This window comes from Eretmochelys imbricata, chromosome 2 (genome assembly GCF_965152235.1).
Source record: "Eretmochelys imbricata isolate rEreImb1 chromosome 2, rEreImb1.hap1, whole genome shotgun sequence".
Classification (NCBI taxonomy): Eukaryota; Metazoa; Chordata; order Testudines; family Cheloniidae; genus Eretmochelys; species Eretmochelys imbricata.
In genome coordinates, this window is record NC_135573.1 from 168,846,662 (window position 1) to 169,135,019 (window position 288,358).

The following is a 288,358-nucleotide window of genomic DNA, read 5'->3' on the forward strand; positions in this document are numbered from 1 at the left end:
TAATATAAGTCTGCAACTAAAATATTGTAATTGAGCAACTACACTTTGTAACTTCAGAAGTAGTTGGATTTCAGTGGTGGATAAATGGATCCTTGTCTGTACTCTCTGATCCTGCAGATCCTTCTTCCTGAAGACCTCTGTAGGGTTTCATTGACTTCAGTGGGACTCTGCATGAATGTAAGCGTTCACCCGTGAAGATATGATTGCATGATCAGGGTGCATGCCTGGATGCCTGGGTTAAAATATATTATATAATGGTAATTGGCTTCATAAATGATTATCACAGCTGGATATGTAACTCCCTTGGTGCTACCTTAGCTCATATGTTTTGGGAGTACCCCTCTAACAAACTTCTTTTCAATAGAGAAACATACCACAAGATTTAAAACATCAGCAGTTAATCACCTGTAAATTGCCTGGGAAAAGAGTGAAGGAGGGCAGACCCAGTTGTATTTTTGTTATGATTGAATCTGTTTTGAAGACAATAATGTTTGCGCACCCCAAGGGCCTGATCAAAAGCCCACTGAAGACAATGGAACCTGTGTGAAGTTACTGTTACAAGTGGCTCAAGCTACACAGCATCTTACTGAACCAAATCATGTTTGAAAAAAATACACTTAAAAAACAACAGCACAAAGCATTCACCAGTAAATTAATGAAAATTTACATTGTGATGTTGTCAGAGAATTTCATTTCTTTAGTGGTATTTTTGGTATCTGAACAGTCAGAATCATCCCTTGAAGTGGAATAGATGCAGTTGTGCCATACAGTTCACATTTGCTCAGAATGTAACTATCTGAGGAAAGGAGTAAGTGTCCAATCCTGATTCCACTTACATTACCAGCAGTTTTGATATTAGTTTCATTAGAAATAGGATCTGGCTCTATCATTTTACCAAGGGGTGAGTAAAGTATACGTGACAGGAAGGCACAGAAAATGCCTTGTTTTGGGAAACTAGACATTTTGGAATGGAATGTCTGGACTAATCTCTTAGATTGAGAGATCTCTCATTGAAGATCCATCTCCCGTTGAAGACTTTGTGCAGATCATCAGCTGGTATAAATTGTCATAACTCCATGGAAATCAATGGGGGTGATGACAGTTTACACCAGCTGAGGATCTGTCCCCTCTACCCATTACCCCCCTCCCCTCATAGGCCAATGTCACTCTAAGTTGAGTTGCAATTTTTGCATGTTACAAAGTGTTGAATTTATGTGGGGCTTTAGTTTCACTATATCCAATTTAACTCTCAACAAGTTCCACGGTAGCTATAAAGTTATTAATTACACAACATTGAGAACAAAATAACAAATGCAAGTAAGCACTGAAATAAGCTTACTAGAACATAAAGGACCAACTGAAATAAATGACCCTGAAGCTGCAAAAGATGTAAGTGAGCTGTGATTAGATTATCGTAATTTTAGCCTACCACATTCAGGGCATCTTACCTCATTCTAAAATAGATATTGTAACACATGAAATGATACAGAATAAGGCAAGCACATGATGCTGATCCCAGTTCTAAAATGCCTGAGCTGTAAATGCCAAGCTAAAAAAATTCTTCTCTGTTTAATGTAGCAAAGAAAAACAAATGTAGGAGGGAGTTTAATGGTTGTCTGTATATAAAATCTTAAGTGATATATGCATATCTGTCAAGTTACTATTTTCAGTTCAGCTCTGAAGATAGGAGAGGAGGGCATTAATGGAAATTAAGTATCCACAAATTCAGAACAGATGTCAGGAAGCACTTTTTCATACAGAAAGCAGCAAATATGTGGATTGATCTCCCAGACAAGTTTGTTAAGACAAAAAACAGTGTGGTTACTTAGGACTCAAGCAGTTTAATACTATCATGGGGGGAAATGGAGCACCAAAAAGGACTCTTCCATGACTAGTCAAGTAGCTTGTTTTCAAAAATCCCATATGTTCCTGAAGTTACCCTTGTTGAAATCTATTATAACCTGTCCGTTTATGATAAAAAATTCTCTGCTATCTCTCCACAAATAGAACATCTTTCAACTGCAGATCTCAAAGTGAACACGGGCATGTGGGAACACTTGAATTTAGACATAATTCAGCTTAATTTGATAGGTCATATTGGTTCAGATGTTAGAGACCCTATAGAGTAAATGGTACACTTCTGATTGTCTCTTTATATGAGTCTGCACAAGTGACCCACAAGGTCTGTGCAGCTTGGCCAACAAAACACATGGAAACAAGAATGCCACTCTGTAGTACTCCTCAGGGACAGCAGTGCACACCAGTCACATAACCAGCAAGATGTGGGACTGGTTTACAAGAAAGAAGGTGGGTCAAGGGAAGATCAATCGACATGGCATGCTCTTGCCCTAGGATGCACGTTTGCACAAAAGTTCATGGTGCACGGGCGTTAGGCAAGAAAAGCTTAAAGCTGCCTCAGGCACCTTTAACTCATGCAATAGAAGATGTGTCCCATGGAGCTTGTACTATTATTGAGCACATGTGCTGCAGCAGGTGAGATGGCTGCATGACATCTACTTGCATATCACTCTGGACATGCTGATTTTCCTTCTGCTGCCATTATTGTTCATTTGTGCTTTTCCCACTGCTCAGCTGGGTACTTGTGCTTTCCATCAAACTGTTTCTCTTTACCATTTTCCTTACTGCCAAGCAAGGAGGCTCTGGTGAAAATCCTATGCTGTCTTCAAAAATTTTTGAATGGGGTTTGAGGGAAGAGTTGGCTGACAATCAATGGTGGCACCATTGCTGATTAGCCCAGGCACACATAAGTGTGAAGTTACTCATGGCTCACCTCATGTAGCATTTACCATTCAGTTGTGTCTGCAACAGGATGTTTTTAGGGTTAACCACAGCCTCCTAAGTTGCTATTTTAACCTATAGTTTAACACTATTATTTTTTAATGAGAATAGCTCCTGCTATTTATATACTTTTAGGTATTTTCATGAGGGTGGCTTATTTTTTGGGAGGGGGAGATGAGGGAAAGAATTAGCTCTGTGAAGAAGTATCCACTACTAATATACATATACTGTATATTAAAGCTGGCTCTATCAAAGTCCCTTTATTGTTTACACTCTGAAAGAGAGCCTCATACTCAGTTCTTTTGCAGAGAACGTATTCTGCTGCTTTTACTGTATACATCCTGTTTAATTAGGATAATTAGAATCTTGTATTGCCTCAGTCTGTACAGGTTTAACTTGGAAGTGGTTCCAGATGGCTATCTGTTCAGATATATATAGTGAATTAGTTTGCTGCAGATGCAGAAGCTAGACTCAGTAGTGCCCCAAAACTCTATTCCGGGTTTTTATCTTCATTTTCCCCTGTTTCTCTTCAGTGTTGTATTGTAGTGGGATCATTTCTTCTCTCTGGCAGAGATGTAGGAATATTTATCTGTCCCAGTGAGGCCGGGAGCCTTTCACCCAACCCTCCATTCTGGGACACCATTTTCTTTTCTCCTCCTTTCTCCCCCACATTCTCACTTGTGCATATATGTGGTACAGAGCTGCAGATACTTGAAAGGCCTCATCTAGTAGCACTGACTAGATAACCCTGTACCCTTTGGAGACTGAGAATCTGTTTTCCAACTTCTGTTGTCCTATAAGTGTTTGGTCCTGATTCACTTAAGCATGTGTTTAAATCTCATTTAAATGAATGGGACTTAAGTACTTGCATAAAGTTAAGCTAATGCTCAAGTGACCTGCTGAATCTGGGTCTCAGTAGTGTGTACTATGGCCAACTTTCAGGTGAACACCTGAACTCTCTTGGAAAGCCACGCCTATGTCCTTCACTAAAAGCTGGAAGATTTGTGTTTTGACTTAGTCCAAAAGACCTTTTCATTTTTGGTTCTTTGCCAGTTCCACATTATGTTTCAGTGACACAAACATTATACAAGTGCAGATGGTTTTATAGCTTCTCAAATACTTTGTAGTAGATTAGTCTATTTTAATTGTACAGAGGTTCAACTGTACGTGCCTTCCCTTTTTTCTCCATGTAGGAAGCCATCTACACATCTCAGTGGAGTGCAGATTAAATCAAAGCTCTGGGATTTGTTATTAATGACCTAAAATCCTTGTTCAGACTAATTTCCTGAGCTGTAGCAAGCCACTTTGCCATAGCCACAGCCAGACCAAACAATGTATTACTTCCAAACCTTTTAGTTTATTTTTCCTTTCCTTTCCAGAAATGTTAAATCTACACTGTGAGTCTACTGACTCCTTCTGAAAAAGGCCATCAAAAAATCATAAAAGCTAAACATTCAGAATCCCACTTGACACACTCTCGTTCACTCTTGTCATTTTTGTCAAAGGCCGCATTTTTCTAATAGTTTTTTTCAGGGTTATTTATTTCGGAAAACATCATTCTTACTTTGACCCTTCCTTCCCTTTTTCACTGTTTATGCTGGTGACTAAAGGGAGTTGGAAGAAGGCCTTGTTTTCTGCCCCTGATCCCTAGGGACCTTATGTTCTGTTTTCACTTGATAAACCCTTTAATGACCCAGGAAAGATACAGGGTTTTTTTGTTTGTTGGGGGGTGGGGGGGCTTGAGAGAGGGAGAGAAATTAATGGAAATGGAAATAGACAAACAGAAAATAATATGTAGCATGAATTAAAATAAAACCAGCACAAACAACAAAATGCAGGGAAAAGAAAGCAGTACAAATAGTAAAATAAACAAAGATTTCTGGTTGGGTATTACACCCTGCTGTACCCCAGAATAGCAATCCAAAAAACTCACCTTCCCCTCCCCCCCCCCAAAAAAAAAAAAAAGACAGAGAAAAGAAAAATGATGGAAGACATGCAGTTATGTTGTCAACCAAAACATGTAATAACCATGAACTGGTTAGGTCAGCATCAGTGTTCATAAAACGTGATAATAGTCCGAATGGCAGATACGTAGCAGTGAGCCCTGAGTAGTTGCTCACACCAAGCGCTGTGTACTCACATATGCACATGCAGCCTTGAACAGGAACACTGAGTCCAGGGAGCAGGAACCAGGAAACAAAACAGGAACAGGGAGGAGGAAGGCAACACGCATACCAGTCATGATGTTGTGTTGGGTCTGCTATTGTAAATTTAAATTGCTTTACTATTGCAAATAAAGAATTGCACAAGATAAAGCTAGAAGAATATGAATGGGGTTTTTCTAAAGAGTGTGAGTGATTTAGGAGTACAAATCCCATTGATTGTCATTGACTTTCAAAGGGATTTGTGATCCTAAACCACTTAGGTAGGGGGGCTTGTGGTAAGTTATTGCCTGGCACTTTTTGGAGCCAGATGGAAAGACCCTGCTTTGCTGCTTGTGCAGGAATGAGGTGGCTCCTGATTCTCTCTTTTCCCCTACCATCCTTGTCAGAGCACCTGAGCAAAACAGAGCAGGATTTATCCCTTAGATTATCTTCCTGAAATTACATAAAAATACCAAAATAACCTTAAATATAATAGTTCCTGGCAAGTGGCTTGTAGATCATCTCCCTCTCTCTCTGTAGTGTATTTATGCACATACACAAACACTGGAACTCTCTTATAGTGAAGTCATTTTTTCATAATGACTTCTCTCTAAACAAAAGTTTGCTATAATGACTATAATTCACTGTACCCACCATAGCCACTATAATTCTTGGAAAGAGTTTGGAATCATCAATTTATCTTAACCATAAACAATTAACTGTCAGCATGTTCCACAGCATAATTTGCACAGACTGGGTAACTATCAATAATACACTGGCTTCTTACTGTTCTAATATTAACATTAGTTTCATTTAACTTGTGGTTGTTGGTGTATTTGCAGGTCTTTTCTCCCAACTAAAAAAAAAGTATAAATAGAAATATGTTGTATACAAGTATCATACTTTTTGTCCTCTTTTGCCTTCAGAAATATGAATCTGTATTTATTTTCCTTTATACCATTAAGCCTCTTGTTTCAAGCCACTGTTTGGATTAAATCCTGCTCTCAGATGTACATGTTTGGCTCCCATTGACTTCAATAGAACCTTTGCATATGCAATTATCTTCTCCTCATAGACTTTGTCCTTTATCTCTGCTCTGTGCTTATAGTTGTTTTGCATTTTCATGAATTTCTGCAAACAGAAAGTAGTCCGTTTTCAACTCTATCGGACGCTATCTATCCCAGGTAACATATTACCTAGCTATGGTATATTATATATCCTAGGGGACTATAATACTTATTTGTTCATTGGTGAAGCACACAAAGCAGCACCTCTCTAGCCTTCAATTATTGTTGTGATGAAGGGTTCTTTTACTTTGGCGATATTGAAGAGGATTGGAAAAATAAATCAAGCTGAATCCATCTCTTGTTAGTATATTAGGTTACCTGAGGAAGGAAAAGTTTAGGGAAAAAGTTCTTAACAGTAGGTACAATGGAGCTGTGGACTAGACTGCCAAAAGAGAGGTGGCTCAGGCACCTTACACTTCAGATATTCAAGAAGAGATAAGATCAGATCTAATGGGATCATGGCCTGGGTTTCAGAGATGATCCTAAATTCACTGGCTAGATGGATACCGTTGGAAGATTATATTAGTTTTGTCTATGTTCAGATTGTTTTAGGTGACCTGGGAAACCACATCCGTTTTGCTTGCATTTATCACATGTAGTCTTCTGGAATTGTATGCTTGTAAGCCGTGGCAGAATTTGGCCCAGTATGTTCCTATGGGCACTACATTATTTGGAAATGGAAATAAGTATGGTGTCTTGAATGACACTGTGTCAATAAGTTTTGACTTTTTAATAGTGAATGCAGGGTACGTTTTCCCTTTTTATCTGTGTACTGCTCTTGTCAATGTGAATGGCAGTCATAGTATGTATGTGGGCAAAGGAGAGGATAGTTCTTGGATGTTTAAACAAGTATAAAAGCAGGATAGAAACTGGTATAGAAGCTTTTATGCTCAAATGACACCATATGTTGCTTCTCAGAAAGAAGACCACTACTCTAATGACAATAGAGTCAGATGCCAGTTTTAACTAAAAGCTTTCTAACTTTGTTTCACATTTATATTTAGTAGCATTTCACCATTGAGACTTCTTCCCGCGTCAAATTTCAGGCAATGGTGCTGAGCACAACAAAGATGTTTCTTTTCTGGAAGAGACATTTTAAAACCTCAGTAACTGGAACCTGAAGATTCAAACTAGACACTCCTGCTTTCAGTATATACCCTCACAGGGTTTGAACAGTCATTCATTTATTATTGTTTTAAAATAACTTTTCTTTAAGAGCTGGTTACACTGAAAGTCAATTTGATTTAGCTTCACCTGAAACATAAAGATGGTCAGTGTTTACATGTATTCCTGTACGCTATTGTTATAAGGTCAGATTAAAGCGATTAACAGCAGAATTGTGTGAAACATGGAGGTTTTGCTTCTCACAGATTTGTGTGACATTTTCCTTTGTTTTCAATACTCTCATGGGTTCAGCCCCTTTTGTCGCCTATGCTACAGTTTTTAGGTTTGGGATTAGAATATGAATCCAAGACTCAGATGAAGGCTTGCCCAAAACTGTTAAGTGAAAGCCACATGAAACTCTGACTTTTGAATGGTCTCAACAGGAATCCATCAACCAGAACAAATTCAATGAGGTTTGCAAACTTTAAGAGCTTTTACCCTGTGGTTTAGAGTTTATTACCAAATATAGAACCAGGTTAGTATTGCATGGTTTTGGGATTGAGTGAGAAATTATGCTTATTTCCTATCATCCTCAAAGGATTACAAAATTTTACTCCATTTGAAAATGGCCTTTGGATTTTGCAGGGCTGCCCACAGAAGTGATTCTGCAAGGCAATATTAGATTCTACTGTCTGCAAAATGTTTTGTCCTCCATTAGATTTAATGTCATTCTAATGAACTGTTCCGACTGAACACAAACTGTCCGGAATAGAGTGACATAATGATTTGAAATTGCTTTCTATGGGCATAAAGACGGCATTGTTAAATGAGCAGATATGCCATGCTGGGGTTGTACATTGAATGGTTGGTTGCTGTACTTTCCTCAGATTGAAAAAAACATTTTAAAGCTGATTATTTTTGTTAAATCAAAAATAATTTTTAATCTTACTTTTTAAGACAGTAGATGGCTGTTTTGTGTAAAGGCCCAACTGGTAATTGTACGATTTCTAGGCTTTTTATCAGCAAAATGACACCACCTTCCTAAATCCCATAGCTGGGGAGTAAAAACTCTTATCTGCATTGTTTTTTTTCTTCCTGTAAATTCAAGTGTACAGATTACTTTTCTCCAACATGAAGGATCTGCCGTCAACACCTACACGTTTACACTGTCTGAAAACTGCTTTGTTTTTGGTGAATTTGAGGATTGTTGAATTAAGTGATTGTTCCAGGCAACAAACACATTGACCCTGCTGTTTTCTGCCCTACACTAATCCACTCTGTATAGACATGGGAGACCTAACGCAGGCTTCCCTCATTAAACAGAAATTCTTTATCACAAGGAAAAAGAGAATTTCTCAACCTTGTAAAGGGCATCACGTGGGATCAAAGAAGGCAGGAATGATGCGTTTCACACTGTTGTTGCCTGGAACAATCACTTAGGGCATGTCGTAAGCCATGTCACATTTGAATCCTGGTTTCTAGAGATGCATAGCTTGGCGCTCTCTGCCACCCACTCTCTTTGCTATTTTTTTTTAAAAAGCGGCTTGCTCTTACTGTACCCTTATACTCACAGCTTTACGCTTGAATTTTTATAACCATTGTTGAGGCCAAAGAGAGAACCTCAGCTTCTTGAAGAACAATGGTGACGGTAATTGTGCAATTGCGCTTGTAAAAAAAAATCCTATCTACAGCAATAGACCCTATCGTATGGTAAGTTGTAGCATTTGGAGTTGGACCATTACTGTGTTATATTGTAGACTTTTTTTTTTTAATGAAGGTGAACATAACAAGCTACTAGGGGACTCCAGCACAACTTGGACACTATTCTGGATAAGGCAGGAGGCTGAGGGACTTGAAATTCTCAAACAGTCCAAGTAACTTCCAGAATTATATTGTGTGGGAATGTCTTACCACTTTTCATGACAGGGAATCAAAGCAGTGCTCTAAAGAAAACATGAATAATGGCATTGTTGGGAAGTACTGGCAGACAAAGAATACTGCACATGTATGAAGCTATAAATACACATCCAGTGATTTCAGTAAACACCATGAGAGTTCAGCTTGTATGATTTGCATTATCAGAAGCCTGAGCTGTACATTTAGCCTTATCCGTGTTTACTTGTACTCTTTTATATTATAACACAGGATTTTAATAATTTTATATACTTTTTACTATTTTTTCTAAAGGGCTGCTTCCCTGATCCTCCCATAGAGTTTTAAGCGTTGCACAAAAATGTAAAAATATAGTACAGTTAAAACATGCAAATACAATGAAAACAAAAAAATATTTATGGAGAAAACCATTTAAAAAACAAACATATCCATAACCTTCTGTCCCAAACCCTCCTATGTCTCTTTTGTCATATTCACATTCTTTTGAAAAGCTTGAGGAGTTAAAAACTGACACATTTAAATGTATAAAGCTTAATGCTAAGACTTTCATGGGAACTCTCATTGTTGGATGCTGAGATTATGACACTGGAAATGACCGACAAACTTCTGCCCTTTTTATACTACAATCCTGATGTCACGCCATTTTTCAGCCATATGACCTTGGGCTGTGAACTCCTAAAATTTTCATAAAATGAGCAACTCCTGAATCAGGATCCTCCATGGTGTTGGTAACTTAGTACACGACATGCTTCCTTCTGAGCCCACTAGTGCTGCAGCATGAGGTTAAGGGCTCCATGCTGTGGGAGATCATCGTGATGAGATGTAAAACATGAGAAATGGGGCCTGAGTGCATATAGTCATTAGACCTCCCATAGCGTTCTTCTCAAGAGAAGCAGTGTTAGCAGTGGTGTCCATACTCATTGCCTATGAACAACTATTTTTATTTCCCTCCAATGCCTGGTTCAGTTTCAACTGAATAATGATTCTTTGCTTCCTTTCTTAAACTGATATGCAGCACTGTTAATCAGCTATTGCATTCTACCCCAGAGATGGCTGCATTTCAATGATGGGTGATTTTAGTCCTCAATCTTGCAAGCTGGTCTGCGCTAAGAGCTACTGATGACAATGGGACCACCCAGAGAAATGAAAAGTTCTGTAAAAATATAAGGCTTTATGATGTATTTTACTGGATATGGTATTTTTAATGACACTGAAATTTTCATTTACTTTGGTTAGGGACATTAACATAGGTACTGTGTACATAACATTACATCTCAACAAAAAGGACAAGTCAGAGATCTATAGAGTCCCTTATGCAGATGCTGTATTGTAATAGGAAGATTGTAATAATATCTAGTTTTTATGGCAGGAATAAAATAATAAATAAAGGTGAAAAGACTCATAGCTCAATGTAAGTCTGAACTTTTAACTGATGACCTGCAGCAGAGGATGAAAGCTGTCTCTGTAAATATCATTTAGAATTTGCTTAAACACATATTTCTTTTCTAATGTCATTTTCCTCTCATCTGGAATGATCAATTCTGTCATATATCAGATTTTGTTATTTAAACCACTGCTTCATAACAGGTGGACCCAAGACAGTTCTAAGTTCATCCTCAGTAAAACATGTACATAGTTACATTGAAGTCAGTGGGACCTCTTGCCTTATTTAAAGTGTGACATGCATTTAAGTACGTTGCTGAATCAGGGCTTCTCACTCTATGCCATTTTGTGTTATACTGTTGGCAGAAATCCTACAGTGGTAATTTTCGGAGAGTAAAATAGTTTAACCATGTAAATGATACTGAATGCACTGTATAGGTAGGGGCAAACTCAGTTCCAGTGTTGTCCAACCTACTTGGTATATCCACGGTTTGGAATAAAAGAATCAGAAATGTAGGGTTGCATGGGACCTCAAGAGGTCATCAAGTCCAACCCTCTGCACTGAGGCAGGATCAAACAAACCTAGAAGAATGCTGACATTCTAGGGCAACACGGTGACTGTAACAGAGCCCAGCAAAAGTGATTAATTTAGAAATGATACCAACAATATTATTCAGTGAGTGCTTCAGTCCTTGTGCTCGACATTACTTTTCTGTATCCCCCATTCCTCCCTTAAAGCTTGCATTTGAAACAGAGTCATCTGACTATAATGAGAATTAAAATGTGCCCCAATTTCCTGAGGTAAATATTGATCCAAGGTAAAAGTGTAGGACCAGCGTCACTGGGTGCTCTACTCACCGCTAAGGGGGCCTCCATCTGGCCGCATCTAGGGATTAGGTATGCCAATCTGACAACCCTCCTGCAGTTGTTCACTCCGTCACTCTCCCCATCTCGCTTGCTTGTGACTCGACTGCTCCCGCTTCATGGCTTGAACCTCCGGCCCCGCTTCATGGCTTGATCCTCTGGTCAGGTCACAGTAGTCTTTCCCTTCTGAGTTATCAAAGTCTCTCAGGACTCACTGTCTCAGGCAGTCATTCCTTTCACTGCCCCTTAACAGTGCCAATGCCCAGTGACTGGTAGTGGAATCCAGGCCTGCCCTCTACACTGGGTTCCAGCCCAAGGACGCTACAACAATTGGGCAAGGTTTGCACAGCCCCAAACCTTGCTACTGTATCCCTGGGCCACTTCCTACCTTACCTTCTCTTACTCTGAGAGTGACTATAGCTTCTCTCTCTGCAGCCTCCTTCTCCTCTCAGCTACTGGGCTTTATACAGTCCCCTCCTGTTCCTATCCAACTCATCTTCCTCTTTAATTAATCCTCATTGCTCTGTGGCTCCTCCTCCAGGAGCAGCTTATACAGTTAATTGGCCAACCTAGCCACTTAACTCCTTTGGGCCTTGTGTTGGGTAGCCACCACTGGAACTATGTCACCAAGCCTGGATGTGGGGCAGGCTGTATCTTTTTCTGAACGGGGTAAATCCTGTTCCCTGATTGAGTAGTGGGGGAAACTTCCACAAGGAGATCCTCACAGGGATTTTTCTCCGCAGACCATCCCATCTTCTTTGATTTCTACTCTGGAGGAAACAGTATGTCACAGAAGCTTTTAAAGGTAAATCTTTCCATATAGTAAACAGACTGTGTCATCAAAGGCACAAAACCTTTTATTTACTGTCATTCTCTTCACAATAAAAATATAGGAATGGGGAAGCGAGAATGTGGAAGTGTGGAGTTGGATGATATAAGTAAAAATAAAACAAAATTTCATCTTTGAAAGTGTTTTGTAAATTGGAGGCACCAGGTTGTAGATCTGATGGTGAACAGACTACATCTGGTGTATATTATGAGGAAGGGTGATTTAACAGATTATTTATGTGGCTGTTTTAACCCCCACCTGCTTTAAAGTATTTCTATACCATGCCAATGGAAGAGACTTAAATGATAGCACCCCTTTGGTGTTGTCCGTGGGGACTGAACCCAGGATTTCTGGGTCTTAATGTATGTATCTCTACACTGCCTAATGTAAAGAACTGAAGATCGATAGCTCATAGGTTGCAGCAGACTCATATGTATGGTATTTAGAACTAGCCACCAGAGTGGGGGGAAAGCAACGCTGTGTAAGGTTGGGTTACAACTGCAAAATAATGATGAATGTACTTGGAAGCCAAGCATAAGACTTCTGTCAACAAGGGGAGTACAGCATACCTGCCTATGATGGGAAATTGAAAAGCATGGCATTTTCCCTTTGGCTGGAGTTCTCCTATCTCCTCTCTGGTTTCCCTCTCCCATTAAAAGTACAATTAATCATTTTATATTTTTAACATATCAAATCAGGAAAATAATCTGTTGCTGATTTTAAGTGAGTTATGAGACAAGTGAAGGTCCAGGTTCCAAAAACTATTTTCTCTGCAGTCTATCATGGCAGGACTGATCTCTATTCCTCCTCAAATCCTTTTGATGCCTCTTTCATAGTTGTGCCCACTACAGCAATGGCAGTTGTGGCACTGATGTCCCCCACCGATGTTGTAGCAACAAAAGTACTGAGATTTTGGAAGCAGACCTGAGAGCCTGGGAAATTTCCCCAAAGTCTGAGTGTCAGGCTAAAGTCCTGAGATAAGACAGGTCTGGTGTACATCTGGTTTGTTTTCTCTCAAAAAAAAAATCAGTGTGTACTCATATTTTATTCCCTTGAGGGAGGAAAACTTCCATGGAACCATTTCCCTCCTTCTTTCCAGAGCTCCTTCTGGTAGTGTGTAAGATCTGTTTGACTTCGTAAATGAAGCATGTTTTCTCATGGGGATTATACCAAAATAAATAGGTCTGTAATCCTAAAAGGATAACAGAGTTCACTGTGGAATGTGTACCTAATTAAGCTTTAAGAGGTCAGACCTGATACAAAGGAAGCAGAAGTGGAGGCTCTCAATAAAAGTAAATACAATTGACAAAAAATGGATTTGTTTTTTTGTTTTCACTCTTTTGAAGAAAAAAATCCAACAAACCCCAAGATATTCTGAATAAAAAATTGCATTTATATAACAGGTTTTGCCCAAGCATCTCAAACTTTACAAATCTTGCATTAATTAAGCCTTGCAAAGCCCTTTTTGGGTGTAATAGTAGCATACCCCTCACTCAGATGGGCAAACTAAATTACAGATAGGATTAGTCTCTTGCCCAAGGTCACCCAGGTTAGTGGGAGAATCGGGAAAAATAATAAAAATATATTAAAAACTCACTGGCTTTAATCACTGTATGCTATCCCAAGACTCCATTTTAGGTTCTTGTAAGTATTTCTTTGCCTCTGGACTCTTTTGGGGCATAGCCAATTATCTGAGTTCGAGAGCTAGCTGATATAGAAAATGCTGATCTGTCATTACCTGTCTCTGATTAACTGGAGAGCTCCTCCATTACTGCATCCAGGAACCCCTATAGGTTTTGGTAGCTCTGAAGAGTTCCTTCTGTTTTGTTCTTTACAAATGCCCCATACAGAGCTACGTACCAAACGTCTCCCCCTGTGCATGCCCTTTGAGAGAATTGTAGGTGGACTTTGATTTATGTAACAGGGAACTTTTTTTCTTTCCTTTTGCAATCTGACATGTTCAAAGTTTTCTTTTTGGGGGTTTCTCAATATAGGTCAAGTGTGTGACCTTGCCAAATCAAACAAGACACTGTGGAGAGAAAAGCCAAGCTTCCAGGTGGCAGAGAAATGTGAACAATACTTTTTTTATTTCTTAGAATAGCCGCGTTCCGGGTTCTTAGTGAAGGTCTCTTTTCCAGCAGTTCCAGTGATTTCATATTAAACAACTCTTTCTATTGCCTTATGGATGTTTTGTGCACAGGAGTTTATGTGTATTTAAAGGCATTGAAGTATAAAATGTCTTCTGAAGGAATGTAACTTTCCTTTTAAGGTGCTAACATAGGGCCCTGCTCTGTAATCCCAAATGAGGCAACAAGGAGTTTTGCTTCTGTCCGGAATGTAGGAACAGGCTCCTAGCTTAGACATCATAATGCTCAGTGCCTGTATGTGGCAGTGCTTTCTACTTTCAAAGAGTTCTGCAAACATTAACTAATCCTTCATGACACCTCTCTGAGGTAGGTAAGCATAGTATTATCCTCATTTTATCAGACAGAAAACTCTGAAGCAGAGAATTTAATAAGGCCACAGAAAAAGTCTCTGTCAGAGCAGGGTTTAGAACTCAAAGAGTTTCTGGCTGTATTTCCTCATTCTTTCCCTTAGCAAATTTACTATAGATTTAGGCATCAGAAAATGCAATGTATGAGACTGCATTTATTTGAAGGCCATTCTAATGTGTTTTGAAGGAGCTGTAAAATGAATAAATAAGTAAACCTTTGCTGGTTTTTACAGACACAGTCATGAACCCAGACATGTTAAATCTGTTTTAACCTAATTTTAATTTTGTAAAATTCACTGAATTTCTTTTATTATCTTGAGAATTTAGTATGCTTTAAAATTTCCATACACTAATTTGGTTTGGAAAATTCCCTTTAAAAATTATAATTTGCTGAGGAGAATTTTCATAGGAAGTGACAAATAGCCAAAGCGACGATAGGTCCAGATTGTACTGAGACAGGCTTTTTTTGCATGTGATCTCCAAGTAATTCCTTTGGGGACTTCTGAAATGTCTCAATATTTCTTTATTTCATCAGTCAAAATGTTTGGGTTTATACGGGTGTGTGTGTCAATTAATCGCAGTTAACTTATGCGATGAACTCAAAAAAATTAATTGTGATTTTAAAAATGAATTGTGATTAATCGTACTGTTAAACAATAGAATACCAACTGAAATTTATTAAATGTTTTGAATGTTTTTCTACATTTTCAAATATATTGATTTTTATTACAACACAGAATACAAAGTGCACCGTGATCACTTTATATTATTATTTTTATTACAAATATTTGCACTGTAAAAATTATGAACAAAAGAAATAGTATTTTTCAGTTCACCTCATATAAGTACCATAGTGCAATCTCTTTATCGTGAAAGTTTAACTAACAAATGTTGATTTTTTTTGTTACATAACTGCACTCAAAAACAAAACAACATTAAACTTTCGAGCCTACAAGTCCACTAAGTCCTACTTCTTGTTCAGCCAATTGCTAAGACAAACAAGTTTGTTTACATCTACAGGAGATAATGCTGCCTGCTTCTTATTTACAATGTCACCTCAAAGTGAGAAAAGGCGTTTGCATGGCACTTTTGTAGTCGGTGTTGCAAGGTATTTATGTGCCAGACATGCTAAACATTCATATTCCCCTTCAAGTTTCAGCCAGACATGCTTCCATGCTGATGACGCTCATTAAAAAAATGATGCATTAATTAAATTTGTGACTGACCTCCTTGGGGGAGAATTGTATGTCTCCTGTTCTGTTTTACCTGCATTCTGCCATATATTTCATGTTATAGGCAGTCTCGGATGATGACCCTGCACATGTTCGTTTTAGGAACATTTCCACACGAGATTTGACAAAATGTAAAGAAGGTACTATGTGAGATTTCTAAAAATAGCTACAGCAGTCGATCCAAGGTTTAAGAATCTGAAGCATAGTCCAAAATCTGAGCGGAATGAGGTGTGGAGCATGCTTTCAGAAGTCTTAACAGAGCAACACTCTGATGCGAAAACTACAGAACCCAAACCACCACCAAAAAAAAAAAATCAGCGTTCTGCTGGTGGCATCTGACTCAGACGATGAAAATGAACATGCATCGGTCCGCTCTGCTTTGGATCATTATTGAGCAGAACCCATCATCAGCGTGGACGCATGTCCTCTGAAATGGTGGTTGAAGCATGAAGGAACATATGAATTTTTACCTCATCTGGCACGTAAATGTCTTGCAACACCGGCTACAACAGAGCCATGTGAACTCATGTTCTCACTTTCAGGTAACATTGTAAACAAGAAGCAGGCAGCATTACCTTCTGCAAATTGTAACCAAACTTGTTTGAGCAATTGGCTGAAGTAGGACTGAGGCTCTAAAGTTTTACATTGTTTTATTTGTGAATACAGTTATTTTTTGTGCACAATTCTACATTTGTAAATTCAACTTTAAAGATAAAGAGATTGCACTACAGTATTTGTATGAGGTGAATTGAAAAATACTATTTCTTTTGCTTTTTACAGTGCGAATATTTGTAATAAAAATAAATATAAAGTGAGCATTGTACATTATGTATTGTGTTGTAATTGAAATCAATATATTTGAAAATGTAGAAAGCATCAAAATATTTAAATAAATGGTATTCTATTACTTAACAGTGCGATTGAGTGTCATTAATTTTTTTAATCCCGTGATTAATCGTGATTGATTTTTTAATTGATTGACAGCCCTAATATATATATATATATTATAAACTAGAAATTGTTCAGTATTGCTATACTGACTAGCATTTGCTGTGTGTACCAGGAATAAACAGTCCAGTAGAATGAGTGTTAAGTGTGAAGTATTTGGAGGGAAAAATTGAATGTGTGTAGAACAGCTCTGATAGTATCTTTTATCCATTGTTTCAGAGTAGCAGCCGTGTTAGTCTGTATTCGCGAAAAGGTGGGGGAACCTTATAGCACTTGTTCAGTGTTTCCTGGTAAACTCATTTAGAACACTAAGCTACTGAAAAAAACCCTCCATTCTGAGAAATATGGATGTCTTTGAGTTAGAAGTTGGTGGTAGTACACATTTATTACAAGGTTTACTTTTGTTTTTTTATGCTTATTTAGAGATCCTAAAAATGGTACCACAAAATATCCTGGTTTTGAAAATGTAAATGACAAACAGCAGTATTTTAGCAGACGATACCATTATTTTCAGACACTGAAGTGAAATCAAACAGCCTTTTGGTCATTTTATCAAAGTGCTTTTTTCAAGGAAGGTGAGTCAATAATAAACTCCAAGCAAAGAAAGTTAATGTGTATCTGGAGCTGTTAATAGATAAATAAATAAAGGTTTTTAAACAATTCCATTAACTCTCACCAAATCTAGTCTTTGTTTGCTGTCATTTTAGCAAAAAGTCAGCAGGCTCTTCTTACATCACTGTAATTCTGTAAGCTTTGCTAAACATAGCATTATCAGTGCCCTATATTTTTCATTACTTTCACTCTGCCTACCATCCTTTAAAAACAATTAATAATGTACTGAAACATACTGTCTCTTAGCACATCAAAGTGCTTTATTTGAATAAGAAATTTTGTCTATATTGTGCATAGACTTTTATACACAATGTTGCAGTCTTGTCCCACATCTACTGTAAAAATTTTATAGCTTATATCTATAATTTACTTGGGGGTTAGCTGTTGTTCAGAGTGAATGCTACAATATAACTAAACAAATAAGGTGTACAGCTTTTCAAGGAGAGCATTGAATGGTATTGGAGGTTGAAGCTTTGAAATCTAGCTCTGGAGCTGTCTGGCTCACTCTTTGTAGAGGGCTGTTTCTCTTAGAAGGCTTGACTAGTTGTAGAAGGAGGCACAGCCACAATTTTTAAAAAGATCAAAATAGAGTACAGGGGGGATGGTGCACTGTATAAAAGGTAATGGTAGAATGTAATCATTGGATGTCCAAGCAAATGATGCTGTAATATGACAGAGGGTGCACTATGGTACAGCTTTAAAGCAAGTGGTAATGTATTTTTTCCTTTGTATGTGCACTGTTAGAAAGCCAACAAATAACATGTTATCAGCTTTTTGAAGTTAATATATTTGTCATCTCAGGTGATGACTGGTTACTGATTGCACACTGTTGCATGGCACTGAGATAAAGAAACACTACCCAAGGTTTCTCAGAAAATATAAATAATTACTGGAGTCAGAATTTGTTGTTAAATTAATTCTTTGTTAAATATATTGTCGGCATCAATGCGAGACTTCTCAAAAGTAAGATTGTGGCTCAGGACGACATTATTTCTCGGGAAAGCACTTAAATGTGTGCTTAACTTTAAGCACATGCTTAAATTCCATTGAAGTCAATGATCTTTAAGTCAGTAAATTAAAGTTGTTAAACTTTTCCTTAATTTTGGGGACTTTTGTGTCCACAGTATATGTGCACTTGCACAAGCAGAGAATTGTGCCTACAAACTATGCATTCTGCATGCAAAAACATGTAGTTTACACACAGTTGTTTGCATGTGCAATTTGCATATGTTGGGGGGTGGTTATATGTCTAGGTGCATGTGCGTATATTTTGCAGGCACAGAGAAGGTGCCTAGTTTTGAAAAGTTGACCTAAGCATTTTTATGGTATTGTTGCATAATAATTAGTGTAAATGTATAGATATTGAAAAACATTGTGTACATATTGAAATATGATATTTTATAAGTGATTATTTAATGTACTTTTTAGTACAATTAAACACACTAGAAGAAGTAGACAAGTGAGTGACTCTAAATTGCAGGGGTATATTACTAGGCAACCTTATAGCTACCAGTAGATGCAACTTCCGGAGAGGTCAGGAAAATTCTTTTAGGGCTTACATCCACTTACACTAGAGAATATAACAGGGGGTGAGTAATGTATAAAACAGTTAAATATGGTAGTTGAATATGGCAGTTGCCAGCACTGCAGTAATAATCAATTTGAATAAAGTGATCCTGCAACTTTTCTTTCTAGCACTATAGGTGTAAAAAATTGAGTTGTGTCTCGTGAACAGAATAAAACCAGGCTGTGTTCTTCTGTACACAGGTATCGTTTTGTAAAGTCATAGACAAGCTTTAAAGCAAGCACTCTCTTTGTAAATGTGTCACTTAATGGAAAATTTCATTGGGAATACACATACATTCTTTCTCCTGTATGAAGTTATTTCTCTGTCACTTGGGAATATGAAATTACATTACAGTCTGTACTATAACAATAATCTTAACATAGCACTTTTCATCCATAGATCTCTAAGTATTTTACAAAGGAGGTTAGTACCATTATTCCCATTTTACAGATGGGGAAACTGAAGTACAGGGAGGTCACCTGGCAAACCAGTGGCAGAGCTGGAAATTGAATTCAGGTCTCGTGAGTCCCCCACCCTATTCACCAGGCCACACTGGCTCCCTAACTAATATAATATTAATCATGATACCGAGGAAGTTTTTCAGGCTGATATTTTGAGCATTGAAATGGTGTGAAAAATACTGCATTTAATAATAGATATAAAGGGACACCACCAACTTGAGTAAATTTGGTCCATTTTAAATATGTTAGCTAAAACTAGTTTCAGGTATGACACCTACTTCAAAGTCCCCCTGCAAATTTGTGTGCTTTTATAATCACATATTCCTGTTTTTCACTCCCCTACTGCTGCTTGAAAGATCCACATAAAAGGCAAGGGAAACAGACTCTTTATAAAGTGCTGTGAAGTGGGCAAAGTAGACAAACTGAAACAAAAAAAAAAGTCCCTATTTTCTTTTCAAGTATAACTATATAACTTTTCAAGTATAACTTTACTATAGTTGTTAAAGCACAAATGTAGATAGAAGTCTGATTTTTTTATTGAGAGTGTCCCTTTAAAATTGCAAGCTCTTAGGAGCCTAGAAAAAATGGACATGCTTTGGACCAAATTTTGGCTGAGGTAGCACAACTGCACAAGGTAATAAGAGGGAAAACAATACGGGGAGCCCCTTCCCCACCTTTGCTGAAACATAGCTGGCAGTCATAATACAGTCTCCTGCTCTCCAGACATGCAAGTAGACTCTGTTAGCTCTTTTAAGAGGGATGAGTTCCTTACAGGTGGGGTCCCACTCCTTGTGTGCCACTTGGTGGCTGGAGGGCTGATTTGGGGACAGGTGGGCTGAGCATGGATCCCCTAGACAGGATCCCCAGGGAGTTCATTTTCTCCAGCAAACTTGGAGCAATATGACAGCTCCTGGAATCTGTAGGGAAAGGCTTCCAGCCATCATCACTCATGCAATCCAACTCTTCACTTCACCCCAGCACCATTGTGGCTGTAAAAGCAGTGATTAAGCGCTTTGACTTTTGTAGAGCTCTGGCTGCTTTGAGTGAAGGTGTTACATAAAATTGCGTGTCAGGCAGAAGGTAAGGGAGGCAGAAGCTGTCTTCACTTTAAACAACTGGAATCTTAATCATGAGAGTTTATTAACATCTTCCACCTGTTAAATATGCTTGCTCTGTTGGACACAGGTGATTAGCAAAAGTCAGCAGCAGCCATGATGAAATCTGCAGCAAAAAATGGGTGTATGCATATCACTTAGTCCACAGACTGTCAAACTCAGGGGTCACAGAGAGGCTTCAGGTGGTGAGAACCAGCGTCCATTTTCTTGGGGCTAGCTTGGGAGAGTTGGGGATAGCTGGTGGGAGCAGTCCTGAGACTTTTTCAGCTTTAACGGGGGGTTCCTGGTACGGGAAAGTTTGAGAACCACTGACTTAAATCTTTCCCAAGCAAAGGCTCAGCTATCCAGGCAAACACCATCCATTTCCACATTGAGGGAGAAAAAAATATTCTAGGATGGAAGGTTTACAGGAGTTGAGAGACCTGAGTGGGTTTTGTTTGATGTAGTCAACTCTGCTTCTCTCTACCTGTGTTGTGCATAGGACTTGACAACCTCTTCATTCCTGCTGGTTAAAATGTTGAATAAATTGAGTCTTGCTTTTTAAAAGATTGTAATGAATATGGCTGCGCAGTGCTGTGGTACACTAGACCTTTTATGGTACTCAGCAGGGCACCAGCTGTATCTCGACTCAGACGCAACTGGTGTAGGTGCTTCAGCTGTGAGACCCTAACAATGCTAGCACAGGTAAGATCCCGTAGAGCACTAAGCTGCATGGCTAAGTGAAAGGGTATTTTACTAGAGCTGGCAAAGTAAATGTTCTAGGTTCAGATGCTAAAGTGGTACACTTCAAGTGCAACACAGCTGTTCCTAGCATGGCCTCTGGGGGCACTCCAGTAGAGGGTTAGGGCTCCTCAGAATGGACCTTAATATTATACAAGAAGATCTGGACAACCTTTAAAACTGGTGAAATGGGATGAAATTTAATAGTGCAAAGTGCAAGGTCGTTCACTTGGGGACTAACAACAAGAATTTTTTCTACAAGCTGGCGGTGTATCACTTGGAAGTGACCGAAGAAGAGAAAGACCTGGGTATATGTGTTGATCACAGGATGACTATGAGCTGCCAATGTGATACAGCCATAAAAAAGGCTAATGCAGTCCTAAGGTGTATTCTGAACTGCAGCTTAGACAAAAGCTGCTTGGTAACTGTCTGACATTCTTTCCTACGCTTTCTTGTTCAGAACTTTACCCTGACATGTTCACCTGCCTTCAGATATAGGTATTTTGAAGTGGATCCCTGGTTGCGTATCACTTTTATTTTGTATTTTGACTAGCATACCTCTGTCTGGGATGAGTAGTTTGCAGGGTAATGCCAGAGGAGTGATGGAATGTTGATACACCAAAGCTGTCAAACTCCCTGTGGTTAAAAGAACAACAAGACAGGCAAGATTACTTTTTGTGCACAAATAGAATGCTTACGAGGTATGTTTGCTTTTCAATAATTTACAGGCTAAAGAAAACCCTTAAAAACATTTTTCCCCCTTGGCTCCTAAGACACTTTAACAACTACCTTTTTTGGTAATTTTTAAAAGATCCATCTTCTCATAATTTATTGCGTCTAACTCCTTTTACATGAACTGCAGTTCCCTCCCCCCTTCATCTGATTAAATAATTTACTTTAAAGAGAAAGACGACAATGATAATGTGCTTTACGAATATTAACATATTAAGTCTCAACACCCATAAGAGGCAGTAAGAACAGACAAGCTAAGCAATCTGTCCAATGTCACGCTGTGAGGCAGTGGAGAAGCTGGGAAAATAACTCAAAGTGTCCTAACTTCTGGTTCCCTTCTCTAACCACCAGGCAGTCGAGTTGGTTTGTGTTTTAATGGAAAAAAGAACAGCTAGATGAATTCTCCACCTCCCCAGGTGAGGCCATCTGCATGGTATCCCACATTAAATCATGTCTCCTTCTAATTAGTGCCCTGAGACACCATTTGCTATAACTATATAGCAAAGCTGAGATTTTCAGTTCCACCTAAGGAATCTGGACCCTCTGTTCTCTTTAAAATGTCAATGCACATTTTACACTCTATATTTGGAGGGGTGATTGGCCAGTCTATTAGTGCAAAAGGAAGTTGCCTTTCATTCCAGTCACTGAAAAATATGAACAAATAACCCAACCATATTTCAGTTCTGGAGAAAATTATATATGGATTTATTTTAAATTATTTTCTATAGACTACCAACAACTGCTGTAAAATCAGAGCCCAGGGCCCAATCTTACAATTGCTGAGCACCTTCCTTTCTTGTTGATGTCACTGGGAGTTGATGCTGCCCAACAATTCAGAGATCTGGGCCCTAATGAGCACTCTGTAGCCATGGAGGCATCCTTTGTAGCTGGAGAGGTATTTCCAATACAGACAGAAAGTGTTAGTATTATACACGGCACTGATGAGACCTCATCTGGAATACTGTGTGCAATTCTGGTTTCTCATGTTGAGAAAGATGAATTCAAACTGGAACAGGTGCGGAGAAGGGATACTAGGATGATCTGGGGAATGGAAAATCTACCTGATGAGAGGAGACTCAAAGAGCTTGGCTTGTTTAGCCTAACCAAACAAAGGCTGATGGGAGATATGATTGCTCTCTATAAATACATCAGAGGCATAAATACCAGCGAGGGAGAGGAGTTATTTAAGGTAAGAGTCAATGCTGACACAAGAACAAATGGATATAAACTGGCCATCAACAAGTTTAGACTTGAAATTAGATAAAGGTTTCTAACGATCAGAGGAGTGAAATTCTGGAACAGCCTCTGAAGGGGAGCAGTAGGGCAAAAATTCTAATTGGCTCAAGACTGTACATAGTAAGTTTACGTAGGGGATGATATGATGAGACTGTCTACACTGGCATATAGCAGCTAGTAGCAAATATCCCCAGTGGCTGGTGATGGGACACTAGATGGGGAGGGCTCTGAATTAGTACATATAATTCTTTCCCAGGTGTCTAGCTGTTGGGTCTTTCCATAAGCTCAGGGTTCAACTTCCCGACCCCAAATATGATAGTCAGGAATTTTCCTCTGGGTCAGATTGGCAGAGACCCTGGGGGGTTCTGCCTTTCCCTGCAGCATAGAATATGGGTCACTTGCAGGTTTAAACTAGTGTAAATGGTGGATTCTCTGTTACTTGATGTCTTTATATCAGGATTTGAGGACTTCAGTAACTCAGCCAGAGATTATGGGTCTATTAGAGGAGTGGGTGAGCAAGGTTTTGTGACCTGCTTTGTGCAGGAGTTCAGACTAGGTGATCATGAATGGTCCCTTCTGCCTTAAAAGTCTGAGAGTCTATTAAAGGCAAATAAGTAACTCACAGATTTCCAGGCCAGGATCAATATATCGTATGTCTCATTGGGTGCCCCTCTGCATAGTCTCTTTGCTGCTTCAGCAGCAGGGGTGGCGAGTTATATAGGCTTGTGGTGTCCGTGCTCCAGGAATATTCAGGGCCTGGGGGCCTGGCTCCACCAATGTTCAGGGCCGGGTCTCTCCCCTGTCCCCGCTTGCGCACCTCACCCAGAGCGTCTCCTGGCCCCGCCTGCCACGCCCAGGAAATTTAAAAGGGCCTAGGGGTCCCCGGCTGCCGCCGCCACCACCGACAACATGGTGGGGCTAAGGCAGCTTCCTGCCTGGCCTCGCTTTGCGCCACTACTGGAAGCTGCCAGAACGGCTCTATGGCCCCTGGAGGGGGAGCATGGGGTCTTCGAGCGCTGCCCCGGCCCTGAGCGCTGACTCCGCAGCTCCCATTGGCTAGGAACTGCAGCCAATGGGAGCTGTGGGGGCAGTGCCTGCAGGTAGCAGCACACAGAGACCCCCCTGTCCACCTAGGAGCTGCTGCCAGAGGGGTGTGCGGTTTGCTTTCAGGAGCCGCCCGAGGTAAGCGCCGCACCCCTCACTCTCTCCCACATCCCAACCCCATGTCCCAGCCCAGAGCCCACAGCCAGCACCCAAATTCCCTCTGAGAGCCTGCACCCCTCCCACACCCAAACTCCCTCCCAGAGCCTTAGGCAGGTGTGGGGGCCACCAAAAATTATACAAATCTGCCTCCCCTCAGCAGCAGTACTTCCTGATCAGCTCCTGATATCGTGTGGCTCCAGATAGGTGTCAGGTCCCCTGCAGTCTCTGCCTGAATATAATTGTTATTTACAAGGATAATAGGACCTTCTTTTAGGTCTAACACCCGGATAGAACATACTGACCACTCCCGCAGAGACTCTGGTTTTTTGTCTGCAGTACCTTCTTCAGGTTTCTGTCCTTTTAAGACACTGAGCTAGCTGCTGGCTCTGTGTCCCTGAGAGTTCCCTTCAGGCTCCTCTATACTCTGTCGCTTGCTGCTTCCTGCGTAGACCTGCATCCAGATGTAATGTTTGCTACGCACAGTCTGCTGCACATGTGGCTCTTCACCTTTTCCTCCCTTGGTAGGCTTCCCACTCTACAGGCAGCTCCTCAGCTTCTTTCCAACCTGCTTCCCTGCTCTGCCCTTAGCTCATCATGCAGACAAGCCCACATGGCTCCCACCTCATGATGCAGCTCTTCCATCAGCCCTCCAGCTCCCCGGCTATGTTCTCAGCTTGTCACACAGCCTCTGCAGCTCGTCTTGCTCAGACCTCAGCTTTCGCAGAGAAAGAGGACAAGTTTGCTTCCTGGGTCAGGCTTTTCCCAAGATTTTCCACACTCTCTCCCTATTGACGGGATGTGCCTGCTCATGCACCCTGGAGAGTCACAAGGTGGGGAGTGGATGCTGATACTAAATGGTGAGCTAAAAATTTTTACCTGCTCAGCCGATTCATCACAAGATGAACCCGTAAAAGTCTAAGAGTATAGCCCTCTCCCCACAGTGGATAATATCCCAAAAGCTGAGGAAAAGGGAATCAGAGAAGACAACTACGTGTATTCGCGATGCACGGTATACGCTTTTGCTTTCTATGAAACTGTGGTGAAATCTCTTAGTCCCAAAGACCACCTCTGCCAAGGTAGCTCAAACAATGAGGGCCAGCTGTGTGTAGTTGCATGCAAAACATATATGACTGGTGTGCTCTGCAGAAGATGCTAACTGCTTGACTTGTGGGAGAGAAGGAGTTTGTACCACTGTTTTGAAGCATGTTTGCTTCTTCTTGGTCTGTTTTCCCCCTCCTGTTATGGTCGAATGCTGGTGAGCCATGTACTGTGCAACCCATATCATTCATTTTTTGAGCAACAAGAGAAGTCATCAATCCTGGTTACTTGTTGCTGCTAACAGGGACAGGAATAAACAGATCAGTATCATGCTGACTCCAGATGCAGCTTACATAGGTACTGAACTATTTGTTTTCCTTGTGCTGAAGTTGACAGGTGGGTACAGCAGCCTATGCTAAGGCTTTCCCACAGGAATCGGGTATAGCATTGTAAAGTTATAAATCCAGAATTAAAAGCAGATCTGTCTGTCTAAATTTGTTATTCAGCAAATAATGTAATACTCATCCGCCTCTAGAGCTCTGTCCTGTGATGTTCCACAAGGATCCATCCTCTCCCCCACTTTATTCATCTTTATTCATCTTTATTTCATATGCATCTATGAAAGCCATAATGAGAGAGTGTGAAAGTGCATGGACTAAAATGCCAGCGAACGTTGGAATTTGGAGACTGGATCGGATCCGTGTGCCATTTAGTCCGGTATTCTATTTCCAACAGTAGCTAGCATAAGATGAATCCAACTCTCTATCAACCCCACATCGGATGCAGACAACACCATCTCTCACTTATCCAGGGCCTTGGCTGAGATCAGAAAGTTGGAGGATGATGAGGAATAATGGGTCCCCCCAAATAGAAGCTTTATGGCATAAGTAATAGAAGTAGCATTTGTATAGCTATAGAATAAGCCACTAAAAATTGTTTCCCATGGCTGATAGTGTAGTATGATGCGATCACACTGTTCCTGGTTTTCCATCCATTCTGGTACTTAAATTATTGAACAAGTCTTGCGTAACATGTACAGGCCACAGAATCCTTAATCTGAAGTGTTTAAACTTCAGCATAAGTGAAGTTGACATACCAATTCAGGTCAAGCTGACTTTCCGGTTTTGAACACTGTGGCAGATCCAAACCTAGATTTCTTTCCTTTGCAGATAAGGAGAGTGTAATTTCTGTTTCCTGCCTTCGGCTGAGTCAGGCTGTATGTGAAAATTGACCTATAAATAAGATTCTTTATTCTGGGCCTGATTTGGTGAGCACTTTCAACTCACACTGCATTCAGTTGGATTTGAGGCTACTCAGAAGCTCATGGGATTGGGCCCTCAAAGAGAGAAATATCTTATTTCTTTATTTTATACTTTTTATTCCAGGTGGTGAAACCCTGCTTCCTGCCAATCAACTACGAACTGGTAAGTGAATCTGACAGTACTAATATCAATCAGGGGAGAGTGCAGTTAAAGGACCCACGGGAGTATTCATACCCACCCGCACCTTACAATCATCTACCACTGTCCTGCTGTGTAAGGTTGGGCAAATCACTTCTTGCTTCTGTGCTTCAGTTTAACCCTCTGTAACATGCTGATAATGATATTTACCTATATTGGGTAAAAAGCATTGTAGAAGTGCTGCTTCGTTATTCATTATTATTTCATTAAAGTCAAATGGCTAAGGACTGAATCAGTGATGCATTGGGTCAGTTACCAAAGGCATTAATAAAAATTGAGTGAGGACTCTAGGATTTGGCCCAATAATTTTATTTATGAGCTAATCCCCTGCTACAGTGTTGGGACTCTGCACAACATTGTTGTAAGAATCGATAAAAGTATTTCAGTAAGAAAAGCAGCCCCTTCCTACCCTACATCTATAGCTTACAATATTAGTCTTATTGAACATCTGTCATGATACCCTCCGTCATAAGATTATCTTTTAGTTGCTAGAATGCAGAATCTGATGCTATTTTCCTTTGTATTTTTATGCATAATTGGAAAATGCGAAGGGAAAAAAATCCCTCGTTGCTGTGTGTGTTAAAAATGTGAAGTGAACTGGAGTTACTTCTGAACTACTCTCTGAATAATGGATTACCAATTACTGGCATCAGTGGGCTAACTGCTCTTGGGATGTAGGTTTACATGAGAAGTCAGTTTCTGTATGCCAGTCTGTGTGAGTGTGTATGTGCCTCTTATCTATTTGTATCTTTTGTTCTCCAAGCCTTTCTCAAATTGCTGAGCAAACCTGGATGGCTGAGAGCCAAAACATGAATACTGTAGCATGCTCCTAAGTGTCATACATGCATAAGATTCAGGGATCCCCGCTGCGCAGTTGGGGATCAAGACTCTCTCTGAATTCCTGACTTTCCTGACTGATTTTTTGTGTGTGCCTCATGCAGCAGCAGTTTAACATTTACTAGTGATGGCCTGAGGGGTCCTTTAATCCGTGGGTGGTGCCTCTAAAAGGTGCCATGCCATCTTTAGGAAGGTCATTTCTCTGTGGTCCCTGATCTAACGTAAGGCTTGTTGAAATCAATAAAAATTCTAGGCAGTCTTTTGTGTGTCAAATTGATGGGATTTGGAAGAAGGAGACTAAATGTGAGCTGGCTCCCCTTGTTTACACACAGTAAAGTGTTAACAGAAGTGATTTTTTTCTCCTCATAGTGGACCTTGTTCATTATGCCATCCCATGTGAGGTGGATGAGATGGCAGTGTCATCCAAAACTCTCCTGGTCCAGGCAGATGGGGCTAATCTCAGTTTCTTCCATTTGTTCTGGTTATTAGCAAGATTCCTGATCTCTTTGGGGTGTGTTATTGCTGAATTGTAAATTGGGCTTGCTCTACTACATTTTCCCAATCCATATAGGCACAGGTGTGGCTTATATTAACTCATTTTCATCCCTTTTTTCTCTATGAAAGAGTGAGCATATTGGGAAGCAGGTGACAGAACTCCTGAAGTCTATTTGTTTGTATGAAATAATTCATTAGGACAAATATGTCATCGAAGCAAGTCCCTGGAAGGATTTTGGAAACACCCCTCGTACTTTATAATCTCTCTGAACATGAAGGCAAGTGACAAACAAGCATTTGCCTCTCTATATAACTATCATAGCAGCTCAGCCTCCTTCTGTTTCAAGTGGTCACAAAAGTGCAGTCTCGGAACAAAGGTAACTGTTACTGCTATTAGGCAGATAGAAGATTCCGGTTTTATTTGGATTGGGGAGGTAAAGACTCAGTGGGATTCTGATTGGCCCTTCTTTTGGCATAGACAAAGGATCCCTTCAGTTGGATCCCTCCTATTGGCAAACATATCTCTGCAAAATTATTATTTTTCTTATTTAGACTGTAGACTCTTCAGGTCAGATACTTTCTTTTAATCTGTATAGCACCCAGCATGATGGGGCCCTAGGTGCTACCATAATACAAATAAGTAATGGACAGCTTCTAAGATAATTCTCCAGATAATTCAATTCTCTTGAATTCTCCAGTTCAAACATGAAACTGAACTCAGTGAAAAATAAAGATAGCTACAACACATACCTTGCACTGTAAGATCTTATCCAGTAACTTAGTAATGATCATTTGGTAATAATACATTCTTTTTCTAATTAGGTTCTTATACTCACCCATAACGATTGTCTGAGCACCTTCCAGCAGTGCATTAAATGATGTGACCAGCATCTATCTATCTTTCTTTCTCTCTCTTCCCTCCACCCCCACCACCCGGTAGAAAATTGTAGATGATTTTTTTTTTTAACATATGCTGTAGTATGTGTTTTATTACTGAGGGCAAGGTTGAGGATATGCATCTTGCACTTGGAATGGAAAGTGGTGAAGTCTGTGGTGGTTCTTAGATCCTGCAGGATTTTGCTCCACAATTTCAGACCTTTATAGTTCTGTTTCCTATACAAACAAGTTTTATCCATGCCAGTGGTTCTCAGACTTGTTCTGCCGCTTGTGCAGGGAAAGCCCCTGGCAGGCCGGGCTGGTTTGTTTACCTGCCTTGTCCACAGGTTCGGCCGATCACAGCTCCCAGTGCCTGCGATTCGCTGCTCCAGGTCAATGGGAGCTGCGGGGAGTGGTGGCCAGTACATACCTCAGCCCACACCGCTTCCCACAGCTCCCATTGGCTTGGAGCAGCGAACTGCGGCCACCGGGAGCTGTGATCGGCTGAACCTGCGGATGTGGCAGGTAAACAAACTGGCCCAGCCCGCCAGGGACTTTACCTGCACAAGCGGTGGAACAAGTTTGGGAACGACTGATCCATGCAGTAAACAATTCTGTAGTTTAGGAGGAGCAGAGCTGTCTACTTTATGTACGGATCCCAAGCTTTAAGTGATTTTTTTTTAGGCATCCCATGCTCAGAGCACTTGACTGAGATCTTAAACTTGAGAATAATGAGTGAAAGGATGTAGTAGCCCATGTTTTGCCAATTTATGATTTGCCACTTAAACACAAACTTATCTGTATTCATTCCAAGATATGCAGCTTTTAGTAACACCATTTACTCCTGGGGGAATTCTGTGACAAAAAATTAAAAATTCTGGGTACAATATTTTAAAATTCTGCATAATTCTGCAAATGTTGTCAAAATAACACTATATAATCACACCTGTTTCAATTATTTTGGTAATTTATTTTAAAATACCTGTCAGAAACTATGTCTAACAATACAGACACACACAAAAATTCCCCTTGGAGTAGAGTTAAAGAAACCCCTACAACAATCCAGTTCCTGTTTTTCTGTCTCCTCCCCGCCAGAGTCCAGCTGGGGTGCCAGAAACTCACATCCCCTCTCCCCCACTCCGAGAGGCCAGCCATGGTTCCTCTGCCCAGCCCAGACACTCACACCACCTACCCTCCAGAGCCCATCCGTTGGCACCCCCTGCCCAGACACTCACACACTCTCCCCCTCATAGCCCAGCCGAACACCCCCCCACCCAGATACTCTCTCCTTCTCCCCCCAGAGGCTAGCTGCAGCCCCCACCTTCCGGCCTGGATACTCACTCCATATCCCCAGAGTCCGGCCGTGACCCCCCGGCCCAGACACACACATCCCCTCACCCACAGAGCCCACTCACACCCCCTCCCCCCAGAGCCCAGCAGCTGCCCCCACAGCTCAGACATTCACACCCCCTACCCGTCCAGTGTCCATCCGTGATCCCCCCAGCCTAGACATTCACTCCCCCTCTCCCCTCCCCAGAGGCCACCTGCAGGGGCCTCACATCCTTCCCCCCACAGCCCACTCACACCCCAGAGCCCAGCTGCGCCCTCCCCTCTCTCCCCCAGCCCAGACACTCACACTCCCTACCCTCCTAGAGCCCAGGGGTCCAGAGGGAGAAACAGCCTTGTCTTCTGTTTTTGAGCTGGGCTCTGCCAGGTCCAGCAGCCCCTAGTGGCAGCCAACATCTCTGCAGCCCATTTCTGTGGGGGGAAAAAGGAAATTCTGCATGCCCAACATTAATTTCTGCAAAATTCTGTACTGCACAGTGGCGCAGAATTCCCCAGGATTAACCATTTGGTTCCCACACAGAAGTAATTAATGCATGGCTCTAGTATAAATTATTAAATCCATCTAACCTAACATAGTTCTTGCCAGCATAATCCTCCTGGTGGTTGATACTGAGTACTGTAATTCAACTCTCAGTGGCATGTTGGCTGCTAGATTGTTGAAGCTAATGAAATTTACATACATTTTGTTTCTTCTGAATGTAGAATTTATCAAGTATTTTCAGCTTGAATGTCTATTTCCAAAGAAGCTCTTTCTCCCAGTTTCTAATAAACAAGGCATCTTGAAGCTTAGCAATGACATCAGGGCCCTCATGTATCAACTCAGTGCAGCTGTTCAGAGTTTCAGGAGCTAAAATATAAGCCAGCTGTTGTTAGGTGTTCACATACTGCTTGCTTTTCATTGTCATTTCAGTTCCTCTGACTTTAAAAGGGAGATTTTACTATAGCTTTTATAATCCAACTCAAATGAAAATAATAACTGTTCTTTTATGCGCTTTATTTAATTGGATTAGATCTGACGCAATTGATTTTGCTTACATTTTTAGGGACACTATATAATGGATGGTAGGAATTAAAATTGATCTTGAGTCGTCTCATTTTATTTATTTGTTTATTTTGAAAATTAAACATGGTTGAATTTTATAAAAAAAGATTTAAAATGAAAAAAGAATCAGAAGCATGCATGGCCATATACACTATGGGTGAGAACCTTGCCCTTACTCTGGCCCATTTATATTGGAAGGGAAAGGAGCAGAGTAAAGGGACCCTTAAATCCCTAGTTGTAGCCCAGGGAGGATTTCCCAGCATAGGCACTGCCTTCTAAGAACCCAGTGGCGATTCCCAGCATATAGACAAGAAGGGGATTAGGAAGCATGTGTTGGGGACGGGTCCACAGCATGTAGCATTGCAGAGATTCTGTGCAGTGCTGCGACCTACAGGGCAGCCATAATTAGATAGGCCCCCCAGCCTCTCCATCCTTCAGGATTGGGATGGTGCAAAGGTGGCGTAAAGCCACCACAGCTCCCCCTTTCTCTGTGCTGTGAGTTCTGTGCTGTACCTCTTAGAGGCTCTTAGCACAGCATCTCGCCTAATGCAAGGGTTCTGAACCAGTCTTTGGAGGGCAGTTTGGCACCCAAATATGCAAGGGATCTGAAAATCCTACCTGAGCTGTGCTGATGCACTGGTGCAATCTTATCTGAGTGTAATGTCTCAGTGGTTAAGCTGTTATGTAGAGGTTTCGTTCAGTTGCTTTTAGGAAAGAACACTGTGATGGGGAGTAATTGGCTTAAAGGTTATGGACAATGAATGTTGGTCAGGGAAGAAGTGAGAAAAAATAGAGACAGAAAGATGTCAATGAAAAGAAAATAAATTAAAAATAAAAATGATACCAAGGTACAAAATGATCTTCTGTGCTTCCTTTGAGAAGAGCTTGTGTTTAGTGTAAAGGGAAATCAGCCATATAACCGAATGAACCGCTTTGACACAACAGTCAATGGAATATATATATTGAGTTACAGAATTACTGTATGTTCTTGTGTATGTCCAGGTCTAGGAATTGGTATCCTGCCTGGCTGTAAAGGTTCTTGGGGGTGCCCAGGACAGAGAGTCACCTACCCCCCTGCAAGAGGGAGACTCGCTGGTACTTAATTGGGTGCTAGCTCCCTGACACTTCCAGCCTGTTAGCCACCCAAACAATCGTCTTTGGGCTCTACCAGCTGTTCCCGTGCCTTGCAGGTTAACAGTAGGGGTATCCCAGCCCCTGAGCCCCTTTGAAGCCTTCCCCCGTAGTATTCAGCCCCTTATCCACTGAAAACCGATAGTAATACCAGGTCGACTATTGCCAAGAACAGTGTACACACCAGCTTGTTTGAGTCAGCTTAGGATCCACTTCTTGCACAATATCATAGCACTGAGCTATATTTATAGTGAAAACAATTATAAATTTATTATCAAAAATTAAGATTTAAGAGATTGTGAGTAACCATCTGTCTAAGAAGCTGTTCTCACCCTAAATGTCCTTAGCAGTGTTTCCAACCAAGGCATAGTTGGGATCCCATTTTCATGAATGTAAACATGCTGTCTGTTTACCTCCTTGGTGCAGTATAACAGGTTTTCTTTTTGTCTTCCCCTTCCATTCCCAAAAGTTTATTGTCTGCCTCCAGAGACAGGGCAGCCCTCTGTGGTTTCCTCTCCAGTATCTGGCCTCCCTTTTGGCTTCTCATCCCCCTGTTCACTTCACATGTCAATGGAGCCTCCATGGAGCTGACTTACAATGCTTAATCTGCATGTGAACGGAGATAAGTGAATTTTTCTGGCAGAAAACTGTTTATCAACTTTGCCTTAATACAGACTATAAAAACACATTTCCAGTATATGTACACAACTCCTTGCATAGTTTTGGTACATACATTTTATGACACTATTCATAACCAGTTTGACACGGCTTTCATTTAAGACCTCATATGATATTTTTTATGAATAAATATTATGAAAGTGGTGTGCTAGGTGTAGTGAGTTTGTCAGGCCTGTTAGGAGTTGCTGTTAACGACCAGTGAACCATGTGCCAGCTGGCATGAAAGGGCCTCTGGGTCACACTGGCCTTGAATAACCATCTTGTCAGCTTGCTTGAAGGAAATCTTATGATCTTCAGAAGGAAGTTACTGAACAGTTGATGAATGCTGAGGGTGGAATTTAGACTCCAGTGGTGTCAATAGCACTCTGATTTAAGTAAGCATTTATGTTCAGGTGTGGTTAGTCTGATAGGTGGGTTACCTGCTCAGAGGAGATGTGCAGGGCTATTCTGGAGTTTAAAGCAAAGTTGATTCTGCCAAAGAATTCATTTCAGAATGGAGTTATTACCGTTCCATAGCACAGCTCCTTCCCATGTTCATCAGCGAGCCTCAGCCACAGGCAGAGATGACACGTGGGGGGAGGGGGCATGCGGGGTCACATGCCCCCTCCCCCAGATTTGTTGCTTGGCTACTGAGCATGTTCACATGCAGTGAGCATGCTCAGTAACACTGCTGAAGCCAGCTGTCCTCACTCTGCCCCCCCAACCTTACCCCCCCCCCCCACTATCGCCGGGCACGGGTCATCTCTGGCTGAGAGGGCTTTCTCTAGCTGACATCAGTGTCCAGAAAGACTTGTTCTAGGAAGAAAGGGGAGTATCTATCCATCCATCAGCAAGGGACAGTGGGCTCAGTTAGGCTGAGGATCTCCCCTCAGAGACAAGTGACAGCATAGCCCCTTAACACTTTCCCAACCATCCTAACCTCTAAGAGAAGTTCTCTTTCCTCCGCCTTTGCCCTGCGCAGTGTGGTAAAGGGTCTTTCATGCCTGTAGCTTCTCTGAGCCTTGTGCAGGGGATAGGGGGAGAAGAAGATGCTCAGGAAGCTTATTTGCATGAGCCGCTTGTCATCTAAAGGGGCTCTGGGCGTGACCTGACCACAGAGCTGCTTGACCCAGCCCAGACATCCCCAGAATTGGTCAGGCTGGTCTGGAGCCCAAATAAATGGGTGTAGTGCTTAATATGGCCTGTAGTGCAACAGAAAAGAAAGGGAAAATTTGACCCTTAAACATGCTGTGGTTTTACTTGAAGCTCCAAGCATTGTTCAGTTCACCTATTGCTAAGAAAATAAAGAAGGCAAATCAATTATTTTATTTCCAGATCACTTCTGGATTCTAGGAAGTATTTTAAAAAAAATCAAAGATGCACTGAGAAAGTTAATTTTCATCCTCTCCCTGCAGTGGTTCTGTTGTCCTTCACTATCAGCTTGCCAGGATACTGTATCTTTAAAAAGAAAAAAAAAATCAAAACTTGATACCTCTGAGGCCCCTCAGACATCCTGTTGCATGTCTTGCATTAACTAAATGTGACTTAAAGCTTGAACCTTGAGGCGCACATCCGCTCACATCTTAAAATGACTCCATCAGTTCAATGGGCCCTATCACTGTTTGGCTTGTCAGGTTTAAGCCACAGTTAACCAGTGATGTTTACCAGGAAAATTGTGACTTGACTTTTGCACCCTTCATCTTTTTGTCAGCTAGTTGCCAAAACATTCTATATACTCGCAGTGTTGCCATTTTGACATCACTGTAATAAATAGCTGTTGTAATCGTGGAAGCTAAGAGTGCGCTGACCCAGCTACGCATGCTTTACTGTAACCTACCCACAGACTGAACTTTATGTTTTGTATGGAAGTTAACTCTTTTGGTTCCTTCTCTTTCTGTTTTCTCCAGGTTTTCTCACTTAAGTAGCTCTTTATCTGTGCTGCCAGTTTGTCCATCTTTGAAGGGTGGCACCTTCAAATTTCAGGCTTACTTACCAAAATAATCTCCCCCATTTGGACCGTGAGCAGAACCTGTGCTCTGGTCTCATCCCAAAAGGATTGGGGAAGTAAGCAGGAGAGAATGGGACAGAGACAGGAGAGGAGAAGGCACAGAACATGAAAGATAAAAATAATTGGGGGAGAAGAGTCATATGAGAACAGAAAATGTCTTGAGGAGAGAGAAAAACTAAAGTGAAACATTTAAAAACAGTGACAAAACCAGCTCAAGTTACTCTGAGTGAAAACATATTCTGATGTAGGAGGAAAAATGGAGGCTAGGAATGGGGGGAAAAAAGAAAGGGGGAGTAACCCAAGGAAGAATATTATTTTGTGTCTGTGGTTTAAGGGAAGCTTGGCTGTTTCTACCAAGAACTTCTTAACCCAGCTTTCCATGTGGTTATGTAAATATTTGCCTCCCAAAACTTTTGACAGATTATAGATCACCTTCATTTCCCTTTTTTGAACAGCTGTGACAGTCAGGCTTTTTATCCTCATCCCATTTAATTTACTTAAAAATATCTCTTCCCATGAAAAATACAGAAGCATCCCCACGTTTGCATAGACTGCAGTCTGTCCATTTTTAATATGACCCTGGAACAGATTTTCTTTGGACGTTTTGACTGAAACACCATTTGTTGTACGGTGATAGCCTCAGATCGCAGCTAAAGGATTGGCCTCTCCAATTTCATTCTAAGTGGGATCTGAGTACTGGAAGATGTGGGATCATTAACTTTCTTTAATCGGGTGTGACCTTCAAATCCTCTGGGCTATGATGACAGTGACCAAACTGCACTTAAAACTGAAAATGAACAGCTATTCATCTCTGCCAGATGTGATGCTGGATTCCAGCTGAAATCAGTAAATATGTCACTGGAAAATTGTATCAAATTCTTTTGATTGAACTGAATTTGAAGCAGCTATGGCTTGTTCGTTCCTTGAATGCTATCGTTGTTTTTTTGTCTTTTTCTTTTCTTTTCTTTTTTTTTCCTGTAAGAGAATTTTAGAGCCATAAAAAACCTAGGTACAGAGAACTAAGGAGTGATCTAACTAACCATACTGTTGAGAGGGACATATTGTATTCCCACCCCCCTCCAGATACTAGGTCCAGTGCCCTCGTATGTGGCCATAACCCTCATAGGACAGTTGAAACTCCATATGTTTGCACTTGCAGATTCATTCTGATTCTTTTGTTTGAGGAGTTGCTTCCTCTATTTCCACCCCAAAAAATCAAGGGGTTCCACCACTTGAGTTTGTGGATTCCCTGAGATGCTCACAGATTTTAGGTGATTGATTAGAAGCAGAGGGCATCCAAGCAAAGGCACCTTCCTTCTGCACAGGTGCCAAGCCTTTGTCTTCTTGTTCTGTAGGACAGCACCAGTCTCTCCAAAGCCATGTTGCCGAGGATTCCCTCAACTTGTTGCTGACCCAGGAATCCCCTACCACGGGAGGGTCTACAGCAGGGGTGGCCAACCTGTGCTCCGGAGCCACATGCGGCTCTTCGGAAGTCAATATGCGGCTCCTTGTAGAGGCACCGACTCTGGGGCTGGAGCTACAGGCGCCGACTTTCCCATGTGCCGGGGGGTGCTCATTGCTCAACCCCTGGCTCTGCCACAGGCCCTGCCCCCACTCCACCCCTTCCCGCCCCCTCCCCTGAGTGTACCGTGCCCTCGCTCCTCCCCCCTCCTCCCAGAGCCTCCTGCATGCCGCGAAACAGCTGACCGGGAGGTGCGGGGATGGAGGGGGAGGTGCTGATTGGCAGAGATGCCGATGGGCAGGAGGCACTGGGAGCAGGGTGGGGGAGCTGACGTATTACTGTGGCTCTTTGGCAGTGTACATTGGTAAATTCTGGCTCCTTCTTACGCCCAGGTTGGCCACCCCGGCCTACAGCATGGAAAGGGAAACAGCAGTAATGTTGCTGCATTCTGTGGTTTGACTGAAGGATTTGGGGAGCGGGAATGGGGATGATGATACCTGACAGAGTTTAGATTTGCCTCTCCAGTGCCTGCCTTGTCATCATCCATTCCCTAGTGCCAAAACCTCCATGGAAGGCTTTCTTTGGTGTTAGGAGTGCATGCCACAGAGGTGTCATACTCCCCTTTGATGTAGCTCCAAGCATGGGGCTCACTGTATTGTATTTGAAGTGGTAACATTTTTGTGTTTATTCATCAGTATTATGATGTCGTTGACTATTGTAAGTGTGGAAGTGAATGTGATCCAGACTATATCACACATACATAAAAGTCAATGTAGAAAAATAAATTGAGCAATATAAAGATGTGATGAGCAGAAAACCAGGCATATTAGATGTTCAAATTAAATGACACAATTGAAGTGTGGCTGCTCTTTTGGGATGCATATATCTACGTACAGTAGTTCTGAATTAAGGAGGGAACAGCGAAAGCAGTAATAGTGACACTTTTGACTTGATCATTTAACCTTTTTCTAACAGTCTTTCCTCCCCCTAGATTTCCCATTGCTGTATGTGGAACCATTTCTAACTTGGCTTTTTTTCCTCCCCTATCTGGAACCGCACTCTTTGTACAATACAACAATGTGTGTCTAATAAATGTAGTGCCACACTCCAGGTACGTTGTTTGATCTAAAAACATGAGATTCTACTGCATGAGCTAAAAGAGCTCTTCAATCTCATAGCCTGAAGCCACTCTTAAATCTCTGTGGGTCTATAAATAAAAACCCAACAAGATTTCAGTGTAGTACCTTTGAAATATGTCTTGCAGTTTATATCCACTAGAGACGTGTATTACTTTGGCCACCAGAGGGAGTCACTATTGTTCCATGAAAGCTGTAGAAATATATGGAGAATTGCAAAGAGAATTTAATAAAAAATGAAAGATAGCAGCTATAAATGTGTTCATGTCCTAATGCATCCTGTGCAATATTCTAGTGTGCATCCAAAATGCAATGAAAATCAGATTCAGTATGTGTGCTTTGTTCTTCAACAATTATAACAACAAAAACGGAATTTTCCTACTCTTCAGTTAAAGTGTCTGCACAAACATTACATCTAGCAAAATGTTTTTGTATTTGATATTGGCATGAATAGAACTGTAGTAAACTACAGAAGAATAAAGTTGCAGTGCTTGTCAGGGTAGTTTCCCAGATCCATAAAAATAGTTCCTGTTCAGATAATGATTGTACTCTTTTTCTAAGTTGGCTTCAAGTTCCTATCATGATTCAGTTTGGAATATAACTGTTGCAGTACTAGAAGAAAGCTGATGCCTTTCTGTAATGCTACAATGTAGCTAATTAAGGCAGCAATAACTAAAACCTAAATCCAGCAATATGATGCATTCACTAGACACAGTGCATTTTCTCCCCCCTTTCTGTTTTCATGGTAACATTTAAGGTGTGAAGCATTTTTATGCATGGAACAGTAACTCGTTTCAGACTGTTTAGTGGCATTCGTATTCTTATGCCACAGGCAACTTTCATGTACATTTGCCTTTACTAGGCATGCAAATAGAGTTACATGCTCTCTGCTTTGCTGTCCATGGACCATTTAGAATGAAAAGAAGCATGTGTGATCTAGGCAAAATTCTTCATTCTGCTTTTACAGCATTATTGTCAAATCAGTCCATGTGCAAAGGTTCTCTTTCTGGCAATGACAGTTCTGTGTACAGAACAAGAGCAGGACTGCAGCATCGATTGCATGATTTTGCTTTTTAAGCATATTTTTGCCCTCCTTTTAAAGTATTTTCGAATGAGTAGAGTGTCTGGAGTATGGGAAGGAAAAGCTGTCTCTACGCCTATCAGTTTCCCAATAAAGTCTGTAAAATATACATCAGCCATACTGTGTGTTGTGGTTTTTTTTAACTTCAGCAAAATATACACTCATAGATGTTCAGTAAATACAGATGTTCAGCTGAGGAGGGCTGCTACTTGTCTTTCAATAAAGAAAACCAACCCCTGTAACATTAACTTTGGAAGCAAGTTTTGTTCTAGTCTAAATTAGTTTAATAAATATAGGTGTTGGTGAGCAAAAGGTTTCTTAACCTTCTACTTGAGGGAGCTAAGAGTGGATTAATACGTTAACTTCAGATTAAATATTGACAAGCTAGGCTCAACGATGACTGCTTTATTGTATAACTGTTGGCTCCGTTTTACTCAGTGTTATCATAAAATGATTCCCTCAATCAATGCCACCTTATTCTACTTTCTCTGCCTTCAGTCAGTGTTTTGGTTGAGGTCACATGCTGATTTAACTTGTCGGACTTTTTTTTCATAGCTGCCCAATAATGTAATAACTACCTTAGGTAGGATCGCTAGTTGACTTCTCTACACTTAAAAATCTTGAGCTGTACTTCTGGCTAGTTTCTAAGGAGATGATTGCATACAAGTAAAATTTTACTGACATGGAGTGTGTAGGTGAGGGGGGAGAGTTGGACTGGTGAGTCTGCTTTAACTGTCTTTGCTCCAGTTCATCACCTGCTGATCAGACAAAGGTTGAAGCTCATGTTCATTTCCTGAAAAGGGCCATAGTATTAAAAGCTAAGGTTAACCATATAGTGATGGAGAATGCTGCATTCCCCTTACTTTTCAGGTGTCTTTAAAGCAGCAGTCAAATAAAAGGAAAAGCAAAGTTAATCCCATTAATCATCTAAATATTAACAAAGGTGAGGGAACTTTCTATTTGTTCAAATGAACAAAGAGGACAGGGGATCTCCCACTATATTCACTTGAAAGTGGATGCACATTCCTTGGTCTTATCTTCTCTTTTGTTGTAATTTTTTATGTCTTTGATTGTAGTTAAGTCAACTTAACTTGATCCATTGTTTTGACTTCATTAGCCAGTTTCCTTCAGGAGTGGAACTTTTAAAAAAAAATTGTGATCTTTTCTAAGCATTGTTGACAGGAAGCAACAGATGGCTTTTTTAATTCGGAGTTGGAGTGTTATTCTTGAACAAGTTCCTTCCTTGTAAACATTTCTGTTAGTCTCACACTTCACGTAACAAATCCCTGCTTAATCTTGTACTGAATATGAATCTAACCATCCTTTAAATGTACTTTGTATAGGAAAAAAGTGATGTATTGTGTTTGCTGCCCCTGAAATGCTGTTACTGGTGATGAGCATGTCGCGGGTGCACATGAATACAGATAATGCATTTTAGGAAGAAGGTACAAATATTGTACTTTTGGTGTGTATGATGAGAAGGATTATGTTAGAGTGAACTAAGACCACTTTATTCCTGAGTGAGAGCATCCATATGGGGGTTTAACATGCTTTAATTTATGTGCGTTGACTTGACACCTTTAGTTTGCCTTAACTCGGCTGAGTGACCTGTGTAGATAAGCCCTCAGTGTCTCTGTGCCTCAGTTCCCCAACTGTAAAATGGGGGTAACAGCACATCCCTACCTCATGAATACATTAAAGATTTTGAGGTGTTCACATGTTATGGCCATAAAAATACCTTGGATATACAAAAATAATCTGAACCAATTGGATTGCATTGAGAAAATTCTGGACTCCTTTTTTGCAGTTCCTCTACCCATCACCTAATTCCATCCTCTAAGTTTCTAACAACTTCCCTGCCTCCCTTGAATTCTTAGTAGATCTGACTGAAAATATTCCATCAAAACCATTTTTTAATGGAACATGACCTCTTTTTATTTTTTAATCCTGAATTTTTATTTGAATATTTTAATTCTTCTAAAGACCAACCAAACTCCACAAAATAGTCAGTAAAATGTGGTTAAATATTTTTGGTTTTAGGGAGAAATGCAAAGGTTTTAGGTTTTGGTTTCATTTTTTTTCATAGAAAAAATGAAAAATTTAACATGAAAAATTTTTGAAAAAAAAAATTCCAACCTCCCCTAAATTTCCCACAAAAAAAAAACTGGCATTTTTCTACCATCTCTTCTTCTTTGGTTTCCTCCCCCATCCACAAACACCCGTCACCTTGCCTCAGACTTCTGGTTTGCTCCTGAAAATCCTCCATTATCACCCTCTTTCCACACACTACCTTCCTTGCTTCATCCTTCTGGTTCAGTTCATGCCTCCATGCTCTAGCTTCTGCAGACATGATCATAGCAGCTTATCTTTATGACAAACCTTCTTTTCCTTGTCCTCCTTTTAGACTGTAAATAAGGTGGCCTCCCCTTTAGGCCTTTTGATCCCGTGACCAAGGGATTCATAACAGACAACGTTTCTGTGTCTCAGTGCTGGCCACTGATGTCTCTCTCATTCTTATCAAGTCTGGGGCTTCCGTGTGGACAACTCCAGAATTTGACTATTTGCATATGAGATGTGACTGGAATAATATTAGGGTCAGCAGAGAGATTCAGAAGCATTGGCAGAGGAAAGCTCCTCATGACAAGATTAGCAATGCCAGTGAGGTCTAAGACGGGAGTCAGAATGCGAGAGGATGTGATGAAAGTCTGGTGTCTGAAGGTGGGGGAGTTGCATCAAAGAGAGATTGTGGAAAAAGCACGAAGCCTTGGTGCCATTGTGGGCATTGAGAAGGAGTGAACTGAGACCCAAATCAAAACCTAACACTGCTGTTTACCCACCCAAGGGCAAACCCAAACTCCAGCTGTGAGGCCCTCAACATATCCCTATTGTCTGGATCACTGGATCTGAGCCAGAACCTATTTACTATCGGAGAAGTAATCTATTTAACATTCTTAGAAAGGATGACACTGGGATATATTTGAGATGTCAAATTAGCCACTAACCTGCGAGATTTTTATTACCCTATCAAGGTATCAAATTGTTTAGTTCTATAAATGTGAGTGGCCTATTAAAGCAAGAGGGGCAATTTTCTTTCAACTTCTGATAGTAGCCAGAACTGTCATTATCTACTGCATAAAGCTTAAGACCAAAATTTTCAAAAGTGAATAGGGATTTTAGAGGCCTTGCTTTTTGGGTGTCAATCTTGATTTTCAGATGTTCAGAATTTCTTAAGGTATCTAAAGTTGGTCATGCAAAATCATTAGCTCCTTTTGAAAATCTTAGTTTAAATTCTTTGGGTGAAATCTTGGCTCTGTCGAAGTCAGTGGCAAAACTCCCATTGACTTTAATGGAGCCAAGATATCCCCCTTTGTCTGTCTGTGTGAAGCAGGTCTCTCTAATTTGCATGATGTTGATGACTACTGGATGACAGATAGGAGAGTCTGATTGCTACCACTTGAAGCTAACAGTGGCAATGCATCTCCTTTCCTCTCATTCTTTTTTGAGCCTTATACTCTGTTCTGCTAAGTATCTTCCCCATTGCTCTCTCTGGTGCTACATTGTCTCTTCACCCTTCTTCCTCTGTTCTTGTCACTCTGTCCTCTATTTGCTGTTCCTTATATTCCATTGCCTCTTTCTTCATCACTTCCTCTATTGTTCCTAACGTCTCTCTTCCACCACTCTGGTTCCCACGGTTGCCTTTTCCATCTCACATCCTGCAGTCCTTTCTCTACTCTTCCCACTAAACCAGGAGGATAGAGGGAATAGTTCTGATGCTGCCCTCTGAAACAGATAGTCCAGGAAGTTGCCTCCTCATTCATCACACCCTTTGTTGGCGTCTCTGCTCCCTCTCTGCAATGCAACGCACAGAGAGAGAAAGAGAGCAGTGAGCAAGGTTGCTCAAAAGCTGGCTGCTCAAAAACTTAGAAGCAGACAAGTTAAAAATCCCCTCCTGACAGTTGGCTCGGAAGCCATGAATGTCATGCTCAGTATGTGGGAGCACTGGCTAAACAGCAAGGCCTTCCTATGAACTGTCAGATATTTGGCAAGTCTGGCTTTTGGCCTTGTTTCACATAAGACAACACACACACACACACACACACACGCACACATCTTTATTATGAGAGGGTCGGTACTGATTTTGGTATGGGTATCTGGCTTGTGATGGGAAGAGCAAAAGAGATGATGAAATTCCCCAAACACTCGACTCGCGGCATATGTCATGTAAATACAAAACTGTAAAGATGGGATCTGGAAAAAAAAAAGCAGGAGCACAAAAATTGCATATTCACCACTCGTAAAAACTTGACATGTGCCTGTTTATCTCTGCAGATCAACATAAATTGCCATCTCCCTATAGTCCCTTTCTGAATGAGCATTTTAGCTAGGGTGTACATCAACAGATATGGTTAAGGTTGCTGTAGGTCTCTATTCTAATTATCCTTTTTCATTTGCTTATAAGGACATCAGACGTTCATAATTGCTGCATGATATCCAGTGCTGAATTATTAATGGCATGATGGCTGCAAGTAGATTTCTTTGACACAGAAGTCTGTGCTGGCATGTTTCCAGAGTAAGAGAATCTCAGACAAATTGTGCCCAATCATTTTTCAACACAGTATCTAAAGGAACAGATTCCATACCATGGTCTGACCCCTTGGAACTGAGCTGGGAACACAAAGATGCTGAAAACAACCCAGAGCACCCCCCCAGCTGGGGATTCCTCCAGAGTTTGGTAGCTGGCATAGCTGCCTCCACCTGCTCGTGGAGGATCCAACACAGAGATCATGTAAGGGGTGTTCTTGAGAGACGGGGGTGTGGCCAGCGGGCTATAGCACCATTCTCCACTAGTATATGGTCTGCAGGGAACCACAGGCAGGCAGCGTACTTTAGGGCATGCTTAGTTTATGGGAGAAGACCTTGATTTTAGTTTCATGTTTGTAAGGAAGAATTGTAAGAAAACAGAATTTTAAAACCAATGAAAAGACACCCTTGCTGTTACAGCTGCCCTGCCCCGCCTATCTCCTGTATTAAAAGCTTCTGTCGCTACTGTTGTGCATCAGTTCCTATTCATATTAACATCATTCTGTGGAAAGGTGGGGGGTCTTTTAGCCATTTATACACAGAATTACCCTGCATGAATTTTCAGTACAATGGCTGCTCTGTTAGGGATTTAATTTTTTAATAATAATTCAGATAATTATTTAATAACAATGACTCTGATTATCCTTGTTGTTACCAGTGTATCAGAGGGTTCCCTGTTAATCTTTATTGAGCTGTGAGAGTGGTTATGGCTTAGTGCAGGATGTATGTGCTGTCAAATTCTATGCAGGCACATTAAGTGGGTACTGTTAATAAGTATATTTTACGTACTTCAGACATTAAACTGCATTCGCAGTTAAGATAAAATCTGAATTTCCGGCCGGATTATATTTCCTCTTCCCTGAAGATGGTAGAAACTCTGCCTCTAATGAGAGAAGACTCTGATCTCCTGTAAGTCCCCAGCAAAAATAATAGAAAATAATAAAACTGCACCTTCCAGGCCGAAGCTGCTCTCATTTGCCAATCCGTGGAGTCAGATTTGCAATTCTCTCCCATTCTGATTCTCTTGTGACTGGGTTGGGTGGCACAAGTTCCTGGTCATGCCAGTATATTAGAGCAGTTCTAATCTCTCTTGGGCAGTGGCTGGTACTCCTAGCCTTGTGCAAACATTGTGTTCGTGTGTTTACATTTTGCAAAGTCTTTACAGTTAACACTGATCAAGTTGCAAGCTTGTTCAAAGTCTCGAAGTTGCAGGTTAAACTCATCCCAGCAAGGTGATTCAACAGAAGGAATCACATTTTCTTTTTCTTCTTACTGTGCTTGTGCCATTTTAAACTGGGCTGAGTGTTTTCCCAGCATCAGGAACTGGTCTCAGTGGAGATATGCTTGAGCATTGGAACCATCTTTTTTCTTGAAGAGTTCTTTTCAGATTAAGTAAGTGTCTCAAGACTGAATTCTCTTTACTCAACCCTGAGTTAGTGCATGGTTCTGTGTCAGCAAGTGCTATGACGGTGAGAAGAAGGGTTGTGCTGCCTACTTTCATCTCCTCATTGCCGGTCCCTTTAGTCTGTACTTTAATTGGAGAGAATAAAACTGAACTTGCAATTGGATATCGTATTGTTTTGCATTTCTTGTCCTAAGCTCTTGCGCAGTGTTGCTGAGTGCCGTTGAATAACTGCCACATTCTACCCCAGATGTGACTGCATTTCAGTGGTGGATGAAGTGATCCCTATTCTGAATAGCGTTTGCATATTGGGTTCACAGTTTGTGTAGTGATTTGGGATCCCTTAGGACAGAAGGCACAGATGAATATAAACTATGATTATAAAACTCTTATTACAAAAGGAAAATATCTACCTTCACCTTTTCTTTGAGCTCTCTCTGCCAGATGTCTGAAATTGACTTTGCAGATATTACACAGAATCCAGTCTCTTCCCAGGATGTACGTCTTTCTAGGGGTTTAAAGGTTGACTGCTGTTTTATGCATGATGGGCTCTTTATACATTAGCATTATTAGTTTAGTTTAAAAATCAGTAAGTTTCTCTCTCTAACCTGTGAAGGCTGCTTGGCTCAAGTAATTCTGATATGTGTTGAGCAAAATAAAATGTTTCTGCTGCCATCCTATTGTAACCTCATACTGCAAGGTCGTTAAACTGGTGTATCTTCTCACCTGAGAGGCCAAATTTTGCCCTGAATGCAATCCTTTACAAACACATTGTAGTCACTGGGCGTGAATCACCACTAGTTTCAGACTAGTGTAACTCTATTGATTATTACAGTGGCATAAGTCTGGAGTAATGCTGTAGTGAGTTAAGCCCAGTGAGTCAAGGCAGAATTTTGTCCATATTGATTAATAGGCTAGCTTTAATTTTTATAAAAATAAAAAGAATTTAAAAAGTTGCTAATTGAGCTTATTTCTAAAGCTGTGTGTGGGTTTTAGCACCCCGAATACCTAAAGGGTAACACCTAACTTCCCTCCTTAGGTCGCACATATATATGTGTTTTGTATCTGGTAGCAAAGAATGAGTGGGTGAAAGGGTAAAATGGGAGTTGCACAGCTAAATCACGCATAACACAATGAAACTTCTTGACATTGTTTTTCTGTCTCCAACGTGTTAGTCTTCTCTTATTGTACAAGTAACTGTATGCCAGAACTTTGGAATAAGAGAGCCCCTGTAGTTAGAAGAACTCAGAAGCTCACACAATGTAAGATGCATTTCCATTTGTGTGTCTGTCTCAGTGACATTTGCTTGTTGATAATACTGCAGATCATTTCTGTGCCTGAATGATTTATTTTGTTTGGTGGGAGAGGTATGGGGGAAGCTTTTTTAAACATGTATTGTAAAAAATATTGGGAATGATTAAATTGATTTTAATCATTTATTTTTATTCTTCACAGCCTGATAACTCTGAGACCTTTCTGAGTCATGTAACCAGAACTGTAAGTAATCCATTTTGGTTAGTCTTTTTGATTTGCTTAACCTGATTTATTTTTCAGTCTGTGGTTGCACATTTTCATTACATCTTCACAGAACTGTTACTGCTTGTCGTTCTTCAAAGCACAGGCAGTTAGAATATTTAAGGGAAGCAGGTTTGGGTTAAGATAACTGGGGGTAATGCCAAAGGTTTTTTTGCAGTTTTCCCAGGAACTTTTGCAGTGGACTTGAGCCTTTCTTGCCTTCTATCACACAAAAGCTTTCGAGGGAGGAGAAGAAAAGAGAAATGACAGAAACACACATGCTTACATTTTTCCTCTGAAAAGGAAATCAAAGATCCTATGGCACTTTTTCAGGAATAAGAGTGTTTGTTAATCCTTGAGTTCTTGGCAATGCACAATTCATAACTTTATCTCTATATATATATCTGTGGTTGGCAAAGTTGGGATGAAAGTGCTATATACATGAAAGATATCATGGGCATCAAATAAGGTGTATGCATATTACTCATGAAGACTTGTGATTGTTTTGTACTGAAGCAGTCCGTCAGCTTTGGTTCAAATCGCACTAGGTGCAGTTAGAAGATGGGGAGATGCTGCTCTTTGGTAAATGCTGTGGGAAAAGATATGAACTGAATAATATTGTATGTATCAATACTGGCAACCCCTGTAAGTGCACCCTTCTTCCCCATTTATTCTTTAGCATGAGTCCAGGACCAGATTTAATAACTAAACCCAGAGTATTAAGGAAAACTTACCCAACATAAATTGGGTCGGAATTGGAGGCCATTTTAACACCTTTTTGCTTTCTTTTTCAATGAGACAATGAGGTGAGCTAGCATCTTTAAAGGGTTCCACTTTGTGTTATCTAAGAGCATTAATAAGAATTCTAGGTATAGCAGTTATTGGAACACTAGGAAGCAGCTAAATTATCTGGTGACAAGACATTTAAATGAATTAAAATATTTAATGTTCCTCCCAGACTCTCCCCCCACCCCATTCTTAGTTGGACAGATTACCTAAAATTAAGACAAAAGGCCCCAAAATATCCCTCTTGTCAAATTCATATACTTGAATGAACAGTTTCACAGCTCTCTCCTGATATAACTAGTATGAAATGAAATCACAAGATAAACGGTGTAAAAATAATTACAGATTACTTTCTTGTGTTAAAACTAGCTGTTAACTTCAGAGGGTTTTTATGTTTGCACTAGTTGCTTATTAGAGGAGCCAAGGTCAACCTCCTTTGTACGTATGGTAGCTCATGCACAACCATCTATTTTTTAGCACAATTAAAGTGGCAGGCCACACTATTCCAACTAAAAGCGGCAAAGAGTCCTGTGGCACCTTATTGACTAACAGACATATTGGAGCATAAGCTTTCGTGGGTGAATACCCACTTCATCAGATGCATGTAGTGGAAATTTCCAGAGGCAGGTATAAATATGCAAGCAAGAATCAGGCTAGGGGTAACGAGGTTAGTTCAATCAGGGAGGATGAGGCCCTCTTCTAGCAGTTGAGGTGTGAACGCCAAGGGAGGAGAAACTGCTTTTGTAGCTGGCTAGCCATTCACAGTCTTTGTTTAATCCTGAGCTGATGGTGTCAAATTTGCAAATGAACTGAAGCTCCACAGTTTTTCTTTGAAGTCTGGTCCTGAAGTTTTTTTGCTGCAGGATGGCTACTTTTAAATCTGCTATTGTGTGTCCAGGGAGGTTGAAGTGTTCTCCTACAGGTTTTTGTATATTGCCATTCCTAATATCTGATTTGTGTCCATTTATCCTTTTACGTAGGGACTGTCCAGTTTGGCCAATGTACATAGCAGAGGGGCATTGCTGGCACATGATGGTGTATATTACACTGGTGGACGTGCAGGTGAATGAACCGGTGATGGTGTGGCTGATCTGGTTAGGTCCTGTGATGGTGTCGCTGGTGTAGATATGTGGGCAGAGTTGGCATCGAGGTTTGTTGCATGGATTGATTCCTGAGTTAGAGTTACTATGGTGCGGTGTGTTGTTGCTGGTGAGAATATGCTTCAGGTTGGCTGGTTGTCTGTGGGCGAGGACTGGCCTGCCTCCCAAGGCCTGTGAAAGTGAGGGATCGTTGTCCAGGATGGGTTGAGGATCACTGATGATGCGTTGGAGAGGTTTTAGCTGAGGACTGTATGTGATGGCCAGTGGAGTTCTGTTGGTTTCTTTCTTGGGCTTGTCTTGCAGCAGGAGGCTTCTGGGTACATGTCTGGCTCTGTTGATCTGTTTCCTTATTTCCTCGTGTGGGTATCGTACTTTTGAGAATGCTTGGTGAAGATCTTTTAGGTGTTGGTCTCTGTCAGCGGTTGGAGCAAATGCGGTTGTACCTCAGCACTTGGCTGTAGACAATGGATCGTGTGGTGTGTCTGGGATGGAAGCTGGAGGTATGAAGGTAGGCATAGTGGTCGGTGGTTTTCGGTATAGGGTGGTGTTAATGTGACCATCACTTACTTGCACCGGGGTGTCTAGGAAGTGGACCTCCCATGTTGATTGGTCCAGGCTGAGGTTGATGGTGGGGTGGAAACTATTGAAATTGTGGTGGAATTCTTCCAGGGTTTCCTTCCCATGGGTCCAGATGATGAAGATGTCAGCAAAATGTGGCTTAGGTAGAGAAGGGGCATGAGTGGATGAGAGCTGAGGAAGCGTTGTTCCAGGTCAGCCATAAAAATGTTGGCATATTGTGGGGCCGTGCGGGTGCCCATAGCAGTGCCACTAGTCTGGAGGTATATGTTGTCACCAAATTTGAAATAATTGTGAGTGAGGATAAAGTCACAGAGCTCAGCAACCAGTTGTTCTGTGGCATCATCAGGGATACTGTTCCTGACAGCTTGTATTCCAACTGTATCTTTTGGTGTATACACCTTCACGTAGAGTAGCATCTTGGATCAATAAATTGCCCATTAGTTCACTGCTTGAAAAATTTCCCTGTTATCTTCCATGGGACTATACCTACGAGCCAGTGATTGACAAGGAAGGTGAAAGGGAGTCTGGCCACCAGACAGTTCTGGTTGTAGCACCATTGCATAAACTCCAGCCCGCAGTGCAGATTTTAGAAAGGGGAAAGATGGTGGGATCGATACCAGTGTGCTGTACCTAGACCCTGTGTTGGTATCAGTCTTTTACATGATCCTCTAACTAGTATGTGTACGATGAACTCTGCTGGAACGGTGTAAATTCTCTTTCTCTTTTCCTCACCATCTTCCAGTGCCTCCTAGCTCTTAGGAAGGGAAAGGGTCTGTTTCTCTTGTTTAGCATCCTGACTGCTGAGTGAATATCTTCAGTAGCAGCCTCTGCCACTTCATGGGAAAGCTATGAGCAGCAGCTAAGAAAATGTGGCCTAATTCATGACAGTGTCACTTCTGCTCACAAGGTTCTGAATGACACTTGTGAAACTGACTAGAGTCTGGTTAATTTCCTTCAGCTATTGTTTGGGAAAGTTATGAGCAGCTGCTGAGAAACTTGTGACATTTGCCTGCAAGCTCAGGAAGACAGCTTTGCATTTCCTTACATTTAAAAGGTATCTTCACAAGCATATGGATTAGAACCTTAATTTTTTAAAACATGAAAGTTTGAATGCTGGAGAATTTGTTGAATTAGGCTTCTTACCTACCAGGAAAAGTTCTACCTGCTAGTTCAGTTTGTCAAGTCCTGCCTTGGTGTGCCTACTTCTTTGTTATAAAATAGGTGGGATGCAAATGTTTGACTTAAAAGCAATTTCAAGCCATGACAGCAAGAAGTGTTTTTCTATTTATAGTTTATGTGCCATCACTTCATTGGCAATAAAACTCTCAATCACTGACTATCTATTTATTGGTATTATGAAGGATCCCAGAATATTCTACAAACATTAATGACTTAAGCCTCAGAACATGTCTGTGAATTAAGCACTTTTAAAAGATCAGGCCCAAGGTCACAGAACAGATCTGTGATTGAACCAGGAGCAAAGCTCAGGAGATCTGACTTCCAGTCCTCTGTTCAAACCACCAAATTTTTCTTCTTTCCATTGTATTGGACAATATGAATGTATTTTTTCAAAAGTAATAATCACTGTAGGACCCACAAATGCAGGGAATGTGCTTTATACACCACTGATTCACACTTTCTGTGTGGTGGTTACATTAACAGTCTCATCCTTAAACCATACCAGTTTTGAATTAATGCAGCAGAGTTTATACACTGTCATGTCTCTTGTGATGAATTAGGTTGCCTGTGGATAGTAATTATTCAGAAAGCTGCCTATAACCTCTGGAGTAATAACAAGAACTTTACCACAACTGGAGTCTCAGATAGCACTGTTTAATTCACCCTGATGTGTTTGGTTTCAAATAGCTGACTAGCTTGATAACTCTGAACATGATACTTAACATGATCACATCTAAATCTCGGAGAAGCATTTTGCGCTCAGATTTGCTCTGTGACTGTTCTCTACACTTGTGCAGAACTTCCACAGATGTCAGTGCAGATCTGAGAGCAGAATTGTTTACGAGCAAAAGTTTAATCTGTTGGCAAGAGGATGTTAGAGGGCTGGATTCTGCTTGTGCAGTGCAAAGTGTACTTAAACCAGCCAAAGAGCTCCCCTCATGTGCAGGGGAATTTCTTGCCAGAGTAAGGCTAGCAGAAGCAGCTATGCCACCTCCTGCACCAGCTCCACCACCACTGTGCAAGGCTCTCAACTGGCATGATGTCACTGAGGGACCTTCCACAAGTGGTATAAATGAAAGTTGCCCCTTTAAAACAGCAGCTTTAGCTTACGCTGAGGCTTGGGGCTAAGAATTGGGGAGCCTGTCAGCACTTTTCTTGGCTGCCATGGAGAGCCGAGCACAGAGTGTTTTAAAAATGATATTGTCAGCGCTAGTAGGAGAGTTTGCCTGAATTTACCCCCTACTGGTGCAGGAATGGCTCCTTCCTGCACCACAGAGTCCCACTGTGCCTGTGGGGAAGGGAAACCACTTTAATTCCTGCCAAGGATTCCATGGAAGCCAATGGGAATGTGCTGTATCAACATTTGCCACCCAAGCCATGCTCACTTTTGGATTATTCCTGACACTTCTCAGGCCTCAAATGAGGGAGACGTTCTGGGAACCCTGACAACATAGACCCAATGTTTGGTCTGCCTTAGGATAGCAAACTGTCCATGTCACTGTTGGTTTTCTTCTCAAGAGCTTTGTAGCTTGCAGCTTGTGCTTGTCTAGTTCCCCTAGAAATCATCTGGCAATGCTGTGGTGCTGGAGAATCTTGTTGCAGTTTTGTTTTATGTCTGGATTGAATCTCTTGGTCTCTTAGTTATTCTCTTTGTAGTCTGTCTTCCTGTGATGTGGGTTGAGACAAGTGGCTGACTGTATCTTCACATTGTTTGGTGAATCTTTTTCCTTCTCTTTTGTTGGACTGAGTTGTAGTGGGGATTTATACTGTATGCTGATAAGGTTTTGCATGGATGTTGTGCAGTAAGGGGAGATGCACATTCCTTCCTGGCAAATAATCAAAGACTCTCTTTAGGACCTTTGATTAGACACAATATATATGCCACTGTCAGTCTCTGCTCAGGAGAAGCCTAAGGACTGGTCCTGCAAGTTACGATGGAAGTGCATTAGCAACGTTGACTGAGCGCATTGCTTGCATACGCTCTACTTGTCTGTGAACAGTTTCTTTTGTATGCATGAGCTCAAAAAATAACAAAGAATTAAAACAAAACATGCTGGGAGCACAGGGAAATGATGTCCCCTCTACTTGGGACAAAGATGCAGACACAAACACAGAAGGAAAAAGGGACAGGTTAACAATATCTCTCAAAACTGAACTTCACCAATAGTCTGGACTAACTCCTAAGAGAGCGAGTCCTATCCAGGTCTCCTTGGCCAAATCACGTGTGAGAGTGCGTGTGTGAGAATGAAGTGGGGAGGTTGAGAAAGCCTCATGTTTGAAAACTAGATGACAGGATCATGTTGAATTCTTCCAGCACTCCCCAAATAGTACACTAAACATGAAAACCAGCTGCACACACTGTAAAGGATATTGACCTGTCTAACAACTAATTGAAATTGGGATGTGCAAGGTGGCTGACATTACTATGGGGATTGTGGGTAACTTTTCACTTTCTGACTTCTAATTTTTATTTTGAATGTACAGCTATTATGAGCAAAATCTTTAAAGGGGCCTCAACCTGCCCTCTATAGTCACACCTGTAACCTGGGAGTTGAACATATAAGTACTGCTGTTTACATTCACAATTGCCTGTAGTTGATTGCAGGTGTACAAATCAAAGCCTTTTAAAAATCTGTGGCCCATAATGCAATATTAGATTAGTGTTGTTTAATTTAATTTCTTGTTTAAAAAATAGCTGTGGCACTATGGAGTTGTGGAATTTTATTTTGCACATTTTTTGCTGTGTAGACACATGAGGGATAGCTCAGTGGTTTGAGCATTGGCCTGCCAAACCCAGGGTTGTGAGTTCTATGATTCTATGAAAATATCTAGGTTTGGTATTGTGGAATTATGCAACTCAATAGCAATAATACAGGCAATAATGTAACAATGTTTTTAGTGCTTGTGCCCAAAACACCATTTTAATGTCTTGACTTTATTTTAAATTTTTTTTTCAAATATGATCATAAAGTTCAGCTACTTTTGCACTCTGCAAAAATTCTTAACATGTTTTTAAAAATTGGATACATCACAATTATGGCTTTTTGTCTTACCCACCTGGCAGAAATGGCTGAATAGATTTTATTCAAACTTTAAAATCCGTCAACTGAAACAGAAATTAAATGGGCAGGAATGAGTGCCCAGAAACAAGTATTGGGGAAATGGTCGTGGAAATGGACTTGCAACCTTTCCGATAGCATTCATGAGAGCATACAGAAGCTGATGACATTGTCAGGTTCTCCCTTTAAGTAAAGAGATTGGCAGCATTAGTGTGTAAACCTCTTCATTAGAGACCACAGGCTAGATTTTCAGAAGAGCTCAGCTTTCATTTAGGCACCTAAATGATGAGAGTAATTTTCAAAAGTCCTAGGTACACTGCAGCTCCCACTTAAAAACAATAGGGGCTGCTGGGTGCTGAGAACGTCTGAAATTCAGACCACTTCGTTTAGGTGCCTAAAGGGGAGCTGAGTCCTTAGAAAATTTGACTCTATATCACTTGCAGTGGCTCTCCAGTTGTGACTTTTTAAACTTCCCCTTGCTATTTCTGCTGTTGATTAGTGTCTGAGCAGCTGCCAGATTCTGCTGTAGCAGGAGACACATGAGTGCAGCTATCTCTTGTTGAAGCAACTTACCTCACATCAATAGCTATTATAGCAAACACCTAACACTGTCCGACCAGCTAGATTACTTGATTGTCTGAATGTTGTGACACTTGTTTTTATATAAAAGGAAATGCCACCTCGTTTCTGTAGGTTAGATGTGTTACCGTGAAACGTCTTGATTTTGGGTTTTTTTTGTTTTTGTTTTTAAATCTTGTTGGTGATTTAATATGTATTTTATGCCTGTGTTTTTGATGTCATGCTTTCAAGATACTTTCAGTAGTTGTTAGGACAATATCAAAAACTGTTCTGTTCACCTGTGGTTCGCAGAACTTGTTACCTCCCTGTCACCTTACAGGAGAGGAGCACTTTATAATAATAATATTGAAATAATAATAACTACCAAAAAAAGCAAGTGGCAGGCATGGGACCTTTATTTGTCCTGTCACTATTGTACTTGCAAATCTATCTAGGTATTTACATGGCCTACATCACTGTAATATCTGAACACCTCTCTCGTGAATAATTTTATCTTTAGAATCACCCCTATGAGGTAGGGACATACTATCCTCATTTAACAGATGGGGAACTGAGGCATGGGATCAGTTAAGGGTCTTAAGCAAAGTTCCACAGGCAGGTGTGTTTGAGCTGAGACCTGACCCCAGGTCTCCCTAGTGCCCTAACCACTAGACCAACCGTTCTCAAACTGTGAGTGAGGACCCCAAAATGGGTCATGACCCCATTTTAATGGGGTCACCAGGGCTGGCATTAGACTTGCTGGGGCCGGGGCTGAAGCCTGAGCCCCACCACCCAGGGCTGAGGGCTTCAGACCTGGGTGGCAGGGCTTGATTACAGGTCCCCTGCCATCAGCTGAAGCCCTTGGGTTTTGACTTTGGCCCTCCAGCCTGGGGCGGTGAGGCTTGGGCTTGGGCTTTGGCCTCCTCACACAAGGTGGCAGGGCTAAGGCGGGCTCAGGCTTCAACTCCCACTCCTGGGGTGTGTAGTAATTTTTGTTGTCAGAAGCGGGCCGTGGTGCAATGAAGTTTGAGAACCCTGCACTAGACCATCCTTCCTGCCCAAATACTTCCCCGTAACCTTAGAAGAATACAAAGACAATAGCATTTTGTATTAAATGTTTTATTTTGAAATTTCAAACTTGCCATGTGCCCAATTATGCCTGCCCGCTACAATATTAACAGACATGGCTTTGACTACCCTCCTCAAAAGTAGCCTTCTCTGGAAATGCATTTGCTGTTTAAAATAAATGTTTGATTGTTCCTATAAGTGGAAAATATTATTCAAAACTCTGTGTACATTTTTCGGTTTTTGCTAATCAAATTAAATAAACCTTTCAATGTAACTATTTGTTAAATCTGGCAAACTTAGTGATTCTAAAGACCATAACATATCTGTCCTAGAAATGTGGTGATGAGAAATATATAAAAGAAAATTTCACTTTGCATGTGAGGAATTCAGCTTTGAAAAACCTAATGTAGTATGTTCCCTGTGGTCTCAGTCTGCTCTTATTCACTGGCAAAACTGAGTCTCATCTGAACCCTAGACGACTCATTAAGGGCCTGATCCTGCAAAACTCACTGATTTTGCTGTGAGTTTTCTGCACTGAGGCATTGCAGAATCAAGCTTTGAGAACACGCATTGTATTTGTAAATAGTACAGAAAATTCATGGCTGTAAAATAATTATGAAATAAAAATCACCTGTGGCTCATCCTTCTTATTTAAACATGGACTTTGGATGTTTCTGCTTTCGGTTGTCATAGCTGGCAAGGCCCCAGATAGCAGCAAAAGCAAAAGCTTGCTGCTTACCTTTTTGTTGTTGTTTTTTAATTCCTGAAAGAAAGTGCTTCAGCTCCAGTGCACTTTATGGATAGAAGACCTAAATGTCCTGGGAACACTTACTGATACAGTAAATGAGAAAACAAGACTTTTTTTTACAGTTTTGCACAGAACCAAAATAAAAATGTACAGCCAAACCAATAACTTGCTACTTACAGAAGAAATAGCTATAAATTCATGTTCTCCAGGAAGCCAGCTCCCAAAGAGACATGTTCAGTGGTTTAAAAAAAAAAAAGTTTAGTACTGACACAAGACGTTCGAACATGTGTTCCTCTGTAGCTTCTAAAAGCCGCTATTAACATAGAACAGACTAGTAGTCATTGTAATTCATTGTCCTGTCTTACTCAGTGACCTCCAAGGGTATGTGCAACTGCAGTACAATATCATAGAAAGGGATAGAGAATTTCTTCCTGACCACAGGTGATCAGCGTGTGCTTGTGACAATCTTTAGAATATTTTTTTCTAAGTAGTTCTATTACACACTCTATTCATAGTCATATAAATGTCTAGTAAATTGTGGAGTTGTGTTTTTTTTGTTTTGTTTTTTGTTTTTGCCTCATAAAATAATGTGGCAGTGAATTCCATAGGTTAGTTATAAGTTGTGTAAAATGTCTTCAATTTTATATTTATTTACTTAAATGTGTTTTTTTAAAGTATCTAGTCAAAATTCTAGGTGTTTATACCACCATTAAAAATATCCAGAATTAAAGTATTTTTATCCAAAAATAGAAAGACCTTCCTTAATATGACCTAATTTCTCAAACATGCTTATCTAATTAACCTCTCATACAAGAATAGTTTCTCCTCATTAAATTATTCCATATCCCTCATAGCACACCCCTTCAGCAAAAGTCCAGGAAAATAGCTGAGCCCTTTGGCATGCCCTGAAGGTTAAAAGACCCAAGGTCGGTACAATCTTATGGAGAGAATGCTGGAGTTAAGGACCCTTAACAACACTGTCTAAGCCAGGCACAGTTCATGAAGGTTCTATGCAAGCTTACTCATAAGAGTGCTCTCAAGACAGCTCAGTACTGGTCATTTTTAAATGCTAAGTTGCTTTTCAGCAGACATTTCTACAGTAATGCCAGGGACTGCTGGGACATGGGATGAGACCACCAAACTATTTTTCATTTATGATCCCATCTCCAGCGTTGCAAGCCTGGTACATTAACACATCTCACCCTAACTCAGTGGTTCCCAAACTTTAACAGCCCGCAAACCCCTTTCACTAAATTGTGAAATCTCGTGAACTCCCTCCTAAAAATGAATATTTCCGGGGATTTAAGTTTAAATTTCCTCCGCACTCCGAGGGGCTCCTGCTGCTGGACCCCGTTGACTGCTCCAATCAACTGAGCTCCACTGAGCTCAGGCTGCAGGTCCCCCTGACTGCTGGGGCTCGGGCTGCCAGCCCCAACTGCCCGGCCCTGCTCTCCCTGGGGCTCAGGCTGCCAGCCCCATGCGGAGTGCTGGGGTTCTGGCTGTCGGCTCCCCCGCTCACGGGGGGGCAGGGCTCGAGCTGTCTGCCCTGCAACCAGGTCCCACCTGCTGCCTCCAAAGCCCGGGGTCCTCTGGCCGCCATTAGTGACATTTTTCTGGCGAACTCCCTGTACCGTTCTGCGAACCCCCAGGGGTTCGCAAACCCCAGTTTGGGAACCACTGCCCTAACTCATGTTTCTGACTTTGTGTGTTGCCCTAATGCTTAGTTTTAATGCTTAGTGATCAGAAGCCATTAGACCAGCTCTTAATTGCACACTGAGCTTGATTTGTCAACCCTGTGAAATAGAGCCCTGTAACTCTGCGGATATACGCTTTATATCTGTGGATATTTGCGTCCGTGGACCATATTTGTGAATCACGGATGCGGATCCAAATTTTATATCTAGAGCCCTGAAAATCTGCAGACATCCACTTTATATCCCCGGACCATGTTTGCGGATTGCGGATCGGATGCAGATACAAATTTTGTATCTGCGCAGGGGCTCTACTTTAAAGGTTGGTGAAATGATTCAGATGAATTCACCTGGGCAAAATTGATCCATAACAAAACTTTGTGGATGCCCATGAAGCTTCAGGACAGTTGAATTTGGCTTCTGAGGTAAGTAAGCATGCTAGAGGTGTAATTTGGATGGTGGTTCAATTCACTGCTACCGTAACTGTCATTCAAAACATCTGCTGGAGGCTGAGCAGAGTGGAGGCATGCTGGCAGAAAATAGGGCATGGTTTATGCAACTGTAAGCCTTGATTGTTACTAGCCTAAGGCAGCTATAGAAAGGAAGTACAGAAGCATAAGGGGCCCACTCATGTTCTTGTATGGTCTACGTGTACCACAGATTGTAGTGTCAATGGGAAGCAGGCTCAACAAAGCCACTGTTTCTCAACACTCAGGTGTTGCCAGGGTAGGGGCTGAACAGAGTATTGACTCCATCCCTCCAACACGCTGGCCATCATAGCTGTGCAAGCATACCATATGACATACACTGCGTTGGGTATAAGCCCAGCACAGTTTACTTCTTCCAGAAAACTGCCAGGAGACTCAGAGCCACACTCTGCTTCCTGAGCTATTCCTAGGACAGCACAACTGTGCGCTGCCTGTTGCTCACGACAGATCATAAAGTGACAATCTAACCCATCCTGCCTGGCTGTTTTACTTTTTTGGGAGGCCTTATTCTCTGTTTTTTTTCCTCATGTTTTGTAAACTACTGACTGGGCCATGCTCTCCTGTGCTGCTGAATTAGACATATAGCCTGATTCTTTTCCTGGATAAAGAAGAATCTCCACAACAATGACAGGTTTCAGAGTAACAGCCGTGTTAGTCTGTATTCGCAAAAAGAAATGGAGTACTTGTGGCACCTTAGAGACTAACCAATTTATTTGAGCATGAGCTTTCGTAAGCTACAGCATGAAGTGAGCTGTAGCTCACGAAAGCTCATGCTCAAATAAATTGGTTAGTCTCTAAGGTGCCACAAGTACTCCATTTCTTTCTCCACAACAATGTAAGCCAGAAGTAACTTCCATCAATATAAAACCATAGAGTAAAACTGTGTGCCTAATCCGAAAATGCAGAGAAGTGTCTTTCATAAATTCAGCAGCTTCAGCGGCACCAGCAGATTCACCTGGCTGAAACGTAGCCATGATAACATACAGAATGGACTTCGATCTTCAATGGTCTTTTGCACGTTTTCTTCCTTTGTCAAGAGTCTATATGAGAGGATTTAGGCTTCTTAAATACTTCAAAATTGCATCTTCCAAGCTCTCTTGTGGTCAGTTTGGTGCTCTGTTTCTTTCAACTTCAGCTCTGTAAGCCTTCTTTAAAAGCGTACCTTCTTCTGTATGTATGACATGACCCCACAGTTGCAGTCATCTGAACAGGTGCAAGATCTGATGAGGTTCAATAAGGATAAGTGCAGAGTCCTGCACTTAGGATGGAAGAACCCAATGCACAGCTACAGACTAGGGACCGAATGGCTAGGCAGCAGTTCTGCGGAAAAGGACCTAGGGGTGACAGTGGACGAGAAGCTGGATATGAGTCAGCAGTGTGCCCTTGTTGCCAAGAAGGCCAATGGCATTTCGGGATGTATAAGTATAAGTAGGGGCATAGCGAGCAGATCGAGGGACGTGATCATCCCCCTCTATTCGACATTGGTGAGGCCTCATCTGGAGTACGGTGTCCAGTTTTGGGCCCCACACTACAAGAAGGATGTGGATAAACTGGAGAGAGTCCAGCGAAGGGCAACAAAAATGATTAGGGGACTGGAACACATGACTTATGAGGAGAGGCTGAGGGAACTGGGATTGGTTAGTCTGCAGAAGAGAAGAATGAGGGGGGATTTGATAGCTGCTTTCAACTACCTGAGAGGTGGTTCCAGAGAGGATGGTTCTAGACTATTCTCAGTGGTAGAAGAGGACAAGACAAGGAGTAATGGTCTCAAGTTGCAGTGGGGGAGGTTTAGGTTGGATATTAGGAAAAACTTTTTCACTAGGAGGCTGGTGAAACACTGGAATGCGTTACCTAGGGAGGTGGTAGAATCTCCTTCCTTAGAAGTTTTTAAGGTCAGGCTTGACAAAGCCCTGGCTGGGATGATTTAATTGGGGATTGGTCCTGCTTTGAGCAGGGGGTTGGACTAGATGACCTCCTGAGGTCCCTTCCAACCCTGATATTCTATGATTCTATGATAAGATTGCTGCTTGCTGGGAATGTCTGAGTATCAACTTCTTGGTGACAAATCAAACCAATGGATGTTAATAATATGCTGTAACTTTTTACATTGAAAACTGTTTCAGAAATCACAAGCAACAGATATATCCCAAAGACCTTTCTCATCTTAGAATCATAGAATGTCAGGGTTGGAAGGAACCTCAGGAGGTCACCTAGTCTAACCCCTGCTCAAAGCAGGACCAATCTCCAATTTTTGCCCCAGATCCCTAAATGGTCTTCTCAAGGATTGAACTCACAACCATGGGTGTTGAGCTTAATGTGCATTAGCAGGCCAATGCTCAAACCACTGAGCTATCCCTCCCCCATGCTTCAGTATTTTCGATTTCAAATATGCAAGGAAATAACTTATTTAGGTGTTAAAATTTGTTCTAATCTTCCCAAAATTGTTTCTATGAATATGGACTATATATTAAAAGAAATTTCCAAGGATGTGGAGAGGTGCCATATCCTCCCTCTGTCATTTCTAGGGAGAATAGAAATAACCACAATTAATATCTACCCAGGAATGACCTATATCATTAGCCTATTGCCTTTAAAGGTCACTCCCTTGCTCTTTGGTAAAATAAATAGGCTTATTGTGCAATTTTATGGGATAAAAAACAGTTTCGCGTATCACACAAGACCCTTAAAAATAGGCTTGCCAGATTTGTATTTATATTATCTAGCATTCCGAATGTGTCCTAATTTAAGATGGTTCTCCTCCAGTAGCTCTGTATACACACCGGTCTGGTTTGAAATAGAAAATAACTTATCGAAACCATTTAGTTCCCTCTTTTCTGTTATATACCTTAAGAGGCTACCCACATCCTTAAGGAAAATTCTGATCTTTGCACCTACAAGATGCAACACATTAAGATGATTATAGCTGCTGATCTTACTAATTCTCTTCTTGTACCGCTATGTACCTGGGCATCAAGATCAAGGCAAATGCCACGCTTAAGACAATTTGGATAGAAAAAGGATTTAAAAAATTAAAGTTATAATATAAGATGATAGACTGGCCTCCTTCGATTACATGTGCAACAAAGATCAGTTACTGCAGTCTGAGTTCCTCCTTTCAGCAGCTATGCTCAAGAATTCATGCAAGGGTAGGGAACAATTGGTCTGTTTCAACTCTCTCACCTCTAGAAGAACATATTAAGAAATATAGAAACAAAAGTCACTTTGTAGGAATTACTTATAGGTGGCTAATACTTTGCATTACCGTCCCAATCTGAGTTTCAAAGAAAAATGGGAAAGAGAACTTAACCTTACTATCAAAACAGAAACGTGGGAGGATATATGGCTTAATGTGAAAGACGCTTCAAGTTCTTTATCCTTGCGATTCTTCCAGAACAAGATAATAAACAGGTATTACTGGACTCCAGGAAATTAAGGCTAGATTGGTAACACACAGTGAATCCTGGAAATGCAACTAGCCCCATGCGAACCTTTCACACATCCTGTATGCCTGTCAAAAAATGCATGTGTTCTGGAATACCATATTCAGTGCTCTCTCAACAACGTCGTGTTGTTATTTTTCCATCTCCGACTTTGGGTATGTTGGGGATGCTGAATGAGTTGGCATTAAGAAATGGATTGCAGTAACTAATTTAGTGCCCAAAAGTTATTTTGAGAAAATATACAATTCCTCCCTCACACACAGATTGGCTTAGTGAACTCTCTACTACTGTATTAATGGAATTAATGACTTTGTCTAATAGAAATGCTTGGAAAAAATATGAGGATGTCTGGTCACACATGAAACTATTGCATAAATTTGCAGTTTAGTATATATTAGTCCGCAGGGCTCATAGGTTATCTTCTCACTTATTTATCTGTTTAGTCACTTCAACAATTGACTCTCTTTATGGGTTCAGGTTTGTTTGCTTGTTTTTTGGTTTGTTTTTTTCCAGGTTTAACAAATAATAAACACTGAATTTTGCTATTTATAGGGCCATCTTATGCACGTATTTATATATGTTTTGTTTCATTCTGTTTATATTTTATATAAAAACAATAAAAAGAAAGATTAAAAAAAAGAAAACAGTTTCATAAGTTCAAGTGCATTGTTTAATTGGCTATTCTGTCCAGATTTGGTCAGAGGGTATAGTACAGCAGTGCTTGTTTTGCAGAACATCTGTTGTCATGAAATCAGATTAGGAAGACATCTTTATATACTTGGTGTCAGATTGTGTGGTCCATATTCCTATAAAACTTGACAAATCTGTGCATTTCATCATTGTTTGAGCACAATAGCACATTTTTCAAGATGTAAGCATTGCCATTTGATAAATATCTTGCCCTCGTGGTATTTTGAAATTCAGGATAGCTCTCAAAGTTCTGTATGACAGAGAGTAATTTGTGAAATCCGAATAAATAAGGTAGCCACAAAAATGTCTCACAGCTGTGGAATGTCTGCAGTGTATCATAATACATTTAGCATATCAGACCATAGGAAAAATAGAAACATGAGGGAAAGGTACGTTGCTTGGCTCAGAAATGATTATATCAGGGAATAATGCTGGGGGGAAAGATAGGTTAGAGGGTGTATAGGGATGTGGGGGTATTTCCCTGGCTCCTTGCCATCTGCAAACAAATCATTGACTATAAAGAGTCAGCACGTAATGTACAGGGTGACCTTGACATTGTAAATGGGTAAGAGAAATTTATCACATGCTGTCCACCATATTAATATGATGGAAAGTTTCACATGGTGAACTGAACTCTCTTTTGGAGTCTCTGCCCAACAATTCAGGGGAGTGTGGGGAGTTTTCACAATTTCTTATGTTTATGTATCCACCATGACAGCTTATACAGTAACACAATTCCTTATATTGTGCAATAAAACATGATACCCAAACCAAACTTAAGGACTTTAAAAGCTTTTGCTTTAAACAGAGAATCAGTCAGATTTAAAAATAAATAAACTACATTATAGGAACTGGGAGAGAATTTTACAAATAGCACTGACAATTTACATATTAAGCTATTCCAGCTGTTAAGCCATGGAAATTGGCACAAACCGCCAATACGGTGCATGCAGCAGAAAGGAATACACTGCTTTTCAGCTTGATAGCATGCATACAATTAAGTACAGATGTCCCTAATGGGATTTTTTTTGTTGTTTTATTGTGAGATCTATATTAATGTCCAGTTTATATGCCACAAATAAGTGGAATAAAGTTTCATTTTATCACTTTCTTCTTAGCAAAGGAAAACCCATACAGAGAAATGAAATCATAACTAACTGATCATTTATATTTAAGTGAGACTAGCTATTAAATTTATGAAAGTTGGCGGAAACACTCGGTAAAGTGCTCAGTGTACCTGCTGGCTGGCTGTCCGTGAGCTATGTAACTGAAACAGAGAAACATTCAGCTAATGTCTCCTCTACTTGAAAGACTGATTGTGGGCAGGGATTCTGTTATTATGATTATTTATAATTTACTTATAGTAGCATTCTCTGTGTACTAGGCACTTTCAAAACACTCATTAATTGAGACTATCTATGTTAAAAGGTTGATTCTGAAAGGATTGAGAGCGGCCTGCAATGCGTTAAGCTGCCTCAGCTCTCACCACTGAAGATAATAGACGGTGTGGATGTTCAATACATCACCGGTTGCATTCAGCATCTCACAGAATCAAGTCCGAAGTGTCAATGTGTATGAGAGCTACACAGTACACTACTATTCAGACTTGTTTTAAACTCTTCAATGCAGCTCATCACTAGAAATTTTGGAAAAGACACATGCCAGTTATGTACATTTGGGTGTGTGTTGGAGGTTACCTGCTTTTGTTAAGTGATGCATTTGAACTGAGGAGTGGTGTCTTTTTTTTTTCTGTCTTTTTCTTCTATAAAAGGTCCTACAGACAGAAAACCCATCCTAGCATAAATCAATCTATTCATGAGTACTGGGCATACATAAGTTATATTGGCTCAGGTGGTCTGAGTTCCAGTCTGTATCCTGATTCTCAGCTTTATAGTGCACTCTTCTGTACTATATATGCAAATCAAAGGCAGGAGATGGGTGAGAAACCCCTGCTTTATAAATATTTATTAGTGATTCATATACTTTATCCCAAGCTCACATGCATATAAGGGCAGGACAAAGTCTGAACTGTTCCATATATTCTTATTTCATAATTATTGTATATTAACAAATAATTTTTAACTTAGAAGTAAAATTTGACACTTTAATACCTAGTCAGTATAACTGTTATATTATTGCAAACGAAAGGGCCCTCTCTCAAGGTGTGGATTTTCCTGAGAAGCAAATTTGATTGAGACCTCTTTATTTTAAATTAATTTATACATATTACATATATGTAACAATTATAAGGGAGTTATTCATAACATACTCCTCTTGCTCATATCATCCCTTCCATGAAACAATTGATAATTGGGAAATATCTTTGCAAATCAATGGGCTTGTACTAAAACTCTGGCTGTAGCACACTAGAAATAGAAATCCAAATTTCAAATCTTTAAACTCCTCTAATCTTTCTGCAACAATTTAAGCCCTACCAGATATTCTGAATGTGTAAGGCAAACGAGCCTTCATTTTCAGCAGGGGAGCAACTTGTGTGAAGTAATAAGGGTTTGTGTAAGGATTATGACATGCCCTGGTAATACTTAGTACATAGTACATTTCCGTTATGTTTGAAATTATGGTCAAAACAGGCTTCAAACCATGTTATGACATGACATATTTTGGCAATGGACTAGAAATGGGTGGGTGTGGGGGGTGTAACATTGTTTGATCCCATTATTACTGTAATTTACCATTATGTTGATAGAGGAGTATTGTGTGAATTTGTCATTGGGTTGCCCAGGCAGACCTCTAAAGACAGATGCATTAAGACTATGCAACTCTTGTGATTAAATTCACCTTCCTCTGTGCCTGTAATTGAACACCATGTTCTGTAATGAAAATAAAGGCATCCAAAACAGGAATAAATTCATTTTGCTTCTATAGGAGGAAAGTGTATTGGGAGTCCTCTTGTAAATCATTGCTGGTGATGCTGTACCATTTTTGAGGGCCTCATAATAGTTTAAGGTTTCAGAGTAGCCTCCGTGTTAGTCTGTATTCGCAAAAAGAAAAGAAGTACTTGTGGCACCTTAGAGACTAACCAATTTATCTGAGCATAAGCTTTTGTGAGCTACAGCTCACTTCATCAGATGCATTCAGTGGAAAATACAGTGAGGAGAGTAACCAATTTATTTGAGCATAAGCTTTAAGTATCATTTTGTTTGAAGCCATACAAGATGCACTTAGCCACTTGTGCTGGGATTTTCAAAGGATCTTAAAGTGACTAAGCACCTGAATTCCAATGAATTTCAATGGGATTTCCCATTTGCAAGTGGGATTTATTTATTATAAAAGAATTTTCTGTTTTTTTCATAGTGGGAAACTTCATTTTGTGAAATTAAAAAGTAGCCATGTTGATTTTGTCATACCACGGAAATTACTGAGCTGATCAGTCTGTTGGTTTGTTTGTTTCAGACTTCCGGCAGTTTTTCCAAAAGCTCATCTTTCTGTTGTGACAAAGCATCACAGTAAGTCTTTCTTGAATGGTTTTGCTGTATTACCGCTCAGTAGTGTTGTGCTGTTTTTAATTGCTCCTGTGCATGGCATCTTCTGCAGGTTAAAGTAATATTTAAAGACATTCCAGTTGTTGTCTATGAAAGACATAGGCCATAACATTTTCTCGTTAAGGTTGTAGAGTGATCTTTTACTGGACATATGCAAAATACCAGATGAGCTGAGTATTTTCGTACAGGTAAAACTACCACAAGTCACCTTAAACACTGTATTATTTTCATTTATCTTTCATGCTGCTTCTTCAATACAGCTTTAATTACACAGATCTAAAGGTAGATTGTTTTCTTTAAGGGTAAAATTCACCCTTTACAGAGGGCCCAAGTGGGAGTTAAGTTCTGCATAGACTTTGCCCTGGCCCCTGGGCCTTTACACAGGGATGTCTTTCACCAAAAGTAAAGTTGGGACTCATGAAAGGTGACAGACTGAGAGCACAGAAGTTGTTTATCCAGACCAGATTGCTCACAGGCTGCAGTCCCAGATTCTATCCCACTCTGTCACTGTGCCTCAGTCCAATCCAGTGAAGGGATCCACCATGAGTGGTAAGAGAGAGTTCACTTTCCATGCCCAGCAAATACGCTGCTTATTATTTGCATCACAGTAGCACTTAAAATGTGCTAGGCACTTTACAGACATATAGGAAGCACTGTCCCAAAGAGCTTACCAACTGAAATGTTGCCAAGAAGGGTGCCCTTTGGTGGTGGTAGGTTTTATAGTGTGGACACCTGTTTGCTTGGGCTGAATACTGGTAGAGAGCTAGGAACTTCTGACTTCTAGTCCTTCTTCTTCCCTCCGACTTTCAGTGTGGCCTGGAGCAAAAGTCTGTAGATTAAAATAGGGTTAATAATATTTATCTATCTACTTCACAAGCATGTGAAGATTAGTGTATTTGCAGTGTATTGAAGATGTAAAGCTCTAAAAAAGTTCTAAATATTATTTAGGTGCGGCTGCTAACTAGCCATTATATGGTAACAACCCTTTTCTCTGTTAACCTGGGCCAAAGCAGTGAGGAGGAAGGAAAGGATATTTTAAATGTTTTACATAGTCTTTACTATGGCTCTTTTTTGGTCCATGTTCAAAGCAAATAAATGGTGAGAACAAAACAACATGTGCTATAACTCCCGTGCTTTTTCTGTAGCTTGTTTGGACATGGCATTCAAAAAGGGTGCTTCGAACTCTATTCATTAGAAACATGTGAATAGTTTCTATGGGTGGTTTATGACAGTAAAGAAGAAGTTGTAGGCCAAACTACTGGAGAAACTAAACCTAATTTTGACTTCATTTACTCTGTTGAAGTTACTCTAAATTCATATCTGTATAACTTAGGGCAGATTTATTCATGTAGCATACATGAGCAATTTTAGAGACCTCTTAAAGACAGAGTGTCTGTGATGCCCCAAAGAAATAGCGAGAGATTATTGCAGCCATGAGTCTCTGTTTGTCTGTAACACCTGGATTTTCTCCTGTTCGGGACAGAACAAATTCAATTGTATTAATTTTTCTACCTTTCCATAGCACTGCACATATAGGCCTGGGATTTTATAGGTGGCACAGTAATGAACTCTCTTTTGGCCAGCTGTCAGTTGCTTAAAGTCCTGACTAAATTTTGTTTTATAAGCCGTTTATGAACCGCAATTTCGATGAAAATATCAGGAACCATAAATACTGACTGGTTCCCTAGTATGAGTTCAGGATGAAATTTCTGCTCATTAACTTTCTATTTTCTTGTCACACTCACCCCTCTCTCCACTCCCCAAACTGCCACATCGGATTCTTCGCAGAAGTGCAGACTTTGATCACATTATGGAGGAGGGCTATGAACTTGACCTGACTTACATCACTGAGCGGATCATTGCAGTATCCTTCCCTGCCAGCTGTTCAGAGGAAACATATGTGCACAACCTGCAAGATGTAACCCGAATGCTCAAATCCAAACATGGAGATAATTACCTGGTAAGTGCAGATTAATCCTGTTTGTAATTCAGCTATGTGTAATTCAGTTTTATCCCTATTTGCTGTATGATGGCTGATCTGATATCCTTAATAACAGAGCCTAGTATAGGCTCGCTTACACCAATGTAAGTTTGGATGTAACTCCACCAAAGCCTATCTAGTTCACATTTACACCAGTGCGAGTGACGGCAGCCCAGCATTTTACATTCAGTCAAACAAGGAAACAGATGCAAGCCACCTTCTTGTTGATGGCAAGGCAGTATACTCTTTGAGCATCATGTTCATTTGCAACAGAAAATTTGTAGGGATAGTTCTCACTGAGTAAAACTCGTTCCTACAAGATCCAGATACCTCACCATGGAATGCATTTTTCTAGCAGCTGTAACTTGGGTTCCGATGATCTCTGACCATCCGCCCTGCCCCCCACCTTGGCTGGCTCCACTGTTGATTGTAAAACAGCACATAAAGGTTGCTGTTAGTGTGATTTGTCTCGTTCATTGACTTGATTTAGATGCATTTTTTCCCCATTACTTATTTTCTATTTAAAAAATCTCTAATGGGTTCCACATGCACGATCTTTTATGATGACCAAAACTGTTGTTCTCTCATGCTGTGTGTGTTTTCTGCTTAGCACATTTAAACCCTGTGGTATCTTACTCTTTCTCGCAATGTGCTTATAAATCAGGGCCAAAATCTCTGTTGTTAATTGCAGTTATTTTTAGCTGACATGTGTAAACTATTAGAATAAATCCACAATTTCAGGAGGGTAAAATTACTGTAGCAGCTAGCTTGCATTGTCATTCCATCCGAAGAACACCAGCACTCTGCATTCATTCACTCACAACACTTTATTTATCACAACTGCATTGTATAGCAATGACTGCACTCAGGCTGTACTTGCAGTACTACCAATTATGAATCTTTTGTCACATCAGCTTTTCTGTAAGAAAACCAGTGGTCTCTCTGACGCAAAATTGTAATGCTTTGCAAAGCATTTCACCTAAGTCAATGTTTCAAAGTCAGCCCAGATCAACTGTCATTTTCATGTGATGCTATATTTTGGTATACGTGAAATAGGCTGGTGGTCTTGGTCCAGCTATCTAACTCTTATTAGATGTGTTCACATCACAATAAAAAACAACAAACAGTTACATTTATACTAATTCCATTTTGTGTTAGGAAAGGGCCATAACCTCTCCATAGCTAAGTTTGCCAGCAATTACCAATTGGTTTAGTCTTACTATAACTTTGGCATGGGAAATACAGTGGTTTGGTTGGAAAATTGGCAGATTTACTCTGGAAATAAAGGAAAATGTATTTGCAAAGTGAAGAAATTTGGCAAGTCATTTTGCAGTTCTAGTCCATTATAAAATTACCACTTTTGTCTAAGGCTTCTTTGTCTCCCTCTGTTTCAAGAATGACTTTTTTGAACCCCTTCAAATTTTCCATATCGTTTAATATCCTTGAACATTTGCATTCCAGCTATGGCACCAATCCAGCAAAACACTTAAGCGTGTGAATAGTCCCACTGAAGTCACAGAGAGCACTAATGTGCTTAAAGTTAAACACATGCTTAAGCACATTCTTGTGTCATAGAATCATAGAGTTAAAAGGGACCACAAAGGTCATCTAATCTAACCCCCTGCCAAGATGCAGGATTTGTTGTGTCTAAACCATCCAAGACAGATGGTATCAGAGCCTGTATTTGTCGAAATGTAAGCAAAATTATAAATGCTTTTTGTTGTGGGTAGTTTTGAGCCCAATCTTCCTCCCTTTGATTTCTTTGTGAGTTATTGGCACCATTCTGCTGTCATTAGTGCCAATGGGAATTTCTGGACATTAATGTCAATGGGGGCCAGGATGGCATATTGTATGTTTGCATGAGCAAGTTGTCCTCTATGCAGTTGTTGCATATTGGAAAGAACATCGAAGCTTCTTCCATAGTTAACAGTTACAGCCCTCTTTCTTTAGCTCAAGTAGCAGAGACTTGTGTCTTAGAGATCTAAGATGGGTCCCAGCTCTAGTCCCAGCTCTGCACATCTGTAATTATTATGGAGAGCTGATAGCATCTCCCTAGCTAAGGCTGATTTTGGCCCTACTTTGTATCCATAAAATGTGTTCCAAAATGGTTGAAGTATGTTTTTAAAATTAAAAGAGTTCAAAATGGCACTTCTAAACTTTCTGCTAAGTGTCTAACTTTTTTTGTGTCCCCCTTTGTCAACTCGGTGAAATCACCTGATATCACAAAATTCCAAACATAAATAGATTTTAGTAACTATCCCCCCAGCAACCTCAGTGATGTTTTCAAATTCACATACAGCGCTCTGGTAGAGTCCCATGACAATAAGTGTTTTATAAACACTAAAAGATTTTGACATTGGCTCATGCAACAAGGACATTTCAAAGGCTGAAATAATAAGTAAGAAATATGTAAGAAATTGCCATTATTTGTAAACTAGATATGAAGCAGGAATCACTGGATCTAGGGAGAAAAGAAAGAACCAATAGAAAGGGTGTAATTGTCAGCAATGAATTTTCTCAGTGACCAAAGAAACTATATTGGGCCGATGTGTTGCTTGTACATAGTGTAATTTTACTGACAATTTCTTTCTATAACAAGTACTTATCTATCACATCCTTAAAAAACCCAAGCTCTTAAAAGCCAGAAAATGAACAGTTAAGGAATCATAAATCTTATACTTCCTACAAAATAAAAAAAAAATCATATCAGGTACAAAGAAATGCAGATTTCATCATAACAAAAAAACACAGTGCTGTCCCTAAATATTTTTCGTCAATAAGTTCAAAATATAAACACAACACACAATCCTTCAGAAGAAAAATACATTATTTCTGTACCATTAGTGACACATATTCATTACTGTCAGAAACAATGCACATGCATACATTATTTCATAGTATATCAGCAAAGTTTTACACTTATTCTATTAAAGTGCATATTGTTGTTAATAGTTTTATTATTTATGTATGTTGTAATACTCCCTAAAAAGTGTTAGGCACTGTACCAACACAGAGGAACAGCATAATTCTCAAGAAAACAACTGTTTTAGATTCTTAATCACTGCCAACTGGTACCTAAATTGAACTAGTTTTAAACTGAACAGTTTGTCTTACATGAAAATATTTTGACATTGAAATAAAGGTAAGAAAAATATATGGCCAAAATTTCCACTTACTTTAATGGGAGCTGTCTGAGTGCTCAGTATTTTTGAAAGTCAAGGCACTTAAGTGCCTAAAGATGGACTTAGGAACCTGTCTTTAGGCATCCATTTTTTTTAAATCTTGGTCAATTATTTAAAACCAACCAACCAATCAAACAAACAAACAAAAACCTCCCACAATGTAGAAATCAGAGAAACTCGTGTAGTCTAATAAGATTGCTAAGCATAAGGCCTAATACTATTTAAAATCTTTCATTATATATACCGGTAATTACTATTATAAACGTGAAAATTTTAATTGTTACATATTGTAGGCATTTACTCAGCATATGTAGTTTCCCATTATACTTTCCTGAATTTACTAAGGGAAATACCCCGAATACTGCAAATGCTGAACTTAACCAAATTATTAGCTGAAGTTAGATATCTAAAGTGACTGAAAAATCTGAAGGCCCTCCCCTGTCATTTAACTTTCTTATAACATAATTTGGATACAGTGATTTACCACAAAAGAAATTAAACATCAAGATCTCATACTTTTTCTTTCTCTTTCTTCCTGAACAGGTGTTAAACCTTTCTGAGAAAAGATATGACCTTACCAAGCTTAACCCAAAGGTATTGGTTTTGATCATAACATTCCTCACTTGCTAGACTTCTATACAGCATAAATGGGCTGCCATAAGCCTTCAAACTATACACGCTTTGATGTGCACAATGGATGACAATTTTAGGAAGAGTTTAGAAAACCAAAGATGCCGCCCCTTTAATTTTGAGTGTTGTGACTTCTTTCATGTCAGGGCTATGCTTTACAAAGTTGTTTCCATTGTTTTCTTTGGCTTTGCACATAAGACCTTGATCCAGAGTCCATTCAAGTCAATGAAAAGATTTTCGTTGATTTGTGTTTTTAATGTCAGGTCTACATTACATGTGTGCCCATGGAATATTTATGGCCATATAATGCTCCTTTGCTATGTAAACCTTAATGTACTGAAATTGATGAACTCACAGTTCAACATAACCTCATGTTTCGTGGATTTGCCTTCCTCTCTTCAAAATTGCATCTGTGAACAATGGCAATGCAATTAGGGGAACAAAAGTTGTTGGCATCTTTCTTTGTTCTTCCTCATCGCCTTCCCCACAACTCCCAGCCCCGATTTGTATCTTCATTTGTTATAACATTTTCTTTGGAGTGAGATGGGAGGTGTAAAGGGTTGAATATATGTCTGGGACTCGAGCTCATTCCCATATTTAAGAACTTTGGCAGGCAGCCTTCAACAGCCACCCTTGGCCCATACCATCACAGACCTACAGTCACAGCAGCAGCACAGCGTTGTTTGGACCTAGCAGGGGTTCAGATTACTGCCGAGAAAACACAGTGAAGACATTTGAAGTCTGATCTTTTAACACACAGGCAGTTTTTATCACATGTTAATGAATGCATAGGATTTCATTGGCTTACTATTTTTGGAATGTGAACAAGATAAATGCACAGATAATGATGAGAAGTTGACCAAAAGAAAACTAGTTCCTTTAAAGGTAGGAAATACAGGTTATTAAGAGAGCTGGGCAGGAAACAGTTTTCCCATCCCAGGAAATTTTAAGATTTTGAAATTTTTTCCTGTCCCAAATCAAGAAGAAAAGTCTGACATTTTCATAAATCAACCCCCTTCCCCTCTCCCCTCCACCACCACCAAAAAAAAGTTTGGATCAATCAAAACAGTTTGATTCAACAATTTCTAAAGACTTGTATTTTGACCTTTTATTTTATTTTATTTTGTTTTATTATGTTTTATTTTATTTTTACTATGAATTAATGTGAATTTCTAAACGAAAACTAATTTTGAACAAAAAAAACTCCAGAACTTTTATTTAGAAAATGTTGAAGTGGGTCATTTTGACAATTGTTTTAATTTTTTTTCAATGGGAAATTTCACAAAGCCAACCCTTTCCTACACAAAGTTTCAGTTTTGATTAATCAAAATACATTTTGGAAAAAAATTCTCAGTCAGCTCTAGTGTTAGATAAGATTTGTTAATACTTGCATGGAAAGCTCATGTATGCTAATAATAATAATAATTAATCCCTCCTCCCCCTGCTGTTTTGGGAGGTCTGTAAAGATGTTTTGCTTATATGATGAAAAGGCATTTTAAATAATGAAATATCACCATGGTTCTGTGAAGCACAGATGTTTCTGTTAGAAAAAAGAAGGAACCTTTACCATCATAGCACATTTTGGCATAGGATTATTGAATACGATAATAATGTTAAAGAGTACCTTGTAAATGGAAAATGAAGTGGTTTTGCTTGATTCCAGATTATGGATGTGGGCTGGCCTGACCTTCACGCACCTCCCCTTGATAAGATGTGCACCATCTGCAAGGCTATGGAATCATGGTTGAACAGCGACCCTCAGCATGTGGTGGTGATCCATTGCAGAGTAAGTGTGCAGTGTAGTGAGCGTATATATGACGTTCAATTTTTAATACTTGATCATAACAAGAAAAGTTATAATTAACAGTTTTGCAGCTGTTTTAATGTTGAAAACATAGTGAGCCAGATGCTTAGCTGATATAAAGGGGCCTAAAGCCATTAACTATGCCGAGTTAGACCAGCCAATGCTCTGGCCGGATAAATCCAGGCTTGTGTGCTTAGAAGTAATATGCAGTGAGGTGTATATATATCAAAACTGAACACCATTGTTGAGTGTATTTAGTCCATCTCCTTGTCAAACTTTTGAGGATCCTCTTGTAGTATATGACATTCATTTACTTTAGTGGACTTTGAGGGCACACGGCACCTCACAGAATCACCATAAGTCAATTGAATCAAGTCATTACGAGCACTAACGTTAGATGTCCAAATCTCTACTTAGTTGCCTAAAGTGGGCATTTGGTCACCTAAATGCACGTCTGACTTTTCATCTCTGGGATTTAGGTATCTAGTTTAGATGCCCAAGTTGAAAAGTGGGCACTTTATTGTTGAATATATCATACAGTGATTGCAACGGATAACATTATTCATTCCATTTGGACTAGAATAATATTGTATAGACATAGAGCTAAATTCACAAAAGGATTCACAAAAGGATTTAGGCACCTAACTGCCACTTTAGGCACCTAAATCCAAGAATCAGGACTTCTGACATTCACAAAACTTCACTTAGCTGCTGCTGAAAGGTGAAATAAACTTGCTCGGTGCCTAAATTTGTGAACACCCAGAGAGAGTTCACAGCTAAAAATCACAGGAAGAAGGAGGCATCTGCCTACAGCATGGATTTAGGCATGGAACTCCCTAAGGGGGCGGGGCTTAGTGCACACCCATCTTGTCGGCATCTCCCATTGGCTACTTTAGACTGAGAACTACCCAGCATGTTGGCTTCTGTGAATCCCATTCTGTGGCACCCATCTGTCCCCATTCATTATACAAGGAGCCCAAGCACCTAACTCAGGCTTTGTGAATTCCATAGATTTTCTGGGCACCTAAAAGTTAGATGTCTTGACACTCAGTGTCTCAACACTTACATTTCTTTGTGAAACTATCCCACACTGCCATTGTAGCCACTGGGAAATTAGGGCACTTAGGACCATCCAGGTCCTAACTAACTGCATAATTGCAATACTCTAATGTGCTGTTACTGTTGTGTAATGTTTTCCCTTCTCAGTGTTTGTTCACTGAGAAGAGAAATAAAGCTAAAGTAAATAATCCTGAGATCAGAAGTGAATTGGCAGGTTTGTTGATGGCACTTGAGGCAAATACATCTATAGTCTTACTGGCTTTGCAGTGCTGTTATTTGTTGACAGTAAATTAATCATATATGGGACCAGAACTTGCTTCCATTGAAATCATTTGAAAACTCCCACTGATATTTTCCCCCAGTCCTGCAGTTGATAGCATGTGGGCAAACTTTGTGCCTGTGGGGAGTCCCGTTGATTTCCTGTCATCTGCAGGATTGGAGCCTTAAATGGTGCAGAAATGAGGCCTGTAACAGGGCAGGCTGCCCCAGTAAATGAAGCAGGTCTAGCTCCCCTGTGCCAGAACAAGTGCTCCCATTTGGCCAAGAAAGAGGGTGGGGCAGTACATGGGGCCTATGAAGGACCAGAATTTGAGAGCATGAAATGTGATGAGTTCAGGCTGCAGGGAGGCGGAGAGTGGCAGGAGATGAGAGCTGCAGGAGCCTGAAGGTGTTTCCTAGGGGAAGGCTAAAGGCAGGAGAGCAAGAGTGGTTTAACAGCTGTCTGCTCCGAGCCAGTGAGCCAGGGCTGGAGAACTGACGGCAGCGGCGGCAACAGCAGCAGAGGGGAGTTGCCTGCTGGCTTGTACAGCGATCGGTCTGGGGAACAGAGTGATGCTCCCTGGTGAGGGTGATCTCTCAGCAGAGCAGCTGTGGGGGTTCCTGCTGTGATGACTGGAGTTCAGCTCCAGCTCAGAGGACTGATGAGGAGCTTAGTTGTGGTATGGAGAGAATCATGTCATGAGATTTTAAGGACTATATGCACTGGAGTGATAAATGAACTGTTTTGAGACTTATGTTTTGGATTATTTGCACAATATTTTTGTAGTAAACTAGCCTCAAAGAAGGATATCATTGAGGCAACAGAGCCTTATGGGGAGTCCTTGGGTTACCTGAAAGGGAAACTGAGGCAGGCACGTGTCATGCTGCAGCCTGCTGCAGAAGGATGCTCCAGGCAGGGCTGTCTGACGACAGCACCATGATAAGGAAGACACAAAGGAAATGATATCTTCACTACGCTGGACTCATTTTTACACAGATACTTTTCTGGACACAACTATACCAGAAGTAAAAAGCAAAATATCCCAATGAGTATTTTATAAATCCCTCTAAAATAACTTGATGAATTTCTTCCCTGGGATCTTAAAAGCTTCCCACCACCATCCTTCCTGGATATAGCCAAAATGTGTTGGCTGAATAATCTGGAAGCATGTTAAAACTAGCCAGAATGACTGATCAGTAATTTGTACTGTACATATGTCATGTAAACTATTTAATAAAATTTTGAAACATTATGAAAATACTCCATAAAGACTAAGTGGTAGTTATTATAAATCACAGGTGTCAGAAAAAAATTGTGGATACTTGTCAGAATTCATAGTTTATAGCACATCATGCCAGAAATTTCAAAGTTGTCCAGGCTTGTCTTGGATGAGCCCAAAACAAAAAAGTGATAGAATGTTATTGCTGCTGTTCATAGTTTTCTTTATTTTAATTTATAGCTTTGTCCTGGTATACACACAAAAATACCATGTCTAACAAATACATTCTATGTAAGATGTAGTAAAAAAGAAAGGGAAATAAAACAACTGATTTGTGGGCTTTAGTTCAGGAATCTTTTTTAGGGTAAAACTGGAAAAAAAATGAATCCATTCATTTCTCATTTCAAATTAAATATACAAAATCCTGAATTTAAAAAAATAAAAATAAAAAAAGTCCTGCTTGGCTGCCCACCGCTGATCTGGGCTCTCTGCTCCTGACATGCTACTGGTCAACCAGGAGTTAAGTGGGATTTTTAAAGAGCACCAGAGCAGTTTTGGTACCAGTGCTTGCTGAGTTTCAGTAGGACTGGGGTGCCCAACACCAAAGTCTCACTCAGTATTTTCAATGTGGCAAGTCAACCAACTTGCAATTAAAAGGTCTTTAAAAGCCACTGACCACCATTCTCCTCCACCACTTCAACAAAAGACAGGCCTGAGCTCCTGTAGTCACCAGAACAGCCAAAGTAATATGGAAATATTGTTGTTTGCAACATAGCATAGGACCTGAGTGAAGCAGCATTCCATCGTGTGCACAATGGATGGAACTGATGTCTTTTTCTTACAGCAAAGTCCCACATATACTTATGGTGCTATGTAAATATTAAATAATAGAAACTATGGTTTCTTTGTCTTCCTACAGGGTGGAAAAGGAAGGATAGGAGTAGTGATATCATCATATATGCACTTCACCCATGTTTCTGCCAGGTAAGAGATGAACAATGCAAATGAATTACTGTGTTTGCATATCTTTCAAGGCTGGGGGAAAACCCTAAAATTTTCCCCTTAATTTCAGTAACCAGTCATTGTCCGATTGTCACCCATGCCCGTTTCAATCAGATGGTGCTGAAGTGTCTCAAAATTATGCATGATGGATGAGAATCTGTTACAAGCCTTCCTTTTATAAATTTTTAAAAAATTAATGGTATTTCTTTTGACTAGGACCAGATTCTACCAGTTTTACTCATTTAAGTAGTACCTTACTCCATGAGTAATCCCCATTTGAATCTGCCCGTCCATATTATATACTTACATGGCTACTGTGACAGGCTCAGGCCAGATGGCTGTAGGAGCATGATAGAAGGTAGATTTATTAGCCCCAGCTTAAGAAGGTCCCTTTTCCCTGAGTAAGATAACAATCAGAACAATCAGGAAGTTGCTGGAACCAAGTAAGGCAGGCTAATCAGGGCACCTGGTTTTAAAAAGGACCTCTCCTCAGTTAGTGAGGTGCATGTGAGGAGCTGGGAGCAAGAGGCGTGTGAGGAGCTGAGAGTGAGTAGGCATACTGCTGGAGGACTGAGAAGTACAAGGGTTACCAGACATCGGGGGAAGGTCCTGTGGTGAGGATAAAGAAGGTGTTGGGAGGAGGCCATGGGGAAGTAGCCCAGGGAGTTGTAGCTGTCACGCAGCTGTTATAAGAGACACTGTAGACAATTGAATCCCCAGGGTCCTGGACTGGAACCCGGAGTAGAGGGCGGGCCTAGGTTCCCCCCATCCTCCTAAATTACCTATTTGAGACAAGAGGAGGTGAGCTGGACTGTGGGTCCCACCAGAGGGGAAGGTCCCTGGCCTATCCCCCGACCCACTAGGTGGGTCAGCAGAGACTGTAGGGATTGTTCCCCTCCCTTTCCCCATGCTGGCCAGTGATGAGGTTAGCTGAGTGAACGGCAGTTTTGAGCCACTAGCAAAAGTGGCCAAACTGAGGGCTGCTGTGAATCTCTGAGGTGAGCAAATCCGCCAATAAGCGCAGGACCCACCAAGGCAGGGGAAGAACTTTGTCACACTATCATCACTGTAATATCTCAGCATCTCACAGTCTTTAATGGATTTATCATCGCAACAACCCTGTGAGGTAGGGAAGTACTATTATCTCTATTTTACAGGTAGGAAACTGAGGCACAAAGAGACTAAGTGACTTGCCCAGGGTCACACAGGATGTTTGTGGCAAAGCAGGAATTGAACCCAAGATTCCCACAGGCCCTCCTAGTGTTCTAACCACTAGACTATCTTTTCTCTTACTGGAGTTACTTCTGGAATAGGTGCTACTCATCATGAATAAAGTTATCAGAACCTGGATCTAATATTCACACCAGAGCAGGGATCCCCAAACTCTTCCAAAGTGCAGAGCACATCTTAATAAAGAGATTGTCTCATGAACCACATCTCATCACCTCTCGTTAAGAAGGAACATGCATCTAACAGAGCAAAGGACTGGGAGTCAGGAACTGTGGGTTCTGTTCCTGGTTCTGCCACTGATTTGCTATGTGAGCTTGGTATTTGTGAAATTCTGGTTGTCTGTTAAAAAAAAAAGAAATTTGGTAAATACTATCTGAAGGATAGAACACACATATAATTTTCTACTTCTGCCTTTCAATCAAAATTGGCCAGATTCTTGTCTTTAAATTTGTAAAAGTAATTCACAGAGACCATAACTCAAGCAAGATCTCAGTGACACTATTTTGGACTTAAATCGATTTGGCTAAGATTAGACTCAAGCCCTGGCACTGCAAATTATCTATTCAATTTGTGGAAAATGGGTGAAATCCTGACACCGTTGAAGTCAATGGAAAAACTCGTATTGGCTCCACTGGAGCCCTGATTTCACCTAATATATTTCCCATTTACCTGGTCCACAGATAAACAACCCAGTATGATTAGGAAATGCCACTAGCTACATTGTGTACAATGGTACACTTTAGAAAATGAAGTAATACAGTTATTTCTGGAGGAACTAATCTTCAGGACAAGGATTACCACCACTTCACCTACCTTAATCCTGTGGGACAAAAGAGTTGTCATGAGGATACTGCAATGCTGTGTTGTGATCTCTTTGTTGTGATATTACACCAAATTATTATGGCATCTCCTCAAGAAACCACATAATAGTGTCCTGACCCAACAGCATGGCATCTTGATGCAATGGTGTGATGTCCTGGCATGACAGTTGATGTTGTATTCTCCCCAAAGTAAATTCAGGATTCTTCCAACTCGGTTGCAGGATCTGAGATTGGAAACTTTCCAATGAATTTCAGGATGCCTGGCAACTCCAATCCAAATCTTGCTTCTTGTATATTTAATTAGCGGGAGGGAAAGAGCTCTAGGAAGTTCCCAGACATCTCTAGGTTGTCAATATTGTACATATGTCAACAGTTCCAGGCTGTGTGAGAAATCCTTAGCTCTGGTGACAAATGGGATATTCGGGGGAATGTTTTTTTGGGGCTTCCTCAGTTTTTTTTATTTTGTTCTGATTTTACTCATAAAACAAATATGCTAGTTTCTTATTGTTCTATTCACTGGGTCTCTTTACTGCTATAAAATAGTACTTTGATGCTGTTGATATTGCGGGTGACATTTTAGCATTCTTTACTCTTTAAATGGTGTTTCAGGAAACAAATTAGAGCAGCAGTTCTCAACAGGGGATCCGGGCTAAAACCCAGAGCCTGAGCCCCAGCACCTCCCACAGGGCTGAAGCCAGGACCCCCGGGCTTAAAGCCCCAAGCCTCGGTGCTCCCCATGGGCAGAATTCGGAGGCACGAGGGGTGTTGCCCCCCCCCCCACTCAAAACTACACTGCAAGAACAGGGCAGTCCTGGGGAAGGTCCACACACACCCTTTCCACCTCCTTCTCTCCATGCCCCACGGCCAGGTCAGAGGCAGGAAGCCAGAGCCGGGCAGGGTGGGACAGCTGCTGCTCTGGCTGGCGCCATGGAGCAGGCAGTCACTGCATTCCCTTGTCTCCTGCTGCTGCTGGTGCAGGGGGTTGAAGCTGCTCCTCAGCTCCCAGCCCCCTTTGCTCATGCAGCCGGTAAGAGCTGCCTGGGTGGGGAGACTCGGCTCCATGGCTGGCAGAGACTTCAGGGAACAGGGACCGCAGGGGAGCCCTCCTGGCACATAGCTCCTAGCTACCCCCCTGCCTGCACCCTGAGCTACCCCCCTTCCTGCACACGGCCCCTAGCTACCCTTCTCCCTGCACCTTGAGCTACCCGTGCCTGCACACAGCCCCTAGCCACCCCCTTCCTGTACCCTGAGCTGTTTTCAAACTTTGTGAGCTGAGCCCCCCACCTTTGAGTTATCATTTTTGGTTGCACACTCCCCCTACCCCACCCCCCGCACACAACCCAGACAGGGTGGGTGGCCTGCTGATGTGAGCTGGGGGGTGGAGGTGGCGCTCCCTCCATGGACCCCGCCATGTGGAGCTGGCTCAAACCCCACTGGCCCCTGCCCACCCAAAATAGAAGTCAAACTACATCTGTGACCGAGCCCCCTCCCCCCCCCCCCACAGCCCAGAGCCCAGAATATGCCTCAGCTAGGGGAGGAAACATTATCCCTAATTTTTCTGAAGCGTTTGTCTAAGCGAAAACAAAAAAAGTTCTATGAGAACACTTGTATGGTTGCCATCATGCCTTTGCTGTCTGGGTCATGAGTGCCCAGTTTTCCAATCAAGAAAGATTACCTGCGGCCATATTTAACTGGGGTAACCCATGCTCTCTCTAAGAGAATTAAGCTTTGTTCTTACAGATAAGGATAAATAATCCTTTGCAAAATGAGAGTTTGATGCTTAGATCCCTGGTGGCATGACTAGTGAGGATGTATAATGCAAAACACACTGAACATCTGTCTTGCCAATTAAGATGAATTTGAAATGAGAAGGATAATTGCATGTGTATTTATCTATCACTTTAAATAAGTGGCACATAGTGGGGAGAACACAGCAACTAGCCATTTTTAAAAATGATCACATATGTGATTCAGCAGTAGATAGCCATGGAAGGAACAGATTTCTTCCACAAGCCTCTAAATCACTTAGTCTGTATTGCGCCATCGGTTTTTAAGCAGAACTTCCTAATGAACGGAATAGAAATTCTACATAAAACTTGATGGAACAATAGGTACAGCCTTTAACAAAGAATAAAAAAGAGAGTTCAGTGTTAATCAGGTTGTCTTACAATATGCCATAAAATTTGGCCTTGTTAACACTGGTTCTGCACTTGTAAGGAAACTCCCTTCTCTTCATGTGTCACTATATTTATGTCTGCATCTGTAATTTTCACTCCATGCATCTGAAGAAGTGGGTTTTTTTACCCACAAAAGCTTATGCCCAAAAAGAACTGTTAGTCTTCAAGGTGTCACCGGAGTCCTCATTGTTTTTATGCCATAAAATGGTGATTTCTGTGTGTATATAATGTAATTTAATACCTCTTATCCTAAAGCATTTGACACTATGCACACAGAGCCGCAATGAAATACAATCACCTCCTTGGTGGAGGGCAACAAATCAATTAGTACCCAGCAGCAGGGAGTAGGAAAGGAGGTGAAAATTTTGCCCAGTCCTGTTCTGGAAATTGCCATGGGATCTTTAACATCAATGAAGAGAAGACAGGACCTGATCCAACATCCACTGAAGGCAAATGGGGTTATCCTTAGTTTTTAAAGTCTTCTATGAAGACTCAACAGGGCTAAGCCAACTCTGATGGGATTTTACCTTGTGGTTCCATGGGGTCTAGTTACTTCAGACCTTATATACGGATGTTAATTAGCATCAGTCTACCAGATCCATTTACTCTCATATGATGATTACGGATTTGTCCCATATACAGCAAAAAGAGCACAACTTGATACTTGGGAACAAATAATTAGGGAATGTCTCATTTATTTGGGGGCTGGGATCATCATGGTTTTCTGTCTGGTACTTGAGGACCTCGTTTTTTCTGTGCTCTTCTGCCTTCTCTGCCCATATGCCCAATATCCACTCTCATTTTAAACAAAGAATAATAAAACCAAACTTCTTTCACAGCCTACCATTGATGCTCCACAATAATCTACGGGGGGTTCATGGTTGACTTGCACAAAGCCCTTCTTTCCCAAGGCCTGATTGTTCTGCTTCTGGAGCATACCCTCCCCTGGTAAACCAGATAGCAAGAAACCAGGACTGAGTAAATCTTTAGAATAATTACATGTATGTTAGTTCATTCCGAATTCTGATGCTTTTTCTTTCTTCTTTTTCTTTTTCTCTCTTCAGTATTAGCTGTTGTAGGTTTTGGGACATAATATTAAGGAGGGAATACAAGTACCCTCCTATGCAGTCCACAGAGAAAGCTGTATTGATGGGGCTAAAAGCAAATTGCGACAAGTTGTTCATTGTGCATCCTGGGGGTGGCTAAATCCATTGCATTGCAAATCTTGCATATTCATGTATGAAATGCAAAATCCTGATCATTAAACATGAGAAGTAGGTGCTTTGTCTCAGAGAGGAAACTGCCTTTGGAATGGAATTAAAAGGTGGCAGTGGAAAAACTATCCCAACCTGACCTGTGAGCAGGTGGATTGGCAATTACTGAAGGCATTTTGTAGTAGTTTGGCACATTTCAAGCTGTAAACCGCAGCATTTCCAAGATAATCCTGTGATGAAGTGGGAATTTTTGGCAATGATTTTTATGATTCTTATGTGTGCCTCAGATTTCCCTATATGTTGCATTACTACCCTGTGGGTGGAAAACGAGTGTTTGCTCTCAGGGCAGGCTAAGAGATGTAGGTATGAATGTCGCCTAGCTGTCTGAGCTTGAAGGAGTCATTGGAAAAGGACTGGCTGAAGCCAACCCCATATCAATGGAGAATCCAAAAAGACAATGGCAAATCCAATCACCAGCATATTGACTCCTAGCAACGAATGACCCAGAGGGAGATGGATTTCTCCATCTCTCAGCAGGGAAGCTCAGCACAATTCCCCAGAAAGGACTGGAGAGGTAGGAGGATAAGAGTTGGCTGCTGGAAGAAGTTGGGGATCTCACCTGGAATCTGAGGAAGGAGGTCAGACCTAAAGAGAGACAGAGCTTGAACAATGGGGTTCACTACAGCTTGGCTGGGCTCTGGGCTAACGAGAATGGACTTGCTTTAACTTTCAGTTCTCTATGCTTAACTAAAGACTTCCTATATTGTGCTCCAGTTGACTAATAAACCCAACTGTTTTGACAACATTGTTTGTTTGACTGCTAATGCTTGGTGAGGTGCATTAATCCCTGAGGAGCATACAAGTCTGTACCAGGAGTCTATCTCAGTTGGACTCACTGAACAGAGCTCTTGGTGTATAGTAGGAGAGCAGCATCCTCAGAGGTTCAGTCTAAGGAGGTGGTGAGTCCACATGGCTTACCCTGGAGAAAGACTCCTTTTGGGTCTGGCACACTGAAGGGGTTCCTCCAAGAGACTGTTCCAAAGGTGGGGCATAGCACTGATCCTGTGGATCCACAACCAACCCCAAATGGAATAACATGGTATCTACTTCTTTGTTTTGATAGCGCTGATCAGGCTCTAGACAGATTTGCTATGAAGAAATTCTTCGATGATAAAGTTTCAACTTTAATGCAGCCATCCCAAAAAAGGTATTTAACTTGTATCTAATTTATATTACTAGATGAGCAAATGCCATAGTTTCTCCTCACTATCCAGTGGAGGACATTTCCCTGAGATTTTCCCACTTCAACTCTCCACCTTGTAGCAATCTTCCTTAAAGGAGATCTCTCTCTGTTTAGGTGTATTTATATACACATAGGTAATATTTTGGTATGGTACAAAGGTTTCATCTATATGTGTTTGTACTTCATTATATCTAGGCAGCAAAGCAGTCCCAATACACTTTAAAACCTCTGTAAAAGAAATGTAAACTTGTCTTTTTCTATCTCATATGACATTTTAGTGAGAACATGATGGAGTGGTGTGATATAACGGTTTTATTGACATTGTTTGGGATGATTTACATATAAAACGGACATCTGAGTCATGACAATAAAATCTTTATATCACACTACACTATCATATACTCTGTCTATTCTGTAAGTGGAGGTGAGACATTACTTAGAGCAGATAGTTGATGTTTTGGGATGTGAAATAGTCTTGAGGTATGTGTGTGGACATCTGTGCAATTTAGGATTAAACTAGTGGATGTTTCAGTACCAGAAAAGAAGGGAGCAGCTGGAAAATGCCTACTAGGTAATTGTTATACTCTCATGCACTGTCTTCATTTCGATGTGTAAAATATCTACACAGGGAGTTCATTTGGGATCACTGATTACTTTCCCTTTCATCAGCAGATATGTAACAATTTTAGCACTTTGTTTTTTTAAAAAAAAAGACTTTGTCAGTAATTAAAAAGAACAAAGTCATATAGTAATAATGAAGGTCAGGAAATTCACTCTGTTTCTGGTTGGGAAAGGCTTTCCCAGTGTCTTGATGGACCTATCCAGTGACCTACACAGCTGTTGTTGACATGAAAAATAACAGTCCCATGAGTTTTTAAATAAACTTAAAAAAAAAATATTTAGCCTGGGGAACTCGTTATCCGTTCGGCTCCATATCTGCAAATAAACCTTGCATTATTAAAATGTGACACTTGTAAATGGCACCTACAGGAAACAGCGGCATGCACCGTGGGAGCAAAAGGAATGAGACAGTCTCAGTGCTCCCATCAGGATGCCTTCTGCAGTATGAACAGCTCTGACTTTAAGTCTCTCCCTTCTGCAAATAAGTTTCCATGAGAACCAACAGGCCTCACAACAGCATCTGTGACCTGTGCCTCATGGCAGTTGTTACAGCCATGCTGACAGGAAGTTTCAGTAGCTGCTGGCTTGCACGTACAGTGTGTGAGCCCTAAAGCCAAAATAAAATACCTGTATGATGCAGGATTTGGTCTGACATGCTCTTCTGGAATATTTGTTTAGTTTCTCCAGGGGCCTCTGGGAGGCACTAATTCTCCTCCTGAATGGTGGACTTAGCTTCTTTGTGTTTTACTACAACATTGCAGTACTCAGTCTGCCTCTTGCACGCAGAACATACGAATGCAGGATATGCCATAATCTAAATCTGGCCTCTTGTGCCTCCGGCAATGGTCAACGCTTGTTATTGCAGAGGAAAGTGAAACAACTCCATAATGCCCCTGGGTAATTTTACAATGCTACTTGATCCCAGCTTATCCTCTAAAGTATGCAATTAAAAAACCCCATTTTAGCTTGCTTATCTACTAATGTTATTACTGGGCATTCAGGTGTCCAGATCCTTACTGACATTCAACTGATTATGAATATATAATCTTAAAACATGAACATACACACTCACTTTCTACCTACCACATGGCTCAAACATCTGAGAAATCTCACTTTGGGTTCCAGTCCTCCAGGACTTGGGCAAAATTCTCAGGGGCTTCAACTGAAGTTTTGCGTGAATAGGAACTGCAGATCTGAGCCCTCTATATGTGAAAGGTGAATTGTGTGTGAGTGTGTGTGTGTTTTAAGCTTTGTTGTTTAATCTCCTCAAAAATATCAAGTAAACAGCTGAATAATCAGCTATAAACACAATAATGAATGCAATGGCAGGAGGATCAGGACTTAAATTAGAGAAGGGGATAAATTTGGGGGGTCATTAAGGAGACAATGGGTATGTCTACATCCCAATCACAGGTTTGATTCCAGCTCAGGGTAGGCATGACTGCATTACCTTTAATCTAGCTAGTGTGGCTAAAATGGCAGTGAAGACACAGTGGTTTGGGCTTCGGCATAGGTTTACAGGCCATAGGTTGGGCTAGCTAGATTAAAACTAGCATGGCTGCAATCACACCCTGCGGTTACAGTGTAGACGTACCCATGGTGGTAGAAAGAAAAAGGGTTAAAATTTGTGCCATCAGTGCAGTATTGTCTTACTCCTGTTCTTGCAGCCAGGCAGATATGATAACCTGTACTTGTGCTGCTGACTGAACAAATACTGCCAGAGAGCCTGGAGGAGGAAAACAAGAAGCAACATTGACCTTTTCTAATGTCATATGTTAAAGCAACCCTTGCTACTTGTATTTAAAACAAATCTAATAAAGAAATAACCCCAACAACTCCAGACTCAGGGCGGTAGAACTATCACTGTCAGGGAGAATCACTACAACTGTGATATTACCCATATTGCTGCCACCTAATTTGCAGGATGTGGTGTGTTAGTTGTTTTTTTAATGATATATATTTTATTCTTAAAAGCAATATTAAACTAATTTAACACCCCTTGTGGCCAAAAGGGGAGTTTGAAACAGGGAAATCAGTAGCAAAATGGAATAATAGAATGTATCTTGCCCCTCCTTGTCTTTTTGTGCGAGAGAGACTGCTATTTTTTAATCTTATTCCATTTATGGGATGTGTGTATTTTATTTCTTACAAATTTGGCCGATCTTGGGGAAATTAGCTGGATATTTAAAAGGAGGGAAGGGATATAGCAATCCAAAAATAGGGTACAGAATGAAAAACTTATGTGGGGAAGAAATGCAGTTATAAATTAAAACTTCCCTCAGTGGGAAAGGCAATTACAGAGCAGATAACCCTAGGTCTCATTGACCTTTGCTTTCCTGTGAGGAGGTTCATATCACCACAAGAATAAATTGTTCTTGAACAATTCCTCCAATGTACTAAGCACAAACTGGCTTTACTTGAATATCAGATGTTAGTCCTGCCAGCCATTTGTGTGATTGGGAAACTATCTCAGGGTGTTTAGGGGGAATGAAACAACTTGTGGTATGTGTGCACACTTACAAAAAGGGCACCTACTCAAGTGGCTTTATTGATGTGCAGACCAGTTCACTAGGAACTGAGCTGGACTCATTTCACTCTGACTACCAGAATGCTGTCGACTTGAGTCACAGTTAATATGTACTGGGCTGAAAGTGACCTTTACTAGCTTCCTGAGTCACCCACGCATCTCCTTTTCAAAGCTGTTAGGTGGAATATTCTCTCCTAAATTATTTTAGTACAAATATTACCCATTATAGCAACATCCTTGCCAATAATTGAAAAACTTGATAAACAGAAGCTTCTCTTCATATTTTGATGCAGGTTATTCTATTCCACTTAAACTCTAAGGCTTAAATGAAGCAATGATATGCCCTCTTGTATTAATTATATTCATTACAACGAGAAGATCATTTTCCCTGGGATTATAACAGTCTTTTCCTTCCTGGCTAATTGTGTTGCATTTTCTTTTCAGATATGTGCACTTCTTAAGTGGCCTTCTGTCTGGATCTGTGAAAATGAACGCGACCCCACTCTTCCTGCACTTTGTCATCCTTCATGGCATCCCAAGCTTTGATGCTGGAGGAGGTACATTATTTCACTTGCCGTTTTCAAGCCTTGCTCTTTTTTATACACTGCACTCTTATTAGGATGGGCAAACCAGTACAGTTCAGATAAGAACTCCCTAAAACTTCCCCTCAATCTCAAAACAATCTCAGACCTTTCTTGAGGTTTGGAAAATTTCCATTAAGGAACAACTCCTCGCCTCAACTATTCCTGCAAACCAAGGGATGAGGAAAACCCAACAGAACCTCTAGGCAAGGGCTAGTGTCAGAGTGAGAGTGGAGGAGCACAACTCTCCAGTTCTGCTAAATGCAGAGATAGCACCTCCTTCTCATCTTCCTTCCAGTGGGCTGAGGGACTTCCTGTGCAAGTCTTGCGGTCGTCTCACTGACATCCAAACAGCTATGTTCCCCTTACGTGGGAAAGTCTCAGTGCTGCTATCCCACTCCAGTGTAAGGGTTACCTCTGCCTATTTAGTGTGGTCTGCTTCCTCATACTCCACTATTGGGCCTCCTGAGGAGGTGGCCTCAAAGTCAGTTTCTACAGTCCGCTTGGATCTACTGTTCTGGGCGGTGACATGGGCCAGCAAAAGCATTTTGCTGAATCTGATGTTCTAAAACTTAAAAAGCACTCTAGAGCTTACACTCCAGCAGGGAGGCGCAGGAGAAAAAGTAGCAGGCCACTGACCTTTCTACATAGAATCACAGAACTGGAAGGGACCTCGAGAGGTCATCTAGTCCAGTCCCCTGCATTTGTGGCAGGACTAATTATCTAGACCATTCCTGACAGGTGTTTGTCTAACCTGCTCTAAAAAGTCTCCAATGATGGAGATTCCACAACGTCCCTAGGCAATTTATTCCACTGCATAACCACCATTAGTTTTTCCTAATGTCCAACCTAAACCTCCCTTGCTGCAATTTAAGCCCATTGCTTCTTGTCCTAGCCTCAAAGGTTAAGGAGAAATATTTTTCTTCCTCCTCCTTGTAACAACCTTTTACATACTTGAAAACTGTTATCATGTCCCCTCCCCGTCTTCTCTTTTCCAGACTAAACAAACCCATTTTTTTTTCAATTTTCCCTCTTAAATCATGTTTTCTAGACCTTTAATCATTGACACTAGATACACAAGATACACTAGTGGGTGATACTTAAATCTCCACTTAAGCAAGTGTAGCTTCATTGACTTCATTGTCCTTTAGACTGGCCACAATGTTTTTTTAATGCAAAAATATGATTAAAAATTAAATAATTGTTAATCTCAGTCAAATTTTCAGGAACTTTTTCAATGGAAAAAAAATCCAAACCAAAATGTTTCATTTAAATTTATTTTTGTTTTCTCTTTTGGTCGTTCCCCACTTTCTCCTATTTATTTATTTTTCCCCAGTAGGAGAGAGGGGATTAGAATTTTAAAAGTGAGCAAAGTGCTACTCTCTCTCATTTTCAAAAGTCTTTCTCCTCCCTCTCTCCTCTCCTGGCTATTTTTCCATTGGAAAAAAAAGGTGGAAAGATTGAAAAAACAAGAGAGACTTTTGTTCAGAATGAAAGGAGGTTTTTTTGTTCCATTTTGAAAAATGGCCTTGAAAACTTTCAACAGAATTAAAACGTCACATTTGTCAAAAATCCATTTTTCCTTAATTTTTTTTCAACAAAATGTCAACCAGCTCTAGCGTTTGCATCCACCGATACCAGGTCTGAATGTGGTCCAGTGTGTCTGTTATATGTTCCGGAAACTCACTAAATGTGTATTTTTTAAAAAAATTACAGATAATTAACAAAGAATACATGACTCTCTTGGCTATTTTTGCAGTTTGTCGGCCTTTTCTAAAGATCTACCAGGCTATGCAACCAGTTCATACCTCAGGAATATAGTAAGTCTTAGTTATTTTCATCTCTACGGGAATGTAGTTCTCCACCCTTTAAGTTACAAAAGTTAAACCATCTTTTTGTCATGATTTTATTGTTTAAAAGCACAACATTTATTTAAACATCTCCCCTTTTCTTCTCTTTCCTGTTAAGTAGTGTAGGGCCAGAAAATCAAAGCAGAATCTGCATTGCTATAGAGCCAGCCCAGCTATTGAAGGGAGATATTATGGTAAGTACTTAATTCTGATTCCACATAAGTAATTGTGCCTTCTAGATGGTGATTTAAAAATAAAGACAATCATACATTTTGCACTCTTGTAGAAAGAAAATGAGAAAATTGTCACTGAGGCACGAGTGGGTAGGTAATTAAATTAGTTTTACTCAGCCTCTTGGGATTTTATGTTAAGCAAGAGTTTACTTCAAGCAAGAATCATTTCATGGAGACAAAACAAACCATTACTACCAACTTTCCCCTGTCATTATAGTGATACTCAGTATGGTTATGTTTATATTAGTATTTCCATGATAAAACACATTCTGTAACGTTTTTTCACTCAGCCTTAAAATTTTCTTTGGCTTATAATTTGGCAGCAAGGAACTACTTCTTTCATTTTACTTTCAAAGAGTGGTTTGATCAGTGTTGTGTTTTATTTTGGGATAGGGGAGTGAAGAAGGGTACTGGATAAAAAGCCTTTGGTTTCTGCAGACATACAATATAAAGCATCTTCTACATACAATATATACTGTATGTATGCTAAGTATAATTATAGTAAATGTTGCAAAACATCCATTCTTCACTTACTCACAACTTTCTAAAAATGAGGCGGTTATGCTGAAAAAATGGAGGAAAACAAAAAAAGAAAACAAGAAAAAATGGTTGTCATCTCTTTCAAACTTGTTTCATTGTACCTACATGGTGGCAATGTGTGTGTCACAAACGAGTATAATTCTCCCACTGTAAATTTGCCCTAGGTCCCCAGCACTGCTAGTGTATTTCAGGCATGTTTTAAATTTTCAGTGAAATGTTTGAAATGAGATGAACATTTTTTGTTTTAGTTTTTTTCTATTTCTCTTTTTTTCACTTTTTTTCCGTCTTCCCCTCCACCACTTTTTTTCCAACAAAAAATATATTTTTTAAAAATCTTATACGAAAATGCCTCCCACATTCTAGGTACTGGCAGAGTTTCAGATTTAGCAGTACTTACCATATGAACTACTTACCATATGAACCTCAATGCCTGGACACAGGCAACTGGGTTATAGACAGAATAACCAACTTCCTTCTGAATTTCCCCGTCTATTGGCTTGTGACACAAACCACTAACACACTACGTGCACAAGTTTGAGAAATGTTAATCATACTGGAAGACACTTTATTAGGAAGTCAATGACTTATTTCATATAGTAGTATTTCCTAAACAAGGCGTGAGCTCAAGTTCTGAATGTTTAGATTTGACTGAGTAAAACCATCAGTGGTTTCAGAAAATGAAATCCATAAGGCTCAGCGTCTCTAAGTGTAAGGATTTTAAAAACCAATGGCCCATGAAGTAACTGATTTATTGCATCAGTGGTTTTTACAGAAGATAAAGCTGCAAGATCATACAATGTGCTCTGTATATGTTCTCAAATCAAAGGCTATGGGCTTGCCTACCCAGGGAGTTATTCATTATTAATTCTCTGTATGGACACTCTAATGGTGAAATGAAATGAATGCCTTATTCCAAATTATCTTAATCCACTTTGGAAGTGGTTTAAAATAAATTATAATGATGTACTCTTATTTGGTAATAAGATCATCCATACAGAGAGTTAATCAGAGACAGCTGATCCACTTTACAGTAACACCCTATTTTTATGCCAGATTAGACATGTAGAAAAGCCCCAAATCATATATATGATGTTGCTAATCACAGCTGCCAGTTCAGCTTACACAGTCACTTTAATGCATGTTTAATTTATGTCTAAGACCTTTGGGATATCTTGAGTTAGAAAGATGGATTATACAACCATATAGTACTCTATCCCAGTCTATAAAATCTATATGTTAGAGATAGGATGGACAATATTTATTAGGTCCTCTGTTCGGTCTCCATCTAGCCAATACGAGATTTACTTCTTCATAGCATATGATCAACTGTTTTGTGACCCAAAGCATACATCTTCCACCTTTTCCCTTGAGAGACTATTCCAGTCTAAAAAATCTGTGTGTCTCCTGATATTTAGTCTAACTTTCACTTGGCTGAGTTTCATTCCTATATGGAAAGATGGATATAAATGGATTCTTTGCTAGTGCTTGGCACAATTGCATATTGAAAAACCTGGGTTTGAGTTGAGAGACTAGATGATCTAACAGTCCTTTCTGGCTTTAAAATCCAATACATGAACCTAGGAATTTTGCTTTCAAGTAGATCAATTTCAGGGAATTGTACTTGAGGAAATAATTTTGATCTTCAAGAACCCCTTTATTCTGTCTTCTGGCTGCTATCCTTACACCTAATGCTAGCAGATACAGGTTTATGACACAAATTCATATCTGGATTTTGAATACCCCATAGTTTGGGCCTGTTCAGATTTGGTTTTGGGTCCGTAGCAGCATGTGATGGTGGATCTGGAGATGGTCACAATGACTGGGAAGGTGGGGGTGGGGGAAGGCTGAACATAACAAGGAGGGCAATATTATGCATACCAGAGAAACCAAGAATAGGAGGGGTGTTTTTTTTCTCCACAATTCAGATCTCAATCCTTCAATGAGCTCTATGGGAGTCTTCTCAAGAGGAGCTCATTGCAAGTGCAGGGTCCAGGTGTCCAACACAATGGTTCATCTGTGTAATTTCCCTCATAGGACACGTTAACACAAATCAATAGCTACTTCATTAAGATGTGATTTTTACTGTGATTTTAATAGAAGATTGAAAAATAATAAGGGACAAAAGGTGATTGTGTCCATGTCAATCTAGAATCTAGTCAAGGAAAAAAAAGTTAAAAGTAGTTTCAGGTACTACACGTGCCCTTCCATTTCCCTGTCAACTATTATGGTTTTTACAAGTGTGTTCTTCTTTCAAAAAAAAAATAATTTTTCTGTCACCCATACAAACAGGGGGATGCTATCTGGGGTCCCAGCTCAGCAAAGTATTTAAATATGCTTAGCTTTAAACGTATGAATAATCTCATTGACTTCAGTGTGGTTACCCCCATGCTTAAGGTTGGGCATATGCTTAACTTTTTTGCTGAACTGGATCCTAAAAATGCGTGATAGTGTTCTGACCTCAACTACACAGCGATGAATTGGAGTAACTCCACTGAAGTCAACATTTACTCCAAATTTGAACCTCTGTATCTGTGACGAGAATGTAGCCTATAGCACCTTATAAATAGGCAAAATATTCTGATTTACTGGTGATCCAAGTTTTTGGGTTTCCATCCAACAGAATGAATATTCTTGTCAGAATTTTGACCACAGAAAATGAAGAACTTGGAAATATGTAAGCAGTTTCTGCGAGGGAAACAAAAAAAGTTGTAAAGGTGTTGATATTATTGAAAATGGGTTCTCTCTCTCCAGTGGCCAATTAGGTGGAGAAGGTTCTGCATGTGTGCAAAGTCAGACTTCTCAAGGTCTAGAGAATGTATTGTGCTTTGCAGGTCTTTAACTTTCTTCATCTGCAGAAACTCTCACCCATGACTCTTTCATGAAAATGATGTGCCATTTAAAATATTTTCAAGAGAAGGAAAGCCAGTGTCTTCACCTCTAACTCTTTCAGTATTAACTATCGCCTAAAGTGTAATCCTAAATGAGTTGTATAGTTTTTTAAGGTCTTTTTTCCCCTCACAAAGCAAAATTGAATGGAATGATAGTTACAGCTGCAGTCTGACCTTAAACTTGGAGCAGGTCATTTCTATCTTTTGCATACACTCTCTTTTCAACCTTGTTTTCATCATTTTTACTTTGCTGGGCAAAATCTTTCAGTTCTTCCTTAGGCAAATTACCATCATGTGTGATGGCAGGCTGCTTGAGTAAGGATTACTGGATTTGGCATATAACGAGTAGGCTATCTATTCCTGAGCCCAAGCATCCTGATGGTAATACGGCCTTATATTTTGTAAAATCAGAGGACTAGCTGATGATGCTAGTTTAAGTAAATTATTGCCAGCCACAGATTGTCTGAGAGTTAAAAGAGGTGTAATAAAGGAATCTCTTGACTGAAAAGGTGTTTGTGTCCTATGCCCCTATAAGTATTCAAGTTTCAAAATACAATACAAAAAAATCTTTCCTGGTCTTTTTACTATGTTCTGGGGAATTTTCTTCCTCTTAGTTTCCTTGTCTCATTTTCTTTATTTTCTTTCTAACATAAACATACTTAGCTCTGTTCGCATGAGATTCTCAATGCTCTTCACAAAGATGCATATTTGTGACCCTAAGAGCCTCTCAATGTCCACTGGCAGAGGGCCCACTATATGATAATTCCTATCAGTCCTGACACACACTCACTGCCCCCAATACACTGTTGTCATAATATGTATCTAAAAGGTGTCATGGAAGGTATTATATGTAAACTGGTGACACACTGGCCCCAAAAATCTTTGTGTGATGTATGTACAGGTTGGGTACAAAGAGTTATATATGTGTGCTGGAAATATGTTCTTAAATGTGTTTGGGAGCCAGTGAGTACATTGAATCTGCCCTAGACAAAGGAATATGGAGTCCCCTTTCTGACTGGCTTGATTACAGGTACAGGACAATGAAAGTACATTTACATATAAGGTAAACAAAACAATCAACCTAACATGCGGTAGCTTAGTGGGCATACTTGTGGAATCTGCACCCTAAGAATCTTTCCTGGCTCTTGAGCCAAAGACTATTGAGTTTGGGTAATATAAGGGGAGCAAAAAGACAATTTAGTTATCCATCATTTAGGGCAGTGATTCTCAACCAGGAGTATGAGTATCCCGGGGCTATGCAGAGCTCTTCCAGGGGGTACATCAACTCATCCATGGTCACACAGGGAGTCTGGCTGAGCCAGGAATTGAATCCAGGTTTCTTTAAGTCCCAGTCCAGTATCCTGTGATCAGTTTGGGCTATGTGGCTTTTGTCTGGTGTCAAAGGAAATAGATTTAAAGGAAAATAAGGAAAAGTATTTTAAAAAATTACTAAAAAAAATTATTGAGATTTTTGTCCATTTTGAGGTTATTAATGGGTGTCCATTAATTCTCTTTCATGGGACTTTTTGTGTGATTTGGAGGTTTATAAGATGACTTGCTTGCAGGTATTTGCACTGTGATCGCTGTATAAGAAAAATGGATTAGCTGAAAGAAGAATTTTAAGATGGTCTGTGTTCACTCCCTCTTTCTCTTACATAATAAACACATTCAGCCTGCCTCATCTCTGTATAGATTTGAGAGATATCTTATTAGACTGTTACAGTACAAAGTGCTCCTATAACGTCACTCCCAAGCAAGGGTGTCCTTGTGCAATTCAACAATACTGCTAATGAAGACAAAGGAGCATAATGGTGTAAAATCAGTGTAAGTGGGAGGAGACTCAGACCCAGTATGTTCATTAGATGCTTTTTAGTTTCATTCATTCAAAAATATACTTAGTTAAACTCTAACAAATATCCCTCACTGGTGTGACTCCTTGTCTCAGTAGGGGCCTGACTAAAGTCCATGGATTTCAGTGAGCTTTGGAATTGGTTCATCTTGACAATTCAGACCTATCTGCCTTCGAAAATCAAAGAGACAAGGTGGGTGCAGTAATATCTTTCATTGGACCAAATTCTGTTAATGAAAGAGACAGGCTTTCAAGCTCTACAGAGTTCTTCCAGTCTGAGTGAAGAAGACCTGAAGAAGAGCTCTGTGGATCTCAAAAGCTTGTATCTTTCACTAACAGAAATTGGTCCAATTAAAGATATTACTACACCTACCCATTACTGCACCCAATATCCTGGGACCAACAGCTACACAATATGTGAAAATCAAGACATAATAATGCAGAGAGACCAAGCTTATCAGTTTTGATGCATCATTGTTTTCATCCTCCACCTTCTTCCCACGTCTAAATAAAATAAAAATAGTTTTCGGTGGGTGACTAATCTCCTTAAATGAGAGAGGTGGTGACGGGACTGAAGACTGTTTTGCAGGATGGCCCCTGGGGCTGTTGCTGAAGGCACATAGTCCTAATGCATGAATAATAAGGAAAGAATGTGCCATTGGTTCAAATCAGTCTTTAGGGGCTATTATCTTTGCTTTTCATCTTTGGAAGGGCATGAGTCTTCAGATTCAAGAAAGGAAAAACAATAACAAAAGCCTCGTAGTTCACATGGGGGATCTGATTGCTAAATCTGTGTTTGGAAATACTCTATGGGCTGTTTAAACAATTATCTGCTTACATCCTACCAAATGTAGTGGGTCTTCACTAGCAACGTTCACTCGCAATGTTAAAGTGCTGCCGCAGCGGTGCTTTACCTTGGCTGTGTAGTCGCAGCCCCAGCGCTGGGAGAGAGCTCTCCCAGTGCTGTAAAAAACCCCGCCTCCACGAGGGGAGTAGCTCCCAGCACTAGGAGCGCAGCTCCCAGCACTGGTGCACTGTCTACACTGCCACTTTACAGTGCTGAAACTTGCAGTGTTCCTGGGGCCGCGGGGGGTGGGGGTGGGGGGCAGGGGTGTGTGTTTTTTCACAACCCTGAGTGAGAAAGTTGCAGCGCTGTCAAGTGGCAGTGTAGACAAGGCTGTACTCTAACCGTGAAAGGATAAGAATGGAGATGGTGCACAAAAAGATTAAAAATCCTCCTTTGTTTAAGTGACAGAGGTGAGTGACAGCATTTAGGAGCTGTGCTCTGTCATAAGCTACTGTACCAACAAGTTGGCTCAACCTGTGTTTCTTTCCTGCATTACCCCGTCCTCCCCATCACTCCATCAGCCAAACATGGTCAGTGGTTTTTTACAGGAGAACATGTACAGTAGGCTGTAACTGTGGACACCTTCCTCCCCATGGACTAACCGAAACAGCAGCTTTGCTATTTTCCTTCCCTGTGCTTTTTGGCAGATGTACTTACGTTTATGATCTTCACACACCATGCTCTGAAGTTCATTTTTAATGCTGTTCCGTGTGTACCCAAATGCTGCCAACTGTACTCCTTCTTTCAGAGGAAGGTCTTGTCCTTGGTAGAACAACTAGGAAGATTTTAAAAATAATCCTCGCTTTCATCATGGCAGATTCCAAAGGAACATGGCCTCCTTGCAGACAGGATTTCTTGCTTACAATGGTCTAACTTTAGGTTACCAGAAACAGTTTAGTCAGCTCACTATCTTACTGCTGAAGTGAAGAAAGCCTCTGTGTGTTCTTCAGTTGCTTTAGATTGAGGATCCATTTTATTTTATTTTAAGATGCATTTTGGTACCTTGCAAAAATACTGATGTAAGCCAGCTTACAAATCTGCCGATCTGTCACATAAAATGATGACTGATGGTGATAAAAGAGTAATTAATGACTTTTTTTTACTGATCCATTTTTGAAAAAGTAACTTGTTCTGGGCTTGTATAATTTTACAATGATTGAGTAAGCTACTTTCCTTGTTTCAGCGTTGGTGGAATCTGCAGTAAATTGCATCACTGTTGGTTTTGTTCAGACAGCAATATATAAACACAGACAATACGAAGAATGGACTTATTAGGGGTGTTTCTCTTTTTCTTGTCTGTTCAGCTGAAGTGTTATCACAAAAAATATCGATCAGCCACCCGTGATGTCGTTTTCCGCCTGCAGTTTCACACGGGTGCCGTTCAAGGCTACGGTCTGGTATTTGGCAAAGAGGACTTGGACAATGCTAACAAAGGTAGGCTTCCTTCTGTGTGTGTGGGATGAAGAGGGGATTCATGATTGTGTATACTGGGATGTATGTATGTGTGTGTGTCTGTTAATGTGTGTTTATGTTAAAATCAGTGTCTTCAACAATGCCTAGTGATATCAGATGTCTCCATTTTGGAAGCTTAATTGGACATTCTACAGGTGCTCATTCACTAGGAAGAGAGGTGTGTTCTTAGCTTGTGTATAGGTGATCAGCACTTCCTGAAAATCAGGCCTCTGTATATCCAAAAATTCTGGAACAAATTCACTAGTCACTTTTAAAAATCCTCACCTAGGTATTGTACTGCTACTTCCCAAATTGTTGTATTTTGTTTGTGTGTGTGATTTTATATATATATATACACATACTTGTTTAGTGGTCAAGGATTGTTGTTTTGCTGGGTTTTTTGAGCTATGAAACCACTGCAAATAAAACGCTAAAACAAGCGTTGTTTTTTGTTGTTGTTCGTTGTTTTTCTTCTGTGTTCTTGACTGTTCTGGAAAGTAAACCAAACTCTGACTTCCGCTTTTGTGGTCTTTTACTGAGAATGTGGGGGTCGGGGGGAACCTTGCTGTTTTAAAAGGCAGTTGGTAGAATCTAAGTAAAAAAGGGAAAGAGAAAATACACACATTGTATTCATTCTACTGTAAAATCTTGATTTGTGAATGCATTGCTACTATTCCCTGGAAAATAAACTTGCTGTGATATTTTGTTGTATTTTCAGATGACCGCTTCCCTGATTATGGGAAGATTGAATTGGTTTTTTCAGGAACCCCAGAGAAAATCCAAGGTAAGCATTCAATATATAGAATGATCTCTGTTTATTTTGGAAGCTGACAGAATTGAAGTGCAGATAGAAAATTAAATTTCATCCCAGAAAGTTGTAGTACAGAAAATGTGGAGTGTAGTTTACCTTGGAATACAAGAACTTAATAAAATTATTCTGAATTTACACTAGTGTAACTGTGATCAGAATTTGACTACAAAAATATATTGGAGTGGTTGCTGATAACTATTAGAAAACATATAACATATATAGTAAACTATTCTACGGATAGCTTTAGCATACATAGATTAAGTGACCACAATGCTATAAAATCACATACTGCCAAATATTTAAAATAACACTATTTGAAGAAAAGTAATTCCTTCAAAAACCTAATCTAAGCTGTGGTCTATATAAAATGCTACAGGTATTATTCATTGTTATCCCAGGTGCCTTACATGAACTTATTTAAACAAGTGACAAACTTTGGACCAATTTCAGACCTGAAACCAAATAGAACTTCATTGTCAGTAGAGCTGCTTGTGTTTATACCAGGTCGGAAGTTGGCTCACAAGTTATACCCTGTATTCTTCCTCCGTTACATTATATTCTAAGATTGTGTCTATACTAATATGGAACTTCCCATATCCAAGATGAAAAAATTATATCATAGAGTTTGTGAACAATTTACTACTACTATGCATTTATTGCTTTTCCAAAGGTAAATATTGGTTCTGCCTGAGATGATGAAAAAGAGATGTGTTTCAAAATATAGTTCTTTCCATGTGCCATAAATAATCTTTTCTGTAGTGTTACATATACTGTGTACTGGCAATCTTTCCCTTGCATTTTTCACAGTCTAATTGCTTGGAGACTAGTAGTAGCAGCCAGTAAAAAGCTGGCTTCTCTCCAGTCCAGCGCACAGTTCTACTTTTGCCTGCTGAGACTCCTTATAAGAACATTCATTTTTAATAGCTTCTCTAGCTTAATCTATGCTTTTCCTGATGGTAAAGCTCCTGGTCTGCGTGAAGAGTAGCCAGTCTGCCAGTCTGAAAAAGGATCAAAATCTGTTCATTATTACTTCTGTTTTTCTGGCATCCTAGAGAATGAATCAGATTTGTATTTTCAGCAGGTGCTCAGAGTTGGAACTTATTTCATAGCTGAGTTATCTGAGTGCAAAAAGGGATAAGGGGAAAAAGTCTCAGTGCCCCATTTTTGAAGAGACTCTAATTTTACAGTTTCGTAGTATTTGAGAAATTATTTTAAAAATGGAAAATTCCAGCTCTTCATAAGTTTAATAATAGAAGGCCCACTTGTCAAACTCAGATGACAAACCTTGGAAACCTATATATGCATGTGGGCACTTAAATATCTGTGTAGGCACCTAAAGCCCCAGTCCTGTGTTGTGAGAATGTGGCTGGACTGTGGCACTCAACACAGAGCCCTGCTGTTTATTGTGCCCTCAGGATCAGGACCTAAATCAGTACTTACGTGTCTAAAAATACTTACTTAGGTGCCTAAATGCAGACTTTTGGCCTCCTAACTTTAAGTACCTATGTTTGAAAAGTGGGCCTAATAATAGCACTTATATAACACTTTGCTTCTGTAAAGCATTTTACAAATATTAATTAAATGCCCCTCAGAACGCCACTATAGGGTAGGTACATAAGGATTGTTCTCCCCTATTCCAGGTGGAAAACTGAGGTAGCAAGTTGACTTGCATATTGTCACGGATTAAGTCAGTGTCAGAGCCCATATTGAAGTCAGGAGTTCTTGATGCTCCTCTCTTGTGCTCATGACACCGGACCACAGCTAAATCCCTCATTGCTATAGTTTTCAAATGTATAAATTACATGTTAAGGGTGCAACAAATGTGTGAGTTAACTCCTTGGTGACTGCTGAAAATTCCATGTATGTCTGGCGGAGGACACTTTCTGTGAGGCCAAATGCACCAGGCAAATGTTTCATTCCACTGACTTCAGTGTAATGTTAGTGTATGGGAACAGCAGCACATCTGCTACTGTGGAGAAAAACAGCCAAAAGTTTAAGATTGAGATGTCAGCTTTGCCTTTGAGCTGTTACCCTTGTTTTCACTGCAGCCCTGTTGTCATTTACACACACTGTTTTTATTTAATAAAGCTACTAAATAAACTTTCTCTGATATGAGAACAATAGTGACCCCCAAAAGAAACATGACCTTACATCATTTCTTCTTTGTGCAACAGTTGAACTGCTAATTGACAATGGAGATGCTTGTGGTATCATTCTGAGATGTCACTTCAGTTTTGGTCGTACATGGCTAGAGAATGTTGCATACCCTCTCATTCGGGGGTGTGTGTGTGTGTGTGTATGTGTGTGTGTGCTATTAAGGCAAGGCTACTCTGTAGTCAGAGGCTCCAGTTAAACTCTCTGTTTATTCCTACTGTAATGAAACATGAATACAATCTTAGTTTCCATAGTCCATTTCAGTGTGGCTGTTGAACTGTCTTCCCTATCATTTCTCCCCACACTTCCGAAGATGGGGTTAATGCATTCACTGAAGCAGCACATTGTCAGAGGTGGGTGTATGTGTAGATACAGATGAAAGCAGGAGTACTCCTCCATTTTGTCTCTGACCAAGACTTTACCCTTTCAGGATGTGAACACCTGAAGAATGACCATGGAGTGATAATTGACTACAATACCTCAGATCCACTGATCCGCTGGGATTCCTATGAAAACATGAGCCCTGATGGTGAAGGTGAGGAGAGCAAGCTTGTCCCCAGGGTTCTATCATAACAGACCAAGATTAAACTGTTAGCAACTTTAAAATACTTACTGGGATGGGAGGAAGGAGAGCTCCCTTACATGAACCAGTGAAATTCTACCATTGTGGGAGTTGTTGACTGTTGTGTCCCTCTCTGTCTAGCCACAGTTGCAGCGTGGCTGCAGAGGGAAGAAAGACCTAAGGGTTATAGAAGTGGATAGGATTCTTGATTTGTGAGCAGTGGCACATTTGGGCGTTAGAGAGCTGGTTGGTGTGAATTAGATGGTGGGTCGATGTAGGCTAGAAAGAGTTTTTGTATTAATCGTTGTGTAGCAGCCTTGGGGGTGGCAGGGTTGCTGCTGACTCAGTTTCCCTCTCTTGAACTCCCTAACACCTTCAACATAGGCTTTCATGTGTTGAGAAACAACCCTTCTTGGGGTCAAAGTTCACAAGGAATCACACAAACTCCCACTCAGCCTTCAAGCTGGCCTACAACTCTTGGTACAACTCTGAGGGCTTGTCTACACTACCCGCCGGATTGGTGGGCAGCGATCGATCCAGTTGGGGTCGATTTATTGCGTTATCGACCACTGAGCGCTCTCCCGTCAACTCCAGTAAACCACCAGAACGAGAAGTGCAGGTGGAGTCGACAGGAGAGCTTCAGCTGTTGACTTACCGCAGTGAAGGCACCGCGGTAAGTAGATCTGAGTACGTCGACTTCAGCTATGCTATTCATGTAGCTGAAGTTGTGTATTTTAGATCAACCCCACATGGTAGTCGAGCCCTTAGTCCTGTCCCTGCTGAGGCTTTCCTCTAGCAGACTTGATCTCCACACCCCAGCTTTCCTAACTGGCTCCTGCTCCCTGCAGGCTTTTGGTTTTATCTCCATCCCAAAAGGCCTGTTTTAGCCACATGACCTGCCTGACATATGACAGTGCACACTTTTTCACAATCTGAGTGTGTCACAAGTGGATCCATCTGCCCTTAAAAGGCCAGTCATCCTTTTACAAATAGTTTTGACACTTTCAATCTCAGTATATACCCATAGTCACTACATCTTGCGGCAAATTCACAGGTTTCAGTTAAAGCACGAAAGCTACATTGTCTGGAGCTCTGCAGAAGATATGCAAGACTATAAAGTAAGGGGTGCCCAGGTCAATGGAATACAGACAGGCATTTCCCTTGGTACAATTATATGTCTGTAACTTGCCAGGGACCCTTTATTCCATAAGTTATCCTTCCTTCCTTCCTATTGGTATTTACAGTGCAGTGTGGTCTGGGTGAAAGTAGTGTAAAAGCAGCCGTCATGGTCTCGTTCCTGTTTGCGTGGTTCCTTGATGTTGCCTCAGAACAGGCAAAAGAAGTAATTGTTCTTGATTTGCGTATTTCTCATGTGAAAGCTCAGAATGTGACACCTGCATGCACACACACACAAGCCTGACTCTGTTGCAAGTAAAAACATGAGGGGAGCAGATAAGGCCTGAACGAATGCCAACGTTTCTGTTTTCACAAAGCTCCCTGAAGAAACATGGAAGGAGTAAAGCTAGAGCACTGTCGGCCATGATCTGATTCAGCTTGCATCTTTTTTTAAATCCTTAAGAATCAGTATTGAGCAAAGATTGAGAGAAGTCTGTGTGTGTGTGTGTGTGTGTGTGTATGGAGGGGTAAGAGAGATGAGTTATACAAGAAACTTCAGTTTCTCCACCACAACACAGTTGCAGAAGGGCACCTCATGATAGCATGAACAGATGGCTGCTCTCCCATGGGAAACAAGCCAGCAAAAAGGTTGAAAGACTGAAGCAAGGCCATTGCCTCCCCCTCTCCTCTGCATGATTCCACCAAGCAGGGTGAGTGCGGGCACTGCAGGCAGCCATCTGCTCCATGAGAATGGATGGACCACACTGCGTGCGTACGTGCACACGCACACTCCACTGATGTGCAAGGAGCAGCATCTGAAAAGATTGTGCTTTACCTGAGGCAAAATCTCCTCTTTGGGTGGTCCAGCACTGTGCTGTTCCCTGCATCGGGCTACAGTAGAAATGCCATGCAAGCCGTTGAACCGATTCTGTAAATGACTTTCAGTGTTGCGATCAATAAGTAAAAACTCACACATTCCATGATACTGCTCGAGATACCTATCCAGGAAGTTACAGAAAAGCAAAGAAATGACTGTGCAGCCAGAACGTTGGAGGGGAAGTAGTTCTGGTGTAAAGTGTCTGATCCTCATGTCTATATAAGCCTTGTGGGTGGGATAGGATCAAGTGGAATAGAATCTGACGTCATGCTATTTGCTGCTGTTAGAAATGCCTTCCACTTCTGTATATATTTAATGTGTACTATGTGCTTAAGAGACATAGGGAGAGTTCTGCTGCTTTTGTGACAGCAGCTTTGTTTAAAGTCTCTTACATCTGATGTTGTTACAGGTAGCTTTCTTCAGCTAAATGTTTCTGTTCCAATTCAGACTTTTTAGGGCATGGGACATTTTAGAGCATTTTGCCTGTACTCATAATTCCCGTTGAAATCAACAGGAGTAATATACGTGACTAGAGCGCAACAGATGACCTATATATAGTATGCATACTAACGCCTCCTCACTTTTTTGTGCATATTAAGAACTGGGGGGTAATGAAATATATCATCAAACCTGCACGGCCATTCACAGATACCTCAAGCTTCATGAAACCGACAGACTTTGTAACTTTTCAGGTTGGCTTTTAAAGAAAAATGAATAATTTGAAATTGAAAGAGACCTATTTTGTTCTTGTTGACACTTTATGCACAGAGGGATTGCACCCCATAGCACTGTGTTGTGACTGAAGGTACAAAACTGAGAAAGAGGTGATAAAAAGGAAAAACCATACAGTAAAATGTACCCAGTTTTTCTGAGTCTCCAATATTGATTTGAAATAGCTAGATGCAGGGGGCTCACCACTAGTTGCAGAGAGAGAATTGCCTCCTAAGTGTTCCTGACCTCCTGGGTGATTAGCAGGGATTCAAGAAATCTGTTTGTCATGGAAAAATGCAGAAAAATGCAGAATTTGCATTTTTACAGAGAATCTTCTACATATTGTTAACAAATGAAAACACATAGAATAGAACCTTGTTTATCTGATCCTCCATTATCCAACGCTCTGTATTAGTCAAACCAGCAGTCACTCGGGGCTGATAGCGGCTGGGGCTTGGGCAATCAGCCCGGGGTGGCTGGGGCTCAGGGGTTCAGCCCTGAGAGGCTGGTGGTTCAATTAATATGGAGAACCGGAGAATAGACGCTCAGATAAATGGGGTTCTACTGTATATCAATAAAACACTATGTTCAACTGATACCTATATATATTGTGACTAGGGAAACTAAACTTCAGTGTTTCATTTTAATCGTGGAAAAACTCAGATTTTTATGGTTTTTTTAATCAGAGAATTGGGTGGGGGGGTGTTATAACAGAAAACTAGGATTCCTGGTGATTAGAATAGGACTAGAATAGGAGGAGTCTGCAGACAGCTAGTCCCCTATGGCTGTAGTTCCCTTTCCTTTCTCCTTAAGGGTCTAGAATTTTCTGGCAGTTGGGGAAGGAAGAAGTGATTGAAAAACATTGTTAATTTCTTCATCTAGACACTTATTTCTCTTCAGAGCCCTTGATGAGCAACTTTATATGCTAGCTCATGTTAACACACTTCCTCCATATGCATATACAACTTTAGAAACAGCTTCTTGCTCTCTGATTTTGAGTCAGTATCACATTCCCCCATAACTGGGTGGTACCTTTCCTGGGAGTCTTCTACTATGATGGTTCAAAATATGTGACTGAGAACAGTATTTGGGACTGCAATGGTAGAATTCGAGAAGTTGTTTGTGCTGTCGTTAGGCTGATAGAGATGGTATCATCTACTGTAAGTTCCTCATTTTGTTCCTGTGGTCTCTATAGCTTTGGGTGTTTATCTTTTCAAACCACGTTTGTTAGAGGAGGAAGGGACCAGCAATGATGATATTGTTAATCATTATTGCTGTTTTTCAGTTTGATGACAGCAGCATGATATAGTAGAGATACTGTTTGTAGATAGCAGCGAGATGACCAAAATTTACTTATTTCCGGAAAAGGCAGCAAAATGTCTGTAACAGCTTTGCCACTGTACATTGTATAATGCCCACCAGATTATAGTGTATTTCATTATCTCTGGTTATTTTAATGTTCCCACTCCAGATGAGTACCATGGCAGTTCAGGAGTGTGCTTTGGTTCGAACAGAGTGACAAGCATTCTTGGTTGAATTCTTGGCTGAGATTATTCCAGGGCTAGAGTCACTGCAGCAAGTTATGCATGATCATGTCTGTCATCCAAAGAAGACTGCATGATGCACAGCAAGAGTGTCGAGTATGCTACCTGCACACACACTGTTTAGTTTAGTAGGCAGCAACGCTAGATAGAAAAAAAAACATCATGCCCAGCATCAGAGACCATAATAATGGGCCAAATTAATGCCTGGTACAACTTGTTTGAAAATGGATTTACAGAAAGGATGAATTTAGTCCATTCTTGTTAAATGTTTTTTCACTTTTAACGTTTCATCTATTTAGTAACCTCTAAATCCCTCCACAACCTGACAATTAGCTAGCAAAAACCTGTGGGAGAGAGAGAACACACACTTACATGGTAAATTGTCTTAAAATGACAATTTTTTTAAACTAAGGAAGCATTAGGCAAGTGTTTCAGCTGGTCTGCACAGTGTTAGAATCCCTTAAATGTTTTTCTTTTTCCATCTGATCCCCTTGTTTGCTTCATAGTAAGTGACAAACTGTGATGTTTGCCAGCAGTGCCTGAAAATTGGGGAAGTCTGGCTCTCAAAAGAAGTGGCTTTGGAGCCTCAAGCCAAACTCCTGTAGGGCACAATCAGTCCAAATTGCCATACCTAAAGTGGTGGGTAACAAAATATCTGGGCTATCCTGAGAATAGTCAAATATCCCATATTTAGAAATAGCCAAAAGTTTACAAACTTGCTTGTTCCTACCTTTTCTTTTTTATGGAGAAAAACATCTGAGAAGTGTTTCCAGGTAAGCAATAACTGGCTTCCTGGAATGCACCCATGTGACATGATTTGATGGGGGTGTTTGACTTTTATTTGAAATTTTTTCTGCTGTTCAACCCAAAGTAAATAACTGTTGAATGGGGAGCTGCCCTCTCTCGTAGTTAAACACTTGTTTTCCCAGAGGGCCCCTTCAGTATTGCAAAATTCAAGGGCTGAGACAAAACTGCTTGGCTTTGGTGCCTCGAAAGGAATGCAAATGCCTACCAACAAAAACAGCGGGGTCGGTGCCATTTCTGGTAAGTGAAACTGAAATATAAATTGGTCATGATCAAATGAACTCCAACTTTGATTCTTGAACTATATACAAAGTTGTTTAAAAGACAGAAAGCGAGAGATTTGGCAGGCAAGAAGAAAAATGTTTATTTTCATTTGAAAAATGATGTACTACAACAATTCCCCTCCATTCCTGTTTGGCAGTGATAATAGAAACACGGAATGATTGGATTTATCAAACAAAACACTGCCAACTTGGAGCAGTGTCTTTTATATCTGCCTTCAATTGTGCCTCTTTCAGAGGAGACTTTTCTCTTTTAGTGTCATGTGTGGACTTTTTTATTAATTATTATTATTATTGAACAGGAGATTCTCGTTAAGTTGAAGATAAATAAATGGAAGTTGGTTTATTTTGGTCTTCAGTAATGCTGAATGTGAAGATATGATTAAGTGTCTTGTTTCCACATGTGCTGTGATGGGCAGACTTTGATTCCCATTTCCCCTTCCCTCTTCAACAGTGTCCACCCGTATAATGATAGAAACTTGTGGCTTAAATACTTCTGACACTGTTGTGTATCTATGCATTGTGGAAAGTGTACAAGTTCAGGCTGGCATATTTTAGATCTGTATTTGGATAGTTAGACTGAGATTGTTCCAGTCTGTAATCTGCATGTTCCTTGTGATGACTCTCCTTAGAAAAAGAAAGATTAATCTCATGGCTAAACTGTGGACTGGGACTCAGGAAACCTGTGTTCAGCTCCTGGCTGTGCCACAGACATATTGTATCACCCTGGGCAAGTGCATTAGGGCCAGATTTTTAAGTGCTTAGCACCCACCCTTAGCATCTGGGGCCAGATTTTCAGAACTCCTGAACACACTACAGTAATGCTTTTGGCTTGATTTTCCAATGGGTACAATAACATTTTCTGTCTTCTGCCCTTTGTCTGTGTGTCTATTTAGATTATTAAGTTTGTCTATTACCATGCGTACCTTTTACACCTAGCACAATGAGACCCTGATTTTGGTTGGGGCCTCTAATTACTGTCCAACTTAACAATTTAACAGGAAGAGGAAAACTACAAGTGGGAAATTTTAACAAAGAATTCAAAGATAATGAATAAGAAAAAAAATAATGCTCTGGGAATACCTTTTATAAGTAGAAATACATGGGTTCTGCGCTGCCATGGGAAAAAAGTTGTTTGGTTTTAAAAGCATTTGTTTGCTTTGAATTTTTTTCCGCACCTCTAAGTCACCAATTGTAATCTGTCCCTGGTTGGTAATAGGAAAAATATGTTGTTTTCCAAAAGGTGAATTCACGCCTTCTCCACACCTGCAGAGGAATGTCTTCATTAACTAGCGCTGGGCAAAATTTTTCAGCTAAAACTTTTTGGTGAAAAATGCAGAATCAGCAACACTGAAGCATTTAACAAATTTGTGTCTGTTTTGCTGAATTGTTCATTTAAAAAAAACAATTCCAAAAAGTCAAAACATTTTGTTTCAATCTTTCCTAAATTAATTGTTTTGATTTTTTTTTCTTTTGTGGGTTGAAACAACTTTTCATTTAGAAATGTCCCTGCAATTTTATTAAAAAGTTAAAAACCATTAAAAATGCTTAAAATGTAACCATTACATTGGACACACCATGTTTAGTTATTCCTTTTTAGTTAGCTGAAAAAGTTGTAAAAGTTTGGTTTCGGTTTGACCCCGACAAATTTTTTTTAATTGTCAGCAAACTGAAAAATCTGTTATTCGTTACTTTTAACAGCATAGATTTAGAGATTGATGTCCAAATTGCTGTCTCCCACCTAGGGACAGGAGAATGCCATAGAGAGAGGCTCTTCTTTATCCCATTACATTAAATGCAGTGGAGGCCCAATTCTACAGAGCTACCCCAGTGCAGCTTCCGTGGGGTTCTTGGAGGGACAACCAATGATATGTGCCTTTTCCCCATTAAGAGCTGTCTGAGCAGCTTTCCCACTGCTTGTGGAAGTGGACAGGACAATCCAACCTATGTTTGCTTCAGCAGACTATTTAAAACCAAGTAGAAGGAGCAACCTAGTTGAATAAATGCTTGATTGTGCCATATATTTTGGACACACTGCTCAACAGCAGATCACTTGCATGACAGGATTACTTCTGTAAGGTGCCAGATCTTGAACACATAAGTATGGATTGTGCAGATTTTAAAACTGCCTTGTGGATGCTTGAACTTTGGCACTTAGTTTTCTATAAATTTCGAAGAAATGGTGGGGAAAGGCCAAGGAAGAGAAGTAATCAGCTCGTTCCCCCCTTCTCCATCCCTCTCTGAATGTATGCACTGTGTTCTCCTTTGTATACTGCTTCTTAGTGTGCTTGCCACTTCTAGAGGTGGTGCTGGTGGGAATAGAGAATATCATCAGTCATGAGAGAATTTGAACAAGAGAAACAGGTCACAACACTTCTTAGATGAAATTACGTGACAATCCCAGAAACACTAGTACAAATAGGGTTAAAATTAGGTAAGGTTTAAACAGTTAGTTTAAAAAAATACTCCAGAAAATCAGAACACATCTGTCCCAAATATTGTCTTTCTCCCAGATAACTGAACCTTTAAGGATCAGCTTGGTTTGACTGAGTATCCCTATTCTGGAGCTAGTACTGCCCAGTCCCCATCACAAGCCAACTTTGCTCTTTATGTTTTCCATTGTGCTCATTTCCCCCTTCTCTGTTCATCGCCATAACTCCCAAAGATCCCTCCCAACTTTTTGATCCCACTATAGGGCTTTGACTAGCTTCTTTACTGACCCCCAAGCTGTGACTCCATATATATTGTTATGGTGGGAGTCCCCAGGTGGTGCTGTTAGACACAGAATTACACATTCTTTCCTCTTAGTGTGCAAGAAGATTTTGATGGTTGGCAGGACATGCTGAGGAATTAGTTTTTGGTTTCTTGTGCTTAACTGCAGGGGAGAGGGAGCTGTCGGAGTTGTAGGAGTTTGCTGACTGCCTTGGACAGTGATTAGTGTCCATTCTTGAAGCACAGCTTCTCCCTGGGATCTGGGCACTGATGCTGGCTGAGATTACTGGAAGACTAGATTGCCCTGCATGCATTTTGGCCATCTCATTTCCGGACTGTGAACGAAGCAGGCTCCACATCACTGATTTCTCCTCTCCTGGGAAACCAATCTAAAAAGCCCAGAACATCTGCTACTGCACAGCAGAGGGGCGATGCTGTTGTAAAAACAGGACAGTGGTGTCATTGGTGGGGTCAACAATATTTTCCAGGTTTGGGGTTCCCTTGCAAATGATGTGTAGTGCAGTGACAACACCTCTGAATGGCAAACCTCAGATCATGTGAGATTTATAACAGAGCAACCTGTCCACTTGATCCCATCAGAGAAACAATCAGATTTGCTGGGGAACATCAAAGTTACAGTAAAGAGTTTTTGGCAAGGGTAGGGAGCAGAGTCACAGATAGGGAGTAGTAGTCTGAAAGGAGGCCCAGTTGGAGTTTGAAGAGAGGAAAGAAAGACCTCCTGTCAGAGGCCACGGAAAGAGAGCTGGGGGTCAGAGTTGAAGAAATATGAAGAACACTTAAACATTCTTTTATTCACAAAAAGTACAAGACCTTACAAATAGATTTTTTTTTAAAAGGGAAAGTTACATAACATTTTGGGCCTACAAATATCCTGATAATGTCCTAGCTAATAAATAGAATTGTGAATCTGAGCTTCAGTTATTTTTCATCTTTAACAAAGTGAATCACACAAGGCACAGTTGCACCATTGAATGGAAACACATGAAACAGGCATTAAGAAATAGAAGGCTCTTCTTGAAAGGCTGTCTGTGGCAAGCTTCTACTCCTATCACCAATTCTCTTTAAAGAACTGTAGAGACTAATAGTATAATGATATTTCCCACTTCACTTGCATGAATTTACTAAGCCCTGTTAATAATAGAGTGGAATGTATTAATAACCCTCCTGAGTGCCACAACTCGGATTTCAGTGTCTCATTTTTTATGGCAGACTCATTACTAGATAATTAGTCCTGCCACGAGTGCAGGGAACTGGACTAGATGACCTCTTGAGGTCCATTCCAGTTCTATGATTTTATGATTACACTGAATAGTCTGTACAGAATACATCCTAGAGATATATGAATGCCTCATATTAACACTCCATGCCACAACCGTTTCTAGGATTAAGGATTATTTAAAGTAAGCACCTGTAGACCATCAGATTTTAAGGTCCTTATAGCTATCCACAGAGGAAAAAGTCCATATTAATACTATTAGCCCTATCCGCAGCCTTTGAGTTAATCAACTATGGGATTCTGTTTGTCAATGAGGCCTTGCTTTGGCAAGTGGAGTGGCACTAAATTGAGTCTATTCAATCGTCATGGGATAAATCCAAAAGAGTCATCATCGGCTCCTCCATCTTCACCCTCTCTCCAACAGCTCTCACTTGTGGAGTCCCAAATTAGGAGCTGATGTAAAGCTCTTTGAAGTCAATGGAAAGACTCCTGTTGATTTCAGTGGGCTTTGGACCAAGCCATTAATGAATATGCTAAGCCACCATGAGAGAGCATGAGATGGTATGGGCTTCAGTTCTAACAATTTGTTGATGATACCTAGCTCCTCATCTTATTTTCATCAAACACAGACAATGCAGACCCTTAGACATGCTTGTGCCCCCTACAAAGCAACCTGTTCAAGCTCGGTCTGGCTAAAACAGAGGTGATGCTGCCTTGTCACCTCCAGTGAGGAGAGGGAAGTACTTTGTAGACCTGGCAAGAACTCTGACATCCACTCTCATTGTAGGCATCTTCTCTGCGGTTTCCAAGGCAACATGCAGTCTTGGGGTTCTCCTGGATTATTTGCTGTTTCCAGACACCCAAATAGCAGCAATGGCTAGAAATATCTTTTGGTTGGTTAGGGACTGCACCCTTTCCTCTCAGACACTTACCCACTGTGATCCATGTGTTCCTGACCTTTATCCTATTGATAGAATAATGTAATGCATTTTTGCTGCAATGACTATGGAATCTTCAGATGGTCCAGCGCATAGCAGCCCACCTGTTAGGTACTGCAGACTAACGAGAGCACATCACACTGGTTCTTCATACTCTTTATTGGTTCTCCAGCCTATTCCAGATCATCTTCAAGGTCCTATTAATTGTGAAGGCTTGTCCCTCACTCTGGTACCCATCTTGAAATTTTTTTCCTAAAATGGGATGCTCCATGTGGAGGAACACAGAGTAAAACATTCAGGACCTTGCAGCTGAGTGTTCTTGGTGATAGAAACATGAGTCCCACACTAGTGGGACTTGTGCTCCTAAATCATTTTTGAAAATCTCACACAATGAGCATAACCCCCCAGATTAAATATTTAATCAGTTTAGTACCCTTCTGTATTCCACAAGATGTATTCAAGCAAATTGAGAGCATCTTCAAGGATTTTCTATACTATGGTAATGCCATCTTTAAATAAATTTCACACTCCACACTCAAAAGAAAGACTAAGCTTATGAAATTGCCCTTTTGTATACCAATTAGCCTTTATCATAAACAGTGTTTACAATGGTACTGTACATTTTTTGTAAAATGGATGACCAGCAGCATCATGTTGTCTGTGTGGGTTTAGTTCCTTCTGTTGCTTCACCATCATAACTATAACTAATATTGCAATCAGTCTAAATCTCTAATGAGAGAGGAGCCAAGCACCCAATCAAAGATGCAGATGCTGCTGTAGCGCCCATGAAAAAAAAATGCATTCCTAATCTTGGCATTAGGAATAAACAACAGCCAGTTTTGTGGGGTATTTCCAGAGATTGGCTTTGCTTTTGAAACAGACAAAAGAAAGAGGATGAAATGAATTCACGATTTCACAGTACATTTAATAGAAGGATGCTTTGCCTAGTGCATTGCCATTGCAGTTTTATTCCTGTGCCAGTACTTTTTACTGTTGTGTTGCTAGTTATTCAAACACAATTAGGTCAAGTTAAATCCATACTTGAATCACAAAGAAAAGTTTGCAGCAGAATTGGAATCATCATGACACAATAAATACTAGCAACTGGATAGGAAGTTGCATTAATTAATATAATTTAATCTTTGCTTGTTTTTGCTCACTGGGATAATGTCATGAGATCCAAATCTCATTTTCGTGTGAGTACTAGGTGGACAGCAGTCATCCAATATTACAACAGCATGTCTCAGTACTATATGAATAAGACCCTTCGTTTTCAGTTTAAACCGATTTTTACCGAAAAATTCCTGGGTTTTACAAAAAGTATTATTCATTTTTTTCTGATTTTCACCCTACTTTTGTATCATTGAAATATGTAAAAAATAGGGCTGTCAATTAATCGCAGTTAATTCAGATGATTAACTCGAAAATATTAATCGTGCTGTTAAACAATAATATAGCAATTTAAATTTATTAAATATGTTTGGATATTTTCCGACATTTTCAATATTGATTTCAATTACAACACAGAATACAAAGTGTACAGTGCTCACTTTATATTATTATTTTTGATTACAAATATTTGCACTGTAAAAATGATAAACAAAAGAAATAGTATTTTTCAATTCACCTCATACAAGTACTGTAGTGCAATCTCTTTATCGTGAAAGTGTAACTTACAAATGAAGATTTTTTTTTTTTGGTTACATAACTGCACTCAAAAACAAAACAGTGTAAAACTTTAGAGCCTACAAGTCCACTCAGTCCTACTCCTTATTCTGCCAATCGCTAAAACAAACAAGTTTGTTTACATCGACGGGAGATACATCGACGGGAGATACTGCTGCCTGCTTCTTATTTACAATGTCACCTGAAAGTGAGAACAGGTGTTCACATGGCCCTTTTGTAGGTATTTTGGAAGGTATGTACATGCCAGATATGCTAAACATTTGTATGCCCCTTCATGCTTTGGCCACCATTCCAGAGGACATGCTTCCATGCTGATGATGCTCGTTAAAAAAATAATGTGTCAATTAAATTTGTGACTGTACTCCTTGAAGGGAGAATGGTATGTCTCCTGTTCTGATTTACCCACATTCTGCATATATTTCATGTTATAGCAATCTTGGATGATGACCCAGCACATGTTGTTCATTTTAATAACACTTTCACAGCAGATCTGACAAAATGTAAAAAAGGTATTGATATGAGATTTCTAAAAATAGCTACAGCACTCGACTCAAGGTTTAAGAATCTGAAATGCCGTCCAGAATCTGAGAGGGACAAGGTGTGAAGCATGCTTTTAGAAGTCTTAAAAGAGCAACATTCTGATGCAGAAACTACAGAACCCGAACCACCAAAAAGAAAATCAACCTTCTGCTGGTGGCATCTGACTCAGATGATGAAAATGAAAATGCGTTCATCCGTACTGCTCTGGATCATTATTAAGCAGAACCCATCATCAGCATGGAAGCATGTCATCTGGAATGATAGTTGAAGTATGAAGGGACATATGAATCTTCAGCCCATCTGGCACATAAATATATTGCAACGCCAGCTACAACAGTGCCATGCGAACACCTGTTTTCACTTTCAGGTGACATTGTAAACAAGAAGCGGGCAGCATTATCTCCTGCAAATTGTAACCAACCTTGTTTGTCTGAGCGATTGGCTGACCAAGAAGTAGGACTGAGTGGACTTGTAGGCTCTAAAGTTTTCCATTGTTTTATTTTTAAATGCAGGGTTTTTTTGTACATAATTCTACATTTGTAAGTTCAACTTACATGATAAAGAGATTGCACTACAGTACTTGTATGAGGTGAATTGAAAAATACAATTTTTTTTACAGTGCAAGTATTTGTAATAAAAAATAAATAGAAAGCGAGCACTGTACACTTTGTATTCTGTGTTGTAATTGAAATTAATATATTTGAAAATGTAGTAAACATCCAAAAATATTTAAAATAAATGGTATTCTATTGTTGTTTAACAGCGCCATTAATCACGATTTTTTAAATCGCTTGACAGCCCTAATAAAAAATAATTTGTTTTATTAGGAAAATACGGTACATTGCATAAGATACACGATAATACATTAGTCATTAGTGTGTATATGCAACGCTGCCTGTTGAAGTAAGATGATGTATTAGTCTAGAAGATACATGCAATAAACAAGCATGCATGCAAGCTCTGAAGTGTGTGTGCATCTGAATGTACTGATGAATCTCACACCCACTGTGGACACATTTCAAGCTGTTAGCAGACAACGGTTAAACATTTTACACACTAAAATGGAAAGAAAACAAAATTCTGTATGAGAATATGTTTCAGAACACAGGAAAGTATTCAGAAGTTTAAAAAAAACAAAAACAGGAGGAAAGGATGAAGTTGAATGTATGTGCAGCAAATGGTGTGGCCCAATTACTAAATGTAAATATGTGTAGGCTAGTAGTTCTAAGTCTGCAACAGTAAACTGTTTGTTCAAATAAAAAGTTTTATTTGAGGATTAGAGAAATATTGTTTTCTTAAACTCAGAGGTGGCATTGGGTTTTGAGTTCTGGTTTAGTTCTGCAGCAGACCACATTGATGAACGGAATTCAAAGTATTAATCTACTGAATACTTTTCCCCCTGTCTTTCTATCCACCAAAATAAACACCAGTATTTACCCAGAAAAATTAAGAGTTTTTTGCACTGATTTTCACCTGGTTTTGTTGTTGTGTTAGTAAACACTGAAAAATTCCCAGGAAAAATTAAATAAAAACCGAAAACGAAGGGCCCTATATATGAACAACACAATGTAAGGAAGATTATAAAATAGCAGAAATCTTTGAGCAGTAACCATTTCAATAGTATTTTTAAAGTTTGGCAAAGCCACTTAAGATAAAAGATCAAAAGTTTATTAAAACAAGCCAATGTTGGTACCTGTTTTAATGGAATAGGTAGTAATTTCTAGGTCTTCAGGCCTGAAGCCCTAAAAGTGTGCCTCTGTCAGTCTTGGCTCTGGGAATTTAAAAAGTTACCATAGTAGGACAAACAAAGAGCTTATTTGCAATCGGAGTTAGACAAAATTGAACTTAAAATACTAAGCCACAAGCAAACGTACATCATTTTGTGAACCAATTCTTTCTTCGCTTGAGGAAGCACTAGAGACAGTAAGATCCAAATTCTACCCTTTTGAGTGTTTTCTCACTGACATGGGAAATGTGTGTTGATGGCTGTATGGCCATGGGTGGCCAGTGAACTGGCCAGTGGAGGAGGCTAGTCCCCGGCCCCTCCCCTTCTGCCCAAGGCCCTGCCCCTCCCCTGCAAGAGCCCAGAGCACCCCCACCATGGCCCCCCAGCCCCAGTGCTGGGCAACCAGGCACATGGCCCCAGTGTCTCCAGCCCCAGTGTGCCAGGTGGCGTGGCCACAGGTCCCCCGGCCTCAGTGCGCCAGGCGACTGGGCGGCATGGCCGCAGTGCTGGGCGGGCAGCGCAACCCAAGTGCCAGCTGCCCCAAGTCCCTGTGGCAGGCCACCCAGCCCCAGCTCCAGCCCCAGCCAGCCTGGGCCAGGGCTGAACGCTGGGAATATCCTCTCCAAAGTTTTGTAATAAAGGCTGAAGAACTTTAGAAACACAGGGAGAATATTTATTGTGTGACACCAGTCAGCTGACTGGTTAGGGTTACAGTTGATGTTACAATGAGTTGGGGTTACAGTGATACTAATAAGACCAGGGTTTTCATCAATAGATCCTAAAGCACTTTGCAAAAGAGGTCAGCATCATTATCTTAATTTACAGATGGAGAAACTGAGGCACAGAGAAGGGCAATTACTTGCTCAAGGTCACCTAGCAGGACAATGGGAGAAGCAAGAGTAAAACCCATAATGCCCGAATCTAGTGCTTTATCCCCTTGACCAGACTTCTTCGATAAAATGTTATACTAATTGTTTGGCAGGGATCAATATCCACTGACTTCAATGGCTATTGTTACAGCAAAACAAATAAATCAAATACATAAATACATTAAATAAAACCAGCCACAAAAAAAAAGCCCACAAACTAATACACCCAATTAATAAAACATAGGCTAAAGGTCTGACCCCTCCTGACATCCTGTCTCTTGTTAGATAGAGGTCAACCATTACTATTTCTGAATGTTCATGGCTTTCTGATCACATGGCAACACAGAACCATTCTTTCTCCAGTGACCAGTTAAGACAAAATGGTGGGCCTTCTGTGTGTTGCTCTGGGCACTTTTTCATATGGGTGTTACTTCTGTCAGCCCACAAGCACTGTCAACAGCATTCTGGATGTAGTTAAGAAAAAGAGAGCCAGTTCTCCTGGCCCCATCAAAGTAGGGCTATGTAGAAGAGATCTGAAGGCAGAATGCTGCTCTACCGGAATACAACATCCAATCCCAATGGAATCATATTCTACTGGAGCATTTTTTCTTATTGTCAGGATCCTACACCCCCATACCATCACTGTCTGTAAAAGAGACTAAAAGAAAAGAAAAATCAAGGATGACTCCAGTTAATGTACAATCCTTTACTGATCCATAAATACAACATCAAGTAAACAGATGTACATCATTTATTTTTACTATAGGGTTGAACTTAAAACTCTTATTGTCTTGTAAACAGCTGGTGGGTAGTTTAACATTATACATATTATGGAGACTGATGAAGTGGTGACAGGCTCTGAAGCAGAAAATGAATGCTCTCTAATGGTATGGCTATTTGGTAGTGATGCATAGACATTTGCACATTGTTTGTCATACGTTTTAGAGTAAAGGTTTGTGGGCTGCAGTGTGGTGAGATGCAGCTGTTACTAAAAGAGTAAAGACTTCAAGGAGCCAAGGGTGGTTCTTTGCAGACTGACTCCACCTAATTTGAGCTGATTCACTCCAGAGATGGAGGGGCGGAGGGGTCAGTGCTTGCTGGGGTTTGAGGGGGTCTTGACAGTAGCCATCGCTAGATAAAAATAAGCGTGATTAATGCTGAAGAATCTTGGACACACTCCCCCCCCCCCCCCCCGCCGAGTTGTATTGAAATCATGAGGGGGGTGGGGAGCAAGGTTTGAGTGGAGAAGCAGCCATAACTATTTGTGGGCTGTTTACTTTAGAAAAAAACTTCAAATACAGAAAAAATGATCGTTAAATGATCTAGGAATTGCAGCTCGCTCAGCTTCAGTTCAGATGAGTTTACACTGGGGGCGGGGAACGGGACCACAGTGGAAAAAACTAGCTTGTGGACTGAATTACCTTTTCAAACAACACATTTCCACTCCTCCCTGGTTCCAGGAGTTCAGATTTCATTGATTGTGCCCTCCGGCTCCTCCCTGGTGTTTACATTTTTACTGGCCCTTTTTTGGCTGAATCAAAGTCTCATGCTTCTCCAGCAAGACCAGCTACCTTCAGCAGCAGCTGTAGCAGCGGGAACAGTGAAGTCGCGTGTGTCCCTATGAGCTGTCGGCTTGCAGTGCCTCTTCCTTTCCTCTTATGTAGCATTTTGCTCGGGGAATATTAGCTGATTTTCATAAAGCCAGTGACTGACGACTGCAGAAATTTCCTGAAGTTGTCGAGTGAAAGGTAAGAGGTTTCCTTATGGTTGAGAGCTGGAAATACAACCCACCTGCCTTTCTGTTTGTATTCCGTGTATGGGAAGAGCTTGCAAAGAGTGGGGCTTTGTACTTAGAAGAGAAAGGAAAAGACAAGCGTGCACACACGCCAAAAAGGACGTTTAACCTTGCAAGGAATGCAGCTCTGGACTTGTCCAGGTTTGCCTGAGGGAAGAAATATTTATATGTAAGGTTGAAAAATAATCCTGATCTCTTACAATGCTTCCTGTTGTAAAGGGATCAGTAGTACACTGTGTATGGAGTTTGTATTTGTAACCTTTTTCCTTCTGGTCAGGTGGACTGAGTCAGAACTGTTGTTGCTGGGCCTGTGGTATGTGTGTTTACCTAGCTGGCTTGCATTTGTGTGTGTTTTCACAAGCGGTGAAGGACTGGAAAGGGGATAGCTGTGGGGACAAGTCAAAAGACTTTGAAATGCTTTTACTTACAAGCCTGCCTTCAGGTATTTGGATTTCAAGAAAGGAAGTGCTGGGAAATGAAGACTTTGGAGGGGAGCTGAATTCATATGTGTTAGTGTTTCAGCTTCTACTTTTTATGTGTGTTGCTCTTTGTATATTAGTTATAGGCATAAAAATACCTTCCAGTCTGAGGCTTTCAATTAGAAGGGAGTGTCTGATACCAGTCTATAGTTCAGGTTCAGTGTTGGAATTTTTGCCAGGTTTTAGCCTTGGCAGTTGAAGAAGAGGCAGACTAGCTCTTATGAGGGGAGGTCAGACTGAAAGAAAGTGGGCCCCTCTAGTTTGGGTAACTGAATTCCAGCACTGCTTAGATCGCCACTGTTTTGAACTCCCCTTGTTTTTTGACAGCAGTCTGTAAAATACTGAAGTAACAGTGCTGCTTCCCTGGAAAAAATGAGAGCATGGCTGAGCTTTGCACTGAAATGAGGTATTTCAGACAGACAGCTTTTGTGATGCCAGCTCTTACCAAGGTGCATTTAGCTTTGCTTTGGTAGTGTATCTGCCAGTTTCCCTTTGCCGAAAAGAAACTCTTTCTCTCTCTGTATATGTATTTATTTTTGTAACAGGAGCTGGGTATCATTTTTCTTTTATGGATCTAAAGAAGTGGGAAATTTTTAAAAAAATGTCAAGACTGAAATATTGCAAAGCCTTAAAGTCTTCATGCAGAGCTATTCCAAGAAAGCCTCTTAAGGAAAAAAAAAATCTAGTGGTTAAGTAGTATAGGGGCAGTATGCCAAAGCTTTGTTTTTTTTTTTTCAAGCTTATGGGATTGTAACAGTTCATCTCCTTATTTCTATTTTAGAAAAAATAGCCAAGATTTCTTTCATCCTAGTTCATATGTCAAAATTATCTGAATCCTGCACTTCCTGAGAGGCACTAAGTGTCCTCAACTCCCATCACAGTCAGGGTATGTAGAACCTACATGGATTCCCTGTGTGTACACTGTAGTTGTTTCATGCTTGGTCTTAATTGGGAAATATGTCGGTATAACTACATCGCTCATGGGTGTGGAAAAACCACACCCCTGAGTGACTTAGTTATACTGACCTAGCGCTGTCTACAAGGGGGTTTATGTCGACGTGAGCATCCACGTAGCTGCTGCCTCTCGCGGAAAAGCTCTCCTATCGGCGTAGGTAGTGTCTTCACTGCGTGCTACAGTGGCGCAGCTGCAGCGCTGTAAGGCTGTGTCTACACTGCCACTTTACAGCGCTGCAACTTTCTCGCTCAGGGGGGTGAAAAGACACTCCCCTGAGCTCCCAGCACTGGTAGCTACTCCCCTCATGGAGGTGGTGCCGCGACTACACAGCCATGATAAAGCGCTGTCACAGCAGTGCTTTAATGTTGCTAGTGAAGACATGCCCTAAGTGTAGACAAGCTCTGATCAGTTAAAAAGAAATAGCTTCAGAGGAACCTTTAGATTCCCAGGATTCACCAATATAATTCTACTGCCTCATTTTCCATGGACCAATACGTAATTTGGGTAAAACAAATTATTGACTGTTGTGTGTGCTCTGTAAATGCTGGCTGTTCCAATAGACTGTGCTACAGTACAGTTCATTCCTGAGTATCATTGGCACATTGTAGAATGGAAAGATGATTCTGCTCATTGTGGTGTGCAAAGTTCTTCTGAAACTCACTTTATAGGGATACTGCAAACAGAGATGGCTTTGGACATGGCCAAGTTTTGTGCCTTCTGTGGTGTTTAGATAGGAAAATATAGTTAATGGAACTAGAGCAAACCCAAGACCTTAATGCGGTTAGCCATAATGGGCCGTCTGGAGGAGATTTTCAACGGTAAGTGCCTAACTCTCATTCCCTTTCAATGGGAGTTGGGGACCTAACTGCCATTTGTGCCTATGACATCTCCCTCTGCGTGAATTATGAACATTAAAACTCTTAATATAAATGTCACCTAGAGCTACACAGGTTAATTTACAAGATTGTAACATCTAGGATGAACCTTTAAAACAAAAAAGGGAGAAAGTTTTTTTTAAAGAGGAAATGGTTTTAAGAGATTTTTAATTTTCACATCAATTAAGTGGATTAAATTGCAATCCGTTTCCTTCCTATTATTCATTGACTTTCAACAAGTACTTCTAGTGAGAATTTTTATATATGCAAGAAAATGGCACATCTCTGGATAATTGTGAGAATTCAAAAATTATAACTAGAGCTAACTATTGAAATTGAAAAATAGATAACAAATACATCCACTGTTATTTTTCCCCAGCTAAAAAGGAGATGCAATTATAATCTTCAGTGATGAGTGCGCACATTATTTCTGAACTACATTATATAATGTCAGGTTTCAGAGTAGCAGCCGTGTTAGTCTGTATCCGCAAAAAAGAAAAGGAGTACTTGTGGCACCTTACGGACTAACAAATTTATTTGAGCATAAGCTTTTGAGAGCTACAGCTCAGTTCATCATGCATCCGATGAGGTGAGCTGTAGCTCATGAAAGCTTACGCTCAAATAAATTTGTTAGTCTCTAAGGTGCCACAGATACTCCTTTTCTTTTATTATATAATGTGTCTACCATAACATGAAATGTGTGCCAGAGCTGCAAAGTTTGGATCTGCATCCAACCTTTTCTACAGTTATGGGATATGGCTAGGATCTGGATTTTGGTTCAGGCCCGTCTCTAATCATCTCTCACTTATCTATACAGTGACACCTTTCTTAAGTGATCACAGAATCATAGAAGATTAGAGTTGGAAGAGACCTCAGGAGGTCATCTAGTCCAACCCCCTGCTCAAAGCAGGACCAACCCTAACTAAATCATCCCAGCCAGGGCTTTGTCAAGCCAGGCCTTAAAAATCTGTGTGGATGGAGATTCCGCCACCTCCCAAGGTCACCTAAGGGACCAGCAACAGTCAGCTGCCTAGTAGAAAGAGGTAGTTTAGCTGTACATGGAATGAAAGTGCTCAAATTTATCTGTTGATCGCAGGTGTTTCTATATGGAGTTTATCACTGTGATATCTTTAAACCACATACAGTACTGATGCTTTGAAGTGATCACTTTAAAAAGAGCTTGACCATGGCATTTTGGAGCTGGTCCATAATTAAAATGTGAAAGTGGGACAAAAGAAGGTCCCTAGGTGGGAGATCCAGTTCCCATATTTCAGTGATTACTTTTTCTTCAGACATGCTAATACCTGTTTTATATGGCTAAGCAGTGATTTAAATGACCAGTACAGGTTTGGGAGTTGTGTTTAGCTGTCCACTCAGGCAAATTAAACCCTATACACTTTCTTACTCAGAAAAATTTAAATGAACAGGTACAGAGTACATGTACAGTGTATTAAAATGTTTGAGGTGCTTATCTTCTCTAATTTTTTCTTTGTAGAATTCTTCTTAACAAGTGAATTAGCTAGGTGCAATGCAGACCAGTCATGCTGCTGCTGAATAAGATAGTGTTCACAGTGTCTGCAGCTGTTCGGGGATTCTAGCCTGCTTACTCTCCTGGTGCTGGCAGTTTTGGGGTTGTGAAACAGTAAATGCCAGGAAACCCAGTTGCCTGTTCTACAATGGTAGGACAAGGCACAAAGATACCAATGTTGAAACATCATCCTGTCTGTCATGATGTGAACCCTGACAGAGGTCTGAGGTTGAATAGCAGCATATGATAGCTGTTCCCTCTGCAAGAGAGACTAAATATCTTGCAACACTCAGCTTCTCATACTGTGTGACTGTACTGTGTAAAGGAAGGAATTGTAAGTTATTGTATTGAAGTTCTGCTTAGAAAGTTGGCTATAAAGAAATTTTTGTTGTTGTCTCTCACTGATTGCAGATTAGATTTGCTCACTTTACAGGTAAAAATATAACTGCCAGGACTGGAATCAGTCTGAGATCTGAAGGTCATATGGTTCTTTCCTGTTAGTGGATTATTACCAGCAATAAAAATTTTGCCCGCCAATTTCTTTTCTCTCCTACCTTATACCTGTGCAACCACCAAGAGCAGAATTTACCCCTGCATTTAGAAATTGGCACCAGATCCAAAACCCATTGAATTAAAATTAGAGTTTTTTCTGTTGATGCTCAAGCTAGAATACATTAGCTCATCCTCTCTCCCTGTGTTAGCTCTAACCTAGCAGGTTTCACTCTGTATAGATACATACAGATTGGAGCTTGATGATCCAAAGCCCACTGAAAGACTCCCATAGTTTCCAACGGGCCCCCTCCTTTGAGTAAAAAGGTTCCATTCTTCAACAGGGTGATTTGTCTGAGTAGAACTGTACTTTAAAATTGAAAAGTTCTAAGTACAAAAGGGAGAAAAAGTTTTCATTCATCTACATGACAGCCAGAGGAGGGATTTTTCTTGCAGAATTTATTCTTCGTCTGATATACTTGTCTAAAACATTCCTGGAGCTACACCCTTCCCTGGTGCTTATTAGTTAATGTTGGCCATTCAAAGAAACCTGAAACTTGTCCAGCTTCTTAGTCCTCACTTCAGGCTGAAGGTCTGATGAGAACCAAGATTTGAATAGCCATTAATTAAGTGTCTTAGCCAAGAAATAGGATCTTTTCAGAGTTTGAAACCACTCATTTCACTTATATGCTCATAACAAAAGGATGTTTAAACTTACTTAAATGAGTGGGAACGCTCGTTACCCCCAAGTAGTTTAAGCTGCAACTCTATAATTTTGCATAACCCAATATGAATAGAAACATTGTAATTCTTTTAATTAAGTGAAAAATTATTTTTTTTTGTAAAACAGTCCTGAGAAGTATTGGAAAACCAAACAGTACTGTTCTTTTACTGCCTGCACCAAAGCACTATGAAGAAAGCGAAACTGAGCAATGTAGTTTCAGTGCCTAAAGTGCAACACATAAACAAAGAGCACAAGTAGTGAAAAATAAATTCGATTTAAAGTCCTTTTCATTTTAATAATCTAAGGTGCTAATTAGTAACAGAAATAAGAATATATTGAAGAACAATATTGTACCCCAACTAAAAATTGAGTTTGATTTAGTCATCTTTGGGGTTTGTTTTCCTGATGTATTTGGCTATGTAAAAATATATCCAGTTTTCTAGTAATAGGACCAAATAGAATTTTTCCTATTTCAAATGACCCCCCCCCATTTTTTTGCCTTTGGTTTATGAGATTTGAAAATATCAGAATGCAGGACCAAATGATTGTGTCTATTTTCTTTTCACTACTGAACCTGCGGTGTAAGTGGTTAGGACAAAATCCTCTTGCTACTCATTACTCATATAAGTTCTTTGGCGCAGGGACTCTCTCATATTACATGTTTGTACAGTGCCTAGCACAATGAGGACCCCAACAGATTGTGGTCACACAGCATTATTATAAATGATTAATAATAATGCAAGCAATGTTGGCCATGGGAAAGCCAGTCTCACATAGGTACAGAATGTCTCAGGAAGAAACAGGGTGAATATTCTCTGCGGAGCACAAAGGTGGTAGCCTTGCTCCCAAACCAGCAGTCCATGACCTGTTGGCAGATTAGCAAGCACATTTGCTTCAACCATCGCCTAGCACTCCACTGACAATGAGTAACGTGCTATGCTGGTGAGGCGAAAGGAAAGGTTACCTGCATTATTTATCCTTCTAGAACAACCACTCACACTGGGCAGGATTTTGTCCTTAACATCTTATAAGAAGCACCATATATGTGTGCTGGAATGTTTCATCTGGGGGTGTGTATTGTGCCTTACTTGCGTGTTTGAAGGATTTACACTACTTTACCTAATAGGGTATTACGTTCAGTTTTGGAAAATAGAGAAAAGTAAGTCAGGAGGAGTTCTTTTTTGTCAGTACAAGAATATTAGTTTTACACCTTTCTCCCCAGGAGTTCTTCCTTAGCCACTGAGTCTGTATAGGTCGTGGGGTTGAGATATCCGACCATACTAATCAAAGCAGTATTTTAAGTTTGCCTGGGTTTTTTTTATACTGGAAACTAGCCACAAGGAAATTATTGCTGGTCAGAAAATAATTATTGCATGGTTGTGTTTTAAAAAACAAAACACTTTTATTTCTTTTAGCAACAAAACATTAAATTGAAGTGTGGTTACAGTAGTAAAGAATTCCATATGACAATCTCTCCACCCTTTGATCAACAGGCACCGATAGCAATTTAGGATGCTATCAGCAATGAGGACTGCTGAGAGAGCATGGCATCCAAGAGGTTGAGAAACCATCAATCAGTGATTTTTCCTATAATGAAGCTCTCTAAGCCATATGTATTGTACTTGAGTATCTGTATAGAGTACAGTGAGAGGCACAAGGTGGGTGAGGTATGGGACCAATAAATACCTGAATAAGAGCTCTGCATAGCTCAAAAGCTTGTCTCTTTCACTAACAGAAGATAGTCAAATAAAATATATTATTTCACACCCCCATCCCCCTTTCTGTCTCATATCCTGGGATCAACATGGCTACAACAACACTGCAAACTACAGCACAGTGACACATTCATATATGTACCTATCAGTGATGCATTCACCCTGGTGAATAGAAGCCCTTTTCTTTAACAGATTTGTGCAATTTGCAGTGTAAACTTCAGCAGAGTTGTAACAATCAGCACACAGAGAAATGCCTTGGGGAAAGAAATTGTTTGTTCTAGCCTGATGGATTTATGCTTTTTGTCGTTCTTTCAGAACCTTAATTTTTGACATTCTGTGCAGTGCTTTTCTTAACTAGAAACATACTCGTAAAGTCTGGTCTCTAACAAAAAAATTTAGAAAGTTGTCCTTTAATTATTGACTAAAACCTATTAGACCTCTCATATAACATTCAGTATGCTGGGCACTAACTGAAGAAAATTTGGCAATGTGCCATACAAATAATGTGTTTTCCAACCAAATCATTTTCCCTACCGTTATAAACTGATGAATTAATTATCATCATGGGTATAGTTTATGAATAAGGCCCTTTCTGAAATCACAAAATAGTCAGAAAGACTAACCAGTAATTTCAGAAAATTTCATGACCAATGTGCAATTTTAAGCATGCCAGGAAAAGAGTGTACTTGTTACACTCACAGATGAGATGCACTCTATCAGATCTGTCAGCAGATCTTGCAATGCCAGGTAAACAGACTACATTGTCCATTGCCTTAAAGAAAGATTTTTCTGGACCTAAATTTTAATGCAGTAGTTTCTTCATGATCAAACTTGTCTCAAATGTTGGTGACAAATGATTCTTCAGGAATTCCTGCCTAATATAAATTTTCTTGTAAATGAGCCATGAATCCTGCAAAAACGAAACCACATATTTTGCTTTCCTGGCTGTGCATACAACAGAAAATTGCACTTTCAAATGGAGAGTTTTGTGAGAGCCCTCTTTGAAGCAAGAGGAGGATTCACTTTCAGTTTGTAAATTAGGTAATAGCTAAGGAACTTACTCTGCTTATGGTTGCACAAACCCCTTTGAAATCAGTGAGAGCTGCATAAACAAACCCAACAGAATTACTCCGTAAACTGTCAGAATATGTACCCACTTAAACATGGTAAGCGCTTCATTATTCTCCTTGGCCAAAAATGTCTAGAAGGCTATCAAAAGCTTCCTTTAGTGAACTCTGACAATCAGGGATGGGAGGAGTGATCTTGATAAAATAAGATTGAGCCTAACAAAACTTTTTTGAAGCTTTAAAATGTTTAAGAGGAAGATGTTCTGCTCTCTGCATCTTGGTTTTGTATATTACCAGACGTGCTAGAGCTGAAATAACACGAAGGAGTTCTGACAATATTATTTCCAACCCAAACTGATTAGGAAGTTCTCAGTGGTAAAAACCACTTCTGACAAATTCTCTCTAGAGATCAAAGAGTCACTGTTGAGATGCTGACAGTCTGTTTGTCATGGCATTTTCAGTCACCTAGGTTGCTTGTGTTTTAAAACTATTTCGTTCTTTAGTGGGATTAATGGAGTAATACAGCATGATGCATGTGTAGTGAACATAAGGTTGTGTAAAATATTCCTGTTTGCAGAATAGTATGCTGTGTGTTGTATTTGACAAATTATATGAGATGAAAACTTTATTTTAAGGAATATGCACCAGGGGGCAGTGCTGAGGTTGAGACGAAAGCTTATGCTCAAATAAATTGGTTAGTCTCTAAGGTGCCACAAGTACTCCTTTACTTTTTGCGAATACAGACTAACACAGCTGTTACTCTGAAACCTAATACTAACTTTGGAATTCATCTGAGTTCTATTGTATAACTTTTTAAAACAAGTGTATATAAAAATAAACGATCATAGAGAAAATAGTGAAAATAGTTTCTGTCATAGTGAGGTACAATGACATCAGTGCCAAGAACAATAGCTATATCAGAATCATATATACTGTATGCGTTTGAATAATGGCCATGTCTAGAAGTCTGCAAAGCCCATTACACAGTATTTTCTTGCTTTCCATGTAGTAACATGTCCACAGATGTGAGATCAGCCTCCTAGTCCAATTATGCTCAGTTATTTCATACAGTGAGGATAATTCAGATATTTTGAATGCTGTGACCTTGGGATGCTCTCATTTAGGAATAACCTTTATTAATGACTATCAAAGCGTAGTCTGACTTTGGAAACTCCTTTAGAATATGTTGGATTGTGAATGGAATGTGTTTGATATGACATTAGATCTCCTTGTCTTGATTTTGTAGTTGTTAGTTTGGCATCCCTTGCATTCTGCATTCTCAATATGAGATTTCGTGGATGTAGGATGCTCTCAGTTTGAGTGAGCTTAGTTTACATCCTAAAAAAATGAATAGTAGAAAGGTATTTATAACATTAAAGCTACAGAGCCAATATTCTTCAAAATTAAGAGTATTTTACAAATCTTAATGAACACTCTAAAAACAAGCCAAGTTCAGCACTACAGCTTTAGTCATTTCTGAATTAACCAAGTCAAAAAGTTTTTGAGAGAGCATGTGGGAAGAGTGGTTTTGTTTAATGTTCAAGTAACTCAAATGAATTGACCAAGTTTGCTGAAACCTTCCAAACAAACAAACAAAAGGTTTTGTGTTGGGTATGGCCAAATATAGACAATTTGAACACAAAAGGGATTTGGAAATTTGAAATGAAACTTGAGTTGTTGAGCAGGCTAAACGTAGCTCATGAAAGCTTATGCTCAAATAAATTGGTTAGCCTCTAAGGTGCCACAAGTCCTCCTTTTCTTTTTGCGAATACAGACTAACACGGCTGCTACTCTGAAACCTGTGTTCTCTCTGATCACAGTCCAACGAAGCATGCACGTAATCTTAAGTATCAGAGTAACAGCCGTGTTAATCTGTATTCGCAAAAAGAAAAGGAGTACTTGTGGCACCTTAGAGACTAACCAATAGCTCACGAAAGCTTATGCTCAAATAAATTCGTTAGTCTCTAAGGTGCCACAAATCTTAAGTATGTGTGCAGTCATATTGATGGGTCCCTTTGAGCTGTTTATATTATGTAGATACTGTGTAGGTAGAGTAAGTTTTTAGGTATTTGGAGTCATAGTGTGACACCTGGCTCAGAAATTAGCAGACACTCCTGTAAAACCTGATTCACACAGACTCTCATTTACAATGCTGCAACTTCAGTGACATTACAAGGGTTGCACTGGTGTAATCAGGAACAGAATTTGGTCCGTTTCTACACGAGTAAATTGAGTGGATACATTCCCCTTCCCCCACCACCCCAGTTATTGTTGCATGTTATAAAATTTCTCAGTTACATACAATTTCTGCATGTCTGACTAGATATGAACTTCTTAATTAAAGTTTTTGGCAGATCAGAGACAAAATCAAGGATGCTCATATGCCGTGACAAATGTTATACAAGTGTAATAGGTCTTTTTTTCTGTCTTTCTGAGTTGGGGTTTAGCCTGATTCTCTCTATCCCTGTGTTTCATGCTCTGACTTGTGAGAACTAGTTGCCTTGACATTATTAAAAAGAAAATACCCACTAAAGAAGTCATGTATATACAATATGTATCCTACAAAGCTAGTTAGATATTGTGCTCATACCTCTGTCAAGAGATACTGTATATTTCTGATACACTGCACACAGACTCCTGCTCTGATTAAGTGCCTGTCATTTCTGTGGGCTACCAAAAAGTTGATCAGTGGTAATATGTTTAACATATTTAGTAGGAGCTGGCAGACTGGCAATTGCAAAACGTATGCTAAGAGCACTAATTGAAAGTTCCAGTAGCCCTTGTTCAGTCTTAGTGGAATGGATACTAGTCATGTCTCTCAAATTCCAGGTAAGTAATAATGTGGGTCTTCAAACCAGTGTAAACAGTGGTCTTGTTATTGCACTGCCATGATTTCACTTCTTGGAAAGTATAAAAGTAGAGAATTGTATTTTGCCACAAGGTCATATACATAACTCTTTTTTCTCCTCCTGCTTCATACAGTGCTATGTTTTTATCAAGGGCCTTCCTATATATAAATGTGTTCCATAAGGCAAGAGAGTGCTGTTGGTTGATGTTTGGTTTTTAAAACCAGCATGTGTTTACAAAGAAAATTAATGAGTGTGCTGTCAGCAGTACCGCTGCAGTGTAATGTAATGTAATGCTGTTCAGCGTTTTTATCTAATACTCTGTCCTTTTCTTTCCCTGACCCTGTTGCTTCTCCTTTCACAGTGCTCCACACCCAGGGTCCTATTGATGGCAGTCTTTATGCTAAAGTGAGAAAGAAGAGCTCTTCAGATACTAGCATCCCCAGTGGAGCCCAGGGGGTTCCTGTGACCAGCAGCCCTGATCACAGTGACCATACTCTATCTGTCAGCAGTGATTCAGGACACTCAACAACTTCTATAAGGACAGACAAGACCGAGGAGCATCAAGCACCGGGAATCAAACGGGGCTTGAGCCCACAAGAGAAGGCAGAGCTGGACCAGCTACTTAGTGGCTTCGGCCTAGAAAACTCAGTCAGTCCCCTCAAGGATATGACTGATGCCCAAAGCAAGTACAGTGGGACTCGCCACATAGTGCCAGCTCAGGTTCATGTGAACGGAGACACCAAACTGAAGGATAGGGAGACAGATATTCTGGATGATGAGATGCCCAGCCATGACCTTCACAGTGTGGACAGCATCGGGACACTGTCCTCCTCTGAAGGGCAGCACTCAGCCCACCTTGGAAACTTCAACTGCCACAAGAGCAGTCAGAATTCGCTGCTCTCAGATGGCTTTGGAAGCAACACTGGAGAGGACCACCACAGTGCTCTAGCCCCAGACTTGGGAATAGGTGTAGACCCCCTCTATGAGAGATCATTTGGAAGTGGTGAGCCTAAGCAATCCCAGCAGCTGCAAAGGAATCCTCCTGTTTCCGCTCAGCCTCAGGCTTATGGCCCTAGTAACTACTCTACCCAGACCTGGGTGCGCCAACAGCAGATGGTCACTGCTCACCAATACACCTACTCCCCCGAGAGTGAAGTAAGACTTGGCATTTCTAGCACTGTAGAGAATTCAGGCAATATGCAGAGCCAACCCAGAATCCCTGACACACCCACCCGGGGATCCAGCAGCAGAGACGCTGTGCAGCGGGGGATAGGGACCGTGCCAAGTTCCAGTGAAGTAGCAGAACATCCAGGGCCTGAGGCTTTTAGATCCAGATTAGTAGCTGAGAAAGACCCACATGGCCTGTCTCTAGGAGTGACTGTGGAGGGCCTGCCATCCTCTCCTACTCTGGATATCGATCAGTCAATTGAGCAGCTGAATCGGCTGATCTTGGAACTGGACCCTACATTTGAACCGATCCCCACTCGCATTAACACAGTCTCCAGGGACTCGAGTCAAGTGAATGGCTTCACCAGCCCTGATGGGGATGTGGGAGGGCCCAGCGTGAGCCCTGGGTTCCGTGAGAAAGGAGAGGTCACAAACAGGAATCTCTCCCGGCATGGTAAGTTATTTTAATAATACATGAATGTAATGCTTTTCCCAGCATTTTTTCTTTTGATATCGCACAGCAGGAACGGAGGTCATTGCTTATTACTTTCAGATGATTGACAGTGTGAGAGGGATTATCTCTGGTACCCTCTTTTCATAGTGATCTGTGGAATGATGGGATGAAACTGAATAATCATTCATCATTTTTTTTAAATGGTTCCCCTCCCCCCAGTCATTAAGTGCCTCAGGATGCTGCTCTTCTGAGTTGTTGTTGTTGTTGTTTTTTAAATGTAATACTCCTGAACAAAACCTAATTGTTCAGTAAAGTTCCGTGGAAGAGCCGCAAGCATGATTGTTGTTGTTCCTCTTCTAAGGGGGAGAATTAAAAAAATGAAAAATCCTATTAATTACAAGGTGAGGCAGTTTTGTGGAGTCATCAGCAGTAACACCAAAGTTAAGATTACATTATAATTTCCACATAAAATGAGATGGAAATCCCTCTGTATTTCTGAATTAATTTCATTTCCAAATTTGGCACAATAACACTTCATGGCACAACTGAACTTCCTATGAATATTTTCATTAAAATAACCTACTAACTTTTGCAGATAAAATATTTTAAAATGCTCCCTTTTTGAAATTTTGCTGTTTTTTTTCCTTTGGGTTTCCAGTAGTTTAACAACCCCACGCATTACCTCTGGTTTTCACCTTAACCTGACCACAAACACCAATTCCTGAAAGAACAAACTACAACCCCTTTCCTCATGATATCACTTGAATAACAGTACTAGAATAAACAACTTTGCAAAATGATAAACACTGTCACAGCCTATTTCTATTTAATAACCAACTAATTCCTTCTGTTAACACAATACTTAAATATGTAAACATCAATTAAAAATCTACACCATACACACTAATTAATCGTCTACTTTAGTTTAAGCCCAGTCTGGTATTCCGAACAATTAGAAAAATGACCATGGAACTCCACATAGTTGCAGTTCAGGGTTACATGTTTTGTGTGGGCGTGGAGGGCAGAGGTATTTGTTTCGTATGGGGAGGATGTTGATGAGGTAACGTGGAGGAGATGAAGTCACGGTTGCACGTTACAAGGGCTGGCTGAAGACTAGGGATTTCTTGGCTTTTTTAAGGTTGTGCTGGTGGAAAATTTACTTGAGCAACTTGAGCTGGATTTCAACACATAATTTTGGGGAATATCTTAGACTGAAATGCATTTGTCTGTAATTGACTTGAATCTTTAAATGCTTAGTTCGGTGGCATAAATTAAAAGTGAGTTTTGCGCACTAGAAACTACTCTGTTCTTTGACGTTCGGTGGAGCCAGTGAAGGGGAAAAGAGAGTAGCATAAAATAAGCCACCCATTCTTATCCTTAGGTGAAACATTTGTGCCTAGAAGAATTGTTTGTTTTTTGCCCATGACTTCTAGTACTGTCAAAAAGGAAAAAGGAGTCATCATCGCTGCGTCACATTTATGAAGCCAGAAAAGTGTTTTGCCCACTCCAGGTTGTACTTGGGGGAAGTGAAGTCTTTGGTGGGACATGTTCTGAAAGTTCATGCAATGAAGGAAGATGAAAAGTTTAAGGGTGAATATGTGACACAGTGGTTACTATATGTTTATAGAAATCACACTGGGCGGTAGTTACAAAGAGAGAATATGGCTAGTGGAATGAGCACAGTGATAGGAGTCAGAAAACTCATAATCATGGCTTTACCTCACTAACATGCATGCGAGTCATTTTTCTCTGCCTCATCTAAATGAAGAATGCATTTTTTAAGCTACCTCACCATGTATTGTACATCCTCATTGGATGTTTGTATTATACTGTGCTGTGAACATATAGTTATATGTACTGCGGCTGTAATCCACTTCCCAAGCACGCCAATGAAAAGGCTCTCCTATGATGATTTAAATGAGCATTTAATCAGTTTGTATAAGAGTGTTCTAGTAAGCACAATTTATAAACTGAAAGAATCCCATTTAAAGTTGTGCATAAGTGCTAATTGTTATTACAATTCAGCTGTTCTTGGCATTCATCTGTTTCCTTCTGTAACCTCAACCTATACCCCAAAAGAAATAATATGTGTTCATGTGATTTGACACATTTAAGAGTATCCGCTAGCATTTTGTTCACAGTTCTGTTATGTGTTCAACACCTTCACAGACTGTAAACAGAATAGTCAAATACTGAATAGCTTTGGTGTATCTGTTTTGTTGTTTGTTTCAGGGAGGGAGCATGGTGTGAAATTTTTTTTCTAATTGCACAGGATCAGCTACACCAACCTTTCACAATTCCTGACTTTCTAATTCTCTTTGAAAGAAGAAAAGGAGTACTTGTGGCACCTTAGAGACTAACCAATTTATTTGAGCATAAGCTTTCATGAGCTACAGCTCACTTCATCGGATTCATACTGTGGAAAGTATAGAAGATCTTTTTATACACCCAAAGCATGAAAAAATGGGTGTTTACCACGACAAAAGGTTTTCTCTCCCCCCACCCCACTCTCCTGCTGGTAATAGCTTATCTAAAATGATCACTCTCCTTACAATCTGTATGATAATCAAGGTGGGCCATTTTCAGCACAAATCCAGGGTTTAACAAGAACGTCTGGGGGGGGGGTAGGAAAGAACAAGGGGAAATAGGTTACCTTGCATAATGACTTAGCCACTCCCAGTCTCTATTCAAGCCTAAGTTAATTGTATCCAATTTGCAAATGAATTCCAATTCAACAGTCTCTCACTGGAGTCTGGTTTTGAAGTTTTTTTGTTGTAATATAAGCAGCATGAATAATTTGGGTGCGTGTCTATGCCTGACCTCTCCTTGAATAGACACTTGGTTTTTCTCCCTCTTCCCCCATATATATCTGTTGTAAATGTAGGTACGTGTACAATACAAACAAAAGAATACATTATCGGAATGCAAACAAAAGTCCTGCCAAACACAACTCCTGCAAATAACCATCTCAGCCAAAGCCTGAGTAAATACTCCTTGCAGCATGTCCTGAATGTCAGTGAATGCTGTTTTTTGGAACAAGAATTGCATTGCCCCCAGTCCTCAGGTTAGGGAGCCTCACCTTAGCATCCCAGCTGATCGCAACTGTTCTGTAGAGCTAGGGTTGCCAACTTTCCAATTTCAGAAAACCGAACATCCTTTCCTCACCCCCTACCTTGCCCCTTCTCCGAGGCCCAGTCCCCACTCACTCCATCCCCCTCCCTCCATTGCTCGCTCTCCCCCATCCTTGCTCACTCGCTCATTTTCACCAGGCTGGGTAGGGTGTTGGGGTGCGGGCTCTGGAAGGGAGTTTGGGTGCAGGAGGAGGCTCAGGGATGGGGCAGGGAGTTGCGGTGCAGGAGGGGGTGTGGGGTGCAGGGTCCGGGAGAGAGTTTGGGTGCAGAAGGGAGCTCAGGGCTGGGGCCGGGGGGTTGGGGTGCAGGAGGGGATGGGAGTTTGGGTGCAGAAGGGAGCTCAGGGCTGGGCTGTAGGGAGAGCACCGCTCACTATACTTCAGCAGAACAAGCTGCATGGGCCCCAAGTTTCTGATTGTTTCTGATTCCCACTAGCCTAGGCTCATGCGGGTGGAGGGGAATGAAGATCAGTGATTTCTCCATGCTCACAGTACACTGATGCAGGCCTGTTCCTTCCTTGCTGTCATCTTGTCTGAGTCCAGGTTCAGTACTGCTGTTGTATCCTGCCCCCTTCCAGGCTCCAATATTTCCCTCCAAATTCCTAGCAGACAAATCTGGAGAGACAGGAGGAGAGGAAATAGATGTGATTGATTTGGGATGGAGAGAATTGACAAGTCAGGACTGAATGGTGACTGAGTGAGGTTGACTGGAAGTCTGGAAGGATGACTCACTGAGAATATGCAGTGACTCAGCAGGTGCAGGGGTGAGTCCGTAGAGTTGGGCTATGTGTGACTGAGTTGGCGGGGGTTGAAGAGTAAGTGAGTGGTGGGTCTGGCATGTGTATGAGAAGCAGGTGCGAAGCGTGCATGAAAAAGAGAATGCGTGTGTCGAAGAGCAAGTGAAGATGAATGTGATCTTGGATGGGGGGGCTGACCTGCACACACACACACTTCTCTAAATTCACTTTCACACACTCATGGACTGACACACACTCACTCTCTCACTTATTTGTCCTGGAGTACTTTGTCTCTCATACATGTACCCCTGGACACATGTACTCTCTTTTGCGCACATACAAACTGCTTTACAGAAATTTAACTTCTTTGTTCACTAGCTATATTCAGCCAAATTAAAAGCAAACTCTTGTTCACCTCTTACTTGACTCACTCCATATCTCTTGTAAGATGTTATGGTTTCTTCTACTTCAATGATTTAAGAACTAATTGACAAAACAGACAGAGCATATGTCTCTGAGCTGCAGTCAGCTTCCAGGGAAAAGAATGCAATAGCTGGGTTTGATCACCATGTTTGAGAGAGATTTCTGTGCCTGTCACCATGTGTAGGCAGGTATGAAGAAAAAACAAGTATATTGCACTCCCTTTTAAGGGTGGATGTTACAGAGCAGCTGTCAATGTAGTTGTAACAGTTTCCCCCATATATGGGTTATTGCTTTCTCTGAGCACGCTTCATAGAGTCAGCCTTTACTGATCAGTGTGGGCCTGCCCTGTGTAACGAGTGGAGGAGTATGACTTCTTGCTCTCCCAGGGAACTTTTGCTTAGTTTGGTTCTGCAAAGGCAGAATCCCTAGAAGAAGCCTAAAGAAGCCCTAGAGAGGTGAGGCAGCTAATTGAATAGAAAATTTAAGTTTAAACTAAAGAAAACAATGGGTGGCGACAGCAGAGAAAAGCATGGTGTACTATTGAATTGTCAGAACAGATCCTCCCCTCAAAAACAAAAACCTAGATGCAAACTGAATAATAATAAAGAGCTAATCATCTGGTTACCTGTGTCTGGAACATCTTCAGAGGCCTTTGGATAATGGAAAAACATAGCTTTGAAGGTAATCCAAATCCTCGTGTCATAAATCCTGTTACAGTGTATTTATTACAGTAGAGAGAGAGAAATCCTTTCACATATCTGTATTTTTTTTAAATAACTTCTTGAGCTATTCCAAATGTTCCCTTCTACTCTGACATGTGTAATGGAAAAGCAGCTTGGCCCATCTGAAAGGCTTTGCAAAGTGACAGGAGAATGTGGCATGTCCAAATATGATGTCAACGGATTTCTGTATGGGTGTGGATATTACCATACAAGCACTGAGATACTGTACATCCCATAGACTAATGTTGGTGCCTGATTCTGACCTAATTTACAATGGTTGAACTCCATTGACTTCAACTGAGTTACTATATATTTACATTTGGTGTAAGATCAGAATTAGTATGTTACTATGCAAATATTGGTTATTAATTTACTCCTTAAAGATCAACACAACTAAATAAGACCGCACATTAACTCTCGTAAGGTAAAGAGATTTTAGAGATTGCAGTAGTTATAATTAAAAAAAATAATCAGCATGTATCAATCGTTAACACAGTGCTATCTGTGTTAGCCCATTAATTTTCTTTTCTAGATACAGGAAAGTAGAATCCACTTGTACTACTTAATATACTATCATAATTGTGGTGTCTCTCATATAACTGTGTGCTAACTGATCATAAACGTTGACTTAAATGGCAACCACTGTACAGTCTGTTATAGGTGGATAAGCATTCCTCTGATTAAATTTGTTAGTAACACAGAAATTCCAGGATTGTATATGTGTTTACTAGCCACTGTGACACATCCAGCGTATGGAGAAAATTGGTCCTGGTACATTTCACATTAGTGAATTACTGGGAGTCAAATCCTTGTCTACAGAGTCTTGGCATAGAATAAGAAAGAATAGTTTGACTTGCAAATCATTATGAACTGTGCTAAAGGTATTTTTATAAGTGCAAACAGAAAAAAAATTTCTGGCTATGGTATAAACCAGGGGTGGGCAAACTTTTTGTCCCAAGGGCCACATCTGGGTAGGGAAATTGTATGGTGGGCAATGAATGCTGGTGAAATTGGGGGTTGGGTTGTAGGAGGGTGGGAGAGCTCTGGCTGGGGGTGCGGGCTCTGGGATGGGGCCAGAAATGAGGAGTTCAGGGTGCGGGAGGGAGCTCCGGGCTGGGGCAGAGGGTTGGGGTGCAGTGGTGGGGAGGTCCAGCTGGGCATGTGAGCTCTGGGGTGGGGCTGGGGATGAGGGGTTGGGAGTGCAGGAGGTTGCTCTGGGCTGGGACCGAGGGGTTTGGAGGGCGGGAGGGTGATCAAGGCTGGGGCGGGGGTTGGGGCACGGGAGGAGGTCAGGGGTGCAGGTTCTGGCTGGTGCTTACCTCAAGAAGCTCCCGGAGGAAGCAGCATGTGCCCCCCCCCGTCCGGCTCCTATGCGGAAGCAGAGCCAGGCGCCTTTGCACACTGCCCAGTCTGCAGGCACCATCCCTGCAGCTCCCATTGGCCACAGTTCCTGGCCAATGGGTGCAGCGCTTGGGGCGGGGGCAGCATGTGGAACCCCTTGGCTGCCCCTACGCATTGGAGCTGGAGGGGGGACATGCCACTGTTTCTGGGAGCTGTGTGGAGCGGGGCAAGCCCTTGACCCTGCTCCCAGGCTGGAGTGCCAGAGCAGGACAAGCACTGGCCCTGCTCCTCGGCAGGAACTCGAGGGCCAAATTAAAACATCTGAAGGGCCAGATGCAGCCCCTGGGCCATAGTTTGCCCACCCCTGGTGTAAACTGTTATGTTTTAGAAAGATTAACACACCTATATACATATTTCACAGATACAGTGCAATGTGCTCTTCTACAGTCAGTCCTGATTAATCCATGCTTGAGATGATATTTCTCTCTGACTGTAAATCTGGAGATTTTTGTGTTCAAGCAATGAATATGTTAATGGCTTGATCCTTTCAATCTTACTTGAAACAAAGAGGTCTGTTCTCAGTATGCATGAGTAACTCTCATTTATATTAATGATGAGTTACTGTGATTGCACAGATAGAGGAGGGAATAGACTCCTAATGTCTAAAGACGATAGTGAAGTCTTTAGACTTTGGGAGTCTATTCCAGGTTAATAATGGACTATTATCGTTTGGCACAACCGGGGTGCACAGGGCCATCCACTGTAGAAAGAGCACTGTGGAAGAAGGTTGATGTGGAGGCAGTTACTGTGACCTCTCCTTCTCCGGGTGTGTGGAGCAGCAGCTGCCTGGCAGCATAGCTCTTGTGCCGACAGCGGTAAATCTACCCCTACAGCAGACAAAACTCAAAATTAGATCTTGAAACTGGTGGTCAGCGGGGCTGCCGCTTCCTGCAGCTTCTATTGGCTGGGAACAGCGAACCGTGGCTACTGGGAGCTGCAGGCAGCCATGCAAATGTAAACAAACTGTCCGGTCACCCGCCAGTGGATTACCTTGATGGGCCACAGGTTACCCACCATTGATGTACTAGAGGAGAAAGACAAGTTTTCCCGCTTTGTCAACTCCCAATCGATTTCTCAACTTTGAGTTAGTCCAAATGAAGAAAATATTCTTTCTGTGCATGCAGAAGAGGCTATTGCTGTGAAAAGCTGGCTTAGCACTTCAACAGGTTCTGGTTCCAGGTGTTCAGCTAGTGACTTCCACCAGTTCAGTGGTGTGACTTTCTTTAAAATATCATCATCAAACTTGTACTGCTTGAATGGTTCACCCTCAGCCCTGAAATCTTTTATGGTTGGCATTATTGATGTGTAATTATTAGATGCCCATGTCATAGCAGCATCTTCTTCTTCAGTAGTTAGGCATCTACTTTCGCTTGAAAATATTGGCAAGAAAATTAGGTGGAATAAGGACTTGATCCATCCACTTCTTTATGCCTACAATTTAACTTGGTTGTTCAGTATTTTTTTCTTCTGTGGCTTTTCAAGTTCTTTCCAAATTTCAACAGCAGCAGTAATACAGCAGCAATCCTTTTGGAGGGTGTCCAAGGTGACGGAAATAGGTTTCAGTATAATCAGTAGATATTCGGCATTTCTCTTTAGTCCCATGTTGACTACTTTGGCTGTGATCGTTCCATCTATGTCGTCACTATTTTCTTCACAAGTTGTCCTCAGAATAGGCCTGTTCTCGACAGATAGCTTAAAACAGTCAACCACTGAATTCCATTGTACAGCTTGGGGGAGAAATCCTCTTGCTCTCTTTCGTGAATCTGAAGCAAAGTGGTTGTTACTCTGAAGTATTTTGCACTATCAACAACATTTTCCTTTATTCCTGCAGTTGTACTTAAGTTTGGCTCAAAGTTACATCAGATGAGCACTGTACACATATACAGTTCAAGTTCCCTTCATTATCATAATCTTCTCACTTTTGCTACATTTGCAGGATTATCTCTAACAAAGCTACACACTTGACACTTGAATTTTTTTTCACAGGTTGTTATAACCTTTACTGCTACTACTTTTAAATATTCTGCTGTCTGGGCATTTCTTCATGTATCAGTTGTTACTGTAAGTTAGACAACCCCATCTTCTGTTGTCACACAAGTACACATCACTGAATCATTGTGTACATTGCTCCAGCTATCAAGACTCAGATTAACTAATTTCCTGTTAATGTTTTTTGCATGCTGTTCCATTTCCTTCTCATAAAATATATCTAGCAACCTTCTGGCAATGTCTGCTCTGCCTGCTGGAGCATAGCCTGGTCATAATGAATGAACCATTGCCATCAAATGTTCGTTCTGAACAAGACAAAGGGGAAAATTTGTTGCATAAATGAACCAAAATTTCTTTTAATCGACGGAGTTTTGATGGAATTTGCTGATCCTGGTTACGAACTCATCCGTGGTTTTACTGAATCATGAAGAAAGTCTTTTTTTTTTTTAAAAAGGTAGTTTCTTGTCTATTGTATATTTAGTTGCCGCACTACTGTGGTACCAGCAGCTGACAGATGTAGATGCTGAGATGATGGATGTCATAACTCCTTATGGCTACGCTGGGCTCTGAAACAAAATGGACAGAAAAAAATCACTCTCTCACTGAATATTATTTGTTGCACTGCTTTAGAAAAGTGAGATTGTAAGTGAAAGGTTCCTCTTACTGTATCTGTTTGTACCACAGTTTAAGGGACATAATTTATTCCAAACCCAGCTTTATGGGGAAAATAATTAAATAAATCAAAGGGGTTATCGATCTAAATATGCTTAAACCATTATTTCTGGCAACATACCAAACAGCGTGAGAGTGAAAATGGTGTTTTTAAAATGTTAAAATTCATAAATACCTAATCAAACTTTACTTTTGAACATGAAATCTTCACCTCGGATGTTTGATTATCCTGAGCAATAAAAAATCACTTCAGAAGTCCAGCAGTACCCATAAAAATTTAATTGTTAAATGCTGCCACAACAAACTAACATGCCCATTATATTTTGAAATTCAGAAGTAATCCACACAAAACACAAATGTATGACAATAATCTAAGTGATCATGTACTTGTTTAGTCACGCATAGTAGGCAGTCCATAAGAATGGTAGAAAAATAAGTTTACTAACTGATCCACACATGTCCACATCATCTTCACAGTCATTGCCTTCTGAGGACCATTTTTCATACTGTTGGTTTATTCTGACACCCAGGCCTTGCAATCTCTTTTGTTGCGCTGTTTACATTTTTCACATGTACCTCTCTTACCCTGGGGCACAGGAATTTCTTGAAAATATTCCCCAATAGAGTCTTTTTTATGACTTGCAGTCATGGCAGGTGGTTTTTCCATTTCCCAGTTGTTGAAATCAACGCTAGAGGCAGCATGCAGTCTGAAGAATGTTGTCCCTTCTTCGCACAGCGTCCTGCATGATACCACAGAGTCAAAAAACCTTGCAACACCCAGCCATAGAGTCTGAACACACTGGCGCAATGAGTAACAAAGCCATTCCTTCAAACTTGCCCCAGGAAAACCTGGAGTTCAGGAGTCAAAAAGGGTCAATGAGAGATTTCACTTCCTTTTGGTTCAATTATTATTTTAATAAGTTGGGGGAGTTGGGGAGAATTAACCAAAGACATAGTCAAATATTCATCCATCTCCTGTGAGCCCAGATAAGCCTGGCAGAGAGCAGAGAAACAGAGAATTCCAGTTAAACAATGTATTTACCTGTTAGTAAAAGCCCTTCATTAGACTGACCCCCACCCCAAAGTCTGGTAGTGGCCCTAGCATATCTTAGATTGTTCTGTGGGCCTAAGTTATGGCATCCTTTCTGGACAGCCATATAGCCTGGAATTTCTGTAGTACTACATGGTGTAGCCGTGCCCCCAACATGCTCTTTCTGCCCACATAATCTCTCTGTGCCAGGGCTTGTGAGGGGGTCTCAGAAGGCAGCCACATGGCTGTCTTCCATGCTTCCTGTGTAGAGAGGCTCCTTGGCTCTTTATGCTGTTTTGTCCCTTTTACTCGGCATATAGGTGCTGGAATGGGGGTGAGGATGTCATCCAAAATGTGTGAGTGTGTGTTTGAACTTCAGAGCACGTGGTAAACTGATATTTATCTACCTTAGATTTTTGATATACTACCTCACATGAGAAGTTCTGTTACTTGATTGTAGTCAAACAGATGTCAAGATAAATTTTCATTTGTGTTTCACTATTGCCAAAAAATTTTTTTAGCTGTTAGACATTACCATTGTCTGTTGTGAAAGGACAGTGTTAAAATTATTTAAAATTTCCAAAGAGACTTATTTTTGGAATACTGCTTGAGAAATAAAAGTAATGTACTGAATGAACCCATTGTTGAAACAGTGGGCAAGGCTTCCTGAGCTCCATCAGAAAGAAGTCATCCGTTTTAATTTTTACTAATCCTAGTTTACTATATTTAAATCCCAAAATCCGTCTGCCACCCTGACATTTTAATAATACCGCCCATCACACATTTGTCCAATATGCAAGCAGCACATTATTTTTGTGTGCTGAATGAGTATCTTGTCCAAAGAAGTAATCCGTTACATCCCATTTGTGCCTGGGACCATGGACTTCATATATTTATTCTTTTGATTTAGAATAAACCAACACCACATGCACATAAGCTCTGTTCACCTTGCCGTTTACTTTAAAATTACACAAAAGTACCTTTCTATGAAGTGCTAATACCCCCACATATTGGCCTATAGCACAATCCAGCCAAGTATGTTTCGAACGTTGTACTTCGACGTAATAACCATTGTGATTTTCTCATTAAGGATTGAAACTGATGTAAAGCTGCCTTCTGTTTAGAATTACTTTTGGGAATAAATGCATTAGTTCTTACAGTTTGGAAGTGAAAGCTTTACCTGCATGGTTCCACTGTAAGTTCTTACTGCTCTTATAAGCCTTCTAATGTTGTTTAGCTTTGTAAAAACTGATTTGCTGTTGGCTAAAGGCCAGGTCTGAAAATTGAACTGCTTTCATCTCTGCATTTCAAACAGTAGGTATAACTTTGTGTTCAGAAAAAGCAGAACATCCAGTAAATACAGTATGTTGCACATATCTCAGCTTAAACACCTTGCTTTTTCTAGCAGCTGATCATTATAAGATCAATCACGTGGACACTAAAATGAATTGTAGGACTAAGTGATTACATGTTAGAAAATAAAAAGAAAAGGAGTACTTGTGGCACCTTAGAGACTAACCAATTTATTTGAGCATCAGCTTTCGTGAGCTACAGCTCACTTCGTCGGATGCATACTGTGGAAAGTGTAGAAGATCTTTTTATACACACAAAGCATGAAAAAATACTCCCCCCACCCCACTCTCCTGCTGGTAATAGCTTATCTAAAGTGATCACTCTCCTTACAATGTGCATGATAATCAAGTTGGGCCATTTCCAGCACAAATCCAGGTCCCCCCCCCACACCCCACACACACACGCACACAGACACAAACCCACTCTCCTGTTGGTAATAGCTTATCTAAAGTGACCACTCTCCTTACAATGTGTATGATAATCAAGGTGGGCCATTTCCAGCACAAATCCAGGGTTTAACAAGAACGTCTTGTGGGGGGGGGGCAGGAAAAAACAAGGGGAAATAGGTTACCTTGCATAATGACTTAGCCACTCCCAGTCTCTATTTAGGCCTAAGTTAATTGTATCCAATTTGCAAATGAATTCCTATTCAACAGTCTCTCGCTGGAGTCTGGATTTGAAGTTTTTTTGTTGTAATATCGCAACTTTCATGTCTGTAATCGCGTGACCAGAAGAAATTGAAGTGTTCTCCAACTGGTTTATGAATGTTATAATTCTTGACATCTGATTTGTGTCCATTTATTCTTTTACGTAGAGACTGTCCAGTTTGACCAATGTACATGGCAGAGGGGCATTGCTGGCACATGATGGCATATATCACATTGGTGGATGTGCAGGTGAACGAGCCTCTGGTAGTGTGGCTGATGTTATTAGGCCAATAATAATAATAATAAACGATGGTCACATAAACATCACCCTATACCGGAAACCTACTGACCTCTATTCCTACCTACATGCCTCCAGCTTTCACCCTGACCACACCACACGATCCATTGTCTACAGCCAAGCTCTGCGATACAACCGCATTTGCTCCAACCCCTCAGACAGAGACAAACACCTACAAGATCTCTATCAAGCATTCTTACAACTACAGTACCCACCTGCAGAAGTGAAGAAACAGATTGATAGAGCCAGAAGAGTTCCCAGAAGTCACCTACTACAGGACAGGCCTAACAAAGAAAATAACAGAACGCCACTAGCTGTCACCTTCAGCCCCCAACTAAAACCCCTCCAACGCATTATTAAGGACCTACAACCTACCCTGAAGGATGACCCAACATCCTCTCAAATCTTGGGAGACAGGCCAGTCCTTGCCTACAGACAGCCCCCCAACCTGAAGCAAATACTCATCAGCAACCACATACCACACAACAGAACCACTAACCCAGGAACCTATCCTTGCAACAAAGCCCGTTGCCAACTGTGCCCACATATCTATTCAGGGGACACCATCACAGGGCCTAATAACATCAGCCACACTATCAGAGGCTCGTTCACCTGCACATCCACCAATGTGATTTATGCCATCATGTGCCAGCAATGCCCCTCTGCCATGTACATTGGTCAAACTGGACAGTCTCTACGTAAAAGAATAAATGGACACAAATCAGATGTCAAGAATTATAACATTCATAAACCAGTCGGAGAACACTTCAATTTCTTCTGGTCATGCGATTACAGACCTGAAAGTTGTGATATTACAACAAAAAAACTTCAAATCCAGACTCCAGCGAGAGACTGTTGAATTGGAATTCATTTGCAAATTGGATACAATTAACTTAGGCTTGAATAGAGACTGGGAGTGGCTATTTCCCCTTGTTTTTTCCTACCCCCGCTTCCCCCCTCAGATGTTCTTGTTAAACCCTGGATTTGTGCTGGAAATGGCCCAACTTGATTATCATGTACATTGTAAGGAGAGTGATCACTTTAGATAAGCTATTACCAGCAGGAGAGTGGGGTGGGGGGAGGTATTTTTTCATGCTTTGTGTGTATAAAAAGATCTTCTACACTTTCCACAATATGCATCCGATGAAGTGAGCTGTAGCTCACGAAAGCTTATGCTCAAATAAATTGGTTAGTCTCTAAGGTGCCACAAGTACTCCTTTTCTTTTTGCGAATACAGATTAACACAGCTGTTACTCTGAAACATGTTAGAAAATGCAGTTTAAAACTCCAAATTTTGGCTATGGAAGCAGAACAAAGTCTGTTTAACCAATTTAATTTCTTTTTCGTACATCTGATACAGCCGCCTTATTTTGTTCCTGTGTAATGAGAATCCAGTATTTCAAATTAAAAAGTAGAAGGAAAGCTTTGAAGAACTGCTTTGTATTCAAAATTCTTTTTGTGTTCAACATTATTCCTGTAGTTATCTGCAGATACAAAAAGAAAAGCCAGGTTGGGAGTCCTCTAAATGTCAGGTTTACAGTACACGTGTCAGTCTGGACTCTTTCTAATGTGTAATGCACATTGCATAGTTTTGTCCAGACTTTTCATGAACACAGATTCTGGAATCTCTTGATATTTAGTCTACAGGTCAAGATTTCTTTCTTCTGTATCACAAGTTTGGTGTGTTCTATCTCTGTCTTGCTATATATGGGTAGGTGTGGATGTGATTGGTGATTTCATGGGGTATAGCAGCCTCTTTTGTGAAAAAAATGGTTTTCTCTTAATTTAAACTATATCAAATATACCCAGTTTCATAGGCACTTCATGAATAGGTGTACTAAGATATTAAAATATGGAAGAAAATATGTACAAATTCAAAATGTGTGTGGGAATACTGGATTGTCCTTTAAAGGAGGCTGTTTTATGCTAGCACGATAGAAGGGAAAGATTTCATATGGAAATCTTCTCAGTTTAGAGAGTGCTAGTTATGATTTAATAAGTAGAGTAGAGGACTGGGAGCCAGGGCTCCTGGCTTCTATTTCTGGCTCTGCCATTGACTTGTCAGTGTGACACCTTGACAAGTGTTTAACCTATCCATGCCACAGTTTGCCCATCTATGTAATGAGAATAATAAAAAGTGATGTGGTATATACCTCACATTCTGTTGTAAGAATTCAGATCCTCAGATGAAAGATATAGGCAAATAAATACTAAGCCAAATGCTTGGGACCAAATGCTGATACTCTTATCCATGTTACTGATTTTTCCCTGAAAGATCCTCAGGGATTTGAAAAACCAGTGTTTAGATTCTACCAATTTTTATTCACCCAAATTTTGCCTTTTAGGACCCAGGAATTTTTTCCAGGGGAAGTAGATGAGGCTGTGCTGGAGGACCAGGGTCAGCAGGCCAGTAGCAGTAGCTAGGGTCCTCACCTGGGTTTTAGGACAACACCCAGCACAAGCACCCCCCCTGCCTGAGAAGGGATTTGGACATGGATGTGCCACCTCTCAAATGAGTGCCCTAAACCCTGGGCTGTGGGATATGCTGCTGTGGGGTTCCTTCAATCTCCCCTGTTGAAACTGTTGCACGTGGATAAATGATTTTTTAAAAAATGGAGCCGGGGAGTTGATGCTAGTGTGAGAGTGTTCCAGTGAGAGTTTAATGGACGCGTGGTGATTGTTAATGTTGTGGTGGAAATCTATCAGGGAGATTAACTCATCTGTCCAGAAGATGAAAATATCATTGATGTAGCTCAGTATATAATTGGCTTCATAGTGCATTTGTCCAGAAATTCTTCTTCAAGGTGGCCAATTGAAGAGGTTGTCATATTGGGGAGCCCTCCTAGTACTCAGGGCTGTTCCCATGGTTTGGACAAAGTGTTTGTTGTTGAATGTAAAATTGTTATTGGGGAGAATGGAATGAATGAGTTGGCAATGTGTTTGGGGTTGATATATGAGGGCTGTCCATTGTCTTGTAAATATTTGAGATAGGCAGCAATACCATAATTGTGAGGGATGTTGGTATATGGGGAAGTGAAATCCATGGTGGGAAGGATGGTGTTCTGAGGGAGGTTATTAATGTGGAGTTTGCTGACAAAGTCGGTTGTGTCCTGGAGGAAGCTGGCCCTTTGTGCGTTAGTGGTTTGAGGATGGTTTTTATGAATCCCGATATTCCTTCAGTAAGAGTGTTGTGACCAGATATGATGGGTCTGCCTAGGTTCCCTTATTTTTGTATTTTAGGAAGCATGTCGAACGTCCCTGGGGTGGGTTCTTGGGGAATGAGTTTATAGAGTTTCTCTTGGAGTTGTAGTGATAATGAGAGTGGCCCATTTCAAACAGTTGGCAAGAAGGTGTGAGTAACAGTAGGGGGAAATGAGTATGGGGGAAATCTAGGTTTAGGTTTTGTCAACTGTTTGAAATGGGCCACTCTCATTACCACTACAAAAGTTATTTTTCCTCCCTTGGTATCCTACTGTTTATTGAATTGTCTCGTTAGACTGACCTCACACTTGGTAAGGCAACTCCCATCTTTTCATGGATTTATACCTGCTCCTGTATTTTCCACTCCGTGCATCTGATGAAGTGGATTCTAGCACACAAAAGCTTATGCCCAAATAAACGTGTTAGTCTCTAAGGTGCCACAAGAACTCCTCGTTTTTGCTGATACAGGCTAACATGGCTACCACTCTGAAACCTATTTCCTTTCAGGGAGTGGAAGGTTAGATTACTAAAGATAATAACTTTACAAAAAATTGACTAAACTTCTGAAATGTAAGGCTCAGACCATAGTATTTTCATGTCCCTGGCTATGTTTCCATAGCTTGAGGCTCAATGCTTTTAATATTGTCAAAACATGGTATTTGTCATTTAGCAACATAAGATTTAAATATCTTCAGAGAATAAGATGACATTATTCATCTGTGCAGTTATTTCACTGGGAACTGCATTTAGGTGGATTAGACAAAGAAATATAAATAGGAACTTGTAGAGCAGAACATGTTCTTAATAATATTTGGATTTCTTAATTAAATGAACCTTCATATGCAAACACCACCAAGTTCCCTATATTGTATTACAATTCATGCTGTATGTCAGATCTGTTCCACAGTATCATCACATACCTATAAAAGCATTTGAACCAAAAATTGCCATGTACAATAGTTATGGAAGAGGAAGTACTGGAAGTAAGTCTCCATTGGAAATGTAAGTGCTTTAGTATTGGAAGTAAGTCTCCATTTACACCATTCAGGAATTTCATTTAGGCAGTGAGTTACAGTGTCAGGAGAGAGGGTCTCTCATGTCTGTGCAAAAAGCACTTATGTTGATTTTTTTCTTGGCCTTGTCAATTCTAGCTTACGCCTGTAATTTTTTATAATCAACAATATTTTATTGTGTCAAGAAAGACTTAATGCACTCCAGCTGTGCAAAACACAGGCTGAAAGGTGCTAATGAAGAAACCACTCTAAACACACATTTGTTCAATACATAAACCATATATGCTGAATAATATGACTTAGGAGCACTTAAAAATGATGGCAGTTTTTAAAACTTTAAACCAAATACAGCTTTGTTTCCCTGAGATGACTGTAAATTTAAAGAGAGTTGACAACTTTAATGGCTAAGTATAAATCAACAAAATTCATCTGTACTATAAAAAACTTGATTGGTGATTGTTTATTTGTGACTGGATTAAAAAAACAAGATTATAAGGGAGTTTGCTACATTATTTCTCCATGTTTAATTTGACCTATAGCTTCATTCCACAGTGGTGACCACTAAAATATTCTATAATTTAGTAGAAAGATTCGGAACCCCCTTCTTCCTGCTCAGAAACCTTGCTAAAAATTTATCAGTAGGGAAAAAGAAAACATGCTCAGTTTAACCTCCCTATTGTAATTTACTTTGTAAAAATAAACTATAAAAACAGTTTTACGGTTGAACTTGGAAGTGAAGTTGGTGGTATTTCTATATTTACATATATATTTTATAAGCAATAACTTAATTTAGATGTATGCCCTCAACTGGAAAACTACAGTGTGTGTGTGTGTCACTGTCTGTCTGTGTTTGTGCATGCGTATGTGTACACAAGTGGGAAGGGAAACCCTGCCATCTTATTAAAGGTGCTGAATTGGAATACAGCGCAACGGGGTCCTATTCCATGAGGCCTACAGATGAGCAAATTCTATGTAACGGCTAAATTGTCATTTATTTGTAGTGGCAACCTAGGGAAAGTGAAAGTTAAGAGATTTTCAACCAAGAAATGCTGTTATGCCATTGATTCCCGTGTGAGTGGTTTGGTTCCCAACATACTGAAAACAGTTGTTCAAAGTGTCCTTTGTCAGGTGTAATTAGCTTTCCTTTGATAAATTGCTCTTGTAAAAAGATTTTTAGAAAGGGAAAAGTGATACTTAGTAATGTAAATTAAACCAAGACTGTTTAGTGTCCTGGAGAGAAATTATCCCCCTGTGGAGGTGGGTGGCACAAGGCCTATGTGCCACTCACATCCCATTTAAATCCTCAAAATAGGGCTTAAAGGGGGTACAGGCCCCTCTGCGGAGATGAATTTCACCCCAAATGAATAAAAATGTGTTTTTTCACCCAACTTTGTTCTTTTTAATGATTTGTTCCAAAAATCCAATTTCAGAACAATGAAGATGAATGTATGCAGTTGCACAAAGCCCACTGAAGTTAAGGATCCCTCTTAACTTTGCTGGGCTTTGCGTGAGGCTGTTGGTTAACTGTTTTCACAAACAGGAGAAGGCTTTTAAAAGTTTGTGATATCTGGCAGAACTATATTTTCCTTACCTTGATGCTCTGTGCCGCTGACCTGTACCACTGCCAGCTACAGTAGTCACTATTAAAAAGTCATCCACAGTTATTTCCTGTTGTAACTATAAGGACAATTTGGGCCTGATGATTATCTTTCCCTACCTCCCAATGGAAAACCTAAGGGAGAAAAAAATCATTGAAAGGGTCTACCTGAAGAGCGTCCTCCTGAACTGGTCCATCTAAAGGTGACAGTATTATCTTCCTTGCACCCCTATACAGAACTGTCTCTGGGGCTAGCCCACAGACCCTATGGATCAAGGGGAAACAACCAGACACTCTCTTATCTCAGTTGTCATTGTGGTAACTGATAGTAAATGTTGACTTCTTAATGGTGGCCATTGTACATGCAGTAATCAGAAATTTAACATACATGGAGATAAAATAGAAACCTAGCTTAGTACTATGGAATGAATACAGTTCTTGTAGTTTAGCCCAGATAACTACTAATGCATCAAGTAAAGCAATGCTGTTAACCAGCCTTTGCAGACAGTTTTTTTTTTTAAATGGTAGTGCTCCAAGAAAGCTAAGCAGTTAAAATACCACAGATAAACTTTTTACCACCAGCCATCCTACCATTAGATGTATCCTTAGCAAAATGATAACCATCTGGCACTGGCCTGGTGCCAATTCTGAGGAACACTATTATTTGATCTTTACAAAGATAAATAATATCTGTATCTAGCTGGGGGGTGGGGGACGGGGAAGGAAACAAACAGTATACAAAAAGCACTCTCAAAAATAAACACGCAGTTCTGGGTTAGGTCTGAAGCTCTGCCAAGCTTTTAAGACAAATTATAAGGAAGAATAGTAAATGAGGTGACCAAAGGAAAAGTTATTCCAGCAACTCTTGACTCAGAGCACTTTACACCTTGTTAATTGAAGAATGCAATTTTTTTAAAAACAGATAATTGTAAATAAACAAATGCCCGATGCCTTAAATGGGGAAGCTTTGGAAAAGCTTCATAATACTGTTCAGTACGGGTCATCTTACTGTGGCATGCTCTGATCACATTACTCCTGTAAATTCCTTCTATGGCTTTTCCTTTCTTTCATCATTACATTCAAAATACTTGCCCAGGCTTTGCCCAGTTCCATGCCAGCTCCCATTGCATTTTACTCCCCATCTCTCTCCATTTGTCTCTCTGCATCCTCTAGTCTAACTTAGATAATGTTTTGTCCATATCAGTCATCGCATTAAATCACTTTTCATCAAAAATAGCAAACATTTCCTTGTAGAATATTTTCCCATGTTCCACAAGGTGGAGCCCTGAAGTTTACCTACCTAGTTTCAGAGCCTTCACAGTTCTGGACACATGGTGGAGAAGAATAAAAATGGGTCTTTTCAATAGTTTTCACAGAACAACTCTGGGTTCTCACTGCAATCTTTTCTTTTTCTTTTTAAACCAGTAGCTCTGCCAGAAAGTTTAAGACCTATGAGCTATGTGTCAGAAGAAGAGCTTGTAACTGCTGTGATGGGATATTCTGGGGAAGCTTATAATGTATGGGTTTTATGACACTCACAAGCGTTGCAGCTTATGCTGACAAAATGTCTAACTTCTGTGAAGTCTCTGTTCATATCGACTATGCACATGTGGCCCTCTGTGAACCACATATGTGGCTTCATAGAAGTTACCTTATTAATCTCATGGATGAAATACAGCTCTTATTAAGGTTATAAGCAAAATCCATTGAGACATTTTGGGGTTAAATGAACATAAACCATCCTTTATTCAGCTTTTAAAACAAAACAAGGAAATGTCCAGTGCAAAAAATATGTTAAGATTTTAGAATGACGTTAGTAAATCTTTAACTAATTAGTTGATGGTTGGAAAATGGATGGAAGAGAGAAGGGGCACCATCCAGCATAGCATAAATGCTAAGTAGTATCACTATTGGAATGACAATGACTTCTTTGGTGAAGAGTCTGATCCTACAAAATGCTGAACACCCCTATAGGCCTGAGCACCCTCAGTTTCAGTCAGGACTGATGCTAGCCCATTGGGGTCCCTAAACAGGAATATTTTTGCCACCCCCCAATTCTAAAACAGGCAAATACTTATAATAAAAAGTGGATGGGGTGGTCCCTTGAACTGCGCGGGGCCCTAAGCAGTTAGTTAGTCTGCTTATGCCTAGTGCTGGCTCTGGGTCCAGTAGAAATTTTGGACACATTGGGATTTTTCAGAGGGCACTTAGAATCACTCAAGATGAGTCTGCAAAGTGGTTATAATTCCCTGTCTGTGAAGTTATAGATTTTCAAAGGCACAAAGGGAAATTAGGTGCCTTGGAAAGTCAATGAGAGTTGGGCACCTTCTGCCTTTGAGTAAGTGATAAGGGGAAATTGAGCTTGCAGAGGGAGATTTTCAAAAATCTTTTTCTTTCTGAAATTCTACAGTCATGGATTCTAGCTGGAGGAGAGCGAGTTTGTTTCTAAAATTTTGAGTTTAATGGATACGTTGTTTTTGTGACATGGCTCTTTAAAATGTGAGCAGTATTTCCATTTTGCAAAGGCCTTGGCTACACTTGCAAGTTAGAGCGCATTAAGTCAGCCCCAGGCGCCCTAACTCCTGAGGTGTCCGCACTGGCAAGGAACGTAGAGCACCTGGACTCTGCAGTTGAGCGCTCCTGGTAGTCCACCTCCACGAGAGGCATAGAGCTTGCTGCGCCCTGGCTGAAACACCGGGGTGTCAGCGTAGACAACATTTTGCATTACTGCACTGTGATTGGCCTCTGGAAATGTCCCATAATCCCTTGAAGTCAAGTGGTCACTCTGGTCATTGTTTTGAACTCGGCTGCAGACATGCGGATATCCTCTTTCAAAGCTCCATTTCTGACAGCCAGCATGCTTATCTGCTCCGTGACAAAGCAAACCATTACTGTGGAATGCTCCTGCTGCAGAGGCAGGTATGTGTGAGAGAGAGGCAGGGGTGGAGGCTGATGTTGGGGTTTCCCTCTTCTCCCTGCCGCTGTCTGAACTTACAAGACAGCAGGCTGACACACTCTCTGCCCCCCTAAACACACTGTTTCTCCCTCCACATACACACAACACACTCCCTCTCACACTCTACACACGCACATTTGAAAAGCATGCTGCAGCCCCTTGCATACTAGGATAGCTACCACAATGCACTGCTCTCTGTGGTGTTGCAAGAGCTACTAATGTGGCTACACCACTGCGCTTGCAGCTGACAGTGTGAACACATGGCAGCGCTTTCCCTGCTGCTGTCTCCAAGGGCTGGTTTAACTCCCGGCGCTCTATATCTCCAGGTATTTCCATGCCCAAAGTCTTAATTATTTTTAAAGCCATATTTCAAAAACAGCTTGTCGTAGAATGTTCAGATTTTAATATAGATGAGATGAAGCTGAGTGTGTTAGCATGTTTTGGGTAAGCCTGGCTGCTAATTTTAGAAGTTATATGATAGGGGTAGGATTTTTCAAAAGTGGTGAGCATTGACCTAATTACTGTTACTGAAGTCAATGGCAAAACATACATTGATTTCCGTGGGAGCAGAGTTGGACAACGCTGAGCCCTTATGCAAATCCCACGGTATAACTTGTGGGAGACATTCTGCCTTTGATTATCAGCCTCCAGTTTCCAGTGATGTGTATGTATATATAGAAGCTGCACATGTATATTTAAGCAGAATCTGACTCTTAATTCCTTCTGTATTGCACTGGGAGCCCAGTCAATGTTTTAATGTTGCGTAAAATATTCTTTTTCTGTATAACGCCTGTTTGTGATATCAGGCATGGTTGGTTTTGTTTTTTTTAAATGTGTATTGATACAGTGTGGTCACACCTTGCTACACTAATGAAAGTTAAGATACGCTGTAGTGCAAATTTTTCTGCTGTCTGATGGATCTCATATTTCTATTATTGCCAGCAATTACAGACTAGAAAATGGATGTGTCCGTAAAGTACATTCTGTTTGGAGAATGCATATTCCAGATCCAACTGCTCATTTAGATGTAGTGCACTGTGTCAAATCCCAGTGTGAGTCTGGCACTGCTCACTGCTTAGGATGTCTTTTAGAAGTCCTTTCATGCCCCAAGTAATTAGATTAAAGTTGGAAACTATCACAGAAAAGCTTAATCTCAAATGATGCAGAACAATCAGAATAGGCTCCCTTGGAAATTCAGGAATGTTTTATGAAGTATTTTAAGAGACATCGTTAGACTTTTTAGGAGTATATGCAATTTCAGCTGCAGCACTCAGTAGTATCTCAAGTACTGCATTAGACATTTATTCTTTTTATGCTGACTAATCAGCAAGAACTCCTGTAGCATCCTTTTGGTGTCTTGAATTCCCACAATAATGATGAAATAGGGATTGCTTCCATAGCCACTTTCCGAATTTTTTTTTTTTTAAACAGATGCTACTCCTCACTCACCCTCTATTATCAGTTTACTGTCTTGGTTTATTCTGCAATGCTTCATTCCTCAGTCATCAGAAGGATGTGACTTTTCTTTGTTACATACATAATAGTCTAGCTGTTGTGAATATTTTTCAGTACAAATACTGTAAATGCACCATATTTGATGATATACATATGAGCTAGATTCACACTTGGTATCAGCAGGGCGCAGGGCCTCTGGTGGCTAAAAGTCTGTCAGTCTATCTATCTGGGAGATCACAGCACTGGGCAGCAGCTGTGACTTCACCTCCAAAACCTGGTTGGCATGTTCAGAAGGTGTTGCCATTGGATACCATAAACAACCTCTACTGGTGGGATTCCATCCACAGATAAAACTGACCTCTCCCAGCTTAATCTTTCTAGAAAGGGCAGCAATGGAAATATTGCCCAGCCTTCTAGAACTCAGAGCACTTTGCAAATACAATATGTAACAACCTGGGTCAGCCAGGTTGAATCTAACCAAGCATCTTCCTCTGTTGTTATAAGCAAGTAACTGGGAAACCTCACGGGTGACTGAAGACTGTCAATCAGTATTGTTAAAGATATTGTGGTAAATTACTTGACTGGCACCATGTAGTAGGCCTAATGAAACTAAGATCTTGTGTGTGTGTTTATTTATTGTTGTATTATTTATTTATTTGCTGCAACAGGTTCACCAGGAGACGAATCAGGGGGAAGAATAAGGAAGTTAAGTCTTGGACAGTATGACAATGATGTTCCAGGGCAGCCACCATATACCAGGTGTGGCTGGATGAAAACTACTGCTATAGACCAGGCTGTAAATCCAGGATCACGAATTGCTGTAGGGGAGACCAAAGAGGTAAATAAGAAAGAATTATTCAAGAACGGGTGAATGAATGGCCAGCATAGAATCTCAAATTCAGGAGCAGAGTCAGGTTACAAATTCCCACGTTGATAAGCAGAAGTTGAGCATATTATGGGGTTTTGTGCATGATTTGCCATCCCTGACAGTCACTGGATATAAGAACAGAACAGTCATATTCATCAGAAAAAGACTTTAACATAGACTGGGACATCCATCTCTCTGTGTGTGTGTGTGTGTGTGTGTGTGTGTGTGTGAGTCAGTGTCTTTGGTGTGCTGAGATCTCTCCATTGGAAAAGTGGATCAGATTATATGAAATCTTGTATAATCTGATGAAAAATGGCCCGCTGTACTATAGAGGCTTGATGAGATTTGCCACACACTCATTTTGTTGTTTTTCACCTCTTCTAGATGAATGTGGCACGTTACCAGGAAGACCTAGATGAAGTAGACAGGGGAATCTTCTCACCAACCAAAAATGGGAATGAAGCTGTTCCACCAACCCCAGCTTTTCCAGTGTCACCAGAGACACCATATGGTGAGGAAACGTCTTCATCATTTACTTTTCATGAATGTGTTACTTTTAGCATCTCAAATTTATGGAAAAGGGTTGTTTGATTTTCTTTCTCTTCCAGTGAAATGTCCCCCACATTACCTCCAAATGAGTCCACCTGGTCAACAGATCAGTAGCCCACCTGAGATGTACAGAACTGAACATGGTAAGAACCATACTTCCATTTTTCCTTTAGATTGAAACACACCCCTGTATAGAAGCCTCCCACATCTGGCCTTGTGCAGGTCATCTGCAGAGAGAGGTAAAGTTCACCCTTGTTAAGTACTCTGTGCAGTGCCAGAGCAAGCAATTGATAATGCACAATCATCATTGTGCCTGCACAATAATAATTTACTAATTTACTAATCTATCAAAATAGTATTATCAGATTTTTGGGTACAGTTTTTGCAATTTATTTAGGCACTGTCTGCATGTGAGGAGAGCACAATAATTGTCATTCCTCTGTCAAGTGACGCAAAGGATGGCTTTGCTCAAGTCAAATCACATCCTAGCAAATTCAGGGATATTATGAGTTTAAATAAACAGTCTTTCATATTGCATGGTTGTTTCCAATCAATGATTGCTGAGGGAAAGGGAAAGGGTCAGTTTAGTGTGATCTTGTTGTAAATGACCAGAAAAGAATTCTTTTGGTTGGCCATAAATCTATTCTAATGTAAACCTGGTGTAAGCAGCTCCTGTAAAAGGTGCCCCCATCTTCCCTGGCATAGGAGTCATTTCAGGGGCACAGCAGGGAAGAGCTGTACCAGGCCTCCACTGTCATAAGGTCTCTTATTTAAGGTTGTTTTAAGGCCTAACCTGTGCATTTTTGCACCTTTCTATGTTTGGATTTCTTTTAAGTTCAGCCTAATATCTGAATTTTCCCAGGTTACAAAACCTGTAAATTTTTTGTTACCCTTAACTTACTGATGTGTACTCTTAGCCTGAACTCCAACTTAATGTAATGTTTTGTCTAAGACTAAACAGAACTTCCCATCTCCATGTCATTACCCGTTATATTTGGTGTGACTTCAGTCTTTCAGAATGTTTTTTCTTACACATGCATAAGAATCTAAAGAGATTAGTTAAACTAACAAAGGATTTTGCGGGGTTGTTGGGCTGATTTCTAACTGATGTACATAAAGGAGCTGAGCAGACACATGGTGCTGTGACTTTGACCTAACCTACACAGGTTAATTCCTGTATGTTTCACAGAGAAAAAGTGATGTGATATAATCACGCAGGATCAGATACTACTCTTGGTTACATTTATGCACCCATTGCAGTCAATTGTCTGTGTAAACAAGATACAAACTAGAGAAAATGTAATAACTTTTAGTGTAAACAAGCAGCATTGTTTTTCATCCACTTACTGTGCCAGGAACCAAGAATTCTTCGAGATTAGTCTCCCGGAGCCTTCCTTACACATAACCAACTGGACCTGAAGAAGAGCTCTGTGTAGCTCAAAAGCTAGTCTCTTTCACCAACAGAAGTTGGTCCATCTATCTGGTCTTTCTGCATCCTTTTAGGATTCCTTTCTTATTAGCTGTATAAATTGGGTGGACCACAAAAGTGTAAGAAGTTTGGTTTCATTCAGATAAGCACAGAAAAGATTTGGCTGTTTATCTGATGCTTACAGAGAACCATCCAGTTTGGAAGTCAGACTAGAAATAATATTCCTTGTAAGATTTCCAGCATCTCCTTGCTTTGGCTAAGTTGGGAATAATGCAAGCATAACCTGTGTGTTTTGGTGTTTCTGTTTTTGGGTCATGTAAGGAACATGGGGTTCAGAGAATCTAACAAAAACTAAAAATCAAATAAACAGATGCTACTTCTTGAAAGTTCAAAATAAGTTGAGTGTGGTTACGTTTAAGTATGTTCGTTCAAGAAAAGAAATAAGGATTAAGTGGTGAGATTCAGAGGTGGCTATCGCAAACATCTCCTACTAGCCCCAGGTGCTCAACACCTGTGAAAATCAAGCTGAACATACATTGAACTCTGCAGCCTTATTACATTACTTGTTACTTAGGATGATCAGAATGGGTTCATAGAAAATAAGGCCTGATCAAAACCTTTATCCTGCTTCAGTCTGAACCTTTTATTGAGATTTGAAACATTTTGGTTGATTTCTTTTTTTACATTTCCTGATGTCCGCGGGGTCCGCAAATGGAAGTACCACAGTATTAAGAGGAACCGATAAAAATCTCATGAGATAATCTGTCGTCATGAGATTTCCAGCCTAATTTTGCATACAACAGTTTGTATGTCAGGTGGTTTGTGTGATGGTATATGATTGCATAAACTTGGTTTTGCTTCTCTTTATCAAACCTCTGGTGTTCTCTGAACAGTGGGAGTTATGCCAACAAGATAGCATATTTAACTTAAGTGTGTTTCTTGATACAGTGCATCCACCATTATCAGAAGTTCAGTTATCCAGAACCCCACAGTCATGTTCCCAATCCAGTGTCAGATAACAGGGCTTTCATAAATGGATGTGGCTTGTCCAGTGCTGTTTCTTCAAGTCAGGGAGCCCAGAAAGTAGAGAGTTGTGGTGGCTGAAACCTTTATCCACTTGAGACCATTAGCCAGCTTAGTCCCTGACATACACACAAAGTTTAATGTACAGCAGCTTTTAAATTGAAGGGCTGAGGTCAGCTCAGATCTCCACCACCTCAGTTCCTTCTCTGGTCCTCAGTCTTCCTTCCCATAAGTCAGGTGGCATTGAGTAAACTGGACAGTTTCCTGCATGATAGAACTTGTTGGCTGTGCACTCATAAATCTGCAGATTTGGCACCTTCCATTATTCAAATCCTTGATTACCCAAAGGGTTTCCCCTTGGACCTTTTGATTTGCACTTTATTCACAGTGCAAATCTCGCTGGTCTGAGGCTTATTGTGCACTGTCTTTTGCTGTTTGGTAAAAGTGAAAAAATAAGTTAGCTGTACCCACTCTTTTTCGCCAATGTAAGTGTCATATTTTTCCCTGCACAAATGGATTTTAATAAACACAAGGAAAGATGTAAAAACTGCTGTGGGGAAAAAAAAAGCATGGAAATGCTGTGTTTGGAAAGGTGCCAAAATGACTGACTACTGAAGATCCTTTCCCCCACCCCCATTCTGCCCCCAGTTGTGTTTATTGGAATGTATCCAAAGGAGTTTAACCACACCCCTGTAGCTGAAAATACATTTCAAAGGTATACATCCACATCCAGCTATGAAAACTAGGGTAAAAGTAGATTTTAGGCCCTCAAACACTGTCTTCTTTGTGACATTAAACATTATAGGCACAGTATTTGCACTTGTGCATAAAAAATGATAGAATTTGCACACGCACACACACACGCCTGTTAGCATGCACAAATCAGGCACAGATTAAAATGTGATTTGCTTAGATAAATTGTTAGTTGTGTGCATAAGTGGTAATACATAAATATCATGCACACGATGGTTTGGGTACACACACACAGACAAGATTGAGGCCTCTTTGCACTGTGGGTCAAATTCTGCTCTAAATTTCATGCATGAATTTCCAAAGTGTTGTGTACACTTTTCTGAGAATAAAATTTGGCCCTCTATATCTTAATGACCTCTTTTGCTATTGACTATAAAAGTCCAAAGTTAGTTCCCACTATATAAAGTGGGTGCCGGTTAATAGTAATCCCAGTATCAACAATTTAGGTTGATAGCAACATTTTGCCAGGAAATGATCCCATCCCATTGAGTTCAGTGTTAACAGGACTCAGATACTGGCAAAAGACAAGCTGCTTATTAACAATTTTTCAGAAGGCTTTAGCCCAATGCCAGTTTGCAGGTCTGCAGCCAGAGAAGGAAGTGCTGGGGTTGCACTGTACTTCTCCCTGCAGTCTCCGAGAGCTCCCTGCCCTGGCACTGGGAGGCGAGCTCAGAATGTGCTAGCACTTCCTTCCCTGGCTGCTACCCTGCAAACCTTCCTTCCACTTATTGGTAACTTCCAGATAATGAAACTTTTTGCTGGGAACCTAGAGGTTGCTAATAAGTGGAATCCACTCTGTTTACATTGATTTTTATTATGAAGGCTGTAAGACTTAGGAGACTTTTCCTCATGTTGAAATGTCTTGTCAATAGTCTTTTTGTCTTGTGTTGAGTGGGTATATCATTGACCTGAAATCTCATTGAGAGGAGACATGATAGAAAACATGCAAAGGGATTATACAATAAGACATTAGGTCCCAAAGTGCTAATCCATTGTTTTTGAGAGACAAGGCAGTGAGGTAAATTGGACCAACTTCCGTTGTTGAACATTTGTTCAACAATTTACTCTTAGATGTTAATTAGACGTCAGTTTTGCCATGCATCATCTGCTTTAAGGCCTATTAAGTTCAAGAGCATAGGATTTAAAGAAGGAATGGTTAAATGTATAGACACTGAGAACATCCACAGTTGCATTAGGTAGGCAATGGGGGGGAAAAAGTAGGGCTATAACCCCTCATGTTTTAGGACCTAAGCCCTCTGAAGCTTCTGGTATTAGTCACTGTCAGAAACAGAATAACAGATTACATGAACCACCGCTCTAATCTAGTACAGTAGTTTCTGTATTCCTGTGTAACAACAGCTGAAACTATTTGAACAGTAGTATTGTGTCCTTTACCTTTTGTAAGGCATTCAGGTCTTTCTGGTTGCCTAGGTAATACTTAAGTAGTAGCAAACAATAACAACAACACACGCTATAATAATGTCTACAGTAATGAAGCAATTCTGCTACAGGGTGCAAGATTCCTGTTTATGATTCAGATGCAGTGGCTTTGCCCTTTACTCGGTTAACTCTTAAATGGTTTCAGAGGAGTCCAATCCAAGGTAAATATACTTCTGAGGTCAGCTTCTGCAAATGAATTACAGTTTACTTATCTTTTCCTCGTCTACTGAATGTTTTTTAAAAGGGCCATGTTTAGGATTCACCTTGGCAAATTTGTTCATTTTGCTTATGCGTTCTACCCTTTCCCCAAGCCTGTGTCTGTCTTGTCTATTTTAGACTGTAAGCTCTTGAGAACAGGGACTGTCTCGTGCTCTGTGTTTATAAAGTGCCTAGCAAAATGGGGCCTCTTTCTTGTTGGGCCATAAGCACTACTGTAATAAATATAATTGATGTGTTAGACATCCAGAATCCATTGTATGTCATTGGGACACTTATTTGGATGCCTAACTCCCTTAGGCTTCCTTTGAAAATCCCAGGGGTAAACTCTTAAACGTGGATGTGAATCTTCACCTTGATCCAGACACATCCCCACAGCTCTGCAGAACTTCTGATCCAGGTCTGTACTCCACATCTAATCCCCCGTATCTAATTCAAATGTTTTGGAAAATTAGCGGGATATTTTTTGGCTGGCATGAAATATCTGTGCTCCTGAGCCCATTCTGGGCATAGGGAGGAGTAGATAAATTTCTCCCACGTGGTTTTGCTGGTAGAGAATCACACCTACACCTTGCCTATGGGTTTCACAGCTGTTTCCTGACAGCAGAAGTATCTGGAGACGGACAGTGAGACAGCCCAACCTGAATTAATAAGGCTTTAGCTAACAATGGAAACATTTTAATTTGTAATAGGCTGTTTAAATTACGGTGTGGTTTAGGAGATAGAGCACTGGCCCCATACTCAAGATACCTGGGTTCTGTTCCTAGCTCTGCCAGTGGCCTTTCAATCTGTTCCTCAGTTTTCCACTGTAAAACAGGGATAATGACACTGCCCCCTATGGTAAAGTTCTTTGAGGTCTACTGATGAAAAGCACTATATGTAAGAGCTAGGTATTATTATGGTATCGCAACTCTTGTACCATTTTTAAGCCAGTTGGAAGCATTCTCTTGCAGCAGACTTGCACAATGACAGTGTCCCCATCAGATTACATCTAGCAGGTTCAGCAATGTCAAATGCTAAAGCTAAAGATAAAAAACAAATCCATACACATTTCATAGTGCTTCTGAACTTGTGAAATTTGCTGCGGTTTGGCTGAATAAACGCAGTTTCCTGTAAAAATGTGGTTCTGCTCCAAAAGGGATTCTTTAGAAATGGCTTTGTGGGACTCCAACTGTATTGGCTTTCATTGACTCACATCAAATGTACTCTCATTTTATTGACTGCCAATATGCAAATGGCTCAGAAAGTCAAACTCTGTCTGCTCCTTCTTACACACCATCCCAAACAATCCAGGTTCTGCTGGCAAAAATAGGTCTTCAGTGTTACTGTAAATGGTTTTGCAGAGGTATCACTGATTAGAACTCAGTAAAAATTCTGTTGAATGTGCCAAAGGAGGAATCTCCCCCTGACTTGCTCTCTTTCTCCCTCCCCCAATATTTTTCTGTGGCTCTGCAGGGCTAATGAATAAAAAGCAAAACTATTAAGTAAGAAAGTACCATTTTTACATAGCCACTTTTCAGAACAGAACCACACTTTAAATTGCTGCATCATCCATTGTTGTGCAAGGGCCACTGTCAAATTTGAACTGCATCAGTTTCCCCATCTATAAAATAGAGGTAATAATGTTTACTTTTCCTTGTAAAGTACATTGAGGTCCTCAGAAAAAAGGTGGTATGTAAGTGTAAGTTTTAAAAATTATTATTTAAAGAGAAGACCCAATTCAAACACCCCTGAACTCAGGAAAAAATTACTTCCTGATCTTCGGCCCATCCCTAATTTTTTATTAGCTGCAGTGCAGGATTTCCCATAGTTCATGTTATTCAGGATTTCCCATAGTTCATGTTATTCAGAATGTCTGTAGCTGTCTGATTTGTTTCTTTCAATATTTTTTTTCTTCCTTCCTTATTGAGAAAAACATTCTTGAAACACTACCATCAGTGCATGTAATGTCAGTGCAGAATAACACACTGGACTGTTTGTATATTTAGAAACAAAAAACTGTTGTCCTATAGGCAATGAGGAAAAGAGTCAATACAGTGGCATAAGGAGCTATGGCAGAAGCAAATAGTTCTTTAAATGTCTGTTTAATCTAAGCAGAATTTGATTTTTATTTTTTTATAATTTCAACAGATAATATCAATGTAGATTTTAAGCATTTTTTTCCATTTTTATCTATTCCAAATTTTCACAGTTGAAGTTGGGGGTCTCAGATAACTATTTAATGACAGTGGACATTCAGATCAAACAAATTAAAGCTTCATAATAATTGAAACATAAATTGTCAACATCACATGTCAAAATATACAAACTAAATATCCTTAAATCAAACTCCAATACATTCTCAAACAGCATTTTTCTTATCTTGCCTATCTGTAAATCATTAATGGAAGTACTTTTCCGTGTGTTTGTGTGTATACAGTGCAATTGACATTTACCAACACTTACTCATAAAAATCTAATCCTTACAAGCCTAGCTATGTCTCATATATTTTATGGCCAGAAGGTACCATTATGCTTATCTAGTCTGACCTCCTCCTGTATAAGACTGGCAATAGAATTTCACTTAGTAATTGCAGCATCAGGCCAAATAACTTGTTGTTGAACTAAAAAATATATTTTCGAAGACATCCTGTCATGTTTTAAAGACTTCCAATGATGGTGTCTCCACTAAAGCTTTGTAAATTGTTTCAGTGGTTATATATCCTTACTGTAAAATATATGTGCCTTTGTCAGTGTTCCCTCCCCACTCTGAACTCTAGGGTACAGATGTGGGGACCCGCATGAAAGACCCCCTAAGCTTATTTCTACCAGTTTAGGGTAAAACTTCCCCAAGACACAAACTCTTTGCCCTTGGAGGGTATGCTGCCACCACCAAGTGATTTAACAAAGAATCAGGGAAAGGACCACTTGGAGTTCCTATTCCCTCAAAATATCCCCCCAAGTCCTTACACCCCCTTTCCTGGGGAGGCTGGAGAATAATATCTTAACCAATTGGTTACAGAGTGATCACAGACCCAAACCCCTGGATCTTAGGACAATAAAGAAATCAGTCAGGCTCTTAAAAGAAACAGAACTTTATTAGAAAGAAAAAAGGTAAAAGAAGCACCTCTGTAAAATTAGAAGGGAAGCTAGTCTCACAGGGCAATCAGATTTAAAATACAGAGGATTTCCCTCTGGGCAAAAACTTTAAAGTTACAAAAAGAAAACCAGGAATACACCTTCCTCTCAGCACAGAGAAAATCACAAGCTAAAACAAAAGTATATTAACGCCTTTCCTTGCTAGTACTTACTAATTCTAATGGAGTTGGATTGCTTGCTGTCTTGATCTCTCTCCGTCAAGCACACAGAACAGACAGACCAAAGCCTTCTACTCCCCCTCCCCCCGCCGTTATATTTGAAAGTATCTTGTCCCTTTATTGGTCCTTTTGGTCAGGTGCCAGCCAGGTTACCTGAGTTTCTTAACCCTGTACAGGTAAAAGGATATTGTGCCTCTGGCCAGGAGGGATTTTATCGTACTGTATACAGGAAGCTTGTTACCTTTCCCTTTATATTTATGACAGCCTTATTTTCCATTTGGATTTATCTAGCTTCAACTTCCAGTGATTTGATCTTGTTATTCCTTTATTATACTAAGAGTCCTCTGCTGTCACATATCTTCTCCCCTTTCTTGTAGGTACTTATAGATCATGGTATAGTCACTTCTTAACCTTCTTTTTGACAAATAGATTGACCTCCGTAAGTCTCTCATTATAAGTCATGTTTTCCATCCTCAGACTATTGTAGCTCTTTCTTTTGAACCTTTTGAATTTTTCAGTATCTCTTTTGAAGTGTGAACACGTACTAACTAGAACACTATTCCAGTCATGGTGTCACCAGTGCCATATACTGAGGAAATATAACCACCTTACTCCTACTTGATATTCCCCTCTTTATATATCCATGGATCACATTAGCCCTTTCAACCACAGCATTACACTGGAAGCTCATTCAGTTGGTGACCAGAGTTTCTATTTTCCTGGGTACGCTCCCTCCACCCTTTAAGCCTACATTCTTTGATCCTAAAAATCTACTAATTGTGAAATTCTCCAGCATGTCTCATGAGTGGCAAAAGGAGGTGCTTTGTGTTGTATTTCTCAGGCATTTCCAAGAGCATCTTTTTTTAACTCTTGATATTTGAGATGAAGATACTCTTGCCATCCAAGTGTTGGTGGTTCTTTAACCAGTTGCTCAACCAACGGGAATTTTCCCAAGGTGTTTCTGATGAATTCAGGGGGTGTGATATTTTAGTTATTCAAGGTGATATTTTAGTTATCTCAGGTATTCATTTTGCCCTTCTCTGTATGCTGTGGTACCATTTTCCTCTACCCAAACCCTTAGGACTTTATTCATGATCACCATACAGACTCTCCACTGGCTGTGCCTTAGCTGGTCCCTCCCAACTTCTGCAAGACTTCCTCTATCTAGCAGTTGTAACAGAGTTCAGAACTGCTTCCAAATGTGAGATTCCCATTTGATGCCTTACTCTAGCAAGAAACAAAGAAAGATGCTAATTGGTTTACCCCTCTTCCTGCTTTGTTCAGATCTGCAGTTCCTTGTATGCACCAGTGTTCCAAATTTATATGCCTGCTACATGGTGCAGCATATCAGTATCACTTTTTCTCACCTATTTAATAAGCAATATAGCTTCGGGCAGTTCATTAAATAAAAAACAAAACAATTTGTCTCCTTGATCAAAGAAGATTAACTGAGTTTCCACCCAGAGCAATTTATAAATTGGTCAGATTTTATGTAAATCTCCCCGAAATGGGTTTAAATAGAAGAAGCTCAGATACAGCCTTCATGGTAGCATGAGAGCCATTATTTATCTAACAGGAGATTCCTGTACAGCACTGACGGAACAGAGGTCCTCTCTGTATGGCATTCAGAAGTTTATAAAGGCTCTTTTGTTTCATGCTACATATAGCTAATTGAGGTCCCTCTGTGTAATTTGTTGTTCAAGTAACAAATAAAACTGTAGTGAACAGTTTGACAGGGATTTGAATTCTGGCTAATAAGCCCTTCCAGGCTCAGGAACTGCTTGCCTTATATCCCTCAGATGCTAAGTGAAGACCTAGCAAATGTACCCCCACTGTCAACCCTGACCAAAGAATAAATACAGATCTGTTGAAAATAGGACCACACAGCTTTCCAAGAGATTGACACTGCTCCAATGGCAGTAGCCAGAGGGCCTATAGAATAAGGATCAGATTATCCCCTGCTCTGCACCCATGTATAGGAGTGGGATAGACACAGGCAGCCCGTTTTCCTGTCTTCTTCCCTGGATATGATCCATGCAGTGTGGTGTTTTTATATCCCTGAGCATAACAATTGTGAAAAGTTAGTGCCAGTTAGTTGCTGGTGCTAGGAACCTCAGTGTGGGTAGACATGATTGATCCCTGCAGATGCTGCAGATAAACAAATGGTCCCAGCCCGCCAGCAGATTTCTCTGACAGGCCGCATGCCAAAGGTTGCCGATCCCTGTAATAGATCAGACTGTATTGTACCAGATCTCCTCCGCCCTGCGCCACATCTGTTAAACTCTGTTCAACTCAATAAAACTAGTCTGGAGACAATCCTTTACTGCATATATGTCAGAGCTTACTGGGTGTCATGCCAAAACAAGCTCAAACTATCAGTATTTCAGTCACTGCTGGCAGTGACTTACAGAAAAAACTTGCACTTTGCACCTCTGAGTTTAACCAAGATTACACAGCACGCTAAGGTACAGACTCAGAACTTTCGAATCCTACCCTGCCCTGAAGGAAGATTGCCTTTTTTACTGGAATTCAGTGTTTTTCAATGGAATTCTCCCTGCAGAGCAGGAAATACCTTGCAGTATAGGTGGAATATTACAGCTCCATGACTGTGTAAAGATAAACCCAATGAACTAAATTCAGCAGTGACCAAAGTGGTTATGTAAATTGCTCAGAAAGTGACTTTGGTACAGCTTACACTAATTTGTGCCTAATTTGGGGGTGGGAGAAAGGATTGTAACAGGAAAAGTAATTTATAGGAAGATTTAAGATAAGGCAGGATCTCACCGTCTTGCCCTAAACCCTCCTGCTAATGGCTTTTTCTGTTCAATGCTCTCCTTATAGTCCCTTAATATGTATTGTTCGTTTTACTGACTGCCAAATTCTTACATCTTATGCTTCTCTGCCACTTACACCTGTCTGCTGATCAGCTTACACTACTGTTTGTCACTGCTGAATCTATCTCAGGTTTCCATGGGAGCTGCCCTTCCCTCCCCACTCTCCAAAAAACAAGCTGAATTTAACTTTACCTGACAAGGTTTTATTCTGTTTTATCATAACTACACATTGGAGCTGGTGGTGATTGAGGTAGCAAATCTGACATATTTTGCAGCTAGTGACTGTTTTTGTTTAGAGCTACTAAAGATTTATTTCCTGGCAGAGGCTTTCAAAATCTGTACCTACTTTAGTCACTCAGCAAGGAACAAAACACTTCATTGAGACATGCAAGAGGAAAGAAAACAATCTAACCAAACATTCCTTAGAATGTACCTTTCAATATGCAAGGAAGTCTGATTGAGCAGCTGCAGGAATGTATAAATGTAAACACACATAAAATAAATAAAGATGGGTGCTGTTCTAATTTCCTGACAAGCTAAGGCTTATGGAATACTTGTGTCAGATTTTCCAGGAAGGAGAATGCAATGATAGTGAAGAGCAGAGCAGGTATCAATCAAGTTATCCTCTTTTGTCAGTCTTCTGAGAAATACACTGAAATATCTGAAAAATAACTTTCCTGGTATTTCCCTAACAAACTACTGTAAATAGTAGCTTGCAGGCAGAGTTACGAACAGTGCACATATATATGTAAGGGGACTGTTGCCCCCTTGCTAACATTCAGTGGGGGTGTTTTGGTTGGCTAGCTCCCAGTACTAAAAGGGGAAGGGTCTATGGGAAATCAGGACCCTGAGACTGAAAGTCCCCAGGAACAATGGGGAGAGGCCAATGCTCCAGGTCAGCCTGAATGAGAGGGCAGGCAGGTTAATCAGAGAGTCAGGAGGCCAGGGAGGTCCCGTCCTCTGTATGAGCTGGATTTGCCTGGATCAGACAGAGTGGGGCCGAGCTAAGGAGAAAGCCGGGGCCCAACTAAGCTGGGGAGCAGAGCTTTGCCAGATCCAGAGGGACCAGAAAAGCAGCCCAGAGAGAGCAGACCCTGTCCTGGGAGCAGAACTGCAGCCACAAAGCCAGAGGCACAGCCCAGAGAGAGCAGACTCTCCCTGGGAGGAGAGCTGCAGCAACCAGAGCCAGAGGGGCCAGAAAAGCAGCCCATGAAGCAGGTCAGTGCTGGAAGCAGAGTCACAGAAGCAGCCTGCAGAGCAGGCCTGTCCTGGGAGCAGAACTGCAGCAACCAGAGCCAGAGGGGCCAAAGAAGCAGCCCAGGGCCCTGGAGGCAGAGCAGCAGCAGCAGCGCAGAGACAGAGTGGTGGAGCTGGGGCTGGAGCAGTCCGGAGCTGGGTGTGGTGAGCAGCTGGGGAGACCGAGGGGGACCCTGGGCAGCGGGCCCAGCACAGGGAGACACCTCAGCCAAGAGGCTCTGCAGGCCAGGCTTGGATCATAACCCCGACAGGGCGGAGGCGACACTGAGAAGAAGGGTCCTACCACTTAGAGCCTGAGAGCATGTGGCCACCACCAGAGCGAGTGTCCAACCCACAGCATCCCTACAGCACAGCCAGGGCCTGAGCAGGAGGCCAGGGACTTAGAAGGAACAGACCGTGAACTGCCTGGACATTCCAGAGACACCGTTTGTGATGTTCCCTACCACAGAGCGGGCTGATGTGTTTCCTTTAACCTTTCCCATTTTCCCTTATTCTTTTTAAAATTAATTGTTGATTAAATAACTTGCATTTGCTTTAAATTGTATGTAATGGTCAGTGGGTCAGAGAAGTGCCCAGTGCAGAGAGAGTACCCCGGAGTGGGGACACCCTAGCCCCTGTCCTAGGTGACCACAGCAGGGTTGGGGGTCGAGCCCCCCAGGAATTCTGGGCCCAGCCTTGTTGAGGTTACGAGGACTCTGCCAGACAGGAGAGTGGAAGGGGGTCCTCAAGTGCACGGAGGCCACTGGGTAAAGGAAGTGGGAGCGAGGACTCAGATCCTTTCACTAGCCCACTTCACCGGGGTAGAGCAGAAGCCAGGAAAGTTCCCCACAATAGCGGGACTATTCCCCTGCTTACATATATACCATATTGATTGGGCAAAGCAAACATCGTAGAAATCTTCTCGTATTCCACTAAGTTAATTCTACTTACTGCAGTTTCAGTAAGAAAATGAGGTTATCTTAAGTACACTCCAGCCTGAAGTATTGTGGGATATCTTTAAAATAGCTAAATGAAATAGAAACATGACTTAGGTTCCATCCAATACTATATCTGACAGCAAAATCGGAGATGGTTACTTGAGTTGCTTTTTACACCACGAGGCTGTTGATTGGGGTTCAATCAACACACTGATGGCATGGGTCATGCAAAAGCACTTAATAGGGAGGACTGTATGGAGGCTTCCCTCTTCTTCAAGTACCATCCCTATGAGTGCTCCACTTCAGGTGAACAGGTACCTCTCGAGTCCTTGATCAGAGATTTTCAGTTAGCAGTGTCCGTTTGGCCCGTGCATGCTCCCTATGAAACCTTGTGCCTAACACCAAGTCTATGTAGAGGTGAGTGGGCGAACCACCCTCAGTTTCTTCTCAACTGCCGCTTCCTGAAACAGAGCCCTAGCGTGTCTGCCAAGATGGTACCTCAGCTTTTCTAATATTTCTATAGTGATTAAGATGTTTTTTTTATAGTTAATGGTTAGTATAGTTATAGTTGTTAGTTATCAGAGTGGTAGCCGTGATATCAGCAAAAACAACGTGGCACCTTAGAGACTAACAAATTTATTTAGGCATACGCTTTTGTGAGCTAAAACCACTTCACCAGATACATGGAGTAGAAAATACAGTAGGAAGATGTATATAACAGTACATGAGAAGATGGGAGTTGCCTTACCAAGTGGGGGTGTCAGTTCTAACGAGACAATTCAATTAAAATGGGCTACTATCAACAGGACGAAAAATCACTTTTGTAGTGGTAATCGGGTGGCTCATTTCAAACAGTTGATAAGAAGGTGTGAGTAACAGTAGGGGGAAATTATCATGGGGAAATTAGTTTTAATTTTTGTAGTGACCCATCCACTCCCAGTCTTTATTCACCTAATTTCATGGTGTCCAGTTTGCAAATTAATTCCAGTTCTGCAGTTTCTCATTGGAGTCTGTTTCTGAAGTTTTTTTATTGAAGAATTGCCACTTTTAAGTCTGTTATTGAGTGTCCAAGGAGGTTGAAGTGTTCTCCGACTGGTTTTTGAATGTTATCATGCTTGATGTCTGATTTGTGTCCATTTATTCTTTTGCTTAGTTAGTTAGTTAGCTAAGTAATGAGAGGATTGATTTACTCCTCTCTTTCACCTCAGGGAGACTTTTTTTTTCCTGGCAGGGCATACCTGGCTTGCCAGGTTTCAGATATTGACACTCCTGAGAGACTATAGCTATGAGCAACGGCCACTCTAAGTGTGCTCATTGCTTGGGGGAGTTCCATGTCTCCCAGAAGTGCAACTTCTGCCTCGCCTGCAAGAGACAGGACAAGGAAAAACAGGGAGATTAAACTCAGCTAATGATGGAATGTTCCCTGCCGCCAGCTACTGAGTCAGGTCAAGAGACCCGACCCCTCCACCCCATACATCTGTGTCAAACAGATCAGTGCCCTTTCTACTTCAGCTCAGGCTTCCCCTATGAAAGGGAAGACTTTGGAGGCTTCAGGGACGGCTTCCAAAAAGAAGGATGCGGACTCTCATCTTAAGGAGCCAGCTCCAAAAAAGTCTAGATCTCCAGCGAGATCTACAGTCTCCAAACCCTTGACCTCACAGCTCACTACCACTGAGTCAAAGGACTTCTCCTCCAATATGGATGGGTCCACAAGGTCCCAGAGCTCGAAGGAGGGAGACAGCTCCGATAGGGCCTCAGTAACTTCTACCAGCAAGGAGGGCAAACGTAGACACTCAAGACTGGCACCGGCACAGTCAGCTTCAGCCCGGCTGTACCCGTGCATTCAGTGCAGCCATCGGTACCCAGGCATGCAGCACTTTTGGTAGCAAGCAAGCAATGGCGTCAGGTACCATCACCGTCTACTTCAGTATGCCCACCATCGGCAGTACTGTCGGCTTCGACGACCATGGCCTTGACTACTACATCAGTACTAATCCCGTATTTGATACCATAGGAGGTCAGAAATAGTAAGAACCTCTTGATAACAGATGAACTAGTATCCTCACTCCTCATGGCTACTGAGCTTCTCTCAGTACCAAGACCCTGATCTCCGGACTGCCATCCTCCAGTATCACAGTACTCTGCACCATTTTCTGCAGGTGATCCTTTCTTTGGCTGAAGAAGGATGAAGGAGACTTCCAGTCAGACTCCTATTTCTGCTTAGGGTTCTCCAGCAAGAAGTGAACTCTCTCCTTCAATTAAGAACAATGGAACCGGTTCCTTCTCCTAACAGTGGCAAGGGATTTTACTTGAAGTATTTCCTTGTGCCAAAGAAGGATGGAGACTGATCTTAAATCTAAGACTTCTAAACACATTTGTAAAGTCTCAAAAGTTCAGGATAGTGACTGCTATAATTCCTTCATTAGAGAAAGGGGCTGGTTTTCGACACTCAACCTGCCTGTTTCCATATAACAATACATGCACTGCACAGAGAATATCTATGCTTCACTATAATACAGGATCATTTTCAACACCAAGTACTTCCCTTTGGCCTTTCCTCAGCCTCAAGAGTGTTCTCAAAAGTCTTGGCAGTAGTCATTGCTTTACTCAGACAAGAAGCATACTAGTCTTCCCATAACTCAATGACTGGCTGCACAAGGGCTGTACCTGTGAAGCAGTTCTGTCTTCCACCCACATATCCCCTTGCTCTTTTGCAGGAGTTGGGTCTGCAGCTGAATGTAAAAACATCCATGTTAATCTCTGTATGGAAGATACAGTTTATAGGGGCATATTTGGACTTTTAACAGCCAGACCCTACTTTCCCTTAGACAGATTTGTAATCTTGTCAGGTCTGATATGAGCAATTATGGGGAGTCCTCGACCCACAATGAGGAACTGTCTTCAACTCCTGCAACACATGACAGCTTGCACCTTAGTGACAGATCAAACAAGTCTATGTCTCTGCTGCTTCCAGAGTTGGTTCGGAAAGACCTATTCTCCAGTCAGAGACACCTTGGACAGACAGGTGATGGTTCCTCTACAAATGAGAAACTCCTTAGACCGGTGGACAGATCAACTCAACGTTTGTGCAGGTATTCCTTTCTGTTGGAAAGCCCACCCCATCAGTGACTTCAACTCGAGAACTAAATTGGTTCATAGGATCTAAATTAGTACTAAGTAAGTGAAACCTGAGGGAAAGCAATTATCATTCAGACTGTTTAAAATGCTTTGGGCCAAATTCTGCTTTGTCTTATACAGATGGTACTCTCACTGAATCCATAGAGAGTTGCATACTTGTAAATGACAACAGAATCTAGGCATTTTGTTTTTTAATAAAATCTGTGTAGTGGAAACACTTAACTAAACAGTGGGGAATTAAGATCTCTTTAGGGATCCAACAACCTCACCATGTAAAATGTAGCTCCCCAAGAGAAGATGTGTTGAATATGAAACTAACACCACACTTAATCATAGCAAAAGGCTAGCTGAAGTTTATCAAAGTCTTATTGTTCTGGAAACAACTGAAAATCTTTCAAAAGTAGCTTTTCTTTTAAGTTTTGCAGCACTCAGTGGCTTTGGATGGGTCAGAAATAACATGAGAATTTTTTTTTCCTTGTGGTGGTTTATTTCCAACAGAAACAAAAATTGAAATTAAAAGACAAGAAATTAACCATACTCTTTTGAACCTCAAAGGTTTACTTTGAGTTTGGGAAGCTGATTTTTTTATCAGTTCTCATTCCATGCAAACATATTTTGTTACCAGTTAGGTATGCTTAATCTGTACACTGCAATGAAAATTCAGAGCAACATAACTGAAGGGGCCCAATCTGCTCTCTTTATTGGGACAAAACTCCTATTGAAGTTAATGAGCATTCTTGCTAGGGTAGTGGCTACAGGATCCAGTTCCAAAATCTGTATGAAAAATCAAAGCATAATAATGGAAAATGTTGAAGCTTTTTGAAAATCTGGCCACTTATTTCAGTGGCAGACCAACAGATCTAGCAAACATAGTTTGCTTATCAAATATTTACAATGAAAAGTCTGCAATGATTTGCACACCAACAGTTATTCTGGACTAACAACTGTATTTGAAGAGTTATAGGTCAAATTATTAACTATGATTTATTAGCACACAAAGGGAGAAAAGAGAGTCAAAAAAATCCACTTCATACTTGGTAGCTAGAGGAGACCTGCCGAACAGCGACTTGTCTTGTATTTTGCTAAGAGTACATCTTGCACATTACTCCATTAAGCCAGGGATCCATAAAGCAGCAGGTAGAAAGGCAAACAGATGAGCAAAAGAAGGCCAGCTTTGAAGGACTAGTGCTCAGCTTTACTCAGCTGAAAGTTGTTCATGGTTATCTTGTATACCAGGGGGAAAAAACACATCAGGAATAGCTTGGTGGGTGTTTTTGCAGTTATTATACGTTTCGAATGAGCCTCAGACTGAACGGGACAGACACCAGGATCTTCACGGGTGCTGAACACACTAAATTCCCATTAACTTCATTGGCAGTTGTAGGTGTTCACCTCCTCTAAAAATCATGTGATAAGATAAACCAGTCAATTTGCAGGTCATAAGCATCAGAGGATGTCTTTTTATGGTAAGTTTCAGAGTAACAGCCGTGTTCGCAAAAAGAAAAGGAGTACTTGTGGCACCTTAGAGACTAACCAATTTATTTGAGCTCAAATAAATTGGTTAGTCTCTAAGGTGCCACAAGTACTCCTTTTCTTTTTATGGTAAACAATTTGTTATCTGAAAAGATTTGTATTTGAACAGACATTCCCTTTTGTAGTTCCACATCACAGTCTCAAGAAGAACATGACCCCTCATAGGGGCTTACATTATAACATGAATTATGTTGTTGCACTTACACCTGGTGATGCTGGATGTGAGGAACCACAAATGATGACCACTGGATAGAGGGGGATAGAATACAGATGGGATCAAGTCACAAAGTTTGGGTGTGAATCTGCAACACAACACACATACACCCCCACCCCCCCACACACAAAATTTAGAGATGGTTAGATCTGGGTTTGGCCCACAACAAAGGTCTTGTTTGGGATTTTGGAGTGTTCGGTTTGGGGGAGTTTGGATGCCCTCCCCCCCCATGTATACTTTGTGTGTATATGTTTCTTTCTCCTTGTATATGTATGGGGTGGGGGGAGGATGCACGCAAAAGAAGGAACTAAACCTACTTTTTTTTCTACCACTACATTTTACTTATTTTGGATGTGTAGGAATAAAGCTTCATTCAGAACTGAACCAGCAGTTCAGCAGAAATGCAGGAGCAGTGGGCAGATGATCACGAAATGTTTGAACCAGGGGCAAATTTGGTTGTTTTTGTTCAAGTACGCTTGCTAATTACTATAAAGCAGACACAAGAAATGAACGTTTTTACATAAATCCCAACACATAGGGCTTATATTAAACAAAAATCCATGGAAACCACAGTTTCCTTTTCTGTGGTTTGCAAAGAATGGAGATTTTTTTCCAGATTTTCCGGGAAGAGACTGTTTTCTGTGATGTGACACTTTCAGCAACTCTGTGTCATCTCAGGTAACCATGCAGCCTGAGGAAAAGTTGAAGGAGGAAGGAAATAGTGGAAAGACATTGGGGAAAACATGCTCTTTAAACCAGTTACCATTTCAAAAGGATACTTTATTTAAATATTCACGTTACCCATTCAGGAAGTCTGCACAATTCAAGGCTGCATGTGTAATTTTATGGTTAAGTATTAGGTCTGGATAGTGGTGGTGGTTTACAGATATATCCCTACTTATCTAACAACATAAGAACAGCCACACTGGGTCAGACCAGAGGTCCATCTAGCCCAGTATCCAGTCTTCCGACAGCGGCCAATGCCAGGTACCCCAGAGGGAATTAACAGAACAGGTAATCATCAAGTGATCCATCCCGTTGCCCATTCCCAGCTTCTGGCAAACAGAGGCTAGGGACTATCCCTGCCCATCCTGGCAAATAGCCATTGATAAACGTATCCTCCATGAATTTATCTAGTTGTTTTTTGACCCCTGTTATAGTCTTGGCCTTCACAACATCCTCTGCCAAGGAGTTCCACATGTTAAAATGCTTCAGCGGCACAGCTGCACCACTTCAGTGAAGATGCTACTTTGCTGGTGGGAGAGCTTCTCCCGTTGGCATAGTTAATCCACCTCTGTGAGAAGCGGTAGCTATGTCAATGACAGAAGCCCTCCCGTCGATATAGCGCTGTCTACACCGGGGGGGTTAGGTTGGTATAACTGCATCGCTCAGGGATGTGGATTTTTCACACCCATGTGGCATAGTTGTACTGATGTAAATTTGTAGTGTAGACCGGACTAAAAGTTAAGTTTTTTAATTTGCTGAATGCCCTTCATACTAAAGTTATTTGAGAGCATTCAGCAACTGTTGGTCCTGTCCAGTTTTGTTTATTGTTAGCGTACAGCATCAAAGAGTTAGAACTCCAGGCTTTGTCACAGTTAACCTGGGTGGCCATGTGAAACTCACTTAACCACTCCGTGCCTCAGTTTTCCTGTCTGTAAAATGGGAATAATAATACTTCCCTCATGGGGACATTGTGAAGCTTTTATTAAGCACATTGCGAACTTTATACGAAAGCTGTATATATAGAGATATATACTAAAAAGATGTTAATAGAACATTATTAAATTTGCAATGTCAAGCACTCAAAAGTTAACAAATGCCAGAATTAAGGTTGCCCCTTCAGCCTCAGTTTGGCCCCTTGTCTGTATGGATTATGGTACAGTCTTTAATTACATGATCCACAGAGGTTCTGTAGAAAAAAAGTATCTCGTAATGCATACACTCTAGTGAGAGAGAGAGAGGGGCTTTCCCTGTGCTCAGTTCCTGTGCCCAGCCCCACTCTGGCATGAAGCAGCTGGGAGAAGCTGTCACAGGGGAGATTCAGCTTTGCTCCTGTAGCCCTCAACTGGATGTAACATGCTTATTCACTCTGTTGGAGATGATGCATGAACAGTCCAGTCACACACTGGAGCTGTGTGGGGATAGAGCATGCTCAGTGAGGATGGAATCTTCAAAGATTATAGCTGTTAAAATCAAAGAAGTCTCAAGTAAGCATGTGTGAATTGTAATTATTCAAACCTTATAACTTGGTCAGATATGGGCAGAGCAAAGGGCACGTCCCTGACACAAAGGCCTCCTCCTCCCTGCAAAATTTCAAGTCCCTGCTCTAAAGCATAGAGTGCTGGAGGAGTTTGAAAGAAAAGGCTGTCAACTTTTTTTAACATGGGTAAAACAATTTGATTATACTTTTCATTTGATTTGATTATTCCCCACCTTTGTTTTTGGAAATGGCTGAATCATTTTGACTGAAATTTTCAAACAAACAAAAAATCAGTCTGACACCTCACATGTAAAATTTCAGCCCAAACTGTTTTAAGTGTGGCAAAGTTATAGCTGAAAACAAACAAACATACAAACTAAAGTTAATTGAAACCAGGTCTTGTAATGGGAAGTGTCGGGCAACCTTAGCAATAGGTGATGCTACGAGCCCCGGCTGTAACGCAAGGAAGTATTTCAGTAATTCTAATGGTGTTTTTTTTATTTGTTTTACATTTGCCCTTCATGTTAAGGACCAACCATTTCTGCACAAATCCAGTCTTTTGTTGGTCTCTCACAAAAATTCAAAACTGATCTCACCTTCCATGAGTCATTGTACTAAGCCCAATGTTCACGATTAGCTGAATAAGCAGGTTTTCCAAGGATTTTTAACCTTTCAGAATACTTAAGACTTGAAAACCGGAAGGAAACAGGACATCCAAAGATTCCCTGTGAGTACTAAGCTTTTCAGGACATCCAAAGATTCCCTGTAAGTACTAAGCAAAGCCAGGGAACATTTTCTACAAAAGGTCAATTTTCATTAATAATTTCTGTTTATAGGAATTTGAAGTGTATTCAGCGATATTTGTCTGTCAAGAAATATCCAAAACAAAGAGAAATGAAAGTGTAATTAACCAAAGTCATTTATGACATGGCCAACAATTGCTACATTATTAACAAAAAGAAAAGGAGTACTTGTGGCACCTTAGCGACTAACCAATTTATTTGAGCATAAGCTTTCGTGAGCTACAGCTCACTTCATCGGATGCATCATTATTAACCTACATTATTAACCTATGCATTCCTCCTCCCCCACCCCACCATCTCTTTTTGTTGCATCTATCTGTCATCCCTCATTTTATACTTATGCTCTTCATAGCAGGGACTTTGGTTTTGTTAGTGCCTAGCACATTAGGGCGGTGATCTCTGATGGGGGGGCCTCCTAAACACTAGAACAATACAGGTAATAACAGTAGCAGCTATAGGCAACAACAACAAATATCATAGGTCTTCTTGCAAGATAATGGTACATTTTAGGTCCATTCTTTTTGTCTTTATGTAGACAAAACTCCCACATATTTGAATGTATGAGTTTCATACGTACTGGTGCATGTAATCAAGCCATTTGTGTACTTCCAGACTATCAAAGTTGACTAAAAGGTAGGTTGAAAATATTCAGCTGTCCTATACCAGTCAAATGCAGTCAAGTGATTCATTACAGGAAAGTTTTAAATCCTCATATTTGTTTCTGCCCTTATCAAGTCATTTCCTATAGTCATCCTTTCTGAAAATGTGGTGCCCTAGGACACAGAAGAACAATCTAAGGAGGAAGTGTGCTGCCCATGCAGCGCTGCACCGTTTCCCATTGATCTTCCTGGTCCGTAAATAAAAAGCTGCAGTGAACAATAATAGGGTGACATTAGATGGTAACATGTTGGGATTGCACATGGTGTTTTGTTTTGAGAAATCTTGGGAAGTGAGTCAAACTTATTCAGAGCTATTGGTGGTGCTAAATTTATCAGTGTCAACTTGGTAATATTTAACAGCTGGGTTTTGATTTTTATAGTCACTCAGCTGTAGGTGCCAGCTGTATTTTGAAAGTAACCCCTACACTTCTGATGAAGAAACAAAGTTGTGCCCGTCAAGTTAAGTGGGGCAGGGAACTAGGGGTCAATTTAATAAAGAAAAACCACTTCAGGTTTGTGTACAAGGGGGCAGTGAAGAAACAGGCAGGGAGCAGTAATCCCCAAAGGGCCATCTTGGTCTTTGACCTGCAGTGCTGCATGCAGACTGGAGGAAGTAGATTGGGATGCAGAGGAACAAAGCTATGTGTGTGTCAGCTGGAGAGGGAGGGGGAGATTTAAAAAAAAAGAGTCAAATTCAAATGAGGTGGAGTCACCAGAGCATGAATGCACTGAATGGGCAGTCTGGCTGGGACACAAGCAGCAAAGCTAACAGGAACAATCAGTGAATTATTTTCCATCTGGATGGAGTGGACTCTGTCTTGTCTGTCTTCAGCTGAATGACTTGATTTAGAGCAACAGCCTGTTTTTCCCTCCCTTCCCCCCCAAATTGAGACTTGGAATCCTCTTTGCCGTAAGGGTTATTGCATTGGGGAAAGAAAATGGGAAGGTACTGCTGGGTTATGTGGGGAGTATCTTTGCTGGAGTCTCTGCTTACTCGAGGAACTAGCCTGCCTGCTGCCCTCTCTTAAAGCGAAGAAAGAATGCAAAGAGATTGGTTCAGCAGAAGGGAGCTCCTTGTTGTTTCTTTCTCCCATAAAGTTTTCCACCACCCGAATCTCTGTCATGACTGCTTCCATAGGTAGGTTTTTGTTTTCCTCCTCTCCCTCTTGCTTTTCAGTTTGTCCCCTCTGTCCAAAAATGCATTTTGTGCAGCTTCTTTCATTGGCTAAGTTCCTAAAACTGCGCAGCAGGCACTGAAATATGATCTCCGTGGTAGTGAACGTATGTATGTATGCATGTGAGTGGGGACGGGGGAAAGACAGGGCTTCGGCAACTCTGGTAAAGCTATTCATTGTGGGACACTTCCTATCAGCTTCCAGGCATTTGCAAGAGCCGGTGTGGATCGTATGGTGCTTATTACACACAGCATACTTCAAGATCTTTAGCAAACTGCCAAAAAAACCCAAACAAACAAAAACAAAACCAGAGGGCAGAGTTATGTCTTAAATGTACGGTCCTCTGTGGTGATATCTGGAGTCCACTGAGATAGTTGCGAAGTTTCATGACTGGAAATCCTTTGTCAATGTAAACAACAAACAATGGTCCATTAGAATCAATGGAGTAGCCCAGGGAGTACAGATTAATTTTGTGCAACCAGTTTTTGGTCTAAACAGAAAAAACAGGGACTGTTTGGAACAGGGATAATTGCTGAGTACTTACAAAAACTTTGTCAGACTGATTCCAAGCCCTCCCTCGAGGCGTCCCTAGCAAGATTATACTGGTGTTGAATTACTCTTCAAAGAAGTGAAAAGTGAGCTGACTTTTAAAAAAATATTACAAGTTCATAAACATAGGTGTAGATATTTTTCATCCTCTTTCCTGAATGAGTCACGTTACTTATTTATTCTTCTCTCTCTCATCATAAAGAGACAAACAATTTGCCCCCACTCTTGATCAAAATGTTGATATAATTTTTCTGGCGTCATCCAGCTTTTCAACTAGGTTTAGAGTTCTGTGTAAAATGTTTTGTGTAACTATTTCTGGGCTTCCAATCTCAATTCATTATGACACAGAGAAACCTTGATGTTCTTGGGCATTTGGTGCAGCTGCTGGTTAGGGGTGTGAGGGGCAGAATTAGCCAAAAGAAAAAAGGGCTTGCTCCTTCAGTCCTAACTCAAGCAAAACTTTTAGTCAGTCAGTGGACGTTTTGCCTGTATAAGGACTGCAGGATCTTACCCAATGTAAACACAGAAGGAAGGAAAGATTGAATCACAGAATCTCAGACATTAGAAATAAATAGAAAAGATCTGGTAGCTCATCTGGTCCATCTCCTTGCCAATGCAGAATTGTTCCTGTATTGTACAGGGCTAAATGTAAACTGAAATAAGGTATGCTTTTATTGTTTCACCCCGGAATTTTAAAAAGCAGCCACTGAAAATCATTGCCTCCCTTTTTTAGGAGACCAACTGCACAAACCCAGGTGGATTCATACAGAGCACACCAAAGCTGTTGCCTCTTGAAAACGTAGCCCACAGTAGGCCTGATTCAGCTGTTTGTTTCTACCCAAGGAACCCCCCTGAAGTTAACAGGTTGCATGGGGTTGCCCTGAGCAGAATTAGCCTGGATATTATAAGGTACTTCATGTGGGCTTGTCGTTCATATACGAGAGAAGGATTACTAGATTCCTTTTTTTCCCCTAAGGTTAGGGCAAGTTAATTCACAACTCTCTGAACACTTGAAGGACCGTTTCAGACTTTTATGTGGTTCTGGCAGCCCTAAAGACATGTGGCAACACTTATATGGTGTTGTGGTTCTGTGTGAAGTTCCAATGTAAAATACAAAAGGATAAGAATGGAACGAGCCTGTCCTTTCTTAGAGTAGCTGGCTAGTTTGCTCTGCTGATTGGTAAAGATCCAGTGCAGGCATGTTAATAATGATCTTGTCTAATGTGTTTCTTAATCTCTACTCAAATACGAATAATCTTCCCTGAATTAAAAACAGTGTGTTACTGATTTTGTTTTTGCACTATAGACTGGCAGCTGCGCAAGTGGCCCCCTCCTAATGAGGAGTGCTACAGTAAACATCACATTTGACATCTAAGTAGTGACCTGGGCAACTCAGGGAGATTCCTTGGCAGCTGACTGCATTCCTAAAACAGCCAGGCTGCACTTAAGTTAATCGCTGAGCATCTGCAAGCCTCCTTCCAAATGCGTGCAGCTGATTGTTTCAACTTCTGGGCAGGACTTTTTGTAATATATATAGTATGTTTGGGCAAAAACTAAAATTAGTGACTTTAGTGAAAGTATGCTACAGTGCTTGATGCTTTAAAGATGGTGTGCTTCGGCTCGTACTTTTCATCTGTATTTATTTTAGTCGACATAATACAGTTCATGGTATTGTGGTATTTTAGTCTAAATCTACAGTACACTAGGTCAAGTAATTGTGATTTACAAGGAAGTTAAACAATGTAAGTAGTGTATCTTCTGCATTTATCAGTGTTAGGTTTATTTAATCAATGGAAAAGTTGGATTGAAAACTTTTCAAGGCAGGACTATTGGGGGGCAGGGTTTCATCTTTGTGAGAGTGCTCAAACTAGTGCAGACAGGGACTGAGGAGGAAAGCAATGCATTCTCTGATCCTGGGGCCACCGAGGGCCATACAGGTTAGAGCAACTTCAGTGGCTGCTCTAACTTGGTCTTGGCTGGTATCAGTCCGATAGGCCATTACAGCACCCAGAAATAACTGGGGCATAGGAGTGCCCTGACTACACCCACTCTTTCTCTAAGCCTGCCCCCCTTTCACTAGAGGTTCATGTGGAAGGTGACATAGAACCATCTTATGCTGGCTCTGCACTTGTGCGAAGATCATTTCTTTGAGGGGCCCTACAGCCCCCTTTGTGGCATAAGGCAGAGGTGACTGTTTCCCCCATGACTTTGTTTGGAACATTCCTAGCAAGTTTAGGCACTTTTAGACCACACACACGCACAGACAGTAAATAATAACATGAAGTCAAAGATCTTTACCACAGCAGGTCTTGCTAGTGCAGTGAGGTTACTTCATAGCTATGAAACCTGTGTTTGCCATGGTTCTCTTAGTTTTGGTGGCCCTTGTGAGGAGATGGATATGCATCACACAGGGGTGTTTCATTACTTGGGGCAGGGCTTGCAGTTAGCTTTAAATCTTTCTTTTCACAAGTAACTTTGAAGTTGGCATTAAAAAAAGAAGGAAAGAAGTACTCTGGAGCTACTTAATTCTGATGCTAATCTTGTATGCAAGGATCAAGAGAGGTATTGTTTCTCTGATCTAGGGTCTGATTGCCCTGCTGACAGGTAAAATGTGGTGGGAAGGGGAATGTTACTTAAAAACAATCAAAAAACCAAACAAACGAAAAAACACACTGGACATCCTGGGTGGTGACATATCACCCTCTGTGAAAGTACATATGCAACCATGCAGAATGATTTGAGGCTATGCATGAAAAACACTGGATTCCAGATTAGAGCAACAGAGTAGCTGTTCTCTCCCCACCCCCCAATACAGAGAAAACCGGAAACCTCCCTCCTGATAGCATAGCTTCAGCTCCTGAAGGTGCATTGCAATCCCCTCCACACAGGGTAAATTCTTGTCTGACTAACATTACCTATGCAAAAAGAAAAGGAGTACTTGTGGCACCTTAGAGACTAGCCGATTTATTTGAGCATAAGCTTTCGTGAGCTACAGCTCACTTCATCGGATGCATACTGCGGAAAGTGTAGAAGATCTTTTTATACACACAAAGCATGAAAAAATACCTCCCCCCACCCCACTCTCCTGCTGGTAACAGCTTATCTAAAGTGATCACTCTCCTTACACTTACACTCTTACGCCTTACACTCTACATTGTAAGTAGAGCAATTGCTTTAGATAAGCTATTACCAGCAGGGGAGTGGGGTGGGAGGAGGTATTTTTTCATGCGTTGTGTGTATATAATAAGATCTTCTACACTTTCCACAGTATGCATCCGATGAAGTGAGCTGTAGCTCACGAAAGCTTATGCTCAAATAAGTTGGCTAGTCTCTAAGGTGCCACAAGTACTCCTTTTCTTTTTGCGAATACAGACTAACACGGCTGTTACTCTGAAACCTGTCATTCCCTATGCAGGTTTCAGAGTAGCAGCCGTGTTAGTCTGTATCCACAAAAAGAAAAGGAGGACTTGTCTAAGGTGCCACAAGTACTCCTTTTCTTATTACCTATGCAGCGTTTCTCAAGTGTGGCCACCGTAGCCACATGCAACCACCAGAGGCTTTTCTTGTGGCCACAGCCTCCTGGGGAGGGGGGGCAAAGTAGTGGCCCTTCCCCCTCTCTGTTGCTCCTGGATGCCCTGCCTTGGTGTTGGTTGCTGGGGATGCCAGCAGGGGTTGGACCCTGCCCCCATCTGGAGACACCTGGGGCACAAGGCTGGAGGAACAGGCACCCAGTGGAGGTGGGAATCAGGCTTTGAGCTTTAACCCTGGGATGGCGGACTCTGGCTGTGGGGCTTTGGGCTCCAGCCCCTGGCTCCGGCTGCGCGGCTTCAGACTTCAGCCTCCCGTAGCACTCCCATCCAGGGCTTAATTTGTCCCCAGGCTTGCCAGGGCTGAATAAGTCTGCTGTGATGTGGTACTTGTATGTTTGTTAATATCACTTTTCACAATGGACTTACTAGCTAACAATAAATAACTTACGACGATTGTGTATAGGGATGTGTATAGGGATTGGGATGTGTATAGGTGCATATTTATTTTTCCTAAAGGTAATTACATATTTTAGGAAAAAGTGTGAGAGCAGTCACCACCACACTCTGAGGCCACAAAAATATTTGTCCTGAGAAGCCCTGACCTATGGCATCTTACAGCTATTGAGAGAAGCATGATACAACGAGCAGCTTCTCACTAAGGCCTTTCATACACTACAGTTTTATCAGCAAAAGTCAGCTTTCTCTGACAAAACAGCGGAGGTGTACACACTGAAATGCTCCTCCCGCCGATGTAACTCCCCTGCTACGCTGATATAAAACCACCCCAATGAGCCTCATAGGGCTTTTTGTGACATAGAGTGATGCAGCGTCAGCATAGACCAGGGGTTCTCAGGCCGCATGCAGCCCAGTTAGCACACAGCTGCAGTCCAGCTCAGCTGTGTGCTAAAGGCTGCCTGTGTTCCCTGAGTCCCGGGTTCCCAGCTGCTCAGCGTGGGGTTGTCTGAGCTGCCAGTGCAGAGGGCTCCAGTCGGGCTGTCCCGCCATGCTGGGTGAGCTCCAGGGTCTCGGGCAGCGACGTGGCTGAGAAGCCGCCCCGCCCCATGTGGCAGAGGTCTGGGGCGGCCGCCCAGCCCTGTGAGTTCCGGGGTCCAGGTCCGGGGCAGCTGCCCAACCCCACTTGGCAGAGTCAGCAGAGTTCCCACCCCAGCTGCCCCGCTGCCTGATGCGGAGGGGTTCGGCCGCAGGGTCGGGGACGAGCAGCCAGCCCAGCCCACCCCACCCCACATGGTGGGGATGTGGGGCAGCCGACTGTCCACATGAGCTCGGGGACCAGGATGGGCAGCCAGCCACCTGGCACAGCAAGGGTCAGAGCTGCCGCTGCCCTGTCACCCAGCACCTGCAGCCCATGTAACACATTGTGGGCTGCACCTGCAGCCCACCATGTGCAATCAGTTGAGAACGACTGGCATAGACACTGGGCTTGGTTATGTCACCCTAATTGGTTTCCAGGCCACAATGCCCATCCTGACCACTGGTCAGCAGTTTGAACTCTGCTGCCCTGAAGGTACACAGGTATGCGTCCCTTCCCCTTTTAAAGGCCCAGGAATATTTGAAATCCTTATACCTGTTTCCTCGGCCTGGACAGTTCACACAATATCTTCTCAGCTGACCATGCTGGCTTTCCGCAACGAACGCGCTCCCGCCTGGAGTACGTTGGAGCTGTTGGATCTGCTGGGTCTCTGGGGAGAGGAGGCTGTCCGGTCTCAGTTTCGCTCCAGCCGTAGGAACTTTGATACCTCCGGGCTGATCGCTAGTGGCATGCAAGGCAAGGGGCATGAAAGGGACACCCAGCAGTGCCATCCTAAGGGATCAAGGAGCTGAGGCTGGCGTACCAGAAGGCAAGGGAAACCTACCATTGCTCTGGTGTGGCACTGGAGACATGCCACTTCTACAAGGAACTGCACGCCATCCTCTGCAGTAACCCCACCTCCACCACCAAGAGCCCCATGAATACTTCTGGGAGGACTGGAGTCAGCAACCAGCAGACTCAACCCTGAAGGCAAAGTAGTGGAGGAGGAAGTGGAGCTGGAGGACGATGTGGAGCACACGGCAGAGTCATCCAGTGGCATGGCAAGTTGGGACCTCTTTTCCACTCCGGAGGGTCTAGTCAATCCCAGCTTTCCACTCTGGTATACGTGATGCAGGAGAGGGGAGCTCTGGTAAGTGCTCACTTTGTTCGATACTACATGGTGTGTGGAAATCGAGCTCTCATTTATTTTGTTATATGGTAGAGGAGGGATAAGGGACAGAAATTAACAACAGAGCCTGTGCATCTTTGTAGTGGGGGCCCGGCAGAAAAGTTTGTTAATGTACATGGGGATGACCTGGGAATTCTCCATAGAGATCTCCAGGAAACTGATACTCTGCTGAAGGTTCCTTGGGAGATCTGCCTTCTTTCTCTCCCTGCTGTAGGAAACTTTGCCATGCCAGACGGCAATTATTTCTTCAGAGACCAGAGTGGCATACAGGCAAGCAGCATATGAAGCCGGTCTGAAGCCACACGAATGCAGAAGAGGTACTCTTGCATCCCTTAGGAACGAGATATTAGGTTAGATTACCCTAGCCTATGAAAAAGGGTGCCAATATGCAGCATAGTCTTCCTAGGCACTTGTAGTAACCCCCTTCGCAAGCCACCTAGACCCTTTGTCCCTTCATGGCAATTTCCCCTCTTCCCCCCGAACTCACCATATGTGGGGCTGACCTTTGAGCTAGCCAAGGGACAGTGAGAAAGAGGTGTGTGTAAATCTTGTGATTCACGACTGTGAGCACACTCACAATACTGTGTCTGTTCATTGTTTCTTTGGTTTCTGCAGATGTGCCCTTGAGGACCCACTCCTCCACACTGGTGGAGCCCCTCAGTCAGAGAAGGTGATGAATCAGAACGAGTAAGGAGGGCATGTTTTGTAAAGTGCTGCAGTCAACAGATACAGCAGATAGTGAAACAAGAGCTTGGAGGGAGACAGCTAATGAAAAACTCAGGATGGATAGCCTGGAAAGAAGATAGGGGCAGGAGTAGATGATAGATGGGCAGAAACAGAAGATAAAGCTACTGAAGGGCTAGACAGAGATGCTCAAGTCTCACATCATGCTGCAGTCAGATCACATCCATGCCTGGGTCATTCTACAGCCAATACAAAACTCTGTTCCATGCCCTCCCCAAACTCCCCCACCACATTCCGTGCATGTTCCCGGTCCCTCACAGAACCTCACAGAGCCGTAACCAAGAGACCGTTCCTCATTTCCCATGTCCCCTGTTTGACAAAACATTTGTATTATGTCCTGTTATTAAACTTTATTCTTTGATACAAATTGACTCTTTATTTTTGTCATATACACATTAATTGGTGCTAACATTCAAACACAGTGGCTATAGGCAGGAACATTTGCTCACTACAATTAAAGCTCAGGAAGCAAGCAGTACAGGGATCATTCAAGGTGGCAAGTAAACATTGCCTGGCCGAATGCTTAGACACATTACTGGGAATCATTGTCAGAATGCTCCTTCAAAGCCCCCCTGATTCGAATAGCCACCCGCTGTACCCGTCTAATTGCCCTGCAAAATGGCTGCTCAAAATCAGCAGCCAGCTGATCAACCACAGCACCCCACCCCTGGGAAACTTTTGCCCCTTTGCTTCACAAATACTATGCAGAGTAGAGCAGGCCCAAATGACCATGGGAATATTTTCCTCACTGAGGTCTAACAGGCCAAAAATGTCATGCCAATGACCTTTTAATCGGCCAAAGGCACATTCAGTGGTCATTTGGCACCTGCATAGCCTGTTGTTGAAGTGCTTCTTGCTGCTGCCTAAGTTCCTGGTGTAAAAGGATTCATTAGCCACAGGAGCAAGGAGTAGGCAGAGTCTCCCAGGATCACTATGGATATTTCAGCATCCCCCATTGGAATCTTCTGGTCTGGAAAGAAAGTCCCAGCGTGTAGCTTCCTATACAGTCCAGTGTTCCAAAAGATGCATTCACCATGCCCCTACTCTGACCACCTCACATTGATGTCAGTGAAGCAGTCCCTGTGATCCAGCAGCGCCTTGAAGACCATGGAGAAGTAGCCCTTTTGGTTGATGTACTCTGTTGCAAGATGCTCTGGGGCCAAAATTGGGGTATGTGTTCCATCTATCACCCCGCTGCAGTTAGGGAATCCCATTGTCTCAAAACCATCAATTATTTCTTGCACATTACTGAAAGTCACAGTCCTTTGTAAGAGGAGGCAATTAATGGCCCTACATACTTGCATCACTGCGGCCCCCACAGTGGACTTTCCAACTCCAAACTGATTTGCAACTGACTGGTAGCAGTCTGGAGTTGCCAGCTTCCACACAGCGATCTCCACTCACTTTTCAACAGTGAGGGCAGCTCTCATTCTGCTGTCCTTGCACAGCAGTGCTGGGGAGAGCTCTGCACACAGATCCAAAAAGGTGGATTTGCGCATCTGAAAGTTCTGTAGCTACATCCCATACATGTATCACAATGCAATCCCACCACTCAGTGCTTGTTTCCTGAGCTCAGTACCGAGGATCTTCCATATGCAGCTGTTCGGTGAATGCCAGCATCAATCTTGAATTGTTTGTTTCTATGGCAGACAGCAGGGCAGGCACCACTGATTCATTCTCTGTTTCACAGTTTATGAAATACTGCAGGACCAGCCATATTGTGTTCATAAGTCTCATCACCAGACTGGTCAGCAGTTCAGGAGCAGTGCTTTCAGGCAGAGATGAAGGGCGCATAGTTTACAAGGGCTGTTGAAAACAGCATGAAACAAAGTCAGAAGCCCATGGAATGATGAGATGGAAAGAACTGCATAATGGGATGGCAAGCGCACCCCCACGATGCACCACGATCCATTTCCAGAGCTCCCAGCGGCAGAGGGTGGCAAGTTGCACAGTGGGATGGCTACCCACAATGCAGCGCATGCTCTCAATGCAAGAGCAACGACTGTGGATGCTTTCCGCCGAGACAAGGAGCGTTGGTGTGGTCATGCACAACTGATGTCATTAAATGTCTTATGATTGTTAACGTAACTTAAGTGAACTTAACTCTGTAGTGTAGACATGGCCTAAGTCTGGTTCACTTCCATCCATTATTCCCCCTCAGAATTTATGGGATTTGGCTGGAGGGATTTCTCATGGATTCAGAGGAAGAGGTAGCATGCTGCAGAGCCACAGTTTCCTCCCCACATCTCTCTGTAAAACTATCCTTCCACAACCTGGAATAAATTACATTAGGCAATCAATAAAGTTGTCAATTTAGAAATACTGGCCCCTAGTTTAATCCTCAAAGTTTGATTTGTTTAAAAAAAAAAAAAAAAAGTGCGAGTGAGAGTTCAAATCTTCGTATGAATTAGTAATGTTTACATGATATTTTTTGGGTAAGCAAAACTAGATCTTATACTGAACTTCATGACATTTCTCTGTTTGTTTTCGGTGTCTTAGGCGAGTGATATGTGAACAGTAAGCAAAGAGATAGATAGTTACATTTGTAGAGCATTTCCTCGTGAACACAAAGAAAACATTTGTTTGGGCGGGGGAGTGTTTTGGGTTGATCTTGTCGACCTCTGATTTATTTTTTTTTTTTTTCAAATTTTTTAAATAATAAAGTCAGATAAAGGCTAATCTTTCATTTTTGCTGCTCTCATGATTTGAAGTATAAAATATCCGGCTGCCATTGTCATAAAATCTGACTTGTGTTTACGAGGTTATTGGGTGCTTGTTTTTTCTGCTAGGAATAAATAGTGTGATAAATTTACGTACCTCATCCTAGCTGCTTCTATCACAGACTTACACACAGTAGGCCAAATACTGAGATGTTTACTCACTTGAATTTTATTCAGACAGTGGCAGCTTCACTGGGAGCCTAGCTTGAGAGAAAACTGAGCTAAGGATCTCAGGACTTGACCATCTAAAGGTTCCTGTTTGGTTAGCATCCTGCCTGGTGATTGTTTATAAGGCTTTCAGAAAACATTCAAAAACCAGAATCTCTGGAAAGGTAAAGAATAGGGAACAATTAACTTTATTGTTGGGGACAAGGAGCAGGAAAATGCAGGAGTGTTCAGGTTCACCCATGTTTTTGTTTTAACCACTGACCACACTGAGTAAATTAGCTGGTGTACTCTGTAGGAGAGGCATTTTGCTCAGATGCTCTTCTGTGTTTCTGACATTTCCAAATAATGCATGAAAGCTGACTGACAACAGCACTTTAGTCAGTCAGGGGGCTGTTTAGTCCTGAATGAAAGGTGGAAGCCACTTAAATGGGAAAAGGTGACTCTTGAGCAACACGTTATGCTGGAGAGGCTATAAAGCCATTCCCTGACAGCTGAAATTTTGAAAGAAAAGACCGTATGCATCTTTTCTTAGAGCTGATTTGTCACTGTTTTCCATGCTATAAATATAGAAGAGACCAAAGTCAATGAGGCTTACATCAGAGATGAATTTGGCACACTACGTCTTGTTGGGAAATGAAGCCAGACCACAGGTGGTGAAAATTAGCAAAGCTAATTACACCAGCTGAGGATCTGACCCCTGAATCTGGCACAAACAAGAAACACTTGCAGCATAGTCCAGTATGTTCTGATATTTGACATTCTGATGTTTGGCAGACAGGAAAGAAGATAGCAAAATAGGAAATGGCTCCAACAGAAGAACTTCAGAATAATAGTATCTGGTAATCTGCTGCCTTGTGAATGAGACAGCCTGTCTCTTTTAAGTGGATCTCCCTCTACCCACACACCTTTTCCACCCTATTTCCATTCATGCTACAGTCTTAATTCTGGTATTCCCTGTGAGCTTTCTATGGGTTGCTAAGGAGCTGTTTAACTTCACAAAAAAACCAAGTCTTGCCAATTTCGTTTTTAGCACTGTATCAGCTTTCAGAAGAACTCTGTTATGGGAATGCGAAATCCTCTTGTCATTAATTCATTGTTTCTGCTCTTACGCTTTACAATGCAGCACAAGCTGGGTGAAGCAGAAATGTTAAATATAGGGCTGCCACTACACAGACACTCAGACCTGATGTACACTACAGAGTTAGGGTGATGTGAGGCAGCTTACATTGACCTAATTATGTCCGTGTCTGCACTACATCCTTGCTCCGAACCGGGCTGCCACCGGAGGTCCCGGCTCCGAGTCAGGCTGCTGCCCAGGCTCCCCACTCCCTGCTGGGAGCCCTGATGCCCCTTGGGCTCCAGACTCTCTGTTCTCCCCTGGGAGCCCAGCTGTACTGAGGCTATTCCCTCACCACCAGGAGCCTGGGAGGCTGCTGGGCTTCCAGCGGGGAGCTGAGAGCCTGCGGGGAGGCCGTGCTCCTGGTGGAGAGCCAAAACCCCGGGGGCGGGGGCAGCCATGCTCCCAGTGTGGAGCTGAGAGCCATGCGGGGCAGCTGAGTTCCCAGCAGGGAGCTGCAGGTGGAGCTGAGAGCCCCCCCTGCCTTAAGTTGGTGGAAGGACTCCTCGTGAGTATACACACCACCAACAGAACGAGGGTAGTATTGACAAACTGCCACAGTAATGGCTCTTAAGTCAAACTAACATAGGTCATCTTAAGTTTGTAGTGTAGACATGCCCTCAAACAATATTACAGATTTGTTTTCTGCTCACTTCCTTCACTTCGTTCAATCCGCTTGCCAATTTGCCACTTCCTAGATCTTCTCCTACTCTGATCTCCATGCTACGCACACCCAGCACTTGGAATCTTCCTCCTGTCTCACCTCCAAACATCTCCTTAAAGCACACAGTTTCTAAAAGGCCTGCAAAAGCTAGCCTTTCCCTTCACTGAGGCATTAGCAAAATAGATGCTAGACAGTTCAGTTCCATACCATATGGAACTGAAATGATGCATGATGAACTTCACTATCCAAACACGTTCCTTCTTTTCCCTTTCCCCCAGTCGTTAGCAGTATCTTGTCTAGGTAGGCGTTTGTCTTTCAATGAGATCCATTCAAGCATATCTGCTTCCTCTCTCCTGCTATTCCTCTTCTCTTGGTGCAGCCAGCTCCTTCTCATTTCTCTGGTGTAAGCACATCTCCTTCCTTCCCCAGTAGAGTTTAAGGCTTAGAAGGGACCATTTTGATAATCTGGTTGGGCCTCTTGTGTAAAAGAGGTTTGAGAACCTCACCCACTAATCTCTGCATCAAACTTTTGTGTGAGCTGTGCCATATCTTTTAGACAGACATTCAGTCTTGATTTAAAGACTTGCAGTGGTGGAGAATCCACCACATCCCTAGGTAAGTTGTTTCATTGGTTAATTTCAAACAGCAAATGGAGCTAATGTGCCCTGGCACTCCTGAATCCCTGCTATACCTTTCCTCCTCTATATGGCATATTAAAAATAATTGGTAAGTATCACATATCAACACTTCAGCCCTGTCAAAGACTCCCACAAGAAGTTCAGACAATCCTTTGAAGTAATTTGTTGAATGAAGAATAAAAATAGATCTTGGAGATGGAATGTGACCATCTGTAACCTTTTGGTCTCCTGGGTAAAGAAAAGTTGTGTCAGCAGAGAGATAGGAAACGCTGTCATAGAAATTCCTGAAATTCCCAGGTGTGGGAGGGAGACTTGAAACATACCATCTTCAAGTAATCTCCCCTGCCTTCTCTCTCCTTCCATGATTATCTCCACATGGCAGTTGTTGTGCTCAGCACATTGGCAGTGCCATTTGGGAGCTGGAGCCATCTGGAAAGCAAGCTGCAAAATGATCTGAAGTCTGTGTGCTGAACACAGAGGAGTATTGTGCTTCTTTTTCAGACAGATTTCAAAGGGAAGAAGAAAGTCTGAGAATACTTCTCCAGTAACTGGAGGAGTATTGGAAGAAAGAAAAATATCAGCTCATGGAATGTGGCCTTTGTGCTTGGGAAGGGGAGTGTATTTTTTTTTTTTAAAGGAACACAAATGTCCAAAAAAAGAAATGACTTTTACAGGGTACAGGATCTGATCCAACCTAGCTCTTCTGGTACACTCTTTATGTCCTAAATTTATTCTTTGTGCATGAGGGTTTGGCAGGAAATCTATCTAAAAGAATGGATTCATCAGATTGAATGTGAGTAGTGGAAGAATAGAGCTACAGAACACATTTCCATGTGCCTTCAAAATGAAGTTATTGATACAGGGATATTCTGGGTAAATATCTTCTGACATGGTTTCCTGTGACTCTTTTATAAGGCTGTATTTCTGTACCATTACCTGATTGGATGGATGAAGGACGGATCAAGAAATGGACTGGACTGCCAAAACTTGCAAATTATCATACAGGGCTTTATGTCCCTGTACAGTCCTTTAAAGCTGGAGATAGTTTCAATGCTTCGGGTTGTAATCAACTCCCAGGATGCTTTAGTGCGATATATCTCCCATCCATTCAGCCTTTAGGCTGCACCAGGGACATTTAGGCCCTCAGCCAGCCCAAGTTCAGGGAAACAGAAAGCTGGCATGGCTTAGAGCCCTTTTCCCCACCACTCACCTGAGTTGTCTGAGCAGCTGAGGATCTGGCCTAACTTTTTCAGTTACAAGAGGCCAGATTCTGCACCCATATTCATACTGAGTAGTACTGAAATGGACTATTCAAAGAGTTAAAGCATAAGGAAGGGTGGCAGAATCTGGCTGGGTTTTTTCTTTCCCCTGTCATTGTGGGACCACGTCCTCCAAAAGCTGGAGTAGTGACAGCCCTGCTATTCAAATGCTGCTAGGATCACAACATCTTTTCAACTGGTCACTGGGTTGGGTTGAGTCACTGTAAATTGTTTAACAGAGATAGATTTATAAGCAGTGCTGTTGTAGATTGAATGGTTTCAGTTTGAAGTATGGTTCTGCTCTGAAAAGTGACTGTGAAACACAGCACCTTCTTACACAGTAGATCTCCCTATGTGGATTCAGAGTCATCCACTTAAACCTGTAACACAAAGAACCCTACTACTTTTTTAGTTTTGGTAGCATTGCAGGGGCAATGTAGCTATGGGTAAGTGTGCTGAATTCTGTTCTGGCTCGCAAAGCAGCACAATTCTTATCTAAGTTCTAATTGTAAAGGTTTTGCTTATGGGTGATATATAATAGTTTGGCTCTCAGATCCCAGGATGAGTTTGCAGGACTGGTAATTATGAAAACCATCTCTTTACTTGTAAGATGTGCAGATTTGACCTGGAGACATTAAGACACAATACATATGATTCAATTTTTCAGTGTCATTTTTCTAAGTAGAACTGCACTTTAACTTGTCACTGTGCTAAGAGATATAGATTCAGCAGGTGCACTTGATTAGAAGCACCAATGTGTTGGGGTGAACAGATGCTATCATGATGTATCCCCAGGAGTATGGGAATCCACAGAATCTACAATACTGTATAGATGTGGGGTTTCTTGTGTTAAAAGGGTTAACAGCTGGTGCTGTGAGTGTAGACACCAAATCAGACAATAGTGGACACAGCCAGGATACTCAGCAGGCTTGTTTTTAATTGAATTATAAACAAAGCTGCTTTCATGGGAAGTGCTTAGTTTGCTACATTGGTATGGGGCAGGAGGGTAGTTGAACAGAGACCTCACTTTAGTCTTTGCTGGCGAGAGGGCCTGGTTTTCTACTGCCTTATGCCCGTGCCAAGTGGTTGTAAAATCCTACTTACATCAGGATAACGGTGCTTTACACCCACCAGTATGTCCTCGCTTTGTACAGGTGCAAATGACGGCTGAAGCAGCAGAGCATCAAGCCCCAATTCATCTCTTTTAATAACACTGTTCTCAGAAAAAATAATGTTGTGTGTTTGTTGTTTGTAATTTGGATTGGCTCTTATGAACTTAACTGAGGTGCAGTAAGATGCTTTCAACTGTTTGTGAAGGGTAATGCCCCCTCCCACCAAAGATTCATTGTACCTACCTAGTCCTTTTACAGTTAGAGAGCAAACCCAGAAGCAAGGTGAATCTTGTCAGAAATGCAAATAAATAATCATACTGGGTCAATCCTTGGCCTTGCTTCTGGTTTGTGAAGTTTGCATTAGCCCCAGACAGCTAGCTGTATATGCTGTCTGAAAAATGATCCCAGGGCATGTCACCCCAGAGTTCAGGGAGGACCCACAGGTTCTATGCAGCAATGAGGTATGGCAAGAAGAGGAGAAATTATGTAAATAGGCTCCCCGGCCCTGAGTAGCTCTCCAGCCTGCATGACAAGTACCTTCATAGAGTATTTGCCTTGTGGCAGCCCTGTACAGCCTACAACAGCCTGGGGGAGGGAAGGTGGGTAGCCTCCTAGGTCTAGATTAGACATTAAAGGTTTGATGTTAAGCTCTAGCTCAAACTAATTAACACCTTCTAAATCTCTAATCAAGAAAAAGAAATTGTACTTTGGCATGCGTGAAAGGGCTCAATTCCTTAGGCTTTAACATCACACCTAAAACCTAGTTTAGAGAAGCCCCACATTGATTTTGGCTGAAGTCAGCAGTTGAGGGTTGGTCCTGTGGTATTTTGATACTGCGAGCCTGATTTCGACCACATTTACACCAGTGTGAGACTAGAATCCGGCCCTGCAACTCTACAGTAGACACAGATTCAGATTCTCCAGAGTCTCTCTTTAAAATAAGTCCTTTCTACAGTATTTCTTAGTTTACTTTGTAGGTCTGGGATAGTAGCACAAAGTTGATTTTTTTTTTCTAATTCTTCCCTCTGAAAGTTAGATTTGTGATGGTTGACATATTATAACTCCCTACAGTATGTGTGCTATGTAAGGAATTTGAATACTCTTCAGACTAAGCATTGATTTGCCAATGATGTTATCTCGTGTATTTGTCTCAAAGTACCTCACTCACTCCCTCTTCAAACTATATAACTGCCTTGCCCTCCTGTGAAGTGTAAAGGAAGGCTTCACTTTAGACTTGTTCTCCAATACAGCTCACTGTTCACAGAATCAGAAATGTTAGATATGGAAAAGACCCATTAAGTCATTTTAGCTATTCCCCAGTGGCAGTGCCGGGTGGTCCCCTACAATCTGCTTTCTTATGCTTTGTTCAGTCTTCTTTTAAGTGTCTTAACTCAAGGGATAGTAATTACATCACATTTCCATTGTAGTCACCTTATTTAGGTTCCAGTCCCGCAAACACTGAGGTCAATGGAACTATTCATGTGCACAAAGTTATTCAAATGTTAAGTGTTTGCAGGATCAGAGTGTAAGGCCTTATCTAGAAGAGAGAATTGTACAGATTGAACTACGTGCTTGTTTATACACAGTTTTTGTACTGCTTTAAATGATAATGGTTTGCAACTGACATAGTTAAAGCAGTAGAGTCCCCTAGCATTATACACAGTTATACCAGTATAGCTTATTCCTCTAAGGGAAGAGGAATAAACTGTACCAGTTGAAAGCACTTGTATACCAGTTTAACCACATCCGCATACTGATTTTAACTATTTCAGTATCAAATCACGCCCCTAACCGATATATTTAAAAGCAGTACAAAAATGATGTAGACCAGACCTAAATTGGTTTCGGAACTGATTTTGGGGTTGGGGAGAGGTTTGCGCTCACCTGCCTAAACTAGTCCAATCAAGAGGGTTGCAGATTTGCTTGTGTGCATGCCTCATGACTAAGGTCACACCTGAAGTCTGCAGCAGCACCAGCAACTAAGCCCATATCAACGCAGTCCCACTTGAGTGTCTTTTAATCCCAATTTTCTTTCTATTTCCATCTGAACAAATGAACAGCAAGGAGAATGATCAGTGCCTAAAATGCCAATGTGAAAGGAAGCTTAGATATTCAATGAGTGAAGGAATGAAGAAAGGATATTGTACATGCTGAATTTAAGTGAAACTTGCTTACAGATCTCCCTGTCCTCTGTCTTACATCTACCAAGCGGTGAGGAATGGGGGAAAGAATTTTAAATATTCAATTTTATCTCTTCACATCTTAAGAATTAGAGGACATACCCTGGAGAGTTAATCAATCAACTTGAGTAGTGAAGTTCTGTGCCCTCCACCCTCTCTCTCATTTGTTCATTTGCTAGAAATTTACAACGTTCAATGCAGTGTTGTACCTTTTAAATTTCATTAAATCAGATCAACTTTTAAATAAATGTAATAAAGTCTATTGTATGTTTCATGTTAAAAGAAGGGGCTAAGGGAACAGTAAATCTGTATGTTGTTTTGCAATTTTTTAATGAAATCTGCACCTGAGATATCAGAGAATTTGAGTTTCTAAAATATTTTTTGTTTCATTTCGTTTACTACAGAATCTCGAAGTTACATGGAAGGCCTTAACCACTCGGTTGTGATGACTGACAGCACCATGGGCACCAATCCCGCTTTGCTGAGGACTGACATGCAGACAGCTCCTTCGTGTCAGCGGCCTTTTGTATCTGCGTGCGCCATTTCCAGAAACAGCTCCATCCCAACCGGAGAAAGGTGGGAACTTGCCAGGGCTTTTTCTTCTTCCTGGAAGTTTGGGGTTCTTACAAAATCAGTCTCCATCTGTGTCATTAGGCCTATGTCCACACTGCAGAATGACAATGTTAGCACATTGAGACTTCAGGCCAGCCAATTTGGATAAATAACTGCCACATTTGAGCAAGAGGTTTTTGGGGATGGATGTGACTCAGGTTAGGGGGAACACTTGAATAAGAACCCAATTCAACTTCACAGTGAACATAAGTCCTTGGACAGTAAATACCTGATTTTCAGAAATGCTGAGCATGTTCTTTGGTATATTACGTGCATGTATTGAAGGGGGGCTGTATGGCTTTTAAAAATTTTAGAAGTAATTATAGAGGTTGTTGATCTGCCTGAGAAAAACTTTTAGGTGTCAAAATACATAGAGATCCAAATCTCTTTTAATTCACTGCTTTGCTATATGTCAGTGCAAGTTCGTACATACTCATCAGAGTGCTAACAGCTCCCGATATTTTTACTGAAAGCCATTTGGGGAAAATCCCATAACATTTCATATTGAAAACATATTGGTGCAGAACAAATAAACACTGTTTACAATGTGTATCATTCTATCATTTTAGCAAATATATTTCTAATAAATAAGACATTTGGTGAAAACATTTTTCAGAGAGACAGGGCAAAAACGATGGTCAACAATTGATTTCATTTTCAACTGCCCAGTTGCCTCAGAAATTTTATTATCATTAATTATTTGTTTTGTGGTACCATCCAAGGCCCAAATCAAGGAGCAGGGTGTCATTGTGGTAGGCATAGTATAAGGACATAAAAGAGCTGATCCCTGTCCCAAAGAGCATAGAATTTAAATATAAAATGAGAGAGAACAGGTGGATACAACAAGCACACGGGGAGAAGCTACAGGGTAACAGTGAGAAGATTATGAACAGCCCCAATAGCAGAGGTCACAGCACTCCAGCTGCCTAGCCATCCCAAATAGGGCTTCCTGTTCCCAGACTCCTAGGTGGATAGCTACTGTCTTCACCCAGTACCCCATCCCTGCACTGTTTGATTATTATTGATCTCACCTCCCACATCTCTGGGTGTGTCTGATTACCATCTCTATTCATGGCTAATTGGCGTCTTTTTCACAGTAGTTTTCAGAACTGCCCTTCTGTTAGCTGATGTTAGCTGGCTGAAGTGTCAAGCTCTTCATAAGCATCCTGATGCCTTTGGTTTCTTTTCCCTTCTGCTGGTTTCCTTTAAAACTAGTGCTTAGAGAGAGGATATTTCCAGCCTGAGAAACTGTGAATCATATTTACAAATCCCCAATAACATATCTTAGAACTGCAGTCTGAAAAGATGTGACTTGTCATTATAAATAACTATGAATTGCAAATAGAGAGTTAAGACCTCAGCATCAGGCACTGCCAATACTGCTAATATGAAATCATTAAAAAATCAAAGTGTAAGTCCCTCATTTTAAATTTTATCTTGAAACTTTGTTCCTTTCTTTCTAATACTTCTCATTTCTTTTCAAAGTACCCTTACCTTTTCAACTTTTTTATTTTGTCTTCATTTCTTCATTTTCCTTTCCTGTGTTATTGTGCAGTTTCTGTGGCATGCACAGATCTGGCATCCATTTCCACTGTGCCCTTTCAACTAAATCCCTTCTCTGTGTTTTTAAGTTCTTAACTCAATTTTTCTCCCTTCATTTATACAGTGCGGGCTTGTTCTCCCTTGCCAACCTAGCCCCGCCCAAACCCCCCCTCTCTATAACAAGTACTTGCTAATATATTTTTCAGCCATAGCTTCAGTACAGTAGACTTTTAGAAGTGTGTGTGTTTGGTGGTGGGGAATAAACTGTCTTTGCCTTTCCAAACTCTTGTCATGGAGAGATGATGTGTCCAAGGGGTGGTGTTTCTGCACACTGATAAGTACAATTATTCAGAAATGGAACAGTCCTTTGTTTAATGTTCAAACCTCTAGTTTCATAGGTGAAGCAAAACCTTGGAAAAAGTGTCTGTGGTGTTGCATGCTGCCTTCTGTGTTCTGCACTATTTTCTTTGCCCTTCTTATATGCACTTACATTTCCCAATGGACCTTACTCCCCTCTTTTGTAATATGAATGATCTTACAGTTAAGACACAGTCCTGGGAGTCAAGAGTCTTGAATACTATTCCTGGCTCTGTCACTGATTTATTTTGTGACCTTGGGCAAGTCTCTGAACTGTTGGTGTCTCAGTTCCCCTATCTGGCAAATGAGGATAATCGTGCAAACCTTACATGGTCTCAATTAACTAAAGTGTCTTGAGAATACATGCGTGGAGAGTGCTATAGAAGTGTCAGGTTTTGTTGTCTTGGTGAAGATTATTATTTATTGCTGTTAAAGATTATTGCTAAAGACTGGAATAAAGGCATTGTGCAATGAAATGTTTTCAAGACATATGGGAATGATTTGGTTGTGACATTTTCTTTTTGAACAGTCCTTCTGCAACTGAATGCCACTGGCTAGAAAGCAACACTAAGTCCACCCCTTCACCCCAGCTGTCAGTGCTGGGGAACAGCAGGCCTACAGGAAATTACCTTGTGTCCTCAGAATTTTCAAGCCCCATTCAGGACGGCTCGCTCTTGTCCCATTTCCAATCCCCAGGATTGCAAATAATCTCTTTGAACAGCCGAGAGGATTCATCCTTAGACCAGCAACAAGAGCCTGCTGCCCATCCCAGTGCCCGGGCCTACCTGAACTATGGTGGGACCAGCGTTAGCAGTAGCCCACCACTGGAGGAGAAACAACCTGTTTTCATGGCCAATACTAGCAGCTCTCCCAAAACTATGAGCTCGCCACTGGCAAGTACAGCGGACAATGGCTTTTTGGCCCACAACTTGCTTACAGTGGCCTCTGGACACAAAAGCCAGAGCAGCACAATTCAACAGCACCATGGAATGAACCTGCACCCACAGCCACCTCTTCCAGAGAAGAAGAGGACTTCTGAGGGAGACCGTTCTTTTGGCTCCATCTCTCCTTCTTCAAGTGGCTTCTCCAGCCCTCATAGCGGGAGCACAATCAGCATCCCATTCCCAAATGTCCTTCCGGACTTTTCAAAAGTTTTAAGCACTTCCCCTTTGTCAGGTAGGTTTTATGCCAGGATGTATTTATAGTTAAACTGACACCTTTTATATGAGCGTGTGAGTAGGGTGGGATGTTAGATACTTTATAAAATAGTGGATGTTGAATAGCGAATGAAGTGACTGTTTGTAGTAAGAGGAGACACTTCACTTATTTTAGATGTATTGTTTCTAAAGACAAAACTCCAGAGTGCTTTCTCTGAGCCTTTTTGGATGTGTCAGTCAAATGCAGCCCTCTCTCTGCTGCCAGCCCACAAGTAAGTAGTGACTGGGCCAATTCCTCTTAATAATGGCTGGCTTTGTCCTGCATCCTTGCTAGGCTCATGGCAAGAATACTTCGAATGTGGCTGTTTGTCATCTGGTCTGTGTTCAGACGTAGCCAGGCCTTACTGAGGAACTAAATGTTTAATGTAGCTTTATAACTCTGAGTTTTCATATTTTATAGCTTGCGGGAAATGGAACTTTAATAGCACTAGTCAAAGTATCATGTGATGTATGTTTTATTTCTCAAAGCAGCTTCAGAACTCTCCCAGACTACTAGTTTAGTTGTGATGTTCCTCTCCCCCCACCTCCTATGGTTGAACTCTGAATTCCTAAATTAATCAGCACCTCACTGTCCGAGGTGAGAGCTAACAGCAGGAAATGCCCTTTGCAGTTATGGTATATATTGATTTTTTTAAATTTTCTTTTACCTTTATTTAACAGAAAACCCAACTGATAAACACGTGACCGTAAAATTTGTCCAAGATACATCCAAGTTCTGGTACAAGCCAGATATTTCAAGAGAACAAGGTATACCAAATATCATCTTCTGCAGGGTGTTCAGCTGCAGAAGGGCTGTTCAGGAGTGCTGTGTATAAATTTCTGGTTTCTGGGGTCTAGATTTCTTTACATAAAAATGTAAAAATAATTCTGGCCTTAGCAATAGGCGGACTAGAGGCCCTTAGGCCAAGCACCCAGTTTAGTAGGAGGACTGGTTTTGTTAAATAACCCTTGAGAAAGTGACAAAGAACTTTGGATTTAATTTGAGCCAGATCCTCAGATCCTCTGGAATGACCCAAAGGGGACTTAATGGCAGTAGCTGAAGATTTTCCCTAGGGGAATTAGGGACTGGCATAGCCATCCCCTCCAGTCTTTTCCCGCTGGTACTGGGGAACTTTCCAGGGCATGCTGAAGGAACGCAGAGGGGAGGAAGGCACAATGTGCTCTGGTGATCCTGGCTCAAGGGATCATTATTCACCAGTACAAGTTATCCTAAGCCTGCTCTAACTTGCAGGCCAATTTGACTTCCAGGATTTGGAGAGGCAGGGCAAAAAGCTACCTATACTTATCATCTCCTCAGGTAACTGAGTGCTCATCTGGCATGGAGTCAGCCCTATGTTTTCTAAAGTGTACGTAAATTTAATGCTAACAGGTCAGAGAACCATTACAGAGAACCAAGTATAATACAGAGCAAGCTTCTCCCATGCAGATCTACCAAGACACCTCAGCCACTGCCCGCAACTGTTACAGCTGGTTTTTAAAGCTAGTTGTCAGTGGTTCCATACTTACTATGCTCATTCCACAAGTTACAGTTCTTAATGCCTTAACTGCATCTCTGCTTGTACAATGGGGATGGGAAATAGAAAGTATTCTTCATGGGTATCAGCAGGATAGGGACATCCCAAAAAAATGATGAACTACCCAGAATAAGAAACTTATCGCAACTCCTGTCCCAGGTGGCCTGTATTAATCCTACACCTCAATAAACTATAATCCTCCGGGGAGTATTTATATAAATATATATAATTTTTACATGCACGTGTATTCCAGAAAAAACCCTCCACCTCACTTATGTCAGTCTGAGACATAAGAACGGCCATACTGGGTCAGACCAATGGTCCATTTAGGTCAGCAGCTTGTCTTCTGACAGTAGCCAGTGCCAGATGCTTCAGAGGGAATGAAAGAAACAGGCAATTATCAATTGATCCAACTCCTGTTGTCTGGTCCCAGCATCTGGCAGTCAGAGGCGTCACCTGAGTACATATAGATGCAGCACCCAGAGGATTATGATTTAGTGATGTTTAAGATTAATATAGGTTGCCTCAGACTGTTGCTACAGAATTTCAGGCTGCAGAATTTTGGAGAAGTTTATAATTCTAACAGTTTATTATTTATTTGGTTGTCCCTATGTTGTCGATCCCCAAGGAAAACTCCATTGCCGTTTTACAGGCACACCCAGAGTTAAGGCAATATAATAATACATATATTACATTCTCTCTTTCTCTCTTTGCAGTAGCACTTACAATGTTCTATGTGCTTTACAAACAGCTGCTATATGAGAAGACAATCCCTGCATACATATAAGTAAATTGTAAAATTCAAATACTCTGAATCCTGCCTAATGGAATACAACAGCTCTGTGATGGACTCAGATCAGGTCTGCATGTCAGATAGCAAAGATGAGGCTGTTGGAACAGACATAATGTTTATAGTCAAAGTATAGTCTTCTTTGACTGGAAGGCCTTTAACATTGTCCCAATGAACCATAGCCAACATAGCCTTCAGCTACTGGCAAACTGTGAATTGCTGGATCTGTCTAATGCATACTTTCTCAGACTGTGAGGTTGTTTGCAGCGTCTTACAGTGCAGGTAAAAGCACAAGCACAGGGGAAAAGAAGGTAGTAAAAAACAGAAGATTTACACTTCTTGGGTGTAGGATTTACTGGTCCAGGGCCCATTAGTGAATTGAATGTTCAAAGGATGACTCTTGACTTGTTGAGCCCAAAGAGGAAAGGAATAAAACTAACAGGCTGCTGCTTGAACAAGTTAAAAATATGCTTCCCAACAGTTTAATATTCACTTTTGTCCATCCAATATAATCTCTCTTCCCCTTTTTAAAAATACTAACATTATGGGAGGTGTCGGTGTTTTTTTTCCCTTTGCCTGAGGGAGGAATCCTATGACCGATGTAGTTAGAAGGATTAGGCAAACACTCTCTTGAATTGCACAGTTTTGCATATTTACCACATTAGCCTCAACACATATTAGTGCAGTAATCTATTACTTTTCTCTCATCCCCGCCCACCTCCATGTTTACATCTTTTATAGATGAGCAGTACAAAATTCATATCAACTTGCAAACCGCTGCATTTGCTTATTCATGCAGGAGTCTGAGTATTTATGTTTGCAGTTCCGTGAATTGCCAATGTTGTTATCCAGTGTGTGCAGGAAGTCACCAGTATTTATGCAATTTCTGTGATTTAACATTTGTTCCAACTTTGGAATATTTTATTGTGTTCACAAAAGGCAGAAGGACCTTGCCAGTGCATACAAGACATGATGCACAATGTAAAGACTCCAAAATCAGAATCAGGCTCTCCCTGGGTTTTCTTTGCGGCATTGCTGAGTATTAGACATGCAGGAGGCTGGCTGAAATTTAAGCAATGAGTGAAAAGAAACACAGTCTGAAAAGTAGTCTGAACTCTGCAAAGATATTAGGAGGAATCACACCATTCTGCACCCTGTTATATGACCCTGGACTTTGCCACAAAGTTATTCAAAGAAAAGTTAAGCCCATGGCTTCCTGACCTTGGGCTACAGAGCACTTTGATTCAAAGGCATGCAGCAACCTCTCTGGAAGCCAGTCTTGCTATGTATAATCCAACTCATAGTCCCCAGGCAGAGATCACAGAACAAAAAGTATTCCAATTCTTAGAATCTCAAAATGCAAGTATATGCCTACCTACACCTCCTTCCCTGCTTAAAATGAGAGAAGAGGGAGAGAATACCTTTCGTATACCTTGTAATGCCTTGGCACTGTGTGCCTCTTGGCTGTTAGTGGATGATGACAAATGTCTGTTTGTTGTGGGGGCTGTGTAGAAGAGAAAGCAGCATTTTCTTGTCATGCCAACTATTGTGGCCATACTCCCAGTTACACTTTTTAACAAGCAAACAGAATAGCTTCAGGAATCAACTTTTCCTCTTTGCCAAAAAGCACATGCATGCTGGGATAGAGCGTTGGAGAAGGAAAGTTCTGGCTCTTCTCTGATTGCAGGGAATTGTGAACATGTTCGTGTATGTTCATGCCAGGTAGAGTGTTTGCCAATTTGCCAGCCTCTGTTTGCTGAGTTGTTCCCAAATTGGTCTCTCAAAGGCAGAAAGAGAAGATAGTTCTGTCTCTTAAAGGATGTTCTCCTGTAAAGCCTTTACCATTTTTGCAAATAGTATTAATAGTAACATACTCCATATCAGGGCTTGAAATCAGTGTTGCCAGCTTGAGACTATGCCCTCCCTCCCCCCACCCCACCCCAAAAATAAAAAAAAGAGAGAGAGAGATGTGAGGTTTTGATTCTGCCTGGTCTCTACTACATAATATTTGTCTGTCTCACATGGATATTATGGGGATTAGTTAATTAATGTGTGTACAGTGCTTTGAACATGTAAAACAGTGTGGGTGAGATTGTGAGCCCTTTAAACTACACATGTAGTACGGTACTATTCAGTATGAGCAAGGGGTTCACAATCTGGTGCTGTCTGAGCATTGAATAGATAGCAAAATCATATCCAGAGTTAGGATCCAAGGTTTTGATTCTGTTCTAAGGCGGTGAGGAGGGAGACAAAAGAACCTGGCATTCTTTACTAGTGCTTTAAATGAGGATTTGGAACAGTACCTTTGTGTTTATTACTTGGACTGAAACACTTTTCTCAATCTCTCTCTGAATCCTTTGCAGCCATTGCCATTCTGAAGGACAAGGAACCAGGGTCATTCATTGTTCGAGACAGCCATTCTTTCAGGGGAGCCTATGGCCTGGCAATGAAAGTTGCTACACCTCCTCCTTCAGTGCTGCAGTTAAACAAGAAAGGTATTGTATGTCTCCCATCTTTACTTTGTCACACAGAGTGTGCAAGACCTAACTACTATATAGAATTCAGAGAAATCCTCCCTTCTCCATAATTAAACATCAAGAGGTGCAATTCTGAGTCGATCAACTCAGAAGTCTCAATTTGGATTCCTTGCAGTGCGAATAAGAATCTCTCCCAGTGGGACTGTGGAACATGTTTGTGTCATGCTTGGTAGTTTCATACACAGGTTGGTAATTATATACACAGCTTGGATGTGCATGTACTATACAATATTGTCCTAACAGGAATCCAACACCAACTCACTAGCTGAGCCTCCTCAGTTATTAGAAGTCTGGTTTTGATCTAAGGCTCAGTGTCATGCCAAATACCACCATGCACAACTTTTGCCTTGATGGAAGAGGGAACTTTTTTGGCCTGGGAATTTGTTTTGAGACAACAGTATATCAGAAATAAATCTGAGAAAAATTGGCGTAGCTAAACAAGAAGCAGTGTGACAGATGTGTTCCCCCAGACTCCTGTGCCGTAACGTATAACTTATATCTGTCAGTCCTGAAGGGGAAAATGAAAAGAGCATATGGAACGCATTAGGAAGCATGTGGAAACTCAGGAGGCAGTGTCTAAGACGTGTTCTTGGCTCTGATCGTGCCTACTGACCTTCTTGCTGCTACTTTTCTCTTTCAGAACCCTTTGTATACATTGGTAAATGTTGCCCAATGAGGTAAAGAACTGCAGAAAATTGGGTTGACTGAAAAATAGCAGCTGTTAATGTCTGTTTGGAGTCTTTCTGTCCTTTGTTCCTTCTTCCAATTATTTCAAGTGCACTTTTGGTCTGGAGCTTGGATTTCATTATTCCAGATTTAAAAGGAGAATAGAAACATAGGAATTGCCTCACTGGATCAGACTGAAGGCCAGTATAGTTCAATATCCTGCCTCTGATAATGCCAGTACCAGATGCTTCAGAGCAAGGTATAGAACCCTGGAATAGACAGATGTGGGATAATCTGTCCCCCACATTCATGCTGATCTGATCTTTAATAATTAGAGATTGGCACATATCCTGAAACATGATGTTTAATATACCTTCCAAAATTTTATCATTAATATGGTAACTCTGATAAACATATTTTAAAAATCCCTTTTAAAAAATCTTTCTAAATTCTTGGCCTCAACAGCTTTTTGTGGCAATGAGTCTAATTACATGATGGGTAAAAATTATTTCCTTTTTGTAAGTTTTGGATTTGCCACATTTTAATTTAAGTCAAAGTCGCCTTCTTCTTGTGTTTGAGCCAGGAAGAACAGTAGTTCCTGATCTACCTTCTTGATACTCTTCACTATTTTATTCACTTCCCTAACATCACCATCTAATCATCTGGTTGCTAAAAGAAACAATGCCAATCTTTTCAGTTTCTCTTCCTATTAATTTTTTCCAGGCCCTTGATTATTCTCATTACCCCTCTAATTCTGTAATATCTGTGAGATGGGGTAATCAGGACTGCACATAATGTTCCAAAAGAGGCCGCACCGTTGATTTATATATCAACATTATAACATTCCCCATATTATTCTCTATTCCATTTCTTATGTATCCTAACATTTTGTTTGCTTTGTGACCACACTGAGCTGTACACTGAGTAGTGATCTTCATTGTCTACAATGACACCTAGATCCCTTTCTTGAGTTGATACAGTTACTTTAGAACCCTGTAAGCCATATGGAGTTTCCCTCCAATTTACACTACTTTATATTTATCGACATTGAACTCCATTTACCATCATGTTCCCTGTTCACCTAGCTTGTTTAGGTTTCTCCAGAGTTCCTCAAAGTCCTCTCCAATCCTGACTTACCTAAATAACCTTGTGTCGTCTGAAAACTCACTCCTCCTCCCTTCCTAGATCTTTAATAAATATGTGAAACAATACAAGACTTAGTACAGAACCTTGAGGCACCCCCTGCTGTTAACCTTTTGCCTTGAGGAAAATTTACCATTTATTCCTCTTCTTTGTTTTCTATCACATAACAACAGCTTAACAGCCATATTGGTCTTGTCTGTGCTAGACAGTGAAGCTCCACTGGTGATCGCAAAACTGAGAACTCTAATGAAGGCTGGCTGTGGGTATTTTAACCGCCATGTTGTCTAACTTGAGCCTGAGAAGGCCGACATACATGGTAGTTCAAGTACCAGTGGCCACTGGCAACCTGTCTACCCTAGCTAAGTTGCTAACACTGGTTGAGCTGCACCAATGGTAGCAACTGTGGGAAACTTTAAAAAGCCTACTGTAGACAGAACCAATGGGTCTGTCTCTTGCTCTTACGTAAACTGAGTAAATCATGCTGTAAAAAGCAGGGAGATGGCCAGCAACTTCTGTACCACCTGCTCTAAGTTTCCCAGCCAGTCTGATTCCCACCAGACCTTCCCAGAGAGCAGAAATTTGTCTCCCCTGCATCACCTTTTCTTTTGGCATCGTGGCATCAGAAGGCATCCCAATTTTCTCTTGTAAGCAGTCCTTCAAGGGCCAACTTAGCAAATTTTGGCTTGTGTAGTGTTTCTGCTATAGAAACCAGTTTACTCATTTATGCTGGCTTGAACATCGTCAATGAAATGTGGTCACCAGATGTCATGAGTCTCCTGGTCTGTGACTGATAAGATCAGAGACAAGGGGAATATCTGTAATCTTTTCGCTGATCTGTTATTGAGTTCATCTGTTATTGGGCCACTTTGCCCCATCACCATACAATGAGTGACCCTTTTGTTGCCGATGGGTGGTGCCAAATTTATATGTTCACTACTGCCAACCCCAAGCTTTGAAAAGTCATGAATCATGCCCCAAAATCATGAGTCTGGCTTAAAATTAATGAGATGTTTTAAGGGTAACTCTTGGGTCTTTTTAATTTGCCTTCAGGATTTTTAGTATTTTGGTTACGCTCAAGTTACAGTTTCAAGCTTTTCTCTGCAACCGTGATAGAAACTTCCCTTTTCTAAATGAAAGCCAAGAATCTCATCTAATCTTGTCCCTATGAAGTGGGGTATTAATTAAAATATCAACTATCATGAGATTCATGATAAAATCATTAGAGTTGGCGCACTGTAAATCTTTTACTGTAATATTTTAAACTGAGTACAGACCAGGACTACTAGTAGTTTTATATCTATGTCAACGGGGTGTGTGTGTATGTTTTTGTTTTTCTCATTTTAACCCGGTTACCAGCTCTTGTCATTAGTGAGTACATCAGAATTTCTGACCTTGTTTCTTCCATATTTCCTTTTCGTAGCTGCCATTGATTTTTTGTCTTGACTTGATTTCCAACCCCACCTATTTCTTCCCTTACTTTCAGGAGAAAAAGAAACAACCAGCTGTTTTCCTTGACCTACTGGTTCCTATAAAATGTTGGGACACATCCTGGAGGTTTTGGATATTGGTACCCATCTAGGTGTCAACCAGAGGCAGAATTGTTGCAGGCTGGGAGTGATTATCTGTCGATAACATGCTATACAGTGCCTGTTTCATTGCGGATGGTGACACAGCAGTAGAATAGCTAGTGCACGGTCTGAATGCTGTGTATAGAGCATTCACTTGTTCTAAGGAAGGCAGCTATCATAAACACTTCCTAATTTGTGACCCCCGTCTCTTATTCACTGGCTTACTTCATGTGTTTGTTTTCTTTTTTTCTGCAGTGGGGGATTTGTCAAATGAGCTTGTCAGGCATTTTCTGATTGAATGCACCCATAAGGGAGTGCGGTTGAAAGGATGCCCAAACGAGCCATATTTTGGTAAGTGCTGTACATCAACAGGACATGAAAAATGAGGATATTTTGCATACAGCCAGACTGCTTCATAACGTAGAATGGAACATGAGAGGAAATGTCACACAAAGATTGTGAGATGGTTTCTGCAGGAACCTATTTTAGTATTGTCATGATAATGGCCTTCTATATCAATCTATATGACCACATAGAAAAAAAGCACATTGTAGTAGAGGACATTCCAACTAGAGCATTGTAATGTGATGGAAGCACATCGCTTCTTGTTAGACTGCCCTACCAGGAATAGATGTACTAATTGCAGCTTCTCTTTGAAGTAAAGATGACCCCAAAGCAAACCAAAAAAAAGGCGGGGGGGGGGGATTTAAACTTTGTCAGTTTGAGATGGGAGGTATTTCAAACCTGAGGTTTTAGTTCAGTCCTGCCTCTAACTTGAAGCATGTATCCAAGGTACTTGTATGGCCCACTGCCATAATATCTGAGCACCTCACAATCATTTAATTAATTTATCCTCACAACACCCCAATGAGATAGGTAAGTCCTATCACCTCCATTTTAAAGATGGGGAACTGAGGCACAGAAAGAATAGTTTCTTTTTGACTTGCCATAGGACTTTGGTCCAATGTTCCCTCTAATTTTTTCCATCCATGTGCAGAATGAACTTTGTTATGAGCACCAATATCGAAGAGATGTGCGCCACCAGTAGAAACAAAAAACCTAGATATAATATATATTTTTTAAAAGTTACCATAGGGATAATTACTCCAGCCAGGATAAGTTAGGCATTTTAGAACTCACTGCTCAAATAATTAAATTTAAGCACAACATAGAAATCAAATTATGAAATGCATAGACCAAAAAACTAAAATAACAGCACTCTGAAAAAATAAAATTACAGAGAGTATATGTGCATTGCAAGAAGTAGCAAGAAGTAACAACAGTAACACAAGTATGTGTTGGGAGATGTGTGTGAAAGAGCCAGAGTGTGTGTGTGAGAGAAACAGAGTATGTGTGTGTGTGTGTGAGAGAGAGAGAAAGAGACACAGGCACAGAGTGTGTATATGCTGGCCACTGGGGAAGTGTATGAGAGACCATGTGCTGTCTCTTCAAGCACAGCGGTACTCACCAGTCTGAAGGCTCGTTCAGACCGCAGCAGCCGCTAGCAGCTCCGTCTAACTCCCGAGTCCTATAGCTCCTCCCCAAGTAGCCAGGTCAGGCACTAGACTGATGATTTGGGGCCTGAATTGGGAGGAATCTTCCCTGCCTGAGCTGTGGAGTGGCGACATGTCTGTATAGCTATTTCACAGACTACTCTTGCTGCCCTTACAAGGTGTTACCCATAATGGGGGTACTTCACAATGGGGATCCTCATGCCCATCTCCAAGTTCACCTGTGATGCCACCCCCCTTCTGCATCCAGCCATTCCCTGCCCTCCAGCAGCTACAAAGGACCGCTCTATGGCCATGCTCATTAGGGCTCAGATCTCTGAATTGTTGAGCAGCATCAACTCCCAGTGACATCAATAAGAAAGGAAGGTGCTCAGCAATTGTAAGATTGGGCCCTGGGCTCTGATTTTACAGCAGTTGTTGGTAGTCTATAGAAAATAATTTAAAATAAATCCATCTATAATTTTCTCCAGAACTGAAATATTGTTGGGTTATTCATGTTTTTCAGTGACTGGAATGAAAGGCACTAATAGACTGGCCAATCACCCTTCCAAATATAGAGTGTAAAATGTGCATTGACATTTTAAAGAGAACAGAGGGTCCAGATTCCTTAGGTGGAACTGAAAATCTCAGCCTTGCTATATAGTTACAGCAAATGGTGTCTCACGGCACTAATTAGAAGGAGACATGATTTAATGTGGGATATCATACAGATGGCCTCACCTGGGGAGGTGGTGAATTCATCTAGCTGTTCTTTTTTCCATTAAAACACAAACCAACTCGACTGCCTGGTGGTTAGAGCAGGGAACCAGAAGTTAGGACACTTGAGTTATTTTCCCAGCTTTTCCACTGCCTCACAGCATGACATTGGACAGATTGCTTAGCTTGTCTGTTCTTACTGCCTCTTATGGGTGTTGAGACTTAATATGTTAATATTCGTAAAGCACATTATCATTGTCATCTTTCTCTTTAAAGTAAATTATTTAATCAGATGAAGGGGGGGAGGGAACTGCAGTTCATGTAAAAGGAGTTAGATGCAATAATTTATGAGAAGATGGATCTTTTAAAAATTACCAAAAAAGGTAGTTGTTAAAGTGCCTTAGGAGCCAAAGGGGAAAAATGTTTTTAAGGGTTTTCTTGAGCCTGTAAATTATTGAAAAGCAAACATACCTCGTAAGCATTCTATTTGTGCACAAAAAGTAATCTTGCCTGTCTTGTTGTTCTTTTAACCACAGGGAGTTTGACAGCTTTGGTGTATCAACATTCCATTACTCCTCTGGCATTACCCTGCAAACTACTCATCCCAGACAGAGGTATGCTAGTCAAAATACAAAATAAAAGTGATACGCAACCAGGGATCCACTTCAAAATACCTATATCTGAAGGCAGGTGAACATGTCAGGGTAAAGTTCTGAACAAGAAAGCGTAGGAAAGAATGTCAGACAGTTGCCAAGCAGCTTTTGTCCAAGCTGCAGTTCGGAATTGATTAGTACTGTGCAGGGCCGGCTCTAAGATTTTTGCCGCCCCAAGCAAAAAAAATTTTTGGCCGCCCCCACTTTTTTTCCGTGCCTCCCCACCCTCGGCTCCGCCCTTTCCCAACCCCTTCCCCAAATCCCCGGCCCCGCCTCCTCCCCCGGGCGTGCCGCATTTCCTCCTCCCCACCATTGCTTCCTGTGGCTCCCCCCGCCACAACTCCCTGCCCTAGCTCACCTCCACTCTGCCTGCTCCCCTGAACACGCTGCTGCTCCGCTTCTCCCCCCTCCCTCTCAGGTGAGGGAGAGGCGGTGCATTCAGGGGAGGAGGCCGAGCAAGGGTGAGGGGGGAGCGCAGGAAGTAACGGGGGGGGGCGCTGGGTGGGTTTGAGGAACCGCTCCCCCCCAGCTCGCCTCCGCTCCACCACCGCCACCACCTCCCCGGAGCGCGTGGCCACCCGGCTTCTCCTCCCTCCCTCCCTCCCAGGCTTCCTGCCCGTGCAGCAAGCCTGGGAGGGAGCGGGGAGAAGCGGAGCAGTGGCGGTGCGCTCAGGGGATGATGCGGAGCAGAGGCGAGCTGGGGCGACGAGGGCACATTTCTAGGGCCGGCGCCGGAATGCCGCCCCTAGAAATGTGCCACCCCAAGCACCTGCTTGTTTTTCTGGTGCCTAGAGCTGGCCCTGGTACTGTGATGCCCCAGTAATAAATATATATAACTCATGGTGATTAGCACTGCAATCCAATATTTTAAAAAAAAATTATTTTGCAGATTTGACATCACACCCAGGTATAGTTAGATTCAACTAGTCTTTACTCAAGCACAGGTAGCAAGAGTCCTCTAAGGGGGAAAAGTAGGATTTTAAAAAAGCAGATACCCTTAGGGTGTGGTTGAGGAAAAGAAACAGCAGTTTATGCAGGTCTAAATATTGCAATAAATAAATATTAAAGAGCACATAGAGTATGGGACTATAATTCTATTTTGGGTTGTGGTGACTCCATAAATTTCTCTAGCACCATCAACAAAAAAGCTTCTGTGTATTTTTGGCCCATAATTCAGTTGTCTGTTTATTCTCCCCTATAAAGCAAACACCAGATGTATTACTGAAATGTTAAACATTCTTGCGGTTTTCCATTGAACTCTTAAACTTTTCTGCTCCTAAAGGCTGTATGTCTGTGTACTCTAACATAGCATTCGAAATATGTAAATCCATGAAATATCTTAATGAAGCCATTTAAGCAGAATAACATACTGTGGAAGAATGTGGATCAGAGATCTGTCTTTAGATAGCTAGATAGAAAAATCACTGTGATGGGTGCGCTCACGCCACCTTTCCTTATCAGATAAAATTGGAAGTTTATTTGGTTCTAACAGAAAGTTTACGATTGAAACATTTGTCTTTTTGCCCTAGACGAGCCTACTGCAGTGAAATGAATGTATCTAGTCTGATACAATCAAGCCTTTTAATGTAGAGATGGAGTTAAAGCATGAACTGTCTTTTGTCTCTTATTCTGGTCCAGATTCATACAGCACTAAACATGTACTTAACTGTAAGCTTGTGAGCAGTCCGATGGTAAGCAGTAAATCTGGGCCTCTGTTTTTCTTGATCATACTGAAAGAGAAACTATGTCATACCCAAATATAGCCCCATATATAGGTTCTGCACAGCCTTTTACAAAACTGAAAAATCAAAATGTGTCTGAGGGTTTTTTTAAAAAATTCTAGCAGAAAGATTCTAAAACAAACCTTCCAGTGCTGTATTTACAGCCTACAAATTGTACCATTTGCTTGTGCCATGAGTACTTGCAAATACAGATTCAGAAGCGGACGCAAAAAAGATAAAATTGACCAGATCAATTTCACTGATCAAATTTCAGCCTGTTCTGCTAAAGCGATGAATATAAATTATAGCTCCTCAAATTAATCTTAAAATTATAAGAGGATTTTTTGTAACCTGAGTGAGGAAATAGGTTAATTTAAAAAGCATTTCGACATGATGATGTCTCTTTCAGCAGTAATACATAATTATCTGTGATTAGCACGAAACCACAGGGTTATTAAGTGTTCTGCTACTAGCACCCCAATAAATTGTGCAGCACGTGTATAATCACACATCCTGGATGGAATTGTGCCATTGCAGGGATTTTTTAATGTTTCTGGTGAAGAGTCGTCCGGTATAGGGAGGTCATAATTTCAAGACCTCGACTCCTAGTTGACTTTCTGGATTGACCTCTCAATCCAAGTCGCAATAGAAATGTGTGTGGTGGTTCATATTTGCAGATCCCTTGGAGGAGATCACAGAAACAGCTCCACAGACTGCTGCAAACTCGGCAGCAGAGCTCCTAAAGCAGGGTGCAGGTTAGTACATTTCTCTTCCGTTTGATGACATTACAGTTGTTTCCAAATGTAGATTACAAGCAGGGGGCGGTGGGGAGGGGTGGTGAAAAATAGGCGGCTGAGGGTGAAAAAAGGAATTGGGTAAATTTAAAATGCCACTGAGAAGTATGTAATGTACCGGATCTGTGCATGTGAGGGAGGGTGCAATGTTGCCCTCTAGAGCCTGGCTCACAGAGTGAAGGACGTGCTATTACTGCCAGCGAAATGATGGAGATCTGAGTTGAAGGATGAGGTTTCTAGTTATATCTTGTGTGTGCGTGTGTGTGTGTGACTGTCTGCAGTATGGAGATTTATAAAATTAGTAGCCAAACCTACAAATGCTCATTCTTCACCTGAAACGATATGATGCGAAGAAATGAAGTATCTGATTCCTTGGTCATCCTGTTTTATTGTTAAGGGCCCTTATTCTTCGCTGTGATTCAGCAGCTCCCTGCCACTCGAGCAAAATAAAACCACCTCTTAGGGTCAGCTTAGGGGACAGAGAGGATTCCTTAGCATGCGGCAGTCCCTGGATGCACAGAGTTGCCATAGTGACTCACTGCACTACCCCACACTCTCAGCCTCAAGTGCAGTGGCCATGCCTTGGGGAAAGGAACCAGATCACTCCTACATCTCAGTGATCCCTGGCTGCTAGAATGGCCTTCAGGCTGCTCTAAGTTGTACCACAGGATCAGACTGGCATCTGGTGGCCCAACGATCAAGGGAGGCAGTGCTATATTTGCCACCTCCTCCCTGACCTGCATCAGTCGAAGAAGCCACAGACCAAAAGATCTTGACCAAGTGTTTTTTAGTCTTCAGTTGTCAGAGTGCTGTACAGTTGCTCTGATACATTATTGAGCATTCGGCAAAGGGCAGGGCTATTCCAAGCAGCTATCTGTTTTGTTTTGACTTTTTAAAAGTGCAGTGGCACTTCAAATGATATAGTTGAGCAGGAATGTGTGGCTGAGGCAATGGTCAGCCTTGGCTAGGCTATGCTGGAAGCAAGCACATTGGCATTTCTGTTTGCCATTACCACTGCAGCGGGTGTGGTGGCCACTAGACTTGGAGCCAAGGAGGAGGAATTTAAGAGGGAAAAGTTCTATAGATAGACTCAGCATAATAGGCACACATTTCCTCTTGAGATCTAGCTGGGTTCTCATTATCCAGGACATGTAACCTTCCTAGGGAAAAAGAAATAATAGCTTGTTTTTTTTATTCATCTGGGGACTAGTTGTTAGGCAGCTCCATCTGGGGAATGTCACATCAAAGATAATTTGACTGAATGGAAATTTAATAACCATCTTGGCATATCTAGTTTTGAAACAGGGGCTTAGGACTTGAACAGGGAAGTTGGAAGGGACATGATGTTTTTGCCCTACCACTTGGAGTGTCTTGTTCCAGAGTTGGTAGCCTGTGACATTTCACATTGACTTTGTTTAGTTCAAACATTTTTCTCTCCTGTCGCACAAACATTCTCAATATGGAGTTCAGCACGAAAGCCCAGACTCTAAACAGATACCCAAGCAACCGAGCTTTTATTTAAACAACTATGGTTTGATTAAAGCAGATGCGATCCCCAACTGCTGCCGTAACCCAAACAAGGTTTGGGTTAATCATTTCTTCAGCTAAATGAGAAGAACTGTGCCGTCTGTTACCCAGTACAGAATCTAAGTGCCAAATCTTTTGCTTCTCAAATAGTTTTGAGGCTTCCATCATGTGTTTGCTGTATCTCATTGTCTCCACTGGGAGGCAGGCCCTGTGGTAGTGCAGATCTGAGAAATGGGAACCCCCAAAAGTCTGGAGGTCTGGAATCTATAGAAGCCACTTACAGAGATCTCTGGCTTTCCCCATGGGCAGCTCCTTACTCCATTAGCCTCCAGCCTTCCCCTGTGCTTGGTAGCACTCTCTCGTGCTCTGCATGTTTCCCAATTTACATGCATTTTCCTTCCAATGTATATTAAGACCATTGTGGGAATGTCCAGTCCAAATGGCACCGAATGACCATACCGGGAGTAGTATAAATTACAATAAAGTTGAAGAACGTGCCGTATTGAGTAGCTTGCTTCCCCAGCTCAAATAGATGTGACTCCAGCGGAGCAGCTATAGAATGTAAAGAGGACAACTGCATTGTAGGGAAAATGCTATCACATAGCCAACTATTTTTTCAGCTTGCTCCCAACGCATTTTCTAAGGGATTACTGCTGTTGATTCCCCTTTGTCCCACATATCAGATAAGAGCACATATTATGCACCAAAATTAGGGATTCCTTCCAGTCTGTTCCCACAAAAAGCTGTATTAATCATAAGGCTACACCACTATCTTTCATTTGACATTCCTTTTGGTGCTTCCCAAAATGTCTAGGAAGTGGATGATATATTATTTATTCTGTCTAGAGAAAGGACAGACTCTAGAGAAAGGCAGTAAAATCCCATTGGAGACCTATCCGCAGCAAAAAAGTGAGCTGTTTGGTTTAGGAACAAAAGCATATGAGGCTGTTGGCACCAATGGAATGTCTGCTGCAAAAGAAAGGGAATCTCTCCATGCGAACATCACAAGTGATTAGAAATGTGACCATGAATCCAGGCTAGTTTTCTGTGAGGAAAAGCTCTCGATTGCAAAACTATAGATTTGAACCAAACATGTAGAATAATTATGTGAAAGATAGCGGCTTTGTAACTTGGAGTGGTATTTAGAATTCTGGACAGATAAATTACAGCAAAGAATTCATTAATTAATGCTCCTTCAAACTCTCCCTCCCTCATTTCCCTGAAATTTGTCTTTCAATGAAATAAATTATCATTAATTCAAACAAAGGTGATTGGGGCTAACACAGCAATATGTTTTATGATTTTTTTCATTTGTGATAAGGAAATTTTTGGTTTCTGGCTGTCTGAAGTTCAACCAAGTGGAATTTAAATGCAGATAATTGGCTCACATCACTGTATTTTCTCAGCCTTTTCATCTTTTAACTTGGAATGTCCACCTTTGAGCCAAATTCTTCATTGACTTACATCCCAAGTTAAAGTGAGTGGGTTGAAAATATGCAGAAAACTTGCTTGATAGTCCTGCTGGAATCACAAGCTTGTTCAGTCTATATAAAAACAGTTTGTAGTTTGAAAGAGCCATGTTTTTCAGTGGAAAGTATGGAGAAGACTTTGCCTGAATTACAGGACAGTAGTATGAAAAGAGAAATTGTTAGACATAATTTGTTTTTTTTTTTTGCTCTCCTAATCATTTGGTATGGTATGACGTTTGAATTTTCAGTACTGGTTAATACATACTACTCAACACATGTTAACTAACTTTAAATTCTAACATGGACAGCTGCACGTTTGTGTCAGGACACACATTTTGTTAGTATTTGTGTGAAACCAGTGATGATTGCACTGAAGAGTAGGACTAAACATGCTTTACTGTTCCAGAAAGGTTCTTACTTGGTTGTAAGAAATTATTCTGGATTATCTAATCCTTTGTCTCTTAGGTCCCAATTCAGCAAGGTACTTAAGCTTGTGCCTAGTTATAAGCATGTGTATACAGTAGAATCTCAGAGTTACGACCATAAGGATGGCCATATTGGGTCAGACCAAAGGTCCATCTAGCCCAGTATTCTGTCTTCTGACAGTGGCCAATGCCAGGTGCCCCAGAGGAAATGAAAAGAGCAGGAAATCATCAAGTGATCCATCCTTTGTCACCCATTCCCAGTTTCTGGCAAACAGAGGCTAGGGACACCAGTCCTGCCCATCCTGGCTAATACCCATTAATGGAGCTATCCTCCATGAATGTATCTCGTTCTTGTTTGACCCCTGTTATAATCTTGGCCTTTACAACATCAGACTTACGAATTGATCAGTCAACCACACACCTCATTTGGGACCAGAAGTACATGATCAGGTAGCTGGGGAGGGGGCGGAGAGCAAGCACAGTATAGTACTGTGCTAAATTTAAACTATTAAAAAATATAGGGAAAGTTTAAAAAAAGATTTGACAAGATAAGGGAACTCTGTGCTTGTTTCATTTAAATTAAGATGGTTAAAAGCAGCATTTTTCTTCTGCATAATAAAGTTTCAAAGATGTGTTACGTCAATGTTCAACTGTAAACTTTTGAAAGAACAACCATGACATTTTTTTCAGTTACAAACATTTCAGAGTTATGGAAAACCTCCATTCCCAAGGCATTCGTAATTCTGAAGTTGTACTGTAGTTCTCTTACGTAGCTTGCTGAATCGGGGCTTGAATGCCGATTGCCATTTTTATGCAAGAGGTCAGGTATCATGTACACTGAGATATTGCACGATGAACTGTAGAGCAATTATTGAAAGATGTCAAATTCTATGAACTACTGATCATTCAGAAACACTGAAACTAATCGCAATAGACTGAAACGCTGTGGGATGGTAGAGTAGATTTTTACCTATGGTTTCATAGAATTACAGATATCGCTTTAGGACTCAAGTTGGTTTCCCAAAAATTGTCACGCCCTAAGTAGAGCCCATTTTTTTAAAGTTCGACCCAAAAGATTTGAAATAATTATTTTTATTTTTCTTAAAGTTGCTTTGAACTGAAACGATAACACCCACAAAAACCCCTCGGAAAGTAAAGAGAAGTAGAATTACACAACAATTGACATTTTTTTGTGGAGAGAAGACATTCTTGTTGTTTTGCCAGACAAGTGAATAGTTTCATTTGCGTGCAATTTAAACACTGTTTGAAAGTCTGAACGCCTGTGAACTGATCCTACAAACATGTGGATCCTGGAGTTTCTGTGTTATCTGCAGTCACTGAATTTGAAGGCCAAGGTACTCTGTTCTTCCTCCCACAGCCAAATGGTTGCAGTGATCATTCCCAGGAGTGCCATCTCTTAATGCTGTGCTTTGTGTTTTATCAATTTGTATTCATGATTTGGATTTCAGAAGTACCTAAAGGCTCCAGTGAGGGATCAGGGCCCCATTGGACTAGATATTCTAAATTAAGCAAACTGTCTCTAAATGTAAGCAAAAAGATCGGCAACCTCTCCCCCCCAAAAATTACAATCTTGTGTTAAGGCACAACCACGGGACAAGACAAAACAGAAGGGGAAGATGACAATGGGACACTGGAACAAGAACATCTTATTAGTTAGTAATAGTTCTTCACCACCGGCCTGACTGTTGGCAAAGGTGGAAAATTGTGAAACAAAAAGAATCAAACAGGACTCAACTAAGCAAAACCAAACCTAGCTCTTGAATCCTATCCTCTGTTCTTTACAGCATGCAATGTTTGGTATCTGAACTCTGTGGAAATGGAGTCCCTCACAGGCTATCAGGCAGTGCAGAAAGCCCTGAGCATAACACTGATGCAAGATCCGCCTCCCATCTCTACTGTTGTCCATTTCAAGGTGTCTGCTCAGGGGATCACACTGACAGATAATCAAAGAAAGTAAGTGAAGTGGGGTTTTTGGCTCTGGCCAGACACTGCTGTTAGGGTGATCAGACAGCAAGTGTGAAAAATCAGGACAGGGGTGGGGAGTAGTAGGTGCCTATATAAGATAAAGCCTCAAATATCGGGACTATCCATATAAAATTAGGACTTCTGGTCACCCTAAATGCTGTACACTGATAAAACTGCTGTAGAGTTGCTCTTTCTAATCCCTTTCTACAGTCTCCATATGGCTCATATAGTAATAACACAGTTTCTTTGATCTAAATAAGTAGAGAATCAGGCCCCACATCAGATTGGGCTTGATGTGGTACTGAGCTATTAACACTTCATCCAAACGGCACCTTCCACATCCTGATGTTATGTAGGTGGAATTTAGTGATCTCATATAACATTTTCTAACAGAGCACAGGGTAATTCCAGTGCCCTGGCCAGCACTCCCCACCTATCCTGCTCACTGAATCAGACTGTAATGTCCTATGTACACTATTGCAGAGCAGTGTTGGCTTAAGTGGACACTGCACCCCCATCTGTATTCAAGATATTGCTTTGGTGTGCTTAGTGCATGGAAACTGTTGTATTAAAAATTATGTTCACTTGCTGAATACTACTAGGGTAGCTACACAGGGGGGGAAGATTGTTCAAAATTACAGGCCAAACTCAGACCCACTGATTTCAAAGGAGCTGCAGTCATTTGTACTAAGTCTGAATTTGGAAGGCCAAACCATAAGCCACAGTTTTCAAATGTGAGTTGGTAACTTTAGATACCTAACATAGCCTGATTTTCAGAGGTGCTGTGTTCTCGCATTTCCTGTTCAAGTCACCTCTGTTTAGGTATCCAACCTCAAACACACAGGTTTGAGAATTCTGGCACCAAGTTGAACACTGAAAGGGAGTTTTCTGGCCTGTCCCTCATGGGCCATTATCTTTATATTATTATTCTAAGCTACTGGGAAAACAAGCATGGGTTTATTCTTTTGGTTGTGGTGGGATACTTCCTTGTCTCTTAACCTGTCGCCTGGCAGAGGATTGATTTCTGCTAATATGTAGAAGCCATAAAGGAAAGAATAAGCTACTAAACTTAAAAATATGTGGTTATTAAGTTCCATCCTTATGTTACTGATCCTTTTATTACTGAGACATTTAAATGAGGCAGTGGTTGCACAGTGGTATGCTTCCTAAATAGAACCATAACCATGAGCCTTATTTCTGCACTGAGGGTTCAATCTTCCAAGCTGCTACCTTCAACTGCTATACCATGCATGTTGACGGCATTCAACAGCACTCCGTACCTGGAAGGATTAACGCTTAAGTTTGACTCTTGTGTAACATATGCTGACATATTTTCCAAAGCCCTCAACACCCAGCAACTCCTATTGTGACAGAGTCCTGGGTGCTGAACACTTTTGAAAATCTGGCTACTTATTTTGGTATCTAAATGGGAGCTGAGCTTTTGGCAATCTGGACCAGGGAGTTTAGTCTATTTCTTGAATCCTTTTAGAGTCATAAAGTTGTTTAAAACTCCTTTTATTCTCTTCTATCAGACTCTTTTTCCGAAGACATTATCCAGTCAACACTGTTATCTTCTGTGCTTTGGATCCACAGGACAGAAAGTAAGGACAATGAATGCTGTTTCTAATAGATGTTGTTGATGATGTTGACCTACAACAAACTAATGTTTTTTTCCTTTGTATTTCCCACCTCTTGCTACTCCCTTCCTTCATGCAACAAGATGGATGAAAGAGGGACCTTCAGCAAAGTAAGTTGATAGTGGTCCTAGTCTGTGTATTTACGTGGTCATATTGTATCGCAGCTAAGAACAGCTTTTTAACCTAGGAAAGTACTTCAGACTTGATGATGTGCTTTAAGTTTTCTCTTACGTTCCCAGACCCTACTTTAATCCTTAACCAAATATATTTAAAGAGTTGCACTGCTGGAGACCTAAAGCATAAAACACATTAAAGTGGAAATAATATACCCAGTATTGGACAGGGTATTGTGTTGAGGGAAAGTAGCTCCAAAAGTTTCTTGCTTCCTCCTTTGAGTAGTTTAGGGAATTTTAAGTTTCAAATAATTGCTACAGGAAATTTGAGGCCATGCTAATGTTATTATGTCATAACAATTATGCCCCCATTTAACTGCTTTCCCTGCTCCACACATACACACACACTCTCACTCACTTTATCTGTTGTGCTGAAAATCCTGAATAGTGCCGTTACCTGCAGTTTTACCTTATAGTAGACAGTCTTGTTGGTACCAACTTTTCTTTTTTGATTTAGCATTTGCAGAAATGGGATGTTTTGGGAACTCCCACAGCATATGGAAAAGGGACCCAGTGTCTTTCTCTCTATATTCTCTTTCACTTCTCCCTTACGTAAATAGTGCAATAGATATTAAAAATGCTGCTTGGGGAGGGATTAGATAGTTCGGAGGCTTGGTAATGGGATACAAATAGAACCTTGCATCTATACGGTGCCAGTCTGAATCTGGCCCAGGCTGGATTGACTGAAGTTGTTAACTCTTTGTTGGTTAACGTGGAATGAGTTAAATGGTCCAGTCCAGTTCCGAGGGAATAAGGACCCACATAGTAAAAAACACTGCCACAATGGTACCTTTTTGTTGGCAGATCAGTAAGGCCAAGAACTAAAGTATCTGGGGACAGAAATTGCCTAGACATGGATCCTTTCTAGTTGTGAGTTGAAGCATTTTGGATGGACATTATAGGGAAACTTTCATTCATCTTATTCTGTCTGAGAGGACTATAATTTCTAGGATCATTTTAAAAAAGTCACTCGCCTTGGGTATTGGATGGACTTCAGCATTAGACACCTTAGTTTTTATGGTGTCTTCTAAATTAAGAGCTTTCTTATTAGTTAGAAAAGTGGAAGGAAGGGGTAGGGGGAGCAGCTATTGAGGGGTGGAAGGGGTGCCTAAGTCCATTCTACTGTGCTCATTGACTTCAGTTGTGTTCTAGGTGCTCAGCACCTCTGCAATTCAGGACCTAGTTGTGTCACGCCAGAACATGTTACACAAAATTAGCATACGCTTTTTAAATAGTAAGTCTAAGTGAGTTGTCCAGAGTTTTAGAGTGAGTCAGTGACAGAGCCAGGAATAGAAACATGGTCATTTGATTTCTCTCCCCCCTGACCTCTCCCCCGCCCAGTCCTGTGCTCTACCTACTGCTGAACCACATGGTCTCCAGTAACAGCAATCAAAGTCAGATGTTGCTAACTCTCTAAACTGGTGTGACAAAAGTAGGTGCAATTACTGGAACTCTGCAGCAAAGTACTTTCTTTTTCAAAAAGTAATGTTTGGTGGAAGAAAGTAAACCTTTTGCTTTTTTGAAATAAGATGCCTTCTGTTCTGTAACATGTTTTTGTTTTTGCCTCCTGCAGAGTGTTCGGATTTGTTGCAAGGAAGCAAGGCAGCGCCACGGATAACGTGTGCCACCTATTTGCAGAGCACGATCCAGAGCAACCTGCCAGTGCCATTGTGAACTTTGTATCAAAGGTCATGATTGGTTCCCAGAAGAAAATCTGAAGCCTTCCTAGCCTTTGGTTCAGAGCTCTTCACTGACTGGGGGAAGGCAGCGTGGGAGAAAAAGCGTTCTTGGGAGTTTGCAGCTACATTATCCAAACCTAACCATTCCCAAGAAGGAAAGCAGAGGATGTTCCATCTGCATAACGTTACAAAGAGTGTGATCCTTTCTTTGAAGATGCCTCTGACCTATCAAAGCATTGTATTTTTACATCAAAGGGCAAAATTGTGAGTGAATGCAGTTGGATGCACCAAAACCCGCATAATCCATGTCTGAATTAAACAGAGAAGAAAGGCTTTATAGTGCAGGTTTTTAATTATATTTTCACGCACCATTTTCCATCTTGTATCAGAAAAGGAAGAATTTGCCAACTCATTAGATCATGCCTTTTTTTTTTTTTTTTTTTTTCTGTAGGAAAATTTATTAGAACCACAAGCATTCTCTTAGACACTTGCCACAGTTGCATCAGTGGTAGCTATAGGCCTGGCAAACCGATGCTCTTAAGAGAGTGGTGGTTTGTGAAGGACCATTTGCTCTTCCCTTCATCTTTATATGATAATGGTGGGAGTTGACTGAGAAGGGGGAAGTTGTATGTTAGGGAAAGGTTAGTGCAGGTTGATTTCTTTTAAAAATGGTGCAGAGACATGGATTTTCCAGGGACATTTCTCCATGTTTAGTATAAAGAAGGCTGAGTTTATTTAGCTTGTATAATTTTAAATGGGAGAGGGATAACCAAAAAGAGTCGTGTGGAGAAAGCTTGATGTATTCTGTTAATGGTATTTTTGTTATTATTTTTATATGAAGAGTTAAGCAGGAAAGATGCTGTATTTTAATAATCACAGGATAAAAATGAGGGAAAAGCAAAGAAGAAAATGATTTTATATAATTTATATTTTTGCCTCTGCCAGATTATTTATAGTAGACGTCAAATCTTGATATATTATATGAGTGTTCTTATAGTAAAGCCATTCATGATCTTTGTCTTCTTAGTTTTATTTTGCATAAGTATAGTATGTCGCATGTGCCTTACTATAGAGTAGAGTTTCACATTTAGACTCTTGTTTTACGGTATTAAACCACTTCCTAGCTCATGTGTCTCTGAAATAATGCTTTGACTATGAAATCGGTCCTCCCTCCTCATAGTTTCTTACATACATAGGTTCTTTTTGACAGATTTTTTTTTTTTAATGAAAGGTGGGGTTTCGTTTTTTTGTTTTTCAATTTGTATGGATTAGTGTTAAATTTTATAGGTGAATTTTTAAAATAATTTCTTGAGTCAAGAAATCCAAAAGGGAAAAGAATATTTTTTGTTACTCTTATCCATGTCCAAGACAATCTGTCACACGTGTCCTTCATATGTCTGAGTAAGCCAAGGTAGTGGCATCTGTATTTTATAAAACTAAATGTTATGCTATAGTTAGTTTTATAACAAAAATATATATACTATAAAGTAGGGTAGGTGACTTGTAGTAATTTTCTGTGAGAGCGGAGGGCCCATTTGAAGTCTATTGCAAAATTCCCATTCACCCAAAGGGAACAGGATCAGGGCCAGAAACAGGAATTGGAAGTTACAGACAACTGAAATTCCCAATTGTTTGACATGCCAAACACTTCTGTTCCTTCGGTTTGAGGGCCAAATCTACACATCAGTGACCTGATGTATACAATGGTGCAGGGTTCTGTGCACACAGTCACAAGAGACAGTGGGCTGAGTGGTAACTATCCCCACTCTGAGACTTAAATTGCTTCAGTCTCTTTTTACCAGACAATAGTTAGGAGGGATAGGAAAAATTACAGAGTTGGCTTAAATAAGAACTTCCCACCTATCCTGATCCAAAAACCATTCGCACACAAACACACACACACACAAGTTTCAGAGTAGCAGCCGTGTTAGTCTGTATTTGCAAAAAGAAAAGGAGTACTAGTGGCACCTTAGAGACTAACCAATTTATTGGAGCATAAGCTTTCGTGAGCTACAGCTCACTTCATCGGATGCATGCAGTGGAAAATACAGTGGGGAGATTTATATACACAGAGAACATGAAACAATGGGTGTTACCATACACACTGTAACCAGAGTGATCACCAGTGTAACCAGAGTGATCAGTAAGGTGAGCTATTACCAGCAGGAGAGCGGGGGGGCAAAAAACCTTTTGTAGTGATTATCAAGGTCCTAACACAAGTTGTTCTAACTTTTATTAACAGACTCCTTTTTTTAGAATTAGAAGAACCACAGGCACCTTATGCAGGGGCCAAGGACAAAGTTTGTTACCAAATTATTTGTATAACCATGAATTCAGTGTAAATAATTGTATACTTTTGTATGGGGGCTTGGGGCAAGATTACAAATTAATGTATTTGGACCAGGAAGTGGCTTACATTAGTAACAGTGGGCATTGTATGTATATAGAAAGGTTAGGCAGTTCAAAGTAAAGCTACCATTGAAGCAACAATGGCAAGTGCCTGTGACTTTTACCAAATATTTTCATTCTTCCATCAAACAGGTTAATTAATCAAACAATGGTTTTGTACCATCTAAAAAGAATGCAGTGTGATTCTTTATTTGGTAACGTTGATCCCTTTCAAAAACATTGGGACCAGTGGGCCAAGTAGGAATTCTGGTGGGTTCCATTAGAATAAACAAATTGGTCTCTGTTGGTTAATGTTGGTCTCTTTTGGTTTCATTTGGAGGACCCACATCCTCAGGAACCAGAAGGCTGATAGATCCATTACTCGGTTCTGAAACCTAGCTGGCCAGTTGGAAGTTATTGAATATTCTCAACTGAAATTTCTCCTGCATTCCAGCTGGAGATTCTTCACTCGGGACATCAGTGGAGTCACACCTGCACTCAGTCTAACCCATCGTGTGAATTATGGCTCTCGGATTCTGTGTGAGATAAGTTAGGTTTGCGTGTCCCCATAAAAGCTGGTGTCAGCCACTGTGCAGCCTTTGGCCCCATTCCGCTAAGGATGGAAAGTTTGATTTCCAATAGACAGGCTTTGCTACTGTGGGCCTTATTCTGCATTCCTTGTGAATTCTAAAAACCTATTGAATTTGGTGGGCTTTTAGGAGCACTAGGAATTCCGGTCTGGGCTCTTCAAGGTGCTTACTTGGGGACTTAGGTTGCACTGAGTAATGGGAAGGAGGAAATTGCCATAGTTACTAAGAGACGCTTTCTTATGTGTGTTCCTTTTTATGGTATATTACATGCTTTGTTTTCATATGGAATATATTTAAAAACACAAAGCAAAATAGTACAGTAAATATAACTGTGTAGTATATACATAAACACATTCATACAACTTTGGTTCATGGTAAATACATGACTAAATAGTATAGCACTTTCCTTCTAAGGATTTTGATAGATGTGTATATGCAGTCTCAAAAGTAATGCCAGCAAAGTTGCCTCGTGTATTTAACCACGCTCCTATTAACCTGCTTGTTAAATGTGCTACTATAATCTTACAGTGTTAAACTACAAAAATGCTGAAAGCCATGTTTTTAAAGGTTTTTAATTAAATGGTTCCCATGTATCCAAAAGTATCCTTAAAATTTTAATGTTTCCTTCTCTGCCTTACCTATTAGTGAACATTTTTTGCCTTTTTCTTGAAACTGTAAAAAACAAAACAAACAAAAAGTCTCCAGTATGTAAATGAATGTTCTATAAATTCTTTGTATAGTCATTTTCTCTGCTTTTTAAATATCACCTCTATTCAGACGATAATAAAATTATAAATTTGAAATCTCACAGCACAGTGTGAAAATGGTCCGTTTTGAAGTGATTGAATAACCTTCCCCAGACGACAGGCTTCGTGCTGCTCCCTCTGACTAGCGGCATTTTGAGCCAAGGTTTTGTGTCCTCTGTCATAATAACCCCCAATCAAGGCTGTCACTATGACATAGGACCTGTGCTGCAGAGAATTGTAGCCTAACTGAGACGATCGTTCACCCGCCTCACGCAGCGGAATATGACTTTCAAACCATTCAGCTGGCCCAGTACTGCATCTACTGAAATCAGTGGGAGTTCTGCCATTTACTTCAGCGGGAGAGGTGAGGCCCACGCCGTTCTTGTTAAAATCCCACCCATGGTTTCCCACTCTCTGGCTTTCTGTACTACAAATGGCGCTATAAGAATGAGAGTATATGGGAACACACAGATCAAATTATAATCACTATGTCTGGTGATGACTAGTGCATTGATGCAGTAAAGATTTTTGTGTACTACTTTTCTCTCATCAGATCTATGCTGCGGACGGGGAAATGAATGTGACGGGGATTTCTTTGGAACCTCTACCCTCCCCCTAAAATAAACCAAAGATAAAAGTGAAAGAGAGAACAGAACGGAACTCCATTAGAGGTGAAAACAGTTGCTTCATTGAAAGTGGGAACCCTTTTCTTTATAATCAACACAGAAATCCTGAATTTCAGGAAGACTCCAATTAGCACTATGGAGCGTCACGGCAGTTGTTAGATTTCCTGGCTGTCTATATATTGCATTTTCATTAGGGTTTAGGAATTGCTCTATATAAGGCAATCAATATTTGAACTATACTGTACTTAGTAACTTAAGCTACCAGCTGACCTTCTGGGAAATATAGCTTTGTTTTTATTTGATACTTGTCATATAATTTAAGAATCCAGTAAGTAGAAGGTGTAATTCCATATTTCTGAGGCAGTAAGAAAAAGTGTTGATAATGCCCAGTCTATGGGGAAGAGAAAGGAGGGAATTTTTAATTCAATGCAGATGACTGTTGTTCATCATTAAGGACAGATGTGAAGTGTAGGCATAAGGCTTTGGGAACTGATCATGAAAGGTCTTTGTCAGAGTTAACCAGACTACTCCATGGACAATAGCTTGACCTGCATAATTTTGTCTTTGAAAGCAGACTCAAAAGAAATTCAAAACCTTTCTTTGTCAAGGCAGTTCAATGAATTTTGGAAATGCCCTAAAGTGAATGGTTGGGTTATTAAGAAGATCACAGGCTGCTTCTGTGTGAGCTAAAGAGAACTTGGATTAGAGCAATGGTTCTCAAACTGTGGGTTGGGACCCCATAGCGGGGTTTTAAAGGGGGCACCAAAGCTGGAGTTAGACTTGCTGGGGCCCGGGGCCAAAGCCCAAGGGCTTCAGCCCAGGATGGCAGGGTTCGGGTTACAGGCCCCTGGCCTGGGGCTGAAGCCCTTGGGCTTCGGCTTTGACCCCCTCTCCTGGGGCAGTGGGGCTCGGGCAGGCTTAGGTTTTGGTCCCCCATCCTGGGGTCATGTAGTAATTTTTGTTGTCAGAAGGGTGTCGCGGTTCAATCAAGTTTGAGAACCCCTGGATTAGAGAACTGTTGTGATAGTGCCCCCCCGCCCCTAGACAGACTGAACCTAGCTTGTTGCTGTCATTGATACCTGGCAGAAGGGTGTCATAAGTTAGAGTAGGCTATAACTACATAAAGGAAATTAGGACTAGGGTTAAAAGAGAATTTGAAGGTATAACGCAAATAGCAAGAAATGCTTAAAGTATATCAGAAACACCAAATGGGTGAGCTGGACACAAGCAATTAAGAAGTATAAGGACCTTGCTGAGGAGCTAAATGAATAATCTGTATCACTTTTCAACACAAAGGATATTGCGGAGATACTTAACCTGGATCTAGAGGGGGTTTTTTCCCCCCCTTTTCCTGGTCCTAAAGATCAGTCATAGACTGACAGAAATGTAGGGCTGGAAGGGACCTTGGGAGGTCATCAAGTCCAGTCCCTGGCATTGAGGCAGGACCAAGTAAACCTAGATCATCTCTGACAGGTGTTTGTCCAACCTGGTCTTAAAAACCTTCAATGATGGAGATTCCACAACCTCCCTTGAAAGCCAATTCCAGTGTTTAACTGTCCTTATAGTTGGAAAGTTATTCCTTATATCTAACCTAAATCTCCCTTGCTGCAAATTAAGATGATTACTACTTGTCCTACCTTCTGTGGACATGGAGAACAATTGATCACCATATTCCCTCTAACACCCCTTAAATTTGAAGACTGTGATCAGTTCCCCGCTCAGTCTTCTTGTCTCAAGATTAAACATACACAGTTTTTTTAACCTTTCCTTATAAGTCAGTTTTTGTTGCTCTCCTCTGGACTCTCTCCAGTTTATCCCCATCTTTCTTAAAGTCTGACACTCAGAACTGGACACAATATTCCAGCTGAGGCCTCACCAGTGCTGAGCGGAGTGGGACAGTTACCTCCCATGTCTTACATACAACATTTCTGATAATGCAGCCCAGAATGCTATTGGCCTTTTTGCAACTGCATCACATTGTTGACATATTCAGTTTGTGATCCACTATGACACCAGATCCTTTTCAGCAATACTACTGTCTAGCCAGTTATTCCCCATTTTGTAATCATGCATTTGATTTTTTCCTTCCTAAGTGTAGTACTTTGAACTTATCCATATTGAATGTCATCTTGTTGATGTCAGACCAATTCTCCAAGTTGTTATGGTCATTTTGAATTCTAATCTTATCCGTCAAAGTGTTTGCAACTCCTCCCAGGTTGGTGTCAGCCACAAATTTTATCAGCATACTTGCTACTCTATTATCCAAATGATTAATGAAAATATTGACTACTACTAGACCCAGAACAAACCTCTGTGGAATGCCACTGGACATACCCTCCCAATTTGACAGCAAACCATTGATAACTACTCTTTGAATATGACTCACTTCATCGGATACATACTGTGGAAACTGGAGAAGACATTATATACACAGAGACCATGAAACAATACCTCCTCCCACCCCACTCTCCTGCTGGTAATAGCTTATCTAAAGTGTTCACTCTCTTTACAATGTAATTTACACATTGTAAGGAGAGTGATCACTTTAGATAAGCTATTACCAGCAGGAGAGTGGGGTGGGAGGAGGTATTGTTTCATGGTCTCTGTGTATATAATGTCTTCTGCAATTTCCACAGTATGCATCCGATGAAGTGAGCTGCAGCTCACGAAAGCTTATGCTCAAATAAATTGGTTAGTCTCTAAGGTGCCACAAGTACTCCTTTTCTTTGAGTATGGTCTTTCAACCAGTTTTGCACTAACCTTATAGTAATTCTAGATCACATTTCCCTATTTTGCTTTCAGAATGTCATGCAGGACTATGTCAAAAGCCTTACTAAAATCTACTGCTCCCCCCGTCCACTTGACCAGTAACCCTGTCAAAGAAGGAAATTTTGTTGGTTTGGCATGATTTGTTTTTTCTTGACAAATTCATATTGCTATTATTTATCAACATATTACCCCCTAGGTGCTTACAAATTGATTGTTTAATAATTTCTTCCAGTATCTTTCCGTGTTTTAAGTTAAGTTGATGGTCTATACTTCCCCAGGTCCTATATGTTCTCCTTTTTAAATATAGGTTCTGTGTTTTCCCTTCTCCAGTCATCTGGGACCTCACCCATCCTCCATGAGTTCTCAAAGATAATTGTTAATGGTCTGAGATTGCTACAAATAGGTGTTAAATATCCTAGGGGGGAATTTCATCAGGCCCTGCTGGCCTGAATGCATCTAATATATCTGAATAGTCTTTAGTCTGTTATTTCCTTATTTGGGGTTGCTTTCCTTTCCCCTCATTGTTAATATTAATTGTGTTAAGTATCTTGTCAGAGACTGATATATCAAGGAGACATTCAATGAAACAGAAAGGTGGCAGTTTCAAAACTGATACAAGGAAATGTTTTTTCACAGAACAAATGAGTAACCTGTGGAACTCATTGTCACAAGGTATCATGAGGTCAACAGCCTGGACGTACTGTAAAAAAAAAACACACCCTGAGCATCATATTTCTAACAAGAACATCCATATTTATAGTAGTGAATATTTAAAAAAAAAACATACACACGAGTTTTGAAAGGGATATAAATCCTCATGCTTCTAGGTACAAGTCTATCTCTAACAGCTGCTATTAACCACCGTTGGATTAGATGGACCACTGCTGTGATCCAGTCTGGCAATCCTATATTTTACAGGATTACAAAATTAGTGGATTTGCAGTGGTGTTGTAGCCACGTTGGTCCTGTGATATTAGAGAGAAAAGGTGGGTGAGAAAAGACATCAGCAAGCCAACCTCCCTCCCCCCCCAACACACTCACAGCAGCAACATTCCACAGTAATGGTTGCTTTGTCACGGAGCAGATAAGCAGCTGGCTGTCAGAAACAGAGCTTTGAAAGGGGATATCCGCATTCCTACAGCTGAGTTCAAAACAATGACAAAAGTGGCCACTTGACTTAAGGGGATTACGGGACGTATCCGGAGGCCAATCACAGTGCAGTAATGCAACCCCTCATTCACACTGACACTGGGGCATTTCAACCCAGGTGCAGCAGGCGTTATGCTTCTCGTGGAGGTGGATTACCAGGAGCGCTCCAGCTGCAGAGTTCAGGTGCTCTACGTGCCTTGCCAGTGTGGACGGGTCGGGACTTAGGGCACGTGGGGCTGCTTTAATGCACTCTAACTTGCAAGTGTAGCCAAGCCCTATGATGAGCTTTAACAATGGAACCCCACAGACAACTATATACAGTATGAGAAACCACAGATCACCACCCTTACCCTCACAGAGCCAGTAACCACCACAAACACACCAAGGAATCTATCTACCGCCACGCATTCAGATACCAAGAATATGGTCAGAAGAGAAAATCCAGGATACACACCTTAGAACAGGGGTCGACAACCTTTCAGAAGTGGTGTGCCGAGTCTTCATTTATTCACGCTAATTTAAGGTTTCACGTGCCAGTAATACATTTTAATGTTTTTAGAAGGTCTCTTTCTACAAGTCTATAATTACATACAACAATAGTTTAGTTATATAAGTAAATAAGATTTTCAAAATGTTTAAGAAGCTTCATTTAAAATTAAATTAAAATGCAGAGCCTCCCCCCCCCCCCGACCGGTGGCCAGGACCCGGGCAGTGTGAGTACCACTGAAAATCAGCTTGCAAGCTGCCTTTGGCACGCATGCCATAGGTTGTCTACCCCTGCCTTAGAACATGTAAAACTGCCTTCACCAAACAAACAAGGACACTCCACCAGAGAAGTAGGTCGCATCATGGAATGGGCCACTCAAATATCCCAAGAGAGCTGCTTCAATACAAAAAAAAAGCCCACCTCTAACCGCACACCCCTAGTTGTCATCTATCAACCCATACTCAATGGGGACCACATCCTGAAAGAAATCTTTTCTGATTTCTGATCCCTTCTTCTGGCCTTCAAACAATCCCCAACCTCACCAAGCTCATCACCAGAAGCAAACTCCGCCGAGACCTGGACACATTCACTTAAAGGGGCACTAGACTCTGCCATAACACCAGATGCAAAACCTGGAGACATAGCTCCACTACTACAATCGTCAATACAATCCACAACACACCTTTCAAGATCTATGGATCCTACACACATCCATCACAACCTGTGGTGTACTTCATCCAGTGGACTGAATGCCCCAATAACAAATATGTAGGTGAAATCAGACAATCACTACGCTCTTCAATGAACTCACAGAGGAAAATGATAAAAGGCAAAAACACCTGTGGGTGAACACTTTTTACAGCGCAATCACTCCACATCTGACCTATCAGTCTTCAGTCTCAAAGGAAACCTGCACAACACTTTCAAACGACGAGCCTGAGAGCTTAAATTCATAACTTTGCTAGAGACTAGATATAGTTTTCATAAAGACACTGGATCTATGGCTTATTACACCAATCTGTAACCCACTAACCCCTCTTTTTGACCTATGCCTGCACAGGTGATAATGGCCACTTCACCATGAATGGTCTCTTACAATATGTGTTAACTACTTATGCTAAACAATCTGTTCAACTTTTTATTTAGCTGTGACATTCTGAGTACCTTTCCCAGACCTGAAGAAGAGCTCGGTGTCCCTTGCAAGCTTGTCTCTTTCACCAACAGAAGCTGATCTAATACAAAATATTACCTCACCCACCTTGTGTCTCTGAAATTAGTGGATGCAGCAGTGCAGTAGAAGTAATACGCTTTGGGCCATTAGTTTTTAAGCAGAACTGCCCATTCAATCCCCTAGAGAGTTATGTTTAAAAAGAAGGTGGCTGCTGGATTTTAGTAAAGCTTGCAATACTGCGTCTCATAAAATCATATTGGAAACAATAATTCATGTAGGACTTGGACTAAATGACTCTCATGCAAACAGAAAACTGACTACCGATAGTCAGTGGCCATGTTTCAAATCAAGTGGGGGACTGCAGGGAGTTCTATTAGGCTTGAGGTTTAGGCGGTTCCCAATTGATCCCTAAACTGCCCAACTAGCTCCCTTTTGAATCTCAGAGCACATCACATATATTAATTGATGTCAGAACAAGCTTGCAAGAAATACTAGAAATAGGGCTACCTAATGGTTAGAGTAGGGCCCTGGGAGAAAAGAGTTTTGGGGTCTAGTTATGGCTATGCTGCTGACTCTCTCTGTAGCTTTGGTTTTCCCCTCTGTTAAATCAGTGTAATAATATCAGCCCTCACCCACCCTCAGTAAAGTGCTTTGCTCCCTCATGGTGGGCCACTGAGCTGGAACATATCAGCGCGTTCCAGTCTCTGGCAGAGCCCTTGGCTCAGGCTGAAGAACACTCCCCAGAAAACATTCCAACCACCACTGTAAGCACAGAGAGGAGAGCGAGGCTGCTGGCTGAAAAATGATGAGTGTTTTTAAAGTGCCCCTCGTTGCTCTTGCACCATGCTCCCTCTTTCTTTCTCATTAGCATTTATCCCAGTTCTGCTCCCTGCACTTATGATTCTCTCTCACTCCCACTTAATCCTATCTCCCACACTGACTGGAAACTGCACCCAGCTAAATGTACCTGTCTATCCTTTCTTCTTTCCATGCCGCAACTTCTGGTGTAGGTGAAGCCAAACCCAAGTCTGACAGACTGCAAGCCCTATTCCCAGCTTCCCTTCACGTAGAAGTTTCCTGTGGAGTGTGTGGCGAAACATTCGTGTGCCTGGTTCTCAAGTGCCTTATGATATGCCTGTAGCATGAAGGGGCTCCATGCCCGGGGTAATGTAGAGGCACCCCAAATCACTTCAGTTTTTATCTTTAAATACATTTTTGCAGTGTAATTTTGGGGTGCCATTCTTATGTTTCGAACTTTAGATTTCTAGAAAAAGCAAAATGAGCTCTGTTCATGTTTTCCAATAATAACATTGTCAGATTATTTTAGGGACATAACTATTCATTGTCAAATGGTTTTAATTAGCAGCTGCTTATATCTTTGCAAAAACTGCCTCGTTAAATCTAAATTATGGGCTGTGTCCTGTGATCACTTGCATGGTACAAGAGCACTGAGTTACTCATAATTCACATGACAGGTGTGCTGCGGAGAGACGTTATATGGAAAAAATACTATTCTTGCTAGACAAGATGCACTTTGGGCAGGGATTGTAAAATGGGGTGGAATTAGTCCACCTAAACATTTATTCTCAGCAGAATAACCCAGCCCTATGAATTAACACCATAGCAGGACAGTGCTCTTGCTTTATACGTTTGAAAGCTAGTTCCCAACCTTTTCATACCAGCTCAGTGAAAATAAAGTCCTATCCAGGAAGCCATATGCAGGAAGCACTTCTACTGAAGTGAATGAGAGTTGCACACCTACTGGAGTAAGGAGATCGGGCCCTGAGAACTTTCCCCAGAATCCAACAGCTTTTCGTTCAGCCTGTGATGCTACCCACGGTTGTGAGGGACCTTGCTACCGCCTGCCCTTAGCAAGAGAAAGCCTTGTCTGTGCCTTCCAGGGGTCAGAGCCACGAGCCACAGGCAACACAAGCTTTTCCCTATGGGCCTTGCAGGTCCTGCTGTCACTCTAATGGTTAGTGATAGGCACATGCCAACCCTCAAGCCCTGTGAGCATCTACCTGGAGGACACAGGCAGTATTCTCTGATCTGCTGCTTCCAAAGAAGCAGTGCATTCCAGTTTGCCAGATCCACCTCAGATCACCACTCTGCTTAAAACACAGGGCTTAGATTTGTACATAGTGAAATCAAGTATAAGTTTATTTAACAAAGCACAGAGCTTCAAGTAGTAGCAAGTATTGGAAACAAATGGCTACATGGGAAATAAAACCATAAGGTGCATTCTAGAGCATAGACTTAATTAACAGGATACATTCATTCCTAATAGTGCATTACCATAGGCAGTAATACATAGGGTGACTCCTGCATTTGGGCAGGTTGGGCATGAGCGCTGGAAGTACCCTAGAAGCGGGGGGAAGCCACTGGCACCCAGACTGTGGCTTTGTCCCCCTCCGCCCTGAGGCCCTGCTTGGCCTCCTCCCCCTGAGGCCCTGGATGCGCTCCACCCCTGCCTGGCCTTGGGGCACCACTCCTGCTTGACCTCTTCCCCGAGGCGCCACCCCACTCTGCGTCTTCATGCCCCTGCTCTGCCTCTTCCCCCAAGTCCCCCGCCTGCTGCTTGCTCCTTTCCGCCCCTTCCCACGAGGCCACCTTGCCTGCCACTCGCTCCTCTCTGCCCCCGTCATTTTTTCCCTGCCTTAAGGGCAAGTGACAGCAGGGGAGTGGGTCAAGAGGCACATGCAGCAGGTGAGGGGGCTCAAGGGAGGGGCGGAGCAGGGGCAGGAAGAGGTGGAGCAAGGGCGGGGCCTTGGGGGAAGAGGAGCAGCATGGGCGGGGCCTTGGGGGAAGAGGCCAAGCGGGAATGGGGCCTTGGGGTGGAGCATGGGAAGGGCCACCTCCCAGAAGACAGCCTGGAATTTGCCCGGGGAGCCAGTCCATTTAAGGGCGGAGCCACAGGCCCATTCTGACAGTGTAAATCAGGAGTTCTGATTTCACTCCCATTACTCTTCTTTTTTTTTTTTGAGATCAAAAATGTATGGTCTTATGTTCTACAGCCCAGTGGTTAGGCCATGAAGTGGGGATGTGGGAGACCCATAGTCTAGTCCCTACTCTGCCTCATTCAGAGTGATCTGGAATGGAGAACTTTGCTCTGAATCAGGCATATCCAGGACTTGAACCTGGGTTTCCCACATCCCCAGCTATTTGCCTAACTACAAGGCTGCACACAAGTACATTCCCCAGTCACAGAGATCAAGTTTCAATCTGAAAATGGACATTTTGACAATTCTGCTTATGTAAAAACGTTAGAAAGGTTTTGGTTTCATTCCAGGGTAGAATCAAAACAAATGTCAAAATCTCATAAATTGTCATGAATTTGAATTGTTGCTCTCTGGCCATCCGTAGCAGGGGTTCTAGTGTGTCAGAGAGAATGGAGCAGTGGCATGCTATGTGTCTATGAGTGAGCATAGGAGACTGAAGGGACAATGTGAGGATAATGGAGCAGCAGTACAAGTGAAGCCCTTTTAACTGGCATATTAGAATCTCCTTAGCTTCCCAGTCACCACTGTTAGCATTTTATAAGGGTCTTTCCCAACAGAGACTTTTCTGACACCTGGCCCTTTAAATCTGGGAGAGCCAAGCATTTTGTAGTTGCCCCTTTAAATCTCAGAGACACAGGCTTTTGCACCCCCTAAGGAGGCCATTTTTATTTATTTTTTTTTTGGCAGAGTGCTGCAAGCTGCACCTTTCTTCCTTCTAGTCAGTAAGTATTTTGATTTCAGTTATGTTTTCTCCTAGCATCAGAAGGTGGTGTGTGTGTGTGGGGGTGCTGGAGCAAGAAAAACCTCTGGAAAAAAGCTGGGTGTCTGACGAGTCTTAGCACAAATAACTCTTTTAAGGAATCGTATTGATATTGTAGTCCAATAATATCTGCCTACTGTCAATTTATAATAAGTTCAAAGTGTGTGATTCTGAAGTAGATGCTATTCGTGCCACCTTTGGCTTCAAATGTGACCGCTTTCACAAGCTAAGTGGGGGGCTTAGAAGGGAAACCAAAGTGCTAGAAGAATGGAGAAGAATGGGTAGTGGTGGCTTTATGTGTAGGGTCAGTATTACATAATGCTGTCTGATGTCTGAGGAAACTTTCCATGCTGGAGGTTCCCATGTTCAAAGAAGATGTGAAGCTGAGCTCTTTACTGTGGATGGTCATTAAAGTAGTCATGGCACTTCTGCAAAAATCGGGTGTTATCCCTGGCCAGACTTCAGTGTGGGTGATTATATTCTCCCCACCTAACTTCTTCTGAATGTGATATCAGTGTTTTGAAAGGTAGTCTTCCCCACTGCTGCTTTGTGATGCTGCCATATTCTTATAAAAAGCTGCCATGTTTCTGCTGTTGTGATAAAAGGCACTATTATCATCCGAAGCTGTTAAATTAGGTTCATTCCTTGGGCCTCATCCTGTGACTGGTAATGAATCGGAAGTGTACTGTGCTTGAGCTTCACCTGTCTGATCACGGTATAGCCCCTGAACTGATTTCCCCACAAAATGGAAGTTTTGGGTTGTATCAAATGCAGCTTAATCCACATAAGGGTAAGAGGGAGGTTGCTTTATTCATAGGGACACTTAATTGAATTTAGAGGCAACACATTTAAAACGGAACTCCCTTTTTAGATTATACTTAATTAACCCATGGAACACCCCCCTGCACGATATTATTTAAGTGAACAATATAACAATCTTCAAAAAATGATTGCAAATTTCATATGAAAACAAATTCTACTGCAGTGATCTAGTAGTCAGGATCACATCACTGGGGTTATCAGTGCTCAAGCGTAAGCGCAAAATCCAATTTATTCAGTTGGGGCCAGCGAGAAATTTCCTCTGTGGTACGAAATTTGATCATTTGGATGTTTTGTAGGGATTTTTACACCCTCCACTGACACGTCTGGTATTGGTTGGTTAAGAAGAAAGGATACCAGTGTAGGAGGACCCTAAATTAGCCTCTTCTTAAATTTCTATTGTAGGATAAGAAATGAGATTTTTTTTTACAAGATTATTTATTTTGCTACACCTTTTCTGATGTTTTATTTCAATTGTAAGTTCTTTGGGGCTGAGACTATCTATGACTTTTAGTTTGTACAGTGCCTAGCACAGTGGGATTTGGTTGGAGTCTGGGCACTATTGTAATAAAGATCAATGTGATTAATAACACAAATATATTCTTATGAATTGTCACTAAGGCCAACATTTTCAAATGTGCTGACTGAGTCCCTCAAATTTTGGATCCCAACTTTTGACAGCTGTTGCCTGATGTACAGAAAGTGCTGGGCAACTAGAATATCAACTGGGGGGATTTGGGGGCTGTGTACTCTTGGAAATCAGGGCCAAGATGTGTCAGCGTCTCTCCTCAAAACTGGGCCACCTAAAATCAGAAAGCCGTTGTTGAAAATATTAAAAGCAATGACTAGCCAGCAGCATGTTTGCTCAGTGATCAATAGTGGTGCATTATGCATTTGTTCACACTCCATTCTGGGTGTGTTTGAACTTGTATTCTCTAATTAACTTGTCAACATCTGCTTTTGTTTTTATTGTTGTTTCTGGGAAGAAGCACCCACATGTGTTTCACAGAAAAATGTGGGGGCTAGGGAGGAGAAATGTGGTTTGTCCCCTGAAATTAATAATAATGTACAGCCCTTTTCTATAACAAACTCCATGCTAGAGTCACACTCTTTATCTTGGTAGAATGACATGTTGAAAGGAGCAGAATTCTGCTTACAGATATATTTGGCTAGCACATTAGACATATGATGCTCCCTGATGCTAAGACCCTGATCTAGCAAACTTTTTCCATGCGCATAACTTTATTCATGTGAGTAGCCCCATTGATTTAAAAGGCCTACTCAGTAAGTACAGTTAAGCATTATAGTGTTTGCAGGCTTGAGGTCTAAGTCATCACAGACGGAGATGCAGTATGGGATTTTTGGCAAGGGGTCGGGAGAAAGGACACATATTCCAAATGGGTTCTATGCTGCAGTGCATTTCAGTTGTGAAAGCTCACAACACTTGTTATATTTGAACTAGCAACGTTTCCTTAGAGAAGAAGGCAGATCATATTGTTAACCCACTAGACTGGAACTCAGAAGATTTGAGCTCAATGTCTGGCTCTTTCACAAGTTAAATTTCCTGCATGACCTTGGGCAAGTCTCTTAGGCCCATATTTTTGAACTTATTTAGACATTGTTCTTCTCAGCACTGCAAGATGTCACTGATGTAGACACCTAAGTCTCATTGAAAGTCAGTGGTACTTAGGCTTCCACATCTGTTACGTGTTGCAACACTGAGTAGAGCAATGCTTAAATATCTCTAAAAATCTGACCATAACTTAGGCCCTAATCCTGAAAACGTTTATGTACAATGCTTAACTTTACTACCATGAATAACCCCACTGATTTCAATTGCAGTAGTCTAGTTAAGCAACTTATTTGCAGACTCAGGGTCTCAGTCTACCTGTCTATTTCTCATCTGTAAAATAGTGATAACACTACCATCCTGCTTCACAGAGGTGTAATGAGGATACATTAATTAATATTTATAAGTTGCTAATACAGCACAGTAAGCAGCACCACAGAAAAAGGCCTATAAATCCATTTTAAAATTACTGTCATGGATATGAATATAAACAGGAAATTGAACAAAACAAAAAAGATTTTGATTGTTCACAACTGTTGTGATTTGTTATACTTTGTCTTCATGGAATACTGCCAATCCCAAGCATTCAAAAATCACGAGTCAGGCCTCAGAAAATAATGAGATTGTCTTAAAAATCAGGAGATTAAAAAACAAAATGTCTTTTTATTTGCCTTGTGGTTTTTGAGTGTTTGTTCTGGAGAATAGCTTGAAAATGTGACTCTGAATATGGATTATAAAGGTACTCTTGTTTTAAATGAAAGCTGAATTTCTCATGTAATCACCTGACTTCAGGAGCTGGGGCTTGAATGGAAAACAAAAAATGCTGTGAGATCTGTGATCAATTTGTGAATGCTAGTAACATTGCTTATGGGACTGTATGCAAGACACCTTCATTGTCCTCTTGAACTGAGGCTTATGTTTAACTTTTAAACTCTTAACTAAACCTGAGTGTACCAGTAGTGTGTTAAGGGGAGAATAACCCTATCATGTGATTTGGGGATTAACCTTTGGTACCAAGGCCTTGGTCATGTGAAATAGTTTCCATTTCTGGTCTGCATAGTATTGGATCAAACTTTTATTACCTTCTGCAAAACATAATGAAATAAGTGTAAATGTTTGCATTCCTCTCTTCATGTAATTTGCTCCTCTTGCTTTGACCTATATTAGCTTGTCATCTCATCGTGGGGTGGGGGAGTGTAACTAGAGCTCTGCAGACTGCAGAACAAGGAAAACAAAAGATTTAAGTGTCATCATCTTATTCTGTATCTTTGAGCCAGACTTTTCTCCCCCAGGAGTCAACGGAAAAGAAGGAGCAAGAAGAGGGGTCAAAGTGTAATGTCTGAAATACCTCCTTATTTAGTCCCATCAGGAGCTCTGGGGCAACTTCCTTTAAAGTCAATGGAGTATCGCCTCAGTCAAGGACTGATCAATAGAATCTGTTCCCGACTGGCTGAATTAATGATATTTGACCATATATGAATAAGGGATGGTGGTGCTCGCTGTTTTTCACTGCAAACCAGCTGTTGATGTATGTGTATGCATTGAACTAAACATGTTTTGTGTATGTAACAGGAAAAATGATATGGTGGAATTTTGCTTTATAGATATTGATTGTTTCAGCGCTCCTTCTGTCCCAATTGTTGTGATTTTTAACTGTGTGGGGTTACTGAGAGCCGCCAAGTGTTTGGGTGGCTTCCTGTGTGACATTTTTCATAGATGAGAGAGTCAGATTCCTCTTCCCCACAGCACTCCGCAGTGGGAGCAGATGCGGATGGGAGTCAGAGAGTGGCTCCTGCCTGTCCTTTCTAGAAACGGATGGTGGGAGGACCTCTTTAAATACACAGCCAGGGACTTAGAGTGATGTGTGGAGACTTTCCTTAGTTCTCTATACTGACGTAAGTTCCAGTGGAAGATGTGTGAATGAATGAACACTGCCACCTGGTGGTGAAATTGTAATTTAGCATTTTAGCAGGCTAAATATTCAGGTACATCCCATCTTACACATCTGAAGGTAAGTAGACCTCAAGTATATTATGCAGCAAACACTGGTTTATTTTCAATGGCATGCTTTACTAAACAGTTCTAAATGCAACTGAAAACTCAATGTTGCACAGCAAAGCATTGTATTATCCAAAGTTTGCACTGAATACCAAAAACACATCAACGGGATAGAGATTTGTGTAGTTAAATGAGACACACCCTGTGATAACTGGACACAATGCTATTTCACAGAAAAGTATCAAGGTGGCCAGCTCTCATGGTTTTATTGTGAGTTTCTTGTAATTTGGGATTTTTCTTAAAGCTCCTGGATTTGTTATTACCTGAGAATCTCCGTTTTAATTGTTAATAAAGTAAATTCTAGCCAACAGGGATGTAAACGAAAGCTTGAAAATGTGAACCAAAATGCCCTGCCACCAGAAGGTAAATAAAAATTAACCCCAAATTATTATTTTTAAAATGTCATGGATTTTAAGTCAGTCTCATTATTTTTTGTGGCCAGACTCATGCTTTTTTAATGCTGGATGTCAGCAATACTGAATTACAGGATAAAAAGGAATGATTTAGCTAAAGTCAACAAAAGACTTAATTCCAAATCTAACTGCTAGAAGAACGATAAAGTTAGTACGTTTCTTTTGTTGTTTAAAGGCTTCTGTAACAATGTTCAAATACCATGGTGATGGGTGGATATATGTGGCAGGTAAATGGGATGGACAGCATCAGTATCCATCTCTTAACCCCATGTGATGACATAGCATGACTGCAAATTTCTCAGTATCACACTTATTTGTATACATTACTGGCTGAACACTGAAAAAGTGTTTCCTTGGGTAACCATCATAGCTGTGTTTCCATATGAGATTTAAAAAAATAGTAAGTTTTGGTTTCTTTGTCTTTGCCTTCTGTTTTCTGAGCCTTTAAGGGTCACATTTTCAAGTTTTTCTCCACAAAGATAAAAGGCTAGAAACTTACTTAAAAATGAAAGCATCGATTCTCACATAACCACATGACTCCAGGTGCTGGGGATTTAAGGAACATACCAAATAGCACAAGATTCACAATGAAATCATGAGCTGGTAACACTCTGGTGCATGCTTAATTGCTTTGCTGAACAAAGAAAGGATTATATATGTGTTTCAATGCTTTGGTGAATTGAAGTCTGAATTAGAGAAAAGAAACAACACATTGTGACTTGTGACCAGTTGCAATTTCCAGTGATAAAAGCATATCTCCTGGTACAAGAATATATTTAAAAGTTATTCCTTGATGGGACAGTGTTCTTTATTGTGGACTTAAAAAACTTTGGTCTTTTACGGGGCATGCTGTCTATATATGCCACGCATGTATTGCATTCTCCGGAATTACAAAGTCATCCAGTTGGCGGCCTCTGAGACGATTCTGTCTGGCCCCCCCGAATGCTCATGGAGGATGCCATTTTGTTCTGTAGCACAGTGCATGGAGGATGCTATTTAGTCACAAAAAGGCATGCAGGTGTAGAACAGAACATACAAGGTTTTAATGGGGACTTATGATTATGTAAGTAAAGACAGGAACACGGCTCTTTGTGCAACTCAATGATTCAATCATTATTAAAATGAGGCATCGTGTACATTTCTGGCAGATGACTGGGATAAGTGCCTATCGATGTTTAACATAGTTCCTTGAGGTTTGTGTTCTGATACCATGCATCTACTAAAACTTTACGCATGCAGACAAAATCAATTAGATTACAGCTATATGGCAGTGGTGCTCAAACTTTTCTAGTTGTTCCCCCCCCCCAACCAATAATGGAATCTGTCTTCCTCCCCCCTCCATTACTGCACAGCCAAAGTTTCCTCAGCAGCGGAGCTTGGGCTGAAGATGGAACTGGAGCTGGAGGCAGAATTGGGAAGGAGCTGGGGATAGGGGGATAGGCGCTGACTCTGTGGGTGCTCCAGTGCACCCACTAGGAAAAAAAAGTAGGTGCTCAGCACCCACTGGTGGGCCCTACCAATCAGTTCCTCCCTCCCGCCTCCCCCCCAGCACCTCCTGCCCACTGCTGATCAGCTGTTGAGCAGCAGGCAGGAGGCGCTGGGGGCTGAGGGGGAGGGGCAGGAAGAGGTGGAACAAGGGCAGGGTACACTTGAGGGAGGGGATGGAAGGGGGCAGGAAGAGACAGAATGGGGGTGGGGCTTTGAGAGAAGGGAAGGAGTGCGGGCATGGCCTGGGGAGGAGCGAGGGTCAAGCACCCCCAGGGAAATCAGAAAGTCGGTCCCTGTGCAAAAGGTGGAGCTGGTCTGGGGATGGAAAGTGAATGAGGGCACAGCTGAGCTGGGGCTGGAGCAGGGGTGGAGTGGAGCTGGGGGAGGAAAAGGAGTGAGGGCAGAGCTGGACCTGGAGGCAGAGCAGGACGGGGCGGGGGGGGGGGGGGGAGGCTGAACAGGGTTGGAGGCGGAGCTGGTCTGTAGTGGAGTGGGACTGTGTGCCCCCCCCCCATTTCCTCCGTACCACCCTATGGGGGCACACCTCACAGTTTGGGGACCTATATGGAAACATTAACTCAATTCAATAATCTAGTGCATTTTTGCATGGAGGACTAAAAAGGCATGCAAGCGTAGAATTGAATATACAAGGCATGCAAGTGCAGAAATGAATTGTCCATGGTATGACAGAACTAGCCGTGTGAACTCTTCATCACGGTAGAGTCTAAAAAGTTATGGCCTGCCTTACTGAAATTGTCACCTTGTGCCTCCGCTATAGAAATCTTTGTGCCTTGATTATATATGTGTTGCCCAACTTATTTTTATTAAATACTGTTGTTCTGATACATTGGGCATATGCAATAGTTGCTTCTGTTTGGAAGCTTTGCATTAGTGTTTCAGTATTACAAATAATCCAGTGACTGCAGGATATACCTTACAGTATATTATTATTCGTTTTAGCTCCAGATATGAGCGTTTTCCCCCCTCTATCTAGAAAGGTTGCACATAAATTCTATTTCAACTCACTTTGGTTCACATATGGAATTTTTATGGCTTATTACAGGTTAATCCTTTTATCTCTTCTGGCCCAGAAATTTGTTCTTTGGCCGGTTATTCAGGAGGTCAGGCAAGATCACATTTTATTTACAGGACACAGTTCACTATTTTTCTCTTGTATGTTTGAACATCTGTGGCATATTTCACAGTAGAATGTGTTCCAAAAGTTCTATCATTATTTTATTAGGTATCTTCCAAATAGTATATTTTTCTGAGATTTCAGGAAGCAAGTTGACTTTCTGGTTGCATCATGTTCCCTATATGGAAGTGTCTTCTTTGGGTAAAACTTTAATATGAGAATTTAATGCCCTAGGACACCCAAGGGAAGTGAGACTCTTTAACATCCCAGTTCCCACCAGCCGGGTGGGCCCAATCCTGGAGTTGATTGAGACTCCCACAAACGCCATTGCAAGCTGGATCAAGTAAAGTTATAGAAGCAGTTTGGTTGGCTGAAAAAGTATTTGATAGACATTCTGGCCGTTGCTCCAGCTGCACAAAATTGCTGGAAAGTCAGTGTAACTGGCTACCTGGGGATTCTGCACCGCTCTTGCACTGAAATTTTTGGGTGGAGGGGCTCCTGTACAGCCACATAATTTTATTTATTTATTTGGGGGAGGGGTATTATTTGTACTATGGTAGTGCCTTGGGGCTCCAGCCACGATCATGGTCCAAATGCACTAGGTGTTCTGTGTATTCTTCCATACTATATTCACAATGAGAGAGAGTCCCTTGCTCACAGTTCCCAGTCTACATTGACAGGAAAGACAACCAGTGGAAGGGAGAGAGAGGCAAAGTGACTTGCACATGATCACACAGAAGGCCAGTGGCCAAACCAGGAATACAACTCAGGTGTCTGATCTGCTGGACAACACTATCTCTCTGTGAGCTTTGATTCCCTCCCCCAACCTCTAAGACACAGGATTTTGGGGAGACGGATGTTACAGCATATTTAGGGGCAAAGCAGAGAGAAGGCCAGGTCAGGAACGAGGTGGGAGGGGAGGGGGGAAGAAAGATAGTGGGGGGAGGAGCCAGACAGAAGAAAGAAGAGATGAGGTAGAAGAAGAACATAAGGAGACCTGGGTCAAAGAGAAGGGGGTAGAATAAAGTAGTAATGACAAAGAGAAGCTTAGAGGGGAGGGGGGCAGGTAGAATGGGTTAGAAGAGAAGAGGGAAGGGAGGTGTGGAGGGGGGTGGAAAAGCAGATCTGAGAAGGAGAAAGATGGGGAGAGGAGTGGACAGAGAAAAGGGGTGTAAGTACTGATAAGTGCCCCCATTCTCACAGACAAGTAGGGAACAGCAAATGGAGAAATAAACAAAACCCTAAGATAGGGAAGATGAGGGGAGGGGGAATAGGCTGAGTGGTGGGAAGGTTGAGCTGCTGCCTCAGAATAGCCAGACCCAGTAAATCAGGGTGTAGTCCTGTATCAAGAAGCTGTAAAGATAAACAAACCTTTAGCCCGTCTGGCAGAGATAAGGCTACAGGTACTTGCTGACTAGCAGGTAACGCAGATACAGTAAACAGACTTAGATAACGGTGAAGCAGAGCTAAAACAGGACTAATAACCAGGGAATAGCCGCTAAAAAATCAGAGAGACAGAAAGGTCTATTAGTAGATGGGGACTTGGGAGATGTAGGTTCTATTTCCATCTTAGCGCAAGGCACTCTGGACAATTCCTTTACAGAACTGCAGTGTCACCTCTAGGTGGCAAGAACAAGCTTCAAACATAGCCCGTGCCCATCTCATGTCATCCAGCAATCCAGATCTCTGGTTTTGACATTCCATGCCTCTGCGGGCAAAGCTCAGTCATACGCAGAGTGATCAGATGTACTTCAAATGACTATAAGTGGGGCCTATACCAGTATAACTGTCTAACTCTGTGGTTCTCAGACTATTTACCATTGTGGGCAGCATCCAGTACTACCTGTATGGCCCTGAGGATGTCACATGGGCCACAGCTTCGTGCTGATTGGACCACAAGTGGTCTGCGGCCGCAGGTTGAGAACCACTGATCTAACTATACCCATAAAACTAGTAAAACTTCCCCTCAGCCTTCAAATCCCCCTCTCCCAAGCAGCCACACAGGACGAGTACTTGAGAACATAATAGACTCAGGTTTCAGAGTAGCAGCCGTATCAGCTGCTATGTATCAGCAAAAAGAACAGGAGTACTTGTGGCACCTTAGAGACTAACAAATTTATTTGAGCATAAGCTTTTGTGGGCTACAGCCCACTTCATCGGATTCATAGAATGGAACATATAGTAAGAAGATATTTATACATACAGAGAACATGAAATGGTGGAAGTACCCATACCAACTGTAAGAGGCTAATTAATTAAGACAAGCTATTATCAGCAGGGGAAAAAAACTTTTGAAGGGATAATCAAGATGGCCCATTTCAGACAGTTGACGTGAAGGTGTGAGGATACTTAACATGGGGAACAGAGTAACAGCCGTGTTAGTCTGTATTCGCAAAAAGAAAAGGAGTACTTGTGGCACCTTAGAGACTAACCAATTTATTTGAGCATAAGCCTTCATGAGTTACAGCTCACTTCATCGGATGCATTCAATGAAGTGAGCTGTAGCTCATGAAAGCTTATGCTCAAATAAATTGGTTAGTCTCGAAGGTGCCACAAGTACTCCTTTTCTTTTTGAGTGATTAGAGAGGTTGAAGTGTTCGCCTACTAGTTTTTTGAATGTTATGATTCCTGATGTCTGATTTGTGTCCATTTATTCTTTTGCATAGAGACCATCCGGTTTGGCCAATGTACGTGGCAGAGGGGCATTGCTGGCACATGATGGCATATATCACATTGGTAGATGTGCAGGTGAACGAGCCCCTGATGGCATGGCTGATGTGATTAGGTCCTATGATGGTGTCACTTGAATAGCTATGTGGACAGAGTTGGCATTGGGCTTTGTGGCAAGGATAGGTTCCTGGGTTAATGTTTTTGTTGTATGGTGTGTGGTTGCAACACCTACTAGATCTCTATCAAGCATTCTTAAAACTACAATACCCACCTACTGAAGTGAAAAAACAGATTGACAGAGCCAGAAGAGTACCCAGAAGTCACCTACTACAGGACAGGCCCAACAAAGAGAATAACAGAACGCCACTAGCCATCACCTTCAACTCCCAACTAAAACCTCTCCAGCGCATCATCAAAGATCTACAACCTATCCTGAGAGATGATCCCTCACTCTCACAGATCTTGGGAGACAGACCAGTCCTCGCTTACAGACAGCCCCCCAACCTGGAGCAAATACTCACCAGCAACCACACACAATACAACAAAAACATTAACCCAGGAACCTATCCTTGACACAAAGCCCGATGCCAATTCTTTCCACATATCTATTCAAGTGACACCATCATAGGACCTAATCACATCAGCCATGCCATCCGGGGCTCATTCACCGGCACATCTACCAATGTGATATATGCCATCATGTGCCAGCAATGCCAGTCTGCCACGTACATTGGCCAAACTGGACGGTCTCTACGCAAAAGAATAAATGGACACAAATCTGACATCAGGAATCATAACAATCAAAAACCAGTAGGCGAACACTTCAATCTCTCTAATCACTCAGTGACAGACTTAAAGGTGGCAATTTTGCAACAGAAAAGCTTCAAAAACAGACTGCAACGAGAAGCTGCTGAACTTGAATTAATATGCAAACTAGACACCATTAACTTAGGTTTGAACAGAGCCTGGGAATGGTTCGGTCATTGCACTAGTTGAATCTATTTCCCCATGTTAAGTATCCTCACACCTTCGTGTCAACTGTCCAAAATGAGCCATCTTGATTATCCCTTCAAAAGTTTTTTTTCCCCTGCTGATAATAGCTCCTCTTAATTAATTAGCCTCTTACAGTTGGTATGAGTACTTCCACCTTTGGTATGTATAAATATCTTCTTACTATATGTTCCAGTACATAATAGACTCAGTTGCCTCATGCTGACATTCTGTAGGCCAGTGGTTCCCAAACTTGTTCCACCGCTTGTGGAGGGAAAGCCCCTGGCAGGCCGGGCTGGTTTGTTTACCTGCCGCATCCGCAGGTTCTGCCGATCGCGGCTCCCAGTGGCCGCGGTTCGTTGCTCCAGGCCAATGGGAGCTGCTGGAAGCAGCGCGGGCCGAGGGACATACTGGCTGCCACTTCCAGCAGCTCCCATTGGCCTGGAGCAGCAAACTGTGGCCACTGGGAGCCGCGATCGGCCGAACCTACGGACGTGGCAGGTAAACAAACTGGCCCGGCCCGCCAGGGGCTTTCCCTGCACAAGTGGCGGAACAAGTTTGGGAACCACTGCTGTAGGCTATATGTGCCTTTGGTGCATTTGGTATTTCCTGTTATCTAATGCACGTACCTGTGTCTTGCATGAGGGATAACACATGCCCCTTAAAGAGTGTTTGTGTGGTGAGGTATACAGAAGTGGATGTTGCAGTTATTTTAGCGGATGGTTTGTTTGACTGCATTAACAGAAAATGCATTTGAGCAACCTAAACCTGAAGCTAATCAAGTTTTTTAATTTGTGGGAGAATATATATATATAATAAGCATCAAACCATTTCCAAGTAAGACAGCATTTCTGTGGGTTATTCAGCAATATTGTCACATTATTTAAACTGTGATCTTAAATAAGCATATTCCTCTTTTAAACTCATTAGACTGTGTGTGTGCTGCCTATTTCTGCTATTCACATGGAGAGAAGTGCCAACTCCCATTCAAAACTGCACGTAGGCAGATGGACCTAATTGCTGCAATCATTAGCTGACTAGGCTTCAACAGTCCCATGATAATGTGTTAATCAGTGTTTAACCAATTTTTTTTGAGTGACACAGACCAAAAATTATCCAGCCACACTGTAAGCCTTTGTTAAAACCTGAGCAGCACTGGAGTAGAAAAAGAATAAGAAAAGATCAGAAAAAGTTATTCTGAGAAAGAAAGTGATCATACAAAGTGGCTGTAAAAAGGGAGACATAAGAGCCAGTTGTTAAGATGTTTTGCTCATGAGAAGCCTTTCATGCAGTTGAGAGATCAGATCAAACATTGCTAAGGTGGTTGTAGTACAACTCAGCTCTTCTCCGTGGTTTTTTATAACTTTCTTTTTTATCGGAGGTTTCACAATACATTTTTAACAGAATTTGTGCTCTTATGGCAGGAACGCTGTAGCATACTCCGATATTTATCTAGGCTATGACTTTTCAGATGTGCTGAGCATCCACAACTCCAAAGGAAGCACTTTGAAGCTGCAGGTGCTCATCTTTGAAAATTAGACCCTTAGTGTTTCACCTCTTAGACTGCAATTTTGCTACACACAGAAATCAACTGGAGAATTTTAGGGGCCAAGATGTCAGAATAGGGCTGGCTATAAAAATTGCACTTCGCTTTTCTATAGTGTTCTTCATCACTATTTCAAAGCTTGTTACAAAGATGCTGTAATCATTATTATCCCCATTTTATAACTGAGGCACAGAGAGATTATATGCTGGGTTGTTGTAGCCATGTTGGTCCCAAAATATTAGAGAAAACTAGGTGGGTGAGGTAATATCTTTTATTGGACCTACCCAATTGCATCAATGTGAGAGCCAGGAATAGAGCCCAGATTTCAGGAGTCCCAGTCTCTGAAATCTCTGTCTATGGGACTGCATTCCCTTAAAAATGCTGACCATATTACAAAATGTATTGATCAGCAGTGTCAGAAACAGACAGAAAACAGGTCCTAATGGTTCCTATCATTATAGCAAAGAACACAGAGTATCTTTCAGCAAGTGATGCCCAAATGAATTGTTTAGGCTGGAGAAATTCAAAACATTTGGTGGTTTAATCTTGAGTGTTCATGGTTTTTGTTACATCAGAAGGCAGCTTTCCCCAGGAATTGACCTCTCATTTTCATACAGCCCTATTTCTGATGTCTCTGTCCCCAGACGTGTTTTCAGAAATGTCATGTTTATTGAATTCTCTATTTCAGTTTGTACTTCTTGTAGGATATTTTCCCAAGGACTGTGGTGGAATCTCCATCACTGACAATTTTAAAGTCAAATTAGATGTTTTTCCAAAAAATCTGCTCTATGAATTATTGTGGGTGCGCTGGCCTGGGTTATGCAGGAGGTCACACTAGATATTCATAATGGTCCCTTCTGGCTTTAGAATCTGTAAATCTATGAACAGTTGTAATCAGTGTTGGACTGATTTCCTCCGGTGTTACTGTTCATTGATCTGAGCTTTTAATATATTAGCATCTTAGCAACTGGATGACAAGAGTGAAAATTTTCAATTGAAACTTTTTTGGTGGAAAAAGTGAGATTTGGCGACACCAAAATGTTTTGTGAATTCCATTTGGTTTCATCTAATTGTTTAGAAACAAAACAAAATTCTGAATAATCAAAATGTTTTACTCAAAATTGAACTGAAACATTTTATTTCAGGTTGAACCGAAACATTTTATTTGACCCAAAACAATTTTTTCTGACTTTTCAAAAATTTCACAGAACTGAAAAAATTCCTTATTTTGACTCACTGTAATTGTCAGACTTGTTGTTTCTTCCAGATGCTCTATTTAATTGTATTACTCATAAAGCTATTCAAACACAGACAGGGTGGGAATCCTCCTCTTTAGTGTTTTTGCCATGGAATAATATTTTTCACCTATCTTTTCATACCAGGATGGACCACACACGATCTATGTGTCCAATGGTTAGCATATTTTCCCATATTGTCTGATCCAAATAAAAATAGAAAAAGTTAGCATATGGATGAATTGTCCATCTTTAGTGGGTGTATACGACATAGCAGCAATATCAAAAGGAAAACCACAGGAAAGTGAGAGTATGGGGTAAAGTAACGGTGTATATTGGACTACATATATATATGTAGTGCATTCACTAGTGTGAAAGACACTGCAACATGCCCATTGGATTATGTGTTATACTGCACAATATATGTAATACATGTAAATATCTCAAACACAGTGGGATCAATAGTTCTGTCCATTTCTGTGTGTGGAGGGGTGACGGACAGATTAGCATCTCTGTTCCAGATCTACTCTGTCTATTCTGGCTTTTCTACTAGCCTGCTGGATGACCTTGAGGAAATTACTTCACCTCTCTGTTCATCAGTTTCCCCATCTGTAAAATGGGGATGATGATAGTGCCCTCCTTTATAAAGTGCTTTGAGATCTGCTGAAATAAAGTACTGAGTTGAGTAGTTGTTGTTGTTTGTTGTTTTGTTTTATTTATTATGGCACTAGCTCCATGGTTTTACATTTCTAAGGGCTGGATCTAAAGACCATTGAAAGAAATTTGCTCATTCATGACTTTCGTATTTCCTTGCATTTTAGAGACGCCATTGACACAAAAATCACTCTTCTGGCTGATGACTCTCTAACACATTGTTTTTATAAGGACCATCGAAGTTTACTATATCTGAGAGACTAGCGACAAAAACGATTGATTTTTTTCAGTGTGTTTTTTGTTTTTTGGGTTTTTTTTGCACATTTGACAGCACTTTGTGCATAGTCACATTCACTATTTTTTACTTTTACAAGTAGCTGCCAGTTTCACTTGTTGGGTAAAAAGAGATAGCCAAACAACACAAATAAGAGATACTTTACAAAAATAGAAGCCAGAACTGTAAAATCCCAGGAATTGGTAGGGGGACTTAGAGGCAGATGTAATACCCAAAACTACTTTAACATTCTTTTTTAAAAAATGACTTGCTATCAAATAGATACCATTGCCTTAAAATTGTTTGCTAATATTTTAAAGTTTATTCTCCTTTTCCAGCAGATGGCAGAATTGTCCTGGCCCTAATGCCTAGTTTGAAAATGTAAAAAAGTACAGTTCTTTGTATAATAATTGGATCTTGTCATTTTCCCAATTTCTTTAATCCTTTGAGCTAATTGGTTAACCTCAGATACTGTAATACTGTATACGCTTTTTGTTGCACATGAAACTTCAAATGTATTGTTTCTGTGAATCATCTTTTTATGTGATAGACATTTCTTGTGTATCTGCTTTGTTATGTTATATTATATTCTAAGGCTGAAACCTTTACCCTAAATTAAGAATGGTGTTTAAATGACTTCTAAAATGCAGGTGTTTGTATCCTTAAATCTAAGCAGTATGGCTGGTTTTGGAATCTTATACTATAAAAAACATATTGCAAATGAATCTCCAGGAGAATTTATGTAAGATATTATTCTCAAATCTCAAACACTTTTTTGGAGGAAGATTGCCTCTGATTGCATAATAGGATACTAATCATCAACTTGTACATTCCATGTGATATTAAAATTGAAACAAGAGCTGACGTTTAAAACATTTTTTGAAAGAATTAAAAATCCACAGCCTCAGAGCATAAAGAAAGTGAAAAGATTTGCTGTATTGTGGAGCTGAGTGATACCTAGTAGTATTAGTAGAAAAATGTAAGCCGGCATAGATTTGGGAAGGGTGGGGGTTTTTTGGAGAGGGGGGGAGAGGAGGAGGCATTTCAGCTGAGTGGATTTTATTCTTGCAACAATATGGGAATGTATATGGATTCAAGTCTAAATAAATTATGCTAAAAGGAAAAATCTGTTTGGAACCTAGAAATATTAAGTCCAAGCTTGTGAGTTGCTGAGTGCCCTCAGTTTCCAATGAAATCAGTGGCTTTTGAGGGAGCTCACCTACTAAGAACAGGTCTTAGCACAGTCTACTAAGCTGATTGCAGACTCAGAGTAAATTTGCCCCTTTGTGAAAATGTCTCTATTAGAATCTTTCAGTATCTTAGAAAAGTGAACAAAGTTTTTGCCCTGTGTGTGTACCATCTATGGAGCATTGAAAAACATTGTATTTTATCCACTTAGTTGGGTTGTTTGAAAACATGCCTATTTGTTATAGTTTAGTTATAGAAGGAATTTCCTGACGTTATTTCTTTAACTCCTCAATGGAATGGTCTATATTAGTACTTAATCTACCTATGTTATATCCTTGAATTACTTTGTTGATTATTTATGGGAAAAAATAGATGAGTTCACGTAGCAAAAGTATTGCAGTATATCGGCTATAAAGTAAAAAGAGCAGAGAAATTCAAATTAAAGGCTCCTCCAACAGTTACGCAAAGAGGGCCTGCCTGTAATTACTTCCTTGATGAGCCCTCATTTGTTATATCTTCACCTGCGTCTCCGTCTACATTTTCGTTGAAAGCTTTGAATTTCCTTTGTGTTTCTCCAGCTGTCCTTTTTCTTTTGTCTTTAAAATTAACATTCATATGATGTTGCTATTTGCATATGCCAATACTGCCAGGCTCTTGTTACAGCAACACTGAGAGTTGTTACAGAAATGTGTTAGAAGTTTATGGCGCTGGTAGTCCATGGAACCACGGGCAACCGCAAAACATATTTCTCCTTTTTAATATTAGTAGCTATGTGCAGGCATCAGACAGGGAATAGATCTCGCATTGCTGAAGATCCTCAATGTTTAGTTTGGAATTAAAAACCTGATGCAGAAATATTGCTTGTGGTTTGAGTATAGTCCCTCTTCTTCTCTCTCCTTCCATATCTGTACATATATATATGTTTCTGGTTGTGGAGAAGTGCTTTAAATGAAAGGTTTTGTTATTCGGTCCTATCTTTAAAATGAATAAAAAAAGGTGGATTTTATAGCTGTGGGTGCCACTTCATTCAAACTAGTGAAGTTTCTCAGAGTTGTTGGGGTTGCATAAAAGTTTCCAATATGTGATAAAGCCAGACATGACAATAAAATGGTGTATTTGTGTCTCTTAAGAACTGGACTAATATTTATGAAAATCCCTAATATTTTTTCTGATCTAGCTAAATGTAGCTCACAATTTAAAACCCCAAACTATTTTTATTTGCACTTTGTTGCATCTTTGTAAGAGCTTCTCATTACCAAATTCTTATATATATATTAGGACTAGGATTGCCAACTTCCTAATCGCACAAAAACCGAACACCCTCACCCCGCCACTTCCCCAAGGCCCCGCCCCCCCACTCACTACATTCCCCCTCCCTCAGTGGCTGCTCTTGGCCACCCTCACTTGCTTTTACTGGGCTGGGGCAGGGGGTTGGGGTGCAGGAGGGGGTAAAGGCTCTGGTTGGGGGCGCAGGCTCTGGGGTGGGGCCAGGAATGAGGGTTTGGGGTGCAGGAGGGGGCTACAGGCTAGGGGGTGGGGCAGAAGGGTTCAGGATGTGGGAGGGGGCTCTGAGCTGCGGCTGGGGGTGGGAGGGCTCCGGCTGGGGGAGCAGGCTCTGGGGTGGGGCCAGGAATGGGGAGTTTGGGGTGCAGGAGTGGGCTCCATGTTGGGGGGGCTCAGGCTGGGGTAGGGTGTTGGGATTTGGGGTTGGGGCATGGGCTTACCTCTGGCAGCTCCTGGTCAGTGGTGCAGCGGGGCTAAGGCAGGCTCCCTGCCTGTCCTGGCTCCACGCTGAGCCGCAGAAGCAGCCGGCAGGTTTGGCTCCTCGGTAGAGATGCGCAGGCAGCTCTGCGCACTGCTTTTGCCTGCAGGCACCGCCTCCGCAGCTCCCATTGGCTGCAGTTCCCAGCCAATGGGAGTGCGGAGCCAATGCTTGGGGTGGGGGCTGTGCGTGGAGCCCTGTGCCCCCCACCGCCCGCTCCAGGAGCCAGACCTGCTGGCCACTTCTGGTGTGCAGTGCGGAGCCAGAACAGGTAGGAACTAGCCTGCCTTAGTTCTGAAGCACCGACTGGACTTTTAATGGCCTAATCCAAAGTGCTGACCGGAGCCGCCAGGGTCCCTTTTTGACCAGGTGTTCCAGTCAAAAAACAGACTCCAGGTCACCCTAATTAGGACTCAAAAGTGTCTGACTTAAAGACAATTTATTTTCTACAGATCTTTGAAATACACCCTTAGAAATCCACCTCAAGATCTGTTTTATTGTTTTCTTTTTCTTTTTCTTTATTAAATTCTATCAGTAACCATGCAAATGGTTTTAGTAGATTTTTTTCTAATCCTCCCTAGAGTCTCAACTTCATCTAATCTCTGTGTTCTTCACAATGCTCTCAGTTAGAATAAATTCCTGTCATTTTTGGTTAGTGAGCTACATATTGGTCAGTAAACTTCATCTAGCAAATTGCGTTGACTGCAGTGACTCTATTCAATGGTCCTTGGTAGCTGAGTCCAACATCATGTCATCAGCAAGATGTACCTGGAAGGTAAATTATTTTAATTTTCCAAACATGAATAGTTCAGAATAATTTGTGTACCTTACATTTTTGAGAGACGCCTGAACCTATCCCTCTGAGCAAATTTGGGATATTCAAAATCTAGTTTTTATGTTGAAAGCCCCTCTCTCTGCTTTTTTCAAAAGGCCCTCAAGATATTTTAATCAGTGATTTGAAAAGATTTTTTTAAAGAAGTTTGAGAAGGTCCAAAATAACATTAAGAATTTACTGGGATAAACATTTCTATTGTAAGAGGCTACAGTGTGACTGTAAGCCAGGGCCCATGTTCTGGGGGTTCAGAGGAGTTCTCTTACAGCTACTTCCTGAGTAGGAGCTTTGGGTGAGTCAGAATTCACTCTGTAGGAGTTCAAATTGCAGCAGCAGCACTTGGCTGCCAATGGGCGGGGAGCACCTGCAAATTTTTCCCCGGGGGTGCTGCAGCACCCACAGAGTCAGTGCCTATGGCCACCAGGGTCCCTTGAAAACCGAACACCTGGCAACCCTGTTTGTGGGGCCAGTAACAGTCTAGCCCTACCAGAAGTAAAAAACAAAAACAAACCCACACTTAACTAAAATAGCCAACGTAGAGAGTACATTTGATAATTTTCCTGTCATTTGTTTACATCATCATTTAATGTTTCATGCTCATATTTACTGCAGTAAAGCTAAAACATATTCTGTGTATCCCCACCCCAACGCCTTGTTGTTGCCTACAGAAAGAGAGCATAGCAACAAGTGTTAGGATCCAGAAGGTCATTTGGCATGTTGCCCATAGGTTTTATCCCTGTCTCGATATTTCCCACAGAACTGCATCTAATTGCTTCCTGAATAACCCCATTGTTTTGATCTCACAAACTTGGCTGGTGGACTATGAAGTACATATACTGTATGTTTCTCTGACAACCAGGCCAAGCAGTTTCTTATACTGGAGGTACTCCAGCTTTCTCCATTTTGTATGGCTAACACCACTTTTCACAAACTGCTTTCCAGCTAAGACTCCATTGGAAAGATTCCAGTTGACTTCAGTAGGCTTTGGATGAGGTTTTAAAGAATATTAAACCTATCTTTTCACTAGTGATCTAGTGATCTGTGCACAAACCTGGGAGCTAAAGACCTCTAATACCATTGCTGATCCTGCTTCTTCCGTAGCCTCTGGCAAATTAAATAAACCTTCTGCCTTAATTTACCTATCTGTAAAATAGTAGTGATAATACTTACCTCAGGAAAGCTTTCAAAGACTGAACAATTGTGAAGTGCTATAAAGACAGAGAGTGAAGTATAATTATTGGACCTACTTATCAACTTTCTGTCCATGACGTGTCCACAAACAAATCAATTTTCTTAAATATACTTGTTTGAAATAATTTATCAAATAACTCTGTCTTTAGATTGTCGGTGAGCAATTCTTAGTGAGGGCTTGATATTTAAAATAAAAAATATAAGCTGTGATGGTTACTTTGGATGCATAGTATGTTTCAGTTCCTTGATGGATAGGTGTGATACTTTCAAATCAGGTTTCCATTTGTGTTCAAAATTAGTTTTCCATGAATAGTCTCCAATATTTCCTTGACACTTGCTAAACATTCTTGTAGTAAACTCATTGGTGTCAATATTCACAAAAGGCACATGGACACAGTCAAAGTAAATTCAGGTGTTATTTTATTTGGGAAAATTTTTGTAGAAACTGTTGAGGTATTTGTGTTAGGATATAGATATTCAGGCCTGTCTGTAAAGGCCTGTACTCTAAGAATTTAGGTGTATTCTTATTGCTTGGCTAGTTATAGAGGTACAAAAGAAAGAATCAAAATCACTGTCTGCCGGTGTAAGGGCCTTCTCTTACTGTGACAGTTTGAGGCCCTGTGCTTAGGCTAAGGCCTTTGGCTAAGCAGCAGAGGCAGCCATAAGCTGGGAAGCGACAGGTCACATCCTCACATTCCAAACTAGTCACATTGAAATAAGGTGCTATTGGGCTGTTAGGAATACAGTCCTGTCCTGATAATGCCTGTCACCTCCAGAGAAAGGGAAGTGCCTAGAAAATATAAAAGGAAACTTAGTTTGATAGCATCCTGTCTGGCAAGAACTCACTTATCCATAGCTGGGATGTGAAATCCTCACTTCTGTATTGTTTGGTCATTATAATTCCCACTTTGCTATTGTTTGTCTGTATAATCTCTGTCTGGTTCTGTGATTGTTTCTGTCTGCTGTATAATTAATTTTGCTGGGTGTAAACTAATTAAGGTGGTGGGATATAATTGGGTACATAATCATGTTACAATATGTTAGGATTGGTTAGTGAAATTTCAGGAACATGATTGGTTAAGGTATAGCAAAGCAGAACTCAAGTTTTACTATATAGTCTGCAATCAATCAGGAAGTGGGGGGGGGTGGGCATGCGGGTGGGGGAAATGGGAACAGGGAATGGGGGTAAGGAAATTGGAATCATGTTTTGCTAAAGGCGGAAATGGGAACAGGGAATGGGGTAAGGAAATTGGAATCATGTTTTGCTAAAGGGGGAAATGGGAACAGGGACACAGGTGTAAGGATCTGTGGTGTCAGAGCTGGGAAGGAGGATACTAAGGAAGGAAACTGGAATCATGTTTGCTGGAAGTTCACCCCAATAAACATCGAATTGTTTGCACCTTTGGACTCCGGGTATTGTTGCTCTCTGTTCATGCGAGAAGGACCAGGGAGGTAAGTGGGTGAAGGAATAATCCCCCTAACAATTTGCTTATCCTATTTAGTCGTGTATAGTATCTATAGCACATTATAAAGGAAATTCTGGAAAATAAACTTGGTCACACCTGCTAAGGTTCCATTTATATATATGGTATATACATCAATACATAATTAACAGATGTTATAAACAGGACACTACATTGATAAAAATAGCAGTGTAGATATGGGATGCACTGTTTGGATGTGTGGAGAGCTGTGTAGGGTATATGCCCTAGGGTTCAGGCATGTAGGGCTCTCTAGTCTGTTCTGCTTACCTAAGCTGTCTCTCACGGGCTACACTGTTATGTATACCCATACTAGCGAGGATTGCGATGTCTGTACACACTGCCATAAGTGTAAACATACCTTAAAGTGAAGCAGAGAAGGAGACAGAATGCTTTATTATTAGATTTTAGTATTTAGTGATAAAGTTTTCCTTATTTGATCAATGTCAGGAGTATGTGACTCTTTTTTTTTTTCCTATCACCACATGACACTGTGGTGCATAGGTGCCAACTCCGTGGGTGCTCTGGGGCTGGAGCACCCATGGGGAAATTATGGTGGTGCTAAGCACCCACTGGCAGACCCCCTATCAGCACTTCCCCCTCTCCCCGGCGTCTCCTGCCTCCCAGCGGGCTCTGCTGATCAGCATCTCCCCACTCCTTCCCCGTGCCTCCCGTTGGCCGCAATCAGTTGTTTCATGGCATGCAGGAGGCTGGGGGAGGAGTAGTGAGGATGCAGCATGCTCTGGGGAGGGGGAAGAAAGGGGTGGGAAGAGGCAGGGTCGGGGTGGAGCTGGGGTGGGAAGAGGTGGGGCCTTGAGGGAAGGGGTGGGGCCTGGGACAGAGCCAGGGGTCAAGTACCCCCTGACCAGGGCTGGCTCTAGGTTTTTTGCTGCCCCAAGCAAAATATTTGCCGCCCCAACCTCAGGTGGGGCTGGGGCTCGCAGGCGGCACTGGAAGCGGGGGGAGTGATGTCACCTTCTCCCAGCGCCTGCAGGGGCTTTACCCCCTCCCCCGCCCAGCTGCACAGAGAAGCCCCGATATAAGGGGTGGCACAAGGCAACGCAGCAGCCAGTGCGCAGATGAGGTGGCGCAGCCCCGGCTCTCCGGCAGGACTTGCCCTCTCCTCCCCAGGTGGCGGCTGGGCCCTGGCAGCTCAGCATCCCGGGGCTGCGGCTTCCCCTTCCTGCTGCGGCCAGGAGCACAGCGCCCTCGCCCTGTCTAAGTGGTAGAGCTCCGAGAGAGCAACTGCCCCGAAAAAAAAGCATGGCTGGAATGCCGCCCCTGGAAATGTGCTTGCTTTGCTGGTGCCTAGAGCTGGTCCCGCCCCCGACACAATGGAAAGTGAGAGAAGAAAGTCAGGCCTTTGTTTACAGATTTGCCTAATAAAGGAAATATAAATACAGTAATAAAACAACACAAGAATAAATTATGAGTAAAACCAGATGAAGACAAACATATTTACAGAGCCTAATGAAGACTCACTAGTAACTATAATGCTTAAAGTACATTTGTTTCAGGGCCTGGCTCCTGGCAGGCTCTGCAACATCACTGGGTCAGAGAGAGAGAGATACTCCATACGCTGGTGATTAGGGCACCCACCTGGGGAAGAGGGAGACCTAGGTTCCACTCCCTGCTCCAATGAATATTTAAGTATTTAATAAAAAGTGGAACAAGATAGTGAGGCTACGTCTAAGGGTGTGATTTGCCTACTTGTATACACGTATTTGCGCTAGCACAAGAATAAATAGGAATGTACCCAGGATAGCTGTCATAAATATAATGGGAAGGGTAATCACCTTTCTGTATACAGTGCTATAAAATCCCTCCTGGCCAGAGGCAAAATCCTTTCACCTGTAAAGAGTTAAGAAGCTAAAGTAATCTTGCTGGCACCTGATCCAAAATGACCAATGAGGGGACAAAATACTTTCAAATCTGGAGGGGGGGGACAAAGGGTTTTGTCTGTCTGTGTGATACCTTCGCCAGGAACAGATCAAGGATGCAAGCCTTCAAACTCCTGTAAAGTTAGTAAGTAATCTAGCTAGAAAATGTGTTAGGTTTTCTTTTTTTTTTTTTTTTTGGCTTGTAAAATTCACTGTGCTGGAGGGAATGTGTATTCCTGTTTCTGTGTCTTTTTGTAACTTAAGGTTTTGCCTAGAGGGATTCTCTATGTTTTGAATCTGATTACCCTGTAAAGTATTTACCATCCTGATTTTACAGAGGTGATTCTTTTATCTTTTCTTTAAATAAAATTCTTCTTTTAAGAACCTGATTGATTTTTCATTGTTCTTAAGATCCAAGGGTTTGGGTCTGTGTTCATCTGTACCAGTTGGTGAGGCTTATCAAGCGTTCCCCAGGAAAGGGGGTGTTGCCTTGGGGGGATATTTTGGGGGAAGACGTCTCCAAGTGGTTTCTTTCCCTGGTCTTTGTTTAAAATCGCTTGGTGGTGGCAGCGTATCAGGTTTTTAACCTAAGCTGGTTCCCAAGGCAAGAAAAAAATTTGTGCCTTGGGGAAGTTTTAACATAAGCTGGTAAGAATAAGCTTAGGGGGTCTTTCATGCAGGTCCCCACATCTGTACCCTAGAGTTCCGAGTGGGGAAGGAACCTTGACAGTAGCCCTGGTAGGGGCAGTGGAGGAATGACTGAGCCGTGGCAGGGGAGGCACAACTGAGCTGTGCCGAGTACATGCCCACCACTTTCAGACAAGTACGTACCCAGCACTGTTCAACTGTGCCTCCGTTAGTGCTGTCGTGGCTAGCGTGAGTGAGTGTGTACACGAGCAGAGGACTCACACCCCTAGCTTGCAGTGGAGACATAGCCTGAGAGAAATCTGTTCCAGAATATGCCATAGCCCATGGATAGGGCACTTTCGTGGGAGGCAGAAGACATGGGTTCAATACCACCACCGCCTTCTGATTCATCTTGAGAAAGTGCTGAGCTAACTCCAGTAGACATAGGCACCTCCCTCTGACCTGGAGTTAAGCTGCTTAAGTCCCTTAGAGGGGTGGGGCTTAAACCACTAGGTCTGTTGGTTAATTTAGGCAGTTTTCCTGCTTAACTTGCTGGCTTTAGTGAATCCCATTGTTAGGTGCCTAACTCTCCTGGGTATTGTATAGGGAGCCTAGACACCTAACTCAGGGTTGTGGATTCTATTAGCTGACAGGGTGCCTAAAGTTAGGCTTTGCAATGCTGAGGGAAGTCGACTTTGTGGATCTAGCCCCAGAACATTTATTCCAATCTATTTTTGTTATTAAATTAAATACAAACTGAACAATACTGGACCAGAGGGAAGTACTTATTATACAATAAAGACAAATATTGAGTTATGTGGCACTAGGAGTCGTTTTGATTCTTTCCAAGGTTAAATGGGAACAACTGTCAGTGCATCAGTTTGATAAATAAGTATCTCATCAGAAATGAGTACAAGGGGGTTCTGGTCCATGACTGGGCTCTATCACAGAATGGCTTGCCCCTTAAGGGCTGGAGCTAGCCAACTCTGAGTACACAATGAAGTATACTTTGAGAGAGTTCAGGGTGATTGCCCTCTAAAGAGCAGCAGGAGGCTGCAGTGAAGCAGGAGGAGGGATTCGAATGCTCAGCGATTTAAGTCTGCTAGGAGTGAGCATTAGGGCTGAGAATCCAGCCAGGTTACAGCCTGGGAGTGGCCAGACAAAGGAAAAAAGTCCCCAGGCAGGAAGGCCTGGGTGGAGGAAGAGCAACATTTGTTTTGTGCCTTTTGGATGGACTTGAAAACTTTATTTTGAATGTTTGTTAATTTAATAAAGCAGAACCCAAAAAGGGATGGGAAAGGACAAAAGTGTTTTTGAGTTTATTAAACAATCCGAGAGGGGAAACTGAGGCAGGCTGCCTTTAGCATGCTCCAAGACCACAAAGTGCCTCACAGGATGCGGCCGGCCAAGTTACGGTCTCTAGGCACTATGGTAATAGAGATTAATAATAATAATGGTACATTCTGCTTGGTTCTGTCATTTTTGGTAAATTAAATATCAAAAAGGGAACGTTTCATTCTTTTCCATTGCAATTCCTGATCACAGAGTATGAATTTTAACAATTTGTCACTCTTTTGGCACGCCTAATAAGTTAGTGATGTGATTTCACCCCCACCCTCCCTTGTCCTGTTTGCACAATGCAGGAATGGAACTGCATCCATCCTTCCAGACCTGGCATTACTTGATGTTTACTTCAACTTCATAATTAAAGATGGACATTAAGTGTGGGTCTTGAGTGTGAGAGATTGATTGATTGAAAATGCTGGAAAAATCTAATCCCTAGTGAAAAGCCTGGAAAAACTAATATGTTCCATAAATAAGAGATCTGGAAAGTACTATCCACTATGACTTGAGAAAGATTAAACTTTTTGTTAACTGAATGTTGAAACTTTTCTGGCAAAGTCTACACAAGCATGTCACTTATAATAATATTTTGGGGATAATTATCAGAAGCAATAGAAAAATAAACATATACAGGGTGGACATTTGTGAGCAGCTTTCAAAATACATAATAAATTGAAAACAGTGATTTGTGAATTTAAATTCACACAAAACAGAGTATTTTTATTTTAAATTAGTACCAGGACACAAGCTCTTTTGTTAATATATTACATAGCATATGGAAACTCTGGGCCTTCTTCAAAGTCCATTAAAGTCAATGGAAAAATGACCATGAACTTCAAGGGGTTTGGGATCAGACCCTATCCCAAATATATGGAAGCTGTTTCAGGGTAAGCATGAATGAATGATGTATATAGTTAGGCATTTCTTTAACTACATTAAAAGGGTATCAGTAAAAGAGTCAGAATCTGTGTTTAAAGGAAAGCTAGACAGAAATACCATAATGTCCAGTGGCCAAATTTATTATCAAGAAGACCATTAACTGTATTCCTGTGGCTGACGTATTTCAAAGGGACGCCATCTCTATCTTTAGCTGTCAATCCTGAATGGATGACACTTCTGTGTGAACATTCAATAGAACAACTTCTGAATATTATGTATCGTTGTCTGCGTGATCACAGTAATCTCTCCATAGTTAATGCGTAGGCCCAGTCTTTTAACCTAAAGTTAGGCTCTTAAATTTACATTTAGACTTGATGCGGAGAAATGCTGAGCACCTGCAGCTGTCACCTACTTCACTGTATTTAGGGCATGCTCAGCATACTTGAAAATCAGCATATTTTATTTAGGTTCCTAACTATAAATTTAGGAGCCTGCCTTCATGCAACCAGCATTTAATAAATTTGGCCTGCATTTTCGTTTAAAGCACTATTTGGGCCCCCTCTAGCTTTACACAAAGCCTTAATTTTCACACGTGATATTTTCCCAGGGGAGGGTATTTTTGGAAAGTTTGAACTTAACTGGGCAAAGCATTTGAGAAGCATGAGAGTGTAAAAATGAGGGCTGGTCACTTTTCCAGAAGTTTCCTAATTTTCCCCTTTACCTAATATCTCAAAAACAGTTTGGCCCAGAAATTTTACTCTGGTTTATAAGGAAGGGTTAGCTATAATTTTGATATTATTTTGCTTCTGTGAAGCATGGTGCTCGACCATCTTGGAAAAGTGTGATTGTAAGTTTTTGGAGTAATTTGATACATAGGGACATGGAACTGGAAGGGACGTCCTGGATCATCAAGCCCAGTTTCTTGCTATCACAGGCAGTGCCATTATATAATCCTTTCCATAAATTTATCAGGCTCCATCTTAAAGCTAGTTAGGTTGTTTGCCCACACTACTCTAACTGGAAGGTTTTTCCATTCCTCTGATGGCTCGAAATTGTCTAATTTCCAGCTTACATTTATTCATGGCAGTATATATCCATTTATTCTTGTGCCAATATCAGCCTTTAGCTCAAATAGTTCTTCTCCCTTTCTGGTGCTTACCCCCGATGTATTTGTAGAGAGCATTCATATCACTTCTCAGTCTTCATATTGGTAGGCTAAACAGGCCAAGCTTTTTTCCACTGACGATCCTAATAGCCTTCTCTGCATCTGTTCCAGTTTCAATTAATCTTTCTTGAAGACACATTTTCTCCATAGCTGTGAACTCTGTAAAGTTGTGAGCTTGTAAAGTTTGCAAATAGTCTTGCATGGATTACAGGAAGCCAAGTTCATACTGGAGCCAGGTCAAAATATGTTTAAAGATGTCCACAGCTGAAGGCTTTAAGAAGGATTAAGGACAACCAATAATCATGTAAGGGACAATAACAGGGTCTCTTTCAGTACTAGCAAACTCCACTGGAAAGCCTGTGGAACCTATATGCTTCGTAGTGCACAGTGGTGCTGTGCCCCCTTACTCCTGAAAGCCAGCCCCCTTACTCCTGTCTGCCCCCAACATCCCCGAGCTGAGACTGGGAGCAGGGCTGTGTCTCCGGGAGGCGGGGACCCAGACAAGGCTAAGGGGGACAAGGCTGTGGCCACAGCTGGGGGTGGGCGTGGGGCCAGGAGCGGAACCCTGGGAAGGGGATGGCAGCTGGGACCCCACATGTGGGGCCAGGAGCAGAGCCCCAGCTATGGGGCCGGGTGCGGGCCTCTGGGAGCGGAGGGCCAGGCATGGGGCCCTGGGAGCATAGGCCTGGCAGAGGGAAGTGGGGTCGGTGGCCAGGGCCTCAGGAGCAGAGACTCAGGTGTGGGAGTGGGGCCCTAGGCACAGGCCCTGGGCACCGGGCCGGGGAGTGGAGCTGGGACCCGAGCCCCACATGCAGGGTTGGGGAACGGAGTGCGTGGTGTGGGGCCAGCAGCCAGGGAACGTGGTCGGGACCCAAGCCCCAGGTACAGGGACGGGGAGCGGAGTCCTGGAGCAGGGCCCCGGGCGCAGAGCCAGTGGCTGCGGAGCAGGGTGTAGGGCAAGCCCCGGGACCCGAGCTAGGGAGTGGAGCCCCAGGTGCGGGGCCAGTGGTCCCGCATAATACCTGGGGATGCTACAGCCCTCCCCTGCATCCCTACTTCCCATGCCTATGATAGTGCAGCATTTGACTTTCAGAAAAGCAGAGGGGAGGAGACATGAATATTAGTTGGATACTCTGTGCAATCCCACAAGTGCAGAGAGCAGGGCTGCTGGGCAGGGCAACTCAAAAACTTCCAGAACAGAGTGTGGTAGTTACCAGACATGCTCAGTAGTGTAGGAAATTTTCATTGTGGGCAACGTACCTTGCAGGTCAAACCCGAGTCACCCTCTGAGAGCTTAGCCAATCAGAGAGGAGTTAAAAACAACCCTTTGGACTCTGAGCTGATTGATTGCAGGTCCAAGAATTGTGTCTACTGTGTGGGCTGTGCCCTGCTCCCTGTATCACCTTGGTTATAGGTGAGTGCTACTCCAGGTTTATTTACTCGGGAAGCCCTTTATGATTTATGATTGTTTGTTCCCCACGGTCTGTTTTATGGATTGGGGAGAACATTTATCACCCTTAGAGGCTACAGAGCCTGTGGAATTTACATTCGGCCATCAGCTAACTGCTCTAAACTGGGATTCTCCTGCAATTAAAGAAAGAATGGAGCAGAGCTAAGTGAAGTGAGGGTTTGTGAATTTTTGTCTTAATTAACTGGGCTTATGGGGAGATGGTGGTGCCCTAGGGCTTGTCAGGGCACATTTTTGGTGGCTGCTCACACACTTTTTCCTAAAATACTTAATTAGCTTTAGGAAAACCAACTAAAATATGCAGCTATACACATCCAAATCATTGTAATTTATTTATTGCTAGCTAGTAAGTCTGTTGTGAAAAGTGATATGAGCAACCATACAAGTATCACTTTTCACAGCAGACTTACTCAGCCCTGGCAAGCCTGGGGACAAATTAAGCCCTGGATGGAGGGTTGGGGAAGCAGCCGGGGGCTAGCCTGAAGCCCTGCAGCCAGAGCACAAAGACTTACAGCCAGAGGACAGGGCCCAGGGATGGAGCCCGAAGCTCTACAGCCAGAGCCTGCCACCCCAGGGCTGAAGCCCGAAGCCTGGGCCCCACCGCCCCTGTGGCGGTGGGGAACTCACCATCTGCCTGCACCTACAGCCTTGTGCCCCAGGTGTCTCCAGATGGGGGCAGGGCCCAACCCCTGCTGGTGGCCCCGGTAACCAACGCCAAGGTGGTGCATCCAGGAGCAACAGGGAGGGGAAAGAAGTGCTACTTTGTCCTCCTCACTCCCCCCCATCACAGTACAGGAGACTGTGGCCGCAAGAAAAGCCCCTGGTGCCTGCATGCAGCCACAGTAGCTGCATTTGAGAAATGCTAAAATCCTTATAGCGAATCAGGGAATGGATATTTCATCTATTGATCCCAATCCCTGTGCCTTTTTAGATACAGGCTACAGACTTGGGTTTCACCAGCTACTGATGCCCAGGCAGCCATTAACCTGAGAGCTGGAAAGCTGCTAGTTGTCAAAAGAAAAGGAGTACTTGTGGCACCTTAGAGACTAACAAATTTATTTGAGCATAAGCTTTCGTGAGCTACAGCTCACTTCATTGGATTCGTGCAGTGGAAAATACAGTGGGGAGATTTATATACACAGAGAATATGAAACAATTGGTGTTACAATACACACTGTAACAAGAGTGATCAGGTAAGGTGAGCTATTACCAGCAGGAGAGCAGGAGGGGAAATAACCGTTTGTAGTGATAATCAAGGTGGGCCATTTCCAGCAGTTGACAAGAACGTGTGAGGAAGGGGGGGAACAGATCTTGGGAGACAGGCCAGTCCTTGCTTACAGACAGCCCCCCAACCTGAAGCAAATACTCACCAGCAATCACACACTACACAACTGAACCACTAACCTAGGAAACTATCCTTGCAACAAAGTCCGTTGCCAACTATGTCCACATATCTATTCGGGGACACCATCATAGGGCCTAATCACATCAGCCACACTATCAGAGGCTCGTTCACCAGCACATCTACCAATGTGATATATGCCATCATGTGCCAGCAATGCCCCTCTGCCATGTACATTGGCCAAACTGGACAGTCTCTACGTAAATGAATAAATGGACACAAATCAGACGTCAAGAATTATAACATTAAAAGACCAGTCGGAGAACACTTCAATCTCTTTGGTCATTCGCTTACAGACCTAAAAGTGGCAATTCTTCAACAAAAAAACTTCAAAAACAGACTCCAACGAGAGACTGCTGAATTGGAATTAATTTGCAAACTGGATACAATTAACTTAGGCTTGAATAGAGACTGGGAGTGGATGGGTCATTACACAAAGTAAAACTATTTCCCCATGTTTATCCCCCCCCTCCCCACTGTTCCTCACACGTTCTTGTCAACTGCTGGAAATGGCCCATCTTGATTATCACTACAAAAGGTTATTTCGCCCCCACTCTCCTGCTGGCAATAGCTCACCTTACCTGATCACTCTTGTTACAGTGTGTACGGTAACACCCATTGTTTCATGTTCTTTGTGTATATAAATCTCCCCACTGTATTTTCCATGGCATGCATCTGATGAAGTGAGCTGTAGCCCACGAAAGCTTATGCTCAAATAAATTTGTTATTCTCTAAAGTGCCACAAGTACTCCTGTTCTTTTTGCAGATACAGAATAACACGGCTGCTTCTCTGAAACCTGCTAGCTATGAAGGTTCCCCAGGCTGGTTGCTCACAAGGTTCTGAAGTATTTGAAAGGACTGAGACCATGACATTTCTCATGCCTTGAAGAGTCCAGGTGACACATAGTATATATTATGGTCACACTATAAAGACTGAGGGCATGGCTACACTTGTGGATGTAGAGCGCTTTGAGTTAATCCAGCCTTTGTAGAGCGCAGTAGGGAAAGCGCTGCAGTCTGTCCACACTGACAGCTTCAAGCGCACTGGCATGGCCATGTTTGCGGCACTTGCAGCGGCATTGGGAGCAGTGCATTATGGGCAGCTATCCCAGCATGCAAGTGACTGCAACGTGCTTTTCAAACGGGGTGGGATGGGGTGGAGTGTGGCAGGGAGTGTGTTGTGTGTATGTGGGGGAGAAAGAGTGGGTTTTGGGGGGACTAAGAGCATGTCAGCATGCTGTCTTGTAAGTTCAGACAGCCGCAGACCCCCGCCTCTCTCTCTCACACAGCATTCCACACTAATGGTTGCTTTGTCTCAGAGCAGATAAGCAGCCGGCTGTCGGAAATGGAGCTTTCAAAGGGCATATCTGCATTCCTGCAGCGCTTCAGCAGCGGCACAGCAAATGTTATTCCACTCGCCGAGGTGGAGTACCAGCAGCGCTGTAGCTGCAGAGTCAGAGCGCTCTACGTGACTTGCCAGTGTGGATGGTTAGTGAGCTAGTGCGCCCGGGGCTCCTTTATTGCGCTGTAACTCACAAGTGTAGCCAAGCCCTGAGAAATCACCTCTGAGAGAAGATCAGGGGGGAATGTGTTTTGATGTGTGTGCTGAAGTATAGAAAGCATGTTGAAACTTTGCCCTGAATGTTTGTAACAAAAATGAAAGGGGAAAATGTGTATAAGGAACTTGGGTAGATTCATTGTTTAATAGCTTTTGTTTAATAGATATTCAGAGGATTCCAAACACTATTTACAATGTTGTATGAAATTTACCATGTGTTTTGTGTGCATTAAATGTTTGTTTCACTAAGAAAGCATATGTATTCTTAGAATTCCATGAAATTATTCTTTTTTTAACAATTTTTTGTTTGGGAAATTTGTGTTGTTCATTTTATCCCTTTTAAATGTTTTATTTTTATTATGTTTACATTAATGAAATATCTCAAATGACCATATATAAATAAAACCAGTATAAATTCCAGTTTCTCTGTAATACTTTTTTAAATTAAGCATTATGCGCTGGTACTGAAAGCTTTTTGGAACTAAAAACCAGCATAAATCAGCACTCTACACTTTTTTTTTGGTTTCTCTGTTGCTTACAATCTATGTATGTTTCAGAGTGTAAAAAAAAAAAAGTTCAGAATCTACACTAACCATTAGCTACCCGAGCCATGATATTATGTCAGCAACATACATCCCCTCATGCTCAGATTCCTTGCTATGACATTTAATTGTAACAGGTGGTTTAGGCATTTTAAAACCATACATCTCTGGTGGCAAACTGTGAATTTCCATGGGGTGTTGAACCACTCACACTATAAATACATTTGCATAGGTGCAAACCTGCCTTGAGATGCTCATCAATCCCCACCACTGTTAGCTACCCCAAAATACCCTGGACAGCTTCTTAGGTCCCCCCCTTGAAATGTATCCAGTGTTGCAGCCCTCAAATAACCCCCTGTTCTCCATTCCCCACTCAGTGACACAATGGATATTCCCAATCCCTACTACTACATTTTCCAGTGCCCCCACCAATCCTCCTCTCTATATCCCCAGGGATCCCTTCCCAGGCACCCCCATCCCCTCTTATATATTCCTCCTCTGCCATTAAACCTCCCAAGGACCACTCCCCTCTCCCGCTTATATTCTCCTTTCCCTGCTTGCCTCCTTCAAGGGCTCTCCTGTTCCCTCCGGACTGGCAAGAGGCTGAGACTGTACCCCACTCTTGGGGAAGCTGCCCCATTTGGGACAGAGAGCTGGCTGCTGCTGCTTGGCTGCCCAGGGATTGGAGAGGAGAGGATGCTCCGCTGGTCCCAGCTTTCACCTCCGTCTCCAGGTGGCAGTTCTGAGTGGCAGAGTCCGCGCCCATCTATCTCGCTTGTTCATCTGTGTCCTCCTTGCCCGGCCTCTGGAACCAGAGCCACCACTGCCACCCACCCATGTCTGGGAGCTCCCACGGGCTTCTGCCCTGCAGTCCTGTCACTGCACACACTGAGCACATCCCCACACTCCTTGCAGATGAGGAGGGCTGGGGTGAGGGCAATAGAAAGAGAAGAGGAGTTTTTTGCTTTATTTTATATAATTTTGCATTTGCTCTAGGCATTCTCTTCAAAATTGGCTGGGAACAGTTAACACGGATCTATCAGAGTTTTACGTACAATTGCCCTGAGGTGTACCTCTGGATGCTGTACACTGGAAACATACATGTCCATAGCTACATCTCTTGCGATGTAAAAAAAATCCCACCCTGGAGAAACGTAGCTAGGCTGACCTAACTCCTGGTGTAGACAGCTCTAGGTTGATGGAAGATTTCTTCCGTTGACCTAGTTACCGCCTTTCGAGGAGGTGAACAAACCACAATGACAGGAGAACCCCTCCCTTTGCTGTAGTGAGTGCCTACACCGAAGTGCTACAGCGGCATGGCTGCTGCACTCCAGCTGTGTCACTGTTGCATTTTAAGACATAGCCTCCATGTAACGCTTTCTGAAAAGTCCTGAAAAGAGAACTGTGGCCTGTGCTTCAGCAAAGCATTTAGCTGAGGTACAGAAAGAAGGGGAGTGTAATAGATTTATACAAGCTATATTGCCTGACCATCCCCTTTCCTCTGCTTGGCTTGCAGCAGCACAAACTCCGGTGGCTCCCTGCGCGGACTTTCACAAATCTTGTCGCTACCACAGGAACTCCCACGAAGCAAAGGTACTCTGAAATAAATCTTATGTCATTCAGGTGTCCTACAGGAAGTTTATAAGATTTGCAGTAGCTGCAAACCCATGTTTTCTCTGTTCCAAATTAGCGACTCCATCAACATCTAGTTTTCACACTTCAAGGTAAAAAAAAAAAGGTTCCACAAACAATGGTAACTCAGGCTCTTATCCATAACCCCGACCATCCTCTACTAATGTAAAATACTAGGGTTGCCATTTTCAAAGTGAACCAAGAGATTGAGTTCCACAATTCCTACTGGAAAATAATTAAATTCCTTCGTTGCTGTGAACATCTCAACATGTATTTGCATTCCTAATATCACATAATATATTACCCCAATCACTCCTTCTTGGCACTCATGGTACTTTATCTAAATAGATGCATAGCCTCACTCTAATATACCATTTTAATGTAAAAACTACTCTTCTATTGTAGGAGGGACTGATCCAACCACAGCCCCTCTTCCAATTTACCATCCTCTTATCTATTGGCACATTTTAGCCAATACGTGGTCCCCCAATGCTTCTCACCATTAAGCCACACAATCAAATATCAAAATCTAGGCAGCAGAACAAAATAACCACCTTCTCTGTCACCGCTCTACTTAGCACATTCTCTCTCCCCCGTCCCCCGACATGGGCCTAAGGGCTAGTTTACCCTGGCAATGTAAAAGCGGTGCCAGGGCCGCTCTTTAACATGGCTTGTGTAGTTGCGGCAGCATGCTGCGGGACAGCTCTCCCAGTGCTCTAAAAAAAAAAATCGCCTCCAGGAGAGGCGTAGCTACCAAGACTGGTGCACTATCTACACTCGCACTTTACAGCGCTGAAACCTGCAGCGCTCAGGGGGGGAGTTTTTTAACACCCCTGAGCGAGAAAGTTGCAGCGCTGTAAAGTACCAGTGTAGAAAAGCCCTAAGAGAGAACCATCCACGTAGAACCTCTTCTATCTTACGTTCTGGTATGGGCCCCATTACTGTACTATCTGAGCCCCTCATAAGTTTTAGTGAATATAACCTCCCCCGGTAGGGAAGTGCTATTATCCCTACTTTGCCAATGGGGAACTGAGGCACAGAGAGTCTGAGGCAGAGGAGGGGATCAACCTCTGGTCTCATTTGACCCAAGTTAGGTTGGCTAGTGAGCTAGCCACTACATTATATACACTGTGGAGCTGCTTGACTCTACCCACTAGCCAAATAATCAACTTTTCAGCCAGCTTCCCCACCTCCAGAATGTGCTAATCTATGATAATATGAAAAGGATTTTGAGCTGCTCTATTTTATTTCTCAAGCACAGCACTGATAGTCATTGCTTTGCCACTACTAACTGAAAATAGAGGAAAAAACAAAATAAAATTAATTACATTGGTAAGGGATGGTGGTAGCAGTAGACCTTAATGTTAAGATGCATACATTAATAATGATTATGCATTAAATAAATAAGGTGGTGGATTATAGTTTAAAAGTCTCATATTTGTAAATTGGCATACAATGTTGGCACACAGCCAAGGACAATGAATTGGCAGGTTAAGCAGGTTAACCTATGGCTGGTATGTTGCTGGGCAGGATGTGGACTGTGGTCAGGTAAAGGTCACCCTAAAACTGCAGGGAGAGGCCAGTCAGGCATACTCCGTCCAAAACTAGGTAAGGGTCACTATCCCGTAATAATCAACATTCCATAATGCTAAGACTTGTGTAACAGCTTTGATTGACAGCCAGATTTAGTAACTGTGATTGGTCTATAAGATGGACCAAACAGAGAGGGTCTGAAGGCAAGATGATAGATATGCCAATGCTAGGATTGAAAAACAAGCCAACCAGAATAGGCCAAAACCTGTATATAAGGCAGAGAGCCAGCAGCAAAAGTCAGTCAAGTCAGGAGCAGGAGAAGAGGAAGGAGAACTAGAAGAAGATCAGAAGAAACCTAAAAGAGCAAAGAACCAGCAGCAAAACCAGCAGCGATAGTGGGGGTGCTGGCACAGAGCAGAAAGACCCTGACAGAACAGAGAAGCTGACAGAGAGTAAGCATGCCAGCCGTAATATAGCCGATAGAATAGAAATGGGGTTAATGAATGTGTATGTTTGGGTTAATAAAGATGTGTGTTCGTATTATGAATCTTTCATTGTCCTGTATGTATAGACTTTAGGGTTTATTAAGATTTGCTGTCAGTGTCCTGCATATGGCTGATCACCATGTACAGAGCATAATCACTTAAGCCAATCCAACTGTATGACATTACGGTCTTGGGTACTTTAGCTTCTATACTTGTGCTAAGGGCTTTGTCTTTCTTTTAATTTAGGTTTAAATTAATTGTATTAGGAAAGGTTGGTTACACTAAATAAAGAAAACACTCTGTTTTGGAAAAGTGCTGCCTGGGTTTTACTCCTTTGAGTGGAGGGCTGTATTCGAGTCCTCCCAAAGATGACTGATCTAGTCTGTTCTGGGGAGTTTCCTGAAGGGCATAAGGAGATCCTTGGTAAACCCTTGCAATTTTACTAGGGCAGGCCCTCTCCTTTCACCTTGGAGGAACAGATTAACAGGTCAACATCCTGGGATGTTGGAAGTAAGCAATAGGAGGGCTACTCTGGGATCCCTGAGTCTGTTCTTGGGGGAATAATGACACCCCCACTCAATCAAGCTGCGAATAGCATGAACTTTGGGCAAATTTGGCTCCAGATCTGAACTTTATAGTTCATGTTCAGTCCTGATTCTAACAAGTTAGTTTTGCCCTCCGGTAATGGAATGGTCACTAAAACATTAAATCTCTCTTTAAAGTTTCCCTTTTTTTTCTTTCATCTTAAATATGGAAATTAATTGTATGAAAGAGAGGAAATTAGTGAATAACTACAAAAATTCCATAAAAATCCAGCACGAAGTTTGTATTCTTTGATCACAATAGCTTAATTTTGAAGGGCAGCAGTACCACCTAGTGGATGAGAAGGAAAAAACCCCTAACATGCTTTTGAAAAGCGCTATCAAGGAAAATATTAGAGTCCTTTTTCATCAAAATATTAATAAAAGTGACTGATTCATCTTGAAGAAGGTGGTCTTTAATAAAATAGTGTAAAAATAAATAGCTTTGCCAGATAAACTTCAAGAAGACAAGTTCTGCAGGTATGTAGGAACATAAAAATTGCTGTATCAATCAGAGTAGTCATCCATCTAGTCAAGTGTCCTTCCACTGTTGCTAGCCAGTAACAGATGCTTCAGAGGAAGTGGGAAAGAGCCCGACAGTAGACATTTACAGGTTAGGGAAAGTTTCTTCTTAACACCTGTGAGCAAGTGGTTGGCTTATGTCTTGGAGCATGAGAGTGTTTAAGTACCTTCTAAAATATCCTATCTAACGTGAGGTTAGATAGTCTCATTGTCCGTATAAATGTCTAATCCTATAATGGGTAATTCAAGGACAGTTAAAGGCGTTCACCCTTTGCCCTAATTCCTCTCAATGCACTCAAAATGCAGGATCCTGGAGCATACAACATCTTATTGTGTTACTCATTATTTACCAATGCCTTATTAGTTATAAGTGCTTACATCATGCCATAGGCTTACACAATATCCAGAATCTCTAGGCAGCTATATGCAATATATCATTTGCACTGTACTGTCTATGAGAAAAATAAATGCCTGCTCTTGAGGTTTCTGTGTGTGTCAGACATACAATGGTGCAATTTATAGATCTATATACCACAAACACAGAGTGTGGGCATGTTAAAAGCTCCTTCCAGTTTTAGAAGTTTAGGGATATTCCCTGCACTGAAAATGTAGAATACCCTTAGGACAAGTAATAGCTCTACAAATGGAAATAACTTGATTGTATTCAGATGTGTATGTAAAGACCATCATTGGTGTGCCTGCTACTTTACAGAGAGACCTGAACCAAGGATCTTACAGTCTGCATTAGATAAACACCACAACAAAGTGGGCAATACACCATGCTGAAGAGGCAAGTAAGGAAACCTGGTGTATGTGGTGGAGAGAAGAGACAAGACAAGGCTAAGAACTAAGGTCCAGATTAGGAGTTAGGCATCTAGGTTCTTTTGAATATCCCAGTAAGTGTGTATCTGCATCTTTAGGTACCTAAATACCTTTTGAAAATTTTTAACTCTTTTGTGAGCATTGTTCTTTACCTTGTAATCTTCTCAGGACAGGGACCATTTCTTTTACTGTGCCTTGCAGTGGGACATGTGAGCGCTCAGTACTTAAAAATAGTAATTAATAGTTATTGTTGGAAAAGTGGCTTGCTGCTGAAAATACAGCAGAAAACTCATTAAAATCATTCCTCCCCTCACCCCGCATAAGAACAAACTGAAGTTAGAGGTGTCTAAATGGTGAAGATTATCAAGGACAACTACGCTTTTCAATTGGTAGAGCATTTCAGCTGTCATTTCTGCCAACCTGTGGCACCTCATCATACCATAGAGTTGGTGACCCTGAATCTTGTAACACATGCTTACTTCTGAGAGAAGGGGATAACTGGAAAAATGGTATACAGTGTGCCTTGTTACAACACTGCTCAGTTGGTGCATGCAAATCGAGCCTATGTGGTTGATACTTAAGTGTCCACATGGCTCAGAGGAGGGCTGAGACAGAGAGTCTGTAGCTTTGCTACAAGCTTATTAGTTTTAATGAACATTTCTGGTATTTCACAATTTTCACAGTAATATGTTAAACAGATGTTCCTAAGATGCTGTGACTGGGTGCCTGGAGGGGCCACACTGAGAATACGTATCCAGGGCAAACTGCAAAGAATAGGGCAGACACTCCCCCCAAACTGGTGGTTCATTCTATAATTAGATTCACCAAGCTAGTAACCAAACAGCTTCTGGTTACCAAGAAGGCAAATACAGTTCTCTTTAGATGGGACTCAAGGGCTGGGATGCTTAGACAGCCAAGTCTAATATAGCGAGTGGTTACTGAAAACCAGATTCTCCCCCGGCCGCCCAGCACTGGGGCCAGGAGCCATGGTAGGGGGCTCTGGGCTCCTGCAGGTGACGTGGGGGCAGAAAGGGGACAGATGGGGCAGGGCCTTGGGCACAAGGGGAAGGGCTGGGGGCTATCCTCCCTCAACGGCCAGGTCACCGGCCACCCATGCTTTAAAAGTTCCCATTTTGTTACAAAAGCTACCTCAAAGAATGAATACAAGAAGGGTACACGTTTTTATCATCTCATTATTGATTTGAACTGAAAATATTTCAGTGGTGCTTGAAAGTATTTTGTATATCTTGAAGTGCCAGTAGCTGTGGTTGGTGGATGCAAGATGTGCATATGAAAAATGGATATTGCTAATTTTCCCTGCGAGTGGAATGTTTTAAAAATGACTAGTGACAGTTACAAGCATGGGAGTGACTGTGCTAATGAGATGATGCAAAGTTACTTATGGGAGTGACTGCGTTAATATCTGCTTAACCTCTGGGTATAACCTAGTTTTGTCCAAAAGGCTCTGTTTAGGCTGTCTGCTTGTGCAGGTAATAAAAGTGCTGTACCATCTCTTCAGCCAACCTACCCTCCTTAGTGATTACTAAACATTACATCATATCAAATTTTATTCTGAACCAAAGATGGTGCATGTACTCCCTATGTGTCTGTTGGATTTAAAAGAAAATTGGCAATAATTTGAATTTTCCTCAATGCAAGTTTTCAGGGAGAGCACCTAAAGACAAGCAATGATGTCTATCTACTTGGCAGCCCCGGCAGTACTGGAGGCATTCAATGCATACATAGTATGGTAAAGATGATAAAACAGATTTGGCATGCATTTTATAGATACCTTTGGGGTACTAGAGCAGGGGTTCTCAAACAGGGGGTCGGGACCCCTAAGAGGGTCACAAGGTTATTACATGGGGGGTCGTGAGCTCTCAGCCTCCACCCTAAAATCTGCTTTCCCTCCAGCATTTATAATGGTGTTATTTATATAAAAAAGTGCTGTCTTATTTATAAGGGGGGGTTGCACTCAGAGGCTTGCTATGTGAAAGGGGTCACCAGTATAAAAGTTTGAGAACCACTGTACTATAGCCTCTGAAAATAGTCTGAATTTTGAAAGATATTTGCTTTTTCTTGGCTATCAAATACTATGTGAACCAGTTAGTGCATACGTAATCAACATCATGTTCAAATGGAAATTTATGGAGTATTAAAAACTGGCTTGTCAATAAAGTAGGCTTCTACGTGGAATGTAGAGTGGCTATGGGAGGTGGAAATTGCTGCGGGGAAACAGATTTACCCTTACCTTGAGTTATGGAAATTTAAGGATCCAGCAAATGTAGGGAAATTCAGACTCAGGCTCCAAGGCCCCAGTTCCGCAAAGAACTTTGTGAAGAAGACCTCAGTGTCTTTGCCAAGTGCCACGGAAATCTGTGAGTTCATTACAGGAGTGGAGCCATAGAGCCAGTGCAGAATGAGGAGTTAGTTCATGTGGCATCTTTTTCTAAGCCCTGTTCTACACTAGGAGTTTAGGTTGAATTTAGCAGCATTAAATCGATGTAAACCTGCACCCGTCTACACAATGAAGCCCTTTTTTCGATTTAAAGGGCTCTTATAATCGATTTCCTTAACCCACCTCTGACAAGTGGATTAGTGCTTAAATCGGCCTTGCTGGGTCGAATTTGAGGTACTGTGGATGCAATTAGACGGTATTGGCCTCTGGGAGCTATCCCAGAGTGCTCTATTGTGACCACTCTGGACAGCACTCTCAATTCAGATGCACTGGCCAGGTAGACAGGAAACTTTTGAATTTCAATTTCCTGTTTGCATGGTCACCTGCAGCTTGCCACGCTGGCCAGACCTCATCAGCAGAGGTGACCATGCAGAGCTCATCAGCAGAGGTGACCATGATGGAGTCCCAGAATCGCAAAAGAGCTCCAGCATGGACCGAACGGGAGGTACGGGATCTGATCGCTGTATGGGGAGAGGAATCTGTGCTATCAGAACTCCGTTCCAGTTTTCGAAATGCCAAAACTTTTGTCAAAATCTCCCAGGGCATGAAGGACAGAGGCCATAATAGGGACCCAAAGCAGTGCCGCGTGAAACTTAAGCAAGCATGTTTAATGATTAATTTGCCCTGGCATTTGTGGCTCTCCTGGATGTACTCCCAAAGCCTTTGCAAAAGGTTTCTGGGGAGGGCAGCCTTATTCCACCCACCATGGTAGGACACTTTACCACACCAGGCCAGTAGCACATACTCGGGAATCATTGTACAACAAAGCATTGCAGTGTATGTTTGCTGGCATTCAAACAACATCCATTCTTTATCTCTCTGTGTTATCCTCAGGAGAGTGAGATATCATTCATGGTCACCTGGTTGAAATAGGGTGCTTTTCTTAAGGGGACATGCAGAGGTGCCCGTTCCTGCTGGGCTGTTTGCCTGTTGCTGAACAGAGATGTTCCCTGCTGTTAGCCATGGGGGGCGGTGGTGGTGAGGGGCTAGCCACGTGGTGGGGGGAGGTAAAATGCGACCTTGGAACGAAAGCACATGTGCTGTGTATGTAATGTTAACAGCAAGGTTTACCGTGAAAGAGTGTAGCCATTGTTCTAGAAAATGTGTCTTTTTAAATACCACTGTCCCTTTTTTTTCCTCCACCAGCTGCATGTGTTTCAATGATCACAGGATCTTCTCCTTCCCAGAGGCTAGTGAAGATTAGAAGGTGAAAAAAACGCACTCATGATGAAATGTTCTCTGAGCTCATGCTGTCCTCCCACACTGACAGAGCACAGACGAATGCGTGGAGGCAGACAATGTCAGAGTGCAGGAAAGCACAATATGACCGGGAGGAGAGGTGGCGGGCTGAAGAGAGTAAGTGGCGGGCTGAAGACAGGGCTGAAGCTCAAATGTGCTGGCAGCGTGATGAGAGGAGGCAGGATTCAATGCTGAGGCTGCTGGAAGATCAAACCAGTATGCTCCAGTGTATGGTTGAGCTGCAGCAAAGGCAGCTGGAGCACAGACTGCCACTACAGCCCCTGTGTAACCAACCGCCCTCCTTCCCAAGTTCCATAGCCTCCACACCCAGATGCCCAAGAATGCAGTGGGGGGGCCTCTGGCCACCCGGCCACTCCACCCCAGAGGATTGCCCAAGCAACAGAAGGCTGGCATTCGATAAGTTTTGAAGTTTAAAACTTTTAAAGTGCTGTTTGGCCTTGTCCTTCCCTCCTCCACCACCCCTCCTGGGCTACGTTGGTAGTTATCCCCCTATTTGTGTGATGAATGAATAAAGAATGCATGAATGTGAAGCAACAATGACTTTATTGCCTCTGCAAGCAATGATTAAAAGGAGGAGGGGAGGGTGGTTAGCTTACAGGGAAGTAGCGTGAACCAAGGGGCGGTGGGTTTCACCATGGAGAAAAAAACAGAACTTTCACACCGGAGCCTGGCCAGTCATGAAAGCTTTTCTGATGTGCACCACCTTTTGACCATGAAGTCATGGTCTTCAAAGCTTTTCTGATGTGCACCACACCCTCCTGTTCTCTTCTAACCGCCCCGATGTCGGGCTGCGCATAACTAGCAGCCAGGCGATTTGCCTCAAACTCCCACCCCACCATAAAGTCTCCCCCTTACTCTCACAGATATTATGGAGTGCACAGCAAGCAGTAATAACAGTGGGAATATTGGTTTAGCTGAGGTCTAACCGAGTCAGTAAACTGTGCCAGCGTGCTTTTAAACGTCCAAATGCACATTCTACCACCATTCTGCACTTGCTCAGCCTGTAGTTGAACAGCTCCTGACTACTGTCCAGGCTGCCTGTGTATGGCTTCATGAGCCATGGCATTAAGGGGATACATATAGGCATTTCAACGTCCCCAACGGTTATTTTCTGGTCTGGGAAGAAAGTCCCTTCTTGCAGCTTTTGAAACAGATCCGAGTTCCTGAAGATGCGAGAGTCATGTACCTTTCCCGGCCATCCCACGTTGATGTTGGTGAACGTCCCTTGTGATCCACCGGAGCTTGCAGCACTACTGAAAAGTACCCCTTGCGGTTTATGTACTCGCCGGCTTGGTGCTCCAGTGCCAAGATAGGGATATGGGTTCCGTCTATGGCCCCACCACAGTTAGGGAATCCCATTGCAGCAAAGCCATCCGCTATGACCTGCACATTTCCCAGGGTCACTACCCTTGATATCAGCAGATCTTTCATTGCGTGGGCTACTTGCATCACAGCAACCCCCACAGTAGATTTGCCCACTCCAAATTGATTCCCGACTGACTGGTAGCTGTCTGGTGTTGCAAGCTTCCAGAGGGCTATCTCCACTCTCTTCTCAACTGTGAGGGCTGCTCTCATCTTGGTATTCTTGTGCCTCAGGGCAGGGGAAAGCAAGTCACAAAGTTCCATGAAAGTGCCCTTACACATGCGAAAGTTTCGCAACCACTGGGAATCGTCCCAGACCTGCAACACTATGCGGTCCCACCAGTCTGTGCTTGTTTCCCAAGCCCAGAATTGGCGTTCCACCGCATGAAGCTGCCCTATTAGCACCATGATGCCCACATTGCCAGGGCCTCTGCTTTGAGAGAAGTCTATGTCCATGTCCTCATCACTCACATTACCGCACTGACGTCACCTACTCGTCTCTATCGCTTTGCCAGGTTCTGGTGCTGCATATACTGCTGGATAATGCAAGTGGTGTTTAATGTGCTCCTAATTGCCAAAGTGATCTGAGTGGGCTCCGTGCTTGCCGTGGTATGGTGTCTGCACAGAAAAAAGGCGCGGAACGATTGTCTGCCGTTGCCTTGACGGAGGGAGGGGTGACTGACGACGTGGCTTACAGGGTTCGCTTACAGGGAATTAAAATAAAAAAGGGGGTGGCTTTGCGAGAAACTGAATGGCCCCCTCAAGGATAGAACTCAAAACTGGGTTTAGCAGGCCATTGATTTCACAGAGGGAAGGCGGGAGGGAGGAGCAAATGAATACAAAACAGATCTGGTCTATTTCTTGTTTTGAGCCACTTCATCTATCTTTATACATTTTGCTGGCAGCAGACCGTGCAGTACGACCGTTAGCCGTTATCATCTCCTGGGTGCTCGGCAGAAGATGGTGCAGTATGACGACTAACCATCATCTTCTGCTGGCTGGAGGTTAAAAGTCAGTGCACTGCCGGTAGGCCTGAATCACCACGAGACGAAACTTAAAAGGGAAATGACCTAACTGAGTCACTCCCATGTTTGCCCAGGCGCCCGATTAAAAGAGCACCAAGGACTACGTCGATGACGGCTACCAGTCATACTGCACTGTCTACTGCCAAAAGGCAGTTAACTGCTGCTGTGTAGCAATGCAGTACCACGTCTGCCAGCACCCAGGAGACATATGGTGACGGTTAGCTGAGCGCGCTCCATGTTTGCCGTGGTATGGCGTCTGCACAGGTAACTCAGGAAAAAAGGCGCGAAACGATTGTCTGCCCTTGCTTTCACGGAGGGAGGGAGGGAGGGAACGGGGGCCTGACGATATGTACCCAGAACCACCCGCAACAATGTTTTAGTCCCATCAGGCACTGGGATTTCTACCCAGAATTCAAATGGGCGGCAGAGACTGCGGGAACTGTGGGATAGCCACCCACAGTGCAACACTCCGGAAGTCGACGGTTGCCTCGGTACTGTGGACACACTCCGCCGACAACATGCACTTAGAGCACTTGTGTGGGGACACACACAATCAACTGTATAAAACCGCTTTCTACAAAACCAACTTCTATAAATTCAACCTAATTTCGTAGTGTAGACATACCCTAAATGAAAGAACTAGAAATGAAGGCAATCAAAATAATAAAATGGTTTAAAAGGAGGTGGGAAAGGAGGGTTTTCTGACAGGAAAAAATTCCCATGCACTGCATGTAGTCAAAGAACATGAGTCAAGATATTTTCCAGTATTTAGTGAAATGTGCCATAGGCACAAATGGAATAATGTTTCCCAATTCAGCTACAAGCATCCACAGCCTGGAGAACAGTAAGACAATGACACAGATCTCCTTGTTTGTAGAATGATTACAGAGCAAACTAACTGAATGGCAAATACAGTCAATGTCAGGGTTGTATCCTTCAAATTGGAGAACAGAGCAGTGTTCACTGAAGAAAAGGCTAATCCTCTTGAGTCAGATTGGCAGGGACCCTGGAGTTTTGGTTTTTGTTTTGCCTTCCTCTGAAGTCTGGTATATGGGTCATATGCAGGTTTTAAATTTGTTGTAAATGATGGGTTCTCAGTAACTTAAAGTCTTAAAATCATGATTTGAGGACTTCAGTAGCTCAGCCAGAGTAGTCTATTACAGGAGTGGGTGGGTTCTGTGGCAATGTGCAGAAGGTCAGATTAGATGATCATGATGGTTCCTTCTGATCTTAAAGTCTATGAATCTATGATATATAAACCTAAAGTAAACCTTGATTAATATTCAGGTCAAAATAATTGTGTTCCCAGTATACACACAGAAAAGTTAAATAAAAACATAAAACAATCTTGCTGGAAGGTGGCAGCGTATCACTGCTTTTTGCTTAAAATCCATAAAGATAACAAACAATAACCAAAAAGAGAGAGAGACAAAGCAGACTGCTCCCTAAAGCACATAGGCACAATTTACCACACCTTGTTCTAGGCTGGGTCTTTCCAGACTGACTCTGAATGCAAACTTCCCTACAGAACTCCCTAGGTGACAAGCAGGGCCAGGAGTAGCTATTAGATTTATTTTAAAAACCCTGAACCTTCCATGAAACCCAGCCAAATAAATGACTTTTGCACCAGCCAAAATGTGTTCTGATAAAGGCCAAATATTTGAAAGTGAAGAAATGTATTTGTTTCAGTTACATGATGTACTCAGTCTTAATCTCTACTTTCAGGAGACTATATATTCAACATTTCATGCAAAACTGACCTTTATATTAAGAATTTGTTGGAAGTTGGGCAAAATCAGCATTCTACTGGAAAGTACAACCTTAGCTGTGGAGTTGCTAACACAACTCCACAATTATTCTCTAGTGTGCAGCATACAGTTACACTATTCTATTATTCATAAGGTGATGGATTTTTAAAAAGTTGTTCAGAATCTGGATGACATGGTTCACTGGATTATCATTTGTTGGCAGGTAAGGTATATTGCTGACTTCTGAGAACTATGATTTAGGTCACTAAGCTTTGGTAGTAAAATAAATAGTTCACAGCTTTACTGCGTACATGCTATTCTGCCACATGGAACTGAGGCCCAGATCCTGCACTGAGTTATGCTCAGCACACGTCAGTTGGACAATCTATTGTGGCAAATTGCCGGTACAATTATGATGGGTCCCACGCTTCCTCTTCTTGGGGGGGGGGAGTTCAGGGTGCAGTTTCCTGCCCCAGAACTAGGGTATCTACAGTCCCACTAGTAACCCAGAGAAGGGTAGTGGAGAGGGAGGGACCCGGGTCCGCCTTCTGCTCCGGGTCCCAGCCCAGGGGCCCTAGGGATAGTGGTAAACCACTTGAACTAGTGCTTCCTTCCCCTGGGCTACTTCCCTCTCCTGCTCTTCAGCTTGTGGGGCTTCCTGCCCTCTCTCTCTACACAAGCTGGGTGTCTCTTGACCTAGGGTCTTGGTCTTCTAGCCAGCCACGGCACTTCTCCAAACTCTCCTCTACTTCAACTCCTCCAAACTGCTCTCTGCTCCAACTCCTCCTGATCTGATTGAAGCAGGGGGTTTGTATCATGTGACTGGCTTCAGGTGCTCTAAATGGCTTCAGGTGCTTTAATTAGTCTATAGCAAACTTTCTTCCCTCCTGCTACCCTCTGGCCATGCTGTATCACACTATCCATTTAGCTCTTATCACAGTAGTAGCTGATCACTAACACTTTTTATCTTCAGAATGTCCAGCTGAAACAGGGAAGTTATATCTGCATGGGAAGTTGTATCCCCATTGAGGAACTGAGGCAGATGGTAGATTAATTGACTCACACAGTCTCATGCATGTAAAGTGTGACAGAGCCAGGAATTGAACCTAGGTCTCTTGAATCATAGAATATCAGGGTTGGAAGGGACCTCAGGAGGTCCTCTTGTCCAACTCCCTGCTCAAAGCAGGACCAATCCCCAACTAAATCATCCCAGCCAGGGCTTTGTCAAGCCTGACCTTAAAAACTTCGAAGGAAAGAGATTCCACCATCTCCCTAGGTAACCCATTCCAGTGCTTCACCACCTTCCTAGTGAAAAAGTTTTTCCTAATATCCAACCTAAACCTCCCCCACTGCAACTTGAGACCATTACTCCTTGTTCTGTCATCTGCTACCACTGAGAACAGTCTAGCTCCATCCTCTTTGGAGCCCCCTTTTCAGGTAGTTGAAAGCAGCTATCAAATCCCCCCTCATTCTTCTCTTCTGCAGACTAAACAATCCCAGATCCCTCAGCCTCTCCTCAAAAGTCATGTGCTCCAGCCCCCTAAGCATTTTTGTTGCCCTTTGCTGGACGCTTTCCAATTTTTTGACATCCTTGTAGTGTAGGGCCCAAAACTGGACACAGTACTCCAGATGAGGCCTCACCAATGCCAAATAGAGGGGAATGATTACGTTCCTTGATCTGCTGGCAATGCTCCGACTTATACAGCCCAAAATGCCGTTAGCCTTCTTGGCAACAACGGCACACTGTTGACTCATATCCAGCTTCTCATCCACTGTAACCCGTAGGTCCTTTTCTGCAGAAATGCTGCCTAGCCACTCGGTCCCTAGTCTGTAGCAGTGCATGGGATTCTTCCGTCCTAAGTGCAGGACTCTGCACTTGTCCTTGTTGAATCTCATCAGATTTCTTTTGGCCCAATCCTCTAATTTGTCCAGATCCCTCTATATCCTATCCCTACCCTCCAGCATATCTACCACTCCTCCCAGTTTAGTTTCATTTGCAAACTTGCTGAGGGCTCAATCCACGCCATCCTCCAGATCCTTAATGAAGATATTGAACAAAACCGGCCCCAGCACCAACCCTTGGGGCACTCCGCTTGATACCGGCTGCCAACTAGACATAGAGCCGTTGATCACTACCCATTGAGCCCGATGATCTAGCCAGCTTTCTATCCACCTTGTAGTCCATTCATCCAGCCCATACTTTAACTTGCTGGTAAGAATACTGTGGGAGACTGTAACAAAAGCTTTGCTAAAGTCAAGGAATAACACGTCCACTGCTTTCCCCTCATCCACAGAGCCAGTTATCTCATCATAGAAGGCAGTTAGTTTAGCCATGACTAATCTAACAGAATCCAACAGAATCCATGCTGACTGTTCCTGATCACTTTCCTCTCCTTTAAGTGCTTCAAAATAGATTCTTTGAGGACTTGCTCCATGAGTCCCAGTGAAGATCATCCTTCCTCCTGTGTGCATGCAGGGTCTGTGCACGTGGAGTTCATTATAGCAGCAGGGCCTAAAAAGTCCAGTCCCAGGAAGTGCTTGTTCATGTGTAAAACTCCATCCCAGTTTTGAGGGACTGTCTCTCCTTCAGTTATGCCAAAGATCTAAGGCTTATCTACATGGTGCTGCAATGATGCGTAATTTCTAAAGCATGCCAGCGTGTTCCACACTAACAGTCCTGGGTAGACCCTGCTGGCACAAATTAAAAGTTCTCTAGTGCTCATTAATGTAGTGCTGTTTCAGTCTAGAATATGGAAAGGGCTCTTTCCAGGATATTACTAATATGTCTGAGAATAAAAAAAGCACTGAGTTCTTCCCCCACGATAAAAAAACTGCATTATTAAAAAATCATTTAGTACTTTGCTGAAAATATTTTTCCATGGTATATATTTTTGCCAGCTGTGCTCCTCCCTCTCCACCCCCACTTTCTGGCAGCTAGCGGTGTGACGCATTTAGGAGAGCAGAAATTTCCCTACAGACAATCCCCCACCAATAGCGCTTATAAAAATATTTTGAAAATAACAAAACTTTTTAAAAGAAACCACACTTTAAAGTTAAAAACAAAATTCCTGCCTAATACCCGCTCTTGATTCTGCCAGCTGTAGAGATGGAGACCAACTGAAACAGCTATCATGAGAGAGAGAAATACATACACAAGAGAGGAGCTTTTGAGATGGGGAAACTCTTATAAAGGTTCTGTCTTGTGAGCACTAGGCTGTCATTTGGCTCTGTGCTCCCTTTGTTGTGAGTATGGGATTTGCTGACAGACAGAAGGCAGTTTGGAAAGAAGGGGAATTTTGTATTGACTTCTGGAAGTTGCCAATAAAGTCTGTAGGAGTAGATATGAAAGGAGCAGGCAATGCATAACCAAACACCCTTGAGTTCACTATATTTAAGTGGATTGTGTCTAATCTCCATGACACTGACTATATTTTATTTAATATTTTTTGCATGACAAGTGTGGAAGTGTAAAAAAGGAAAGTATTCAGCTAGTTGTTGGGGAAGGTACATTCTACCCAAATTAGGAGAACACATTGTATTGGGGCTTTGATCTCTGTAGGTTTGTCATTACGTTCTTGGCTTGATGGCAGATCCATCCATAGCTTAATGCAATCTCTTCCTTCTTTCTACTTTGTTCAAGGATTAGGACCAAATTTTTGCCTGATTTGCTTAATGGATTGTTTTGCATGTTCTTCTCCTACTCACTTTTCTTTATGTAGTTACACAGATTTACTGATGCACATTAGGCAGCAAAACACACGTTAAGCTCTGGTTCATCTTACCTCTGAAGAATGTTTTGTTCTAACATGGTACAAAGCTTCTGTGAAGGAGTAATTTAGAGAAAAGTTTATAAAATCTTGTTTCCAATTTCTCATTAACAGGGGCAGATCTTCAAGTGTTCCCAAGTTGTGCTCAGTTTACTTAGACGTGGTTGCTTTTTGCCACCTTTCCCTCGCTCAGTCCTCGAGGCAGATGGGAGCAAGTTCGAAACCTAGCAAAAGTTAGAGCCGCTTTTGTTGTGTTTTTTTACATTGTCAGGCAGCCAAAAGTGTCTTACTTTTGAGTATGCTGCAGCCTTTGTACTTCAGGAACTCATTGCGAGACCAGGGATATAAAGTTACATGACAAGATTACTCCTACAGACTCTGAGCATTCAGACCCTGAGTGTGCCTGCATGACATGAGAGACGCATCACAATGGAAGGCTCTCTGGTGGAAGGCTCTTTTTGGAGAGACAGTACCACAATCCACTACGGTTTTGGCTGCACATTTCTACTCAAGAATGTCTGCTTTGGGAGGTCAGAAGCATGAAATAGCTAATTATGTCACTTTGAGTATTCCCTAGACTTGGCTACTTACGTTACCATTTTGTCCCCTTTGTATGGCTGTGGCTGCACCAAGAGGACAGAGGGGAGGCCAGGTTCTGTCCCAAGTATTGTAAAATATTATGTCTATAAACAGAATAGCCTCTCAGCTATAAGTGGAAGGATGATCTTGTGGTTAAGACACTGGACTACAGCTCTGAAAATCTGGGTTCAGTTGCCCGTTCTGCCATGAACTTCCTGTGTGCCACTGTGCAAGTTCTCTCTGCATCTTGGTTTTCCATATGTAAAATGGGGTTCATAACTGTTCTCTACTTTGCAAAAGCATTTTGGAAAATGAAGTCATTAAATGGTTTGGTATCATTTGGATACCATATTCAGGAAGTAGACAAATGAGTAATGAATGGGTGCTCTGAGTTCAATTTAACGAAGATGTAATCAACAACAATTTCCTTTGGCTCTTCAGAATATGGCTAGAAAGGACCAAGAATGCTGAATGGAGAAATCATAGGTAAGCCTTCCTTTCAGTGGGATCAGATTCACTCTGAATTACCAAACCCACCAAACAAGTACATCCTACCTTTGCGTGGCAATGCTGATGGAGTGTGAAGGGATTACAAATATTTCTCAATCGTCCTTTTCATTTTTTCTTATACCCTTTTATCTTGTCATTGCTGAATAGCTAATGTTTCCAAGATTTAGTGAAATATCAGCCTTTTTTAGTGGTGGCATTGACACAATGAGGTATCATAGACAGGGAGTCATCTCCTGGAACTAGTGTTTGTCAGAGGGCAGACAAGCAAGGCTGCTTTTCAGTGGGCAGTTATGGTTGATGCCAGCCATAAAAATGAATTACTAAGTGGGAGAACAGACTGAATCTAATTATACACAGCTTGCAAAAACCTCAGAAGTGCAGTCTGTGCTGTGAGCATATGTGAAGAAATGTAGCACCCAGCAGTCATGGTTTCAGTATGGTATATACCATAAATATTATTCCTGGAATAGTGACTGAGGTTCCTAGAAAGCTGTGGTTTTGGACATACTTTCCCTCTCCACTACAAATAATGTGATGTATTACATCTGGCTGTAGACTGGTCACTGATTTAATGACATGCCCTAATACACAAGGGGCAGGGAAAAAATGGATGATTGCTTCAAAACTCTCTATTGAAAAACAGGATTACAGAAAAGGAGCAGGCGTCTATGATGCATGTGGGATAATAAGGAAAAATAACACCTCAAGATAAATATTAGATTGAGTCAGGGATCAGTAATCTATTGCAAAATATAGGTGGGATCTGGGCAACAGTGATTGGCAGCTACATGGTTTTGACATTGGAAGTCTAAGGTGATACCTTATGTTGACGGGTCAGCAGCTTCAAGTCTAGTCCGATTTGGGATAGGTCCCTGGTAACTTCATCCAATTGGCTAGCACAGTAGGTGCCAACAGGCACTTGTGAAATTCTGGGCAATTCATTTGGGATGTGGGAAGAACCAACAGCAAAGAAGTCTTTGGCTTCCTGAAACAGGCTGAGAAAAAACTGATTAGAAAGAACAGAGACTAATGTATTTTCCACCTCTAATTTGTAGTTCCCCAGGCACCAAAACAACAAAGCAAAAACATTTACTGTGGTAGAGTAGAAATACTTCAGCACAGTTTTCATTCTAAATATAGGAAATACCATAATAAACTCAATGTAAACGCGTAAGTCTTCCAGCCTAAACCGTTGTCAGTGCAGAATGATTCATAACTGTTCATTTTTCAGAGTTTCGACTGCTTCCCTTCTCTATACTATGAATTAAGAGATCTCAGCTGTCAAAGCCCCTCTACCCCTCACCTCCCCCATAATAGTTAACCTAAATGTTTTGGTTCTTCCTTAACTGAGCCATATAGTGAGAGTATTTCCTTCCTGCTGTTTGATATGATACCTCTATATACAGTCCATAATTATACTGGTCATTTATTGCTTGTGTATTACATTTCATATTATGATGTCATGCTCCTAACCTTCCCACACTTCGTTTAATTTTTTGTTGTGTTCTATCTGACAGCTGGAATGTAAATTCTCTGGGGTAGGGATTGGTGCCTTTATTACTTATCTAAGGGGAGATATCATAGAGATCTATAAAATCTTAACTGGTGTGGAGAAAGTGAAGAAGGAAATATTATTTACTCCTTCACATAACACAAGCATTAGGGGTCACCCAATGAAATTAATAGGGAACAGGCTAAAACAAACAAAAGGAATTACTTCCAACCATGCATAGTCAATCTGTGGCACTTTTTGTCATGGGATGTTAGGAAGGCCAAAACTATAACAAAATTTAAAAAAAAAACATACTAGATAAGTTCCTGGATGATAGGTCCATCAATGGCTGATAGGCATGGATGCAACACCATACTCTGAGTGTCCCTAGCCTCTGTTCACCAGAAGCTAGGAGTGGACGACAGAGGTTGGATCAGTTGGTGATTGCCTGTACTGTTCATTCCCTCTGAAGCTTCTGATGTTGGCCGCTGTCAGAAGACAGGATGCTGGGCTAGATAGACCTTTAGTCTGACCTAATATGGCCATTCTTATGTTATGCTCTTATCTGTACTTTGCCCAGCACATGAGAATCTTGATTGGAGTTCCAAGGAGCTACTGTTTATATAAACAAGTCCATCCTCTTTTTTTGGGGGGGGCTTCTCCTTTCCCAGGTTTCTCACCTAATGACTATTATCAGATGATTTTCCCCTAGATATATTAGCTTATCTCTTTTTCTCTAAAGTGACCTAATTTTATGATTTTCTTCCCATATTTTCACCCTTTGTTTTATAAATTGTCTCTCTTTACAACATTTCCCAGTTTGTGTCATCAGCTAAATTATTTAATGTGCCCCACTTCCTGGTCATTAGTGAAGATGTTAAATAAGGCTATCTGGTACCCAATCACCTTCTAATCTAATATATTGCTCCTCATTATCTGTGAATATATGAATCCTTCTGTCCATCCCCTTCCTTCAGAGAACAGGATTGCTTGCACTGCCCTCAACATGCTCTTAAACTTGCAGCTTTGATGTGACTTGCAGCATGAAGACATGACTGTAATCAAATCTCATGCTCCAGGGCTTCACTCAGTCACCTGCAGTGGGTACGAAGGATTATTTTTCTCCCATGCATGATTGGCTGGATGTATTTTTTTTTCTGCTTTCCTCTGAAGCATGAGAAATGGGCCACAGCTGGAGATGGGACACTGGGCAGAGTGCTCTGTGGTGATACAGAGATCCTCTTTCTTAGATGTCTGGCTGGTGTGTCTTGCTCACATGCTCAGTCAAACTGAGCACCAGTCTGGGCTCAGGAGGGAATTTTCCCCCACGTCAGTTTGATAGAGACATGGGAGGGGAGGTATATCTAAGGCGTACTTCACCTCATCTATTTCTGCCAATGCAAGAACCTCGGGCATTGGAAGAGTCTTGGTCTCTCCTGTTCTCTGCCTGTGGCACACAATAGTTTGTCTCCTGAGGACTAAAATTCTTTAGTCTAACTAGCCTTATTGGGTTCAATATAGGGGTATCTGGATGAAATTAAATAGCCTGTTATATACCGGAGGTCAGACAAGATGATCTAATGGTCCCTTCTGGTGTTAAACTCTGAAATCTATGAAATTATCCCTTTTAGTTAGTTTTCAATATAGTTGGTAGTCAGTTCATATCCAATTTGAATTAGATTTGCAAATTAAATTTTGGGTGACAGTGATTCAAATGTCATAAAGTCATGCATTTCATATTATACCTATTGTTCTCCTTTAATCCACTAGATGTATTTTATGTGTAAATTCTTGTTGCCTATTGATCACAGTTCTGTTAGTGTCCAGGTAAGTGAACTCCCCAGAACAGGGACTTTAGGCTAAATCCAGCTCTCAGCTACACTGGTGTTAATCTAAAGCAACTCCATTAATATCAAATGAGTTATTCCAGGTTTACACAATGTAACTGAGAGCAGAATTGCCCTCTTTGTCTCTTTACTTGTTTGTGAACCCCCTAGCAAACTGGGTACAATATAAATTATCATAAAAGAGTGATTTTTCTCTTAATATTTGTTCCACGATTTTACTGAGGATTCTGGTCAGACTTACTGGGTGGTAATTGCCAGGTTCAGTCTTCTTTCTTATTTTGAAGATCTGTACCACATTTTACTTTTTCGATTCCTTTGGTAGATTGCATTCTTTTGGTATCTTCCCAGTATTCACTTTTAAAAATAATGGTCAGTTATTTAGTTATTCTTTTGGCAAACTAGAATTCAGATCCACCAGATCTGCTGACACATATGTAAAAAGAAAAGGAGTACTTGTGTGTTCTAGTTTTTCAATTATTTCCTCCTGTTTTTTTTATCAGTAACTATTTATCTTTAGACCTCTCAATATATTTTTCAAGGGAAGATGGAGCATGGATTCCTGGGTCTAGTTCATCTGAGACAATAAAGATCAGAATGAGGTTACAATCTAAGTTTTTGTTCACCCAGGAGAAATTTGTCTCTCTGTTATGGTGTCCTGGCCCTTTAAGTTAGTGTGACCAGCAGAAGCCTTGTAGATTGGGAAGGACAAGGCTCCCCGCTCCCCTGGCCAGCGTGGACAGGTGTTGGGGTTATTAGACCCATCTTGGAAAGATTAAGGGAGCATTCAGGTGTCTGGGTGGGTGACTCAAAAGGCAGCTTCATTCTCAAGCCCAATCAGGGGAGCTGCTGGGAGGAAGAAATCAGCCAGTCCTAGGAAGGATGGCTGTGCAACCCCTAAATTTGAGTGATGAGTTATAGGCCAGGGAGGTGAGAACTTAAATCCACAGTCCCCTGAACTTAATAGTAGAAGAGTTTGTAGGCCTGGGAGGCCAGGACTTAAAAGGACATAGTCCCTAGAAAGAGAGCTGTGGAGCCCTGAACGTAAGGGGTAAAGGTGGGTTCTTTTGGAAACCAGCTGGTTCTTAATAAATTAGACCACAAGAGAGGGGGAAGACTTTGTGTTTGAGTTACTTTTGGAACCTCAGAAGGAAACTGAGACAGGGTGCTCATAGAGTGACCCTAGGCCATGACCAAGTGCCCTGGGATGGCACCTGTCTTACAGCCTCCTTTTTTATTATTTTTAGTTTTTAGTTTCATTTTTTAGTTGACTAGAGCCAATTCTAACACTTTGACAGAACAACATCAATCTAGACCATCTGGTCTTGCAGTTAAGTCCTTTCTGCTGCAAGCCACGATATAAATAGGAACTAAAAGACTAGGAAAATCCTGATATCCCAGAATAAGTATGATCATTTCCATCAGGTTTTCTGCATGGAGTGGCACATTATGGAGTACTTCTTTGTTGTTAAAGAGAGTCCATCCACTCCACCATCTGCTTCCACTTCCCATGTTCTTCTTGACTACTACATCCTGTGTTTGTGAGGACCAGATTCACCAACACAATTTGGCTGCTTTGTGCCACTCTGGTGAGGCAATG

At 41.5% G+C, this 288,358-nt stretch overlaps 1 protein-coding gene across 1 annotated transcript; it reads left to right on the forward strand.

Annotated features, from left to right (window-relative positions):
• Positions 1–67,155: 67,155 nt before the first annotated feature.
• TNS3 (tensin 3) lies at positions 67,156–219,321 on the forward strand. The gene is made up of 26 exons (XM_077809212.1): positions 67,156–67,320; positions 71,067–71,117; positions 72,817–72,939; positions 76,414–76,478; positions 83,062–83,145; positions 86,774–86,886; positions 88,670–88,730; positions 88,879–88,954; positions 96,422–96,551; positions 97,288–97,353; positions 99,965–100,069; positions 127,975–129,234; positions 152,527–152,696; positions 153,111–153,237; positions 153,335–153,418; positions 193,470–193,641; positions 196,106–196,752; positions 197,454–197,540; positions 201,461–201,592; positions 205,267–205,362; positions 207,755–207,832; positions 210,270–210,347; positions 215,613–215,781; positions 217,326–217,394; positions 217,514–217,540; positions 219,177–219,321. The coding sequence occupies exons 1-26, from the start codon at positions 67,171–67,173 to the stop codon at positions 219,319–219,321; spliced, it is 4,365 nt and encodes a 1,454-aa protein (XP_077665338.1). The 5' UTR covers positions 67,156–67,170.
• The last annotated feature ends 69,037 nt before the right edge of the window (positions 219,322–288,358 follow it).

Bases quoted from the DNA above. Each gene is read 5' to 3' on its own strand.
- TNS3 (XM_077809212.1), top strand. From the start codon at position 67,171: ATGGAGGAGGGCTATGAACTTGACCTGACTTACATCACTGAGCGGATC. The intron at 193,642-196,105 runs GTGGGAACTTGC...CTTTTTGAACAG, and splicing joins TCCATCCCAACCGGAGAAAG to TCCTTCTGCAACTGAATGCC. The intron at 197,541-201,460 runs GTATACCAAATA...AATCCTTTGCAG, and splicing joins AGATATTTCAAGAGAACAAG to CCATTGCCATTCTGAAGGAC.